Source organism: Carassius carassius, chromosome 50, assembly GCF_963082965.1.
Source record: "Carassius carassius chromosome 50, fCarCar2.1, whole genome shotgun sequence".
NCBI lineage: Eukaryota > Metazoa > Chordata > Actinopteri > Cypriniformes > Cyprinidae > Carassius > Carassius carassius.
The window spans coordinates 8,849,631-9,137,988 of record NC_081804.1 but is presented as its reverse complement, the minus strand read 5'-3'; the positions used below and the strand labels follow the sequence as shown (position 1 = coordinate 9,137,988).

The window sequence follows — 288,358 nt, the reverse complement described above, 5'->3', positions numbered from 1 at the left end:
CAAATAATATTGCACATTGCATAAATATATGTATGTATTTGTGTGTGAATGCGTGTATACAGTAAATATAGATCTAGACAGATCAAATTTAAAAATATTTTCATATATATTAATTTCTTTTTTAAGATCCTTAATTGTGAGAAAAATAATGCCATAATGAAGACAGTCCTAATTAAATAAGCTTAATTTTCTTTATGTGAAATATAATTTTAATACATAATTTTAATAAATTCTCAATATAGTCGATATAGTAATATGTTCTTAATAATTTGTATATTTTATAATGTATATTATACATGTAATGTAAATTATAAAGATATGTTTTATAAAATAGTTTCATAATTATATATATACACACACACACACACACAAACACATTTAAATATAATTTAAAATAATTTATTGTTATTTAAATGTAATTTTCTTTTTTGGGGGGTGAAATATGACATGCATGTTTTGTGTCTTCTTGAGACTCGCTCCTGTATTAGTATATTTAAAATTATATAATTTTTTTTGTCACACCACTAATCCTTGTAAGGTGTAGCTGAAGTTTTCATAATTAGTTTTTGTTTTCTGCCAATTGGTCACATTCCTTCAAATGAATCAGGCTCTTATTTCATAAATTGCTCTGCAATTTTCTTAACCTGCTGTGTGTTATTAGATGCGGCATAATATCCAAAGCAGCATTATGCAACGACCGTGTGTCTCGGTTACCTAATTTTTTTTATGACACATAGTAAGATAATACATGCTTAGTCCACTTATGTCATGTCTTCTTCCTGTCTGTAAGCCTTTATGTAAGCAAATGGTCACCATCCATCCCAGATTTATGTGCTAAAGGTGTGTTATGGGAAGGCCCTGCTTATCCCATAAAGTGGCAACAAAGCTGTGCCCTATAGCAGTGGTTCCCAACACTGGTCCTGGAGGCACACCACTACTGCACATTTTGTATGTCTCCTAAATCAAACACACCTGATTCAGCTCATTAGTAGAGACTCCAAGACCTGAAATTAGTTTGTCAGATAAAAGGAGACATGCAAAATGTGCAGTGTTGGGGGTTCCTCCGGGACCAGGGTTAGGAACCACTGCCCTAGAGAACAGCACACTTTAGTGTGCAAGTCTCCTTGTCTATAGTCCTCTCCAGGTGCTCTTGGCCATTCTCAACTCTTCTAATCACTCAGCCTGTCTTAAGCTGAGGGGGTGGTACCTGCCAACTGCTGTTTTTGTTTTAGTTTAGCCACTTCCCTAAGTCCCGACCCTCAGCCCAATGTCCCAAACCCATCTGTCACCGAGCCCCATCCCAAAACGTAGTCTGAGAGGATAGAGAAGAGGAGGACAAGAAAAGAGGATGAGCTAGTGAAAGAAGATAGGAAGTAATTGCATCTGCTGTAAACCCTCTCAGTGCTAGTCATATTGTTTGGTTGCTGTAGCAAGGTGCCACATGCTAACATCCTACTTTTCATCGTGTTATGATTTGGTTAATAGAAAAAGCAATGCCAAATAGTTGCATTTATGAAGCAGTAATAGTTGCATTTATGAAGCAGTGAATGTTAGCAATGACTTGTAGGGGGGAAAGGACATTGCTAAATTGTTTGTAGGTAAAATAAAGTGTGTTACCATGCAACTATTGTAATTAGGGTTGAATAAGATAAAAGACATATCTAATATAACCAAATTATACAGACATTTACTACTACATTTTGGCACTTTCAGATATGACAGTTTATATTAATTTAACCAGTAATATATATTTATATAAACAAGGGATAGGGAGCAAAGCTTATGTTTATACTGTATATCCAGTTAGCATCATAAGTACTCCTGAAATTATCAGGAAAAGAAAAAAGGAGACAATTTTTGCAGACTGTTGGAGAGAGTAAGCTTCGTTTAGCTACATTAGTGACTAGCCACTTAGCTACGTTGTTAAATAGTTCAGTAGCCTGTTTAATGTGAATGTAGTTGTCAAACTTATTCTGTGTCCTTATTAAATATGAAATTATATTGTATACGATAGTTACATAGATATTTCCTTTTAGCTAGTTTACTAACTTTTGTAGAATTGTTGTTGATGGCACACATTGAATAAAATCGCTAGAAAAATCTGAAAAGTGAGAGACTCTATTTAATCAGTTTTTTTAATGTAAGAGAAACAATTGAGATATTGAAGATATCTTATTAGTGAGTTTTGTACTTTCTAGAAGTTTGTTCCTTTACTAGCATTTGCTTGCAGTGATCTGTTGTGGAAGTGGCAGTCACATTTGGTTAGGTGAACCTACGTTTGTGCCAAAGTTTTGTGTTAAGCAGGTTAAGAAGCATTTCCTAATCTCTTAAGATGCTGATGCGCACGAGACCATCCTGGCAGCCCGCCTGGATGATGGGATGACAGTGATCCGTACGCAAACCTTCATCCAACAAGCTGGCGAGAGTACGTGATGAGGTGTCCAGCATGCTCTTTGTCTCAAGCCTGTCTCACCACTGTCATCTCATGTGTGAGATTAAATGGAAGGATGTTTTTTCTCTGTTTATATGGTTGAGCTCTTCAGAATAGCTTTTGTGGTTGATTTGACATGAGATGTGTGATGTCTTGCTAGGTGAACTACTGCTAAATCACCACTGTTTATGCAAGAGATTCAGTCAGCCTAGTTTCAAATGACTAAACTGGGACATGTTGAGAAAGTTATGCTTAATGATCTGTAATGTTGTCGTTTTGGGAGTTAGCATTATGCTAGTTTACCTATGTGCTTCCCACCTACAATTGACATTATATGTGTTTAAAAAAAGGTTACATTTAGCATGCTAATATGTGCTTTTGCTTACTAAGTTAGTAGCTAACTGTAAGAGATTCAGCTGAGCTAGTTTTAAATGACTAAACTGGGTTCATGTTGAGAATGTTGTGCATTTGTGTAATGTTGCTGTTTTGGAAGTTAGAATTATGCTAGTTATGTTATACAGTATATTGCTGTGCCAATATTAGCATGGTAACAAGTGTCGTCATACTTGTGCTTCCAGTTTATGATTTAAACCTATGGCAGTTTGCAACTATTTTAGGTTTCGATGGCTAATTTGTACAGTCTCATTTGTAAATTTTAAATGATCTGCTTACGGCCCACTGATGGTTAGGTTTGGGGCGGACCTTAATGTTTAAATTTTCTCTATATTTTATATGTTTTTGTGCAAATCTGATTATATGAAATCATATGAAATTGTAAATGTGGTTTATTTGGTTCATGTTTCTTCTACACACATGGTATTTGAGTTTAATCTAATGTTAAAGAAATATATTTCCAATATGTGGATCCACTGTTCATTTCTTTTGGATCCTCTTTAAGAAGAAAAGAATGTTTGAGATGCATTTCCTGCTAGATTTGCTGAAGTGAAAATACAAAGACAACCTGCAATATCTCACCCTTCCACACACTTGCAGGTTGTGAAAATGAGAAGGTGGAAATGATTGTTGCATCTGCTCTTTTTCTCTTGTTAAACCTACATCCGCTAGATCATGACAGCTTTAACACACTCACATGCTGACAGTGATTTTGAGGAGCAGCACGGACATCCGCAGCTGGTGGGTGCTTGCATGACCTCAGCCTCTGTAATTATCGCAGCTTCTGTTTTCCCTCAAGTGTGCTGACTGTCTGCTAGCATCCAAAAGCTCTCGAATGAACACTGTACACCTACACATTTAAAAATAAAGCTTCTTTATTGGCATCTATGGTTCAATGAGGAATCTTTATCATCTGTGGAAACTTTTGGTTACACAAAAGGTTGTTTATAGTGGAAAAATATTCATAAAATGATTTAAGAAATGTTTACTGAAAGGTTCTTTAGGGAACCTTTTCTACAGCCTCACTGTGAAAACCACCTTTTGGAAGCTTCATTTTTCTTTTTCCTTTTTTTTTTTTTTTTTTTTTTTTTTTTTTTTAGCAGTGAAGTCATAGAAGAATCATCATGGGTTCATCAAAGAACCTTTCAATAAACCTTTTGTGTGTGGCTATAGAACATTTTAAGAATCTGAAGCACCTTTTACACTTAAAGATTCTTTGTTCAATGAAAAGATTCCATACGTTAAAGGTTTTTCATGGAACCATCAATTCCAATAAAGAACCTTTATTTTTAAGGAGACAATATAGTTCTAATGTCCCACAATTGTCCAAATAATGAGAAATTACATCACAAATGTGTGAAATAACCACAACTACTTGATATAAAGTCTTTTGTCTTTGGGTTCGGGAATTTAAACTCAACTAAAGAACAGGGATGGAACAGCCAAGTGTAAACTCAGCTGAAAGATTCAACCGTCTTGTATTTAAGTTGAGGACTTGTTTAGTCTGGGCATTAAATATGGGCAGACCAGCATGCCAATCCAAGAACACAATGACTGCCACCCTCTCCATTTGCATTAACCCTTAATACACTTAACTATTGAGAGCACTAAACTGAGCAGGATTGCAGCCCCTTAAGATTTTCTGATTATTTGTCTCAATTGCCTTTGAGAAATTTTGAATGTCACTTGAGTAATTGTTTCATGCCGTCTTGATCTGGCTAAATTAAATATCTGATTTTCTCCAAAGAGGGGAAACAATGTTCCCATTGAGTCTGCGGAATGGGCCTCAACCTTGTGGGTGGTCCTGAAGCAAAGTACCTCAGATATTATTATGTAGCAGAACTGCTTTTTGGATCCTCACACCTTCGTATAGTGTTACCTTTGTGAGAGACTCCCCTCAAAGAGGGATAAAAGAGATGATGTGAATATGCTAGTGGGGTGGCGTAGCACTCGAGCTCCCAGCTTATCGACTGTCTCCAGCGGCTCTATCCAGAATAGCCCCGGCGTCTTTCTTGAGGAACTGTTGAAACTCTTTAAGGGCTGACGCAAAACTTTGGGTCTGACTTACCTGGCTAAAAATGGGCATGTGCTGGATGAACACTCAGCCTTGGTGGGTGGTCCGGCTTTGTGAGCCGCTTTCCGAGCAGCTCTTATGTCTTTGTGAAGCAAGGATGAATATGGATACTGCCACTTTTGTATAATTCTCGTTACAGATGTGAGAGAGCCCTCACTGAGGGCCAGGATTCATTTTGACATCGTTTCAACAAATTAAACAGCACGGGTTCATATGTATAACATTCATCTTTCTTTAATCTGTTTTTTTTTTTTTTTACAAAAGTACAAAAACCATTCAAATTTTACAAAAAAAAGACATCATTTATGACATCATTTATTGTTTATAATATACTATTATATATAATTAAATTTTAATAATTTAGTTATTTTATTAATTATTTTATTTCTAAAGAATTATATATATGTTATATATGTAGTGATGTAAAGCTTGCATTTTGAAGTTGTTGGATTTTTTCTAATATGTCACAACCAATGACAAACATTCCACTATTACTGTGCAATTTGCCTTTCCATTACATCTCAGCACAGACCAGTGGGTTGCTGCTGGGACTTGAAAGAGGATATAAAGTGTTCCCCTCTCAGCCAGCACTGTAATTACACGCCATCAGCTCCTCAGTTGCCATACAAACACATAATAACCTTCATCCTGCTCTCTTTCAATTACCCTCCCCTCTCTCCACTATTACCCAGGATACCCCGGGGCCTCCTGTCTGCCTCTGTTTACAAATTCCTGTCATATTTCAAGATCTGCAGGACCTCTGTTAAAAGGGGTTGAGGAAAACAGCTGGGTCTGGAATGACGCCTTGCAGAAGGGTCTTTCTTAACAGCTCTCAGCCGCTCCGATTCATTCAGCAAGAATGTGTTGAAATTAGAACATTCTCTTTAGTTGCGGTGAAAGAGATGACAGGACAGTATGTGTTTATGGGTGTTTCTTCAAATTTAGGCACTTCCCAGGAGTTGATTTTTATTAAAACTAACTGATTTCAACTTTTTTCTCTTTGTTATATCAAGGTCACATTAAAACTTACAATCTACTGTATTTGCAGTGCTTTAATTGGTTATATTTGATAGTTTTCACATTGTTTATTTATAAATTGTACTGTTTTAATAACCCAGACAAAAGGACATTTCATCTTAAAATATGGGAATTGTATTTGAATCATACATGAATTATATTTTTGAAATGTTTGAGTAGATGCAAAGTTTGAAAATATTTATATTTGTGTATTTAGGATACAGTAAATGCTAGCTATGAAATTATGCTTTGCATGACAAATTACATTTTTTTTCTACAAAGATGAATTTTTTTTATTTACATCACAATGATACTAAACACACACACACACACACAATAAATAAATAAATAGAAATGAGACTAGGATTTTCATTACTTTTGGGAAAAAATAAAATAAAAACAAAATTCTCATATACACAAATTTGCAGAAGTATGGGGCCCTATCATACACCCGGCACAATGCGACGCAAGGCCCAGCGCAAGGGTGTTTGCTCATTTCAGTCCAGTGCCATTCACATTTTCCCGTCCAGCGCCACGTTCATTTAATTCGCAATAGCCGTGTTTCCACTATCGAGCTTAAACCGGGCATGCTAGTGGGTGCCAGGGCCAGTCGCGTTTCCACTGTCACTTCCGGGTAGCATGACGTTGTTCCTGAGAGGCGTGTAAAGGGCGTGTTTTAGTGACGCGCAGCGGAGCTTCAGGCTCCACTGTGGAAACCCTGCGCTATTCTGGCCTCGGTGCTACTGGCCCGAGGCTATTAGCCCCGCCCGGCCCGCTTTAAGCCCTGGCTCGCACTGGCCCGACAGTGGAAATGCGGCTAATGTGCGCCTATGGGCGTGCTGGTCTAAAAAAGAGGTGTGTTCAGGCACATTGCTATTTTAAGGAGCTGAAAATAGACTGCGCCATAGACCAACTCAAACCTGGTCTAAAGCCTAAAGTCAATGGCGCAATATTTTTTTATTTATTTAAAGAGCACATTGGTAGAAAATGCGCCTCTGGGCGGGTCCACAGTGCGCGTTGACTATGCTTATTACACACAGGGATGCGCATCACACAAACATGCCAAATATTAAAAACAAAAGGATTACAGATAAAAGAATATTATTGTGTAGGCTACGAAAATATAAAAATGTAATGATGGATAGTCATTGCGTGTATTAGAATTAGGCTACCTATTTGCAATTCAGCCTATTACTACTTATAATGATGAATGAAATTGGCTAATTAATTGAACAATCGTGCCAATACACACATATTATCGCGCGGAGCTTTGGTGGATTCCTGCTTGTCCCGTAGATGATCTGCTCGCTCGCTTTAACTTCGCGCACGAGCAGATCAGTTTCTTCAGTTCCTATAAATTAAATAATATAAATTAATACTTTTATTTAGCAAAGATGCTTTAAATTGCATTAACGGCATTTACATTTGTACAAAATCTCAATTCATTCATCTCAAATAAATGCTTTTCTTTTGAACTTTCTGTTTATCAAACAATATATTTCCACAAAAATATTAGGTAGTTTTCATGTGACACTGAAGCAACAGCTGTTGAAACGTCAACTTTGCATTATAGGAATATATAACACTGTAAAATAGCCCTATACCAAAATAGAAAACTTTTAGTTTAAATTGTAATAATATTTCACAATATAAATATTTTCCCTTGTATTTTTATCAAATAATTTTTAGAAATGTTGTTGGATGTTGTTAAACTGACTTTCACTGAAACATTGTGTTTCTTGTGTGTAAAATTATGATGGTCAATGTCTTTAGTTGAAGAAACACTCTTACACATAACTGGAATTTTATAAAAGAGGAATTTCAGAGTTCAAGAGCTTGAAGAGAGAAGTGACGATTGTGGAAACACTGGTGGATATGAACCATCACAATGTGCTTTTGTGCTCCAGGGTAGTCTGACAACATGCCCTGCGGGCTGATAATGGTTTTATATATATATATATATATATATATATATATATATATATATATCCTGATCAATAATATGTCATGAACATAATTCCCATGACTGAATGTCCATATGTATGCATGAATAATGTCCTGGAAGGCAAATTAATCGGAATAAAAGCTTTCCAGTGACTTAATGACTTGTTGATGACTTCAAAACATTGGATCTCAGTTTCATCTGAACAGTTTCTCACCAGCACTTCCTGTTTGTAGGGATGTGGTTGAGTTTGTTTACTGCAGTTCTCTGGAGAGACTCTCGTGGCTCTGCTTCCTGTTTTGATCGACTAAAACCAGCCCAGCCTTGAAACCTCTATTAGATTCCCAATAGTGTCCTTTAATGTATCCCTTCTCTTAACCTAAGGCAAACCTATTTCTTGTCCTGCTAAAAGTACAAACGTCTTATTCAAATAGACGGACTGCTAAAATTATTAAACGTTGCTGCATTAAGAGGTGCCTCATATAGCTGTAGGGTGATGATGTTAAGTATTTACTATATATTCACAAGGATTTATATAACATTAGGCAATATTGTGATGGTTTTAATGGGCTTTCCCCTTTTGCGACCACTTTTTATTTTTCACTTTTGTTTAAATATATATGTTGGTAAATGTTGTTTAATATGATGTTGTTATTTTGGTGCATGAGCCAGAGGGACGTTTTAATGGGTGAAAGAAGTTTATTTATCTAATAAAAAATAGCCTATAGTAAAACAGTATAATTTTATTGCAATTTAAAATAACTTTTCTATTTGAATATATTTTAAATTGCTATTTATTTCTGTAATGCACAACCATTACGCTAGTCTTCAGTGTCACATGAGAAATGATTCCAATATACTGATTAATTATTATTATTAATGTTAAAAACAGTTGTGCTGCTTAATATTTTTGTGGAAATCATCATCATACATTTCCCCCCAGAATTCTTTGATGAATAGAAATGTCAAAAGAACAGAACTGATTTGAAATCGAAATTTTCCATAACATTATAAATATATTTTTTTGCATTCACTTTTGATCAATTTAATGTGTCTTTGAATAAAAATATAAATTCTTAAGAGAAAAAAAAACTTCAAGTGCAAGAAATTTGTTTTGATTTATTTATTTGTTTGTTTGTTCTCATTATTTTTAACCACATATTTACTCTATTCAATATTTTGAATCGAAATATCTTCAAATGATGATTCTCTATTTACAAAAATATCTGAAAAATAGCTTCATCCATTTGAGAGCAAATATTTTAGTTGTATCTTATATATTGTTAGTGCGTATTTACAGTTGTGTAATACCTACAGTTAAATCTAGTAATGTATTCAACTATATATAATCCATATAAATGTATTTATGCTGAGAACAACCACTTTACCTCAGCCATTGTTTTACTGAATATTGAAATAATCACTTTAATGACTTTTGTCACATGCTTTTAACCTCTCAAACAGCTTTATTTACACACATTATTAGCAGTTCTGCTGTTTGTGAAAGTGCAACAGCCCCCAGCAGAAATCAGCACACAAAGAGCTACAACAGTAAGTCAACAGTGAGAGAGGAAGTAAACATCATGAGAGCAGGAAGTCACACTGTATCATAGGTGAAGGGGGAGGTGAGGGCAGCAGTTAGTTTAAGAAAAGAGAAACCTCAGTGATTCACAACACAATCAGATTGACCTTTCATCCCAAGAGCATGTGAGCTGCTGTCAGTGATAGTGGGGGGTCAGCAGAGACCCTGATGCAGGACAGAGACCTGGCCCGATGGAGCCGCAGATAAAAGCGGAGCCGGCATTGTCTCAAACCTCACTGTCTAGTGGGCCTGGTGAGCGGCAGAAACTTACAAAACATCCAGTCCCACCCAGGAACTGAGGAAGGGGGGAACAAAAAGCTGTCACTTCTTTCCACTGAACCACAAGACTATATACACACTATTCTAAAAATATCCCTATGCATTTGAATATTTTTGAATCCAAACAATGTAATTCATACATGACTGGAAATGGTCTGGACGCATTTGGCTAAATGAAAATACCTGCAAAGTTCAGGACCTTTGGATGTTTAGCACAGAGCTGTTTTATGCTGTGTTTGCTTCTGACACACAAGATATCATCGCCACTGTGATAATAGCAGGAAGAACTGAGCTGTTATCAGTTTTGAGGCTTGTTGCCGGAGCCGGATGACCTGCATGTGTCTGTTTAAAGAATAGTCAAACTTTAACTTAGTCTCAGTGACTATTGCTTGTTGGTTTTGCATAAATGACTCTACAAAAAAACTGTTTTAAAAGGTACAATTGACATTTGACAGATTGATTTATTACAATAAGGTTGCAAAGCTAATAAATAATAAGGATAAAAAAAAAAACATATCAATGTTATTCTGTCAGTAGTACACACATACAGTACGGACATATGAATGAACAAAAATATGTATTATGTAAATATGTATGAAATATTTTTGTATGCTGCAGACATTTTGCTGATCATTGCAAGCAAATGTTTTATTTATTTTACCTTTCATTTTTGTAGTATTTTAAATCCATTATCCATTCATTTTAATCCATTTGAATTATGTTATTAAATATTAATCTTTCTTTATGATGTCATTAAAATTATTATTTTATAATTGTATTACTTAACATTTATTTTATTACTTTATTATTTAATTTTTTATTTTATTGCTTTTTTTATTTTGTTAGAAATATAATTGATATAAAAAAATAGGATGCAATTTCCCTCTTTCTTTTTTTTATACAAAATGTGTTTTTCTTTGTATTTTGCAGCCATTTCGTTTTTGTGTACTATGGATATCATTATTATTATTATTATTATTATTAATCATCATCGTGTTATTATAATATGTGTTTTATTTATTTTATTAATATAATTGTATATTATATTGTATAATTGTATAATATATATATATATATATATATATATATATACTGACAAGGAAGAATCAGTGGTTTATAAGATTTCAGATTTTGGAAAGTGGAGGGAACATGTCTCTGAAGACAAAAGCTCATCCAGATGCAGTAGCCAAAGTGGATTACAATGAGAATATGATTCAGCCTTCCCAGAAGGATCTCCACAAGCTACAGCATAATGGCCTGTGTGACCACTGTGCATGTGAATAATGACAGAGAACCTTGATGGACAATTAAAGAACAACTGACTGCCAAATGATACAGGAGACAGGATGTCTGACAACATGTTAATCAGCTCAACCTAATCTGGCCTACTACATTTATTCTCAACACATTAGCATTATTGTATTAATAGCTGTATTCAATTCCAAAGGTTCATTTATAGCAACACCATAGGCCGTGCCTGTAAACACGACTGAGCACATTTATATTTTGTTCTCTGTCTCTCTAAACTCGCCTGCTTTATGCAAATTGAACACGTTAAATAACATTCGACCGCTTGTTTTCGAGCTTCTGTGCCTAGCACCAGAGACCTATCCTGACCTTTTAAACGAACACCGAGGCTTTAGTTTGTCAGCATGCAATTCAAATTAACCTTGTTCTACTGAAACCGATAGCAATTATAAAATTGTGGGTAATGGCATGTAAAAAATATTATCAAAGACATCTGGTTTAATGTAGGCGCAGGAACCCGGTGCAGCTGTTGAAGGATCTGTGAGTGATCTTTTTTCAAAGCTTGCACACACGCTTTTCTCGACTCACAAGATGACATGAGCTTCAGTGTAGGAAATGACTGAAACTCACAATCCGCATCTGGTGTTAAACTCTTTTGATGGCTCTATTTATGTTTATTAGGCGATCGTTTGGCGCACTTCCCACCTTCATTGATTCGGATTGAGCGATCGATCAGAGGAATAATCAGCGAAGAATATGCCAGATGTGAGATCTAATCATATTCCATACAAACAGTAGCTTGTAAGGAAGGGGAAAACACTACAATAAAACAGTTATATTACTATGCTTTTATCAGTTATGAACATTAGGCTGTTTTGTTTACATTTTATGCAATTGATTGCAGATGACTAGGCTACTTGAATTTGTTTGTTTAGTTATTGAAAATAGTTAGTAGGCCTATTTTTTGTATGTGTTGATATTTTCGACGATTTGTGTGCGTATGTGCATGTGTGTTTATAAAACAATCATACCAATAATGTAATATGACATGTAAATTATTTACAGTGTAGCCTATGGCCAAATTGTTAAATAAAATGCTCTATAAATGTTTGAATAATAATAATAAAAAATAATAAAAAATAAAAAGTTTTTAAAACTATTAACGTTTTGAAAGCCCAGGGAACATTCAGAAATAACGTTTTCATAATTAAATGGAAACGTTTGCAACTTATTTGTGTTAACCGTCGGCAGCCAGCGGCGTACAAACCGAGTCACAAACCGCAGCCGGGCGAAACTGAAATGCAGCTAAACGGAGTTCAAGTGTGTAACCTGAGCATGAGGTATATAGACCCCTCATCAAATACACTTGCACTCCTTCCTTCCCGTGCGGTGCCCCTCTCTACTGTTTGTTTGCACTTCGCTGATCCGGGGCGGAAATTCCTTTCCGTTTTTGTGAATGACAAACTTATTAACAATTCATCAGCATAGTCCGTTCCATCCGGCCCCGTTTCCTCGGCGACGCTTGCTCAGCGCCTCCTGATTGGCTGACCGACATAATGTATCCATTGAAACGCCTGGCGCTTGTATCCATTCAGTAGCTCGCAGTGACATAGAACGCATCTAGGACTAGAGCAGCGGAAGACGCAGCGTTGCTTTCTCCGGGATAGACATCGAAGGGAAATTAAACTACGAGGCGTTGTGCTTGCGCGACACGTCTGCGATCGATAATTCGACTGGAAATCTAGATCGAGTCGTGTGAAAATCGACGGCGAGAGAAGAGACGTTATATAACAAGAAGACAACGTCAGTGGCTCGCGCACTCACTGGCTAGTGTGAGTCATTGATAAATACACGCAGTTGCATGAATGAGTAGAGCGAGTCTGCACTTGACTCTCGAGGCAAAACGCGAGGATTTTAACCATCTCGACGGTGCAGAAGAGACTTTGACTTGAGAATCTCAATGCTCCGGGCTTGAGACGTCCACGGCCTCTTGCAACAGCGCGTCTTCTCCGCAGTTTAAGATCTCCCGGTACCGCACCGTATTTCACTAATGCTTGATAAGTTCAAACCCGTGCAGTTCGATTCGGTCATGGCCATAAGCAAGACGGTAGAGTGGATGAAGGAGCAGCTGGAGACGCGCAGGGACTGCTTGCTCGTTATGGACTGCCGAGCGCAAGGGCTCTACGAATCGTCGCACGTCGAAACGGCCATTAACGTGGCCATCCCGAGCCTCATGCTCCGGCGACTCAAGAAGGGCAACCTGCCCATCAAGTCTCTGCTTTCCAACGGGGAAGACAGGGAAAGGTTCGCGCGGAGGTGCAAGACGGACACTATCGTGTTGTACGACGAGTACAGCCGAGAGTGGAATGAAAACATCGACGGCGGCTCCGTTTTGGGTTTACTGCTGAGGAGAATGAAGGACGAGGGCTACAAGGCTTTCTATCTTGAGGGTACGTTCACTGTCACCGTGTTTTGTTATTTTACTTGGTGTATTTTTGTGGTTCATACAGGTAAAATCGTATTCTACTAGTTGCAGTTATATTTGGATTTTCTTTGAATGGGATCCTTATAGAATTAAAAATAGTGCCAGTCATATGGAAAATAATATCAAGTGGCCTAGTTACTAGTAAACAAAGAGTACTAGTGTGTAATGAATGTAGAGTTGTGCAGCAAAAAAATCTGATAGTCATTACTTGTAATAAAAAAATTAGTACTCCAATACAAATATATGATTCATTTTAAGAAATACATTTTAAATGCATTTCTAACTTCACAGGTGGCTTCAGCAAATTTCAAGCTGAATTCCCCACTATGTGTGAGACGAACCTCGACGGTTCCTCCAGCAGCAGTTCACCGACCTCCCAGGTTCTGGGACTCGGAGGGCTTCGAATCAGCTCTGACTCCTCGGACATCGAGTCAGACATCGACCGTGACCCAAGCAGCGCCACCGACTCGGACGGCAGCCCTCTTTCCAACCCCCAGCCCTCGTTCCCTGTGGAGATCCTGCCGCATCTGTATCTGGGCTGCGCGAAGGACTCCACAAACCTCGATATACTAGAGGAGTTTGGCATCAAGTACATCTTGAACGTGACCCCTAATCTTCCTAACATGTTCGAGAACGCCGGGGAGTTTAAGTACAAGCAGATTCCCATCTCCGATCACTGGAGCCAGAATCTCTCTCAGTTTTTCCCAGAAGCCATCAGCTTTATTGGTAAGTAAAAACATTTTTTGTTGCTTTAATTTGCTTTTCATTCAGTCCCAGTTTTGATTAAAACTACTGGCTCTTTCAGTGTTTTGAAACCAAACGGATGGCACCCGTTTTTTATTGTTTGCATAGAAACATAACCCATGGTTGTGCAATTGTGACACAAAGGCTTATGATGAAACGAGAGACGGAGGGGGGAGGCTGTAATTTGAGCTCAACAGGAAGGAAGCGAGCAGCATTGAAAGTAATCTAGGACAGAGCAATGTTTTTCCACACAATGTGGACCATTTACAGGGCAGTGTTGACATCCTGTTAGCATTGACAGGGCGCTGCCATGACTTCTACATTTACACGGCCAAATGCTACCATTGTCAAGTAACCTGGCAAGCGGAAGGATCATTTGATTAACCTTAATAGCCCATTTCAACGTCACATTCCCTGAGAAAATGGGCGAGTTGTTTTCTCTCAGCCTTCAGTCATGCACTAGAAATCCTGCTGAATGAGGCCCCTTTTGTCAATGCTGGGACCGTAATGAATTCTGACAACCAAGCTTATGTACAATTGAATATTCATAAGTTAGTTAACTAACCATCTTGTCTTTTTTCCCTCCTCAGATGAGGCCCGTGGACAGAAATGTGGTGTTCTCGTTCACTGCCTGGCCGGTATTAGCCGTTCCGTCACAGTAACGGTGGCGTACCTCATGCAGAAGCTCAACCTGTCCATGAACGATGCGTACGACATAGTCAAGATGAAGAAGTCTAACATCTCGCCCAATTTTAACTTCATGGGCCAACTTTTGGACTTTGAGCGTACTTTGGGACTCAAGAGCCCGTGCGACAACCGAGTAGCAGCTCCGACCCAACCGTTGTACTTCACCACTCCGACCAATCACAACGTTTTCCAGTTGGACCCTCTCGAGTCCACGTGAGGTCCTGCTCTGACCTGAATTGACCGTGCATTTCTTTGTTTCGACACCTGTCGAGGGGTTCCTGACGTTATTGATGTTGGCTTGAGACGACAGCCGACCAGAGTAGCCACTGATGGGGCATGCGGTTGCCCAGAGCTTCTACGATGCTGTTTAACGGAGAGAGATCATGTGACTCTATATCTCCAAGACTCTTTAAAGTAGTTCGTTTTATATAAATATCCATATATATACATATTCAAGCATGGAAAAGACTGTCGAAAATGGAAAGAACATTTGATATATTGGGGCTGGTGTGCCAAAGAGACTTGACTGGAACTGAACAATTACAAATACTCCATTTGTTTTGTTTAGCACTTGCACCTTAACATTTTTTTAGGTGTGCTCTTTTTGTCTTCAATGAAGACTTGCCTGTTTTTGGGACGATACTCCCCTTCGGTAATGATGGCAGAGTGTACTGTACTCCAACTTATTTGTGTGGAGAAATTTTTAAAACATTTATACATGTGTATATTAAGATGTTGGTAAGCCTTGCAGTAGTTAGAATATAGCTGTTTTAAAGGAACGGCTGTAGATTTTTCTTTTCTTTTTCATCCTTTTTATGTAAACAAACTGAATATCGCTCAATATTATCTTTATCGACGAGTTAAATGCCAAAAATTTGAACCGGTTTTTGCAATGTGTATATGTATAATATATTTCCAGTTTTGCTTTATGGATTGATTGAACCTTTGAACCTTTCAGAGCAGTTCCCATAAGCTGTTTCTTTTCACCAGTACTTTTTTAATGGACCCAACCATACGAGCCTGCACGTTAAGAAGAATCGTCCAAACTTGTAAATGTACGAGGCATTCCTCGAATGCTATTCAGTTGGGTTTCAGATGCATGCCCATTTAGGACCCATAAGCCTTTATACTACTCGTTTTTTGTAATTTTTCTGTGACATCATAGGGTTGAATCAAGTAACGCTGATTTTTTTTTTGTGTGCAAGGATTTGAGGTCTGTTTTGACAAAGCTGGGAGAACGTTGTGTGTCTCCAGTTCAGGGAAGTTCTGTGACATGCAGTTTTTTTTTGTGAGAAAAGTGATGGTTTTCATGAGGGTTTTGTTGCCCTTCAAAGCAAAGGCCTGGTTGGGGAGAGGGGCTGTTTTACAAAACCACTCCTCCCAATTTTACGAATGTAAAGAAATGATAAGTTATTAATAAATTGCTATTTTGTCTATTCAAATCTATCAATGTCTCTCTGTTTTCTTAGCCTCACTTGAAAATAAGAATTCAAACTAACTTCAAAATGCAAATGCATTAGAAAAAAATCATATCTTTGCTAGAACACATTTCATTAGTCCTTCACAGAAACTATTTAACATGGTGTTTAGTTGATAAAATTTACTGCTAACCACTGACTCAAAGACTAGATTAACCTTTAATTTAGAACGGATATACAATGAAAAAATAGATAAGGACTGGTTAGAGCAAAATGTTCCCCCCTGCGGCACTTCCTGACAGGAGATCAGGCTCCTGCTCTAAAAGCAAGCCCTGGTAAAACAGGCCGCAACCTAACACCCTCTTGGCTTTTGCATACATCAGATAAAGGTATAATCCCTGTGTGGGAGTAAGAAATAGGGTTAAAATGAGTAATTATTATTTCTGATGGCAAAATAGCAGTGTTTTGTTGTTATGATAATAACAATCTATTTTACATATCTGCCAACATGAACACTGAGTATGAGTAGTATTAGAATGGATTTTCTCATGTAATGTCCATACATTTGAATCCCATTCATTTATTTTGTATTATAAATACTGAATATAAGAAATTATTATATAAATTTACACTTACCCCTATACATAAATATAAGAACATTTATATAAAATTAATTAAAATTAAATATAAAAATATAAAATTAATTAAAATTAAAATTAATTAAATTAATTTAAAATAATAAACTAATTAAAAAGCAATTTTTATATAAAGAGCAATTTAATATTATTCAATTACATGTAATAGCTTTAAGTGACCAAGACACAATTGCCTTAAGACAACATGTGTCCCAGTTTTACTGTTACAGGTCTGTAAGTCTTTTAAGCAGTGAAAATCAACCCAACAGATTGTGACTATGCTTGGCCAGTGTGCTAATCCTGTGTGAAGGGTTTCAGTCCTTGTCGTCCTCTTGTGACAGGCTACGCTGCAAAGGATTTGCCAACATGCTCAGCAATTTCCGGTGCTCAAGTTCCAGTGACCCCAAAACCACCCTCCTCACAAACCCCACCTCCTGTACTCCCATCAGGCATCATCCGCCCACCACCTCCCTGCTCACCAGCTGCACTCTTCCATTTGTGTGGTTATGTGAGTAGCAGAAGTGAAGGCCACCCCTGGCTAGATGATCTCGTCTGCTGTCAGTCACTTTTAACAGGCAGTTGCCTAACCAGACAATCATTTGGGTCAAAACAGATGGTTTGATCCACCCCCTTTCTCCACCGATGAGTTTTTTCATAGGTATCTATGGTTCCATGAAGAACCTTTAACATCCATGGAAACTTTTCATTGCACAAAAGGTTCTTTATAGTGGAAAAGGGTTCTTTAGATGTTCTTCACACCACACACAATCTTTGTTTACTGAAAGATTCACTGGGGAACCAAAAATGGTTCCATGGCATCCCTTTGGAACATTCATTTTTAAGAATGTAACCAAAATTCAAAACCTTTCTTTCAAAATCAGTTCTTTGGAATCCAAAATGTTGGTCTGAAAAACCTACCTAGAGCATGTTTAGTTCAAGAAGCATCTTAAGAACCTGGTACAGCTAAAATGGTTCTTGAAACAAAAGGGTGTTGCAAAGAGTAAATCAAGCCACAGACATGCATACCAACTAAAAGCTGACACATCTGTCCTTTTTCTGTAAACACGGCGGAGGTGTACTGACTTAAAACCAATTTGGTAGTATATCTATTATCTCATCTCTCTTTTCTGCCATTAAAAAACAACCTATCAAGACTAAACATCCTGGAGGTTATGCACAGGGAAGAAGAGTGTTGTGAGTAAACAGCACAGTGGGCACAGTGGATACGCTGTTATCACACTTAACTGCTAAGGGCTCGTCTCCAAACCACCCACATGGAGAGTAAGAGCTTCCGTCGACGTGGGTCACCCCTGGCAAAGTGATCTCTTTACCTCCTGCTCTCAATCTCACACTCACTTTGAATATGAAGAGGCTTTCGAACAAGCCAGAACTCATAAGAAGATGTCAGTAATGGTGATACTTATCATCTTAAATCTATGTAGAGCAATGCATAGCGTACAATAAGGTTAGGAATCCCTAACAGTTCCTTTTTTAACATACTGGAATCAAAACTTTTCTAAATCTTTCATAATGGAAACAAAGCCCATGAAAATAATTTGATTCCAGTATGTTAAAAAAGGAACTGTTAGGGATTCCCAACCCTATGTACAATTTTATTATTCAAATAAATATTTAAATGATATTATTGTTAAAGTAGTGTTTAGTATATAGCCTTATAGTTGATAACAGTTGATATTGTTTATATAGTTCTGGCACACAATTTTTTTTTTTATATATTTTATGCTTCTAAATATTTATATTATTCAGAATTATTTATACAGAGAATAGATTTTACTTAAACACTCATATATTTTTTCATTACCATTGTTTCTTTGATTTATAAATATATATACATATATACATATATACATATATACAAAAATACATATATACATATATACATATACATATATACATATATACATATATACAAAAATACATATATACATATATACATATATATATATATATATATATATATATATATACACACACACACACACACACACATATAATACACACACACACACACACACACATATATATATATATATATATATATATATATATATATATGTATATATATATATATATATATATATGTTAAAATGTATGTTAAAATGGCATAAAATGTACTTAGAAGTATATATAATTTAAAATGATTAAAGTAGTGTAGTGTATAAATGTTAAATGTTAACAGTTAAATGTTCCATATGTTCTATAGTTGTGTAGTTTAAAACAGTTTATATTGCTTATATGGTTTAATAATATATTGTATATATATATATATATATATATATATATATACAACAGTGGTGTTACATATTTTATAAAAAAAAATTTAAAAATGTGTTGTAATAATTAATATGAATGATATAGACACATAAATATTGTATATTGTATATTTTGTATATTATATATAATTTATATATATGTGTGTGGAGAGAGAGGTAGTCAGAGACAAAGAGGTTTCAGGACATTCAGTGTGTGTAGGTGGGACATTTCATTAAAAATTACAAACTTAATTCTCCTCAGAGCCAGTGGTCAAGACCTCCACCTCCACACGCTCTGGAATGCTGGAGAGGAATGTCTTCCAAGAAGGGCCACATAGAAGTGCTTTGTTTGGAAATAAAGCTTTAGCATTTTGTGTTTTCACTCGCTTCTGGACTTCAGCAGTGGCAAAACAAGAGCTCAGTCACTCAGTACTACATCGCAGCCCACGCGTGTCTCTCCACGACCAAAACTCCACCAGATTCCTTCCGTTTCTGTTTGCAGAGATGAGATGTGCTGTTGATTTAGAGCATGACAGTCTTGTTGACATATTATCTAATCCGCCAGAACCAAAAGTGTGTGTAAGTGTGTGTCTGCGTTATTAGCAATCAGGTGCGGAACTCATTTGAATTCATAACAGGATGAAAACTGATAACGGTTTAGCACAGTGCTGCTCATCACAAGCCACAGGCACAAATGAAATAAAGACATTTAAACCTTGAGTTTCTCCATGGGCTATGAATAGATTTGCTTTGTGAATGTCAGCCCAGAGCTTACAGCTCCCGGTTTGTGTTGCTTCCATCCATTTCAAGGCCCTTCGTGGCTTTATTTCTGTGAAGGCCGTGTTACAGCAGAGATGTGGTGGCAGCAGTGCACAAAAGGAGCACTCCAGCCGATATGAATCATCCTCCGCTGTCTCTGTGTGAGCCCACGCGGCTTGATGGAAAAGGAGTAAAAATAGTCATTATCATTTAAAGCGCTTTTAAAAATAACATGTGTGAGGGGTAGAGAGCGACAGAGACAGAAATGGTGAGAAAGAGCAAAAACATTAAGCCTCAACCCACACTACCTCCAGAAAACCAGGTAGGCTTTTAGACCCAAATATTAGACAGCATGGAACTGAACCAGAGTTCAGAGCCAAAATACCACTGAATGTGACTAAATCGCACAAGATAGTTGAAATGTGGTATACAAGACAATCTGTTGCCTTTGAAGTCTCATTTACAGTCACACATTTTAGTTTAGTATTAGGGGTTTCATTTAGGTTTTTGGCCTTGTGGTGTGGTGGTTATTTTATCATTAAAAAACCTAAATGAATCATTTATTAGTGTTAAAATTTGTGTTAATTCTATATATACGTATACAGTTATAAACAGAAAACTTGTTAAATTTGAAATGATTAAATGCATTAAAATATATGGGGTCTATAAATTGTGTATAGCTAGAGCAATGTCTGTTTATTTTATTATATTATATTGTTTTTTAATAATTATTGATCTTTTACTGAACTGCAACATTTTGAGGAATTATAAAAAGTTTAGAAAAACTTTTAAAAACATAAAAAACTTTAAACATATTTTTTAAAATCATTTAATAATTTGGGGAATAATTTATGTTTTTAAAAGTTAATTATTTTTTATTTGACAAAATTTTGTTTAGTTAGATAACATATGTCCTTGAAAACCTAAAACAATCCCCTTAAAAATCAACACCAGAGGACAAATATTGCAATTTAAATAAAAGTTAATCACAGTCAGGGTTGCACACATACAGACTGTCATGCAGATATATATTCTCTCTGCATCTTTGTATTTCTCATTTTTTTCCGGTGCTGTGACACAGCTCTCACCCCCTTCGCACTCAGCCAGACACAGGATGTGAGTTAAGACTCATTCAGATCACTGGAGCTCAGACCTGCCTTGTGAGTGGTTGCACTCCAGGAAATGATTAATATGTCTCATGCTTTAGAAACAAGAACAGAGGAGTGAAGGAGAGAACTGGGGTAAAGAAGAAGTGGGAGAGTGTGCCCAGCATTTGAGGTGCCTGCAAATAAGTAAGTCTCAAGAATAATTAGGTACCAAAGGCATGTTGATTCATAATCAGCTAAATCACATTGTGCATCTGACCTCTGTGACCTTAGTTCAACAGAAACCAATCATTTTCACTCCTGAATCGGATCAGTTTCTCACCTTGTTCTGACTAAATGCAGATGGATGCAGTCTGACAACATCATCTGTCCTTCCATCTCTCTCCAGTACGACAGCAGGTTGACTCACCGCTGCAGTGCTTCACTTTGCGGCGCGGTTGCTAAGCAAACTCAGGTGATAAATAAATAAAGAAAGTGAATGCGAGAGAGTGAGAGAGTGTGTGTGTGTGTGTGTGTGTGTAAAAGAGAGAGAGAGAGAGAGAGAGAGAGAGTCAGAGAGCGAAGGCAGGGCTTGTGTTGAGCATGAATGACTGGACTCTGGGTTTCTGAATGGACCGGTCTCTGTTTGAATGAATGTTGCCAGATAGGCAGAGCAGACTGTGTCACTTCCAGAAAGGGACTGGGTTTTGGAGTGTAAGGCAGAACTGAGTGTCTTTCCAAATATGTTATTATACACACAAATGTATAATCCAGATATTTATGATTACATCTCACATGCACATACATGGCCTGAATCCATGAAACCTGGATCAAACTTTACACTAAAATGGAAAGAAATAGGAAACTGTATTTTACAAAAAGAAAATGAAGCCTATTTTCAATATATATAAAATGTTTTGTAACAATTAAGCACATTTTCTCCTCAAATTCTCATTAAACTCCTACTGTAACTTACAGAAATTACAATAATGTGCTAATTATGTTAAAAGGCAAAATAATGTTTTAAGGGGAAAATATTGCACTAAAAGCAGGCATCATTTCCTCAACTTTTTTGTCTTTTGTTTTGATGATTTTGTGATGCAATTTTGTCTCGGCTCAGTGATGTGTTTTTGTCTGACTGTGGTATATATATATATATATATATATATATATATATATATATATATATATATATATATATATATATATATTTACACACACACACACAATCTGTCAGACAACTATGTTCTCTCTGAGGACTGACAACAGAGTGAAAGCAAAGAACAGGAAACACATCACAGTCAATATGTTCCTTTTAGCCCTGTCCTTTCTACCTTTAATGGAGACTAGACAAACACTAAAATGGATACACTTCTATATAATTTAAGGTACTTCAGCAAAGTTTTATCTACAGTTCAAGTCTTATTGGATCTAATGTCCAAAACCATATTTAAAATTGACATACCTGCAGGCATAAAAAAACGTGCAATCAGAGGTTAAGTTACAACAGTCATAACAAACCGTTTAATGGCACCAAAGAAGCTAGTTTTGCAGCACACACACACACACAAACTAAGAATGAAACTTCACACTGGCCCTAAATGACTCACTCACTTCCTAGTGTCATAGAAACATCCTCATAAACAAGCTCAAACAAACACACACAGAGACCTAGAGCCACAACAGGAAGCTAGCTAGCGCTGAGAACAACCACCACCTTTTTTCTCTTTTCAGGACGCCAGCCTTTGTGAAACCCAACACTGCACAAACCTCCTCCCCTTCACATGCCAAAACACTGATGCTAGCAGTCGTATTTCTGTTTCAACTAAAGCGCCCCCATCCCATATCTCCAACTTTCCAGCTTCCCATCGTGTCATTTGCGTGTGTTGCTAGTTACTAGCATGACAGTTCTGTTTCCTGTCCTGCACAAACACACAAAGAATGCAGACACTCTTTTGATAAACTGACCACCACCTGCCCAAATCGTGACCTTCCTCTTTGAGTGAAGTGGTGTTAAATTGCTCTGACCTCTCATTCAACCTGTCCAAAATTCATTTGAGGCAAAGGCGAGGCTAACGTCCTTTGCCATTGTTTTCCTCTCAGGTTTAATGGTGGTCTCAGGATATTGCCATCATAATACTTTGATGGGTTTGTTCCATGGATCATCTTTTGTTAGTACACAACAAAGCTCATCTTTTGGTGGTAAACGTAAAACCATTGTCAGTTGTGCTAGCAATTCTTAGTGGATTACTGAAGGATTTTTACATTTAGCTCTAATAAAAGGTTTTGGCAATGGTACTTTGAAACAGTAGGGTGGCAAGTTAAGATAATCCCAATTTAATAAGCAGTTCAACTACCCTGGAGATATGTTTTGGAAAAATAGTTCCTATATTATGCTACTAACAAATAGTATCTTACTAAACGGAAACTAATTAAGGTGGCAATATGTTCTTAAACATACACTAATGGTCTAAGCTTTGGAATGGTTAAGATTTGTTATGTTTTTTAAAAGTCTTATTTGATGAAAAATACAGTAAACCAGTAATATTATGGTTTTCTATTTGAATATGAATTTTCAGCAGCCATTCCTCCAGTCTTCAGTGTCACATGATCCTTCAGAAATCATTCTAATATGCTGATTTATTATCAGTTATTTTGGTGCTTTGTTATTAATAATGGCATTATTATCAGTGTTGAAAAAGTTTTTTTTTTTTTAAATCTATTTATTTATTTATTTATTGTGGAAACCATGATATATCCCTTTTTTCAATGATTATTTAATGAATGCATTTATTCGAAATATTGTAAAAGATTCATTTGACTAAATTATCCAAACAAACTGATTAACTACAATGAATCTGATTATGAATCTTTTATATTATTCACTCCAAAAATATTAGCCACACCATTAAATCTCAAACAGTAGCATTAACAGCAGCGAGGTCATGGGTTCATTTCCCAGAGAATGTGAATTTCTAAAATGCATTCCTTGAATTCAAGTTGCTTTGGATAAAAAGTGCCTGTCAAATGTAAAATATGCCAGCGTGTTGCAATTAGGAAAAAAATTATGGCTTGTTGTTGATGTGGCACAGTGCAAGTGTTGACCGATTCATGGGTTTCCCTCACAGAGAGAGAACGGCCGCTCTTCTGTTTGATCCAAAGCTCTAATCCCTTCAGCAGAGCCCGGACTTCCTCTCCTCGGGGACACAGGAAGAGATGGACTCCAGAAAGAGTGAATGGGGAGCAGCACCTGTTCAGTTTCCCCCACATTCCCTCCCTCCCAGCTCTCGCCCGCCCCCGGTCAGGGAACGGCCCTCAGAGCGCTCACAGGGGGCAGAGAAACTGAGAACTACAAATGACAGCTGCACTTTTACTCAGAAGGAGGGCAGCATGGAGAGGAAGGAAGGATGGATGGATGGATAAATGGGGGAAAATGAATTCTTTTCAAGTGGCTAAAGGCATTAATTGTTATACTACCAGCTTCCAGGCAACATGTAGAGCAGTCGGCCATCTCAGCTTCTGCTAATTCTTTGCCCTTTGTTCTGTGGATAGAAACTCAAGAACACTAACTAAAACTAACAGATTTTGATTTCAACTTTATCATGTCTTTTTCATTTGTTTTGTCTTTTCAAATGTATAGATTTTATTGCTATGAAAATCATTGTAAATTAAGTATTTAAATCATATAAGTGTTTATTAATATTTTGTATTTTCAATTTATTTATTATAATTGTTTTAATTAACGATAAAAATAAAATATTTATTATAAACGTTATGAATGTCTCACAGCTGTGATGTTATTTTAAAAATGTTAAAAAAATTTAACTCAAGTTTTTTCAAATAAGTTGTTGTTTTAAAAGATACAACAGTTCCAGAGAAGAAGAAAAAACTTGAGACATATAATGTGTGACAAGGTAAATATGCACTGAATATTTTTTATTTTGCATAATTTCATTTCCTGAAACATAATTAATTATCAAATTAACAAATTATTCAATAAGCATTAAATGATAATTTAACTGTCTTTATGTTGTATGCCTAAAATGCTAAGGAAGTCTAAGGAAGAAAAAAATAGTTGGCCAGTTCTTTCCAAAAAAAAAAATATTTACCTCCATAATTTCCGCAACAGAATGTTATACATGGCAGGAATTAAACTCTGGTGGAAATTTTCATTCATTTCAGAAAGTTAAATTAAAGAAACGATATAGTGTAAATTATATACAGTGTATCTTGTCAATTACAAGTGTGCACTGAAACACATTTGCTCTGAAGAAAGACAAGAAAGTAATTTGGGATACATCCACGAATGGCGTCACAAGTCAGCCTTGCTGCCAATAATGTCCATGTATGCTTGTTTGAGCAGCGTGTTGGTTTCTCTTACAACGGCAGGCCATCAATCTCAACAAAGGGGTTATGGGGCCCCTGAGTCGCGCTGTGGAGAATAGACAAAGTTGGCGTCGGAAAACGGCCGAACGTCCCCCTAAAACACCCCACACCACCATACTTGTCACTCTACCCAAAACCCAGCCCCCCCACCTGCTTGACCTGGGCTGAATAACAGATTTCCCACTGTCTGAGGAGGGAGGTTGAGAGCAGATTGTGTGTGCGGAGGAGGATGGGAATTAGGGGGCCGCCACTGAAAGGTGTTAAATGATAGTAAAATGGTGAGATTAAGGCAGGACAATACAGGGCAGTAATCCCTTTTTCCACAATAACCCCCTTCTATCCATTTGCCTTGTTCCAGTCCTCTGCTCTCTTTCTTTCTCTCCCCCTTTGCTCCTCTCAGTGGTCTCTTATAATGCGAATGGGAGAGAGTGAAGAAAAAGACAAAGAGTGACGCGAAACAAAGACTGAAGACATTGAATCAGGACAGCATTACCGAATGTACAGAGTGTGTCTCGTTTGCAAGTCTGAGAAGTTGAATATCCATAAACATTTAAACATGCAAGTGTGCATTCTGAAAGCCACGGTACTCGGTATAAAAAATGTGAAAATGGACAATCGCCTATGACTATTGTGATGAACGCAGGAAGGTCAAGGGTTGGGAATTCCTAAGTGATGAGCGCAGTTGTTGTTCTTGTCAACTCCCTTTCAAAGAAGCCATGGAAGGGTTTGGGGGCCAGTGAGGTTGACAGTCAGGTCAAAAGGTCACCTTTGAGTTTCAAGTTAAAAAATAAGAAAGAGAGATTCAAAGAGATAAAAGCTGCCCGTTCTAGCAGAACATCCAACATTAGAGATCTGACGAGACTGACCGTGAAAAATAAATAAATAACATGCTTGAACTCCCAGTCATTTACATCTTTGACAAATATTATCCTTCATACAAATATTCATCCGATTATTATTATTATTAATAATAATAATAATAATAATAATGCATTTCATTTTTAATGTGCTTTTCTTAAACCCAAAGCACTACGACAGCATACAATAACAATACAGTAATAACAAATTACACTCAATTACAAAAAGCAGCTTTAAAAAGATGACTTTTTAAAGACTTCTTAAAGCAGTCCAGTGTTGGAGAGTGTCCAATCACTGAAGGAAGAGCATTCCACAAACGGGAAGCAGAAACAGAAAAAGCTGCCCCCCGCCCCCATTGACTTTAATTTATATGAAGGCTGCTGAAGAATACATGACTCAGAAGAGAGCGAGTTGGAGTATAAGAGACAACTAAGCTGCAGAGATAGGCAGGGCAGTCCCATGAATAGCTTTAAATGATAGAATCAGTATTTTAAATTTTATACATGCCTGTACAGGAAGCAAATGCAAGTTATGAAGTACTGATGGGCAGTTGTATACGTCAGTACCCATGTGGCCAAATTCTGAAGATATTGCAATTTCTCGACTTATCAGGGAGACCAAAATAAAGTGTTTTCCAATAATAAAATGCCTTAACATAATAAAGGCACGAATAAGCCTTTTTGCATCAGGCAATGATAGTGAAGGTTGAAGTCTAGTGATATTTAGATGAAAAAATTCAATTTTCAAGATCTTTTTAATATGGGCATCAAACATCAGTTGTGGATCAAAAATAACACCAAGATTATGCACTTGAGAGGATGGGGTAACTAAATTACAATCAGTAATCAAATTAGAACTGAGTTTATGCAAAGCCGTTGGCTTACCGACAAATAAGCTTTGTTTTTGACTCATTAAACTTCAGAAAATTGTCATGCATCCACACTTTTATTTCATTTGAAAAAGTAGTAAGAGCTGAAATTGGTTTTGATTAAGGTACGTGCTGATATAGATCTGTGTATTGTCAGCATAACAATGAAAGCCTAGACCGAATTAATGAATGATCAAGAGGCGACATATATGTACTAAACAAGGTGGGCCCAGTCACAGACCCCTGCGGGACACCCTGCTGAACTAGTGTTGGTTCAGATGAATTTTTTCATAGACATACAAACTGAAATTGATTCAAAATATAAGATTTGAACCATTCGAACAAAGTACCAGAGATGCTTAACCAAATACGTAACCTTTCAGGAAGGACAGCATGAGATACTGTGTCAAAAGCAGCAGTAATAACAAGACTAAAATACTACAAACCCCCATTTCAGCAGAAATGAGAAGGTCATTTGTGATGCGGACAAGAGCAGCCTCTGCTGTGACCTGATCTGAATCCATGCTGAAACAGCTCTAAGGAATTGTTTATGGACAGATATTGCTGTAGCTGGCCAACAACAACTCGTAGAAACTGGTGTGATGGCAGCAAACTTAAGAGCTGAAGTAACATGCCCTGTGGATAAAAAGTTATTCATGATTGCAGTAATAAAGGGGCACAAGAATGTTCAGCATTAAAAAAAAAAAACTTCTGTAGGCATTGGGTCAAGAGAGCATAAGGATGAATTCATAGACATTACCAATTTCAAAATATCATCTATGATGACAGAGCCAAAATCAGAATAAACAGAAGATGAATTTATAATATGGGACTCATTAGACAACAAAAACAACCAGTAACCATAGAACTAGATATTTTGGATTTTCTCAGAACAAATGTTTTTGTTATGAGGTTTAAGAAGTTTGTTAATTGTTTTAAACATCATTCTTGGATTAACTGCGCAGATGATTAAGGGCAAGATGATACGCCAACTGGTGTTGTTCAAACATAATTGTTTTTCCAAATAATATCACTATATATTCCTAATCCTTGGGGTTTTTAATGAAAAATAGCTTAACATGCATACGTACATTATTTATTTTCCAAATAATATTTGTGCCCCCCCCCCCTCTCTATATATATACAGTATAAACCTTGGAATGTCATGAAGATACTGCAGAATGTATAAATAAATAAATAAAGGTAATTTATTTACAAAATAATATCACTGCATATTCTATTTATTTATTTAGAAAGAGAGCTGTTTCCTAAAACAATATATATTACAAAGGCTTGGGACGCCCTGAAAAATGGCCTAAACATATGTATTTGTTTATAAATTAAACTGAATTAAATTCAAACCTTGTAGGCTTGGTTGGCCATGAGTTTTTGTATCTAAAAATGCCCTTGTGAGCATGTGGACAATTTTAAAATGTCACTGAATGATTGAATTACATTTTCAAGGCTTTTTGCATCTCATTTATTCAAAAACCATCAGTGAAAGTGGTCTGTCTAGTTTATTTGTAGTCTTGTGTTTGTACTGTACTGTACAGGTGTATGTTTTATGTTTATGATCTGTGCAAGAGGTGAAATCCACAAAGTGGTGGCAGGCACATTGTAAATGCGTTGCTGAAAGGCATGCCAGCTGCTCACCATATCACACTCCTGTTTGGGGTTCATGAAGGGGGCATGAGGGAGAGAAGTGTTACAGGACAGATATGAGCATACACCTTCATCTACACTCTGAGCTGCACTGATGACCCTGATGTCACTTGGCCACACTGTTATTTTAAATTGTCATAATATTTCACAATTGTACTGTGTTTACTGTATTTGTCATCCAATAAATGTAGCCTTAAAAGAATTGTAGCCTTTAAAATCATTAAAAATCTTTTGAACATTAGAGTATAATGTTCAAAATAAAAACAAATGATATTTAAATCATTTCTGGGTGTCAAACTGACTTCATACATCCACTAAAATCTACAAAAAATATCACATTTTGTAAAATATTGTCTAAATTCCTAAAGATTTTGAACAGAACAGCTGAAACGTGGTACAGGAAGAGGAAAGATTGTGTGCTTGGGGGTGTTGAGAAGGTGGCAACAACATTGTAGCTGTCACCACATCATCTGTGTGCCAGTTCCATGTTGTGTGAGCCCACAGTCACGATCACCCAGCTTTAAAAGAGAACATCCAGCTGTCTCGCAGGTCTAAATGCTTCACTGGCAATTGCTCCACACACACTTAGCAGAAGTTTGCTCTAAAGTTATAAGTTCCCAACAGCACAAAGTGAGAAAGTGCTTAACTCTCCACTAAATAACTGAGGCCAAATTCCGGTGCTGCCGCCACATTAACAGATTAACAGGCATCCATCTACATTTATTGGGGCCTGTATGAGCCCTCGTGAACTTTTGTCTGGAGACAGAACAAATGCGATGCAAAACTAGGCTTCTTACAACACTTCAGACAGGAAACAGCCATGCCACCTCCTCCAGTTATCATAAAACTACGGGACCAGGCAACTAAAAATTGACTGGCGTGTATGTTTGTGCATTGTGGGTCTCATTTAACACAGCCTTGAGGAAAATGTTAATATTATGTGGGCACTAATGATGTAGAGGTGCTGCTGTCTGGCCTAGCCTGCTAGCTGTGAGGTCAATAAAAGCAAGTGTCCAGCGCTAATCAGCTAAGGCAGGATGGAAGGACATAAGGGGACGCATTAGTCTGTTAGAAGCTCTTTTGGACGGAGCAGTTCAGCTGTTTAATGTAGTAGGGGATGTTTGGGTAAAGCTGTTACGAGGCAAAACCACAGGAGCCTCTACAAAGACCTCCACATAAACACTACTACAGTCTTTATGCCAGTTAATGGACGCACAAGAATGTTTTTGCCGGAGATGAGGGGAGTGGGACGGGTTTCCTCTGTAATAAACAACTGTTAGCCAGCAATTTCCAGTCTGTTGGCAATAACAGACCCACTAAACAGGAACAAGGACAGAGTGAATAATTAGAAAGAGTGTATGATTGAAAGAAGAAGTGTGAATGCTTTGGTCTCTGTCTTAACCTGTTTTCATTCAGGGCAGTTGATCAGGTGACCAGAAGCTGAATTAGCTTAGCTACTATGTTGTCATTATTTATACAGTGTGTGTGTGTACAGTATATATATATATATATATATATATATATATATATATATATATATATATATATATATATATATATATATATATATATATATATATATATATATATATATATATATATATATATATATATATAGTTTTAAGTTTAGCTCAGCTATGCGTTTTAAGTTAGCATGTTTACTAGTAGGTTTTAACGTGTCTGGGAAGCTAAACTTTACAATAAATTTTCTGTGAGCCAGCTTTTGTTTTCTGTTTAAACTTTAATTTAATAAAAAAACAAATGCAAATCCAATCAACATTAGAGGCCAAAGTCACACTTGAGCAACATCAAAACTTGCTTCCAAGCATATCAGTAATGCCCTGACACAAGTCTCAAATAGACTACTTGTTTAGGTGGAGGATTTCAAGCTGACCAGCCAGGCTTCTGTAGAGTGATTGATGACAGAAAATGAGCCACCAGATGCATAACCTGGACACACAGCCCTTACCCCATTAACAAAGAAAACAGGGATCCAGTTTCTACATTAACACCAGAGTGCATTGGAGATGGAGAATCTCTTAAACTGAATAGTTGTTTAAAGATATACTTGAATTAGGTTAGATCAATGAGTTAATACTGTACGTTGGTTTCTTTATTAGAAAATGACCATGATTCATTTGTTGTTGTTGTTGTTGTTTCTAAATGTTAAGTCATGGGTTGTTAATGGATAAAGATTAAATCACTCATATATTTCCATTCATGAACAAATAAAATAAAATCTAAATGTTTGAATAAGGTTTTTGTTCAACAGGGTATGGCGGCAGGTTTGGTCTTGTGGGTGTTGATTTTAAACCTATAATCACAATAATCAGGTTTCCAGAGAAGTGATGACACACCTTCACAAACAGGTGCTGTCACGTCTTTTTCTGCTCTGCCGGACTTGAGCCGAGTGACCTTACTCTTGTTGAGCACTCAGGAGGCCGAACACCTGGTGCAGAACAATGACTGTTTGGTCACATGAGAAAGGTCTTTTCAGGTTTAATCATTGTGAAAATAAAGGGATGAGCCAGAATCATTCACGGTGGAAATAACTCCTTGACTTAACTTGCTGAGGTTAAATACATGGAATGCTGTGGATTCCACATACTCATCATTTTAAACCAGCAAATCTGTAGAAAAATAATAATTGAACACATCTCTGGAGTTTCTGCATCAAAATGCTTTCTTCGTTTTTAATAAAAAAAGAAAACTTTATGTAAAAACATTTAGTAACTACTTGTAAAGTGAAAGTGACGTGACAATCAGCCAAGTATGTTGGCATGGTGTGTGCACTCCAAAAGTGAGGCAAATATTTTGCATCGTGTTTTACTCACTCTAAATTACTTGCGGAATGTTTTTTGCATTATTTAATTTGTGCATTATTTAAAATGTGAATTTTGTCAAAGTTGACATTTTTCAACTTGTGAAGAAGACGCGATTGAGAAGAATTTGCTTCTATTTGCATCTTTGCATTGACTTTGTATGTAATCTACATGTGCAAATATTTTAATTTACTTTTGGTGTGCACACACCATAAGGATCACATATTAGTGCAAGAAGTGCCATTTCATTGCCAAATTATGATCATTTCATAAACAAAAACACTTATTTTTATAAGCATTTAGTATTTTTACCTTAAATGCAAACCAATAATTGGTTTTCACTATTTAATCAGTAATATTTATAAAATTCTATGATGCATGTTTCTTTAACTGCCCATTGTGACATGAACAGCTAGTCAGTAACTATACTGTTTTTGATTCACTAATAATAATCTATTTTACAACAACCCTCATTCAGGAATCACATTACACTGGTTGCAGTGTACTTTTTGATTCACTAAAAAGAACCAGTTCAAATGAATAATTCATTTGAACTGTTTCGTGTCGTGTGCTGTAGATTCAGTCATGGTGTTGCAGGAAACTGAGTATTTTAGCGCGAAGATTCATCCACACCGGCGGAAGAATGCGAAAACCGTAAACAAAACCAAATGACTTCCACCGTGGAGCATTATTCTTTCATTGTGGACAACTTTCTGCTCACATTGCATCTGATTTGGACTGATTATCAAGGTATGTTTAGGACACAAAAAATATAGCCACACTCACAGCACTGCAGCATTTTCCCTGTTTGTTCTTGTGAGAATGATCGTTTTAGGCAACAAACGCAGAGCATAAACAATTTGACATAAACTAAAAATAAAACATCCTAGAGAATGTTTCTCTCTCATGCTTTCACTGCTCCCTAATCCTCTGTACAAATGGTATCATGAGATATAAAGAGGAGACCAGATATAATTGCCACTGTTTTCTGTCGAGGACCACATGACCACCCGATAAATGCCACTATTCATTAGCTTTCACAATGAAGGAAGAACCTACTTTACAACTGCAGACTGGGTTTTATTGCCTCAGAGGGTTTGGTCTTGTATGACCTCTATTTAGGTTTCATTGTGTCATATCAATGCTTAACAGTTAAGTAATCTTTTGTGAGAGGTGATTCATTGGTATAGACATTTATTAATGAACTACCATGCACATCCTACACATTAAGTCATTAGTCAACAAGTTACAAATGAAAAGAGCCAAGACAGAGAGAATGAATGAATTTGCCAAAGCCTGCTGAGGCAATTTCCCTCAAAATAGGCATTTTTGCAAACAAATGGCAAACCTAATCTTCCTGTCAGGGTGTCATTTGACCCTTTAGATGAGGGTCAGACCTTTGGCTCCTCCCATAAACATGCACACTTCACCATAATTATATCCTGTTATAAAAATTCCACTGTGTTCTGGTTGCGGCTTGATGAGACTCATCAAGACAGGCGGTTTGAAGAGGCAGTTTAAAAGATTACTGCTGAGGAGGAGGAAGCGTCGTACCTGATAAGGAAGAGATGCAGGAGGCCACAGGCCACTTTGAACCTTTTGATCTGAGTAGGAGGTAAAGAGGTTTGGACTTGTTGACCACACAAGCTCTTAACAGGAAGTGACAGTAGCACGTTCTTTCAGTCAGTGCCAGTCTAATTAGCTGTATAAAACTGAATGTTTTTATCACATAGTCGGTGATCTAGTATTTGATGCTGGTGTGAACTCTTCTTTTTCGCTTTTGCTGATCTTCCTGTTGCTGAGCCTAGAATGCATTAAAGTCAAATTATGCAAGAATTACATTCACTCAAGCATGAGCGCGCGCGAGAGAGAGAGAGAGAGAGAGAGAGAGAGAGAGAAACAGAAAGCTGGGCCTGCTTAAATATTGATGAGTTTTAAACAGTCATGCCGTTCTCAGTAAACTGTTCAGGTCTTTTCCTTTCAGTGTTACACAAAGGGTGTCAATTCATCCATCTTGCCCTTTGCACAAGATAAAAACAGCCGACTTATTGCCCAAATTATACATTTATGTAACTTTTAAAAGTAAATATGAAAAAATCATCTATTTAAAAAAATATATAAAATTACACAAAATAAAAAGTGAAGCTATACCGATAACAAATAAGCAATTACAAATACTCATTTAAAAAAATAAATTTAATCATTGTAATAATTATAAAAAAAATATAAATTAAATAAAAACTATTATATTGTTTTAACAAATACCATTTTTATCTAAAGTAAAATTGACTGAAATTTTAGTTTACATATAAACCTACAGTTACATATATAAACCTTTACATGAGTTTTAATTTAAAACTGAAACCATTTTTTTTTTGTTAAAAATAAATTTGATTTTTGTTTGCATTATAGCAATGCAAATGTGCTAATATTCTTTTGTCCAAAAAAAGTTTTTGTTTTCATTTGGCAAAACAAAACAGCAATTATATATAAACAGAAACAGAAACAAAAGCAAAATTATTACAATATTTTAAAGAAATTAATACTTATTATTTTTTAATAATATATTATATAATACATTTTAATTCATAAGCAGACATCATATCTAATATAGATATTTATGACAGTAATATATATATATATATATATATATATATATATATATATATATATATATATATATATATATGTAAACAAATCTTAATAGTCCTAAAACCTAACTTCTTTCTTGTTTTTTTTTATGGGGTAAATATGACCCATCCATTTCTTTGTGAGATTTGCCTGGTTAATATATTACTCTTGGTGTGTAGTAAAGTCCTCTAGCTTGACTGCCACACATCAAAGGAAACAGTGCTGTGTATGTTAGTGTCTACTGTGAAACAACAGTCATACCAGTAGGAAGAGCGCTAAACCAGAGATCAGGATGTGGTCTGCGGCTGTTAGTGACAAAAAAAGAATGAACTCATTATGCTCAGATGACACCACTGCAAAACTTATGACACCATGTGGCTACTGCCAGTCATTGCTCCACTGGGAGCTGTTTACTCCCTTTCATGCTAAATCGCCCTCGGCTCCAAATGATTTCCTATTACCCACCAACATCTACACCCATATTAAAAAAAAAGTGAAGTTTAATTCTAAAAGGTCGCCAGAGATGGTTTAATGTTTTATCTTGTGTGTAGAAATAGAACATTGTTTACTGCAAATCAGAACATCCTGTACCCTGTGTCTGATTATCGTTTCATTTGATAAAAATGGCAGATTTGATATGGAATTTGGAAGGAAGTTTACCTCATTATCTAATAAAAAAAAAGTCTATGAGAAAGTTTCAGTTGTGTGTGATAGTAAACAACAACAATGACAAAGCAAGAGGAATCAATGTGACTTGTGCACACATGCTAAGAGCGCATGCATTGAGTTACATGCATTATTAACTCCTTCTGAAGGTTTGGCATGGTACACAGTGAAAATACTTAAATATTTAACAGGGGTACCATAGTGGTGACTGTATTTGGGGAAGCTGACGTGTTTCGTGCCTTCACTGACTCAAGGATACATGGTTGATCATTTTTACGATGCAACGGGCCATGAAACAGCATTGGGAGCACCTGAGCTGGCAGGAGGTCATGTGACAGTCTCATGTCGCACTTCTGAGATGAGATAAGTTTTGGTAAGACTCGCAGATGAGCTCAGGGTTTGCAGCAGTGATCACCAGAGAGGTGCGTGCTGAAGGTTCAGGCTTCGTCCTGTCAGGGAACAACACAAAACAAGCTCTTCAATCCTTCCTTATGGTATCAGACAAACTCAGATATCTGAATCTGGATGATGACGGTCTTTGTTTCACATAACTGTGACTGTTTATCTCACGATATGACTTTATATCTCACAAATGAGGTTTTATTTTTTTTTCCATTTGCAACATTACTTCTCAAAATCAAAGCTACTTCTGACAATTGCAACTTTGACTTTACATTCCCCAACTGTGACTTTGTTTCTCATAATTTAACAAATTAATCACAATTATGACTATATATCATAATTGTAACTATATTCCTCAACTGTGACTGTTTTTCATAACTGCAGCTTACATTAACAACTTTGTTTCTCATAACTGTGACTGTACTTCTTACTTCTCACAATGGCAACATTATTTCTCAAAATTACTGCTTTACTAATTTGTCATTTTTAATTCCTTAGCTGCGACTTTGTTTTTCAACTGCAACTTGTGATTATGAGAACTATCTTGCATCCGTAAACTTCATTTCTGATAATTATAACTGTAGCCTATGTCTCACAGTGTGACTTTCCTGTCTCCCAACTATTTTAAATCTTACATTTGCAACATTATTTCTCAAATTGCAGCTGTTTATCATCATTACAGCTTTATATCTCACACTGTGACTCTTATCTTCTGCAACTGCAAATTTTTCATTATTGCAAATGTACTGTATCTCCCAAATGCAGCCTTGCTTCTCATGATTGTGATTTATATCTCACATTAAAAAACATTGTGTCATAATTGTGACTGTCTATATTATAGTTTGACTATCTTGCAGTTGCAACAGTATTACCCAAATTTGTTTTTTTTCTGTTAATTGCAGAATTAATTTGGTTCTCATAATTAAAATTATAGAAGTTTGTGACTTTGTATTTAACTTTGTATTCGACTTTTTCCTAATTGCTACTTTATTTCTCATGATTGTGACTGCTTTCTTTTCACAATGACTCGTATTTAACAATGTTACTCTATATTTTCAAATATTATAAGTGTGTTGTGCAATGCATGTGTTATGTGTGTACTGTATGTCAGTTAAAGTTTTTTTTTCCAGCACCAGGACAAAGAGCCATCAATATCATCTTTTGTAACTTGTTTGGTCACTGCAGCCACTAGTCTAAATCCCCCAAAAAAACATCCTTCCAGAATCAGTTAATGCTTTCCACTGATTTTGAGTTAAACTGGAATTAGCATGGCCATATCTTCATTTATTTAATCAGGCTTCTCCTGGACACTGAAACAGCAGGAAGGAGATAAATTAGAGAAAACAAGAGACTTGGTCATTTAGCCAAAGCATTAACAAACCAGCTAAATATACTTGACTTCATCATTTGAGTTTACATCAGCCTGAAGAATGAGTAGACATCACAGCACACTGAGAATGAATAAAATATAGTTGTAGCCACATTGCACATTAAATTTTTATTATTACAATGAATACTTCAGGTTATGATCTACGTTAATTCAATCTCTCGGTCTCTCTCTAACTTTTTTCCAAATGCTGACATCATAGCCAAGGGAGATGCATATGAACTCATTCCCACAATATTCCCTCATCTGCTTCATTTCTGATTTCATAGCGAAAGATCTTATGAGATCTTCCCTACACGTGTAATGACATCATATTGTATAATGCACACTAAGCACCCACCACTTACTAAAAGCACATTAATAATGTAGATAATTTTTGCATTTTAAAATACAGACCTCACGGTAGCTCTTGCTCTTAACTCAACTAACCAAGGTGGTTTATGGGAATAAAAAAATTAAAGATGAAGTGTGTGGTTTCTGTTCCATTAGAAGAATCTACAGCACTATTATCTGTTTGTCAGACATCAACATTGGCGTGACCAGTGACGTGAGTTTGCGCTGGGCTATCTACTTGTTTTACCAATTGCAGCTGAGAGTCTTTTTAAACACCCGTTTGAAAACAATTATTTTTGCATTTTGGGTGTCGTTGGTGGCACAGAAATTACACATTTAGTTTGCTAACAAGAACACTACATTAAACCCTAATGAAAATGAACCATGCTATTACTACAGTAACCAGAGTCTGACATAAAACCACAATAACCACAGAGTTTTTTCTTTCTTTTAAGTAAAACAAACGAGCAAATATGCTGAATCAACTGTCATTTATCTGGATTTGAACTAGATTTTAAAAATGTGAGTCGTGCTTCCTTGACAGGAATGTCGCAATGTGATTGCTATAGTGAGACCTGGATGGTTGCTAGAATGTTGATTGGACATTTTTATAGTGTTTTGAATATTTATTAGGTTGTTAGGATGTTGTTATGCATTTGCTAGGGTGCTCTGGGTGGTAGCTATAGGATATTGTGCTGATGTACAGTTGCTAGTGTGTTCCAAGTGGTTGCCTCCTGCTTCCAGTCATTCCTATGTTCTGTGTGGTTGCTAGGATATTGCTATGCAGTGGTTAGGGTGTTCTCGGCGGTTGCTAGGGTGTTTAGCACTTGCTAGGATATTGTGGTTTCTAGGGTGTTTTGGGTGATTTCTAGGGTATTGCTATGCAGATGCTAAGTTGTACTGGCAGTTACTAGTGTGTTTCTAAGTAATTTCTATGCAGCTGCTAGAGTGTTTTAGTGGTTCAAAGGGTGTTCGGTGTGGTTTTTAGGGTGTTGCTATGCACTTGTTCTGGGCATTTTCTACAGTGTGGTGCATAGGGTGTTTTAGTCATTGCTAGGACATTGACATGTGGTTAGGGTGCTCTCGGCGATTGTTTACTTGTTCAAGACAATTCAATTATATGACTTTGGTCCTTCCTTCAGTGTAAGTCTATGGGATCTTATAGGAGATCACAACGGTCTTCTGCATCAGCCTCACTGACACAAACTTTGGTGCAAGTTTTCTGTTACTGTGTTCCTGACACTTTGAGATGACACACATTCTGAAACGTGAGATTAGAAAGAACGTGTGAGGTTTTATTCTTAGTCTGGGCTCAGTGTTCCTGTCACTGGCTGCCCTGGAGGATTTTAAGGCCTCAGCCACCTCATGCCCGCCTACAACTTTACTTTCATGTGTGACTTCTGCTACAGAAAAAGAAACCATAACTTCCATCATCACCACCAAATCGAGAACGATCAGGAAACGATGGATGGAATGAAATGTGTGGCATCAGTGCATCTTCTCTGGTTTGTGTTTTTGATTCGTGAGGGAAATATATTAAACCTCTCCTGTGAAGCGTGCTATTCTTGATGTTCTTGAACATCACTTTTACAGCCACTGTATTCTCAAAATTCAGTCTCTGTGCAAGTAGCCAGGATGATTCCAGATGATTCAACTCTTCTGCTGTCAGCACAGCATCCTCAGACTCCCGCTAACTTTGCTAATACCACGACTCATGACTCAAAATAAACTGTGACAACCAGAAAGCAGCGAGATGCTAAAAAGAGCAAAAGAGTGGGTGCTGGAAGAAATGCCCCACTTGGAAAAAAGAAGAAAAGAGAAGAGAAAGACGCATCGAGACTCCCTTCAAATACGTAATACTGAGTGAAAAAGGATGGAATGGGAATAGGGGGGAGGAAAGAGGGGGTTGACTGATTCATCCGGTTTCATAGGCAATTTATTTTGGTTCAGTGGAATAACAAACTCTCGAGGGGGAAGCAGAAGAGAGGGAGTGAACATAGTACAGGCCAGATATGGCTGATGACGTCAAAGCAGAAGCGAGCTGGATTCTCCATCTTAAAGTAGGACTAAATGAAAGACGCGTGGTTTAATTTGTGTCAGAGATGACAATCTTGAGGAATCCCTTCCAAGCCAAGCAATGTCATTTTTATTTCCAAGAGACAATTAGTATTGTGAATTTAAATATCTGCATACTTTTGAGAGGTCAAATGAAAATTTTGACATAGGGTCAGAGTTTAACAGCGATTATTATATCTTCAAATGACAATAATATGTCATTCAACCTGCATTTCTCTTTTATAAACAGAATCTGTTATCTTTCGACTGTGCAATGCAGTTTACTATTGGTGGCTTGTGATGATTGGCGGCTGTGAATATTCATAGGTTTTGATCATTTAGAAGGGAATGTGGGAGGGTTATGAAATCCAGCCAGCCCACCACCCATTGATAAACAATAGGAGGGAATCTCAGGCAGTTATGCAACACATTAGTCATCCTGGCATGATTCATTTTGTCTCTCTCTCTTCTCACACTCCCCGGTTCAAAATCTTCTTTCGTTATTATTTTTTTATTTTTATGAGATGGAGGGGGTGCTGACCTCTTTTTCAAAAGGATGCTATTCTGGATCATTGGAGGACAGACCGGTCAAATTCACATTCAGCAGGAGTGGGGTTTATCTGTTCTCATGCACCGTTACCATAACATGATTCTGAACATAATGAAGTATTTACAGGCCAGACAAAAACATTTATTTAATGCATTCAAAAGCTCTCTAAAAAGAATCAGAGCCTGGTAAAATCAGTACTATAAGGAAATATTTGCAGTAGGTTGTTGCAATTAAGTGCATTTACTCAAGAATAAACAGTTACTTTTGAATATCTGTCAATGGAGATATATTTAGTGATATGATGTAGTCATGGCATCATACCTTGACCCACTGGTTGGGAGCCAATGCTTTATGATTAAGCATTGGCTTAATCATAAAAGCCCAGCTTCGTTAACACTCATCTTAATTCATCGTCCCTCTGACTGATGGTTGAATCTATGGCTCATCTGTGGATCTATTCTTGAAAGAGGTCTTTTGTCACAACATAAAAAGTTGATTTTTAGTACAGTACCATGCACATGTGTACATCCATGCACATGTGTACATCCGTCTCTAGGAGTTAATTGCTCCAGAATTTTCTTTGTTAGCACTGTCTGTCCTGACAACTAAAGCGCAAAAAAAAAAAAATCAAGACTGCACCTTATTCTCTGTGCCCCTGAATCAATGACATCATCGTGCTTACGTCAAGCCCAAGCAGCTGCACTGGCATGCGCTCTGCCCCCCTTTTCTAAAACGACTGGTCCTAAAAAAAAAAAAAAAAGCTTGGGCATGGAAAGACTTTCCACAATACTATCCTACAAATGCGTTTAACCATTCTCAGCCAATTTAAACCCACAGCTTCACACACCGAATGTTGCTTCAAATCCAGTTTTGCGCACCAGCGTCAATTTGTGGCAGAATGAGTGCACGTCTGTATTTCATTGCAGTGTGCAGAACTTTGCCTTTGTACTGCGGTGCCTTTGCAATGATGTCATAAGCTCCTTCCTCTTCCTCACCACTGATGAAGATGGGGGTGTGGATGGATGAATCTTGGCTCCTCCTCACTCGCCCTCCTTGATTTTAGTGATGCTCAGTTTTCGCTGCCCACCAGTGCAGGCCGGGAATGTGAATAGAGAGGAAATTATGAATGAATCAGCAGTCATTCTTAATCTCATCTCTTCCTTCTGTCTGTCCCCCCTCCCTCTTTCTTTCCATCATCTCAGTGAGAGAGAGAGCGAGGCTGTTGCTGTGCAGATTATGTGCTGTAATCCTCAGACAGGGTGAGTGTGAATGACAGAGTTCCCTTACACCCCCCCCCCACCCCCTTCCTCTACATCGAAAGAGAGGCTGAATGTTTCAGGCTTGCACATGTAATAGTGACAGAAGCCACTTATTCCTCCAGAATTTCTCCCTCCCTGAGCCACAGCCGCAGCGTGGATGCTGTCGGTCCCTGAGCTTCAGCATCCATTCAAGAAAAAGCCAGCCAGAAGGAGGAAGGGGTGGTTCATATTCCGCAGCATGTGTGTGAGAAAGTCGCATTGTGAATGGAAAGGTGTATGCAAGTGTATGCATGTGTGTGTGTGTGTGTGTGTGTGTGTGTGTGTGTGTGTGTGTGTGTGTGTGTGTGTGTGTGTGTGTGTGTGTGTGTGTGTGTGTGTGAAAGGCAGGGTTGTGCACCATTCACTAGTGAATTGAGAACTAATTTGAATCAAATTAGAATTGATGCAGAACTGTAACTGGAATTTGAAGAATCTGGAAGTTTATTGAAGGAAATGTAAATATATCATATAAATTTCAATGATATATAAGAGTTGGAAATTGAATTTGTATGCAACCACAGGTTATATATATAACATATGGTTGCATGCAAATTCAATTTCCAACTCTTGACTGAATGGAAGTTACCCTGCGAGAGAGCCAACGGAAAAGAGCCAGTCTGTGTAAAGAGAATGTGTCTAGATTTAGACCACGTTTTCTTCCTTCATTAAGCAGACCTTAAAATAATACCTAATGGATTCAGCAGATATAAGCATTGAGTGTGGCAGACGAATAAAAAAAATGAGCGATGAGTGAAAGCATAATAAATAATGAAAACAGGCATACAAAAATGGATGAATGAAACACACAATGACAGAGAAGACAGATTTGAGAGAATTTTGACTGAATCACTGTTTATAAATTGTAGACCCATGACGTCAATTTTATGTATTAGTCACAATGATTTAACATGATTGTCCAAGTGCTGTGAATTAGTAGTAGAGATTTTGCACTGAGTCTTTCTGTACGTTTACACCATTACAACAAGTGGCGACAAGTAACAAGTAATATATATATATATATATATATATATATATATATATATATATATATATATATATATATATATATATATATATATATATATATATAGAACTGTCTTTATGAGCGAGTCATTGAATCAGTCACTCATGATCATTTCAAAAACACTGCTTTATTTAGAAAATGAAAAAAGTAAACTGTCTTAGTGAGTAATTGAATCATTTACTCAGCTGGTTTGATCAAAAATAATGATTCATTCCGAAATGAAACGCCCCAACTGTGTTGCCTGGAGACATGCAATGGTGTTGCTTGGAGCAGTTTTGGTTGACGGACAAAATTTGACCATAAAGGGCATATTACACCAAGGTCAATGACTGTAACAATAACAATAACTATATTAGCATCCACAACAACATCTGCAGCTTTAGTGGCTTTTAAAGTTGGATTCTGATGGGCTGTTAAGGTCAATCACAATAAAGATGATAACTATAATAACAACTAAAAAGTTTTAATAATAATTTTAATTTCATGACCATGGAAGTCCACACCACACCTTTAACAATGTTGTTGGAATCACTTTCAAAACAATTTGATTCCTGCTCATGAATGATAAAAACACTGACAGCCAATCAGAATCCATTTAATTTGAAAAAGCCTGAGCATTTAATGTGACAGCTGAAAAAAATGCAGCGCATATAAAAAAAGAACATTACTGTGTATTGATCTGGATGTTAATATGGTTATTGTTATATATATATATATATATATATATATATATATATATAATTATCATTGGTGTGAACGGGCCTTTTACTATGCTATGTAAGTCAATGGATACTGTCAACTGTTTGATAACCAACATTCTTCAAAATATCTTCTTTTGTGTTTAAAAAGAAACTCATACAGTTTAGGAACAACTTAAGGATGATAAATAATGGAAAATAATGTTCTGTAAAAACAACAACAAACAGAACCGTTTCAACAGCAACCAAGCTTTCATGCATGCCGGGATGAGAAAAGTATTGAATTTCGTGCACAGGGCAACGTGACATATATTCCTGTATTACTAAGATTTCCAAAAAAGGGGAGTCATAAAGTGATCCAATGCAGATGTAATGTAACACAGATGTATTGGAATCTATTGTGTCTTCTAGAAGTCGTACTGAGACTTGAACAAATCGTGCATTCTTGCTGCATGAAGCTATATAAATTCAGCAGTGCACTTTATGATTCATAAGCAAATAAATCAGAGGAAAAGCACACTGTATCCCTTCGGTTTTTTCGTGACCCACAAACATTTGTTCTCTGTGTGTCTGTGACATTAAACTAGCAGAGTGTTTCTTTATATGCCAACACAGAGTAATAGACATGTCATTCAGGTCGCAGTTGCTGGTTGCATCGATGACATCACCCCTTGCTAATCCTGCTTCCTCTCAGCATGTCATTAAGTGCCAGTGGCCAGTGACCCCTCTGTGTCACTATTGACTTTCCACTCTGTGTTCACAGGAAGCTAATTGGCCTGATTCGGTTGAACAGACATGCTATCAGTCCCTTCCTGTTGGACATGTAACTGTACTAGAGATTAAGACTGGATGTTGTGTTCTTTCAAAGGTCTTTGTGGTGACCTGGAGAAAGACAGAATAGTGCAGTTACAGCATCTACTAGAAGAGGCTAATTGGACTATGAACCAGGCAAACCTTGAGCTCTATACATTAATATTCACCAACAGCAGATCATAACGTTTAAGCGTTCATGTGTCACAGTATCTCTCAAAGGAGCTGTGTTTTTTCTTCAGCTTTTATCTTTCGGTCCATCTCATTCATTACAGTCAACTGTGTGAATTCATTCATGGGTTACCATGGATATGTCTGCCCCAAGGTTGATGATGTCAGGAGTTTGAAGTGGTGCATAAGATGAGACGTGCTGCCACCTGCTGGACTAACTGTGGTATATGCTTAAATAAGGTCAATCTACAGTTGGAAGTCATTGGAATCAATAATACAACAATGAAACAGTGGAACCTTTGGGACTTATTACAATTTTAATAATAAAATAATCTATTATATCTATTGTAATCTTCAAACTGTTTGTCACCAAAAATGTTAATGTAGTTTTAAATGGGGGTAGCTGTGGCCTAATGGTTAGAGAATCTGACTTTTAACTCAAAGTTGGCAGATTTGAGTCTCAGTGCCGGCAGGAGTTGTAGGTGGGGGAGAGTGAATGAACAGCGCTCTCTTCCTCCCTCAATACCCACAGCTGAAGTGCCCCTGAACAAGGCACTGTACCCCCAATTGCTCCCCGGGGTGCTGGAAGAAATACCTGCCCACTGCTCTGGGTGTGTGTGTGTGTTTGTGTGTGTTCTCTACTCACTGCTGTGGGTGTGCAATTGGATGGAAATGCAGAGCACCAATACTGAGTATGGGTAAACATGGCAAATATCATGACTTTGTTATTTTATTTTAATTTTTTTGTAACTGTACCGTTAACGTAATGCTGTCTTCAAGCTGAAACCAGGTTAAATTGTCCTGAAAAAAAACTGCCCATGATACAATTCATTGTCAGCTACTGTTATATGCAGTTTTTACATTAATGTATTAATTTATAAATTAAAAGAATTTTATTTAATTCAATAAATATATGTATTTATATATGTATATTCATTTCTAAGTCATGGACATTTTTGTAAAAAGGCTTCGCATAAACTAAAACTTGTACAAAAATGTATGGGTGCACAAAAGTTTACATTTCAAAAAAAAAATTTGAGAGGCAAGGGGGCATTACAAAAAATAAATGTCTTTATTTTTCTCTGAATCATGTCCAAAGTTAAATAGCAGATTTTCATAAAGTATTATAGTTTATTATTCTATACTGCATTGTTGGATTATATTCATTGTTATTCATAGAATATATTCATATTCATTGTGAATTATCCACTATGTTACCCTAGTAGAATCATGTAGCAAAGTCATGTAAAACTCGATCTGTAGCAATATGGACATGCAATGAAGGTTCAAAACTGATGTTCATTGAAAATGATACATGCTTAAGGATACTATGGCCTGCATATCTGTCACCACATGCAAACAACTCCACCGCAAACATGCCATAAATCATCTGCAAATTACTTGAGCATGTTTGTGGAGCCTTTAGCATTTGGTATAGTATTCTATCATTTCCTTTCTGGATAAGTTCACTGATTTCTTAGAGTCCCAACAGGACCCCTTTTGCTTGGGGGCCTCTAAACACCATCACAGCTTGCAAGTTCTATGAGAAAACAGCAGTATTCAATTTCAGCTGATCACATTAATTTTGGGGGAAATGCAATGGCATGAAACTGGAGTAATATGTTTTTTCCTATTTGATATGTTAATTTCCTTTTTAAATGACACTGATCTCCTCTGAGTGGAAAGGAGCATTCCCAGTGAATCATTCCTTATGTTTTAAGTGTCTGGGTTTGTCATATAAACTTCAAAATAACCCAGTATTATGTATCCTTAGAATATCATACAAATACACCAATTATAGAGTATACCATACCCCTAGAATAACCCAAAATATCCTTGTTATAGCATATTATATATATTTTTATAGAATATATAAAGTGTTTATAGAGGATTATATGTCTCTCTCTGTCTCTCTCTCTCTCTCTCTCTCTCTCTCTCTCTCTCTATATATATATATATATATATAATATATATTATTCTAAATATATATCACATTATATTGTATTCTATATAGCACTGAAATGTCAGTTAGTGCATGTGAGTTTCATGTGAGGTAATCATTGTCTAATTGAGATTTTCTGAGAATAGAGGAGCATAGATAAGGAATGACTACAGATGTCACGCTTATATGACAGAGATCTGAACCTTTCATTTTGTGTGGTAGAATGTGTTTCTGCTCCGTCAGAGTCTAAATGGATTGAACTCTTTCTTTCAGGGTCTGCACTCATGAATGTGGTCTGCTCATTGTTTCATAACCCTCCTCTAATTTGGTCAAATCATTCCCTCACGAGACCATACCGCGACTACTTATTATTTAAATTGTAATACTTTGAAATATTATGTTTTTTACTATATTCTTAATCAAATAGATGCAGCCTCTGTAAGCATAAGCAGCTTCTTTCAAAAACATTACAAAACATAAAACAAAACAAAAATACTTATATTATATCAGTAATTAATTTATAGAATTTTTTTTGGAGTGTCAGAACCCTGAAGAGTTTTTGGTGTTAACTGTGGAAGAAATGTTCCGTATATTTAGACATTTATCCAGCTGTTCGTTGTAGGGGGTTGGTGACCATGCTTGAAAAAGCAAAGGACAAACAGTAAAATTCCAGGCTAAAAGTTACGCAAATCACATCTGAACATCTTTTATGTATCACTCTGACCCTGTGAGTGGAGCTGCTGTCACCTTTCACCCATTTATGATGACAAACTCAGAGCGGCTGTCAGTCATCCTGTTCTGATGAGTTTATAAAGATTTGTTGAATGTGATTGGCAATATATTTTATTTGGTTGATGGCTGATGAGGGTGGCAGAATGATGGCTGCTAAAAACGGGTCAAAGAGATTGTATTGATCCTTTCACATGTCAATCCAACAGATAAAGCCGTAATGACAAGATGGTTTAAAGTGAGCTGCTTTAGGGGATACTGACACACTATTAATGAATTAGATTTGTGACAGTGAAAAGGCATTTAAAGCAAAGAGGGTCAGAACTATCATCATCAAAAAAAGATGACAGTTTTCAGTTTATATAAATGGTCAAATAAACAGGATTTTAATAAGAGAAACAGAATTCTCTGCTGAAAAAACTGCTGTCAGTTTTCATGCTGGTCTGGGCTGATTCATGCTGGTTTGGTGCTGGTCCAGTCAGTGGATCAGCACTGTTATGTTCCTCACAAGCAGAACTTGATAAGACTGGTCAACATGGTCTTTCTGGTGACATTTTGTTGTCTAGTCGAGAAACATGACGCTTACACTCATACACAAGCACTCCATGCTTCACATACACTAGTGAACAGGTATGCTGGTCTAAATAATAATAATCATCATCATCATCATCATCATCATCATCATCCTCTAATGGGAAAAGAACTTAAAAAACCTGTTACTTGGTTTCCTTAGCATATATGATCATACATTACATTAAATTTAATAGGACACATCATTCCTATATTATATTATATTATATTATATTATATTATATTATATTATATTATATTATATTATATTATATTATATTATATTATATTATATTATATTATATTATATTATATTATTATATATTTATTATAAATATTTATATTTTTTATTATAAATATTTATATTATTTATTATAAATATTTATATTATTTATTATTTATTTAAATGTATTATTATATAATTTTGATTGGATAAAAGCGTCTGCTAAATAACTAAATGTATATTATATTATATTATATTATATTATATTATATTATATTATATTATATTATTCCTGTAAATTTACTATAATGTTACTGAAAATGATTTATGAAAGTATTATTTTAATAATAATAATAATAATAACAATATAAATAATAACACTTATTATTATTATTATAGCTACTATTATTATCATTTAAAACTATTTTCTAATTAATAAACCTTTTAATTATAATATAATATAATATAATATAATATAATATAATATAATATAATATAATATAATATAATATAATATAATAATTACTGCACATTACTGTACTTTTACTGCAGAAATTGAAGTAATTTCTAATAATTTATTATTATTATTATTATTATTATTATTTAAAACTATTTTACAAACAAACAAACAAATATATAAATAAATAATTAAAACTATAAACTAAACAAAAATAATACAAGTGTTCTCAGAAGTCTTGGCATGGGACATCACTTTATATTTCAATTTACCCTTGTTTATTGAAAGGGCTGTTTTAAATAATAATAATAATTTAAAATAAATGTGATGGGAAAGACTTCGGTAAAAACTTAACTTAACTGGTGAACTTTAATTCATCCTGTGTTCTGTTTTTACCACATAGCAGATTAAAGTATAGTTCAATTTGATATTTTAACATTATATCAGTTAATGATACGAGCTGTTGAATATAAAGAGACAAGTCTTTATGTAGGTAATAAGGGATGCTGTTTGGTTCTTGATGAACTCTGATTCACAACGTGTCTAAAATTGGAGCATATCTAGATTTATGATTTGTACTGTCATGTTTCTTGTTCCACTGGTCCTCATCATGCTCAGTCAGGGTTGCTTTAATAAGCCTGAAATCAACACAAACACTGTGGCCCTGCGGCCCTATCAGTGTCCGCAGCGGCGGTCCTCAGGCAGGCACATGACTCCAAAACCCTCAGTCAAGCTGCCGATTACACAAATGCTGAGTCCAAGGCACATGTAACGCACAGCTCCGGTTTCCTTGACGACCAGCCGACTGCTAAGGCCAGTGTCTCTCAACTTCTGAAGTGTGCCCGCTGCCTTACTGCACAAACCTACAGGTCAGCTATGAATCCCACTCAACAGGACCAAAAGCTTGACATTGTGTTAAGAAACCAGGGCGTCACAGACTCGGCTTTCCAAGTAAGTGCCAAACAAATTATTCTAAATAGCTTGATCCTGAGGAAAACAAAAACAGTCTTATCAATTGCTGTTTGTTTATCTTCATCACATGTGTTTTTATGGAAAGCCCTGGAATTGTTCCTTTGGGGCTTGTTTTGTCAGTTTTTAGCACTATTTAGTGAATACATGTTATCTGAATGTGAAACAACACTAGCGTACATTGTTTTCCGGTGGATTATGAGTTAACCGTAGTTAATAAATTTCAGTGGTCAAGCTTATTGAAAAACAAAGTCAACATTTTACGTAACTGTTGAGGTTCAACCTGGATTCCAAACTTCTAAGGATCAGTTTCAAATCATCATAACCATCTTGCCATTAGGGAATTATATGAGTAATCTGAGAAGTTAATAAGACAAGGTCTTGAGGGGCCCCATGTGAATGCTGGGCTTGTTGAGGTAATAGCTGATGTTTTAGTGAAATTCTTGTTGCTACCACATGATGTATTATTAATATGCTTTATAATGCCAGTTTCTAAACACACATAACCACAAAATCAGAAAAAAAAAAAAAAATCTTATTTATTCTCTGAGAATATCTTTAATCATTTAATTATTAAGTTTATTTATAACATCTTATAAAATAACAGATGAACAAGCTCCTGCCTGTCAGTTTGTTTCATATGCTGTGGAGGAAAAGGCTGGTAAAGACCAGAGTAATTTAATGAGGGACTGAAATCTGATTTATAAAGGTCAAATGGCTGCAGGGGAAACAATGGGACACCCTCTTGTAGTTTCAAATAAACATGCTGTTTTCTCACTCCATCCTATTTTCAAAAAATAGCCACCATAGTCCAAGAACAACAAACCCTCCTCCCTCAACCAGCTTTTATTATTTTACTAAGAAAAATACTTAAACTTCTAGGCTAAGCCAGTAGAAGCGTCCATGCCAAGTTTACCAAGGTGAGTCAGATAGAACCGATGCCTAAAATGTGAATGCAACTACCACTAGGAGGCGGTAACCGCTATATAAACCACAGATATTTGCAGAATTTGTTTACTCTGTATACAAATCCTTTAACAACATTTACAACTATGTATTTATATCCTTAATGGCGGTTTTTATGTCTTTGAATTGACTGCTTGACTGGCACAACTTAACATAACAGCTTGATCCTGCACCATGACTGTGTTTACACATACAACAACAGCTGAGTGGATTTAAATGCCACACTTACACGAAGATGATCATTTTGGGGAAAACAGAATGGAGGGGCTTAAAGCCTAAGTTCTTTCAACACCCACATGATATCGGTATGAAACATTAACGTTAGGTGGCAGTACAAACCGTTCAGAAAAGCCCAGTGCGTCGAGTGCCCGAGGCGGCATTGCTCAGGTAAACATGGTGTATGCATAATATTTCATTTAATATAATTCAATATAATTCATTTAATGTGTTCAGTAGCATTAATGCCCAATTCACCCCCTGGACCTCAGCCAGAAAGAAGGTGGTATGTGGATTTGAGTGCAGTCGTAAATTCCTTAGTCATAAATCACACGTCTCAACATTCAAATAACTCTGAAAACACTGCATCCACACATTTCGGATAGTATACGGTATGTTTGCCAAACTACATGCTGAAACGTTGCTGTAAAATCATTTGGACATGTTTGTGACATTAATTAGGTTCTTTCTTTCTTTCTTCTTATCTATCTATCCTATGTCTGTGTAAAAGCTGGAAATTCGCCTGTCATCATTTACTCACACTGATGCTGTTTTAAATCTATATGTCTTCCGTGGAAAACAGAAAAAGGTGATGTTATTCAAACAGCCTCAGTCACCATTTACTGTTGTTGCATGCCCTTCACCCCCTCACCTCCATTCAATAGCAGAAATGGTGACTGACACTGTCATTCTGCCAAAATCATCTTTTGTGTTCCACAGAAGAAAGAACGTCATACTGGTTTTGAATGACACAAAGGTGAGTGAATGATGACAGAAGTTTAATTTTTGGTGAACTGAGACATCATCAATCTCACTTCACCATAGTGGCTTGTTTGTTCACACATGAATGAATCCTTAGTCCTTAATTTTCAAGAAATTATGTTTTGAATTTGAAATGAGGACATGTAGCTCATGCAAAGAGTAGTTCCTTTAAAATTGTGCATGCTTACATATGCGCTGCTCCATGTAACGTATTAAAACAAAGTCACTTGAAATGTTAATTAGAATTATATTTATGTCTTTCAATGCTGAAAATATATTTAATTGTATTAAATAAAATAAATTACAGTAAGTTAAACAAAAGTATTTATGCTTATTAAAGTAGTAGGTTAACCTCCAGTTGTTATCTTAAAGAGTTATTTCTACATCTTAATCCATAAAAATTTGTTTTGTTTGTATAAATTAATTTATTTAAGGGTCATTTATCCATATTAGTGGAATAAAACCAGTTAAATTACACGCTAATCTATAATGATTAGACATTGCAGGTCTCCGTATCTGGTTTCTCGGAAGGATTAAGTGTTCACTGTCCTTTGCTCTCTTAATTAACCTCAGTTCTGAGTCTCCTAGAATATGTTGGAATAATCTCCACTACCCTCAGATTTCAGATGGCAGCCATGACCCTGAGAAGACCATCATTGCTGACCCCCATACCGACAGTGTGGAAGAGGGTCTGGACTCGAGGCCTGAAGGCAACCTTATCTACTCCATCAACGATCGCCCACCCTGGTACCTCTGCATTCTTCTGGGTTTCCAGGTGAGAGACAACATTCGACAAATGCGGCTTAACCCCTGCCACACGCGTGAAGCGTCTTAAAGCACACATCTCATAAGTGGACAGGTCTCTCCTGATTTAAATCTCTGACACAGGGGACCTTTAATGGCCTTTCAGGGTTAAACTGACAGCTTGAGGCTAGAGTTCTCAGTGCATGCCAAGAAAAAGGGTGTGTGTAATCATCTGGGTGGGAGAGTTGCCTTGAAGGGCAAGATCAGGGTGACTAAAGATAAGGTTTTTATCTTAATACGTAGAAATACTGCCCTGACACTTGGTCACATCTCACAGATCCACTCATTTTATACATAGCCAGTCATTTTTGGGTATAGAGAGGCAGCAATGCACTAGTCACCTATTTATTGTTTACGTACAATGAGGCTTATTTCACTGACCCCTTGACTTCAGTTGCTTTTTGTCTTCATTTCAAAATAAAACTAAATATGAACCTAAGATGCATTTACACTGCAAGTCCGCAAGTCGCCTAATTTGATTGCAGTGCTTAGCTGCTTAAAATGGGAGTATTCAAACTGTTGCTTTGTAGTAGATATTCCAGAATGGGTATTATCATGAATTTTTATGATTGATTCCAATTTATAAGCTTTCATTTTTAGGTGAGCTATGCCTTTAAGGTCCATTCACACCAAGAATGAAAACTATAACAATAACCATAAATAAATTAGTGTTCATTAGCACTACTGTAATGTTTATTCCAAGAGCACACTGCAGTTTAAGGTTTACCAACTGAGGATATGTAGCTCTGAAAGGCATTCCAGTGTTATCTTTCCTCTGTGCTATTATATTTGTGTCATTGTCTCCACAATTGTCTTAAGTTAAGTCTAAAATATTTGTGAATTTTTGCAGCCAAAAATGATCCACTTTCTATTGCCAATAGTGAAGTGATATATGAAGTCCAGCTTACACAGAAGTCCCTTTCAAACCAAGCAGTTTTCTCTTGGCCAACATAGCAAACTCATGTGACCAACTTGAAAAAGTTTTCAGAAACTCCCACTTCTTATTGAAATGACTGGATTTCACCCGTAAAATCACCCGGCAAATGTGACCATACCATTAGAGCTACAGTGATTTTTAAAACGTTTTGTTATAGTAAAAGTTCTTTGATTTTACAGTTTCCATTTTCCATTTTTTTGCATCGCCACTGGTCTCTTTCACTCAAAACCTCCATTTCTCATTAAAACGAATGAATTTTGCATTACTCCACTCTAGACTGTGTTATTCCTTATTATATGCATCTGATGTTTAAGGTGAGGGGAACAATGAGTGTTCCACTTATTCGTCCACATGACACATGGAGATCAAAGACAAGTGGGTGGGGGGAGAGAAAGGCCAGGAAGGTACACAAGGGACTTGCATCGACATGTGAGGTAAGATGATGTGCCAAGTGCAAAGAGGAGTACAAATAAGAAGCCTCACTCCTCCAGCCCGCTGGTTTTCATCTCTCCGGTGTCACAGAGTGGAGAAAAAAAAGCAGGGAGAGACCTGGTATTTCATGTCAGCGCAGACTCCCTTAGAGCCCCAGACTCGTTTCTGCTTTCATTACCAGTGTTTTCACACTAATACAATCCCTGTAGTGTCATAAAATTAAGTTCAATTCAAAACTGTTTTGCCCGCTCTACTTGACGTCTGGGGAAAGGAAGCTGTGAAGGCATAAACCAGAACTGCTGAAAAACAATAAAACAACAGGAATTTAAGTGTGGACAAATGAATTTAATTCCCTGTTTCTACTGCTGTGTAAATTCTCTCCTGTGCATCATATCTGTATCCGCACAGTAATCGCCTGTCAAAGATGCTGAGATTTCAGCCAAGTTTTACTTTTTCTGGGCCCGACAATTTTATGAAGCTTACTGCTGAGAGTAAAAAGGGCTATCAATTCACAACAGATAGGCCAACATCTGTCTTCTATTTTTTGCACGTCTCACTGACTCAGTCAGGACACATTTAAGATTTGCAACATTTTTTGTGATCATCTGTCTTCCCTTGTGTCTCGCCCCTTATAATGCGTTGTTTGGGATGAGCCTAAGCCCGGTGTCATCGTGCTAGCTATTCATTCCCATTTCTTGCATCACACAGCATTACATATTGGCGTTTGGTGGCATCCTGGCAATTCCTCTCATTCTCGCCGAGCCGTTGTGCATCAAAGAGAACAACGCTGCCAAAAGTCAGCTCATCTCCACCATCTTCTTTGTCTCGGGCATGTGCACTTTGCTACAGACCACCTTCGGGACCAGGTACTGGGATAAACATTGCTCAAAGTGTAGATTACTGTATATATACACACTATTTTCCGGTTTATCACTATGAAGCTGCTGTATTCTATAAAGCTCTATAGAAATAAAAGTGACTTGATATGATTTTATTAATACACAACCTAAAAAATAAATCTTGAAGAAAGTTTAGATTACAGATTCTGTATAGACTCTACAGATTTTTTCATGTCAAGTCAGTCAAATTGAACTTTCGCAAAGAGACGTCCCCTTTAGTTACTGTAGCTATGTCCGACAAGCCATGGTGCTCTCACGCCACACATCAAGTTCTTACGAAGTGAAAAATACATTGCAGAGCAAAGAGGACACTGTCAACATGCCGACAGACAAGACAGAGCAGGTTACTTTTGGTAAGAAACTAAGTCTCAGCTCTCAAATGTTGTCATTTTGTAGGAAATTAAAACAATAAATAAATAAAGTTTTGTGGCTATTTAATGTGTCGTGACAGATCGCTGTAGCGCATCAGTTCAAGCGCCACATGAACCGATCATTTCTTTCACTTTAGTAGTTAAAGCACAAAACAAACATGAATGAACATAATAGGCATCTTGTTTCAGTAGCGGAAGGACGTCAATACACACCACATCACATGGAAAGACATCAATACACACAATCATTTTGACTTCTGACTTTACATGTTCAAGTCCACCAATGTTAATCTACTCTCCTATCTGGTTTGTTTGTCGGACAAAATGGTAGATTCTTCATTATGATTGGTCTGACTGCCTGTCAATCAAACTCCCTGCAAAGGGTCACTTGTAGTGTCAATGTTACATCAGTTGCGAAACACATTTTATCTATCTATAAAGCAACTCTTAAGAAGACAAGTCATACAGGTTTGAAACGACATGAGAGTGGGTAAAAAATGACTGAATATTATTATCTTGAAATCATTCTGGCTCTGGTCTTCTTCAGCCAGAACATTTGCTTTTAATGATTTTTATGAGATCTGTAATTCAATGAAAAGAATAGTTTTCTATGACTACTGCCAATGCTTTTATGATAATACATAAAATAGTCTTGATGCAAAATAAATATCCTTTATGTATTCTCAGGTTGCCGATCCTCCAAGGAGGGACGTTCACCTTCATCACTCCGACTCTAGCTATCCTCGCCCTTCCCAAGTGGAGATGCCCAGACACAGGTGCCACCACTCACCCTAATGCCACAAATTCTGCAGCGCTCCTAGTGGATGATGATGAGGTGTGGAAAGTCCGCATGCGTGAGGTACTGTAGGAAATGTAAATTCAAAGCTGATCAACATAATTGCAGTGTTTGTGCTGGAGTTTGAAATAAGCGTGGCTGTTCTGTGCTGTGAGTCATGTGTCAGAAGGAAATGTGAGTCACCAGCAACCGACAGACGATAATGATCCACTTTGTGCTCAAATTACACAGGGTGGTCTCATTCGTATGCAGATGGAAAGTGCAAACATACATTTCTGTAAATTCATTTCAATTCTGTGAAATGAAATTGCTGGAAGCTTTGTGAGCAAGTTCAATCCTCAACCATACTCACATTGAACTTTTACATTTATGCATTTGTGGATGCTTTTATTCAAACCAACTGTCAAGATATGCATTTCATCAATTTATGCATTCCCTGGAAATCAAACCTAGGATGTTGGTGTTGCTAGCGTCATGGTCCAATGTTTGCAATACAGAAATGTTTTAAAGACCTTTTCAATTGCAAATTCTTTTGGAGCTCACAAGAATGAAATACAAGAGAAACACTGTTTTATGTACAAAGTAGAGTGAAACATTGTGGCGTCTTTAAGCATATTGAATTAATCTACAGTAAATACAATAAAATTCATGAAAAAACATTCATAAACCTTTGCATGTCTTTAAAGAAGTTCATATTTAGAAAGGTGCCAATACATTTCAGTAATGTACAAAAATGTATGTAAGAATGCTACTAATACTATTGAGATTATGTTGAACTATAAGTTGTCTGCTCATTTAAAATAATGAGTGTCTAATGTAAGATTAGATCTTTTTTCTTATTACTGTATTAAATTTACCTTTTTAATCTCAGGTTTTGAGAGAAACTCTTGTCTTGAATGAGAGGGAAAACTATAATATTTAATATCTTCATAACCAAATATTTGCACTCAAGGGTATTTTGAGCTTTAAGGTTCATTTTGAGTCCTATTGGAAAAAATATATTGCCGTTCTCTGTATCAGGAGACTTTTCTGCTGTATTTACATTAAAAGTTATTGTTTTTATCATATAATTTAGATATAATAATTGTTTAGAGATTTTCATGAAAAAAAAAACAATAATTTTATGATAAAAGAAAAAAAAAATGTCAGCCTGCGCAATTTAACCTTTAACAAATTAAAAACCTGACCTGTTGTTTCAGAATAGAAAATTATTGTTTAAAACATGGCAAGACAAATAAAATTACTTAATGAATAAACAACTCTTCTTCTCTTTTCGTAGATCCAGGGGGCCATTCTAATGGCCTCAATGATTCAGCTTGTTCTGGGCCTGTCAGGTCTCGTGGGGCTAATGTTGAGGTTCATCGGGCCGCTGGCTATTGCTCCCACCATCAGCCTTATAGGACTGTCGCTCTTCATCCAGGCCGGGCAGAAGTCAGGAGCACACTGGGGAATTGCTGCTTTGTGAGTTACTGTGGAACTATGGGTAACTTTGCAAGCTGAGTCAATACGGTGATTTGTATTTCTGATGCTGTAGGGCTTCTGTAGACTAACGCAGGGCCCCTTTAAAAACAAAACGTCCTTCAGGGTTGAGTGTTTATCTGATCAACCCTCTTTACTGTTTTCATTTACATGATAATACATACTCATCCCCAAGCATTCCTAAGAGAATACATTAATGTCTGTAAGGTTTGAGCCTCCCTCAGACCCTCCCTGTCCAGGTGTCTCTGAGTAAACAAAGGTTTAAGGCACATATGTGTGTCAGAGACTCATCCTAAGCCCTGTATATTAGATTCAGATTGTGGCTTCTATCAGCATTTAATAAGTGTACAAGAGAAGAGATGCTATAATGAAAAAAAGAAAGAAAATGGAGAGAGAGAGAGAGAGAGAGAGAGAGAGAGAGTTTGCATGTTTTTCTTTTCATTTTGTTTTTTTTGTTTAGTTTTTTTTTGCTAATATACTTATATTTGAAGTGCATTGATATATAATTATAAAAGCAGATGCTATGAAAATTAGGATATTAATTGAAATATCATATTAAAACCAATCCTTAATCATAATCCTATTCCTCGTTCTAGTCCAGTCCTTAATCTGATCCTCACTAATCTTAAACCTCTACTACTGCATATAAAGTGTAGAACTCTTTGTTGCTAAAATGAATCTGAAAAATTCAATCAAATTATATGCAGTTTTAAACTGTGCCTTCGTTACAAACAGATTGTAGGTTATTTACATTTTGTACTGGAAGGTAAGATTACATTTAACATTTAAGATTGCATTTCAACCAGGGGTTTTAATGTGGCAGATGCTTGAAAATAATTAGACTTTTCCTTAAGTCTACAAAACAGATAAAGAAATAGATTAACATATTAAACTGTGATCAGAATTAAAATTTAAAATGTTCACATTTTTAGGTGTGATTTTTAGTGTGTTTGTGTCTAATTCATCTTTTACTTTTTAGCACATGTATACTTTTTTATTGTCAAGTTTATGTTTTCTTTATATGGGATGTTGCAATCTTTTTTCCCCATAGTATTGCTTCTTGGTGAGTTTATTAACATGAATGATAATGCAAATGAAGTATAATTCATGTAAATCTGTAATGATGTCTTTGTTCTACAGAACTGTTTGCCTGATCCTTCTCTTCTCCCAGTATTTGAGCAAAGTAAACCTTCCTCTCATTGCTTATAAGGACAAGAAGTGGAAAGTATTCCAGTACCCTCTCTTCAAACTCTTTTCTGTGAGTGTATTATATCATAATTATTGATATGTCTGTATAATGTAATTGCATAGGTATACTGAACAAAATTATAAATCCAACACTTTTGTTTTTGCCCCAATTTTTCATGAGCTGAACTCAAAGATCTAAGACTTTTTCTATTTACACCCACCAATTCACTCAAAAATGTTGAATATGGTGACATGCCAATCAGCTAATCAACTCAAAACACCTGCAAAGGTTTCCTGAGCCTTCAAAATGGTCTCTCAGTTTGGTTCACTAGGCTACACAATCATGGGGAAGTCAGCTGATCTGACAGTTGTCCAGAAGACAATCATTGACCTTCTTCACAAGGAGGGTAAGCCACAAACATTCATTGTCAAAGAAACTGGCTGTTCACAGAGTGCTGTATCTAAGCATGTTAACAGAAAGTTGAGGGGAAGAAAAAAGATGCACAACCAACCGAGAGAACTGCAGCATTATTTTCAAGCAAAATCGATTCAAGAATTTGAGTGAACTTCACAAGGAATGGACTAAAGTTGGGGTCAAGGCATACAGACATGTCAAGGAATTTTACTACAGTTGTCGTATTCCTATTGTTAAGCCACTCCTGAACCATAGACAGTCAGAAGCGTCTTACCTGGGCTAAGTAGAAGAAGAACTGGACTGCTGTCCAGTGGTCCAAAGTCCTCTTGAGAGCACGTTTTGTATTTCATTTGGAAACCAAGGTCCTAGAGTCTGGAGGAAGGGTGGAGAAGCTCATAGCCCAAGTTGCTTAAAGACCAGTGTTAAGTTTCCACAGTCTGTGATGATTTGGGGTGGAATGTCATCTGCTGGTGTTGGTCCATTGTGTTTTTTGAAAACCAAAGTCACTGCACCCATTTACCCATTTTTTGAAGATGCTGATTTCACCTGCCCACACTGCCAAAAGCACCCAAAGTTGGTTAAATGACCATGATGTTGGTGTTCTTGACTGGAGTATTGTCAAGAGGAAAATGAGAAACAAGAGACCAAATAATGCAGATGAGCTGAAGGCCACTGTCAAAGAAACCTGGGCTTCCATACCACCTCATCAGTGCCACAAACTGTTCACCTCCACGCCGAATTGAAGCAGTAATTAAAGCAAAATGAGCCCCAACCAAGTATTGAGTACATGTACAGTAAATGAAGATACTTTCCAGAAGGCCAACAAATCACCAAAAAAAATTTTTTAATTAGACTTATGAAGTATTCTAATTTGTTGAGCTCATGAATTGGTGGGTTTTTGTTAAATGTGAGCCAAAATAATCATAATTAAAAAACCGAAGACTTAAACTACTTAAGTCTGTGTGACTTGAATTTATTCAGTACAGGAGTTTCACAGAAGTTTTTGAGTTGAAGTACTGAAATTAACTTTTCCACGACATTCTAATTTATTGAGATGCACCTGTATATATGTCTTCATTTTATTTTAGTGACAGCATGTTTTTGAGTCCTTCAGTTAAATCAGTGACTTAGAAATGGTGCAGAAACTTTCTTATTCAAAAATGTTTTATACATTTTATGATGTAATTATAAATGTTTTAAAAACTTATTTCCAAGTTACCAAGTAAAAAAAAATGCCCAGTGTGATTTTCACTGAGGTCTCAAACGTTTATATGTTTTACAATTATCTCATATACTTGCCAGGATCACTAAAACTGATTATTAGTAAACAATAGAAATCAACATACGGAACAGTTAACAGTATTATGCTAAAGGATGATATACATATGGTGCATTTGCAAGGTTTCCTCCTTAGTCTGTATACTAGTCAAATGGGAGTTCTGAAGTACTTTTGTCTAAAATACAGTCTGTGAAGATCTTGTCAAAAGAGTTGTAGGAAGGGTTACATGCTTGTCACATTTTACGTGCTACAGATAACAAAAAAATTGCTAGCATTGTTAATCTGAACCACTGACATTGACTGGCATGAAAGTAAACCAGTAAATCCAGCCTTTAAAGTCTAATCATTAAAAAGAGATAAGAGAAGTTCATGTATGTTGTTACATTTACAGGCTTTATTTGGGATGTGCGGAGCCTGGCTGGTGTGCTTCCTGCTGACATATTTCAATGCCCTGCCCTCATCTCCAGATGAGTATGGCTACATGGCCAGGACAGACATCAATCTTAATGCAGTAAAAAGTGCTTCATGGTTCTACGTGCCTTATCCAGGTGAACCTCTTTAAACTATACAGCAATTAACATGTTTTTTGTTTTTTTGCCACCCTGTAGTTAAAAAAAATGTCATTGACATTTCTATTCATTTTTATGTGAAGATTTTATCGTTTTACCCTCGTTTCAGACCCATAATATCACACTTTTTCGCACTTTACAAAATAAATTATATTGTGTTGCATACATTTCTCAATTTATATATATATATATATATATATATAGAGAGAGAGAGAGAGAGAAATAATATGTAAAATAATTACTTTTAACATTTATACAATGAAAAGCGGTGGTGCTAGCGCAGTGGATAAGACACATGTCTTTGGTGTGAGAGACCCGGGTTCGAATCCACTGTGAGACACCAATACATCCCTGAGCAAGACACTTAACCACTAGTTGCTCCAGAGGTGTGTGACCTCTGACATATGTGGCAATTGTAAGTCGCTTTGGATTAAAGCGTCAGCTAAGTGAATAAATGAAAAGCAAGTTTGAGATGAAAATTTTTTCATTTAAAAAAAACAAAAAAACATCTGGATTCTGAATTTTACAAAAACATGTTCCGGTCCATATAACGCTTCACAATTCAGTTTTCAGACCATATGGTGCAAATGCAAAAATGAAACCAAACATAAATTTTTTACAATTATTTTATTCTCTCTTTTTATCAGTTTACTAAATTGTGTAATTAAAAAATGAGAATTTGAATAAAAATATAAACAATTTTCTGTTTATCATAACAAATAGCAAATTACTGTAGCCTTTACAGTTCAAACATTACCCTGAGATATATGGAGACAGAATTTAGTGGCTGGTATTTATGAATAAAGCATTAGCCTACATTAATAATGTTTGTTGACTTTGGTCATTTAAAAAATGTTTCATGCTTTAAGGGTTAAACGTTAAACGTTTTCCTTGGGAAGTAAATGCTTAACGCGTAATTAAACACGTTGCGTTCTAATTCTGGACTCACCTGCTTGTCACTGTTTTTATAGGATATGTTAAGCATTTGTGAAACAGTCTGCAGCCACACCCTGCGCAAATGGTACAGCCCACATCGCAAATTGTATGATAAAAAAATAAAATTAAAAGGAGAAAAAGAAAATTTAGATTTTTTTTTTTTAAATGATAATTTCTGAAGTCACAATTTAGCAAATTTAAATTAAAAAAAGCAAAGAAAATGGCAATTGTTAATTCATGAAGTTGCCGAAAGAAAATGAAAAAAATGAATGTTTGGTTTCATTTTTGCATTTTTTCATTTGCTCCACATGGTCTGAAAATTTAAATGCGTTACACTGACTTCTTCCAAAATAATTTAAAATGTTTCTATCACAGAATTCTATCTGACAAAAACAAATGTAAATGTCATGGACATGAGATTTAATTTTTTTTTTTTTTATAGAGATTACGGTCTAAAATCCACAGGGCCAAAAATTCCCATAATTGTAAAAACATGCATATCTATTATCTCTTATCTGTAGAAATTCCAGATGAAACAATCAAATGAATCTTATCATGAATAAAAAAAAAAGACAATGAACAGTTGGATGCAAAGATATATGGTTTCCCTAGAACTCATCTGGCATTTATAAATAATATATGTCACATGAATGCTGATTTTCATAGTCGATGAGTATAAACGTTAACTGTTTCAACAGTACTGTCGAAGCTGTTTACCAAGTGCTGTTTGCCATCTGTTCTTAAAAGACGTATCTGTTTAAAGAAGAATGAGCCATCTTGAATGGCAGTGTTTCTTTCAGAATCCAGAGATGAATGATACGTCTGCTCCAAGGGCATTGGTGATAAAGTGACATGAATGGGGCTCTTCTAGTTCATGCTGAAGAAGATTTAACAACTGTCATTCACAGGAAAACATAGTTTGCTTTGCTTGGTTCAATTCTTACCCATAAAGGTTTGGTGTATTAATGTCTGAGACACATGCAGTAGTCAGGCTTATGATTCTTCATGTCTGTTTCAGCTTTTTGCCCAGTTTCATCTCATTTCAATGGTTCTTTTATGTTAAGAATTGCTTTCAAGACCCAATGGCCCTCTGCTATGAATGAGCTTACAAAAATATGAATTTGAAACAGCTTTAGGTTTGCAGCATTACTTTGCACAGAATACCATTTGAGTTCTTTAGATAAAGCCCATAAGTTGTACCACCCAGAGGCTTCCATGTTAGGGAATGTGGTATTTTAATCTTCAGATAGATAATAGAGGTTTGACTGCATCAGTGTCTGAATGTTACTAAGTGCAGTTCATCATTTCCCTTGACCCATTTAAATCCCTTGAGACATCTGTGAGCTTCAGGCTGATATATGAGAATGAAGAAGCCTCACGTTACTGTGTACACTTTACATTATATGATCCTCTCACCCATCCACTTTGAATGATAGCTGATTTCCTTTGAAGCCATTGATCTTTGAATATACTGAATAGTGTAGATATTTTATTTTGGTTAGCTTTTTTATATATAGTGTATGTTTGTAGTGTATTAAAGGGATAGTCATCCCACCCTCACGTCATCCAGTCTTGTCAAGTTTTGTTTACAGTTAAGGAAACCAGTCTCCTCTTGGCTTATATTGAAGTCCTCCAGAACATTTTTCTGTGCAAATCCTAGTTTTGTACTTCTAATTCATGATCAGTGTTTTGTTTTGCTCTTTCCTCTGCTTTTCCGTGTTCATCACTTCTCACTGGAGCTTATGCTACGCCTACATCCTCCATCATCCACCGGAACCACCATCTCTCGTAAATGTGTGGTTTATAAAGTTTTAAATATGGATATTTTTCTTACAAAAAAACACAACAATTCACTTCATGAGGCCTTTATTAACCCCCCGGAGCTTTGTTGAGTACTTTTTATGATGGATGGATGCACTTTATTGGGCTTCTATTTGAACTATTGAATGCCAATAGCATTATAAAGCTTGGAAGTCTCAGATTGTATTCGTCTAAAAGAGGAAAGTCATATACACCTAGTGTGTTATCATGGGGTGATTTAAATTTAATTAGACTGAGTTTTACCTACCCTCAAGCCACACTAGGTGTATATGACTTTCTTCTTTCAGATGAATCCAGTCTGAGTAATATCAAAATTTGTCCTGTTCAACTGTAACACCCGCTAACTGCAATGATAGAGCTTGGAATAGCCAGGACAATTTTTTATGTAACTCTGACTGGATTCGTCTGAAAGAAGAAAGTCATGTACACCTAGGATGCTTTGAGGGTGAGTAAAAAAACAAGCTAGTTTTTATTTATGGTTGAACTAACCCTTTAATACATTTTTAAATAAAATTTTTCCTGTGAATCAAAGCAGAATTTTCAGCATAACTCCAGTCTTCAGGGTCATATGATCCTTCACAAATAATAAAAAAATGCTGATTTGCTGCTCAAATTTTTTTTTATTATAATAAATATTGAAAACTGGTGCTGCTTGATATTTTTGAAGAAACCATTATACTTTTTTACTTATTTTGCATTTGTAAAATGAATCCTCTGAACTTTCATTTAATTTGGCTTCTCCTAATTACCAATTTAACTGCCATTCACAGACATGAGAAACAAACACTTCCGTATTACTCAGAAAATCTGATAAAAATCTGGTATTTTAGTTATTTATTTGATTAACATCTTGCACAATTTTGGATAGGAGTCTTCCATGACACTATAAGAAAAGAAAAACAATCCAAAGATTTCTTTAGTTTAAGTGCATTGAAAAATTATTTTCCTGGTAACCTCATTAACATGTAATGTATTAGTCTCAGCATGTCTTGGTACTTATTATTTTTATTTCCATAATAAAGTATACTAAGGAGAATGTTACTGTTGCAAATGAACTTTGCTCATCTCTTAACCCTGGCTTTTTTTAGGACAGTGGGGTTTACCGACTGTGAGTGTGTCGTCTGTACTGGGCATGATGGCTGGAGTACTGGCTTCAACGATGGAGTCAATTGGAGACTATTATGCATGCGCTCGTCTCTCTGGAGCACCTCCACCGCCCACGCATGCTATTAACCGTGGCATTGCGGTGGAAGGCGTGGGTTGCATCTTGGCTGCCCTGTGGGGTACTGGTAATGGCACCACCTCCTACAGTCAGAATATCGCAGCTCTGGGAATTACAAGGGTAGGATTTGTCTGTTTATTGGTAATAATACCTATAACTATCTTTATTGTTGTTGCCACCAACACCTTGTTCAAATTCAATTCTTCAAACACTTTTATGCTATTTTTCAACTAAAACTTTGACTCTACTGAAGTCACACTTAAGTACACCACCTCTTTTTGAGAGATTTCTACTTCATATAAACGCTGTACATTGAATCCTGGATAAAATGTATAATTGCCAAAGATATTAAGTTTTCATAATAAGAATCATTACTAATGCTTGAGCAGCAAATCGGCAAGATTTCTGAAGGATCGTTTGACATTGAAGACTGCAGTAATAGCTGCTGAAAATTCAGCTTTGCATCACAGGAATAAATTCAATTTTAAAATATATTTAAATAACGAAAAACATAATTTAAATTGTAATAATATTTTCACAATATTCCTGTTTTTGCTGTATTTTTATCAAGTTATTGCAGCCTTGGTGAGATTCTTATTGGAATTTAATTTAGCATTTGTTTATAGTTTATATATTTAGATTAGAGTTTGTTGAAAATATAGGCTACATGTTGTGACTATATAAACAATCAAGCAGACTAAGCAATTGAGATTTGCAATACATTATGTGCTTTATGTGAGTATACTTTATGTATGTGGATAAATTTGGATATACTTATCATATATAAGAATCTGCAATCATCCTGAGATATCCTGTTCAGTAGGGCTGGGACAACGCGTCGAGGTCATCGATGACGTCGACGCAAAAAATACGTCGACGCAAAATATGCACATCGATTCGTCGACCTGTTTTTATTTCTCGTTTACCTTATGTGCGCTGAATATACGCGATGGCCGGATCAACATTCTGTCCAACGTTATAACCAATCCAGGGGTTGTTCTGCATTGATCTTTTTTTTTTTGGCGGCTGTCAAAGCCTTATTTGATCGGTGAGTGATGTAGAATAGAATGACTGCGACGCCTGACAGGGCGCGTACGAGAGAGAGCCCCGGCTGTGCACGTGCACTCACAGTCTTCAAACAACACGAGCGCTTCTTGCTCTCTCTCTCCCTCGTGCATATTAATCAAAATCATTAGACACGATAGAAAAAGGGCCAAACACCAAAGTTTCACGCGCGCTCGCGCACTCACAGTCTTCAAACTACACGAGCGCTGTCTTGCTCTCTCTCTCTCTCTCTCTCTCTCTCTCTCTCTCTCTCTCTATCTCTCTCTCTCTCTCCCTCGTGCATATTAACCAAAATCATTAGACACGATAGAAAAAGGGCGGAACGCCAAAGTTTCACGTGGAGCATTCGGAGATTTTTTTTTTCTCCATGACAGGCTGCTGGCTCCCGCTGTTAATTTTTTTTTAATTTTTTTGTAAAAGCACTCGCTGTATTAGCTTAAAGCCCTCAAGTTTACATTGGTTACTGTATTCTTTCAATTGCTCTAAACAAGTATTTTGGATGAACTTTTTTATTGAATGCTAGTTCAAGTTCAAGTTGTTGTTATTTTCATTTGAAAGAAGAACTTTTTTTCAGTAAGCTAGGCCCTATGTGTTCAGTAGGCTTGTTTCAGTAAGCTATGTGTTTTCAAGGCTTCAAGGTTTTATTGAATGCTATCTCTATACAAGTGCAAAGTAATGCATTCTTAGTCAGTCTTTTATTTTGTAATTTTAAGAGCAATAAACATATATTGCAATGTTAAGGAATTCATGTTTTTTTCATTCAGATATGTAAATCAACATGTATAAATTGTTAGTAGTCAATTAATGGGGAGATAATCGAAATCGAATCGGTCTGGAAAAATTCATTGTTAGATTAATCGATGCATCGAAAAAATAATCGCTAGATTAATCGTTTAAAAAATAATCGTTTATCCCAGCCCTACTGTTCAGAAGTTCAAGCTATTTGGGATCTTTGCCTTCTCAGTGACTGTTTGTACCCTTTATGATAGTTCCTGTGCATTAGTCCTGAGCAGTGAAGGTGCCCACTCTTCTCAAAAATCCTCCAGATCCTGTAAATTATTTTGGTTTCTGAGCATCCTCTGCACTTTTGAACTCTTACCTATTTAGGGCAATTGAGCGATTAATCTATAACAAACAGCTTCAAGCCGTCATTGGTGCTCACATGACGGTAATGTCATTTTTTGAGGAATGTTTAAACATCTGTAATGCAGCTTTCTCAGGGTAGTGCTATATTTAAAAAAAATTATCTTAATCTTTTTTTCTTAATCTGTCTCAATTTTATGGGAATGAAAATGATAACATTCCCTTGGTTGTTTGGTTTGGGTTTCATGACAGTGTTTTGGATGACCTTTCTTTTAATGGTGCCAGGTTGGCAGCAGATTGGTTCTTCAGACTGCTGGGCTTCTTATGATCATCTTGGGACTCTTTGGTAAATTCAGCGCAGTCTTTATAACTATTCCAGACCCGGTCATCGGTGGAATGTTTCTTGTCATGTTTGGGATGGTAGCAGCAGTGGGAATTTCTACTCTGCAGGTACACCTGAGAGTCGTATATATTTTTATTTCATTTTTTTAGATTTCATTATTTGAAAATTGTATGTCATGGTGACTTATTTGATATAAATACATACTAATAGGGTTTCATGTCATTCATATTTCATTTTATGTTACTGTTTTTTCTTACAGTATGTGGATTTGAACTCTTCCAGGAATCTCTTGATTCTTGGCTTCTCAACCTTCACTGGTCTTGTGCTCCCAACCTGGTTTCACTCAAACCCAGGCACGATCAACACAGGTGAATGTAACATTAAAATACATACAAACTCCTCAGCAATTGGGTATATAAAGAAGTGGTGTTAGTCAGTAACATCAATAGTTAAAACGACAGACAACTTGTAGATCTCATTATAAAAGATCATATTATGATCATTTAGTGTCAGTGCTATTTCAGATAGACTGCTGGTAGTGATCCTTGAACACATGGCTACCTTGTATTATGGCCAAAAAGATCAAAAGAACCCAAACCTGGACAGCAGACAAAGAGTTTGCTTGTGATGTTAACCAGATCTTGCACAAACACTCTAGGCATTCACACAAAACTTAGTTGTTTTTATCAAATTTTGATTGCTTTGAAATAAATGTCACAGGACAGAGACTATAGGATATCTATCTATCTATCTATCTATCTATCTATCTATCTATCTATCTATCTATCTATCTATCTATCTATCTATCTATCTATCTATCTATCTATCTATCTATCTATCTATCTATCTATCTATCTATCTACCTACCTACCTACCTACCTACCTACCTACCTATCTATCTATCTATCTATCTATCTATATATATATATATTTGTAAAATAAATATAATTTTAGAAATAAGATTATACATCTATATACAATTAAATTGATGAGTAAAATGTAAAGTTAATTAAAAGGTATATAATTAATATACAATTCATAGTCATATATACTATTCCAATACAATTCCATATATGTGTGTGTGTGTGAAACAATAACTCAATAACTTTTTTAAATTTTGCATTTTTTTAAATATAATTGAAGATTTTATTAAGTGAATAATTAGTTAAATAGTGTGTGCATATAAATGTATATTATTTTTATGATATATATTACACAATATTATATAATATTATATTTTATCAAGTTGCACAATAAGTACATTTGACGTATTGCTTTATTTCATAGTCAACTGCAACTACATCTCTTCATTGAAAGAAAAAAAAACCTGAACACAAAATAACAGAACAAATATATATTAGAAGAACAATTCCAGTCTGAACTCCTTTGCTGGGCATTAGATGCAAATGTTGCTTCAGCAGCTGAAAAGGACAAGTAACAGTAGTTGTTTGAGCTATGCAATGTGGGAGGTCAGTCGTGCAAGTGGCACATTCCAAGCTTATCTACATTGGTAAAAAGCATTGTCTGGGCTCCTGAGGTTAGGGAGACTTATCTGCCAATCCTCTTTACAAGTCTCCATTTGACTCTGCTGTAATCTCCTCCCTCAACTTCTGCTCAAACCTTTCATGTAAAAACCAACGGACCTCTTTTGACATCCGGGCCAGTCCACCCTTTCGATGAACTTTGTCCTAATCTTCATCCCAAGTTTTCTGTTAACACTGCTTAAAACAAGCGGGCTTTTACAACCACAAAAGTCCAATAGTGCTTTATCAGGGGCTCTTTTAAGCAGTTTATTGACAGGCTTTCAGGAATTAGTGTTTTAAACTGACACATTGAACTCCTGACCAACACTTGCTGTGTAGGTCTTGTCAGATGGACATTAATTGGCCCTCGAACATCCACCCTATTAAGGCATAATAATAAGATATGGTATACCAAGAGTTTTTACGCCTACACGTTTACTTACATTTATATCCATGTGTTGGACATCTGTCACTGTCCACCCGGTTCTTTGTGATCTGAATGGTTTTGTATCTGTCAACAGGCATAAAAGAGCTGGATCAGCTCATAATGATTCTCTTCACCACCCACATGTTCATTGGTGGATTCTTTGGGTTTGTTTTGGACAACACAATACCAGGTAAGTCGTAAAAACACATGACTTTTGGGCTGTTAATCTGCATGGGCACGTCATTGTCAAAAGATCTTTGTAAGCCATATAATAGTCATTATTCAATAAAAATATACATCTGTGAATGCAACAGGAAATGCTAATGAATGCACACTCTTGAAGGTGCAGTATGTAATATTGACAGCTAGCAGCTGAAATGGGTACGGTGGTCCAAATTCAAAATATTGGAGAGAATTGTTTCTCCAGTCGCCTCCTCTTCAGACTCGACACTCACATGGGTTGCCAGATTGAGGACACTGGCAATGAAAGGAGACAAGCCTTACACTGTAATTTAATTAAATGGATATATAGTTCACCTAAAAATGAAAATTACCCCACGATTTACTAAAGCCATCGTAATTGTATATGACTTTTTTCTTTCAGACGAATGCAATTGAAGTTATATAAAAAAATGTCCTGGCTCTTCCGAGATTTATAATGGCAGTGAATGGTTGTTGAGATTTTAAAGCCCAAAAAGAAGTGTACCCATCCATCGTAAAAAGTACTCCACATGGTTCTGGGGTGTTAATAAAGGCCTTCTGAAGTGAAGCGCTGCTTTTGTGTAAGAACAATGTCCATATTTAAAACTTTAGAAACCGTTCAGAAGTAAGTTTTGGTCAAACGGTTGACATAGGATGTTGAGAAGTGATGAACACAGAAGTGCAGAGTGGAGGGCAAAACAAGTCATGAATTAGAAATGCAAAATGAGGATATGTACAGAAAAATGTCAGAGGATTTCGATAGAAGCCAAGAGGAGACAGCAATATTAGTAATATTATTATTTCCTTAGCTGTAAACAAAACAGTAAAACCAGTAAATTAGCTCTAAAAGTGGAAGGCACGGCTTTAGAGTTTCAAACTAAATGAAAAAATCTGGGGGTGATATTATTTATTAAAACATGGTTTTCACGAGGCTAGCGTATGCTCACCAGAGATTACGATACACCTACATCATTCGCTGGAACAACACTCTCTCGTGAGCATGCACATGACAGCGGAAGCTAGAGATTGTGGTTTATAAAGTTTTAAATATGGATATTTTTCTTAAAGAAATGCAATGATTTGCTTCAGAAGGCCTTTATTAACCCTCTGGACCCATATGGGACTTTTTTACAATGGAAGGGTGCACTTTTTTGGGCTTCAAAATGATCACCTTTCACTGCCATTATAAATCTTGGAAGAGCCAGCATATTTTTTATATAACTCCGATTGCATTCATCTGAAAGAAGAAAGTATTTTTTTTCACCTAGTATTGCTTGAGGGTGAGTAAATCATAGGGTAATTTAAATGTAAAGATTGTGAACTATCCCTTTAATTTATCTATTTTAATTTTCCTCTGGTCATAAATCATTTTAGATGTATGCCAAGGCTTTTTTTTAGGTTGGGTAGAATCTGTGATCTCTGACCCAGTTCATTTGCTGGCTTTCATGGCTGCATTATGCTGTGTTTTTCGTCAACTGGCAACCTGGGGTGAAATACTGTTGAAATAAATATTATTCTAAACTGCCAGTGGGTGGAATCTCACAGACCAAAACATTAATAACATAAAGCACATTAAAAAAGGTCCCAAAAAGATTTTTTTTTTTTTAATAGAAGCTTTTTTGATTCATCAAAGATCTTTCCAGTGATCAGTTTTTGAAAGAACCGTAATTATCTAAAATGATCTAATAAGTTAAGTAGAACGTTAATGTAATTAAATTACTTATCCACTGAAAACGTAAATTAAGGGATTACTGCTCATTTTTAGGTCATTTAATTACAGTTACTTTTAAAGTACTTGCGTTACATACAGTAAATATTTTCAACAGTTCTAAAATCAATATTTAATTTGAAATCTAAATTTACCGTCTAAAGATAAAATTGAATGCAGCATATTTACCCCTCTGCGCGCCTGCACGTTCATTTTCAGTTTTTCCTGATTCACAGAGAAACCTTAAATACTCAGATACAGATAAGACTAAAATCAATCAAATCTAGAAAGTTTAAAAAGCTTAGTTTTATTTGTGTACACTGACAACAACAACGAAATATTGTGCTTTTGCAAAATAAACAAAACAAACAGGGTGCACTTCCTGCCGTCTTGGTCTCTGTGAGCAACTTTCTACACTTCAAGAATATTTGACAGAGACATGAGAAATATGTCGGTAGAAAACCTGTCTACTTTTAAATGAACAATTTAAAAACGAATATTCTCTTGATTATGTAATCCATATGAAACTAAAGCGAGGTACAGTCTTTCCCATATCTGAGCTCATTACATTCAGTCACCTGCACGCAAACACCATAATCTAAAAATAGATTTAAAAAAAATCAAGATTCGTCTAATTTTCATCATTTTTGAAAGTAGTCCAGCAATGAGGAATTTGCTTCAGAAGAACAGCGCGATCTGACACGGCTTTATTCAGTAGAGAAATACATTTATGTAGGCGGATTTTACTAGTTGGGCTTTTCCTGAACATCTTGCCAAACTGAAATTTTTCTCTTTTCTCTAGCTTTTTTGTTATTCCGATAGACTATGTTCTGATTCAGAGTATTTCTATTTGTTAACCAAAGAAGGCTACATTTTTTATTAAAAAAAAGTAAGTATTTCAGTTGTTTTAAAGCTAAAAGGCTAAACTATTCTATGTTTGACTCCAATTGAAAGAATAAAGAATTCAATTTCTATTAAGGTTTATAGGGATTTTAAGATGTAGCCTAATTAGCAATTTAAATAATTAAGTTACTTAATGAGTAACTAAGTTACTTTTCAGACAGAGTAATTAGTAAAGTAATTTAAATACAATATTGATGATGTAATTAGTATAAATTAAATTAAATTTATGCATTTAGCAGACGCTTTTATCCAAAGCGACTTACAGTGCATTCAGGCTATCAATTTTTACCTATCATGTGTTCCTGGGGAATCGAACCCCCAACATTGCGCTTGATAGTGCAATGCTCTACCACTTGAGCTACAAGTATACATATATATATATATATATATATATATATATATATATATATATATATATATATATATATATATATATATATATATATATATATATATATATATATATATATATATATATATATATATATAATATAATAATATATATATATTGAGTATAAGTAATGAATTACCTTTTAAAAGTAGCTTACTCAACACTGCTTGGCTGAAATGTGTTTCAATGAATGCATTTCCTGGTTGCAAGATTTTAATATTTGCTTTGTCTGCTTTCTAGTTGTGTATAATTAATAAAAATCTTGTTTTTTTTCTTAGGAACAGAAAAAGAAAGAGGAATAAAGAACTGGAGGAAGACGGTTCATGAAGGATCTAAAATACATGTAACTGATCAGTCCTGTTACAATCTGCCTTTCTGCACAAGCTTTATTCAGAGGTTCAAACTGCTCCACTACCTCCCGTTCCTCCCATCAGTTAAGTCACAGGAACTGGGAACGCATCTGTAGTACCGGAGCTTCCTGTGGTGAGGCTTGGTTTTTGAAAGGCTCATTCCCGGCAATGAATGTGGGCAACACTCAGGCCTGGCTGCAGGGTTAAACTGATCAGAATAGCCACAGAATTACTGCGATTTTCCATGGAAATCATACAACCATGGACATTTTCGTCTCTTTTTGGATTATTAAAGTACATTCTCCGCTAAAGCTCCAATTAAGCTTCATTATGTAACCTATTTCGTAAATTCACACCATGAAATTACTTTTTTAATAAGTAAAACACATTACTTTTCTATTCTTTATTTATCAACAAATACAATTGAAAATCCTTTGGTTTCCATTTTGGCAAATATATGTGGTCATGATGCCTGTACATCACTTTTCAGTGACGTTCAGAGAGAGACGAAGTCCCACGCAAAGATTTAGATTTCAAAAAGTTCATAATACTGATAATAAATCAAAATGAACCCTTTTGCGTCAGTGAAATCCAGTTGTGCTCGTTATTTGTAGCGGGTAAAATAACATGTCACCTGAGGGCTGCAGCGGATTTGTTCTATCTGGAACTCACAGCTAACGTTGCCATAAACGGTACAGTTGTCATGGCAATCATTGCGCACATTTCGTGAAATAACCTATTTGTCATTGCACGCCAGCTTTCTTGGCAAACTGTTAAAACACAATCGTTTTTTTCTCAGTTTTACCCAAGCTTTTGCTAGTGTTGACATATGAAATATCTCCGCATTAATATCATTCATATTGTCTAACTATTTGATATTTGAGCCAGGCCTGGTGCCATTTCAGTTCTGCATTGTGACTTTAATTAAATTCCATAAACTTAGCACAGATATGTACTACCATACAAGAAATGTCATGTCAGTTCTGTTCAGTGTTTTGAACACATTCTAATTTAGGTTTTTGATCCTGATTAATACATAATTATAGACATACAAATCAATTTTTAGGTGTATTTTATATAAGATTTATGATTTTGTGTAGAATATATTTTTAATTAATATAAAGTATGTTAGATTTGTTATGATCAATGTAATGATTAATGTATTTTTTGCATGTATGTGCATATAAACAGACCTCCCGCATTTCAGCAGGATTCCTTTTATGCTACCTCTACAAAAACGATAAATATTATTCTTTTAAAACCCCTGCTAAATCAAGGAGTATAATCCTGTCCTTAAATGTAAATCGGACTGTGTTTTGCACTCTTGAGTGCCGAGAATAGCCAAAAGCAATGATTCCTTTCAAGCGGAACTTTTAGATCATACACAAAAAGTGAATAAATACAGGATGCAGTTCATGTTTACATTCCTACTTATTTTTTATTTCATTTATGTTTTTCTGTTGGAAACTAAGACTCTGAGAGCTAATTACTTTATTACTGGATAATTACTTTAGCACTTCTTTCGAAAAATGTCTCTGTGTTTTACTGTAAAGGTGAACAATTCTTAATATTATCTTAATATATCAATTTGTTTGTGTTCTGCAGAGGAAAGTCAGGATGACATGAGTGTGAGTGAGTAATGACAGAACTTTCTTTTTTTGTCACTTTAAGACATAAGCATTAAAAAAAATGTCTAGAAATGAGAAATAGTGGGTAATAAACTGTGACCTTAAAGTATTTTAGATAACTGAACGAGTTCAGACGCTGGTCACTAGTGCATCTGGACTCCTTGGCACCACAATATTTAGCTCACTTACCTAAGAGCCTTCTTTTTTTCTTTGATGTAGGACAGTTGCGTCAAAGTATCAGTAAACAGAAAGTCAGAGATAACTGTGACATTTCAGTCATGCCAAATGAAATTATGGCACTGCCAGTTCTAATTCCCTTTCAGAGGAATTCATGCAACAACATTTGTTTCAAATGGCTATGGGAATCCTCTCTGTGCTGTCTAAGGCCATGCTTGACTAAACAAGTAAAATGCAAGCAACCGATATTTAAACCCACCCTCTATTAATCACAAATATTGAATTTGCAATCTATAGTTTTATGCACTTTTGAGGGAACTTTTTATTTTAGTGCCATTATGTTATGAGGCAAAATTTACTTAAGAAACCTGTTCTAGTCTCTGAAACAAACATTCGTGCGAGGCAGGCCACATCCGGAGCCAGTGTCTAATCAACATGAATACGTGTGCATGAATACAAATTTGACAAATATTTGTCAAATATTTAAGCATAGTGTGTCATTCAGCGTCTCTTTTCACGCACGTAAAACACATTTTCCACTGAACTTCTAATGAATAGCCTCCAGGCAAGAAAAGCATGAACCTACAAAAACTGTTAATGTTGGACTTGACTTAATACTGGTTTCTGCTCTTTCAGCTCACTCACGTTGCTTCTCAGCTGATATCAGTCAGTCGACTGGGGACGTCATCGGCATTACTGACTTGATCAAGATATGGGCATTCTTGGAATAGATGTACTGTAGAGAAATGAATCAAATCAAAACAACAGCAATGGAATGTTTTTTAGTAATGAATCCTGACCTGATTTGTAGAGAATCCACACACACACACATATACAGTACATACATATATATAGTTCACTACATATGTTTTTTTTTTATAGTTTAACCATCCACCAACCAAATGGACTTTATCCAGCCTTTGCTAGACCCACTCTCCCCGTACTTAAGAGTGTTTGACTCTCAGAATTTTTAGCATAAATCTAACACCATTACAACTCAGCTTCCTTATCTGAGTTGGATTGCTAGGATTGGATTACATTAACAGATGTATAGGCTGACTAAGCAACAAATCGCCTTCTAGGCCTCGGACATTGTGTATTAGTGAAAGTCTCTCCCCACCTGCCAAGAGGTTTACAGATCCAATAGAGGCTTTCTTTTTAATGATTCACTTTTATGACATAATTAGGAATAGTTCAGGTGAAAATTAAAATTGTCATTCATTACTCACGTAATTCCAAACTTGTATGACTTTTTGATTTCTCTAATGAAACATGAAAGGAGAAATTGTCCCAGAGCAAATAACAAACAGCTATGTTGTTATGACTCTTGCCTTATACCTGTTCCAGTAAGTCCCTTGATCCAGCTTTAGCCGAAGGTACATCATATTGAATTATCACCAGTGAACCAAACGGTCACCAGCTGGCACTCGTGTCCTGAAACGGGCCAGTGCGTTTGGCACGCCTCAGTTTGGCACGCCTCAGCTGCCCCATTCCAGTAGCTTTACGAGATGTTGACCTAATGCAGTGATTCCCAACCAGAGCTATGTATAAGCAGGTTCAAGGGGTTACATGGAAAGTTCCATTTAAAAAACATGCAGAACAGATATTATGACTTATTTATTTAAATCTTTTGACAGCTGTATTTTCAGTTAATTTTTTACATTTTATTTGTTTATTTAATGGCTTAAAATGTTTGGTTAAAAAATAAAATAATCAAAATAAAACAATGAATAGTTTTTTTATTTATTTGTTTGTTATTTGTAGTCATTAACATTTGTTAAATCATAATTAAATAATTTTTTTATTATTTACATGAATTAATTAGTTACATTTATATTAAGTAAAAAAATGTAATGGTATGCATGCTTAATATATTAGGAATGTCAAAAGAAATAGATTAATTATTAATCATTAATTTCAGTTTTATTAGGGATGTCAAAAATTTTAAATAAATATTTTTTTTTGTTTTGTTTTTTGTGTGTGTGTTTTTATGCATAGCCGCTTTCACTTTCAGTGTATATGGTCTTTCAATTTTTCAATTGTACCAAATTTATTAGGTTGAAATATTTAAATGAAATGATTAATCATTAGAAAACTCATCTTATATAATATTGTTTTTTATTATCATTTATTTTTTAGAAAGAAAGTAAAGGAAATGATCTGTTTCAACATGTTCTACTGGCTCAGCAGGCTTTATTTGGTGAAGGAAGAGTTTGTGTGTTCTAAATCTCTCAATTAAATGTCATTTTGATTAGTTAATCCTTCAGTTTGTGGCTGTGGGTACTGACAAATAAATAAAATCCATCACTTTTTATGAGATGTAATGTTTATACATGACTGTAACTCTAGAGTTGCATGTTTTGAATTAAAACAACATTTTTTTCATTCTCTGAAGAAAATGAGAGCAGTGCCTGACGTGCAAAGCCTGCTAAAATGATTTGGGTGGTTGATAGGGCTATATGGTTACTAAGGTGTTCTTAGTGACATAGTATTATGCTAAATGCTCATTTTAAATTTAGATGACCTTTGTGTCATTTAACACTCACTTAAAGTTAATATATATATAAAAAAACTATTTATTGATATATTAAAAGTATATTAAATGTAATAGCACTGTTAAATGTAAATTTTTAGGACATCCAAATATAAATTTTTCTTACTGTACATTACAGTGTTAATTATAGTAATAACAGGGTCATTATAGTTAACAAAATTATACTCTTTGTTACTTTGAATAAACTCGTATCGTATCGTAAAAAAATTAACCTAAAATTTTAAGAGCTTAAAAAAAGAAAACAATTTAAATGCAATTGTATGTTGAGGGAAAACTTCATTCTGTATCAGAAAAAAAAATAAAAAATTAATCGTATCTCAACACTAATTTACACTGATGGCTAAATTGTAATTAAAATGAATATTGATTTTAGTTTAACTAAATAAAATGTGTAAATGACTTAATATAAATGACTTAAATATAAAATAATAATAATAATAAAAAGTTAATATTTGCAATTTATCAGCTATCAACATGTAAATAATTGCAGCATTAGTGATAAGATCCCAAGTTTTATCATACACTAAATAAAAACTGTATAAGTCATGTTGATTAAGTCAATTAATTATCAGTTTCACCTTAAAGTGTTACTGATGTTCTTAATCACTAATAATGTGTTGTTGTTTTAAAAAGTGCACATCCTTTCAGGGTTGCCCAATTTCTACTCAAAACTAGCCCAAAACTAGCCCAATTGCATTTCAAAGGGGGTCCCCAGTTAAAAAACGCATTCCTGGGTGTAAAATACATGTTTCTTTGGCATTGTTCCCCTACTAAAATTCACATTCCAGGGGATAAATATCATGTTATTGGAGTTGCTTCAACCTGTAGACATGAAAAACAACCCTTGGCAACACTATTAAAGTAGCCCATTTCCGCGGGAAAACCGCGGACTTGGCAACACTGTTTCCTACTGTAAGGGCACATAATTTGTTTTTATGGCACTTGCTACAAAAAGCCTGTAGGTAAATTCTGATGCAGGCTTAACTAAACAGTATTACTTAGCTTGTAACAATATGCAGCATAATAGCTTGCGACTACACCACCCCAAATGTAATGTATCTGCCAGCTATAAGATTATTCCTCTAGAGACAGAGTCATTAAAGTAGTTTATGATCAGTGGTTTATGCTGGTGTCATGGATTATGTGGATGGGGAGGTCTTCACAGAAATCAATTTGAGCACTTGTGATCACTTTTTTGGATCATGCAAGCCATATTATATCAGCTGCACAACTACCCAGTGTGTTTGAAAATGTAAACCATGTAATAAACAGGTTGATAAATGAATGTAGGGCAGTAAGCTGGTATGAGTTGTTGGATTTGTTGTTTTGGATTCTCTGATTTATTGCTCTGTGTTAGAAAGTGACTCGGTGTGACCTCTTTTTTGAGGAAAGACGAGGGGAAATATTCTAGGAGGTGATTATGTTGGCGTTCTCTTGTATTTCTTGACATGAATGAGAAATGTTGTTCTGACAGTTTCTCTTTTTTATGACTCAAATCTAAGAATTTCTCTTCTTGACCCAATATTTTTAGGCTGAAACAGTGCTCCAATTGACATGGCAAAGGTCCTGGGAGCAGACGGCTGGAAATTGATTTTTATTTGGGTGGGATCCAGTGATAAATTTCTCATGAAATGTTTCTCAGATTGACAGGGAGTAGATTAGACCTTCTTCAAATTACTCTTATGTTCCGTCAGGTTTGGTTGTTCTGCTAGCAGTGCTATGCATACCAGCTCTTGTCTTTCAATGCTCTCCTCCCCTTCAGGAACACCCTTCTCCAGCCCTCCCAACATGTGGTATTGCTTATAGTAGTAAATTCTGATGTATTACTGGGAACATGCAGTAGCTTAAGAGAGGCTTTGGTCTCATAAAATAGTGGCAGCATCTATCACCAGAAATACTTGCTTAAATATTTGTGATACATATCTATTTATATATTTTATCAACAGACATTTTTATATTCAATTGTCATTATATGTAGTTAAAATATACACATATTTTTACAGTATTAATATGTGTGTATACATATAAGAATATATGAATAGAGAGAGAGGCTATGTTACACACAGGTATATTTAGATACATGCACTGAAATTTTTTGTGTATAAGAGAGGGATCTCAAAATTATACAGACATTGTTGGAAAGGGTTTAAATATGCAAAAGACGCTGCAAAACCAAAGAATTTATGGGACCTTATGGATTTTTCTGAATAACAGCAGGCAGTTTAACTGTTTAGGACAAACAAGGCACTTGTGAACAACTATCACAAAACAAATCCAGGTAACAACATAGTTATTAAGAATCAAGCATATGTAAACTTTTGAACCGGGGCGTTTTTATGAATTCTCTTATTCAGAAATATCTTATTCAGGTCAGTACATTTTATATTTTACAGATACTGCAAAGTGTATGTAAAATTTTGATCACAGCTTTATACATATACATTTTTATGTCCAACATATAAATCTAATATGTGTAAATAAAATGGATGGGCATTTGTAATTTCATTGAGATTCCAGTTAGATGCACAAAACATGCTGTAGACATTTATTATTAATGTTTTCTGCATTTTTGTGACCCTACAACAACAAATCATTTCCTCCTAATCGCTAAACACTTCCCTGCACGTGTTCTAAAGGCTCCACAAGGGATTTTGAGAAACAAATTTCTAGACAGAGAGTCATCAGGGCCCGGAGGTCTAAAGAAAGTCTCTCAAGATTCTAGAAGCCCCTGTGTTTTCTTGGTAATGGGCACGCTCAAGAGGGACAAATGATGAAGTGATGCATTTTTAGTGTTGAGAGAAGTAAAACTGCAAGAATTCAGCAGCTTGATTAAATTAGTGTCTGTCATGGAGAGAAAAATTAACCCTCTGTCTGATCCTCTCAAGTTACTACAATATCAGGGAAATAAAAGCTGATTAAGTTATCCCTCCTATACACACAGGTTTAAGTATGCATGAGGGGAGGCGAAGTGAAACCCGTGACAGCCTGGCGAGAGCAGGAGAAAGAGGAAAAAGCTGTAATAATAGATGAAATCGTTATCAGGGAGGTATGACAGGCTATTAGTTCACAGACCGGACATGCCCATAAAACAACACTCTCTTAGGAGAAAGAGTGCAAAGGTTCGGTCAATGGTCAACACTGAACATTTGTTCTGTAAGACATACTCTGAGGTAAAAAAAAACAACAACCAACACCAGGGAAACTACCACCCTGCGGTAGAGGAAAGCTGGGTAAGATCTAGTTTTGTTCTGCTCAACTTAAAACATTTTTTGCAAATGGATATTTAAATGTCATTTTTAACATAGGGAAATAAACGTGCAGTGGCACAACTTGCCCCCAGTATTGTGCCAATGGCTAAGTAAGTCCATATATATATATATATATATATATATATATATATATATATTTTTAAAAAAAAACAATTGACCCATTCGCTAAGCTCCACTAGTTTTGGTTGATCAGACAAGCTTTAAAGATTGTCCCACAGGAATGAAAAGGAGATTTCAGTAAACAAAGTGATTTTCAGTAAATATGCTTATAAAATGTGATAAAAAAAACCTTGCACATTATTCTTATGTATACTGCAATAACTTGTGAAAATGCAAATGTGTTATTGAGGAGATTTCTGCACTAATACCAAATATATATTCATATAATGAAAAACAATTTATTAATGGCCTATTCCCTTCCAAAATTTGATTTATTTTATTACATATCACAAACGTATCAATATATAAGTATGTACAGGTGGTTGTCCTTCCACTGGCACATCCATTGAAACAGGTGAGACACATAATAATGTCGTAGGTGGTTATTAAGAGGACTATTCACATCTATATCAACAGAGTTACATACTGTAGCACCTTCAAGTTTCTGTGTTTCACAGAATGAATTGTGAGTGGAAAGTTTTTGCTGCACCTCACATCTCCAAAAACAATTAGGAACACTGTGCACCAGATATCAAGCACAGCTAGGGATTTCTGCTGGTTTTTCAGGCTAATGAAGTGCATCACAATGGTATTCAAATGAGTAGCTGTTCACCTCTTGAATTTACATTTATTAAGTGTGCTTTACTTTCATATTCGTACTCTTATTGTGTAGGGCATGATTGGGTAAAATGAGTTATCCAGGATTTTTGTCAACTAAAAAGGAGGCACAAGCTGCATGTGAGAGATACGAATTAGAATGGTGTCAAAGGAAATTTGTTTCATTACAATCAAATATTTTGAATATTAAAGCTTTCCTGGCTGCAGCAAAATGTGACTTGGGAATGAGGCTATGCATTATTTCTTTTCCTTCATATTTTTGTTTGAAATGTCCTATAACATATTGTTTTACCTCCATCCAATTTCTCCTAGACTAGAGGGTAACTTATTACTAAATGGCACAGTTGACCTCAGTCTAGCTAGTTTTAGCCAGAATACTGTGCCACTGCTGTAGATGTCACTGTTTACCTCAGTGTTAGCGCGCGGCTGTCACATTCGACCATATAAGAACCAGAGAAGTCAAACACGTGGAATTCAAACACATTTGATTTGCATATTCGACAAAATGTCAAGTATGTGCAACATGAAACCCCCAGAAAGCCTTCGTGTGAAGATGAAACAGCGGCTGCTGGTATTCACCAAATTTCCCGTTTGAGAATCTTTGAATGATCAGCTGTGCTTCATTTCTTATGTTTTCATAACAACAAAACCCAGTTTTAGCAAAAACCAAAGCCTTGTTTCGTTCTTCGACGACTTAATATAGGCTATAGTTAGTAGCCTACATGAATAAGGTGAAGTAAACACGCGCACGTGAAGAAACGTTTTCCAGAACGATGCCAACATTCACTGAGCATTTCTACAACATCTCGCGCCAGAGACTTTTTCCACTACAAAACATCTAACAAACTATTTGCAGTCACGACACGCCGTAATCAAGCGACTCCATCCTGCGAAAATTAGCAGGAAAACGCTGCCATCAAATAAATCTCAGTTGGACGTTTAGATGGTGATTGTGAAATCGACTGAGACCCAGGGCAGCAGACGATCGAGATGAACTGGGGTGGGCGGGAGCGCGCTGGAGTCACACGATAAAAAGGCTTTGCTCTTGAGAAAAAAACTCTTGATTCTTTCCGCAGCCTTCCGTCCTCCATCGTGCGGTATGAAGCGTCTCCCTGGATACTTACCATCATTACGCAAATTTAGGTGACTTTCTTTCCCTCCCGATTTGGATTCTACTTTATGATGATTTTGGATATGTACCTTTGGGATGAAGAGAACCCTTTCCCTGCCCGCCGAAGTAAGATAAAATAGGGTTTCGCTGTCACTGGAGTTACTCCTCTCGTTCCATATGAAGAAGTCAAACGTAAGTGAACGGCTTTTGCTTTAACACGAGTAATTTAGCGTGAATCACATGTGAATTGCACTCGTTTCTGCTACGTTACGTGCGCTTGCCAAAAAGCGCTGTCTGCAGAGCATAACTAGAGGACATGTTAATGAACACGATAGCGTGTTTTATATTACAACACCTTTTGAAGCGACAGTCTAGACTTTCTCGCATCGTTGAGCATTTAACTATTTTAAGGCGCGCAATTGTGCTCAATTAGTAGGTGGAGGTGAGGAAGGACTAGCTGCATAATGTTTTATTTAAAATGAACTTGACGCTTTTCGTTAATTAGGCTTCTGCAAACATGCTTTGATCTTGCGTAGGCGAAGGTTGTTATAGCCTGCTGTAACAGCATGTTTGTTTCCATCTAATAAACTTGTCACAGTCATTTCTCGTCATTTCTACTCCCATTTGAAATGGTAAGAAGAAGAGCAACTAGCAACTTCGAAAAACGCATAGGTTAATTCGATCTAATCAAACTGCAAAATCGGCCTTTGTTGTCGTTTAATTAGAGAATATTATGTCTTCGACAATTTGTGGGGTCCCCTCTTGTTAAACGATTTTAAAACCATGATCGATAAATATAAAGTCCTCGAAAACGGAGATTAATACTGATAAAACGAAACGACCTTTGGACGTTTACGCAGGTGCTTGCGAAAAATCTACATGCACTAGATTTTGCTAATACATTACACACTGTCTTGGTCGTGTTACACAACGGGAAATAAGACAGGGGAAATGGTTTTCATTGACTGTGGGGGATATTTCCTCGAAATGTATCAGGCTTTTCGAAAAACATCAGTAACGCTTCCCTTGCCTAAGTGAACTAGGTGAGGCTTTGCGCTTGTTGTTTAGGTACTGTAAATGATGAAAAACATTTGCCATGTTGTAAATATACTCTAATTTCTATAAGACCTAGTCTATATCGATGTTGGAAGAGACTAGAGTCGTTCACCTTGCACCTTCTTAGCCCTGCTTGGAATTTGCATTGCGTCTTGCTGAGAGTGAGCAGTTTTAGGATGAAGATTGTGTGTGTGCATTTTTGCTATTTTATTGATAGACAGTAAAAAAGAAACAGGACACAAAGAAGTCAAGTTGAACCAGGAAGGGAAAACAGCTTAGGCTTGAATTGAACCCTGGTGTCCCAAAAGCATGGCACCTTAAAATGTCAGAGCAGTCAAACAGACTGCTAAAACGTTGCTTCAGTAAAACAATTCAAGTGCACACAATTTATGTTTAACTTTGGCTGTTTTAAAACTGCATTTATTGGCTTTGACACACCTTCCACGTGGCTTACTCATAACCATACATGAAATAAAGTTAATAATTTGCTACAATAAGCACAGGAAAGCTTGCTTATACTGTGCACGTGAAAGTTTTGATTTCTGAACAAGACTGAGACTGAACAAACCACATTTGACTTTTGTGGTTAATCAATTAGTGTGAATGTAATGTATGAGGAAAATGTTTTGTAAACACCTTCAATCTGTTTACAGTGTTCTGTGGCTTCAGTTAAGAAACCAAACCTAGTACATGAATAATCATTGGACACCACTTTACAGTCACCCGTGACATACATTGAGCCCTTTGCCAAAACCGAGGCTCAATTAAATTAATTAAATATCTTGCATGAAAACAAAACACCTTCAATCATATGCCAAGCCCAAAGGCCAAAATAAGTTAGTGGCAGTTTGCAGTGCGACTATGAGGAAGTGTTACGCATTGAAAACTAGCAATCTTGAAGTTTTTTGTTTTGTTTTTTTGCAGCATTGAATTTCCTCGTGTAGTGTGTGTTCTTCACACACGTTCACAAGAAGCGCATACCCTAGTTCAACACATTTCCTTCCTGGAAGATTTCATTATACTGTGAAGGTGCAGCTATATAGTAGATGACATTCTTGTGTAAGGATTGAATTAAACTTACAGATGTGATTTGCAAGTTTAGCTTCTGAAATTAGATATGCAATATTAGCACCTCAGCTGTGAAGTCATTACAAATGAAATGAGCTAAAGCAACACAGCCGCAACTTATGTTGTATAGACCACAACAGTAATCCTATTCACAATCTTTAAAACTGGTTTTAGTGATGACAAATATTTCAAGAGAGCTAGAACAAACTATGGGATTGTAAAGCAATGGCATCTGCTTGTTTTAAGTTGTAAGTAACTTTTTAAATTATGCTATTAACTATTATGTTGTTAACTTAATATGGTGGGATGTTGCCGCATTACAGCATTGAAGACAGATATGTTTTCTGATAAGAAAATAAATGAAAAAGACAGAAAACCAAGATTGCATTATTTACATAGATTTATGGGGTTGGTTGTCAATTACTTCCCTCATAAAATGGCCATAAATGATCTACCATTGTCTTTTCTGTTAGACAGTATACATACTTTCTGGATTTTATTATAAATAATTGTTATGTAAGCTAATTATTTTAGTTTACTGTTTGGGTTGAAGGTATGCAACAATTTATTGTTGTGTCTACGTTTGAGAAAGTTTATGATCTGTACTTCTGATTTCATCATATCAGATGATTCACTCTGCACTGTAAAGATAAGTTGTGGATTTCAGTGTTTTACACCGAGTAAAGCAAGTTGCAAATGTCCACTAGATACTAAATTGATTACACAGTAAACCAAACACACAATGACTGATTGTTTAAGCAAAAAAACGTTGGTACATTAAGTTAATACATAAATATGTGCTTTGAAATATGTCTAGCAAGCCTTTCCGGAGATAAAATATCAAAAATAGGAATTATGGGTTGAATCATAATTTAAGCGAACATTATCAGCAACATCATTGCGCCATTCCAATTAAGTCTGTTTACCTGTTTACTTTGTTTCCATATCCTTTTAGTCCTTACATGGCATTTGACACTCACTTTGCTTTGACACTGCTAAGCCTAGTCCAAATAAAAAGGTTTTCAATAGCAGATCACAATAAAGGGTGAAACTTCATCCGTGTTTGAATAGAGCTTAATTGTATAATGGACTCTCTAAAGTGAATTGAACCCAATGATAAAAATGAAATCACTGGGCAGGCAAATAAATCTTTTGCTTTTATTGGCGCACTCTGTAAACTGAATATGTCAATAAATTAAACTCCTAACCTATAATATGATCCCTGTTAGTTTTCTATTGTTTCTGAATTATGTGTTCCATATGTCTGTTGTTTTATTGTAAAAAAAAAAAAAAAAAGTAACCTTTCAATGTCTGGCTTAATTAGCGATTGAAAAGGTCATTAAGCGATAATATCATTGCATTTCTTTTCTCTCAGAAATGACATTCTCAGCGTTCTCCTCAAAGCGTTGGGTGGGTTCCATTAGCATAACTTATTTTCTTGGTTAGTTCCCGAACAAGGCCTTCTTCCAGGACAGGCTATCACCCAGGCTATTGTTATTTTTGCTCCCACCCAGTCATAGACTCCCTTTAAATTAGCTATCAAATAGCCAGATCACATTTCATTGGACTCCTGTGGCCTGCTGTTGCCCTCTATTAAAGCGATCATCAGAGGACATTGCAATGTAATCGATGCTGCACCAGCTACTATAAATCCGCTATGTATTTTCCTATTGTTTCCTTTTGATTTGAGATGTTTAGCAGCAACCAATGACTTTGACTTTGAAGAAATAATCATTATGGACCACAGAGGTGTACAGTCATGGCTGCTGAGGAAGAATTTGACATTCTTCTGTCTTGGCAAATTGAGAAAGCATATATATTCTCTGGGATATTTGATAGCATCTTTAACTAATGTTTATTCAATTAGCCAGAGGTTTGTAAAGTGCACATGAATGGACACAGCCAGACTGAGTGCAATTTGCAAAGGCAAATTTGATTTGAGTAGTTTTTGAGTGGATACTGGTCGCTGGCTGTTCAACAGAGGCTGCAACGATAATGCTAGTTTTCCAGCCGCTGATGTTTGTCCTCATGCTACTCTGGCATTTGTTAGCAGATCACACGGCTTCAAGCTGCCCTCTGTACACACATTTTGTCACTTTTTGTAATCAAAAACTAAGAGATGCTATTGTTTTTCTCACATGTTCCGAGTCTTTTAGCTTTTTCTCTGTAGTACGTTAGCATGAATTGTTAGCGTTTGTGTCGGAGCCAATATGTGGCTAGCTAATATCAATTATTGGGATTCTGCCTGTTTTGAAGTGTTAAGCTGATGTACATCATGAGACATCCAAAAATTGACTGTGTAAAGATGAAAAAAAAGAAGATATATGGTGACTAGACTAGACAAGACTGTTCTTCTTAATAAGGTAATTAGTGAATTGTACATTGTTCAGAACGAGCTTATATGTACATCTGGAGTGTGTGCAAAGTTAATAAATCCTAGCGATCAAAGTGTCTGGTCAGCATGACTCTGGCGATGATCTTATTTTCTAGCTGAGAGAGATGCTGTTAACATGATGTTCAAAAGGAAGAGCTGAGTTGCCGCTCTCTCTTTTTTGTCTCTGCCAGTCAGTCCAGCTCATGGTCAGCCATAATGAGATTTGTTCTGTTTCACATCTCCTTTGTCTGGCTAAGTGAAAGTGACCTCTTATTTGGTGTGTTGTAGCACGCTAACACTTTCAAGATTTCTTTGTAATTATAATACAGCAGTCTGTACAATGTCTTATAAAAGCCTATTTTTTAAGACAAAATGTAACAGAAAGGCGCAATTGTTAGATATAAAGTCATGTTGCAGGATATAAAGTCGCAATTATGAGAAAAAAAAGAGTTCTCAAAGTGTTACTTTAGATCTTGCAACACAACTTTTTCCACATAATAATGAATTTATATCCCCAATGTAATTTTACAATTTTGACAAACCAACAGTTGTGTAAAGTTGCAGTCATGTGCGAAAAATTGCAGTTTTGATAAATAATGGCACATAAAATGTCATTTGTGTGAAACAAGGTCAGGTTGCAGGATATGAAGTTGTAATTATGAGGAAAGAATTGTGATATGTTGGGTCACAGCTAGATATGAAGTTGCGGTGATGAGGAAAATAATTGCAATTGTGGTATTGTGAGATACAAAGCACAATGATAAAACTCAAAGTTTCATTTTGTTATATATAGGGTAATAATTACTTTAAAAAAAAATTATTTACTGATAAAGATTTATTCATTTTTATATACACAGAGCTGTTTTTAATAAATACATGCCCACAGCATTGCATTCTAGCATTGTGTTCACTAATATTCATATACGCTGCAATTTGCCACGTATTGTACATATTGCTGGAGACAGAATTTAGGAGATGCCTACACCCACACACCTATGATGCCTTAAATGCTGCCTACGTAGGTTTGGGAGTATCTTGTTGTTCAGTTCGTTTAAACTCTATTGGTTTATGGAGGACAGTGGTGAGTGAGTTTGAATTGTTCACGTTTAAATTGGAGACAGACAAACGTTTGTTGTTGTGTACAAAGTACTTGCTGAATCGTAGCTCTTGGCTATGAAGGCACTTTAACGTTTTCGAGGAAGTCAAATTATGTATAATATAACCAATAAAACATCTGGGCTTCCATGTGTTGTTTCATTCATCACATTTCAACAAATCCTCATCTGGTTCACAACACGCAAGAGCTCTCTACAGTCACTGGTGATGCTGTCTGAAATACTCGCAATAGATTAACTGCTTGTTTGAGTGCATACTAAATTCCAGATACCATCATGTGTACTAGCATTGTTTACTTTGAATTACATATTGTAATCCATTTATTCAAAGCAATACCTAAGCATTTACATGTGGCCAGTCTTTTGTATTGTCCTGTTGTAAATAAACATCCCCTGTTTTACCAAGAAGAATGTTTTTAGAAGAGCTTTTTGGAAAGAAGATGCATTTTGGAAACTCTTGTGATGGGGGAATCATTTATATTATATATTATAAATTAGTAGATTTGCTTTAAAAATAGTATACAATAGTAAAGCACTAAAAGCTTTTCAGTTAGAGTGTTTTCAACTTATTTATTTTCATATAAAAATACGGCATGAATTTGCATCAAACAATGGTATAAACATAATTCAGTGTAAATTGTATTTGTGTTATTAATTGTAATTGTAAATCGTAATTAATCATCGCAATTACAATTTCATGGGAATAATCGACAATTACGATTTTTGTCATAATCATGGAGCCCTACTGGTAGCATGGAATCAAAGGTGGTTCACGAATTGACTTTAGTTTTTATTAAGAATTGACTTTAGTTTAGTGGAAGTGCTTTAAATATCATGCTGTGCATTAATTTTATACCGTTCTTATTCAGTTTGTAAATTCATCTTAGAAACACTACTGCTCCAACTATTCATATTCATGTGAAATATGTGTGGTATTTGTATTGAGCTGTGTCTCGATGTTTTCTTGAATGTCCCGTCACTACCTTTACATTTTAAAATGCTATGTCAAGTTATAAACAATTCAGCTTTTAAAGTCAGTGTTAATTGTGGTTTGCAATGTATTTTAATTAAGGTGACATTCTGATTCATGAGTGAATCAGCATATCCAATAATGAGAAAAATTCTATTGGGCTATTTTATTTTGCCTTATTTTGCATAATGCAGAGTAAACATTAGTACCATGGAGCTAAAAGCTAGTTTTTTAAAGCAATTACTAACTAGAATGCTAGTTTGCTAAAACAATTATTTGTAAATAATTATAAATTTACTGTTACTGTCAATTACCCTGGCTCACTGTACATTGGGACCGTGATTACTCATTTTGTGGCGGGCGACATTACTGCTTACAACGTCAACGGACAACATTGTAGAACGTTTCCGCTGGTATTAAACAACAACAGGCTGGATCAATCTTTTTTTGATATTATTTTTTTTCACATTGCTCTGTTACATCTTCTTCACTACTTGTCTAGCGAAGTGTGCTAAAACAATACCTAATGAAATGCTAGTTTGCTAAAATAACAGCTAAATAGAATGTTCAAATTGATGCTACAACATCAGCTGAAAAAAATGCTAGTTTGCTAAAGGACTAAGTAAAATGCTAATATACTTAAACAACGTGTGTATGCAGCTTCAAAAGTGACTTTGAAATCAGCCTTCGAAATGAGACACAGCTAAAACGTCAGCTATATAGAATAGTTTGCTAAAACAATAGCTAACATTATCCAATAGCCAGCTCGGTCTTAGTGACATCAGCAGTCATTTCATAGGAAAATGTTAAGATTTTGATGTAAAATTGGACTTTGGAATTGCATACACTGATGAATCATTTACAGTAAGACCAGAAACAAACATCAAAAAAGTTTAGATTTGTGTTGACTTTAAAAACGAGACCCCTGTATTGTGCTGTAGCTGTTTTTGACGTGTTTCTTAATGTAAACGTCTCCCAAGAAATACATCCAGTTGTGGTCAAGTGATCCTAAAACCAGCCTAATTTTTGAAAATATGTAATTGCAGAGCATCAATTTTGTAATTGTGCAATTACACAATCGGAGCATCTTGCAGCTAAACAGCCTGTCCTCACATGAGTCTGCTCTTCACCTCTGCTCCACTCCCCCTCTCCGAGTCAAGCTGAAACTCTTTCAATCGCTAGCCCATTTCTACCGACAAGGCTCATGCATTGTTTGTCTGGGATCACCCTTGTAATCAGGGTTAAGAGCAAATCTGCCTAATGTTATGCAACAAGCTCAAATCGCAGGTCTGGGAAGAGGGGAGCAAAAGCTTTAAGTTTTAGGCCACCATGGGACAACAAGCTTTATAGCGACGACTGGGAATTTGCTAGACAAAAACGCTCATTTATTTTTTCAAAACTAACCCGGTTGTTCTCAAAATAGCAGTGAAAACATAAATTTCCATTTTGCTTAATACTCCTCTAAACAATGAGATTAGAACACAATCCAGATCTGTATTATTAAAAGATTTTCGATATGGTCACTTAGACTGATTTTTTACCTCTTGTTTTTCAGATTTGGATATGCACCTGTGTCCATTTATTGCTGTACATGACAGTTGCTGCCTATTCCAGTGAAATAGGAAATCCCATTACAGATGACATCAAGAAAATTTCTTTCCTGGTAAGAGCTTGGACATGCTTATCTCTACAGTGCCGGGGCTTTTTTTCCAAGCATACTTTGTGAAAGACAACAGCGAAGGCTGATTTATTGATGCTCTGGGGGAAAGAGCTGAAATGTATTTCGTGTGTGTTGGAATGAAAGCCCCAGACATGTGGTTCAGAGTATGATAATAGAGTCATATGCATAAATCAAATGCTTCACTGCAGACAGTCTTTTTAGGATCATCAGAAATCATCAGCCTGAAAGGATTATTGAGTTTATCGCTTTATTGGAACATATGAGTTGTGTAATGGCATTTGCTTTCCTTTAGCAAAATATTTATGAAGTATGATGCCAAATCACTGTGCGTGCCATATGCTGAAAGGTTGATAACCAGGGATTCAAATGTTTTGAAGTAGATATGTAACATATGTCTGTGGTTTCCATAGCTATACCTAAGCCAATTTTATAAAGCAAATGAGAGTAATTCCATGTTTACAATGTGGTTACTTATTGGTAAATTTTAATTTTTTCGTCTTTATTGATAATGAAACGACCATGTGCATTGTAGTTTTTGGCACCTAGAACCGGCTTTCTTTCTCTCCTATTAGAAACAGAATATTCCAAAAGACTACAGGATTACATTACGTTATATACCTAAAGAAGTGGTGAGTTATTTGGTTTCCATTGAATCATTAATGGCAATAAAAGCAAACACAGTGATAATCTAGTAATGTCTTTTATTTTTCTTCAAGAGTGGTATGTGCTGGGTGAAGCTAAATGTATTTCACTTGGAGGTGAGCTTAAAAGGCCTGGCGCAGAAGTTTGGGAACATATCCTCCAATAAAGATAATATAGGCACTTTGGTCCAAATACTGCAAGAGATGCGGTATCACATTGGATATGGCTTGGTAAGTTACCTCAAACAAGTGTTCAACATTTTGTTATTTTGTTACAAATTTTCTAGTCCGCTGAAAAATTCTCAAAAGGTTCTAGAAACATCACAATGAATGAAGAACATTTGTTAATTGATAAAAAAGCAAACAAAAAAAATCAATCTGCAATGTTTTAGGCCTTAATTTTTTTTTTTTACGTTTAAAATAATTTCTATACAAATATTTATTTATTTAGAAGTAAAACATTGTAACCAATGATCAAGAAACGACCTATTCATCTTGTAAAGCAGTGTAAAATCTGGTATGTTTTATTAAGGTTTTATTAATTTCTTTTTAAATTGTAGTTTGAAATTATTTCTATAAAATATATATCACATATATGCCCTGACAAGGTTTATAAAACTATTATTAATGTTGTATCAGTCATTTTAATTTATTCATATTTCTATTCAAAACTTGTTTTTATAATAATATTTTTTTTTACATCCTTTTTAACTAAAACATTGCAACAAATGATCCACTTGTAAATCTAAACCATTTTATTCTGATTCTTTAGGAGGATTCAATGCTAGAATTCGATTGTCACTACGGAAATGAGATGTGGCTTACGGCAAAGTATTTTGAATTTGTGGAGGACTTTTTCAACACTGCCAATTTATCAAGAGATGTCGAGGACTGCGAGCCCCCACCATGTCCCACATCCACAAAAACAACAGTAACGACAACTACAACGTCGTCGACATTGTCAGCGCAACATAGTACAAATGGTGAGGCGCATGTCATAACCAGTCGAAAAGACCTTGCGAAGGCATGCTCTGCATATTGCACAGTGTTGTCTGTGGTGCTTTTAATGAAGCTATTGAGAAACCACAGAATGTCATTTGTGGAAGGCCGCCCATTTGCAGCTGAGGTTTTAGATGTTAACACCCGCTTTTAAATCACATCTCTTGTGGCATCTTTGGTTGCAATTTTGCGCATGTAGTGTGTGTGTGGGTGTGGGTGTGTGTGTGTGTGTGTCTTTCACGTCTTTTCAAACAAAGCCGCTGGACAAAACAAGAATGGCAACATATTTTTGTCAGCGGTATTATGACAGAGTCTCAGCTGAGTTTCAAAACCAAGAGATATGCTCCCTAGTGAACGACATGAAAGGGTGAACAGAATCGAAGTCCAATTGTCACCATGTTGATTACAGAGCAATCTTCAGATCTTCCCAAGCGCAAGCTCTTTCTTTCTAAAAGCGGACAGATCAGATCTTCCATTTGGCGGAGAGAAAAGGAGATTGTTTCTGACTTCTTAACATCTAACAATGAACGGTTTTTATCTGAGACTTTTAATGCTTCTCTGTTTCTGGCTTTCTCTAGAGAAACATAACAGTTTGCCTGATAACCCCAAAAAAGGTGAGTTATCATATATATGTCTTTAGTCATCACTATTGTATGCATCCAAGTGATAGTTGATCCAAAAATGAAAAAAATAAATAATTTACCTACCCTCATTTTGTATTATAAGGGAAAAAAAATTGTGTGAACGTTCTTCAAAATTCCTTGTTTTATGTCCAATAGAGGAATTGAGGAACAACTTCAAGTAAATGATGACAGTATTTATTTATTTTATTCATTTGAAGATGACTATCCAGCTAGCCAAAGAAACAAGAAATGACTTGAGAGCGAGTAAATGTTAACTGAAGATTAATTTCATTTTATTTAGGGTAATCTATTCCTCTACCAATTATTTGAGGAACACTATTCAGAGACATTAGTTTGAGTAAATGGTGACAGGATTTTAATTTTATTACATTTTTTATTGTAGTTTTTGTTTTATTTTGGGTGATCTATCTCTTTAACATTTATTTCAAGAGAACGATCCAGTTATGCAGGTCAGATATTGGATTTGGATCTCAATAGATATATTGTGAAGGTTAAAAGTTTGTCTTGCTATCTGTCACAGTTCAACTAAAACATCTTTGCAAACTGATGAAACCAGTCTCATTTTTCTGTAGGGGCATTCCTTCCGAAAGTTGTGCAGAACAGTCTTATGTCGCTTCTCGCCATCCCGTTCATCGCCGTGGTGGTTTTTCTGATGGTCTGGAAGGTACATGTGGTGGTGTGCCACGCTGAGCTTTCAGCATCACAGCCTTTTCGCTTTAAATCCTGATTGGTGTTTTTCTTTCTTCTTTTGTAACGCAGATTAAATCTAGAAGAAACGCCCCCCAAACTGAACGGAGTCCGGAAGAAGGTCCCGCCCTTTTCTCAGGAGAGGAAGCCAATATACCCCCATTAGATGTGGAGATATCTGAAAAGTAATGTCTGCAGCAGTCAAATCTGCATAGTGTGCTGTGCTTTTTACACAAAATTGAGCCCTAAAATTTGTGAAAACTTAAGCTAAGCCTGAACAAATTGTCAAACTTCAAATACATATTAAATAAATCAAATTTTTTATTTAAAAGCATATATATTTTTACTAATATGAAACCTAACAAATTGGTTTGCATTATTCATTTTTTCTTTTATTTTTTTTTGCTTAAGTGTCCAAACATTTTTGTGGTCTATTTTTGTCCTGCCTATTCAGCTGTTTCAACACACCAATTAACACCAACCCTTTTTTTCTTTTCCAGAAACAGATTAAATATTATCATGGCAGTGTAAATCCAGCCTCAGCTTAACCAACGCAGGTAAATAATGTTCTTGTAATAAAGTATTAACCTGACCTGCTTTACCACATACTATTATCGATGCATAAAGTTTTTCAGAGGCCACAGCCATAATTTTGTTTTTCATTAACTACATTTCAGTCAGTCCTTCAAACGGCACAACGGACAGGAACACACAAGCACCACCTCCGAAAGATTCTCTTACTGAACTTCTAATTGTGAAGGACGCACACTGGCCTGAAAGGCAACAAACTGCTCTTTGAGAACTGATGCCCTCTCTTATCAACCACTGCTGAGCCCTTTGGGGTAGATAAGGTTGCTCCTTCTGAGAACTTCTCTGAGTCACTCTTCATGCTCTTCAAAGCTTCCTTCTCCTCTTGGAGACTGCAAAGAGACTGTTCAGGGGGAATTTGATGAAAAACAGAATGAAAGCAACACAGCATTGGATTCAACTGGAGATGTCAAATAGCTAAGCGCATTTTTTCAAGCACAGGAGCCGCAGTTCAGAAGGAGGCCAGCCATATTGTTGCTTGAGAGCAGATGGCCATCTAAAAGGAGTTTAAGCAGAATTGACTACCTCCAGCTGCACTGGTCCATCTCCTTCTTTATTACTTCGTCCTTGTTCTTTCTCTTTCTTTTGGTCTGGGTGTCCAGATAGACGCCTTTTCAGTTTTTTGAGTGCTTGAATCAGTAAAGTCATTCTCAGATTGTATCATCTGATTTGTGAATTGTTTTTGTTGTCACTATAGACTGGTGGTGTGGACTTAATTTATTTATTACTGAATATGACATGACACCTGCATGGCAACAAATATCGATAGAGACGAAAAATACAAGATCGTCTCAACTTAAAACATATCCCGCAATCCTTAAACGCTTATGTATTTCGAAAATAAACCATACATTCATACTAGCCGCAACCTTGTAAGAACCATTATAGCTTCTCAGCTGCTAAATGCAGTTATGTGAATCTGTTTTTAAATGCTGTTTATCAAATATTAAAGTCTATTTAGTACACCCGCGATTATGTAGTTAGTTTCACATTGTGGCTTTTTATAAAGTCCGTTTCAGTGTTTTTAAAGTCAAAGAAAATTTCTGGTGGCTGCTAATTTTATAGACGACTCTGCTTTTGTCAATGGTCATGAGAGGTTTATAGTTTGTAGATTTTAATTAAGAATTAAAATCTGATTTTTCTGCCATACTAGAGTGCGATGCATCTGTCAGACTTAAAATATGGGTCAAAGTGAACTCCGCTAGTATTACATCAAACAAAATGGTACACCTCTCACTACGAAAAGTGACTTGTTTGAATACAGAAATTCAGTGGTCCTTTGACGCCGTCCGAATATCTCGCTAGCAGTACAAAGTAACCGTAATATAAAACCTACACATATGCTTCTACTCATATTTTTGTGCCTTTTCATAGCATGGCTCTCCCTGTAAAGATTCTTTTTGGATAACCAGCCATATATTTATTACAGAAAAACAAAATAATATTATAATGATATTGCACTAGTTATATTCAAGAAAACTACTCTAGGACATTTCAGTTGACTTTCCAAGAAAAACATAACACGGTTCCGGTTTTGGTCTCCTGCTGAGTATGAATCAATTTATGCATGTTCACATCTGACGTCTTACATGGTTTGCGCTTAATCTGTACATACTGATTTATGATATCCATGACTCATATAGACAAGTGCTAATGATTTTAAGACGAGACTCAGTGGCAAGACTCAGTCAGATTTGATTTGTACCCTGCTTTCTCCAACTGGTTGTAATGATCTCTATCCTGTGCTGTGGGGAATAACTTGTTGTCTGCCAAGTCTTCGTTTTCTTAGTTATAGCATGTACATTGTTTAAGATGTGAAGGTGACATTTGGTGTGTACTGTCTTGTACTGGTTAAAGGATACTCCACCCCAAATTGAAAATTTTGTCATTAATCACTTACCTCCATGCAGTTCCAAATCCGTAAATGCTTTGTTCATCTTCAGAATACAATTTAAGATATTTTGGATGAAAACCGGGAAGCTTGTGACTGTTCCATTAACTGCAGGTAAAATACACTGTCAAGGTCCAGAAAAGCATGAAAGACATTGTCAGAATAGTCCATCTGACACAGAGGAGACAATTTTTTTTTCTTCACATACAAAAAGTATTCTCGTCGCTTCATAATGTTACGGTTGAACCACTGATGGCAGATGGACTATTCTGTAATTTATTCATCCAAAATATCTTAAACTGTGTTCCAAATACAAAGAAAGCTTTTACGGGTTTGGAACAACATGGGGGTAAGTGATTAATGACAAAATTTTCATTTTGGGGTGGAGTATCCCTTTAAGGTGGATGTTTACAAAAACTCGTATTAACATTGGCCGCAATGGAAACGTCTCACATTGTAGTGTTCCAACGATTTTCATGCAGTTAATCTGACAATCTGAGTCATTCTGAAGCTCTTGGTGGGGCATATCAGTGTAAGTATTTGCTTTTTATATCACAGATTTCCTCTAATCCACTCCAGACCATTTCAGTTTAGTTCAGGTCAGCGCTGGTAATGTAACAACATGAGGTCACAGATGATAAACATGCTAAATTAATTTTTACACTCAAATTGATTCAGGAACCTCAGTGAACTGAAGAAGTTTTAGCTTGTCTAGAGGGTGATGAAGCTTCCTTTGGTGTGTTTGTTGGTGCTCTGATAAGGTTCCATGTAGAGAGTCAATAAGTAATTGTGACAGATAATCTGCACCATAGAAATCTTCCTAAGTGGAACATTCCTAAATGTTGTATGAGTTTGTGTGTGTGAAACTGAAAAAGTGAGCTAGACTCCCCCCCAAAAAAACACAAACCACAGACCACATGAGCCAGCCAGTGAAATTCCCACCACTTCCCTGAAAGTACTGGGAAGGCACTGTTGCTCCGATTTGCGATGCTGAGATGAGAGGGACTTACAAGGGAACCATACCAGGATTTTTCAGATTTGGCACATCCCAACTGCCGCCATTTGATCCTGCATCATATTTGTAATACAGACTGCAGAACATAGCTAGTCAGGAAGCCAGTCAGGGTGCCAAAAGTAAACAAGGAATTGTGGCCCAGTCATTGACTGGGTGACAGTCTACTGTATTCTGTATTTTATAAGAATATATGCAAATATATGTATGAGATGTAAATAAAGTACATTTATCACTGAGGCTTGGGTTGGCTTTTCATTACGACTAATAAAACCATGATATTGACAGTTGAGCTGTCTGGGTTTGAACTTTGAACTTTTTCTTTACTTTTTTTTTTTTTACTTCCTTTTAATATGTACTGATGCATTTAAAAGGACAGTTCACTCATCATCACCCTCATCCAAACCCAAATGACTTTCTTTTTGCAGAAGGAAGTATTGACTGAATGCCTTTGACATCCATTATAGTTCATGAAAGTTCATGAGAGAAGTAGCCCGTCATAAATTTTTGAGAGTTTTTTTTTTCTTCAGTGAAACGGTTAATTCTGAATCCTTTAAGGTTCATTCTAAAGTAGACAAGTTCAGCTCACTCAATCAGTGATCCGGTTGCAGTGTTTTACAAGTCACATGAGACTGAGCGTGAATAAAGACTATACTTCAAAAGACTTGAAAAATAGATACTGATTCAAACAGACCACTTTTATGATTCAACTTCACTTTTATTATACTGAAGAAACTGACCAGGATATTTCTGTCTCACAGAAGAGAAGAAATAAAAACTTGGGTTTGCAACAACATGAGGGTGAGGAAATAAGAATGTAATTTTTTTTTTTTTTTTGAATTGTTCCTTTAAGAGTGTGTAAAATTGTTTGTTGTTATTCGATGGGTTCAAACACCTTTTCTTTCCATTTACTAGGAAATGACATGCCACAATCACACGTACTGAGCAGGTTAAGAGTTCAAATTTCATTTAATGAAACCATTCTCTTTCCTGTTAAATGAAACCGTACAAATGGAATGTAATTAATGTGAGGCTTTTTACAAAAGCTATTACCAGGAATATCCATAATGTTAAAATTATTTTAAAAACTATAAAATTATATTAACAAACACTGCTTTTAGTACTTAAATATTCTGTTTTTCTTTTATATGTCCAGTGTGATCAAGCTCCACAGTAAAATGCTGAAAAAAGCACAAAAACTGAAAAATTACCTAAAGAACGTATTCAAAACAAAACTGATGTCATATGAATGTTCTTAAAAGGATAGTTCTTTTCAAAAATGAAAGTTCTGTCATCATTTACTTCATGTCATTCGAAACCTGCTTTTGTTTCGGATCCCACTGAATTTCTGTATGGACAAAAACAGTGGACACACTGGTTAAGAATGGCATGAGGGTGAATATAAATTTTTAGGCAAACTATCCCTTTTTGTGATTTTACTTGAATACCCCAGTTGACCCTTCGCAAAGACCCACCCACCTTAGTTACTGTTGCTATGTCCGACAAGCCATGGTGCTCTCATGCCACACATCAAGTTCTCACGCACTGAAAAATACTTTGTGGAGCAAAGAGGACATCAACAACATGCCGACAGACAAGACAAAGCAGGTGACTTTTGGTATGGAACAAAGTCTCAGCACTCAAATTTTGTCATTTTGTAAAAAATTCAAACAATAAACAGTTCTGTTGCTCCTTAACATGTCGTGACAGATCGTTGTTGTGTCTCAGTTTAAGCAACACGTGAACCAATCTCTTCCTCTTTACTAATTATAGCATGAAATAAACACGAATGAACATCAGAAGATATTTTGTTTCAACAGCAGAAAGACATCAATACACAACATTTTTCAAGTTCAGTTCCACAACGTTAATCTACTCTCCTGCCTGGTTTGTTTGTCAGACAAAATAGCAGATAAGGCATTATGATTGGTCAGACTGCCTGTCAATCAAACTCTTTGCGAAGGGACAATTGATTAGTCTGTTTATGGGACCAAATGCAAGCCTGTGGAGTAAAAACACACTACACTATACCATCAGGGATTTGTAAAAGGTAGGCCCAACTCTTGAGCTAACAAGAAGGATGAGGCATTTTAGCTGTTTTACCATCAGCCATCTCACTTGCAAATGTGGGGCCCATGCTGGCTTTTTGCAGGCACAGTGGGCTACTGTAGGTCCAGCCAACACCAAACCTAAACAGGCCCAATGCGGGCTTGCCCAGGTGAGGACCAATGATTTTGGCTCACCGCAGGCACTCTGTAAGCAACCGCCCACACTATGGGACTGCCCACATTAATCCAATGATGACCAGACATGAGCCTGTTAAGTCCCCCTGTGGTGAAAATGAAGCTTTTTATGTTGTTTATTTATGTACAGTCGTGGCCAAAAGTTTTGAGAATTACATAAATATTAGTTTTCAAAAGGTTTGCTGCTAAACTGCTTTTAGATCTTTGTTTCAGTTGTTTCTGTGATGTACTGAAATATAATTACAAGCACTTCATACGTTTCAAAGGCTTTTATCGACAATTACATGACATTTATGCAAAGAGTCAGTATTTGCAGTGTTGGCCCTTCTTTTTCAGGACCTCTGCAATTCGACTGGGCATGCTCTCAATCAACTTCTGGGCCAAATCCTGACTGATAGCAACCCATTCTTTCATAATCACTTCTTGGAGTTTGTCAGAATTAGTGGGTTTTAGTTTGTCCACCCGCCTCTTGAGGATTGACCACAAGTTCTCAATGGGATTAAGATCTGGGGAGTTTCCAGGACATGGACCCAAAATTTCAACATTCTGGTCCCCGAGCCCCTTAGTTATCACTTTTGCCTTATGGCATGGTGCTCCTTCGTGCTGGAAAATGCATTGTTCTTCACCAAACTGTTGTTGGATTGTTGGAAGAAGTTGCGGTTGGAGGGTGTTTTGGTACCATTCTTTATTCATGGCTGTGTTTTTGGGCAGAATTGTGAGTGAGCCCACTCCCTTGGATGAGAAGCAACCCCACACATGAATGGTGTCAGGATACTTTACTGTGTTGGCATGACACAGGACTGATGGTAGCGCTCACCTTTTCTTCTCCGGACAAGCCTTTTTCCAGATGCCCCAAACAATCGGAAAGGGGCTTCATCGGAGAATATGACGTTGCCCCAGTCCTCAGCAGTCCATTCACTATACTTTCTGCAGAAGATCAATCTGTCCCTGATGTTTTTTTTGGAGAGAAGTGGCTTCTTTGCTGCCCTTCTTGACACCAGGCCATCTTCCAAAAGTCTTGGCCTCACTGTGCGTGCAGATGCGCTCACACCTGCCTGCTGCCATTCCTGAGCAAGCTCTGCACTGGTGGCACTCCGATCCCGCAGCTGAATCCTCTTTAGGAGACGATCCTGGCGCTTGCTGGACTTTCTTGGACGCCCTGAAGCCTTCTTTACAAGAATTTAACTTCTTTCCTTGAAGTTCTTGATGATACTATAAATTGTTGATTTAGGTGCAATCTTAGTAGCCACAATATCCTTGCCTGTGAAGCCATTTTTATGCAACGCAATGATGGCTGCACGCGTTTCTTTGCAGGTCACCATGGTTAACAATGGAAGAACAATGATTTCAAGCATCACCCTCCTTTTAACATGTCAAGTCTGCCATTCTAACCCAATCAGCCTGACATAATGATCTCCAGCCTTGTGCTCGTCAACATTCTCACCTGAGTTAACAAGACGATTACTGAAATGATCTCAGCAGGTCCTTTAATGACAGCAATAAAATGCAGGGGAAAGGTCTTTTTGGGATTAAGTTAATTTTCATGGCAAAGAAGGACTATGCAATTCATCTGATCACTCTTCATAACATTCTGGAGTATAAGCAAATTGCTATTATAAAAACTTAAGCAGCAACTTTTCCAACACGACAAACCATGTGCCAATCCATTTATCAACACCATTGCTGAGTGTTTTCTCCTTAAGGCAGTCAGAGAAATAAGGATTGAAACAGCCTTTTTTTTTTTTTTTTTTTTGCTACCTCACAAAATTGAACAAACAATCCTGTCAAGGGATCCTATATCCTTAGCATATCATTAACTGTGCTTGCTGCAAAACAGAGGGTCTAGTGCAAGGGTGTCCAAACTTGGTCCTGGAGGGCCAGTGTCCTGCAGAGTTTAGATTTGTTTCTAGTATGCCTAATAACCCACGGCAGCAGTGTAAAAGTAACCCAGAGTCAGACACACCTGGCTGAGGTGCTGGCTGTGTAACTGAGTGGAGGCGGGGCTAATTTGAGTATTCATAGATCAACATATAGTAAACGACGCAAGGGTTTAGAGTTGCATTTAAGCTATTTTAAGGCATGAGAAAATTTATTTTCACAATAATTATTCATTTTTTTGAATATCTCATTTTGATGATCAATTATGAGTTTTAAAGGATAACATTTTTGACTACAGGGGGACTGTAGTCAATTTTGTGGGCAGTTTTCTTCCTTACCACTAGGGATGCTAGAGTGTTTCAGGTTTCGTCAATTAAAGCCATGTGTTAGAGAGAGTTAGCAATAGCAAGCAGCAGTAGCCAACATGGCTCATCAGCTGAAAATATGTGCTGTGTCCTGTTTGGGAAATGTAATTTCAAGTCCAGTCTAAAAGAGTTTCTTTTCTTTTCTCTATTTAAATGTGCACATCGTTGATATTTTTTGTTTTTTGCAGAGATGGTACATATATGCATACATGACCTTTGTTTGGATTGATGCTAAGAGTTTAAGACAGTGTATTTATATGCAATTTAGAAGGACTCTTTATTGATGTTTGAGTGCTGTGGCTTGCTTTCATTACAAGAGGTTGGACTGTTCATTTGCTATCAGTAAACTTCAGCTATGGACAGTGTCTGATGAGACTTTTGCACTCAACTTTCACATTACAAAATCATATAATCTTACATTGCTTTGTTTGCTTTCTTTTGTGCATTTACATTTTTGGCTATATGTAGCTGTATTAACCTGAATTGAATGGTTTCTATTTTGTATTTAATAAATCCATTGATTTGTAAAATCCCTTTGACTACTGTACATATTGACAATATAGACATTAGTTATGTGGTGACTGCATCCATTTCAGATGTATAATAATGGATTTCCTTAAAGACTTATAAGGTTATAGTAGTTGAAAAATATTTAAAGTGAAACAGATGTACTGTTATAGATCAGGGGTGCATCCTGTTCCTGGAGATCTACCTTCCCACAGAGTTCAGTTCAAACACCGATTAAACAAACCTGTCTGTAATTATCAAGTGCTCCTTTGGATTCCTAATTAGTTGGTTCAGGTGAGTTTGATCAGGACCAGAGCTGGGCACCCTTGTTATAGATTAAGGCCATGTCCACACATACACGGGTATCTTTATAAACTGAGGTTTTCCTTCACTTTAAAAAAAAAAATGTCAGTCCACATGAAAACACAAAAGCATGCTATGAAGCGCTGTCAAGAGCATGCCAAGCTAACAGGTGGCGATATAATCTCAACCGTAAAGCTATGTTGGCCAATCAGAAGCCCGAAAATTTTTCCAGTAGGTTGGGATAAAAACAGTGCAGTCTCTGACGTCAAAAGCCAAAATCTCCGGTCACGCTGTCTACATGATAACACTGCAACCAGAGTTTTTGAAAATCGTTTTCAAATATTTTCGGTTTCATTGACCTGGTGCTGTTTTTGCATGTGGAAGAATGGCCAAACTCTATAGAAAAAGCCGCATTTGTGTGGACAGGGCCTAAAAGTGTGGTGAGGGTTGCCCATCCAGCAAATGAGTGAAATCTCAGAGGCCCTGCACTGGCAGCCCGCTGGGGGCCCTTAAGCTAGCCTTCAGTGGGCCCGTAAAGGGCCAGTGCATGCTTGTTTGCAGGGCATGGTGCCTAATCTAAACCTGCTGTGCATAAATTCTCCAGGCCCTTTAAACACCCATGTAGGATAATAAATTCTTGTTGATTCAGTAATATTGTTCACTAAAAAACAATTACAGAAGAAAAAAATAATGTTAAACATAATGGCGGTCTAAGGGTTTAGTTAGAAGTAGCATCAAAACTAATAATTTGAGCTTGTTTGTTTGTGAAAGTTAAAGATATATGAACAGCCATTTTTTCCTGCCGTGCTTGTGTGGGCAGCTCCCGCTGAGCAAATATGCATGGGCTTCATTGTTCTACAATAAACTCTGCCGTCTCTTAAATCTTGAACCCAGACTGCAGAATGCATAATAAGGATAAAAATGGCAGCGTTTTTGCATAACAGTATATGGCTTGGTCGCCTCTGCCCTTCTCGGCGGCCCCCTCACATCGCATTAGCGCCGTTTGTGTGGGTTGGTACGCTGGTTGAGAGCCCAGGCAGATGACACTATAAGCCTGTCCCCCTGAATGCCAGCCTCTCCTGTGACAGTATGCACATTAACAAAAAAAAGGGCTTTTCAATGTGTGACAAAGGTCTTTATGAATTTAAATTGTGTGTTTTTTCTCGGTGGTGGGAATCGGCACAGGACCTTAGTCACAGGTCATGTGGTTTAGGGTTACTAAAAGCCTCTACCAATAGAGTTGTGTTGCGAGCTTTTTGCCCTTTTACAAAGCCCTTTCTGCAACCGCGAGAGAAAGCGCTCGCCCCCAGGTGGGGAGCGGAGATGGACGAGTCGGGTCCCTGGAGGCTGTAACCGGAGGCTTATCAGAGCCCGACGCTGTTCTGTAATACTCCTGTGAAAGGCCTTCTCCGCCGCCTCCCAATAGCCGCATCTCTGAGCAGGAGGCTGTAATGGAGATCTCCATGGCCCCTCGGTAAGCAATGAAGTAGTGAAAAGGGCCGGGGGTCTGTCTCAGGATGAGGCATCCCACTCCAAAGCAGAGATGGGATGGAGGGAGAGATGACACTGCCGCGTAGGCGTGACAGAAGAGAGGAGAGGTCTAATGAGTCAGAGGGAAAAGGCTCGGGTTCTCCTCAGGGGTCCCCTGCCGCGAAGCATCACCTCACGGGGCGCAGGTGTACACGCCTGGCATTTGAACGCCCCTGTGTTTCTCACAGGCTCCCCGAAGAGCGTTGGTGGTGCCGTGGCTCTTAAGGATTGGATAAAAATCGGGAAGGTTTACACCAGTTCAATAGCATTCAGATTAAAACCGAGACCTCGATGATTCAGCTGGGATGAGTAACCTGAGATTTGCTGATATGACTAAGGCAAATGCACAGTCTGATAAAGATAAATGCTGTGTAACTGAGTCATGCTGCGATGATCAGTTGCTCGCTTCTTGGCTGCTATGCTGACTGCAATCTTAAAGGTTGTTCTGCCAGTAATTTTGCCAGCTGATACAACTGGCGTCGTAACATGGTGGCTTTAAAGACTTCCCAAGAAGAAGAAATGGGTGATGAAGCTGATTTCAGGACAGGCCAGGATGATGCATTTATCACACAGAAGCTCTGAATAACTGAATCTTTTGGTAATCTTTTGTGTTTAGCAGTCACTTTTAAAAAGTATGCAGGAAAATAGACACTGCAATTCAAAATTACTATGTTTAACCTAGTAGTACATTAACATATGTAAAATGCATATGGTTCCTCAATATTCAGCCACTTTGCTGAGTTTTTTTTTTTTCAATTAGAAAATTCATTAACCCCATGTATTTTGATTCCCAGGAGGATAAAGGGTGTGTAAAAGGAGGTGTTTTCTTTTATCAAAATGAGCACTGTTGGTGTGTTCATATTGTTTGCCGCTGTTTGAAATGCTGATTATTTTCACACTATTCCATTGACTCATTTCAAAAGAGTAACTTGATAACCTTGAGGGTTTGGCTGCACGTCTAAAACATATTCTTGTATTATACAAAGACATCTTTCCCTGGAGATTTTCATAAATGACTTGAAAGACATCTATTTCATGCATATATGATGTCATGTGGGATACAGCAAGCAAGTGCAATGTTGTAATTAAAGAATGGGACCAAATTATTGTCGTCTTCCTAGCAGATTTATCTGGCAGATTTTTTAAAATATATCATATGCATAAATATTCATATTAGACTCTTAAACCAAAAAAAAAAAACAAATACGTTAAAATTTCATCTTAAATTTAATTTATGCATACAATCTGTTGATATATGAATCATCAATGATGCACTAAATTCTCATGCTTATATATATATATATATATATATATATATATATATATATATATATATATATATATATATATATATATATATATATATATATATATATATAATTCATTTGATATAAAATGAGATACTTGAAACACGATAAGTTGTTATTATTGGCTGAGCGCCAAAGCGCGTTGTGTGAGCATGTTTATGCAAATTACTAACGGTTATTAAACATCCGGATTCAACGATTTTACAACGAAGGTAAGAACATATTTACACACCTGTTGAAAACTGCGTGAGAACTTTTCTACACACAAAGCAGACACTACCATAGAGCACATGTTCCCTTGTTAGAGAGTTTGAAACGTGACGTCTCACATGTGCTGCGTCCCGAATTTCTTGCATCCGTCCTCATAAATCATTTCTTCAATACCTAACGTTACCCAGTATTTACTCTTACGGGACAGTTATTTATAGTTATTATGTATCCTGTCAACTTCAACATAACTGCTGTTAATTCGTTAATTCTCAAGGGTTAACCTTACTTCATGCATTGCTCTTTAGTACTAACGTTTCTTCACCTGAACTTTTTCATCATTAACTCTTGGTCGGCCGCCAAAATACAGTAATTTGAATTTTATAGCGTGTGTCAACAATCAGTGTGACACATATAGAGAGTATGTAAAATTAAACATGACTAGAAATGAACACGAGTCACGACTCTAAAGTTTATCCAAACTGCCAGACTCTCGAAATAAAGAATAACTAGCATTAAAAGTAGCCTATAAAATTTATCTCCTGTATGAGGAAGCAAAAGACGAGTAATAATAATAATAAAAAAAAAACATAAATGGCATGGTTTAACTCAGATGCTCCTTTATCAACCTTATCTTAATTCAGTATATTATTTCAGTCTTAATTGCATTTTTGTGAATCTCATTCACGTGGTATTGCAGTTGGTTTTAACAACAAACATATGATACCTTCTTTCCTACGTTTAATGGTCGTCATTACCTTTGCTCAATAAATTTGCATGGTATGAGGTCTTCATAAAAAGTTCCACTTAAACCACATATTTGAAGAATGAAATGCAGTGCTAAAGTGACTAGTTCCTGTTGTGGACAAAAATCTTTTCTTTTGAAACAATCCACAACTTCAAATTGCTTCTAAGCGAGGAAGAAGGCAATTCACGTACGTTCTTCAGATATGTTCAATTGTTTTTGAGGTGTGGATTTGGCAAAGTTTTCATTAATGCCAATATGCCAGCATAAATTAGCAAAACAGATAATGTAAATAATGCACGAGAAACACCTTTTCTAATTAAATTTGATAACAGAGCAGCTCACCGACTCAGTCCGGTGCCCAGTCTTTCATGATAAAAAGGGGAAAACAGCTCTGAGCAAAGCTTAAATGCTTGCAAAAAGGCATGCCGACAAAGTTCTCCCAGGCTGTTGTACCTACGCTATTTGTGTGAAACTCTATTGTCAATATCTTTATTGCCAAGTTAGAGTAATAAATTGCACTCTTGATTGGCATTTAGTGGGTTTGTTAAATTATTTTGCTTTCTACCGCACCCTAACAAATGCGCTTGCAAGTATATGATCTTCCTATCTTCTTCATGCATGTCTGACTTAACATTTTAAACTATTTGCCATAAGCAGAATGCAACAGGTTGGTGCTAATGTATTAAATTATCGTCCTTATATGAGTATTTCCAACAACTAACAGAAAACTAAAAACTTGCAAAAAGCTTGAATGTCCAAGGATATATCCTAGATTGTCCAAAAAGTAGGCTGCTTGGGTAGTATTGGTAATGCTGTGCAGCTTTTATGGTTTTCAATTCAAATTTTGCACTTTTGTTTTCAGAGCTACAGGAAACGTTTCGTGTGATTATCATATCATGAAGTAAGAATATCATATCGGATGTGAATTGCTCAAAAGGAAAATGAAAGCTTTTTTTATTATTTGATTTAATTTTTTATTTGATAATTCTTAAACTAGAACATAATATATATTGTGCAAGTATATACATATAGCTATTATGCTAACCGCAGTTGTAGCCAGCTTCCAGAATAGATCAGGTGTGCTAAACTGGTAGCATTTAAATCACATTTAATCTAGACTCATCAAAACACATCTGTTTAGCTGTGCATTTAAATCATTAAATCAAAATTTCTAATTTTTTGCTTCTATTATTGTGATTATTATTCTGATGTGAATTCCTTTTTATGTAAAGCACTTTGAATTACCATTGTGTATAAAATGTGCTATATAAATAAAATAAAAAAACAAATAAAATAAAACAGTTCATGATACATATTAAAAGAATTTCATGTTATTTCTGTATATTTTTTCAGCCTTGTAAAAACACAGTACAAGTAAACTTTTTGTACATTGATAATAATAATACATACATTTATACAACATACAATAATACAAGACTGAAGTAATGACTGCTGAAAATGCAGATTTGCATCATGGGAATAAATAGAATTTTAACATATGTTAAAATATGGTACAAAACATTACTGTTTTTACTGTATTTTTGATAAATGCAGCCTTGATGAGAATAAGAGACGTCTTTCAAAGGAGTTTAATAATCTTAATTATTTGAACATTTTGACTGGCAGTGGATTTATAAATGTAATATTTAAATATTGTAATTCATTACATTTTAATAATTTATATATGCAATTTTTTTTTCCTTTTTGTATTTAACAGGGAAATGGCATCAAAACATGATTTTACTGAAACATGAAACAGGAAGGTGAGTAGAATTGATGCAAATAATTGTGAAATTTAATTATCAAAAGATATTATTTTGGTAAAAGGTTGGAACCCACACTTTGAATGCAGTGCCACTTGTGCTATTTTAATCAGGGTTTTCATGGGAATCGGAGTAACCACACACAATGCCAAAGCTACTTTTCACCAGTATTTTAAAGGTTTTTTCATTAGTAGTAGAGAAAGACAAAACCTTATAAACCCTGATCATAAAATGCTGCCTTTGGATAGAATAATTGCCATTTCTCTTTAATGAACATAACATGATGTATTATATCCTCTTGGCAGTCTTCGGTTACTTGTGTTAAGCCTATGCTGAACCGTTTAAAATCTTTACAGGTTTGGCAAATACTTCATCTTTGTAGGCATTCACTTACACATGTGTCTAATAGTGTTAATTTCAGTGCAGAAACAATAACTATAAAATAATAAATTATAATACAATTCCCTTTCAGCCCTTTAGTAACCATAACCATAAAATATGACAGGTTTAGTGAACTTTGTCACAAATGTAATGATGTAGCAACTTCACACCAGCTGCACTGCATGCCTGAGAAACTCTAATAATGGTATGCAAAAAAACTTAAAAGATTTTGTGGCCGACAAGCAATAACACCTGTAGCACAACAACATTTGGGAGCTGAAGCTTCAGGCCAGTCACCCTAAAGGATTTTAACTAGCTTGAACTCAACATGCATTTACATAACAGATGTATCTCCTGTTAGATATTAAGCAATGTTTACCCACACTACAGCAGCGGCACTAGAAAGCCCTCAAGTCAAAACTGAGTAACAAATCCCTTTAAGATCTTCAGAAATGAGATAAAATTGAGTCTTTTGTCTGCTTTCAAATGTTCTTCTGCAAAAAAAAGGGTTGTCTGAGCTTTGCCGTCAACATTTTGTCGCTCTTAATTTCTTTGTGTAGTCTGTGTCAACAATTGTCTAATTTGTTCCTAATTCTTATTTCTGAAGATAACATTTTCTTTCTTTAATTTAGGAGAGGCATCTGCAATAAAATTGATACATTTAGCTGTGAACTCCTGAGATCTGGGAAAGAAACATTTCTGGAAACTCAACACCAGGTAAGACCAGAGAGTGTTCTGACCGATTAGAACTACATCTTTATATAATTCCAAATATGAACATATTCTGGATTTTTTGCACTTAAACCCTACATTTGACGCAACAATGATTACATTGTATGTATCTGATCAGATGTTATTTGTCATTTTACATCATCAGAAGGGCATAAAGTGATTGAATTAGGGAAGGGGTGGGATGGATGTGGATGCAAAAAAACCCTCTTTGTACTCTTTTAAGTTAGTTCATGGATAAGTAGTAGATTTTTTTTGTCACATAGCACAAACAAACCGCATGTTTCAACACTCCCCAGTGTCCTTTATACTGAACAACTTCTGCAAAGCCCTTCCTGATCTTCAAAGAGCACATTTAGAATTATTTTATTTTTTTAACTGTCATCATTAACTCACCATAACAGGAATAATACTGTTCATTTGTAAGAGTATTACAGAGTAAATAATAAGACTAAACTTTCAAAACCTCTTGAACCTGCCAGACAATAGTTAAATAAATTGAAATGTCAACAAGAGAACATTCATAAATGCCTTCTCTCTCGTCTTTTCGGTGCCCGCTTGTCTGTGGAATGAAATCACATGAAGCCGATATCAAGTGCACATTATTCATGGAAAACCAATTTATTTATTTTTGCCCAGCCACCAAGCTGGCTCAGTCTTAATGTAAAACAGTAAGTTAAGAAGATGCCGTCTTTTGGGTGTTTTTGCTAATTATCTTTAATCTGCGCAGGACAGAATATCTTAAATTTTCAGTGTTGGGATATGTGGTGAACAATTTTCCCTTTTTATAGTTTCTGAACAATAGATGTATAGTTAGCCAGATGGCTTGTAAAGTTTAGTTTAACTTCCATATATTGTCAGCCATGTTAAAATAGTGGGACTTGAATATGAACATATAATGAGTGGATTCAAATGTACATACCTTAGCCGGTTGAGCGTAAGTATTCTAGTAGCACTTCCACTTTTAGAGAGTATAGCAGCAGTTTAATTGTAAACAAAGAAACAAACCTTTATGCTTTTTACTCAACAGTTTATTTTGGTTCTCCTTCTCGGTCTTGGCCCATATATATATATATATATATATATATATATATATATATATATATGAGCACTTAAAGGGTCACTTTTATTCATAAATGAAAATTCTGTCCACAATTATTCACCCTTATTTAGGACCATCTTTCTTTCCATGGAGCACAAAGGCAGAATGTTTATGTTGTTTCATTCATATTTCTTTTTTCTCTTCCACATTGAAAAGAAAAAAAGGTGGAGAGACAATTTTCACTCAGAAATTTGTTAGTAAATTTCACAATTAATGATGAAGACAGATTGAACTAGACTTTTCTTGTAAAACATACTATCTTTAAATCCAACTTCTCTTGCTCTTGCTCCTCTTTCTCCTCCTTGCTCGAAAATTGTTTAGTATCTGAGAGTAAAGCAGGTCACTTTGATTTCATATCACCCAACTGTCTGCAGGACCTTTTTAACATCTTCAAACAGACTCTGGTGGCTCCTCACCCCTGACCATTTTGACGACGCCTGACTGGATCTTATTTTAGATATAGCAAGCTCATGTTAAACTGCTCCTGTCTTATTCAGGAACTTTAGGAATGCAGTTTTCATAGGTATAGAGCTTGTATTTACCTGGCAACAGTGACCTGGTTTGGTTTCCCTGTACCCCAATAGAAATGATAATGTTTTCGTTTTTTTGTCTTATTTTCTCTCTCAAAGTACCACTATGTGTTATATATTATATAAAAGTCAAATTAGACATTTGTTTTCTCTAGCAGTGGTTTTATATGTCGGCTTCAAATATCTAGTTCAAAACAGTCTTTAGTTATTTAATAGCTGTTTGGTAATAAAAGAACAGAATAAAACTACACTTGCATACAGACAAGAATCAAGTATATAATGAAGACAGATTTTATATTAATGTCAGGGCATGTTGTATCAAAAAACGAACACACACCAGAATAATACTTTATATAAGAGTCCAAAATATGCTAATTTAAAAGATCTCGCACACTTTCTAAATTAAAAAAATAAATAAAAAGACAGACCATGTGGTTATCACTTCTAAATAAGTTTTTCTTCAGAACTACATTCACATTTATGCATTTAGCAGACACTTTTATCCAATCAACTTACAGTACATATACTATGATCAGTTTATGCATTCCCTGCGATTTAAACCCATGACCTTGCCATTGCCATGCGGTACTGTTTAAATAAAATGAATTTAAGTTGGAGAAAATTGTCACCTGTTTTAAATATTGTAGCTTAACCCATATACTGTAGACGGTTCACCATGAAATCAAAATGAACCCAGTGTACTTTATAAATACACCTTCTGGGAATTTTGTGCATGTAATTAAGCTAAAATACCAGTAGTAACAGTTAAGAATGTGTTTGATATGTCGAGACACTCACGTCAGCCTAATCAGATTCCATAATGATCATGGCTGAGAAACACTTGTTGAGTGAGTTGTATTAAAGGGGTCATGAACTGAGAAATCAAAATTCCCTTGATCTTTTGCCATACAAATTTGCCATTTGCCAATCTGTCAAAAGGACAGGTTGTGGAATGCACCAATTTATAATGTAATAGTGTGGCTAAACACACCCAAGTCCCAAGTAGATTACAATTAGCAATAGGACAAACACAAACCCCTTTCACACTGCACGTTGATCCCGGAAAATGCTGGAGTGCCTTCTGTGTGAACTCACACTCGTGATCCCTGGTTGGGGACCTAGTAACATTGCCAGGTTCAGTCCCGGAATGAGTTCTTTGAACAAAAGCCAGAACCAATGCTATAAAGGGTGCGTCATAGTGATGATAAACTGTGATGTGCAAACTGTAATGAAGCAGAGATCAGGTAGCTCCTCACTATCCTCGCTGAAGCTGAGATCGTTCGCCAGCTTAAGTGCAACAGAATGCGTCACATTACACGTCACATCGTAATGTAAAGTGTCTGTACGGGATCTTCTCGGGATGTGTGTGGATGTTCCGGAAAATCGCTGGCAATGTGAATGAACCACAATCAAACTATCCCTGGACAAATCACAGGACACTGTGTGTTTTCTGAAATTTCTGTGTGAAAGAGACTACTGACTGAAGTTTTAAAAGGGCACTCATCTGCTTGCGCAGTTTGAGGTGCTTTGTTTACAGAGCTCACAAGTCATGAGATTGTATGAACATGGGGTGTGTCCTTGTTCACTAAAGACACACCCCAAACTTGTTTACCCCACATGACCTTTTTTCCCCAACACAGTCTGTCCTTGTGAAAAATGTTCCCAGATTCTTGGGGAAATCAGGTCCTCATGGGAAAATAATAGTTTGCAGAGCTTGACAAGGCCTTCACATTTTTGCATTTTCATACAATGAACGTGAGAGAGGTTCACTTGCGTGCATTCAGGTCGGTAACAATATGATACTCAGTCAAAATGCAATTAGTAAAAAAAACTGATGATTTGTTAATTGAAAAAAAAGTGCCTCTTCTTTGAAATTAATGAATGAATTTGAAACTTATTCAAGTTAAGTAATACTCAAATCCGCATCATAAAATAGTGATATTTAAACATATAAAATAGAAAGTAATACATGCATGATAATGGTTATACATTTTAAAGGAAGTTCAGGCTGAGTTCAGAAGCATTCATTGTAAAAATCATTGTGACTTATGCTTCAGTTTGTAAAAACAAACAAAAGATTGGGTTCTCAGTAAGGCACTTACTACAGAGGTCTATTCGGAATGGCACCAGAATGGAGGTCAAAATACTTAAATACACACTGTTTTGAAAGAATAACCACAAAACTCAAGGGTGAAGTGTGTAATTTATGCAGCACTAGCATCACCAAATATAACAGCAAAAATACTTTAGACGGTTTTAAAACAGATTCCCAAACACTTCCCCATCACCATTGGTCAGTTAATCAGATTTTGGGTTTTCAACATTATTTATTTTACATTTTAACAATCATTGACAATATCAACAACCATGGACCTGTCCACACAACCCCTCCCTCTTCTTCTGTTAGTATCCGTGATCCAGGCAAAGTCTCTCCCTCTGGAATAATGTTTGCATAGGTGAGGGATCTACTGTATCATACTTTGTCTGGCCTCTCACCTGGGATCAATTTACTGAGTTAAAGCTCTGGACAGGGTCGATAACCCAAACCCTTTAGGCGGTGATCCATGGAGGCAAAGCTCTCAATTTCCCATTCATTTTATGGGCCATCTGTTCTCACCTATGGTCACAAACTTCGGGTAATGACAGAAATGTACAAGAGGCTGGAGTGTCTCTCCAGGGTGTCTGGGCTGATACTAAGGGACAAGGTTAGAAGTTATTCAGTTGTTAAGTGATGACGTAAGAAGCGCTGTTTCCGGGTCCAAGCCTCAACTCGCTTCACTTGAGAATATGACCTCAGCAGTCGTTTATGAGCACTGTTTATTCATATTAATCATTTAAGCTAAACGCTTTCAAACTTACGGTGTACACTACAGTCTCCGTGCTCACAGCGTCCCAAACACAAATAATTTTTATATATTTTTTTTGTATTTATATTTTCATTGTCTGGCTATCTGGGACTTCGGTATGGAGTTAAAGGTTAAGATTATAACTTTTTCGCTAGTATTCTATCACATTGTGAGTTTATATTAGCACCTTTTGTTGTTTTCTCGTGGTAACTGATAGAGCGCTTGGACACGGAAGCGCTGCTACATGACGTCAGACTTAACAAGCGAATAACATCCAGGAGAAATTCTAAGTAGAGCAGCTGCTTTTCAGAGTCAAAAGGAGCTAGTCAAGGTAGTCTGGGCATCTACTGAGGATTCCTTCTGGGTGAGGTGTTCCAGGCATGTCCAATTGGGAAGATAACCAGCAGTAGAACTAGGATATGCTCAAGGCATTATTGGAGAAAAGGACGTATGGGTGGCCCTATTTAACCTACTGCCACAGCAGTCTAGTCCCAGATAAGTGGCAGAAGAATGGATGGATTTCACATTACAGTTTTTATGGTATTTTGGTCAAAAATATACAGCCTTCGTGAGCATAACAGTCCCAGTATTTTGAATGGTAGTGTATTAAAACATAGGCATGTTAAGATGGGATAGAAGGAAATTTCTGAACTTTAAGATATTATACACAATATGTACATGGCAACCAGAAAGTGACGTAACAAAACTATCCGAGGGGTAAAGAACAAACTTTACTTTAGACAGTTTGACAAAAATTTTGTACAGAGAAATGTATATAAGTACTTACAAAATACAGGCTTTATGCCATAACATTTCAGGTATTGCCTTGCCCTTAGACTTCAACTGTAAGTAAATTACTGTAAATGCATTTTACTTGCTTTTACAAACAGAGGTACAAATCCAACTTATTTTTTGTCATTGACAGCATGTCATAAATGCCTTCCATAGAACTTAATTTAACCCGGAGTATTTCTTCAAATATGTCACTTTTTTTTTTGCTGTTTGTATTTCAGATTCATCACAAATTCATGAAATTCCGGAAATGTATAAAAAAATGTAAATAAAAACATTAGTTAATACGCAATATATATAGCACGTACAGGTCTGTGAAATTGCTTAAGCCAGGTCATATGGGATTTTGACTTTCTGATTAAAAAAAAGAAAGGCTTAAGCCTGGATCACACTACAGGAGTTTTAAAATCATAATCTGGTTGCAGCACACACATAAGGAGAATCTTTGCAGATTATCTTCCCTCAAATATTAAACATGCACACACTACAAGATTTGAACATCGTGGCACATCACACGCTGCAAGATATCATTAAGATTATCATGCCAGAGGGAGCACCTCACGTGATCTCATGCAGCAGATCGCCACTAAATTATTCTTTTTTTTTTTTGTGAGTTACCTTTCTGCACTCACCCGGTGCATTCAAAACTGAGGCGATTTCACTCCAGTGCTTCCCTTTCTCCTTACAGTTGTGATGCGTTTTCAACACATTATTCAGACTCTATTATTTTCTCTGCCTTTGAGAAAATGGAAGCTCAAACGGGCTGATCTGGAATCTCCTCTTTGTGACGTTGTAAAGAGAAATGTTACCTCCCCTTTCTCTGCTTTGCCCGCCCAAATATTTACATATAATTCAGTCGCAATGTCAGCACAGGCGTTACAAACTGACTTTTATGATATGGATTCGACAGCACCGGCACAAACAGTGAGTAACAGTGTTCATTAATGCCTGATCTGTGATCAGTGATTTCTGATGTGTAGCTAATTATTCAAGTTCACACAGACTTTCTTTCTAAATCGTTTAATACTGTTTATGCATCAGTGAATCAAGCCAGTGACTAAACGATCAACTTCACGTTGTTTCTCTTAGTAGCATGAAACAAATCTGTTATTTAAATTGTGATTTAACTGTGATCAAAGAACGCTCCCTTTTTTTCGGAGCTCTCACACATCGCGAGTATATCTGCACACTTGCCCAAACTGCCGTTACAACGAATGACACTGTTATGCTGCACAACGGAGCTCTTACTGTATTCATGTGGTGTATTCATTTGTTAGCTGTTAGTTGTGGTGAAAGCATTTCGTGAGAGAAAACGTGTTGCAATAATGACGAGATCACTGCATTCACGCGATAAACAGACTCTGTCTACTCAATGCTGCTCATCACTGCAGCCTTTCATGTGATGGGAAAAGATCGAAAAATAATTATATAATCAACAAATCCACGATTCGTTAATCTCGACAGCTGTAGTATATATATATATATATATATATATATATATATATATATATATATATACTACATTGTAATATATATATATATATATATATATATATATATATATATATTACATGCGTATTACACATGTAATACGCATTTCAAATGCAAAGATGTCAGCCAATCACAACAGTTGTCGTTTACTCGGAGTCTCACAGCAGACACGCCCCTTCAAACAGAGCATTCAAGCCAGAGGGCTAATATCAGGATCTAAAAAATGCTTTTTATTTCTAAATTTTAAATGTAAAAATCATACTAACAATATAAGTACACCTAAGGAAACATTAAAAAGCATTTAAAGAAAAGGGAATAATCCATGTCATGGGACCTTTAAACTGTGTTCCAAAAATAAACGGAGGTCTTACGGGTTTGAAACAACATGAGGGTAAGTTTTTAATGACATAATTTAGCAAAAATTATAGTTTACATAGTTTACAAAAACTTACAGTCAAAGGAATTGTGATTGTCCTTTAGGTTAATCATTTGAAATAGTAAAAACAATATGTTCAAACTTTTGACTACTTTCTTTAATAACTACATAACACAATACTTGTACTTTTACTTTCAGTACTTGAGTAGTAAATTTTCAAATAGACTACTTGCAATACTTAAGTACAAAAAATGTTGAATACTTTAGTACTTCTACTTGAGTGTGGTGCTTAAAGAGCACTTCAACTTCTACTCAAGTCATTTTTTGATAGAGCACTTGTACTTTTACTCAAGTCTGGGTCTCTAGTACTTTATACATCTCTGGTGTTACTACAAAATTTCAAGAAACGGTTTCCTCTATCTCCACTATCCAACGAAGCCGCACATCAGCTGTTTTGCGGTTTTGCGCATTGGCTGTGAAAGTACTGATGTACTCATATAGCCATCATCATCTCAAATTAAATCCTAAATATCAAACATGTTTGATAATAATCGGGCCTGCCCCGATTTGTGTGCGAGCAGATCGGGAGGTGCGAGATTCGATCAGGAAATGCCACACATTAACAAATAATCCGTGCCGAATATCGGGACAGATCGAGGTGCTCGACAAGATGTTTGCTCCGATTCTCAGGAGGGGGGAATCGGGGCTAAATCGGGCTAAAAATCTTGTAGTGTGAGCCAGGCTTTACATAGCAAAATAGGTCACACAGCACCAAAAGTTTGACATCTTTCAAGCTAAAGTGTCTTTTTTTCAACGTTAAAATGCTTTCTCTTAGCTTAAGAAGTGAAGACAACTACAAGTAAACCATTTTGACACAAAATGACCAGCTAACATTAATTAACTAATCATATCAGCAACACGTGAAAATGTGAAGGAGTACTAGTCGGGTAAAATTATGATCATTCTAAATAGATCGTAAGAGCAGACTGATTGCTATAAAAGGATGGAAGAACCGGTTTCAATTATTGTGTTCTTGTAAGCAATGGTTACCTCCAAAGAAACACGTCCGGCCTTTATCACTTTGCATCAAAATGGCCTCACATGCAAGGAAATTGCTACAAAGCATATTGCACCTGAAAGAACCATTTACCAGATCATCAAGAACTTCAAGGAGAGGGTTTCGACTGCAGTGAAGAAGTCTACAGGACGTCCCAGAGTGTCCAGCAAGCGCCAGGATCGTCTCCTCCTGAGGAGTCAGCTACAGAATCGTGTCTCCAGCAGTGGAGAGCTTGCTCAGGAATGACAGCAGGTTGGTATGAGAGCATCAGCACACACAGTGAGGCCAAGAATTTTAGACTACGGCCTGGTGTCAAGAAGGGCAGCAAAGAAGCCCCTTCTCTCCAAAAAAAAAAAACCTCAAGGACAGACTAAAATTCTGCAGGAAGTACAAGGATTGGACAACAAAGTAATTTTCGATGAAGCCCCCTTGTTGAGTCCTGTGTTGTGCCAGCAGTGAAGCATCCTGAGACCATGCATGTGTTAGGGTTGCTTTTCAACCAAGAGAGTGGGCTCTCTGATAATTCTGCCCAAAAACACTGCCATGAATAAAGAACAGTATCAGAACGTCCTGCAAGAGCATCTTCTTCCAATGATCCATGAGCAATTTGGTGATGATCTATGCATTTTCCAGCATGATGGAGCAAAATGTCACAAAGCAAGAGTGATAAAGAAGTGGCTTGAAGATCATTACATTTAATTTTTTGATCCGTGGCCAGGCAACTCCCTGGATCTCAATCCCATAGAGAACCTGTGGTCAGTCCTCAAAAGGCGAGTGGACAAGCAGAAGCCCACAAATTGTGATCAACTCCGAGAATTAATCAGGCAAGAATTGATCACCATCAGTCAGACTTTTGCCCAGAAGGTAATATCCAGCATGCCAGAGTAAATTGCAGAGGTTATGAAGAACAAGGGATAACACTAAATATAGACTCATATTTTTATTTTGCTAATAAAAGCTGTTAAAACTTATGATATGCTTATCGTTTTTCAGTATACCATACTGGAAAAATAATATACAAATACTGAGGCAGCAAATTTGACAAACACAAAATTTGTCACTGCCAGAACTTTTGGCCATGACTGTAAAGGGATGTCACATTTCAGCATTCTTTTTTCAACTTAAGTTTTGTTTATTCACAGGGAAGTCTTAAAATGTGATAAAACTGGGTGTTTAAGTCTAGTCTATTGTTCACCTGAATGTTCTGAGACAGTTGATCCAGACTGATATATCTTCAAGATTAAACAATCTAGATCCATCACATGGCAGGATTTCCCTGGAAGCCTGGGAGAACAGTGTTATCTTCATCTGGAAAGATACAGAGGTACTGACATGTGATTTAATCATAACTCCATATGCAAGTAAGTGAAAATTTATGGGACTGTGAGCACTCAAGGCCTTAACACTTAATCTTGAGGTTAGGGTCAACTTCAATACTTCAGCACCTCAGCTTCAGTAGCCGCCGTGCAACTTCCTGTTGCCAATTGCTCTTGTCCAGCTGTTGTACAGCTGAGAGGTCAAACCCAGCAGGAAAGCACTATGAGCAAAGACTGTCTGTATATACCCTGGGAATTCCCACAATTGTTCTGGCTGAGGACTCTGCATCACTGTTTAGACTTAAAATAGCCACTTCCAGATCAAATGCAGGAAATCACCATCGCGGCTCCTCGGCAAGTGACACTTACTTTAGCAAGACAATGACTTCATGATTAAACCTTTAATTTATCCTCTGTCATTGTCCTAAAGGAAGTGTTTCATGTTTTCTGGATTATTTTATGATTTTGAGAAATGTCTCTTTTGCTCACAAAGGTTGGATTTATTTGATTAAAATACAGTAATATTGTGAAATACTACAATTATTAACTCATTTCTATTTCAGTATTTTTAAAAATTTAATTTACTGCTGTGACGCAAAGCTGAATTGTATGCAGTCATTACTCCAGTGTCAGATGAAATAATGAAATCATGCTCGTTTGCTTCTCAAAAAAACATTTAAATTTATTAACTTAGCAGACGCTTGTATCCAAAGCTACTTGCAATTGAGGAATACAACAAGCGATCCATAATTTTTATTTCTTATTACAATTAACATTGATTTAATCTCAACAAATTAGAATACTTTGTAAGACCAATAAAAAAAGCAATCAAAAACAACAAAAAGAGCAATGATATATAAGTGCTATAACAAGTCTCAGTTAGGTTAACACAGTACACCTAGCATGGTATTTTAAATAATATAATATAAAGAAAACAGATAGAATAAAAAAAGAATAGAGCAAGCTAGTGTTAGAGGTCTTTACACATACACACACACACATACAATTGTATAATTAATGAAAAGAAAATAGAATATAAAAAGATTAGAAAGGTAGTTAGATTTCTTTAAAGAATAGAATTAGAATAGTGAGTGTTAAAGTTAGAGGGTCAAATAAAGATGGAAGAGATGGGTTTTAAGCCGATTCTTGAAGATGGCTAAGGACTCAGCTGCTCGGATTGAGTTGGGGAGGTCATTCCACCAGGAGGGAACATTTAATTTAAAAGTCCGTAAAAGTGACTTTGTGCTTCTTAGGGATGGCACAATCAAGCGACGTTCACTTCATTTTTAGTGTTTAATTAATTCATTTTATTATTTTTTTTTGGAAGAAAAATAAATAAATGATGCTGAGTTAGTGGGGTTTGTCATAGAAATCTTACCCGCAAGTTCTCTGTTAAAAAACTCCTATTTGGACTCCTTGCATGAAGATGATACATTTTTAACCTACAATGATGGCAAATAAATAAATACATTTAAAGATTTTCCATGATTAAAAACGTTCAAACCCTAATCCTGTATAATAATTTGCTAGGGGGACTGGATAAAATAATCAGGAACTGATTTGGTGTCTCATTCCTATGGTTCCCAAATGACACATTGCATTTGCTATTAGAAGTGTGGTGGTTTATAACCTTTGGAAGGCGTATACAGACTTCATCTGTTCACAAATATTACTAAGTAAACAAATGCTTTTAATTTTCATATTAAGCCCTCTTAAAACATCCTCTCATAAAACATTTCTCTGATTTGTAAAATAAAACCATTTACACACTAAAATAAATTATAGATAACAGATCTCACAAATTAGTCCCAGATACATTTGTTCTCATTAAAAACACATATGGAAACAAAATTTACATTGGCAACGTCTTGACTCACAAACACTTGTCCGACAGAAATGAGCAAGCGTGGCTTTTACAAAACTTAACCTCACTTTCAAGATGAATTCTGCGCTCACATGTTTTTTACTTTTTCAATAGCTACCGAAAATCGAATTTTCAGTTAAAGCAATTCTTGTTCTTAATGATCTAATAATACATCTGTTAAACACATTTTTTCCTTGAATATTCAAATATTCCATATGTGACTATGAACACTACACTGTGTGCCTGGGGGGCCTGATAAACACGTGTTTGCCAGCATACTTCCTATTTGAAAAAGAGGAACGCTGCTCAACCATATTTAATTGTTCTGAATACAAAGGCTGTGACTCATTTGAGCTGACACATGTGTGAGGTATTTAATTTAACTGATTCATATGCTTACATTGTCTAACTGACATTTGTGAAAATCTAAGAAACAGAACAAGATGACCAAGTTGCAAGAAACACATTAGAAAAAGTAATGCATAAAAGCAAGTTGTGACTGAATGGCTTATGCAGTTGGACTGGTGCTGTAAGCATAAAAAGAGCAGGATCACTTCTAACTTTGAGGACATTGGTGCCCCTGGGGTAGGTAGGCAGTTCATCACCATAAGATGACAAGCTCACAAACCATGTTCACACAATGCCTTTCACTTTCTCATCCCAGGGAAGATTCATTTGTAAAGACAACTAATCTTCTGTTGACAGTGATATGATCCAGCTATTCAGTCAATCTGCTTTGCTGAAAGTATTTTTATTCCTATTATATTTTCTCAAATATGCATGTGCAGTTGTACCGCATACTAAAGTATATTTATCTATACCAGTATTTATGAAAAGCAAAAATCTAAAATGAATTTCACATATATACACATATACGTGAATATTCATCATTTTATTTATTTTTTAATATTAATGCTTAATACTTTAATTTATAACTAGTTATAAAAATGCATACATTTTATATTCTTTGATATTGTTTAGGTAACACTAAGGAACACTATTCACTATTAAGTAGATGCTTATTAGCATGAATATTACTAGCATATTGGCTGTTTCTTTAATACTTACACTACAGGGCTTTTGAATGCTTGAATCTGATTGGCTTACAAACGCTCTAAAGTGTGCAATAGTTTTCAGGGAAACACATGGCTAAAGTAATTCCAGGAAGGTCTTGACCGCATTGCATGTCTATATCACCTCACAAATGATTTCAGTTATTTCAAAAGTCCTTACAGCAAAACAACCACAACCCACAACGACACTGGCCAAGCAAATAAATATAGTAAATAATCGGATGCAAACAACAAATTATTTCAATGTTTTAGCCAAAAAATGTCATTTTATTATGCACAGAAATCACATGCGCCCTTTCTCCCACTCTCTCTCCCTTACAAACACACGCACATACAGTACAGACATACACTCATACACACAGAAACATACAAGCTCACAGAAACATGTTGTTAGCACTACTCTGACAGTTTTATCCATAAAATACATTTCTCACTAGTGAGGTAATAACGGGACTGTTGTTGAAGATGAACTTACAGTATCGCTATTAGTAGAGAAACTGCTGCCAAACTTTGTTGAGAGACACACAGAATCGGTTATTCACACACGCCTGTTATCTCTTTCTCTGATAATTTCATTATCAACTGCATTTATGTGTATATATGTGTAGTTAGATTTTAGACTGTGGAGAGAGTGAGCAGCACCAAGTTCCTGGGTGTGCATATCACAAAGGACCTCTCCAGGACTGACAACACCCCCCCCCCCCCCATCCTCAGGTTCTTCCACTCCCTCCTCCCACTAACACACTGTGACCTGCAACAATCACTTTGTGCAGCATTGGTCTGCTCACTACCTCATTCAGCATTGAACTGACCTCATTCAACTACCTCTTCTGACAAATAAAAGAACTGCTCTCTGAGCTTTTTGTCACTAATCAGACTGAATAATCTCTTTTGCACTTCAACCATTATATCTGCACTATTTGTTTATTTCACTGGTTTGCACTTTATCTGCCATGTGCCTTGTGCTGGTTTATATATCTTTTTTTAAAATATCCTTAATGGTACATGCGTAGTCAAATTTTATATTTAATCTGTGTTATCTGTATGCACCTAGGGTCTGAGAGTAACACTATTTCAATTTTCTGTATGTATATGGTGTACATTTGGAAGAATTGACAAGTCTGCCATCAACAGCTCAAGCCTCCATTACTAAGTCTAAAATTACATTTTGTAATTTTCTACGCAGGCATTGGACGAGATGCGTAAGAAATTAGTCCTATTCACAAGATCATTTTAAAGATAAAAACCTGACGAATGTCTTGAAATACAACATCTGAAGAATGTCTTTAGGTGGTAACCATACTATAAGTGGAATAATTAAAGATGCTGTATGTAGGATTGACACAGAGTGGTGGAACTAGGTATTGCAGTCCAAATTCAAAAATTTGGAGAGGCATTTGACAATGAATGAAATGAAAAACACTGTTTTCCGCCAACTGGCAAACCAGGGTCCTGAAATACAATTGGGTATACTGACAGTGCCACATTACGGCCCAGAACACACATTTTCAAAGGAAAATAACTGACTAGAATTGTTTTTCAGATAAACAACTATGTTAACTTAGCATGTTTCTTAAATATCTGAAAAAGTATTATGGTATTTCTATGGCTTAAGTAGAGTCAAAAAATTACATACAGCACCTAAATTATTTGAAAATAATGGACGCACAAGTTTGTGGCCGTTACACCTCAGGTGTGCATTATTTTCTAATAATTCAACGGCCCATTGCCATTTATTCCTTACTTATAATGCACTTATTAGTGCATTATTCTGCATTGACCATATTCTACATCCCTTCATTTGTTCCCATTACATATATCGAGAGAGAGAGTTGTAGATAAAAAAAAAAAAAAAAACACCACAAAATTTGGTCAGCCATTGAACCGCAGGTAATATTGAGTTAAAAAGAAATCATGTTAATTACAGTAAACACTGTGCAGGTTTTATAAAACAACACTCGTTAAGGTCTTAGTCTGACCATTTTCCATGGTATATCAGTCAAACAGCTAATTTCCATTCCCCCTGGATAGGGCATGGACCGGTTCATGAATTCCCAAACCATAGACATGGCCATTTAAAATTTAATCAGACATTACTGCTACAAAAGAGCCATTGAGCCTTTAATCCAATAATATAAATCGTGCTCTCACATGGACTAAAGGCATAATCATATTAAACATCTTGTGTGATCAAATGTCAATGTGATGACAATCTTGTTTCTTGAACTGGGAGCTCTGCAGATCATTAAAAGCTCAAAGTTCCTGTGTGTAGTCTCCTCGGCCTGCCAGATACTGCATATAATTAAGTTTGTATAACAAATCCTACATATGAGCCCTTCCACTCTTAGCATAAGCCTATTTAAAAAATAAAAAAAAATTCTGGCAGCTTGGTTTAATGGGTTACACAAAGATTTGTTAATTACCAAGATTAATATCATGCCAAATTGTTAAACAAATACAACAAAGTACCACTTGTTTGCAGTGCGCTTCATTACGCATATATCACATTACATCAATCGCTATTGCAACACAAGCTCAAGGCTGAAACCTGAGGACAAGAAAAATGACAAATGGCAGCATGCGAGTCAAAGGTGTGAGTAAGTAATCTTGGACCATGTGGATTTTTGCAGATAGAAAATTTATCATGTCTCTGTGCTGGAGACTCAAAGCTTGTTTGCAATCACCAAAATGCATAAAAAAGTGGCATTTATGAGACATTTGTGATGTAAGTAATTTTTATTGAAAAACCTTAGGTCCCACCACCCCTCATAAGACAAAACATTAGTCCAAATAAAAAAAGTAAATACCATAAATCAAAGATGTAGAAAATTGGATTTAGGGTGAAGCACAGCATGAGTAAACATGAGAGAAAAGAGTCCTAAAACATTAAGATTCAAGCTGAGCTGAGGAAAACTTTTAATATGACATATCACATAAAGCTGAATGAGAGTTGAAATGAAATGAACCTGTTAGAAAGAGGTAACTCCCAGTACTAATACTCTCAAGATTAATATGATACAGCCATATAAATCTGTCCTTATAAACTATCAAACTGACTAATATATATATATATATATATATATATATATATATATATATATATATATAGATATATATATATATACATACAGTATACAGTATATATATATATATATATATATATATATATATATATATATAAACAAACATGAGTCCACTACTTAATCAGATAAAGGCGACAGTTTTGCTACTTAAAGTGGCTTTATTAAAAATTAACAAAATAACATATGTTCCCCACATTGATGTTAATATGCTAAATGCATGTTGTTGAATGTATGGAAATGCACTCCCACAGGCATTAAGGATTCTGCCTCTCAGGTACCTTTTTTCCTGTTAAGATCAAGGTCAGAGACAAAGGAAGATATTTCAGGGCCTGCCTTCAAAGTAAACAGTGAAATGGTGACCGCATTCCATCAAGAACTTATTATTGTTTCGGCTTCTCAGGAAATAATACACCAAACTTAACTGTAAGTGCAACATGAATATTTGAATATGAATATCTGAAGCACATTAAAATACAGAAGTAACACATGGGCGTATAAACTTTGCATAGGAAATGAATGATTAATTCTTTCCACAAACAAAATCTAAAAGAACACACAAAGAATGATGCCCTACGCTGTGATGTTCACCACATTAAATGGCCAGTTCACCCAAAAATGACAATTCTGTCATCATTTACACACCCCATGTCACTCCAAACACACATAAACTTTTTATTAAGAACTGTGATGTTCATTCCTGACAAAGCAATCGTAATAATCTAGAGTTAAAAAAAATCACCATTGTAGTTTTATGGTCCATATGTGCCATATTTGACTTTTGAAGTCATATGGTAACTGCATGAGAATAACCCCAATATCAAAGTCATTCATATAAAATCTGTCTCTCCAGGAAGTTGTTAACTGCTGCAAATGGATTGCAGAATCAGTGAATCATAATTATTCAAAAACGAAAAGATAATTGAAAAGATCAGGTCATAATAACAAGCAGTTGGTGAGCTTAAGTCAAAGTTTTCAATGAGTAACAAATTAGATTCTGTTGGTCGAACAAAGCTATCATGTAGCACAGAAGTCATATGACACTTCTGCATCATGCATAACAGTGCATTATCATAATTTAGGTTTTAAATGACATGAGGGTAAATAAATGATGACAGATGTTTAGTTTTTGGTGAATTATTCCTTTAAGGTTACAAAAGCTTTTTCTGCTTATAGGCTGATTATAATGTTATGGTAAGATCTTTGTGGGGAGAACAAGAAACAGAGTGAAAAGCCACGAAAACCTTAAAAAGAAAAGAAAAACTCCAAAGAAAAATCTTGAAAAAGAAAAAGGTCTGTGAAATCAGCAAGAGCCTAAATGGTATCCAAGCCATACAGAAATATCCCAGAAGCCTAAAAAAAACCCTGACCTTCATTCAGAATGAGATTATGGTCAGAGGATATAATTAAACCCTGGCACCATTTGGTGTCAAAACTTTAAAAGACAACAACAGCAATAATGACACGTGAAAAAAGCAGCAGAGAATCGGAGGAAGTGCAGTGATGTCATGCAAAGAGGGAGAGGGGTCTGCTGAACTAAATTACAACAGCCATGTGACGGACCACCCAGAGGCCCTGCTATAAAATGGTCTGGATGATATTATCAATATTTTATTTTGTGATTATGAGTAATACTTGCCAGTGGTATGGTAAAATAAAACGCATATAAGTGACAAAAACTAATCCAGTGACTCGAATGTAGACAATCATAAATAAACGATATGGTGAAATTATTTTTTTTAAGTAGGGATTCTAAAAAAAAAAAAAAAAAGTACCTAATTTTGTGCTTTTTCAGAGCATGTTGTGTGTGTACATCTGGTTTCCCTTTTCAACTGAACAGCTTTACATAATTAAAGCTGTGGAAAAAGAGGTAAAGCACACAATATATAAAGGACAAAACAATCAAACAAAAGCACCACAACACATGCATAAACGAGGGCTCAATTAAAAAAAAAGTCTCATTCTTGCACTTTAACTAGTTATTTATATATATATATATATATATATATATATATATAGTGTAGTGGTTGATAAACAAGGCTAATCACTGCTTAATATGCGTTCAATCTCCTCCAGTCTCTTCAAGGCTGCTGCCCTTTTCTTTTCTATATCTTTAATCTCTTTTGTGGATTTACTCTTAGTCCGCTTGTCAGGCTGGCCTGCATCCAGCTTCTTTGATTGGCCGTGGCCCTGGTTGCTGACGCTTTCTTTGGGGGAGGATTTCCTTAAATTCTTCTCTTTCCTGGCCCCCTCCCCTGCTCCTGAGGCAACTCCCTGCCCTTCCACCTCCTCCTGTTTGTCCTGTGGTTGTTGCTCTAGCTGTTTGTCTGATGCACTACCACCCTCTGTCGGTGCAATCGGCTGGCCCGCGGCGCTCATGGCGGCCATTTTGTTGCGTACAATGGCAAGGTGTCGTCGGATGTACTCTTCCTGCGGGGCCATAGCGAGCGTCTCTACCAGACAGTGCTCGGCACGCTGGAGCTCCCGTTCTTCAAAGTACACCACGCAGAGGTTATGCTTGGCCTGCACGTTGCTGGGGTCCATGTTCAAAATGCGTTCGAAACAGGCCTTGGCACCACGCGTATCCTTGCGGTGGTTCATGAGGATGTCTCCCTTGAGGATCAGGCCTTTGACGTGTTCCGGGTGGTACTGCAGCAGCTCCTCAAGCACCGGGAGAGCATCCAGTTCACGTTGCGACTGAGAGTAGAGCAGGGCCAAGTTAAACATAGCGCTACGGAAGCCGGGTTGCAGTCGAATGGCCTCCCGCATCCAGCGCTCAGCCTCTTCGTTCTCATTAGCGTCCATTGCCAACATGCCCAGGTTGAAGTAGCCATTCGCATCATTCGGCTCTTCTTTCACATAAGTGAGAAAGCGACGGTTTGCCTCTGGCCGAAATTTCGCCTCGCCTGTAAAAGAAGACCATTTAATTTACAATTAAATTAATTCAAAAACGAACAAAGTGCTAAACAATTAAGGAGAATACAGATTGTCCTCATTTAATGATTTTGATCCATCCTAAGTTTCTTTTTTTAAATGGAGCACAAAAGTAATTCATAACACATTGTAAAAACATTTCCACACAATTAAGGTGAATGTTTATTCCCAGCATTTAATATTAGTATTGTAATAAAGCAACCCTTCCAAAAATCAAATGGCAAGAGAGTAGTGTAACCAAATGTCTTTGGTGCTGTAAATCTTTTAAGCAACTAAAGTCAACTAAATTGAAATACTGCATATTCAAATATATAGGTTATTTAAGTGAAGTTAACCCACATGAATTATTTTTATGCATTTGGTCATAATAAATTAAGGTCTTGTCCAAATGATAGAGCTTTTGTTTTGTTTTGTTTTGAGTAATGTGCCCAAAAGCCTGATACTGCTATCTCTAGTATTTTGGCTCGGTTATTTGGCTTTGAAACAAGATCTACGTTGTTCACCATCATATGTTGCAACGATAGGGTCAGAAGGAGGGTAAGAAATGTCGGTCAGCTTTTTATCATCCCCTCAGAATAACTACTGTAGGCCAAAAGTGGGGAAACTGTGGAAAGCAGGTTACATTTAAAACAAATTAGCTTTTATTTGAAAACCAAGTGCAAATGCGGATGGGCACAACTACAAAACCGGATGAAAGAAAAACTGTGAATTGAGAGTGAAATGCCTCTCAGTCACATGAGTCAACAACAGTTTGTACAACAGGGCTAAAACCATGTGCAAATAAAGCCGTTGTATTCGTAGTATTTACATTGCAGCAGCGTAGGTGTGCTAATCTCAGAAAAATTACAAACTATTGCCTCACTCGAACTGTAAGAATCTATCAGTCTTTCCTGCTGTTCTAAGCTACAAATTACAAAATGGCATAAAACTCAAAGTTAGGGTCAATGAGTCACATTCAATTTAAAGTATTTCTTTTGGATCAAACGCTAACACTCTTAGGCATGAGAACATGTCCAAATTGGGGGAGAGGTTGCTGCCTTACCTTGATGTGAAACACAAAAAATCCATAGGTTAATAACTTGACTTACGCTCCTGATGTCTAACTTCATGTGAATCAAACATTAACTAGCAGACAGACTGTTGCTTTCCCAGAGGTAACAGAATACCTCACCGTTTCTTTTAATGGACCCAAAGTTTTTTTGAAGATCAGGTCAGAAAAAAAAAAATTAATTAGGGAGTGCATTTTCCAACTTTATTTTCTCAAAACCTACCGAGCTGCATACACAGGTGGTTCAGGATTTTGTGTCATCAATGTCACACCTCTGATACAAACGCTATTCCAAAAGTTATGTCTCATAGCCAAAGCTGAAGGCATCATAGTATGCATATTTCAAATGGAAGGCAACCAAAGACTTATTAATAAATATCGTAATATATGTAATGTGTTAAGGGTATCAATGAAATACTGCTCAGTCTACTTAAAATGTTTTACTTGTCCTGATATTTCTATGTATGCATTTTATATATAGCTTAGTCGCATGCTAACAAAGTCCTGAAAAGTATGTTTTTGAATATTCCACCTTTAGCTAAGCAACATGCTAACAACAACCTCCACCGGAATCGACTTCGAGTTGATTGTCTGCATACCACACAAAATGTAGGTAGCTCACTAGGTTTTGTGACAGATCTAATTTAATTTCTTGGTTTAAATGGCCACTGCCCACTCACCTGACTCTTGCATGAGAAGCGCTGAGTTGAACAGTGCTAGTTTGTGCCGTGGATTCAGGTCCAGCGCACGATTAAAGTTTCTCAGAGCTTCCGAGGGGTCCTTCATCTCTATATTGACAATTGCCAGATTGTACCAGAGGTCTGCATTGGTATGGTCCAGTTCCAGCGCTCGTAGGTAGGCATCCTTTGCCTCACTGGGCTTGTTCATTTTCAGCAAAAGCTCCCCTCTGAGTTTTAAAAGAAACAAAGACATTTTTGGAATACCTCTTACAGGACATCTCGGAAATCATATGTACAACAAGAAAGATCAGTTTCTTTAAACAATATTTTCTTGGCAAATACTTTGAGTGATACAAAGTTTTTTTTTTCACAGTGTGGCTAAGAGAAGTTCTGGCAACCAGTAAATCGACTTTCAAAAGCTTATCTGATCAACATTTCATTAACAGGATGAGACATGTAGAAAGAAATCACAAAGTGTGAAAGCTAAGTAAATTTTCACTTGATGCAAAATTTAACAAAAACAGCAAACACCCAGACACTCTCTTACTATGGCATACGATATCTAGGAGAAATATTTTCTTATGGATAGCAAAAAAAAAAAAAAGTCCAGGATGGGTGTGAAGTTGTAAGACACGGGTGCTCAAGTCTTTGACAAAATTGTATCTCTTGAACATCATCCAGTGTATACATGCAAAAAAAAACAAATAACATGACTCTCAATAACCTCATAAAAGCCAAAATACTGTCTGAACTACAACTCGTTTCATTTGGCGATGTCAGTAAGCATGAAAGTATACAAACACATTTTTGACCCTGTCAGCATGATTGGAGACTTGCCGACTGATGTAGGCTTGCTTGAAGTCCGGTCTCATGCTGATGGCCTGTCTATAGAGTTGGTCGGCTTCCTCCAGGCGGGAGTCATTTGCCCGAATTAGGTTTGCCAGGTTAATGTAGACGTTCAGATGGTTGGGGGCCACACGGGTTGCATACTTCTTCCCTGGAATAATCTGGCAATATGTTTTGGAAAGGTCAGCCAAGGTTTTAAGCATTTACATTTGACACTAAGTATAACAATAATATATTCAGTATGGTCTTTCTGTACATTCCAACATGAAATATAAAACCATGTGAAATTAAAGGCCATAAGTTCGGTTTCAAAAAAGTCAAGCAAAAAATATGAAAACCGTTTTTAAATAGCCAATATGCCTTAGGTACATCACAGCTATGAACCATGGTTTGCTACTTTTAGGGGGCATTCACTTTCTAGAGATAATCTGATTGGACTAAAATCTGTGTAGTGCTGGATGTGTCATCAATATGTTTGGTCCATTTTTCCAATACAAAAACACTGTCGAATTTAAATGTGCAGACATCTGTTAAAAAGTTTGGGGTCAATATATTTATTTTTTATTTTATTTTTAAATAAATGTATACTTTTATTGAAAAAGGATGCATTAAATTGTTCAAAAGTTTCTTTTTAACAATAATACTGTTCTTTTTAACTTAATATTCATTAAAGAACTATGAAACGAATAGCACGTCTATTTTCAGATTTTTAAACAGGAGATTTAAATAATCAAATAATAAATGGGATATTAATAAATATGAAATTATTCTTATTCTAAGCATATGGCATTTTATATACAGCAGACAATCATGTCCCTGGTCCTGGGTTCTTAGGATCACAGAACTAATTTCTTGTCCATCTGAATACATTAGTTTTACAGAGTTACAGAAGTGCCACATAACTATTTTTACAGATGTCCACATGAGAAACAGTTACCAACCGAATAAAGCTTTAAATGGATTTTACTTTAGTTATGGGCTTTTTTTTTTTTTTTTTTTTTTTTACAAGATCACAGACCTTTTAGCAGTCCCTTTGAGCCAATAACTCACAGCCCAAAACTTCTCTTAAAATTTGATCACCTTCTTTAAAATTACAGATGAGTTTGTTAGGCTTTGTAAATTTCAGGCAGTGATAGTTTATCTTGAGATAACATAGGATGTTGTTTTGTGCTGTGCAACACAATGGCAGTGCAAAATTTAAATTGTTGCATTTGGCTCAGGGGAATGCAGTAGGAGAGAAGAACAGGAAAGGAGGTAACAAGTTTTCTTATGCTGAACTGCAAATCATATTTGAACTGCATTGATCTACCAATAAACAAAATCTCTCTTTTTTCTGATGAAGAAATTTCATACCTGTGGCATAAGCGATTTCGCAATTAGATATGCCTCCTCTGCCTCTCTGGACCGGTTTAGGTTTTTGTAGGTTCTCCCAACGTTCATGTGGGCCCCAATGTCATCTTAGAAAAGGACACAGTGTTTAGTATAGAGTCATAAATCAAGAAAATAGCAGAGACTAAACCTCAAAGAGAGAGTAGATAGTGGAATATAAATTATACGGCTTGACTGCAACAAAAAATAACTGTAACAGGCAGCTGACAAGTTTTAATACACAGTTGGGATGAGAACAGGCGGGAAAGACTGGGAAAAGGAAAAGCACCTCCTTTGAAAATTGCTCCCTTGACAACCTTTTCCAGCCATGTGGCCCGTGTAACATCAAACAACAGAGAGCTAACCAACAGCATCGGTAGGTTTTGATGTGTACAATTGATAATGCTACCAGCATTTTCTAAGAAATGCCTGACCACACTCAAGCGGAATAGAGTTTTTGTAATGAGAAGCAAACTGATGCGAATAGATAGCCTGCCCAGGATTTCCTCATTCATTAATGTGCTTAAAAAGTTAACATGGGAAAACTAATCTTGGGTGGTGGATCTCTCAAGTAACGTTAGCTCAATAAACCAACATAACTTAAAGGAACACTACACTATTTTTAAAAATAGGCCCCCCTAGAGTTAAACAGTTGTGTTTTACCATTTTTGAATTGAATCCATTCAGCCGATCTCTAGGTCTGGCGGTAGCACTTTTAGCTTAGCATAGATCATTGAAACAGATTAGACCATTAGCATCTCGCTCAAAAACTATCAAATAGTTTCTATATTTTCCTATTTAAAACTTGTCTCTTTTGTAGTTACATTGTGTATTAAAGGGTTAGTTCACCGAAAAATGAAAATAATGTCATTAATGACTCACCCTCATGTCGTTCCAAACCCGTCAGACCTCCATTCATTTTCGGGGCACAGTTTAAGATATTTTAGATTAAGTCCGAGAGCTCTCAGTCCATCCATTGAAACTGTGTGCATGGTATACTGTCCATGTCCAGAAAGGTAAGAAAAACATCTAGATAACGAACAAAAGATTGACTCGTTCTCTAGTCAAGAACAGTTTCTGTCAGACGTGTCCGATTCGAGAACTGAGGAGCTGATGAAACTGCGCATGTGTGATTCAGCGTGAAGCAAACTGACACACAGAGCATCTGAACCGAACTGATTCTTTTGGTGATTGATTCTGAACTGATTCTATGCTAATGTTATGAGCCCAGGTAAACCGTAGGCTTGAATCAAGGGCAATCATTGCAAATGAAGGGTCGGTCATTAGGTCGAGCGCAAAAGAACCAGTGAACCATTTTCTTCAACTGGTTTATTGAATCGAACTGTCCGAAAGAACTACTGGTGATCCAAAAACCGATGCAACTGGTTCTTTACTCGAGAACGAGTCAATCGTTTGTTCGTTATCTGGCTTGGCTCGGTGTTCATCTTCAGTTCTCTTTTCACAGAATTACTCTGGGATATTGGTTTGTTTGAACTCAGAGGGAGTGTCAACCACATTAAAAAAGATAACAGCTTAAGTCATTTGCAGATTAATGCTTATTGGAGACGTAAACCGTTTTAAACAATTCAGTTCGATTTGGTGAACTGGTTCAAGAAGATCCGGTTACATCGAATGATTAATCGTGAACCGGATATCACTACACTCTCTCACAACAGACATGGAAGAGAAGACAATGATGAATAAAGTCGTAGTTTTTGCTATTTTTGGACCAAAATGCATTTTCGATGCTTCAAAAAAATTCTAACTGACCCACTGATGTCACATGGACTACTTTGAAGATGTTTTTCTTACCTTTCTGGACATGGACAATAAACCGTGCACACAGTTTCAATGGAGGGACTGAGAGCTCTCGGACTAAATGTAGAATATCTTAAACTGTGTCCTGAAGATGAACGGAGGTCTTACAGGTTTGGAACGACAAGAGGGTGAGTTATTAATGACATAATTTTTCGGTGAACTAACCCTTTAAGACCAAAGGAAAATGAAAAGTTAATATATTCTAGGCTGATATGGCTTTCTATTCTTATTCTAGGAACTATACTCTCATTCCGGTGTAATAATCAAGGAACTTTGCTGCCATACCATGGGTGCAGCAGGGGCAGTGATATTACACAGCGCCTGAAAATAGTCCCAAGCAACTCTGCTATTGCTTCAACTACAGAAAGCTCCTTGAATTTTACACCGGAATGAGAGAATATTTCTTAGACTTATCAGCCTACAAAATCGCAACTTTTCATTTTCCGTCGTTCATAGTACACGATGTAACTACAGAAGAGTCAACTTTTAAATAGGAAAAATATAGAAACTATTTGGTCATTTTTGACCGGTCTAATCAGATTCAATGATCTATGCTAAGCTAAGGTAAAAGTGCTCCGCCAAACCCGGAAATTGGCTGAATGGATTCAAAAACAGTAAGACTTAACTGTTTAACTCTAGGGGAGTTGGAAAATTAGCTTTTTTTTTAAATAGTGGATTGTTCCTTTAAACAATTAAAGTCAATAGTTTAATGACTTTGGCAGCCACAGCCGGCTTCCTCAAAGGTAGCTTGACACACACCAAATCCTTAAATCTACATATTCTCAAGACACTAAAGTGTGAAAATATTTTTATTTACACTAATGTTTTCATACAATTCTACATAAACGACTTATTTTTAGCTTATATACAATTTGAAAAGGTCTTTACCGACATGACTCCAAACTTATAATAATAAAGGGAGAATTTCCCACACCCTCCTAAAACAACATCACTAATGGTGAGTTTTGTTTAAAATAAGCTCCATGTCAACTTCCTCTGCCGATATTTTTGAAAGAACTGATGGAAATATTACAAATGGAAGACTTTTTACTATTTTGTGTCTGTGGAAAACAATGTGGTGAAGAATCATTCCCAGGGACATTCTATCATTTATCATTTAGCACATTTGCCTAAAATGACTCTATAGAAACAACTTCAAGTCCACATAAATTTAGATTGGCGTCATTTACTTTCTTAATATTGTTATTGCGAATGATTCATTGGTGCTAAAGTTTGTTTCCATAATCTTTAATTAAAATGTAACAACTTTCTCTTCCTCTGACACAACTTACCTTTTTGCTGATGGACACACAGACTATTGGATAATATAATGGTTTCTGTGCGGCGTCCGGGGAAGCAGTTTCAGCACCCTCTCCAATAAATTCCCAATGGATAAAATCCCAATTCTAATTTTTTTTTCTCATTGAATAACCTGTTTTATGCATAATTATGCAAGCAAAAATTTTAATGTTTATTTTAAAGATGCTATAGGGTAAACTTAAAAAGATTTAAATCTAAAAGAGTCAATTACCTGGTTGCACTCTTGTGGCCTGAAGGAAGTATCTTAAAGCTCTCTCATAGCTATTCTGATTCTCCAAAGCATGTCCTACATTGTTCCAGAGTTTTGCATTGTTCCTGTTGACCTGGAGGAAAACAATTTTGAAATGTTTCAAGCCAGGCTGACATTACAAATAATATTTCCCAGACATCATTTCATTGTACTCTTGTTAAGTCTGGATACGTCATTTGATATAAGGCTGGATTTCTTCAAAGTAATGATCTCAAAACACAAGCATAAAATATGTATGAGCCTGTGGCTGGATGTGCATCTTTAAATGAATAATGTGTCCTTGGACATGTTCATACTTTCAGTGCAGATGTAAAAAGCGTGTATTCAGACTCCCAATCCCAGTTTCTGTTGAAAGTCTTCACGGCGTGTGTTGTTAGAAGAACTCCCATGAGCCACCAAGACATTTTCTTTAAGCCTCTGGATAATGTCACAGAAAAGGGAGTGAGTCTCTGAACAAGTCATTTAAAGGGAAGAACATATTTGTTTAGAGGAAGTTTACCCTCTTTGGGACAGAAGTTTGAATCCATGAGCTACCAAAACGCAAAATCCCATGCTGGGCACGTACAGGACCCTTTCAGCCACAACAAAGCCCACAGGGAAAAACAGGTTGGACGCAGGGATAAAAGGAAGGACAATCAGTGACAGTGCCTAGAGGACACAAAAAGACAGGAGAAATAATGGAAATATTTCTACTAAACAAATAATTAAATCAAAAAAGGAAAATTTGTGGTTCTTTGAGAAATATAAAAAAATAAACTACATACATATTTCTTGCTTTAAAAGAAAGTGAATCAGATAATAAAAAGTGTAGTTTTCCACACAGAACAAAATACTTTCACAACAGTGAATAAACTCTAAAATAAATAAAATGTAAAAGCACAGTTCGTATCTCAGATGCCAGAGACATTTGTCATGTTATTTACATAACTTCCTTTTGATCTTCAGCAATAACACAGTAAATTACATGGGATGTTTGAGCTCATGACCAGTGGTCCGTTCTCTAGGAGAATGCATCATAATGAAGGAATAATGGAGGGTAAAAAGGAGAAAAATCTTTTCTTTCATCTGTGGAGCAGACACAGTCCTTGGACCCTTATGTGAAAATAAAAATCACTGCCTAATCAGAATTAATGAAATGACCTGTTTTTTTTCCACTCGCTCTTTGAAATCTAATGAGAGGAAGTAGCAAAAACTGTCTGGCAATCCAATTGGGGATTTGTTGGGGATTGGGGAAAGTGGCAACCCTGAGTGGGCACAAAAACTGCCTGGTAAACCAAGGAATTCCATAAGCAAAAAATCTTGGATTTAAATGTTCTCATTGTTTGGTTCAGACAACCTTGTGCAGGTCTGAATGCTAATCACTCTGGTTTCATAAAGCTTTGTCTGAAACCAAGACCATGAGTTTGATTAATCTGGAACTAAACCCAATTATACATGCCTGACCTGTAGGAAAAATGCAAGAAAACTACAAAGCCACATAATCACGACTGTCCGAGTAAATTTCTTGAGTGGTAGAAATGTTCAAACAGACATGATTGATTCAACACATATTGAGAACATGTCATTGCAGTGCTCCTCCAACACGGTCTTTCTCATCAAACCCACAAGCAAACACTCCTGTCTTGCACAATGCATGCCAGGCCACAAGATGTAAGATTGGGATTATAGGTTTTGTTTACGAAAAGCACCTTATGACAAGGTGATGGATCAAGATTTTTTGAAATGCTGAACCCCTGCGAGGGCACAGCCCTTAGACACCCTGTTTTGAGAACAAACTAATTTTGTTTTGTCTAGCTACGGCTAATCTCACCCTTTCTAAGAGCAGAAGAGTTGCTTTTCAAAGCCCACTTGTATTTATGAGTTTGTCATCAAGTAAACCACAGGGTGCCGTATAGAGGAGGCCTTTTTAATCGTTTCATCCCGAAAAACAGGAGCATTCATCTCACATTGTGCAGTCTTGAAAGTCAAATCACAGAAATTAGTTTTGGCAGCAGCTTCAGAGTGCGTCAAGAACCGAACTGTCATGCGTTGCTTACGCAGAGGAGGGTTTAACGGAGCCGAAAGCAGCAGTATTGGGAAGATCATATTTATCCAATTTGCCTGATGCTTCAGAGGCCAAAATCAATCTTGATGACAGAAATTTCTGCACAAACAAGAACTTTGTCTGCGGTTATCATAAGCTGCCTGCCTGCTGCTGTTTGGTTGCTTTGGAAGATGCAACACAGAAAAGAAACTTCACAGTCAAATTAGCCAAATGTTCACAACAAAAGTGTTTCCTGTTTGCTAAGAGTGAGTGTCGAGGGTCTGCGCACAGGGAATCATTAAAATAACTAACCGTGGCCAAATAAAACAGTTTCAGACCAATATCCTCACGCAGCCTGTTTTCCGTTTCATAACTATGCAGACCAGAGCAAAATGTTAGTGCTCAACCCCTCCCCCCTTCATCTTTACACATTGTCCTTTAATGATGATTTGTGGCCCCCCAGTCTCAAAGTACGGCCTCTGCCAACAGAGCGAGGAAGTTCACCAAACTCCATTGACAGCGCACGGAGACGCAGATGAAGAATTCACGCCGCTGTTGCACAACAAACGAGTGGAGAGCAGAACACACAAGACAAACGGATTTCAACTGTGACATTTTGAACTCTTGCAAGCATGGAATCAGTCAGTGGTCGAACATATGTAGACATTCGAGCTGCGGTGCCAGACTATAATATGATAACAACTTGATGATGGACAGAAAAACTGTTCTTTTGGCTGTAAACTGAAAAGAAGAAAATGTTGTGTGAAACTAAACATTTAATGAACACTGTATGAAATACACATAATTGCACAAGTTCACTAAGGGGGAAATCTGTGTGTTCGGACAGATGACATTACTCATGCACTATATGTCGCGACACTTTCCAGGAGCTATGTAAAAAATAATAATAATAATTTAGTCCAGATTGCATTGGACTGTGGGTTTAAAATAGTGTGAACAATCTTCAGGTGTGCTTTTAGACTTGAATTCAATTAACGCCTTGTCCAAAAATGTCCAATTTTGGGTAGTAATTACCATGTTTATAATGAAAAGTGCACGTGCATGTTTAGAAATCACTATAAGTGCCTTCTTTAACTTTTCGTTTAAACAGCCAGTCGCCTTTACGACTTTAAGTTCCCACAGAACTGCACACAAACTGGACCAGCCTGAAAATACATTTCTTTAGAGTGAGTTTAAACAGCAACAATTATGTTGTCAGATTGTCTTACTGATTTGATGTGTCTGAAACGTAATCCTGACAAACAGGGTGAAAAATTCATTCACTCACCAAGTGCATCAGTTTCAAATTGTGCATTAGTTGGGCAGAAATTTCAGGAACGGCAATACAATAATTTATTTAAATGAAATAAAAACAAAGTCCTTAATTGATGAATTGAAAACGTTAATCTATAGGACCAGTTTTAGAGATTCAAGTATATAGAAACTGCTCTGCCAGTTCCCAATATAGAAAATAGCTGCGCCAAGATGGCCTTGGAGTGGAATGACGTACATTAAAGGGCCTTTAAGGGATAACCAGCAAGTTTCCAGTAAATTGCTCCAATGCTGTCATTAACTCCATTCCACTGAAGCACATACGTCTCACATCTCCAGTTCTTTTCTTTTTATTATAATCTCACAATGATCGTCTTACCTTGAAGGGATATTCCACCCCAAAATGAAAATTTTGTCATTAATCACTTACCCCTATGTCATTCCAAACACTTCGTTCATCTTCAGAACACAATTGAAGATATTTTTGATGAAAACTGGGAGGCTTCTGACTGTCCCATAGACTGCCAAGTAAAATACAGTGTCAAGGTCCAGAAAAGTATGAAAAGAATCATCAGAATAGTCCATCTGCCATCAGTGGTTCAACCGTAACATTATGAAGCGACGAGAATCCTTTTTGCATGAGAAGAAAACAAAAATTACGACTTTATCCAAAAATTTGTCTTCTATGTCTCTTCCCACAACACTGGGACAGTCACAAGCCTCCCGGTTTCCATCCAAAATATCTTAAATTGTGTTCCGAAGATGAACAAAGCTTTTATGTGTTTGGAATAAACATGGGCGTAAGTGATTAATGAGAAAATTTTCATTTTGGGGTGGAGTATCCCTTTAAACTATACCATGAGGAATACTTAATTCAGCACTAGGTTTATTTGGATTCTGGCAAACCAGCTCATGCGCATAGTTCACCCGGTACGGTGAAAACACCCCTAAATTGTATCTGACATTTCAAATATGGCTGAGGATGATATATATTAATTCAAGCTGTTTTTGAACAAACTGTAGTAAAAACAAAATAAAAGTATCAACATCTAATTTAAAGGGTTACTCCACCCAAAAATGGAAATTTTGTCATTAATCACTTATCCCCATGTCTTCCAAACACGTAAAAGATTTGTTCGTTTTTGGCAAACATTTTAAGATATTTTGGATGAAAACCGGTAGGCTTGAGACTGTCCCATAGACTGTCAAATAAATAAGAGTGTCAAAGTAACACTCTTATTTATAAGAAATAAGAAAGACCTCGTCAGAATAGTCCATCTGCCATCAGTGATTTAACCATAATGTTATGAAGCAACAAGAATACTTTTTGTACAGGAAGAAAATTAGAATAACGAGTCTCTCCAAATCAGAGTAGTGCCATTTTACGCCATTTGCTTACAGCTCAGATTTGCCAAAATGGCCCTACACTTATTTGAAGAAAGAGGAGAGGAATTGTTGAATAAATTCATTATTTTTGTTTTCTTCATGTACAAAAAATATTCTCGTCGCTTCATAACGTTAAGGCTATATCACTGATGGCAGATGGACTATTCTGATGATACTTTTCATACTTTCCTGGACCTTGACACTGTTATTTATTTGGCAGTCTATGGGACAGTCTCAAGCCTACCGGTTTTTATCCAAAATATCTTAAATTGTGTTCTGAAGATGAACAAAGCTTTTACGGGTTTGGAACGACATGGAGGTAAGTGAATAATGACAAAATTTTCATTTTGGGATGGAATATCCCTTTAAGTCATGGTTACAGAAATGCAGTTTCACTAAAAAAGTGCAAAATCACATTTAAGCCCGTTTATATCTCTCTGTTTCTCGATAGAGATATAATCAGATTTTCCATAAGCCACACACACAAACGTACCATCATGACGATCTTTGCAGAGCTGTGGCTGTACCAAAGGCCTTGATAAGCCAAGAGGCTCAACATGCCATAAAATACCACTGTGGCGAGGTTGCGAGGGTCCAGCAGGCACTCCACAAGGGGGATAGTGCCCATTGTCCAGTCACAACACAACTCAGAGGGGTTGAGCAGCAGCCAGGCATTTACTGGCAGGAGGTAGTTGAAGGTCAGCTGCCTGGTCGGGGTGGAGCTGACGGCAGCTGGATTATCAAACCTGATGACAGATGGCAAAAAATTAATGAGCACTCCTCTCCATTAAGACATACAACACTTAAAGATAGTGTACATTTTTAAAAGGTTTTATTGATAAAAGAAATACATAGATAAGCAAAGGCAGGTTTTATGTTCCACCAAATCAATTATTCAATTAGCTAAAAAAACAACAACACTCAGTTTACTGGAGATTTATGGTTCATACTTATCAGAATAAAAATATTTTTTTAAAAGGCAATATTTATAAAAACATATTTTAGGATATATATCTTTCAATATGTTATATTTTCCTCTAAGGTTTCCAGAATGACTGGTGAGCTGCTCTAATAAGTGTTTGTCCTAGTACTGTGTTTGTGAACCATTACCCAATATCATAAATATGATCATTTCAAAGGTATAAGTTCAATAGAACACAATGGTGCCTTACTACTGAAGGGAACTGAGTACTTAAATTCTTCAAATTTTAGAATAGAATCAAGAATGCTTTTTCATTTCTATTTCATTTCCTGATTTTGAATTGGGATAGCAAATAAGAAAAGAAACTGATATTCAAATTTAAGAAATAATTTAAAATAAAAATCACATTAAAAAAATAAAAAATAAAAATAAATAAATAATAAAAAACATCAACAGCCTTGGTTGAAAGTATATATATATATATATATATATATATATATATAAAGTCTTGAAATTAGAAATTGCAATTCAGTAAATGTACTGTCATTACAAATTTAATTCAGTCACCCTCAATTCAAACTCACACTCATGAATTGAAAAGAAGCCTATTCGTGAATTCTGAATTGTGCTGAAACCTACAACATCCTCCCAGAACATAAAGTCAGAACAAAATACTGCAAGATATACATTTCCTGGTAAGTAAAAAAAAAAACTTTTTTTATATTCTTTAGTGCTCTAATTTACAATATTTTGTGTTGATCTAATTCAGCTCATGACTATTATTCTGCAATGCATCATGTTCCCTTTGCATGTGAAACCACAAAGAGGTTTAAAAGGATCCAAGCCACACTGAATGATAGGCATCAGGCGGCTAAAAAAAGTGTTACCAAAACAATGATGCTGCCATGTTGGTGATCTGTGGCAACAGGCCATTAACTCCGCTCAAGAAACAAATTAAAATAAAGTGTTGTTTGAATCACAAGCATTTTAATGCTGATGGTGACTTTTACCTCATTAAACAGCACTAACTGATAATTATTCTAGACACCCATTAACAGAAAACAAAGGCACCCTGATTTAATTAAAAACATTGACAGGCATTAAATTAAAGTACATTTATTCATTTGGCAGAAGATTCAGAATATACATATAAGTACACATGCTCTTTGGGATTTGAACCCATGACACTGGCATTGATCTGTCAAGCTACAACATTAAGAGCTGAAGGTTAAGGGAAAAAAATTACATTTAAGTGCAGAAAGTTGACACAGGCTTTCAGTCTTCACTATAAACACTTGCTACATTAATGTTCCTCCTTTCAGGCTTAAAGCTAAGCTTTTCCAAAAATGAAATATTTCCTCTGTTTGAAATGGACACAAACAGAAGTTTATCTCTTGGCTTTCGCAGAGGTATGTGCTTTTGAGAGAGGTTTGAAGGTTTGAGCCAACTGCAAGTATTAAAAACCCAATAAAAGTCTTTGCACAACCCTGTCATAAATCCAATCTCTTGGAAGAAGGATATTTTTGTTTTGGCTGGGATATTCCAACATTATCACAATATTCCTGAATACAACACAGGGACAAAATATACTTAGAAAGTATGTTAATCCAGTGTACTATGTCTCTAGAGAGCCATGTGATAACACTAATTCAGACGGCCGGAGACAGTCGGTGGATTATGTCTGGGGATTAGGGATCATTTCCGTGACGAATCCAAGAGGATTTTTCCCTCTGATCCCAATCATCTTCCCCGGGGATGATAATCAGGAGGAGTACGTCTAGGCATTTTTACACAGAGCTCTTGGATTCGACAAGTTGCTACATTTGTTTAATGTAGCATAAGCATAATGTGAGCATTGGTAATGGGACAGTTGGCACACAGGTCTTTCTAAGCGATCAGCTGTGTCCTGTTGCACTAATTATTCAGACATCTAAAGCAGGGAATGTGCTGTATCAGCTATAGTCATTGCTTCTGCATTCTGAGACTTGCATTTGATGACGACACACAGAAACCACAATGAAGACGAAACAGCTGACACTGAGATAAATGCAAGCAATTTGGATGCTAAAAGAAAGGTGGAACTCAACAATGGGCATAGAGAAATCAACAGTTTGGAATGTCCTGAAAAAGAAAGAAACCACCAGCGACTACAGCAATCAACAACGACCTGGTCGGCTGAGAAAAACAGCAGCCGTTGATGACAGACAAATTATAAAAGCTGTGGAAAAGAACCCTAAAATATGTATCTGTAAAACATCCAGAAAGCTGGGGTGATGGTCTGACAATCTACTGTCCACAGAAGACTTTGACATAGAATAACAAAGTCTACACAGCAAGATGCAAATCTCTGATCAGCAGCAAAGGTGAGTCAATAGAGTCTTGGAACAGATTTATAGACAGGTGAGACAAAGATGATCTATTATTTAAGTGATGAGAAAGCAAAAGTGTGGAGAAAAAGAAAGGAACTGCAAATAATCGTAAGCATATAACCTCATCTGTGAAGCATGGAGGTGGTGTCATGGTGTGGGCATGCATGGCTGCTCTGGAACAGGCTCTCTCAACTTTATTATTGACTTAATGACTGACAGTGATAGCAGAATGAATGCAGAAGTGTACAAAAACATCTTGGCTACCAGTGTTCAAGAAAACGCCAAAAGACTCATCAGAAAGTGCTTCATATTGCAACAGGACAATGACCCAAAACACCCTGACAGCTTAGTCAAAGTGTTTATCAGGGCAAAGAAATGGAAGGACTTAGATTGGCCAAATCAGTCTCCAGATTTAAATCCAATTGAACATGAATTTCTCCAGCTAAAGAGGAGACTAAAGACTGAGCAACAGTTGAAAATGGCAGTATTAAAGGCTGGGGAAAGCATTTTAAAGGATCCAACCAAGAGTTTGGTTATGTCTATGGGTGGTCTCACTGATGTGAGGGAATTCACAAATAAACATTAGCTTTTAAACTTATACATTTGCCTAAACTTCAACTGTTCCAATACTTATGCTCACATTATATTAGGGAATGAAAGTGCTCTCCTTTTCATTAGGTAAAACGTGTGTTGAGACAGCTTATTAGTAAAATGTGACATTCTGTAGTTTTGTCTCATTCATCTTTTAATCACATTTGCAGATGTCTTGACTCCACAGCAAACAAAGCAATTTTGTCTTTACTGTTCCAATACGTATGGAGGGCACTGTATACACACACACACACATATATATATATACTTTTTTTTGTGGAGCAAGACAATCCTTTCAAAACATGAAAAACTTAGCAACCCCCAACATAAAGAGTAGTGTTTGTTTATTGGCTATTCTACAGTGACTGTATGAAACATTGTGATCTCACCTGGTGAACACTGGCAACTGGGACTGAATGACCTGCACCCTGACGATGACCAGCAGAAGTGTGCTGATGATCAGGACAATGAGCTTCAGCAAGGTCTGGAGGACAGCATAGGGAAAACCATCTTTTCCTCTCAACACCTGAAGTAGGGTGTCAGTCAGCATGGGCAGAGTGAACTGTAAAATAGAAGTAGATATTTATATCTCAAACATAATTAACATGTAAATATATTATTAAATATAGGTATTGTTTATTTATTTAATAAACAAAATAAAATTCATATTTATTAAATGAAAATCGTTACATATGTATACACTACCATTCAAAAGTTTGGGGTTTGGTAAAGAGTTTTTAATGTTTTTGAAAGCTTCTTATGTTCACCAAGGGATTTATTTAATCAAAAAAACAGTAAAAACAGAAATATTGTAAAATCTCTTGTAATATATTTTAAAATGTCATTTATTTGTGTGATGCAAAAATAGTAGGTTAAAAACGGCACTTACTTGAAACAAATCTTTTGTAAAAATTTTTAATGTCTTCATTGTCACTTATGTTCACTTTTTAATAGTATTAATTAAAGCACAAGTATAATATTAAATAAAGTACAAACTTTTGAACAATGTATTAATTTAATAATGTATTTAGTTAGAAAAATAAAGTTGTAATCTAATTATTTAAAGTTTTATTCAACATACATTTATACACAATAAATGTACAATATTATATAGCGGTTTTCAGTTAACCAGTAATAATTACATAACTACTCTTGTATAATTCTTACATAATGCTTAGGGCTTTTTCAATTTTTTTTCATTGCAAAAGTGGAGAGAAGACAGCAAATAATGACAGGGGGAGACACAACACATGCTGTAATGAAACCCCACACAACCCATTTGAGAACCACCACTTTGTGTGTCTGCCAACAGGTTAACCACTAGGCCAAAGTCCCGACCAAAAAAAAAAAAAAAAAAAAAGGATAAATGTGCTGAAAGCTACGTTAGAGGTCGCTGCAACAAAATTTTCCCATGCCACATTGGCTTTTCTCTGCATGGATTAGATCAACGTTACATTTAAGACATTATCGTTAACACACTGCACTTGTAATGACTTAGGCCAATTACTGTAATTCCTTAAGGTACATGTATTTCAGCAAAACATCAAAGCCCGAACGCTACTCATGCATATGGGTTAAATTAGAGGCATAGCTTAGGGCTGCGTACAGAGTAAATGGAGCAAAGATCCAAGACACAGACCCACAGACCTCGAATTGTCAGAAAAAACAGCTGCTTGCATTCAGTTGCTAGCTCACATTAGAGGAATATGCCACAGTCCATTATGTAAAAATTCAATTGCATTATGCAAAGTGAATGGAAGGCTGTCGAAAGAGCAAAGACCAAACACTAATGGACAGAATGAACACAATGCCGTTGAGTAGCTTTTACTTGATATTCAAATATAGATGCTAATCTTCTGCTACCTGGGAACAACAGAGATATATTTGAAAAGACTCGTTAAAGGGATACTGTGTCCTTAATGACTTTATCAAGCAATGTGTACGACATCTAACTAATGTCAGTGCGTCAAAACATTTAGATTTGTGAAATCCTGCAGCTCGTTTTAAACGGAACAGGCAACAGGGTGTTTTCACATCTGGTAAGACTTGTGGTTAGCAAAACTATGAGACTTTGCCATTAGAAATGAGAGATGTTCGCCCGAAGTTATTTACTCAACTGTCACTTACAAAATAGTTATGTTTTGCATGTTTGTGTTTTTTTTCCAGGCAGAATTGTACAGAGTGCTGTATCAGATAAGAAACCAGTATAAGCTGTTGGTTATCACTCGACTGATGCCCCAGTGTTGTTTTTCACACCCTTCCTCGAATAACCCAAAGCAGACATGCCCTTTGGGCTTTTAAACGAATTTTATATTCACACCGAATGAGCTCATGACAGTCAAGATGTCAATGGAAAAGTCATTTGAGTGGAACAGGTTCATTTTCACTGCAAGAGATGGATTTAATGTTTTATAACTAATATGATTTATATTATTCCAACACGTCGCTACAGGAAATTGGTCCCACTGATACCACAAAACCGAATTATTTGCCTTGCATTCTGTTCTATTCATTCTAATTTTTTCCCACCACAACAATATGCATTCAACTAATAGATTTATTTGTCGTAAGAGTTTTTTTTGGTATAAAACTGTCATGATAGTGACACCAACAGACAAAAGTGTACAAATATGTCTGTAGTCATCAAGCAAGGCTGTGCCTCATGAGGACACATCAAATCTTTCCAACTGGGTATCGGTTTTACACTCCTTCGGTCTTTCTGCCAACAAAATAGGGCTTTTAATATCAAAAAGAACAATGTTTTATGACTTCCCTTTCTAACAAATAAGCTTTTGATCCCAAGACAGATCCTACTGATTTTGCAAATTCAAGTCCTTATTTACAAGCCAATAAATAGATGTCACACTTACCCCTTGGGCAACAAACACCTCGTAAATACAGCATATCCCAATGACAGTTATTCCCTGTTCCTTGCATAGCGTGGCAACGGCAACCAGGAACACCGTTGAAATGATGGGAGTCCATACTGAAAGAGAAAGTTGAGGACAACGAGATGATGCATGTCAGTGAATCCACTTGAGTCTTCATCTCATGTGACTGATGAATAACTTTATGCATTTTTCAAACATAATTCAAATTTAAGAAAGTGGATGATGGATCAGCAAATGAAAACAGCCTGGTGTTGTTCTTCCCTGGGAGGCTGTTAATTTATATGCTTAATTTAGGATGATTAATTATCACAATATGATTTGCCAAACCATGCTGATTTTCCCAATCCAGGCAGCACAGGATGGTTAAGGAGCCATTCACACGACTGTGTTCAAAAACAGCTGGATGGAGCGCAACAGAATAGAATATGAACTCAACGACCTTGAGATGGTTTTTAATTGATGTCTTAAAAATGCACTGCTCGTGCTGTGTAATGTGACGCAACAGTCATAGACATGTGAACGGAAATATGAAAATAACAGAAAAAATGTATACTCCGTATACTCAATTCTAAACCACATGCTTTTGTCTGCCACCTAATTATATATTGCAGCTAATTCAATTTAACAACTGGCATATCATAATTTGATTATTATTATTATTATTGATTGAGAGAGTTATTCAACAACACAAATGCAGTTGTGGCCTGGCACTACGCCACCGGAGACATTAATGAGGTCTATTTTAGGTCATACAGTATTCTGACCTAAAGAACACTGGCTTAGCATAACAATGCACTATTCAGTCATGCGGTTTCTTTTACAGCTTAAAATGGTAAAGGTGACAACTAATTTAAGAGGAACAAAAGAAATGTGAAACCCTGTAAAATAAGAAAATAATCACTAGTCATCAGACTATAGAAAAGATAATAATAAAAATATTGTACAACATTCTGTAAAAAAAAAAAAAAAAACATATCAAGTGGAAGGTTGACAGTATAATATAATAATTGTGGTGGAGAGCATCAAGTCAGAAACAACATGCCAATTTGATTGATCTGTGAAACTGGAGCTGTGTACTCAAGACTTCTGGGTGGGGAGCTCGGTGAGCTTTCGAATGGGAGGCGAGTCGCAGCTTGCGTGTCGTGTTCTTGGAATGAACTTGTTGCAGCGTGCGTGCATGCATGCATGCATGATGTGGTTATGTGATGGCAATGCTTACCAATGGAGTGATCGGCACTTTTTGATTTGGTGTATGCCAGGAAAGCAGCCAGCAGGAAAATAGAAGACAGTAACTCTGCCCTGCCAACCACACCTGTCACCTGCATATAGCAAAGGAATGTGATTAAACATTTCAACAGCTCGACGTGCAATTCTCTGAACACTCGCAACAGGTGGAATTCCAATTGACCAATATGTGTCAAGCTGATGCATGTAAAATTAAGCATCATATGTTGGATTGACATTATCACTTATAAAGCATGTATTTACAGTTAGCTTTCTTCTTATGCCACAATTGGAGACTGGATGGTAAGTTTGTGACAGGTGCAAGAGGAACCAGTTTTAAGCAATCAATCAATAACTATAAAAAACAGAAATTATTTTTCCCTTTCATTCAACCTGTGAGAATGTTTGCTGAAAATAATGCAAGGAGTTATAAGATAATCATACAGTATACTTAATTGTTATATACAGTATAGTCCAAAAGATTGAACTAAAGTTCAAAACTTTATTTTACTGCATAGTATCATCATAAAAATGAGTGAAACATTAAATTTTCGAATAACTCCGAATAAATGATTTGTCCCCCTTTTGCTTTAATGACTGCAGCACTCAGACTGCATGACCGCCTCAAGTTTGTGTAAACCCTGATGTGTATCTTGTGTGCCAATGGAAGCAAAAACTCTAACCTTCTGAGGAGTTCACATGCTCAATGTCACAAATTTATTTAATTAGTGACCTCGAAATATTTCTCATTCACTGAACGTCATAAAGTTATAAAAATTTTCCTCCTAAACTCTGTGGATTTAAATTTGGTTGTGATAAGCCATTTTATAGCGTGCCTGATTTCTACTTTGGTAGCAAAAGATAGAGCACTGGAGTTTGATACATTTCTGAGAACTGCTAAACAAAATGAATTTGAGACTGGGAAACAAAAGATTTGTTTGCATCATCTCGCAAAGTTATCCTTTGGCATTTTTCATATATATTCACTAAAAACATTTGAATATATGTAAGCCAAAATATATGTAATTAAATATAAACTGTTAAATATCACTTCCTTTGTTTAATTTAATGAAATAGACATCACTATATTTACTGTGGTTTAGCTTTTACAGTAAACAAGGTGAATCTACTTGGCAACAGCTGCTAAAAAAATATGAATACATTTTTTTAATAAAATGTATACACTGAATGCAATGCAAATTGCTTTGGATAAAAGCATCTGCTAAATGCATAAATGTAAATCTATTACCAAAAATTACAAATTATTAAAAACAATTAAATGTTTATAATTACATATTTTAAACAATAAATATAATCATTAAATAAATAACTATTTTATACCATTTCAGAGTAAAACATTTTAAATATATATATTATTTATTTATTTTATTGGTGCCATTAGGCATGACATTTTTATGCAAAGAAATGCACTATACATTATTTCTACAGTCAGTCTAAAGATAATCACTGTGGTAGAGGCTATAATAGTTTTAGAGAAAATTCAGATTAACACTCCAGTTCTTACATTTTTACATTTATGCATTTAGCAGACGCTTTTATCCAAAGCGACTTACAGTGCAGTCAGGCTATACATTTTCTTTTTTACCAGTATGTGTGTTCCCTGGGAATTGAACCCATGATCTTTTGCACTGCTAACGCAATGCTCTACCACTGAGCCACAGGAAGTTCTTAGGTCACCCGCTTGAGGACTGATCCCCCCAGGAATTTCACTAGCATCGCAGATCTTTACCTGATAAACAATCACCAGTCCTACAGTAATGTACTTTACTCAGATGAACTACAAGTTCAGTCACCCTCTCTGAGGATTTTGCCCTCATGAACTTCAAACAAGTGGTATCTCACTTAAAAAAAAGGACAACATAAGAAACAGGAAACAAATATTGACTGAAATGAAAAGGACTCAATTTCAAACAGTGTTTTCATGGTAATGTATGATTGTTTACATGCAATCTATTACTGCCACCATGAGGCGGTTCCTACAAAGACACTTCATTCATATTGGAGTTTTCTTTGCTCAACTTTGCACTAGAGTTCATTTCCTTAAGCAACAAAGGTGAAGAGTAAATCAAAAAGGAAACTTCAACTTAATGACAAGATCATTCAGTGGCATGTTTATCAAAAGAGCGAGTTTGCATGAAAGCAACACAAAGAAATCCCAGAAATGGAGCACAACTTCATGTGTCAGCTACATAAACCATGTTGATGAATCTGGGATAACATCAATAACTTACAGCCTCTGTGTGGATGGGATGGATAGCAAACAGTAGAGCCGCTATGAGACTGGTGCTTCGGTCCAACAGCAGGCGGCAGAAGTGGAGGAAGAGGACACACACCACGGCATGGAGAACCACATTGAGGAGATGGTACGATGAGGAGCTCAACTCGCTGAACAGGTAATTGAGGCGGAAAGTGAGAACAGTAAGCGGCCGGTAGGACTTATGGCTCCTCTCCTGGAGAAACAGACAAGGTTGGAGACGAGCCTCCAAAAATATCAACGCCATGAGTCTGCAAGATGAATTTCTTCAAGGTTACCTCTGACATGGGTGTCCCCCAGAAGTCATTGAGGAAGAGGTTCTGTAGTGGTGTGGTGGGACGAAGGTCTTTGTTATCCAGGATAGCAGAGACATCATCGAACACGAAGCCACAGAACAGGCTGTTCCAATAGCAGCCCACCACCAGTCCAGTCAGAAGAAAGATCTCCTTCCACGACACTACAGCCATCGCTGATGTGAGACCTCATTGAGCACTGCAAAGACTGAGGAGAAACAACTGCGACTCCTGATATGATCACAAAATCAATCTGATTCAGACGCATACGTGAACTGGTTCGATTCATTAGATAGAACTTATTAACAGGCATTGTTTAAGAATGTCCTCATATATTCACATAAGACATGGTATGCAAAATGTCATATCGAAAACACCAACGATCTCATACTGAGAGTTATATTAAGGTTTATTAATTTTATAGCGCTACCGGCAGGCTGAGACGAGTCAAGACCTGTAGCATTCTCAGAGTAACGTACTACATAAATTTACCAAATTTAATCGCAATAACTTATTAGCTTGAGAAAGTATAGCTGGTTTAGTAAACTAGGCCACGCCCTTCATTCTTCTCTGACCTGAACTTCAAAATGTTTGTGAATGGCCTTCCAGACTACAAGCCTGCCAGATTTGCTACAGATTAGGCAAAACTCCAATACTGTGGAAAAGACTCCCTGGTTTGTTTAAAAACTGAATAAATAAATAAGTTTATATTTCTATTTTTGTGTTCTGTGGTGACAATTATGATTTCATTTATTTTTAATCGCCAAGTAATGGTCAGTGTTTCAAACGTACTATAACCCGCTTTTATGTTTCTACTGTTTATGGTTCTGTCTGTATTTTTGGTTTTAAGGCAGAAAAATTGTTACTGTAATTTAGAATATATTATTTTTATTATTATTAATGACAAGAACAATATTTATAAGCTCTAACTAAAACTCTTAAAAATCGTTAAAGTATTACAATTACTACAACTAAATATTACAACGAATAAGAAATATATATTTAAAATAAAAATCTAATAAAAATTACAACAAAATACAAAAAATGAAAATGAAAACTGAAAAAATAAAAGTTAATTCAACATATTAATACATGTTATAACAGAGTATATAAATAATACCAAAATACTAGTACCTGGTATCAGTAGATCAGAGCTAGACAAATATTTAATCACTATAGAAATGTCCATGACTTTCAATATTTAATTCGTTTCGATGACCTTTTCATGCCTGCAAAATATAATTTAAAAATCCCTTGAAATGATCCATGACTTTTCTAACCCTGACTGCACTGCTACCTTTTGCCGCTATGTTGCAGACCTAAATAAACGAATAAATCATTCGAAGGATCAGAATAATACACCAATAAAATAATCTGCGCGCAATGAGCGGAGCACCGAAGGCGAAGCCCACCCAGTTAGCATTTGCTCTTCATTTAGATTAATCGAATAATTCTATCATTACAGTTATGGAAAAACATCAATGCGACATCCATCACTAATAAATAAGGAAGTATTTATGTAGTGATTATTAGAAGAAACTGGGTTGAATTACCAGTACGTCACACTGATCTGGTTAAAGATCAAGACTAACTTCAGCTTGTCCCAGTAACGTTAGCTTCACTGGCTTCAACCATTTCTACAATCACTACAATCCGCCACCAGTGATCGGCTATATATATAATCACATGGGGAACTCACCTGGTCATATCTGGTAGAAACTAAATGAAAAGAGAATGTGTGTGTTTATTTTGGCTGAAGCATCAAGTTCGAGCTAAAGCATTGAATTAACAAGGACCCAAAACTGCTTCCGGGTCAAAATGCTTGGCAGAATAAAAGTATAGAATTACAAAGACTCTATTTTTCGGTAATGTCATTTCAATAAATGTGTATCTACAGATAGATAGATATTTTCCATATGACTTCCTTTGTGATGAACGTACTGCATAACGGGGAATAATTTAAAAAGCCCAAAGAGACGATTTTACGACGTTCCGCCTTACGACTGTTTTCCTGGTTGCCTAGCAACAGCAGAACAAGGGGAACACAAGATGGCTAGGCAGTTTTATAAATAAGGTCTGAATGTGTGATTTTCTGTCTTTCTTTTAATGAATATGTACAAAAGTTGCCTTTGTGTAATTTAGCAACGCATTTAAAACCAATATTCGGTTTATAACGCTGTAGCAAACAAACACTCCAAAATATGACTAGTTGTAAACACTGTTAGAACAATTCTTGCTAATATCTAGCGTGTTTTTGACCTCTTATTTATCGTCAAACCGTTACTATTCTGCGTTTTTACATGTTTTCATAGTGCCCTGTAAGAAGTCTATGTGAACGAGAATATTGTACATTAGCATTATATTTTACTATCTGTAAAGAAGGATGGCAATTAAACGCATCTAACAGGTAAACTGTGGTTCAGTTCAGCACTAGCTCATTTGTACAAAAGCAGAAAGATGCCTCCAGCCGCAGACTGGAAGCTGCTCATGGGGGTAGACCCAGAAGATCTGGGAGAAGATGATGAGAAAATCTGTGATTTGATTTTGCTGGTGAGTTTATGATTTTTAAAAGGCATACAAATTGTGTAGATGAGGTACAATGATCACGAAGTATATTTAATTATACTGTATGTTGTATTTTATCATGTAGTGGAAATGGCAGCGATGGAAATAAAAATGTAACATTTTGGTAATGAAATGGCAGAACAATTTATGTATCCTAAATCATATATCCAAATTAGCTTTTTAATACACTGATAACATTTAACCTGCTAATTGTCGCTCACATTTTTGAACATAGACTTGAAAGTGCATGATCCAAACCTAAATTTTTATATGACTAAAAACATTTTGTAACATGATTTTGATGCACCATTTTCATGGTAATGCAATGTTTGATTTAAAATTGATTTCAGAGGATGAATTTTGAGATTTTAAGTTTTCAAGTGATATATCATTTCTGATTATTTCTAAAGTGTAATAGAGAAAAAGGCAACGAATAAGACTTTTTTTTTTTTGAAAATGTCAGAACTCCTGTTATGATGTAGGTTTTTGAGGTGCACTCTTGCCATAAATTAATCGATTACTTTTCCTACATAATTTTTAACAAAAAAAGATTGGTAAAATATCTATTTAGGAGTCTTAGACCTTTCCAACGATATATAGTTTGTCATGATTAAATTAGGATTTAGTTATAGTGAAGGAAATGTAGGTGGCCCACAGAGGGGCCGGGTGACAGTTATTAAAATTACACTTTTTTTATGCATAATTTGACACTTAAACCTTATTGTAAATGACAAACTTTTAAAATGTATAAATCTCAGAAAATGTGTGGAATAAAAATAGAAATACTGATAATACATGGTTGTAAATTGTAGCTGTGTGTGTGTGTGTATGTATATTTCATATTTGCACAATTACAATGCTCAGGTATTGTGTGTATCTGAGGTCGCATGTTTTAGCTAAAATAGAACATCGCTTTGCTTCAAAACAAACATCTGCTTAATGGAATGTGTTAGGGACAAAAGCAATCTCCCTGAAATGTTTCTGACAATCATGCTTTTCTCTCCACGTAGGTCAAAGCACGGGACCTGAAAGCAGACGATCCAGAGAAAATGATTCAGCTCTTTAGAATCTCACAAACACTACTGAGGGTGAGACTCATACACCATCACCACACATCTGCCTCTTTCATTTGGAAAGCTTTGCATTTCCTTTACTAATTATTTTCTGGTCACTGAAGTCTTAACATCTGCAGTTGCTGTCAGTCATTTAAATGGTATTGAGCAGGCCTGTCTAGATGTTACATTTGATGTCTTACTGACCCTCAGATGAAACTGGATGAAATTAAATGTGCCTATGAGGTTGTAGACAGCGCAGGTGTGGAGCAAGCAAGAATTGGTATGTACGGTCATTATTCGATTTGCATTTCCCACAGGAATTAACAGTGTTTGCAATTTAGTAAACTAATAATGTTCAGTCCTCCTAATAAAAAAGAAAATGTGTGTTTTTTACTTGTATTTTCATTCATAAAACATCTACTGGTTTAATTCAGAATTCATTGTGCATATACAATATCAATGGCAATTCGATTGAATGCAGAACATATCAGTGAGAAATTTCAAATCTCAATCTTAAAATTCTTCAGTAATTTCAATTTCAATTTAGGCTTAAAATCCAGTAGGAAACCTAAGGCTGAAATTATCTAATAAAGTTTGAATTAAGTCTGTATGTTATTATTGTTCAAAACAACATAATCATATTTTATTGTTTTATGGTTTATAAGGTATGGAATTGATTTTAGTAATTTTAACATACTAGTGCAATCTATTAAGTTATATATTTATGCTTGTGTATTAATAAATGATTGCAGAAAATGAGCTGAAAGCCAAAGTGCTAAAGCTGGAAGGTGAGCTAGAGGTAAGAGAGGTATTTCACTAATTATTGTATACAAGTGCACTTATTTGATTTACATTGTGTGCTGTTTGTGAGTAGTCTTTGTACAAGAACAATCTTAAGAGGATTACTGGCTTAATTCCTTGTGTGTTGCTGTCTGTTAAAACTATAGTTGTTGCGCACATCACATTTCCTTTGATATGTTATTTATTGTGAAATAAGTGAGACATCATTGAGCTGCACAACTCACCCGTGTCAAGAGATATATACAGATGGAGAGTTTGGGGTCTTGGGTCCTGAGCTTTATTCACACCCGCATTGCTTTCTGTCCAGATGGCCCAGCGCGTGATGGGAGGGGGAGACACACGTTTCCTCCGGGATGAGATTCACCAACTGGAGAGTCACCTGGAGCGCAAAGAGAGAGAGGTGACCCAGCTGGAGAAGGAAATGGGCAAAGAGAGGAAAGCCAATGAAGAGGTAGGCACTTTCAACGATTAGAAGACCCTGAAGTCTTTTTTTATCAGCAAGTGGTTAGTGAATGAAACAGCTTAACCATCAGAAATTCACAGTCAAACTCAAATATTAAATGAGCTATTGTCATTTTTTATTAATATTATATAGATTGCTTATTTCGGCAACCCTTTTACCAGAATTTGAGACATTAATAAATACATTTCAAAACCAGAATTTATGTAATTTTGTTCATTTCCAGCAATAAACATTACATAAACATCCAAATTAAATACAGACAAGTTGATCAAATGCAATGCAATTATTAATATACCTTAAACGTTGTCTAAATGTTGTCAAAACATATCAAACATTAGGAGCTGTTAAATAAATTAAATAATAGTACATTTTTTACAGTAACTCTGGTAACGGTTGAGTGTTTGACTTGATGCACATTTAAATTTGTGTAAACAAATAGAACATAGAATGAGATTATTCACTTTTCTTCCTGATATGCTGTAGAAAGGGTCCAAGTGATGATTTTAAGAAACATTTTAATAATAAAGTAAAACATGCAGAATGTGGGACACTGATAAATATCATGTGTCATGGTAATTAATGCAATTGATTATCAATGATTTATTAAACTAAAGGTGTCAAAGTTATGTATTTTAATTATTGGATAAATATGGAATAATAGGGATGGTGTGGGACTGAGAACAACCTAATGTATTGGTTGTATGTTTTGCATCTCCCAGCTGGCTCTCCGTGCTGAAGAGGCAGAAGAAAAGAACAGGAAACTAAAAAGAGAGGTCTGTCCAGTCATTTCTGCTGCATAAAGCTTTTATATTGGCTACTAACTTAAATCATTCTCTTTCTGTTACTTTAAATGATCCATTCCATTCTCTCTCTTATATCACCTTTATTTGCTCTTCTTCTCAGCTTTATTCCACAACTGATCATTTCTTTTTTATGCATGCCTGTTATTGTTTTCTATTTTTATCCTTTTCTTCTTTGCTGTCGTTTCTTGTCAATGTCCCCTCAAGATAAAGCAGCTTGCAAAGAAGGTAAGACCCCAGATTAGGCAGAATTAGAGAAGCCAGTCTAGTTATTAGAAACATGTTTATGTCAGTTGGAACTGCACCACCAGTCTGTATATAAAAACCGTACTGTATATGGCTTCTGAGCAAGTTGTTGAAGGTGTTGTTAATCATTTTCAATCTATTTTTACTAATACGAGACTTCCACAAATCATTCTCACAATTTTGATAAAACCTTATACATTGGCCAGCTAGATAATCTTAACACGTATATAAATCATCTTAACTCTCAACAACTCATAAAATCAGTGTATGTGATCAACAGAGCAAACGTCTGTTTTTAGAACCAGCCCCGAAAATCTCTGAAACCGGCCAACTTTATTGCTAAGCCCTGAGTAATGGCTTCACCATTGTGCAATTATAAAAAAAATAATAATATTCAACACTCCTGCGATGTGAGTCAAGTGTCTGGAATGAAGACTTCAAAAGTACTGGGCTTTAAATAATATGACACCCTGGAATGATGAATGATACACCATGATATCCAGGAATAAATCATGTTTGACAGCAGGTTGATAAGGTTGAGGTAATGGATTTGTTTGTTACTGCAGAACGAACAGCTGCAACAGGATGTGGAGTTCTACAGAAAGGAAGTAGAGCAGAGAGAGCCTCTTCAGACCAAAGAGGAGAGCAATGAGATTCAGAGGAGACTTACCAAAGCCAACCAACAGCTCTACCAGTGCATGGAAGACCTGCAGGTAATCCCCAAATCACCTTCAGCCTGCCATATAATACCATATACCTATAATGATTCAATACTGGGCCAAAATAAAATCAAAATACACACTTCATTTATATGTACATTTTAGTAGCACTTACGTTTTTTATGAGCCCACTTGTATGTGTTCAAGATTTATTTTTATTTTTAATAAATAATTTATTTTTGTTTATATGGGACCCTGGACCACAAAACCGGTCTTAAGTCACTGGGGTATATTTTTAGCAATATTGCCAAAATGATTGATTTTTCTTTTCAGCCAAAAATCATTTGGATATTGAGTAAAGATGATGTTCCATGAAGATATTTAGTAAATTTCCCATCGTAAATATATCAAAACTTTGTGATTAGTAATATGCATTGCTAAGAATTCATTTGGACAACTTCAAAGGCAATTTTCTCAGTATTTTTATTTTGTTTGCACCCTCAGATTCCAGTATTTCAAATAGTTGTGTCTTTGCCAAATAAAGTCCGATCCTAATAAACCGTACATCAATGAAAAGCCTATTTATTCAGCTTTCAGGTGATTGAATTTCGAAAAATTTACACTTAAGACTACATTTAAGAAGTTTTGTGGTCCAGCGTCACATATATGATTTACTGCACTTTGTTATTCCTCTAGTTATTTACCTTTAGCATGAATGTGTGACCTATGATTCGGAAATTTATAGAAAATAGATCACTTTTTGAGTTGCATCTTGCATTTGCTTATGTCAGTGGTTCTTTTTTCTTTTCTTTTTTTAATTGCAGTTAGAATATTTTATTGATTTCAGTCTATGTCAATATCCATATGTTAAAGTGACTAAATGTTTGCAGGTTAAAAGGTTTAAAGCATGTTTCAAATGCAATCTCCTGTTTTGTGTCCTCTTCATCAAATCCTCCCTATTCCCAGCATGCCGAGGACATGGCTGCCAACCTGAAGAGCGAGAACGAGCACCTGCAGAAGAATTTGGAGGAGTCTGTGAAGGAGATGGAGAACATGACAGATGAATACAATAAGATGAAGATCGCAGTCCAGCAGACGGATGCCATCATGGATCAGCTGAGAAAAGAAAGAGATCATGCCAATCTTCAGGTGCTTTAAGCAAATCAACTGTATAAAATACATCATTTCAGTCCTGAATGCTGATTGACTGATATAATGTTTGTGACGCATGAACTGGTTCTCCCAGCTACTTTTGGCAGAAATAAATAGTTACAATTGGGTTTTTCATAAATACATTTGCATGTAATGGGAGAAGCCTCTTTTATCATTGAAATAATAAAAATGATTAAATAAATTATTATAATTAATGGTTGTCTTTTTAAAGGTCAGAGAGCTAAATGAACAAATCCAGGCTCGAGTTGAAGAGGACGACCCAGTGATGGCTGCTGTAAATGCCAAAGTGGAGGAGTGGAAGGTGAGCCCAACTTCGCTAATGTCAGCTTTGACAAATAAAACCAGTTTATATTTAAATGAGGTGAGGTTTCATGACCGTTTCCCATTTCTCATTACTTCTGAACTGGCTGTTGTTGTTTTTCTTTTGTTTGTATGTGGTTTTACCTGTCTGAAAATGCTCTTTGAGGAGTCAGTTTTCTGAAGTTCTGAAGAAAAGGCTGAATATTTGCTTTAGTGCCAGACTCTGACAACCATTAATTTTGTCATCCGAGTAAGCAATCCAAGAAAAACACTTTTTTGTTTTTTTTAACATTGTACTAGATTGTGTTGTAGATAAAAATAAAATATTGCTTTTCATTAAAAAATATATATATATATGTGTGTGTGTGTATAAATATATATATATATATATATATATATATATATATATATATATATTACTAAAACATAATATATTGCTAAATTCTGTTTTTAACATTTATGACACATAATACATGGAATACAAATTGCCGCCGTAGAGGAATATCACATTAACTAATAACAAGTATCATATTTAACATCATGATGCTGTTACAACACTGAACAAGTTGACACAAATCACCTGAAGTCGTTGAGAACATTCCAAGCACAAAGCCTATAACTATTTTCATTGTAACTGCTCTGTTTGAACAGACATGATGGAAAAGGCCCAAAAAGCTAAACAACTAGTAATTAGAGTTTCTACATTACTGCCTGGTTTGATGTCAAGCCTCTAAGCAGTGAAAAATCAGCTCCAAATGTCTAACCTGCAGAAAATAGTATTATGCATCATAGCAGCTACCCATAGAGCAACATTGTCACAGTGTGAAATGAGGGAAATGGCAAATTAATTTTTTTGGTAGTTGAGGAAGTTCTACATGCTGTACACTGTCATGTATTTGTTTCTGTTTCAGAGTGTTTTATCAGGGAAAGATATGGAAATTTTGGAGTATCAGCAGACGATCAGAGACTTGAGGGAGAAACTTCGAGCTGCTCAGATGGACTCTGACAAAAGCAACATTATTGCACTGCAGCAGGTCAGTCAAATGAAGATTCACGCAGCTGTATCCTGAATCAATTTTCTGAAACAAACTATGAAATGTATCAAAAGGGGTCTCTCTCTCTCTTTATATATATATAAGTCATTTAAATATATATTCATCCAACAGTCCTGAAAAATTAATATAACTTTTCAATCAGCATATTAGAATGATTTCTAAAGGATCACGTGCCATCGAAAACTGGAGTAATGATGCTGAAAATTCAGCTTTGAAGCACAGAAACAAGTTACATTTTAAAATATAAATTAAAGACTGTGTATATATTAATTTGTGTTATGGTAAATTATCATTTTTGAATTTAAGTTAAAGTCATTAATCATGTATGTAGAGGTGATGGTATTTTAATACTTTCTTTCATAGAATTGTTTTAATTATTAACCAAGCATATAACTTCAACTTTAGTTCATTTTTGATCCTACTAATTAGGATGTAAGGTATGTCTCGGGCCTGTTTTACACATTCTGCGTTTGCAGCTCTATGTATATAGAGATACTGGCAATAAAGAGATGTCTGGTTTGTTATATTAAATAGTTCCTTTAGTAGCACTCCTTTAATAGAATCTATCGGATCAGTATTAGAATTTGGCTATTGATCATTTTAACAAACTTGATTATTGTGAAATTGAATTTACATGAGGAAGCATCCATATTTACACACAAATGCGAATGGATTTATATGGAATGGAACCCAAACCTCAACCTGCTCAAATTACAAAGATTTAGCCAGATTTGCTGAATAGAAAGTGTTTATGTGACTATCACTGCATGTGGAACGCAGCCCACCAGATGTATTGTTTTAAAACAGTATGTCCCGCTTTTATTTTTGTTGCTTCATAAAAGCCTGTATTGCAAAAGATGGTGTTGCAAAAGTTTAATGTATGATGCATGACAAAAACCTTTAGTGGCAGAACTCTTTATTGCCACTGTGATGCTTCTGGAAATACTGCATGAATGCTGTAACTGGTTAATATGGCAGCTGAAACTCGCCACAGACACAAGATGTGTAGAACAGACCTCAGATTGACTCTAATGCATCTGGTTTAGTTTGTGTGCTTTATCCTGTCTTTCTCTATCTGTGCTTTTATTCATTACTGCTTCCTTTCAAATGCTTTATTGTCTTCCAAACGTTTCCTTTTTCCATTCTCTCTTGTTTACCACTCGGCCGAGTCAGGTCATATATGAACTGTGTGGCGTGAGTATCTCTGGTTCTCATTTTCTTTGCTTTGTGTGTCATTCTTCCTCAGTTTTACATCTGTCATTATTCATCTGTTTCCATCATATTGGTCATTTGTCTTATTTTATCCCAACGGGGGTTTAAGGAAGTCATAGATTTTGTGTTTGACTTCAAAAGGCCGTGCAAGAGAGGGACAACCAGATCAAGATGCTGTCAGAGCAGGTCGAGCAGTACACAACAGAAATGGAAAAGAATGCTGTGCTCATTGAGGACCTGAAGAAACCACTAAAGAAAGATAAAGGTCACGTCAGCGTGCAGCAGCGTAGGCTGGAAGACTTGAGCACTAAGCTGCAGGCGGCTGAAAGAAGAGCTCTGGAGGCTGAGCGTGCCGCCCAATTGGCTGAACATGATGCCAGGGACAAAGACAAAGAGCTTAATGACACCCTCAGTCGAATCCGTCTCTATGAGTCTGTGAGTTTATCCCTATAGACTTTCAGCAGTCTAAAATTCACTCCTGTTACAAAGCCTAAATCATTTTTGGGTCGCTATAAATGTTTTTGTGCTTAGGACAATTAATTACTCTTATATTCTAAGTGGTGTCTTCAACTTGGTACGGCCACAAAACATCTTTACAAGATCTTTTTCTTGAATCCAAAAGCAGAAGTTGCCCACAATAAGAGCATTCCATATAAGCGCAATATTTATTTTAGAATCTATTGCATCTATCTCTGTGACTGTTTATTTTTAGGCCTGTATTTGTGATCTTATTTAATGAAAATGTGAATAATTTAAATAATTTAATAAATAATAATGAATGCATTTAATATTTTATTTAAATAAATATTAATATAAATATTTAATATTTATACATTTAAAATATATTTAGGGTTTTATATATATATATATATATATATATATATATATATATGTGCATCTGTCGTTGTGACCATTCATTAAAGATATTCGTATTTCTGTTCAAATAATTAATCTTTTCTAATAAAATAAATTATATCATGTTGCACTTGATTTATTTATTTAATTTTAAAATTCTCATCAAAACTAGATTCTAGCAATAATGCTTTGGGGCAACTTCTCAAATAGAAAAGTTTTGATGCAACTTCTACAATTTCTGTTGGAAAGTAGCAAGACTTGATCACAAATAATTCAGATTATAAACATTCAGAAAACAACAAGTGAGTCACTTTAACCTATATAGAAGCTTACAAACCTAAATAGAAGTTTGGCTTGAAACACACCACTATCTTTCAGGGGACAGATGGTTTGGAAGCTGCCATCACTGAGATCAAAGAATGTAAAAATCAAATCCGAGTGAGAGACCGGGAAATCGAATCCGTGATAAAAGAGATAAACCAGCTGGAGATCAAAATCAACAACCTGCTAGATGAGAATGAAGACCTACGAGAACGCCTTGGTAAGTTTCCTCAATCTGCTTTTATTCTTTCAGGAATCCCATATAAATCCCATATCCCTACATCTAGACATATTAGATTGTTTTCATATCCCTTGCTGATTTTGCTAAGATAAAAATCTGCTACGACCCTCATTGGGATCATTTTCCCGCACCAGGATTGAATCCAAAGGAAGAACTGGATTTGAGTGAATTCCGCAGATCAAAGGTTTTGAAGCAGAGACAGTACAAAGCAGAGAACCAGGTCCTGCTGAAAGAGGTAAACCCGATTAATGTTGTCTTTATGGCCTGACTTTGGTCTGTTAGCCCGCTTTAATTTTGTCTGTGACCCCTAACGTGACTCTTCGTAGATTGAGCGTCTGGAGGAGGAAAGGCTCGAGTTGAAACAACGCATTCGTGCGATGGTGAAGAACAAAGGTGAGATCTTATCTCCAGGACGGTGCATATCAGTTACACACTCATGTTCTATTCACATAAACAGATCATTTGGTTGCTTCATTATATAATGAAACCTGACGGCACATTTTCTTTTTAAGGCATATCAGTAGTTAGTAGTTCCCTGCTTGATGACAGTGTTGAAGAAAAGCCAAGCAGATCTTTTAGAGAGAGGCTTGTCTCTGGATCCACCAATGAAGAGATGAAACACAAAGTAAGGTTTTTATGAGAAAAGAATTTGTTTTGAACATCATAAAAAAGCTTTAAAGCTAAGCTAACAACCTTTTTTTTTTAAATCTCAGAATGAGCGTCTGCAGAAAGAGCTGAGCAACAAAGAGAAAGAACTTGAGCTCAAGAGAACAGAATCGGCCCAGTTCAAAGCCAGATGTGAGCAGCATCACCGCTTGACCTTTGCACACTTGCAATGTCATGTGGTTTCTGTGACTATAATGTTACTCTCTCTCTCCTGCAGTGAATGAAATGTTAAATGAGAATAAACAGCTGGAGCAGGGCATGAAGGAGATCCTGCAGGCCATCCAGGACGCTCAGAAGAAAACCACCACATCCACTGGTGTCAGCATTCCCAGCCTGGAGAGACTTGTCAATGTACACTTACCACTGCTTATTATATAAGAAAAATTACCATAATAATAAAAAATATTTTATTATTATCTATTATAAATAATTACATAATTATACATAATACATTATGTATAATTACAATAAAACATTTTATGATTATAATTAAATATTATAATTAAGGGGGAAAAAACTGTGAAAAAATAATAAATATTTGAAATAATTTATAAATAAACAATAACAACTATAATTATGCATTAAGTTATACATTGAAATATAAAGGTATACATTTTAAAGAAAAATACAATAATGTAAAATAAATATTTTGTATTATTTAGTTCGTTATTAAATATAATAATTATACTTTTAATTTATAAATATATAGTAAAATGCATAAATAATAACTAAATAAATTTGTTTTACATTTAAATAGTAATGCAATATTTATTGGGGAAAAATATATATATATATAAAAAAACTATAAATCATATTATTCTATAACTTTTAATTATTTATAAATTAATAATAAATGCAATGCAATTCAAATGAATGTCAAATGTTAAAACGTTACATTTAATTGGTAATAAAACAATACTTAATTCATAATTTTATAAACATGCCCTAAAAAGGGCATGTTTATAAAAACTACTTAAAAGGACGAATTGAACTATGGTTTAATTTAAACCCTGTCTGTGAATCCAAGCCTTAATGTCATAAAATTATACATTTAATGGCCTTGCTGTGGTGAAATGTGTTTAACTGATCTGAGAGTACAACAATTATCATATTAGTTTAACTTTGAAATTTTATATTAAAATAAAAACATTTCATAAAAACCTTTACAAAATGCATTTAAACTGAGAAAAATCGATGATCATCGATCAAGTAATGGTAGGCATTCAAATTCTGTGGAAGTCTGCAGAGCTTTCATTAGTGTTCTGCAAGCACAGATTTTGTGCAGGAATAGTGATTAATCATCTTGATAAATTTGTGATAATGTAACTTAAATTTTGCACTCAATTGATCAACTTTTATTCAGTCTTGCATACTTGAATATGAAGTTTGTGGTCCCTAAACTTACAGCAGAATGATATTATGATTCCTAAATATCCTGTCACAAAATTTGCGAGCGATCATTTTGTTTATCTTAAGGCTCTGGAGATGAAGTACTCGGAGGGAAAGTTTGATCCAAGCCTCCACCTCAGAACACAGGTAGATCAGCTGACTGGCCGCAACGAGGAGTTACGGCAAGAGATGAAGGCAGCTAGAGAGGAGGCAGCAAGCACTCTCAATCAGTTAACAAAAGCTAATGAGAAGGTATTTACTCACAATACCAACTCAAACGTTTACTGGATTTAAAAAATAGGTTTTGAATTCACCGTCACCCTTCTCAGTCTTTCATGTGTCTTTGTTTTTGTAGATTGCTCGCTTGGAAAGTGAGCTTGAAGCAGTGAGCAAATCAACTGGCACTTCTATCCCTTACAAGTCATTAGCTCTGCCTGAAGAGATGACACCAACTAATGCTGAGGTCATCAGCACTCTCAACGAGTACATGGTACAACTCCTACAGGTGTGTGTGTTTGTGTGTGTCAGTCCGGTTACTGTATCGCATCATAAAGAAACCAGATGTAACGTACATAATATTAAGACTCCCAACTATGGACGTTCAGGAGATCAAAAACAAAGAAGATTCCATTGAGCAGCTCAGTTTGGCTCTGGAAGACTTTAAAAGGAAATATGCAGTGATCCGCCATCAACAAGGACTACTATACAAGGAGTATCAAAGGTATGCCGAGCCAATAAGAGAGTTTAAATGCTAAAATATCATATACATAAAAGTATGCTGGTCCCCCAAAAAGATTGTTTATATTATATAATTTGTTTGATTATACATATGTTCAGAGATCAATAAAGCATGATTTTAAATCAGCTCATGTGCTCCGATTTAGCGAGAGGGAGTCTTGGCAGAAAGAGAGCGACTCTTTTGCTGAACTGAAATCCAAACTCGAGGAGCAAAGGGAGGTGGACACAGTTAAAATCAAAGAGTACAATGTAAGTCTTGATCATTTACACCCAAAATTAAAATTATATCTTCATTTAATCACCTGTTACTCAAACCTGTATAACTATAGCAATTTGCTAACAAACTGTTGTCACTCATTTGAAGCTTTGAAGCTTTGGAATTTGTCTCATAAAGAATAAAGAATTGAACATTGTGGTGGAAACAAATCAATTCAGCTAATGGTTATTAGATGTCTCATGTCTTCATGTAATATAAAATCAAATAAAACATTGTTACTTATGCATCTAGTTCTTCCCATTATCTGTTTGACTCATTCCCAGCACTGGCTTGAGGCTCTTGAAAAGGGCCCGAATGAGATCAGACGGGAGCTGGCCGAGACGGCCCGAAAAATGACGGTTCTCCGGGTGAATGAGAGATGTCTGACACGACGTTATACAACTCTGCTTGAGCTCGAGCAACACTTGAGGAAGGAGAATGGCAAACTGAAGGATGATTTCACTCAAATGGAGGCTGCTGTAACTGAAAGAATCGGCTACCTGCAGAGGTTCAAGGTAGGTCAATGTAGCAATCAAAAAGATGGAAAAGGAAATGATGAATGATGGAATTTCCAAGGCTTTGTTTTGACAGAATAATTAGCCTGGCCAATATATATTGGTCTTTCACTATGAGGGATGTGGTCATCATTGCCAATGGCTGTGACTGACCTTTGCTGACTTCTGTAACTTTGCTTCACCCTTAGGAAATGGCAGCATTTAAAATGGCCACATTGCAGAAATCCCTTGACTATAGTGTTCCTGCATCAGAGCTTGAGAGAGCCAACAAACAATACACTGAGCTCACCGTCAAGTACAGAAACCTCCTACAGAAAGACAATCACCTTGTTCAGAAGACAACCACACTAGAGCACTTGGAGGTACATCGCTCGCAAGTTACATTAAGCAATGGACCTAAGCAATCTTTGTTTTTCTAACAGTGCTCTCCTTTCCTTTCAGAAGGAGAATGTGTCTTTACTTGAGCGCATTAACTCTATCAATAAAGAGCTTGAGATCAGCAAGGAGAAACTTCACACTTTGGAGCAGGCTTGGGAAAACATCAGCACGACTGGTAAACATAACTGCTAATAGATACATAAAACAAAAGCAATGTTGAAGCATTGCAAATGATGTAATTGATTTCTGGTGTTCACAGGTGGTGAGAACAGCATGGAGAAGGCAGCCAAAGCCCTGGCCAACAGCGAGATTGTGTCTGTGTCCAGACGCATCACAACACTGGAGATGAAGGAGTTAAATGAAAGGCAAAGGGCCGAACATGCTCAGAAGATGTACGAGCACCTGAGGAACTCCCTTAAACAGGTGGAAGAGCGCAACTTTGAGCTAGAGACCAAGTTTGCTGAGGTGGGTCTGATCTATCTCTTATAACATAGCATCCAGAATATAGCAACCATACCTTAGCCTGAACACCACATTTTATTTTTATTTTTTATTATGTTAAACATTTTAATAACCTTTAATTTTAATTCTATAAAACATTCTTTTTTTTTTTTATAAAACATATCAACATTTAATATACTATATTTATTTGTTTTATTTTATTATTATGAACTATAATAATATGATTTAGTTTGCTTTTATATAACACAATTTTAAACACTTTCAAACACTTTAACTCTTTATTGTTGAACATTTAAAAAGCTTTTATTTTTATAAAACCGTGAGTTTAACATTAAAAAAAGCTTTTTTTTTTTTTTAAACGCATTATGTTGAACATTTAATAAGCTACTATTTTGTATATATTTCTGTATGCCTGTACAGCTCACAAAATTATACCTGGAGGCCCAGCGGACAGAGCGGGACCTCAGGGATGAGCTGGCGGACAGTGTTAGCAAAGACGTCAACGATGCCGATCGCAAGCGAATCACCGAACTGGAGAAAGCAGATGCAGACCTGCGGATTGAAGTGTCCAAGTAAGTCTGATGACTCCGCCCATGCATATGTTTGCTATGATAACATAGCACAAGAAAAGGTACACAAACAAGTCTTTTAAGAGTTTTGAAACGTTTGCAGATTGCGGGAAGTGTCGGATATCGCTAAAATGCAAGTGTCTGCTCTGGAGGCCAGACAGCAGTCCAGAGAGAAGGAGGTTGAAAGCCTGAGGAGACAGGTGTTGGACTACCAGGTAGGTTTTTCCTAAATGTTTTTTTTTTCAACTGTGCCGCCTCTTGATCACGTCCGTAATTGCACATCTCCTCATCAGGCTCAATCCGATGAAAAGGCCCTTATCGCCAAACTCCACCAGCACATTGTCGCTCTCCAGTTGAGCGAGACCACAGCCATCAGCCAACTGGAAGCCACCAAAACACGCCTGCAGAAACTTGAAGCGCAGAAGCTCAGAGTCGAACAGCAGATGGATGCTCAGCAGCAGGCACTGTGGCATGCGAGGCAGGAGGGTCACCAGCGGGCCAGACATCTCCGCCACACCATCCAGGCTCTCCGCAGACAGTTCTCAGGAGCCCTGCCGCTGGCCCAACAGGAGAAGTTTTCCAACACCATGCTCCAACTGCAAGAGGACAAGGCACGGGCCAGGGAGGAAGCTCAGAAGGCAGAGGAGGAGAGGAGGAAAGCAGAAGGAAAAGCACAAGAACTGGAGCTAAAGCTGAAGGGGTTGGAAGTGCTCATCGCAACACTGAAAGATGCCAAAGGAGCTCAGAAAGTAGGTTGATTGATTACAAATAGAGTTGTAATATGATTCTTGCAATCATATTTTATTCCTATGAAAAAATTTATCATTTTTATTTATTTATAATACATTTTAATAATAATACATTATATATTTATAAGATATGTTATGTAAAGGATATATATATATATATATATATATATAGTTATAAGATTAAAAAAATCCTTATTTCTTCCTATATTATTAATGGATTTTATTATATTTACTTATAATTCACATGAATTACGTTAGTCCCTATAGGAAATTGTTCCCATAAAAAGTCATTTACAATCTGCTGCAGTGTTTACAGCTTAACATCAACCCCTACAGGTGAGTGAGTGGCATAAGAAACTAGAGGAAGTTCGTCTGTTGGAAATGAGGCAGAGCAGAGCGCTTGGTGCCCAGAGGGAAGAGATCAAATATCTTAGGAACATTGTGGCTGAGCAGGAACGCTCCATCAGTGGCCTGGAAGAGGAGCTGGTGCAGCAGAATAACGTCAGTATTGCATTTAAACATACATTTTTTTTACAGTATACAGAGCATGCTTCATGCATTTTTTGTAATCTTATTTGTCATCATTGTATTAGCTTCTTGAGGAGTGCCAACTGATCTGGGATCAGAGAGAGGTGCAATTGGAGCGCCAACTCGACACCTATGAGAAACAGCAGAATGAAGTCCTAAGCACAGCTCAGAAGGTTCCGTTAACACTGACAGTGTTTGTTACTGTACTCTGGTAAGCAGTTTACTTAGCTACAATTTAAATTACATTTAACTTATCCTGTTTGGCTTTAGTTTGAGGATGCCACAGGCTCTCTACCGGATCCAAATCAGCCTTTAGCGCACCAGTTAGACTACGCTCTAGGAAAAATCAAAGAGCATGTTCGTACCATCCTTGAGACCAAAGCCACCTGCAAAATTCTGGAAGAGGTATTATTTATCCATTAAGTAACTGGAGTAAACTTTGTTTGTATTATTATCTTACAAGGAGTTTCTTTCTCTCTGAGCAGAAGCTGAAGGAAAAAAAAGCTGCTTTGTGGACATCGGAACAAAACGTCTTATCCAGAGACAAAGTGATCAATGAACTGAGGCTTCGCCTACCAGCAGCTGCTGAGAGAGAGAAACTCCTAGCTGACCTGAGCAAACAAGAGGACTCTGACAGCCAGCCCACCCTGAAGGTCGCCCACCAGACCATTAATAACCTACAGGGGCGTCTGGATCAGAAAGAAGAGGTTCTCAAGAAGTACCAGAACCTGTTAGCAAAGGCCCGTCAGGTGCTTATTTACATTTAGTCATTTAGCAGACACGTTTATACAAAGCGACTTCCAAATGAGGACAATGGAAGCAAACAAAATCAACACGAGCAATGATATACAAGGGCTATAACAAGTCTCAGTTAGAACATGTAGCAAGTTTTTATTTTTAGTATTAACAGAATAGAAAAAGAATAGAGCAAGCTAGTGTTAGAGACCTTTTTTGCTTTTTTTAATTGTATAATAAATAAAAAGAAAACAAATAGAATACAAAAAGATTGGAGAAGCTAGTGCTATTTTATTTTTTTTTTTTTTTTAAGAAAATAAGCAGTTAGTAAATTAATAGTGCAAGTCTAAACGGGCAAGTTTTTTATTTTTATAAAGAATAGAATTAGAATAGATAGTGCTAGAGTTAGAGGGTCAAATAAAGATGGAAGAGATGTGTTTTCAGCCTATTCTTGAAGATGGCTAAGGATTTAGCTGTTCGGAATTGGGTTGGGCAGGTCATTCAATTTCCGATTTTGAAAACAGACTTCATAAATTGGTGATCCAAATTGCACAATAAAACCATATAAAAGCTCATACTGTATATCCTCTTTTTTTTCCCAGGAGCAGGAAGAAATTGCCAAAAGGCATGAGGAAGAGGTCAGGGCCCTGCATCAGAAACTGGACGTCTATATGGACACATCACTGGACCGTTTCAAACAGACCGCTCTGGTACCTAGAGTATTCATTATAAAGCTTAACTTTTTATAGCCTGCGAGAAATGGGTCAAGAAAGAACAAATATATTGTACATATAATATTTATAATAATGTCATAAATCATGACAGCTGTTATCTTTATAAGGCTACTCAGTTTTATTCTTCCCTAGGAGCTAATGAAGAAACCCACCATCACTGTACCGACCAGTAAGCATTTAGTGCGGTTGGCAGAAATGGAGCAGACGGTGGCCGAGCAGGACAATTCGCTCTCCTCACTGACCCACAAGCTGAAGGTCGTCACCACAGAGCTGGACCAACAGAAACAGGTGACTGCAGCACAAGCCATGGAGCATGCTGCAGAAATAGCCAGGTGCGAAATTAAAACAAGCCCGCGGTTTTCAATACTGACCAATATCATTATATTGATTCCTTGTGTCACTTTTTAATGAGCTTTCATTTCCAAGACTTGAGGAGAGACATGTTGCCCAAACGAAGGGTCTGTCCCAGGAGGCAGAAGAGCTGAGAGCTCAGCTCATTCAGATGGAGAAAGAGCTGCATTACCTCCGCACGGAGCTGGAGGCCCAGAAAGAGGCTAATGTCAGGTCGCCATCCAACACCATGAAGAACCTCATGGAGCGGTTGAAGACTCAGTTGGCCCTGAAGGAGAAACAGCTGAAGGTACCACACAGTGGACAACTAGAGTAAATGTGCAGTTACAATTAGCATTGCTTGGCGCATTTTCACAGGCAAAATTCAGTAATTTCAATAGAAATCTGCACTATTGTGAATATCTCATGACAGCCTTTTTTTTTTTTTTCATGAAATTTTACCAAAATGTTGCACCTTAATTGTTCTGGATAGGTTTTTCCACTGTGATATTTGGACATGACTAAAATGAGAACTCTGTTCCTCATCCGCAGGCTCTCAGTAAGGCTCTCTTGGAGCTTCGTGCAGAGTTGACATCTCAAGCAGAACAGCAGATCATCGCCAATGCTGCTCAGAAGGAAGAGGCCCTCAATGTTCAACAGATTGTCGACAAGCAGACCAAGGAACTAAGGGTATAAAATAAGGAAGAAACTTACATTCTTTGCCTATTTCTAAAACTTTACTTGTCATTGGTTCCAAATCATTGGTTCCAAACTTTTACATTAGCTTTTAAAAGTAAAGAAAAATTCCATTATCAATTGTTGTTGATGATAAAGGCGATTCAATGGTGAAAAAATGAAACTGTCACTTTGTAGAAGCTCATCAAATTGCTTGACCATCCATTCGTCCTTGAAAACAGTGAACAAAATGCAAAGTAAACATTCAAATAAAACAATAAAAATAAAAATAAACTTTCTTATATAAGACTAAGAAGGCCACTTGAAAATAAATTGAATTAATAAATTAACACTTCTTTAAAAATAAAAATATAATTAAATATATCAGTTTAAAACTGACAAATAAATAGCCTTTTAAAATTGTTTATATATTTGTTTAAATGTAACAATAAAAATACATTACTCATTTTAAAAAGCATTGGTCAGTTGCTCTCAAAAGTGCCATTGATGGGAGCAACCAATAAAATTTTGATTCTTAACACCCATAACATGTTAAGAGGACTGAATTTTATCCCAACCCTAAGCAATTGTATATCCCTGTGTTCCTCATCAGGCACGTGTAAAGGACCTTAATGAGGAGCTCCAGCTGGCTAAAGATGGCGTACGAGCAGCAAAAGCCAGAGAAAACTCACTGAGAGAGGAGCTGGAGAACTTAAACAAGGATCTGCAGAGGAGCCAGAAAACACATAACAAGCTGCAGAGTGAAAAAGAGACTCTGGAGGATCAGCTGAATGAGCTGAAGAAGAAGCTCCAGAGACTCAGCAGCGGCCTACAGGTTAGACCACATGTGTGTCTTTCATTCTTGTTTACTTGTACTGTGAGTGGTTAAGGTCAAGACATTTATGTCTCGCTGTTCTTGAGTAATTCTACCAGTGACTCAAAAGCCCTTGGACACCGAGTCAGCGGCCCTTTTTTGTCTGCAAAAGAAGAGCTTCTGCTCTGTGTCTGGTTGAACAGAGCCCTTCTTTGATGACAGTGAATACGTCTAGACACCATTGTGCAGATCCTTCCTCGCTGTTATCAGAGTTTGTGATCACTGGGAAGAAAAAAAACATTTGTATGTATAATCATGGTTCACTCAGCTTTTTAACAATTACAATGTTTGAGTACAGCTTTATTTACTGTAGCACCTTTTAAACTTGTTTACAAAGTTCTTTACTGAAGTCATGTACACTACCATTTAAAACATTATATACTATACAAATTTTAAACTATAAATATTGAAAAAAATATATAAAATCACAGTTTTTATAAGCAGCACAACTGTTTTCAACATTGATAATAATAATAAATGCTTCTTGAGCCGCAAATCAGCATATTAGAATGATTTCTGCAGGATCTTAGACTAGAGTAATGAATAAAATAATTAAGCTTTGCATCACAGGAATATGTATTAAAATATAAATCTGTTATTTTAAATGATTATAATATTTCACGATATTACTGTTTTTACTGTATTTTTGATCAAATAAATGCAGCCTTGGTGGGCTTAAGAGACTTTTTTTCAAAAACATTCGAAAATCTTACATTTATGAAAGGAGACGGAGAAAAGTCAGAGTCAGATTCAAAATAAAAAGAGTCTAAATAAATAAAGATGTCTTTGTTTGTGTTTGTCTGTGCAGTCTCAGGTTGAGAGTGATGGACCCACAGTTGAAGCTCTTCAGAAGAAGATCCGTAAGTTGGAGCAGGAGCTGGACAGGAATAGCATCTCAGAGCCTGCAGACAAGAGGAGCGTCTTGAAGGAGGACAAGGTGAACTAGAATTGCATTTACTACAAGAAAAGTAAGACTAAAGAAGCCTTTACGTATGTAGTTGGATGTTGGATCTTTATTTGAGCTCTTATTCTTTGACACACACACATTTAATTTTTTTTTTCGTGATGAAGTCACAGTCTAGCTTGCTTTCAGTCAACGAAATAGTAATCATAATTAAATTATTATGGTTCTCTGATTTGTTTAATCTGATTTATCAACAAAATAACAGTACATATGTGAATTTTTCCTGTTTTTGCAGTCCTTCAAAGAGGAAATCTTGAGATGGGAGGAAGGTAAAAAGTGGCAGGCCAGGGTGGAGAAAGTGCGGAGCGTTCTCAAAGAGAAGGAGAAAGAAGTGGAATCTCTGTCTAAACAATTAACAACGATCAAAGAACTTTACAGCAGGTCTGTGCTGAAATCTATACACATAATGGACAGTTTCAAATGATGCATTAAGAGTTTGAATCTTAAATAAATGTGAGCTTAACTTTAGCTATTATTAAAAGTAAGAACAAAAGTAGATGATTCATCATCATGTTTATGTTGGCTGATGTCTATGAAGGTTGGAGCAGGAGAAGGTGGGTCTCCAGAAGAAACTAAAGGGCAGAGGAGTGTCTGCAGATCAGGTAGTTGGAGTACGGACCCTCGAGGCTGACAGAGAGATTGAGGAGCTACAAAAAATGAATGCTGAATTGGAGCAGCAAATCAAAGTGATAAAGTGTGTTCTGCCTAGCAATAGTGCCTAGCAATAGTGCCATTGTGCCAATTTGTTCAATTTTTTTCTTTTTTAATATGTACCGTTGGTTTTGTAGGCAGCAGCAGGCTTTACCCCGTGATGCCGCAATTGAGGATATCACCATCAGGAACCATTATCTTGAGGAGAGGCTTCACTCCCTGGAGAGTCAGCTGTCCAAAGAATCTCCATCCAGACCATCTGTGGGTGTAACACTTTACATGTCAAAACTTTTCATGAATTTCACCCCACTAATTTCATTTTTACGTTTTCTCTCAAACCTCATATATATCATACCTCCTCTATTCCATCTCTGATTATGAAGAAAAAACATGTGGCATCACCGCCTAAGCTAAGTTGGTCCTCAAAAGTTGTTCATTCCATGACTTTCGATATTAGTGAAGGTCAAAAAACTCGGTCTTCATTAGTAAATGACACAATCCCTGGAAAAGAAGTAGTCCCTGAAAAGGAAATAGCAGTTGCAGAGGATAAAGCAACTCAGACTTCATTCAGAAGCATGAGTGCAGCAAAAGTGAGTCAAGATAAGGAAAAGACCCAGGATAATGTTGGAGAGAGAGTTGCAGATGTAGAACCAGAAGATCTGTTCAATGAGAACAAAAGTGAACAGGAAGAAGACAACAAAAAAGAGGTTGAGAAAGATATAGAGGAACCAGATGAGACTCGAGGAGGACAAGAGGAAGATATAGTAGTGGCTGAACATGCACAGGAAGAACTGAATACTAATGGAGATGCAGAAGAACTAGATTCTGGACTGACACATCAAGAGATCACAGATAAGCCTCTTGAAGAAGATCAGCTGGAAAATGAAAAGACAAATGCAGAAGAAAGTAGGACTCAGACAGAGCCAGGGATATTAAAACAGGACAGAGATAAGGAGCAAGAACCTGAAGAACAACATATCAAGTCTTTGAAATCTGAAGGTGATCCAAGCCAAAATTTGAAAACATCTGAAGGATCTAAAGAGCTTGAAGAAGCAGCAGCACTCAGCACAGGTGATGCCATACTATTGCCTGAAGAACCAACAATGGACAAGATCATGTCCTTCATCGATGAGCAAGACGTAGCCCATATTTTAAATGAGAATGTAAAATGTTCCCTCACTAAGGAGCTGAACACAGGTGTTATTAAAACTGAACTTGATGTCTTGGACATTCTTGGATCTGTAGAATCAGAGGTCATCACCTTTAATGACAAAGAACAGACAATGAAAAGCAAAGTGAAAACTCGAAAGGTACTTAACACATAGGAGCTTCCACTGAAGCACTAACACAAAGCCACCCTGTAGCTTAGTTGGCTTTGAGCTCGTGACCTCGCCTTTTCCGGATCCGGAGTGTCTGCTTGTTGTTCCATAGCAAGTGTCTTTGTGTCGCACCCTCTCCATACTGTATCTAAAATGTGTTTATTGTCTGGGTGTTACTTAGCTGCATGTTGTCTACAGCATCAACATCTCTTTGTTGTTTCAGCAGACGTCTGGCCGTGGTTCTGGTACACCATCTCAAAGAGAACATGAGCTCCAAAAAGAAAACCTCAAGTTGTCCACACAGATCCTGGAGCTTCGATTCCAACTGGAGCAAGCAAACAAGGACCTACCTCGATTAAAAGTACCATAAAAGTGAAATAATTAATGACATGATAAAAAACTATTTAAAAAACTGTTCAACTTCCTTTACTCTCCCTGTGATGAAAGGATCAGGTGTCTGACCTCAAAGAGATGTGCAGTGTGTTGAAGAAGGAGAAAGCTGAAGTGGAGAAGAGGCTCAGCTATGTTCGTGGGGTAGGTTGCAGCATCTCGAAGATCTTAAAACACTGATCCTCTGATTTCCTTCCCTGATTTCTTTTGCTCCTCTCATGCAGTCTGGGCGCAGTGGGAAAACCGTACCTGAACTGGAGAAGACCATCGCACTGATGAAGAAGGTAGTGGAGAAAGTACAGAGAGAGAATGAGAGCTTAAAGAAGACATCAGAGGCCAATATGCAGGAGCAGCTTGCTACACTGGAAAGAGACCATGAGAAACTCAAGGTACATTTTATGAAGTTGTTGGATGATACACTACCATTCACAAGTTCAGGCTTTAATGTTTTTAAAATAAGTTTTCTAAGCCTGCATTTGATCACAAAACCAGTAACACTGTGGAAAAGATACAGTTTTTTTTTTTAAATCAATATTCATTCTATGATGGCAAAGCTGAATTTTTTGCATCATTACTACAGTCTTCAGTTTCACATGATACTTGCCAATGCTGATATGCTTTTATTATTATCAGTGTTGATAACAGTTGTGCTGCTTCATATTTCTGTGGATGATACTTTTTTTTCAGGATTCTGATGATTAGAAACTTCAAAAGAACAGCATTTATTTGAAATATAAATATTTCTTAACATTATAAATGTCTTTACTGTCACTATTGATTAATGCATCTACTGAATGATTTTTAAGTTAAAAAAAAAAAACGACAAAGCAAAACAAAGAACATTTAGTAAAGACCACCTGCAAGTTGCAACTGTATAATTTGTAAGATTGTGATATTGTTTTAAGAATGTCATGTGACAATAGGTATTTTTAACTTTTTATTATAATGTGTATCTTTTTGTTACAGTCAGAAAATGAAAAGCTGAAGCGAAAACAAGAGGAACAGTTAAAAGCAAGACTTGAGTCAAAAACCAAGGGCATTGAGAAAATCATGATGGAAAATGAACGCTTACGTAAAGATATTAAAAAGGTGTTGTTTTTTGTCATTACCTTCATGTCAGTAAAACATGCTCTTAATATATCATGCTACAGTATGTTTTGTGGCAAATTGCAGGAAGCAGAAGCTGCAGAAAAGCTGAGGGTCGCAAAAGCCAGCCTTGAAGTAGCTAATGAGAAACTAAAGGCAGAGCTTGAGGAGACAAGTGAGAGGCTCTTATTAGCACAGTCGAAGGGGCCGTCTCTAGAGGGGGCAGACAGCAAGACCTGGAAATCTTCAGTTGTGTCCAGGTATTACATTCACTTAAATACTTACCGGTAATCAGTTTTGTCATCATGTAAGTTTTTATTATCATTCATTTTCCCCTTCACAGGTTATTTGAAAACAAGATGAAAGGTCTTGAGAGTGAAATCTCTAAGAAAAACTCCAGCATTTCCGAGCTGAAGGTACAGTTGAAAGAGTCGAACGAGAAACAGCAGGCCACACAACACACTGTCAGCCAGCTGAAGGAACAAGTGAGACACTGATTCTTCTTCAGCTATTCACTAAAAACCATATTCTGCCATTACAACATGTTTGATATAATTTTGAGCCAATTTTAGAACATTGGTTTTCATTAATAACGTGCTAGCAACGAGGCACATGTTTCTGCTTGAGTTTGTGTTCGGAGCGACTTGAAAGTCTGGTAGTGTGTGTGACCCTCAGTCTTTTGTTCTCTTCAACCCATTTATAAAGTTGGCAGATGTGTTTTCAAATCTGTTCCAGTTTGAAAAGTCACGTACTGTGTTCCAGGCTTAACATGCTCCTTTTCCCAGAGATTCTAATAACCTAATATGTATTAACAGGTGGAACTGCTTAAAAACATCCCTTTGGAAGCCACCACAGATGAAGGCCTTGCCAGAGAGTATCAGTCCCAGAGGTGAAGCGCGGAAATATCCATAGACTACAAAGCACACAAAATGACTCAAAACTAATTCTTTGACAAATATTTTCCAATTAGACTGGCCACTAAACAACTTGAGAGGGAAAAAGCTCAACTTCTTCGCCAGATTCAATGGTACGATGAGCAGTTTGGAACCAGCAAAGCAGGACCAGGTAAGATCACCACTGATGAATTCAAGAATTTTGCAACACGAGACATTTAATCTTCTACCTGTTCCTTTTGTAGGATACAGAGAGCTCCAGGAACAAATCAAGGTAGCAAATACTGAAAAAAAGAAATTACAGGTATCCCTGAAGAAAAACAAATGCCTAAAAGAATCTAAAGTTTTTAAATCTCAAGTCACATTATTATAATGATGATAAATAATATTATTGATATGCTTTCATTTAAGGATGAAGTGAAAAAGCTGGCCAGAGAGCTGGAAAACTTTGACCCGACATTTTTCGAGGAACTTGAGGATCTTAAATACAATTACAATCTGGAGGTGAAGAAGAACATCATCCTGGAGGAGCAGCTGAAGAAGCTGTCGGATCAGTTTGGAGTAGCGGTTCCCATCGACGTGTCTATCAGCTAACACACATCAGATCGTTTGTCAGGTCATTCGGTTTTATTGTTACTGCTCAGTTAGAGCCTAATATGTACAATGTTAATTTGCTTTATATTCAAGTACCATTAAGCTACAATGTTTCATAAGTAGGTTGTTTTGTAAAATATAATAACATATGAAGTTAGGTTTTAAAACAATTGTGATTTATGACCTCACGAGCAAGAACTGAAACTGAAAGGGTGTATAATCTATCAATCACTGCCTCATTTTTGAGACTCTTTAGTTGTAATAAATGGCGATCAATGTCAATTTCCATTTATTTATATACATATTGCTGAACCATCCTCTGAAAACTATTTAAACTAGAAAAATTAAAAACCTTATTCAGTCCAAAAATATGTCATGATGAGGAAAAAACATATATAAGTCGCACTGGACTAAGTCGCATTCTTTTAGAACCAAGAGAAAACATAACCGTCTACATCCACGAGAGGGCGCTCTATGCTGCTTAGTGTAGACTACTGGAGCACTGAGCAGCATAGAGCGCCCTCTCGCGGCTGTAGATGGTAATGTTTTCTCTTGATTAATTTTTAGTTCATTTCTTTTGGTTCATGTCAAATTAATTTTGATAAATAAGTCGCACCTGACTATAAGTCTCAGGACCAGCCAAACTATGAAAAGAAAGTGCGACTTATAGTCCGGAAAATACGGTAATAATAATAAAATAAAAAACACTTCCACTCTAAAAGAAAAAGTACTAAATATAAAGCTATCACAGCATTCGCATATATCATATATCTAAGTGCGTATATGAGCAAATTGTCAATCGGAAAATCACAACATGCAGTTTTGACCAGTATTAAGTGCTGGCAAAGGTTCTTCACTCTGGTTAAAACCAGGTCTATCAGGAATGATTGGTAGTTTCATTTTTTGGGATCAGGTTTCAAACTGAATGTCCTGTATGCAGCTGAAGAGTTTTCCGTTTATGCTGGAAAACGATTTAAACAAGTCCTTCTCAGAAGCATCTGGATCAGGTTCTTCATCTACGTGGACAAGCACAGGTCTGGCGTTCAGGAAGGTGTCACCGACAGGCCATTTCAAACCAAGATGATGGCGGTGTATCTGAAGAGTTAAAACGATTTGATCTGAAGAAAATGTGGATAACTGCAGCAGAAGAAAGACGGTTAAATGTATGAACCCTTTATTTACCTTGATCAGTGTCCCATCATCACAGTGCCAAACGATTCCCTCCACTCGTCCCTCTTGGCATTCCTGAAACCAGGAATACAGCTGCTGGAAATCCACTGGAGGAGGGTTCCGGATGCGCAGGACCCCGTGGGGCACCAGAACATGGACTGGATACTTCTTGCTTCCCAAACCTACGGAATCACAGAGTTACTTCCTAAACTAAAAGAATTCCTGTCAGTTTCTTACTTCCTTAACACCTAAACTAGCAATCAAAGGGGTTTTTTTTGAATGACATTAACAATATTATCAATGATGTCTTTTGAACTTTTAAAGAATTTAGGAAAAGTAAAAAACAATGGTTTCAACAGAATGATTTCTGAAGAATCATGTGACACTAAAGACTGGAGTAATGACTGCTGAAAATTCAGCTTTGTCATCACAGGAATAACTAACATTTTTAAATATATTCAAGTAGATTTTTTTTATTATTAAATAACATTTCACAATATTAAATTGTTTTACTGTTTTTGAGCAAGTAAGCAGCCTTGGTGAGCTGAAGAGCTTTTTTCAAAAAAAAAAAAAAACAATCGGTAAATTATATTTACCATATGGATTTCCATTAACGTTGGTTCCGATCAGCTCAAGGGTTTGCTCCATGAGGTCTACTAGAGGAATGCTGACAATTTCAAGCAACCCTTCATCCTCCCCGCATGTCTTCAGGACAAGGGCAACACCAGAATCATAGTTGACCACAGAGGCGTGCCAGCAGTACTGCTTGTTGGTATGATCCACCGGAACCCAACCTTCGTGACAGATATATCTATGCCATCAGCAGACTTGATTTTCAGTCAGTACAGTATAACCTGTGACCAGAAGATCAGGAATAAGAGTGTGTCCCAGAGACACCACCCTACCTGGAATGTGTCCATGTTCGTCCGGCACTGGATGGCCATTCTCATGCTGGAATCTATGAGCAGCGATCCAGGATTCTGGCACTTCTCGGAAATCTTCGTCTACGTTCCACACAAATCCTGTTATTTAGTAGAGAATCAAAAGATATCCGTTAGTTTCCTGTTAGTCCAAGAAATAACATAAATCATTAAAAAAAAATCATTTTGGACAAAAATACCTTTACAGGTCTTCCGCGAATACTGATACTTCTTGAATCTCTTATCTGCCTGCTTGGTGGGTTTCCGATCCAAACGAGCCCAGAGATACGGTTCCCCTTAAAAATAATAAATAATAATAATAATAATAAAATTGATAAAAATCCTAATTTTAAATTTTGGATAATTTTGGATATGGAAATAACTGGCTTGAATATTGACCAGTGATTTTTACGTGTGTGTGTGTGTGTTTATAATAATGTAAAAAAAAATGTAAAATAAAAAAAAAAATATATATATATATATATATATATATATATATATATATATATATATATATATATATATATATATATATATTATTTTGCATCACAATTTTTTTCAGCATTGATTTTAATAATAAATGTTTCTGGAGCAGCAAATCAGCATATTAGAATGATTTCTAAAGGATAATGTGAAAGGTTTGCCAGAAATAAATTACATATTAAAGTACCGGTTTTTACTGTATTTTTGATCAAATGCCTTGGTGATCATTAGAAACTTATTTCAAAGAAACTTTTTAAAAACCTTAACGCATTAATTTATACCCACAGATTATACCTTTGTAAGTAGTGACATAGCAGCATGTCCCATCAATCTTCTCAGTTGATACTGCACAGTGGATATCTGCTTCAAGAGCAGCAGGGTTCACATTCTCAGTGGCCACCACCTGGAACTGCTGCAGAATGAGTGAAGTCTTTTAGTAATCAATTCAGTCTAATAAATATACATTGCATTATGCATTTTACCCGTGCATTTTTATTCATCTATATTTAAGTTATTGTATGGCATTTAGAACAGCACTGTTGCTTTTAAATGGGTTTTATAAATATAGTTGCCTCGATATGAATATTGCTTTGGGTCAGTTTCCCAATGCAATGCACTGATTAAAATAATAATTAAAACATTAATTTAAAATAATGACGTGGACAGTAGACATGCGCCATATTGTAATGTAGTGCAATCTCAATGCATTTATAATGTTTATAGGGTTTTGATCATGAGAGTAACACGTACGCAAAAATGTTTTATTTTACCCACCTGACAGTCGCGTTTTCTGGATGGTTCGTTTCTCACTTCTGTCAGGAAAACACATGGGATCTTCTGCTGCACTGAACCCAGGCGCCGCATTATCGCTCCTGTTAATCAGCTTAATACGGGGTTTGTTGCTTTACCGATTGAATATGGACTGACGACATCAACACATTTTCAGATCAGCCATTCACATGTTCCTCTCTCTCGTTCTGTAGTCTGTTATGTTAACATGATCTTTGTCGCCATCTGTTGGAACGGAGAGAAGGTTTTTGTTGTTGTTGTTTAGAATACAAGTAGGGGTAACTTACTCTCGGGGAGAAAAAAAATAATTACGACTTTATTCTATATTTTTGTAAAGTTTATTTTAAAATTTTCACACATAAATAAACTAATAGTGCTTTAAGTACTATGCTTTAATTTTCATGGAGCGGGTCGCCTCATGTCGAGATCAAATGACTCAGTAAACATCGAATCAATGAAAATGAACTTAAAATTGACTCACTTGCAGGGCATTCAATATGTAGTTATGTTTCTTTGTCATCTGAATAGATTTGGAGAAATTTTGTGTTAAATCATTTGCTAATTACTGAATCCTTTTGGATTATGGATTTATATTATAGACCAAAGACAATGTCTTAAGGATAGATTTGTTTCATACAAACACGCAGCTTGTCAATTCACAAGTCATTAATTGACGGACTGGAGCTGTGAGAGATGTAATGCTAAAATTAAATTAAATCTTTTCCAATGAAGAAACAAACTCATTGACATCTTGGACGTTCTGAGGGTTAAGCAAATTATTAAATTAAATTAAAAATTATAATCATCACTGAGTGAATAATTTCTACAGTGGCATTGAAAATTTACTTTTTTTTTCTTTACATCATGCTCCTTCATCAGTTAAATTCAGAACTTCAGACAAATAGTTCAGCTGACTGTCAAAAGTCCAATTCAGCTGAATAGAAATAATTACTATGACCAATATTAATGAGAATCTGAAAAATACAAAATTATCAAACCTAATCACATAACAATGCTATAAAAAATATGTTCTTTCCTCCAATAGTATAACCATTAATAAATCATGAGAAGACAGACAGTGTATGTATAAACAATTTAATGCCAACAACTTTAATAGCATCATATGCATTAATGACTTTACATTTTAAATTTCAGAGGCAGAATTATATGTTGTCATGCCCTTTAAAAGCACTCAATTAAGCCTTTTAAGTAAATATATACACATGCCTGTACCATTTTGGTATTATAGTTTTTCCATTTTGTACCATGTAACCTGTTCTATGGCAAATAACACCTGATCCAGGCACGCAATAAGCCTTTCAAAGTACAGTAAAGTGAGAAGTTTCATAGGTAACAACCAGACATGACCTGAGGTAGGTCTCTATAAAGCAAAAGTCAATAAGTGAACACACTATAAACTCTATTTTCCAGATGTTGCCAGACTCTATTTGATTTCTCCATCAGGTTTCATGCTGAAGGGCTCCAGGCGCTCGCTCTCGGGCAGAAGGTTGTTGAGACGCTCCATCAGTGGTATCGTCTGGTCAATGCCCATCTGGATGCGTCTCAGAATCATTGACATTTCATTGACTTTCTGGATCTGCTCGGCGTACTTGGCATATCGCTTTTGCCTTTCCTGCATTATGCTGAATAATGCCTCCACTGACAGATCCATCTGAAAAAAAACAGGTTAGCATTCACAGCTGGCTTGTCGGAACAGAAAAAAACATTAGAAATAATGGCAAATACCTCTTTGATCCTCTTGACCAGAGCATTCTGGTCAAAGGCAACAGCTTCCGCACACTGGTGTAGATGATCCTGATATCGGACACACAGCTGCAGCACCTGTGCCGAATCCAGCTTTTCTAAACAGACAGTGCTGGGGGAGGTTTGCCCACTGAGAACACCTGAAAGATGACACATTGTGATTCATATCATTATCAACTTATTGATAACAAGAGTCCAAATTTTATTATTCGTTTTATATCAGATTTTTTAAATTATGATTCTATGGAAGTGTATTTCACTACAAAATAAAAGGTAACTGCAACTTTTTCTCTTTTTTTCCACAGAATTTTCCACAGCATATTTATATCTCGCCAAAAAAATTACAAATCTGAATTTGTTAGTGTCTGAACATTTGGGAAATAAACACAGAATTGCAAGATATAAACTCACAACTGGGAGGGAAAAAGTTAGAATTGTAAGATGAGTGGACAAAATGTACGAATTGCAAGATGTAAACAGGATTCTGAGGGGAAAAAAGTAGGTATTACGTAATGTGAAATCACAATGCGAAGAAAAAGTCAAGATTGTGAAACTGACATTTAAAAAGAAGAGAGTTTGTTTCATAGCAGCAATTTATTGGATGGGATGTGCACTACAAATAATGCGTTAAGTGAAGTTTTGTTAGAGCATTAACTGAAAACACCATAGACTAAAAGATTGATTTCGGGATTATCGATGTAGGTTCATCAAAATGAAGATCGGTTAAAATTAATTATTTTATATTTTCAACCCAGACCTATTATAAACCCTTTATTAACCTACAAAACCTAAACGAATAGATAGTTGGCATTTGGACATCTACTTACCTTTCAGAAGAGGCTGAAAGGTGGGAATTTCCTGTAGCTTTATTACATCTGGATCATTATGGATATTCCGTGATGACTGAGTTCCTTGGGCAACAACTACTATGTCATCCATTTTAGCTCTATGCTTGGCTGGAGAGGGAACAACTGAAACAACGAGACAGAACTTACTAATAAACATGGTAGAATATATACAACACAAGTAACACCTCCATTGTAACAGATATATGTCTATAATAAAAAAAACTTTAAAGATGCTGATGTCGATTCCATGAGGAACATATTTAACATCAAGAATAAACATAACATGAGCAAGTAAGAATCGCGTTACTAATATAATGTTGAGTACCTGAAGCGCTGAAGTCTGAATGTTTATGTTCAGCATCTCCACTCTGTTCAGCACCCATGATGCACTCAGTCTATGCATTCAACACAAGCGCTGAAGCCAAACAAATGACACATTATATTTTAGATATCATAACATATTTTACATTTATTTACATTACATTTATTCATTTAGCAGACGCTTTTATCCAAAGCGACTTACAGATGAGGACAGAGGAAGCAATCAAAAACAACAAAAAGAGCAATGATATATAAGTGCTATAACAAGTCTCAGTTAGGTTAACACAATACACGTAGCATGGGATTTTAAATAATACAATAAAAAAAATATATATATATATAGTATAACATTCTACACTATAAAACAAAGATTATACATCTAATACATAAGTACGATACAAATCTGGTTCTTGAAATTTGATTAAATACACGCGCATAACTACGGAATGCTTAACTTTACCTCAATGTTATTTTCAGCTGTTTAAATGGGGCGATTTCATTCGTCTGGTTGTTTAGTTGAATGAACCGCTTGCTAAAGTTTTACATAGTAGCTTACGTAACTCAAAGACGTTGCGAGATGTTAAACCACAATATTGGTTGCGGATAACGTTCACAAATTATATTTATTAGCAAATACGGTTACAATCATTACAGGAACAAACGAAACATCCGGTCTGACTGCATGTGACGCGTGGTGATGACGTCACGAGTTTGTTTACATGTGACCATTCGGGCCAGTTTTATGAGATTTTCTCGTTTCCTTGATAGTTTTAATTTACAACTAAAAAAGTACACTCTATATTAAGAGACAGAGAGAGATAGAGAGGAAACAGAAAATGAATTAAGAAAAATAGTAACAAAAAATTAATTAAGTGTGTTTTAGAAAAGTATATTTAATATTTTGTGTCCACTGTATATAATGGAGTATCTGTCTATTCAACTTTTTAAAAAAGGAGAGCGAGAGAGGCACAGGATTATTATAATTATTCATTCTAAAACGGTGATTCATCTTCTACGTTTAATAAATGGTACATTTTGAATCAGATATTTGTCTGTGTATATTAGTTTATTTTGAATATTCCTTTGGTGTGAGCTGCATGAATAATACATTTAAAAGAGCCAGCCTTGTACCTTAAAGAGTACCTTAGGTTTTGGGTAGTAATTTTAAACTTATGGAATTTTTCTTTTTCTTAAAAAATAAAAAAACGTATATAGCAACAAGAAATTAATAGTAGCTAATGTGTACATTTATTTAAACAGACAAATTTTTATAAACAATACTATTATGAATATTGTAATGATGTTCTACATTCCATATATGGAAGAAAAACTGCCATACATTTTTTCTTCTTTTATAGTTTTATCTGTTAATTTATCCAGTTTGATATTGTCTCCACTACCACTGTCACTCCTTTGTTTTTTTTTCAACAGGATATGTTATAAACATATTCATATTCCAATTGTTAACGTAATTCCTAAAAAAATAACTCGGCATCTTTCTCAAATAAATTAAAAGCTAATGATTTTCCAAAAATCTCGTACAAAGGGGCAAGTACAATAGACACAATGTAGCAACATGCGATTGAGAACCACCCCTTACTGAGATCATCAGCCATGTCGATGAATCGCAAGAAACCCTGTTTGATTGGCCACTTCGTGTGTCAATCTTTCCTCCGTGAGATGTAACCGCAATTCTGACTGGCCACAACAAGTGCACCTTTTTATCCAGAGATCCTATTGGTGGAAAATATAGGTTAGTGGTCCGACAGTCACACGAAGGAAAGAAAAGTAGGTCAGAGACTGATTCCGTTTATGTCACAGTTCCTCACGGACCGAGCGTCAAATAACCGAGACGAACTGTGATGTTAAGCTATTCCTCCGGTAAGTGTGACGATTTGACGTCTGACCATTAGGTCTAAGTATCGCGTATTGCTTGTCGATGTATTATGTGCTTTTTTTGTCCGCGCGCATATTGATATCAGTAGGGGGGCGTCGTTGACATTTCTCAGGTTGTATACCTTATCATCAATGCAGCTGCCACCACAACAAAAACATAATGTAGTGATTTAGTTAGAAAGTCAGAAGTCATAGCAGAGTGTAGCCACAAACCCACACCCAACATCGATGTGAGGCTAATGGTCTGCGTTCCCTTTAAGATGGTGGAGCGCAAGTGTACTTGAGACTCCTGTGTGTATGGTCAGTCACTTCAAAAGGTAACGTTTCTTACGTTTACATTAAGTTATATCTACTGTGTTCGCCTTCTAAATTGGGGCTGGGTCTCAAATACTTTCTGACCTGTCTACCTAGACAGGATTTTCTGGGAGGACCCATAGGCTCTTTCGAGTGATGCTTTCTAGGTAACCTTTAGGCAGCTCACTATGGTTTGAGTCAGGGCTACAGTGGCGTCATTGTGCTTCCGATTGCGGTTTCTCTATGTCCGTTTTGTTGCCATTTTAAAGAGAGCTTTTTCAGAGAATAGATAAAGGGCGTAAGGTTAGTCACCATTCAGTTGTGCCTTTTAAAACCAGAATGCGCACTGAGTAGTAGCCTGAGTACTGTGTGGTGCCCAAATTCTATATCTGACATTTTAAACATAGAATATTTAAGATTATGCTGTATTACTAGGCAACGATACAAATGCAAGCAAATTTGTGACACTGACCAGAAGTCACTTTTGCAAAAGGTCAGATGTTCTTGCTTTCACCGAAGTACACAATGTTCTTTGCATCATTCTCAGATCATGCTGGATATTAATTTACAATTTATTTGATTTTAATTTCTGTATTTTTTTAATTATCTAAATGTGAAATTCATTTATTTTGAATCATTATTAAATGTATTATTTTTTTTATTAAATTTAATTGTTAACACAGTATTAATAAAGTTAATAGTTGTTGTTGTTGTTAATACAATATTATTAATATTATTAAATGTTAAATATTTACGATTCTAATATTTAAAAATGTTAATATTACATATTAATTACCATTGAACACCAAATAGCACCTACTGAATGTAAAACATTTGAAATGCATGTGACAACTTGGTCCAGCTTTACATTTGTGAAAAATAATATACCTTAAAGGACAGTCTGCTTTCAGTCATGACAAGTCTAACAAGTTATGTGAAAGTGCGTCTTCCATATTGTAAGATAGGTGTGTGGTGTTCATTTAAAGTAACAGCATTCCTACTGTACAACATCAAGCCCTCATCATTAGGGCGTTAATCTGCACTTACTACCAGAATTAATTGTTTTTCCTTAAACCACATCTGGACTTTCTTCAGTTCATCAACATGTAATGTTTCTCCTGAACTTGTCTCTAACAACTTGAAGGGGGCTCTTAATTAGTAATACATGTATTTAAATGTGACATTGTAATCCAGTTGCCATGGAGGGAGGTTTAATTTGCATATTTGGCTTTCACCATACTGAAATCGTCTTGAATTCAAATAAACTGAGATGACCTACTTTGATATTTTTTGCTTGACGCTTTCTTCCTCTTTTTTTTTTTTTATTTATCTTTGGCAGTCAGTTTAGTCTAGCCCACGCATTCAAGACTAGATCATTTGGAGATGGGTGGTGAAGTTCACCGATTCCTTTGTGTGTATGTGAGTGTTTGTGGTTGTATGAGAGATGGTTTTTTTTATTTTTTGGTAGAAATGAAGGAAGCTTAAGTTACCTATTTACTTGAAGGAATAGTTCACCCAAAAAAGAAAATGCTGTCATCACTTGGTTCAGTCCAAACCTTTATGAATTTCTGTTTTTTGTGGAATATATCAGTGATTTTTTTTTTCTAAATACCTCCCTGGCTGCTGTTAAATTTGTTTGATATTTTATGTACTACTATTCAAACGTCTTTTAATGGCAGTTTGTTCAATGTAAATGTTCCTGCTTGTTTTAACCATTTATTTAAAAACCTTATTTAGAAAATGTACTGTTTTAAGCAGTGAATGGCCTATATCAAAATAACCTTTTTACCAAATTTTTCAGAGAAGGTAATTTTATCACAACTTGTTCCATATGATGCGATTGCTGTATGTAGATCCAGCCAGGTTCCAGGTGATCCAGCCAGGTTTAGGAACCTTCATGGTACAGAATCTGCCCTCCTTAATTTTAAGGTTGCCCTTTTTTAACAATTTTATTGGCAGTTGACTCTGGATATTTAAAGGATAGATCTTTTTCAGCCTGTGTTGGTAATTTGTGTTCTGCATTGGTTAAATTAAACAGTGGTGTGCCCCAGGGTTCTATTCTTGGACCTATTTTATTTTCATCATATTTGTGCCTAAATTTTTTATAAATGCAATATTTTGTATGATCTGTACACTGATGATGCCCAGCTATATATCCCAATTGATCCATCCTCCAGTTTATCTTCATCCTTTGATGCACTTGTAGGTGAGGCTTAGGTCAGGTTACACAAGTGATTTTCTTCATCTAAAACCAAAAAGTCTCATTGTGTTGTCTTTGGACCCCCTTCTACTACTAAGGAAATTATAAGAAGGCTGTGTTATAAGATCAACTTAAGAATTTGTGTGTTGTCGTGGATTCAGCTTTGGCTCTCGATACACAGGTCAATAGTGTTGTAAAGGCTGGGTTCTCCCAACTCAGAATGATTTCTAAATTGAAACCAATCCTCTCCTTTAAAGACCTGGAAGCTGTCATTCATGCATTTGTATCATCACACATTGATTACTGTAATTCTTTATATATTTCTCTGGGTCAATTTTCTCGTCTTGCAGTGGCCAGGCTTCTGAATTATACAAAGAAGACAGAGAGAGTATAACCCCAGTTGCCTGTAAAATTTAGGTTTGTGTTTAAGGTTCTGTTGTTGGAAAGCACTTTGATTAATGGCATTTTTTTTTAAATGCTTTAGAAACAAAATTTGTATTGTATTGTAAAATCCAATGGGGTCCAAAATGGTTTGGTCCATTTGGTGAAAATTGGTTTACAGACAAAATTAAGACAGCTTTTTTCTATCATAGTGGATGTTGAATGCAAAATTCACTTTTACATGGTGTTTGCATATAAATGCAGTCAGGCACGTGCACACATAGACATGAAAGGGGGCTTGAGCACCTGCCCTTTTTATTCCTGGAGAGAAAGTGCCCTTTTTTCTGGGATGCTTTTTTTTTTATTTTTGAAAAATAATATATATTTCTGTTTGCACACAGCTTCCCTGTCAAACAAATATATTTATTGAAATATAGTATCTAAATATCAGGTCAGGAGTTCTGAAGCGCTCCCTCTCCCTCTCCCCCGATTGTTAAACCCGATTGTATTGCTTCCGCTAAAGAAAATAGTCCGCTCCGCCTCTACGGTTAGAATCTTGTGAGTCCATAGCAACGCTCTGTTTTTCATGGCAATGGTCTGTTATACTCCGCACAGCGGTCTGTTGGTTATAACAGACCGCATTCTACATTGGAATTCAACCAAGCCATGTAATAAAATAAGTTAATAAAATAAGCATATATCTCCACCAGGTGATGCTTTAGTTATTTTGTTTATCCTATTTACCTGCATTTCCCTGTCAATTAGATGCAAATGTGCGCATTTTAACTAGTTGACGCCTAATTTGCATACAGATCGTCCCCAGTTATTGACTTACATCGAGTCTTTCCCCCTGAAATTTAGAAATCTAAATTGGTGAATTTAGAAGAAATCTACAGATGCAAACAGATGGAGGATACACTCTAAAAAATGTAGTAAATCTGAGTAACTGCATCTGGTACATTAAAGTGTAACTAAACCCCTGCTCAGAGCCTGACTCCACCCACTGACAATATTTGAAAAATGCTGAAAAGTGGGCAGATCACAGCGGCGATAGAGGGGATGAACCTAGGGCGGGGCTGAGCGAGTGCGGCGTGATCCTGAGACTCGCAGTGACGGATTGATTGACAGCTGCTGTCAGAGACGCTAAAATGGAGAGTGACTGTAGTGACGCAAGTAGCTTTGCAACAGAGCGATCATTTGAAGTAGAGGACTTTTCTCCCCCACTTTCACCTGAAGTGGAGGGTGTCAAGGTGTCTGTTCATATCAATTTGAGCCACTGGCTCAAACTGCGCTCTTAACTCCCGCACCGCGTTGCTTTTCAGCGTGAGCTATGTGGAGAAGCCCATTTCCACCTCCATTGCGTTGGAGAAGCAATCCCGTGTAAAATGCAGTTTGCACACTCGAGCTCTAGGCGGGAACTTGCGGTCTTCCAGCCCAAGTGCATGCAACCACTGGCTCCTAATTTTAAAGTCTGCTGGTAAACTATGCAGTCCTGCAGTGCTGTCGCAAGTAGCAACACACTTCCGTACCATCCTGACCACTGTACTAAATACAGATAAATCTATGCTAACTTGAAGATCTAAATAACTATATAATTGCTATGCTAAATAGATGCTATAATAGACTATCCTGGTCGTTACCAATACTCGCAATTCCAGCTCCTGACTCACTAGTGATTTTGATGGTTTTATACTGCCAAGGGCGTGGTAGCTCGTACCAAGGGGCGTGGTGAGCTGGAAACTGCTTACGTCACCTGCCACCGCTTACGTCACTTGCCACCGCAACATCCAATAGGAAAAAACAACTGCAGTAGCCACCGTTCAACCTGAAGAGGGCAGCACTCAGACGTTTATACACCATATATTATAGAATTAAAACACTTTATACTCAAATGTCAAAAAAGTTACTCGAATCAATGAACAGCACTAATAAAGCCCCATTCTTATAGATCATTAACTAAAAAAAGTTGGTTTAGGGTTTAGTTACTCTTTAATAAATAAAACTGAGTAGAAATAAGTTAACATTAAACTTTAAAAATAACAATATTTATAAATTAACTATTTAAGTAATTTAACTTTTTTTATTTCCTCGAAACCTTTATAAAATAGTATTCCATACCACCACAAATACATACATGACATTGGCTTTTATTGAATTTTTACTCAATTATTTTGGTAAGTTTAATTTTAAAGTGTTATGTATTCTGATAACACCAAAATAATTAAAACGATGAAGTGCCTTGTGCAAAAATAAACAAATTATTAGTAAAACACGCCCCTCTGTTTGATGCAGTTATTTAGGTTATTCTAAATATGAAGAGATCAGATGAAAAATCCTCTAAGTGCAATCTGAAATTTCCTTCAATAATGATCATTTTTATCAAGTTTGTATGTTTATGTTCACTTATTTCACATTACTGGCAATGAAAATTACCTATTAATTGTAATTTAAGTTAAATTACTGAACTTACATACAAGCTTGAAAAAAAAAGCTCATAAGAAAATTTCAGATGGCACTTAGAGGCTTTTGCATCTGTTTGAGGAAGATAAAATTAATTAACTTTTTAAATTATTATTTTTAAGTCAGAGTTGCGTTAATATATATATATATATATATATATATATATATATGTATGTATGTATATGTATGTATGTATATGTATATATATACTTTTTTGTAAAAAAAAAAAAAAAAAAACCTAATTATGAGAAGGGCCCTTTATTTCACTTGAGCCCCTGCCCCTCAAAATGTCTGTGCACGTCCCTGAATGCAGTGTGTGGACACAGCCACCTTACAATGATAAAAATCCGTTCGCTTAATCCCGCAAAAACCTAAAATGTCTCAGTTATCAAGCTGTTTTGATTTTCTCAGGCCACGCAATGTCTAAATAACCTTTATAATGTCTCATAACCTCAAACACAATGTCAATGTGAAACTGAAATGTAGAGTTTGTTGTCAATGGAAACCCGTTTGGTTATGAATGCAGATTTATTTTTGTCCACAGGAATTTGCCACAGGTGGAAGGACATTCATTGAACAGCTGCTAGACTGAATCTGTGTGGTGAGCATCTTGTATTCTCTATAGACACATTGATTTAATGTAGCATATTAAAGCCATTTTAAAGAATTGTTTTTTTTATTTTTTATTTAATTTTTTTATTTTTTTTTGCCCATGTTGCTCTTAAGATGATCTAATGGCAGACCAAAGAATGGACATCTCTTCCACGATGAATGAGTTCATGTCCCAGAGTTCTGCAGATCTCATCAGCAGTTCCATTGGCACTACGGGCATGGACTACAACCGCAAGAGGAAGGGCAGCACCTCCGAATACCAGTGCGTGAGCTCCTTATACTATAGTGTACAAAGCATTTTCCCTTTCAGTTTTCGGCCAAGTGCATCCAGAATTTTCCATTGCATCCCTAGTTTTTTTTTAATATTAACTTGCAAATTATAAAAAAAAAAAAAAAAATTCCAGTTTATTTATTGTAATATAATAACAATTTTAATGTTGTCAGATGAAAAGTGGCATGTTTGCAGGTCACGCGTCTATTTCTTTCTCCAAAATATCTGAAACACAATGTTTTCTTCACTTATTATCTTATACTAATATACTTTAACTAATATATAAATTATGCTTTTGTTATTTATGTTAATTATTTATGTCTGTTTATAATTATATTATTTATAATCATTTAAAATAAGACATTTCTGTTTTTAAATATTTTAATTGACCATGTATATATTTCATGTTTTGTTTTACAGGATTGATGGCTTTTCGTTTGAGTGAGTAGAAATGTTTCCTAATATTTCACAAATTTACCCTACTAAGATCACTGAAAATATTTATTTTATTTACATCGCTGTGGTTTTTCTTTTGATTTTCACAGTGATAGTATGGACATAGATAAAGATAAGGCAATGGGAAGGTAAATGAATGTGAATTACATGCTGCTAACTTTAAATACACAGTTTTAAGTCATAAAGAGATTTATAAATGAATGATTAATAAATAAATATTTTCTTCTAAATCCAGGGATGAGCAGCAGGGCCGGATAAAAAATGCCAGGTGAGGTGCAGATTAGACTTTTCTCTGCTTCAGAGGTTACATACAGTATATATTATAATGTAAGAGAGATGCGTTGCTTGTATGTTTTCAGCTGTTGTTTATTTTTTAGGGAGGCTCACAGTCAGATAGAGAAGAGACGCAGGGATAAAATGAACAGCTTTATAGATGAGTTGGCTTCGCTAGTCCCAACTTGTAATGCCATGTCTCGCAAGTTGGACAAACTTACTGTACTGCGCATGGCCGTCCAACACATGAAAACATTACGAGGTGAGAGCTTTCTACCACAGAACCGGCCAGAATACATCTGACTGAGCTCATTATGAGTCTAAAACCAAACTTTTTCCACATTGAATTATACTTGGCTCTTCTCTTTCTTTCTTTTTTTTTTCTTGTAGGGGCCACCAACCCATACACAGAAGCAAACTATAAGCCAGCATTCTTGTCGGATGATGAATTAAAGCACTTGATTTTAAGGGTGGGTTTAAAATATCAACTGGAAGATGTATCATGTGGAAAACTTTTAGGATTTGTTTGAAAAAACACTTCTTCCCTCTCTCTCCGCAGGCTGCCGATGGCTTCCTCTTTGTAGTTGGCTGCGATCGTGGAAAGATTCTCTTCGTTTCGGAGTCTGTTTATAAAATTCTCAATTACACTCAGGTATATTTTCTCGACAGTGATCTCCATGCTTTGATACAGTAAAGATTTTTACTTTAATGCCAACTGTTCTTTTGAACCTTCAGAATGATCTGATTGGCCAGAGTTTGTTCGACTACTTGCATCCAAAAGACATTGCCAAAGTGAAAGAGCAGCTGTCATCATCAGACACGGCTCCACGGGAACGACTCATCGATGCCAAAAGTAAAATTTGTTTTAATAAGTGTTAGCAGTCATTTTACTCCCATTTTAGCATAAGGCACTTGGACTGATGTTGGGTTCTCTCTGAAGCTGGTCTACCAGTGAAGACAGACATCACTCCCGGCCCCTCCAGACTGTGTTCAGGGGCCCGACGATCTTTCTTCTGTAGAATGAAATGCAACCGTCCGTCTGTCAAGATGGAGGACAAGGACTTCCCCTCAACTTGCTCCAAAAAGAAAGGTATCAGCAGCAAAAAATCGTATATATATCTATATCTTATATATATCTAATCTATAAATAAAAATAACAAATAATATTTTTTGATTAAAATATATTTAATGTACCGATAATTAAATATATATATATATATATATATATATATATATAGACAGAACATTTAATAAAATTTACTATTTAAATAATATAGTTAAAAATCATTTATTATAGTCATTTAATACAAAAAAAAACTATTATATATAAAACATAAAAATAAGTATTTCTTTAAAAAAATTATTAGTTATATATGAATTAGTAGATACATTTATTTAGAATGTTAGCAGAATATAAAATATCTGATATTTGCTGTTTTTTCATTATTTTGTGTTCTCGAATGGCTGTTTTGCTTCAGAAGGCTGATGGATAAATAACTCCCTCTCTCTACAGCAGATCGCAAGAGTTTCTGTACCATCCATAGCACTGGCTACCTAAAAAGCTGGCCGCCCACCAAGATGGGTTTGGACGAGGATAACGAACCCGATAATGAGGGCTGCAACCTCAGCTGTCTAGTGGCCATTGGTCGCCTACATCCGCACATCATCCCCCAGCCCATGAACTGCGACATCCGCGTTAAACCCACAGAATACGTCTCCCGCCACGCTATCGATGGCAAGTTTGTTTTCGTCGACCAGAGGTGAGAAGGTGCTTTTAGATCCATCTGGCATTATCCAGTCCCTGAATGTTTTCTAGATCTTTAATATTACATCATAAGTTTTTATTAGTGCCTCAAAAGACCACTAATAATGTCTGGGGTGAGCAGATCTGATTACTCGCTAAAATGAGATTTGAATTGTCAGGAACCTCAAGGGTCTACAAGTATTGATTTCAGTTCATGTCAGTGTATTAGCATCTCATTTAATCCATTAGTTTATCACCGCAATTCATTGTTTCCATTCAGGGCGACAGCCATCCTGGCGTACTTGCCCCAGGAGCTTCTAGGAACGTCATTTTATGAGTATTTTCACCAGGATGATATCGGTCACCTCGCCGAGTGCCACAGACAAGGTTTCTGTTTTATTGGCTCGATCACCTAATTCTTACCATTTGTAAATGAGAGTTTAAAAAGTGCTTGACTCTTATAATGCCAGTCAATATCACATTTGTAATAAATGATCATTTGCTTTTTTGTTTCAGTGTTACAGATGAGAGAAAAGATTCATACGAACTGTTATAAATTCAAGATAAAAGACGGCTCTTTCATCACTCTGAGGAGCCGCTGGTTCAGCTTCATGAACCCCTGGACCAAAGAGGTGGAATATATAGTCTCAACAAACACTGTGGTTTCGTAAGTGTCACATCATATTATATTTGTGAATGTTTGCTTTTTGAATCAGGCAGAGGAAACCACCACAGGCCCAATGACGTAATTCATGATCTAATAAATTTGCCTTTCATACACTACTTAAAAACTCAAAACTAAGCACTTGTTTAAAAAAAAAAAGGCTTTTAAAGCACCATTTATGATGACAGGATGAAGATAATTTTTTTTTTCAAAAGAACAATTTTTTTTAAATAAAATATTATAAAACATGATTGTGAGTATTATTAATATAAATATAACAATAGTCATACAAACAATCCAATGTATATTAAATAATATATTATTATATATACTATCTTTATTACACAAATAGTAGAAATATTAATAGAAATACACACATTAATAATAAATTATTATGTATGTGTATTTTTTAATCAGTTTATTGTAATACATTAGTATTAATAATAATAATAATAATAATAATACAAATACTATTATTTAATACAAAATATTTAATATACTATTATTTATATATTTATTATAACTATTAATTATAGAGAATATTTTTATTATAGTAAATAGATTATAATGAGAAATTGAATAATATACAAATTTATTAAAAGTGTTATGTAATAGTATTAGTAAAATAATACAATACATTTACTATTAATTGTATATTTTGTAAATGATGTGTATTAATGATGATGGTGATGATGATGAAATTATTTTTATTTACTAAACTGTTTTAAGTTTTATATAAAACATGTTTATTATTATTATTAACAATAAGAGAATAAGCTCAGATCCTCCCAGTTTTTTTTTACTCTGCAGTGTCTCTGGTATTTTTAGATTAATTCCATTCTAATGCAGAATGAGATGGCTGATTGTGTGGAATGGGGTTGTTTCAGGGGCAGTATGCTGGAAGGAGCAGACCCTAGTTATTCCCAGTCAGCCTCGTCCCCTCAAAGCATGGACAGCGTTTTTACATCAGGAGACGGTGAGAACGCTTTCCAGCTGAGAAGTTTCTCTTGTAGATCTCTTTTTTACATTTATGTGTGTATGTTTCTGACAGGTGGGGGGAAACGTCCTCTTCAGACGGTTCCTGGTATTCCAGGAGGGACTAGAGCGGGAGCTGGCAAAATTGGACGCATGATAGCAGAGGAAGTGATGGAGATTCAGAGGTACATGCAGCATACAGCACATTAAGGTTGCACTGCAACATTGTTCACAAAAATGATATGCGATTCTATAATGATGTCCTGCCCCCAGGATCCGAGGCTCCTCCCCTTCTAGCTGTGGCTCCAGTCCTTTAAATATCACGGCCACGCCCCCACCTGACACCTGCTCTCCAGGGGGAAAGAAGGTGAAGACTCTTTGACCACATTTACACCTACAGTTAAAGGAGGAGTTCACCAAAAAAAGAAAACTTGCTGAAAATGTATCCTCAGGCTATCCGAGATGCAGTTTGTTTTGTTCATCAAAACATATTTGGAGAAATTTATCATTAAATCACTGGTTCAACTGTGGATCCTGTGCAGTGAATGGGTGCCGTCAGAATGAGAGTCCAAACAGCTGAAAGAAACATCACACAATAATACACAAACCATCAGTTAAATGTTTTGTGAAGTGAAAAGCTGTGTGTCTGTAGAAAATCCATTGAGGTTTTGAGGTCATTAATCCAAAATGAACACAGAAATTTGCAGCAAATTTACATTTTTCCTTTTGGAGATTTAATTTCTTTTTTTGCATACATTTCCAGAACAGAAATCTGAACATTGGGTAAAGCCAGGTTCAGAATTATTCCAAATTTTGGATGTCGCTTTTTTTTTTATCACTCCAAAAATCTGAAAATACAGTCAACAGTTTTCATGTTTTTAGAAATAAAATGTTTTATGTATAAAATATGGCAACAAACCCCTCTGTAAAAATAAAGTTTGGCATATGCAAGTGCTTTTAAAGGATGTTTTCTCAAATTTTACAGATCCAAATAGATAAAGTGCAATAAAATAAACATTTAAACATGTATTTCTTGAATGTTTTCTTTAATTGCTCTGAAACAGTTTGATATGAAAAAAATAAATGGCCCCAAATCTAAAAATCGATTAAGTTGCATGAAAAATGATTCTTTTACATTATAGCTTTGTTGTTCTGTAACATTTTCATCTTTTAGATTCAAAATGGTGGAACTCCAGATCTGCCTTCAGCAGGAATCGTGCCTGGACCCGATTCGATAGGATACCCTTATTCAAATAACTCCTTAATGAGTGAGTACACTGAATCAATCTCACGCAAGTGAATCGCGTGTAGTGTTCTCTAGCAAGTGCACTAAATGTATCTCCGCCTGCAGGTGACAACTCTCATCTCAGTATTGACATCATGGAAGAGCCCGGATCCAGCAGCCCCAGTAACGACGAGGCAGCCATGGCCGTCATCATGAGCCTTCTAGAAGCTGACGCTGGCCTCGGCGGTCCTGTGGATTTCAGCGACCTTCCCTGGCCTTTGTGAAACCACAGCGGACTCCCATCAGGAAGCTCTTCGGGTCCAAGCCTAAACAGGTCTAACTGAAGGTCACCGCAGCTGCTCGGCACAGCAGAGTCTCCTGGACAGGAAGTGCACCGCAGAGGTGTGCGGAGGCTAACATGCTGTGGCCATTACATACAGCACCTCCTACTCAAAGCACACCGAATGGTTGAGCTGCATACTTCTTTCCAACCGCCTCCTGCTGAAAGGAGATCTGTTTCCCATGATTTTTCCTGACCTGCCTGGTTCCCTGTAAATATGGACCTGGATTATTCCTGTGGTTCCCATCAGCAAACATGGATATCTTTCTATACATATATAAATATATATATAAATCATTTTGTTTGTGTTTTAATGTTTTTACACTACAAAGGTTGTTGAAATGTTAAATATTCTATATGCAGATTGTAACTAATATTGTAATTCTATTATGTAAGATTTCTTCATGCAAGATATATATGGTAAAAGTGTAACGTATCAGCAGTGGATATTTTTAAAATAAAAAACTATGTTGTCTTTAACATTTACGGATCCCACCCACACCCCGATTTTTTTTGCACTTTACTGCTAATTATTAACATATGATTTGTTCTTATCTTGATAAATAATAGATATGCTGGCTGCCACAGATTAGCAGTCTTTTGGAGAATAGCTAGAGATGATTCCTCATAGAGCTCTGCTCATGGCTGCTTCAGCTGCTTTCTCTTTTCCTGGCTTTTGATTGGTCCGTGGCTGAGATATTTTTGTTCTATGTTGCCATCCAGTGGTAAAATCTGAGGAAATTGAATATGTTTTCAGAGAAAGCAGACTATATAGTTTGACAGTTGAGATATGAAAAATCAATTAGCACCATTGTGAATTATTTTGTAGGCCAATATCATTTTATTATCTTAAATCTAACAATTTAATTAGCGTGACAAAAAGTGTGATGGGATTTTCTTTTTAAAGGGGAGTATCAAAGATTTTTGAGCACCAAATCAGCATATTAGAATGATTTCTGAAGGATCATGCAACACTCACGACTGGAGTAATGATGCTGAAAATTCAGGTTTTCCATCAACTAAATTAAATTACATTTCAAAGTAGATTATAGTAAGAATTTTTTATTTTGTAGTTTTTAATCAAAGAAATGCAGCTTTGAAGACTAAAGGACTTTTTAAAAAATATATAAAAAAACACCCCCATTTTTTGGATTGTAATGTATATAGATGTTTATGTATATGTTTTTAGGCATTTCACAAAATAATTTAATTTGAACAATTTTTGCATTGTGACATTTTCATGACGATACAATGGTAACAGGAAATGTTCTTAATTGTTAAAACAAAAATGCATATTAAAAACAGTCAACTTTTATGCAAAATTAAATTTTAGTTTTTAGGTGAAAAAGTAATTTCTATATTTAAAACCAAATCTAATAAACCAAGCATGCTGATTTGATCGTGTTTATTAAAATAACATTTCTCAAGTGGTACACAAGAGGAATGTCTCTCTTGATGCCCCTCACTGCAGCTACAAATAACATCAAAATGAAAAGTACGGTAAAATAACGTGACATCATTTCAGTACTCATTCATAGGCCATGCATCACAGTGAAGCTCCACAGGTGCTCCGTTACGCCCCATCCACATGTCAAAACCAGAAGAGATTCTCATTTCATCACTTGATATCACTCGCTCGCAGAGGGCTCCAGTGGGTTGTGCTCCTTTTTATTGCTAAGTTAAACAGCACCACAACATGGTACAGTCACTTCAGATACTAATCAAAGGAGTGATTATCAACTTTTAGTGTCTAATAAAAAAAAAACTCCTTTGGTTGAGTTCCATGTGGGAAAGAAAGGCAAAGTGTCCAAAGGTCATGTGCTGCCTCAGCGATCGTCTTTGACACTCTTAAGGCAGGAGAGGACTTGAAAGGCAATGTGGTCTTGGCAGCAGGACTTGGCTGGCCTCTCTCTGCAGTGCTCCAGTGGTGACGTGTGTGTGTGTGTGTGTGTGTGTGTGTGTGTGTTTGAGTCAAATGGCTGGGGATGAGGCATCGGGATCAGGATCATACTGGTGGCTGGGCTGGGGGGGGCTGGGGAGGATGTCTAGTTCGTCCACCTGAGGCCCGGGGTGCATCTCCACCAGCTGGTCCTGAGGGATGTCCGCGGCAGCTGCGGCCAGGTTGGTGATGGACTTGCTTTTCACGCACTGGAAATCCACGTGTCGGCTTTTGCCTTCCTCTTTCTCCCATGACATACGGATGAAGGGCCGCTGGACATAGTTGTAAATGACCTCAGGACGTCCACCAGGTCGCTTCTTTACTTTCTCTTTGTAGGTTGGGTAACCTAGGGACAAACATAGGCACAGCATTAGCAAGAATGCAAATTAAAGGGATAGTTAACATTATCTAAAAAAAAAAAAAAAAAAATCTTATTTACCCTCATGTTGTTCAAAACCTGTAAGTATTTTGTGTGTGTGGAAAATAATGGAAGATATTTTAAAGAATGTTGGTAACCAAACATTTGGATTCGCATTTACACACTGTGGAAGTCAATGGAAACAGAAACTTTTTGCTTACCATCATTATTTAAAATATTTCTATTATGAAACATTGTATGGTTGATTATTCTTTTAAATGTGTGTAAATGTGTGAATAAGATAATTTCATTTCAAGTTGATCTGAAAGCAGCCAAATGAAAGCCATCTTATCCACATCCTGTTACTCAGTCTCTTACCTTCAATGCCTAATCGAATTTTCTTCAGTCCTCTCTCCTTCAGAACCGACTTGGCCACGTCTCGGTTTTCAATGTATTTGAAGAAGCGGTATAGTTTTGTGCTGTATATGACTGTGTGACACAAAGACAAAACCATTATGACCTTGATTCATACTACTACATTCCTTACAAACCTACAATGATCTTTGATACATCCAGACTTTTCCGGCTAAAAACTAAAATCTTGCTTATGTTAGTGTGTAAACAGTAAACTGACTCTGTGAGTATTCCTCTCCCATCTGCGGTGGATACTCCTCATCCCAGTCCACCACATCGTCGTCAGTCAGCACCACCACATGACACTCCCTCTCTCCGCTCTGAGCACTGGCCACCATCAGGGGCAGCACCATCTCCTCCAGATAGCACTCGAACTGCCGCCGGGCGCCATCATTAGACAGCTCATGCATGAGTGCACCTGCAGCCGACATGTTCCAGAGAGTTATTCAAATCAGCTCATTATAATTCAGCAGCTGACTCACTGATTCAATCCAGCAATAGAATGACATATACGTTACTTTAAATTGAAAAAAGCAATTACAACGTAAACCGGTCATGCTAACAGCATCCAGTGACCCATATCTGGCAATCACATCCGATACGCCACTGACCTACTTCTGCTCTCTCGCATCTACCGTCCTCAGACTTCCAAAACGCTCGGAATACCATCCAGTTCCGCCGTTGGCGTGAAAATCAGAGCATTTTCCGACACAAAAAGACAAATGCGTTTAGTGAACTTGTCATGTTGATAGATACTCACTGAGGTCTCTGCACTTGATGGTGCTGCAGTCGAAGGCGATGCAAAGGTAGTCACATGCCTCTCTCAGCTCCGGGATGGATATCCCATCAGGGCAACGGATTATCCCCGATTTGTAGTAATCCTGCCGGTTAAAAGGGAGACGCAGAGGAAAAACAAACAGGCAGCCATTACTGAAGCAGCACTTATTCCAAAGAGAAGCAAATGGCTCCGATGCCAGATAGACACACACACACCCTGCTTTTCCCACTCTTCACACACACACTGATCCATTTATAGCCAGCCAAACGTGGAGAGAGCTGAACATACGGACAGCACGAAGATGCTCAACAAAAAAAAAAGGGAAAGCTTCAATATGTCTGTTATTTCTGTAGTGCTGCTGATTATTCCACTGAGCTGAGCCTCACGCTAGAAGCTTAACCCTTTCAATGTCAAAGAGGCAGGCTTGTAACGAATGCCAAAGTTGTCCAAATAGTTGTTGTTGTTGTTTTTTTCTCAGATTAAACAATTCTATACAAAACTTAAATTTTAAATATGTATTTATAGAGAGAGTAAATATATATATATATATATAAAGAGAGAGAGAGAATGTTTTTTTACAAATACATTATTCATAAATTGCATTTTAAAACACCATGAATGCAATCTTTCAGATGCACTAAAATCTTGAAAATTTCATGAAAATAGCATTATGTGTGGAAATGGCAGCAAAGCAAGAAAATAAGTTCAAAGTATTTGCAATATTACATCTTTGAATTGATCTACTTTAAAATAATTGCAATTACAATTATTTAAACACAGCTTTGCAGCTAATAATTTTGTTCATCTTCACCACAAATGATCAGCTGAGTCCTTAGCCATCTTCAAGAATCGGCTTAAAACCCATCTCTTCCATCTTTATTTGACCCTCTAACTAAAAAATCTAACTACCTTTCTAATCTTTTTGTATTCTATTTTCTTTTCATTTATTATGGAATGCAATTGTGTGAGTGTGTGTGTGTGTGTGTGTGTGTGTGTGTGTGTGTGTGTGTGTGTGTATATAAAGACCTCTAACACTAGCTTGCTCTATTCTTTTTTTATTCTATCCGTTTTGTTTTTATTTATTACGTGTACTGTGTTAAGCTAACTGAGACTTGTGATAGCACTTATATATCATTGCTCTTTTTGTTGTTTTTGATTGCTTCCACTGTCCTCATTTGTAAGTCGCTTTGGATAAATGAATAAAAGGTAAAATATATATATGATCCATCTGATCCATCATTTGTGATGAAGATGAACAAATTATTCTAAAGACAATGACAAAAATGTGTCAATTTGTACATTCATACCTTAAAAGTCCTGCAACTTTATCCAAACCATTAATCATCCAGGATCAGAACAATCCGTTTTATTTAATATTAATTGATTTCAAGGTCAGTAAAGTCATAAGGCAGTAACAAGAAGACAAAACATGCTGGCACTGACTCTGAAGATAAAAAAGGAAACCAAAGAAGCCGGACAGCAGGGAAAACTTTCTGCAGAGTTGCCATTTTTATATGCGAAATACATCTGCATTGAGTTTTAATAAAACAGACGCTTTGTGCTGAAGTCATGTGAATTTTGATACTGCAGTCTAATCCGGCACTTAATCAATATACAGTACACAAGGCTAAAGAGATATTTAAAACCTCAATAAAGCTTTTAAAGCATAGTGCACTCACCAAAATGGCTCTGAACACGGTGGAGCTGATTCCCTCAGCAACCTCATACTCTCCCTTTTCATTAGGACGCGTGAAGTTGTGTTCCCGTCCAGATCCGAACATCCTTCAAGACAAAGCCCACCAGTTATTTATTACAACACTGACACAATATGACGAATGATTGAGTGAAAGCGAATGATTGTATTGAACCAATAATGAACAGAGGTGACCGAGGTTTATCCTACCTGCCGAGCATGGTGTTGGGTTGGGCAGTGAAGATAGATGGGTCGACCACAAAACGTGTGTGGTCTACAATCAGAGTGACTCTTTCGGTAGTCCTCAGACTGCGAGGGCCCTCCTTAACATTTTCACACATGTAGATCATGTCGGAGCTGTGGGTTTTACTTTGTGGGCCGCCATAGAACAGGCTGGAGGTGGAGGTGCATGCTTTCGGAGGCCTGGGACTCGTGGAGCGCGACGAGCAGCCTGAATGCCGTTCACGGTCTGAGGAATCAACATGGAAGTTAGACAGGAGTCAAACAATACAAGTGAAGCTTTCCAGTACTGACTTGAGCATCAATAAAGATGGAAGCCATCAGTGACAGAATTCAGTGACAGTTGGCAAAGTTGCAGCATGACATTTTAACCCTCAAGATTAAATAGAAAAAAAGTAAACAAAATTTTAATTTTATGTAGACTACTGTTGAAAAGTTTATGGGTCCGTAAGATATTTTTGAAAGATATGAATGTTTATTCAGCAAAGGTGCATTAAATTAAACAAATGCATTTTATTTAAATAATTCTGAACTTTCTGTTCATCAAAGAATCTTGAAAAAAATGTATCAGTTTCAACAACAAAAAATTAACTGTAATAATAATTAACTATTAATAAACTGTTTTCAACATCGAAAATAAGACTTTTGTGAGCAGCAAATCATCATATCAGAATGATTTCTAAAGGATCATGTGACTCTAAAGACTCGAGTAATGATGCTGAAAATGCAGCTTTGCCATGACAGAGATAAACTGCATTCAGAAACATACATTATTGTTATTTAAAAATATTTCACATTACTGTTTTGATCAAGTAAATGCATCCTTTATGAGCATAAGGTACTTTTTTTCAAAACCATTAAAAACGATCTGACTGACCACATTAACCTTCTACAAAAAATGTAGTAGTAGGTAGTAAATGAATGTTAAATAATTATATAAATACAACTAATGAATATGTAAGATTTTTTTTTAACTGGTACAGAAGAACATCCCAAAGCTCACCGCTGAGGTGCTGGCGTATGGGCGAGGTGACGTTCCTGATGCAGGGGGTCAGCTGTCCTTCGCCTCTGTCGTGTGAAGAATCCCTGGAGCGATCCCCAGAGCGCCGTCTCTCCCTGGGGTGGTCCAGGGGTCCTCCTCCGCTGGCTCCATGCAGGCTCATTTTCACCAGCTCACCTTCCAGCTGAGCTCCACGCGGCTGACCACTGCCGGGAAAAGCCAACACACAGTCAGACACACACGTGAACATTCGACTGGGGAGGGAGGGCTTGTTCGAGTGCATCTCCACAACGTGATGCATACAATAAACTTGGATGAACTCAGGGCTCTAAAAGAGATGCTGAGTGCAGGAAGTGTGATGACAGCAAATTGCAATTTCTCAGTGTTCCCTGAAAACCTGCTGTTTAAAACAAAAGGACAGCAGCGCAGGTTCACTTCCAGCAAAGCCTCATCTGTCAACAAACCACTGCAATGACCCGTGTAATCACAGATGATTCATTCCCGTTAGTATTTCTTTTGTTCACCTCACGAGCTGTGCTTGTGAGGAAACAATGACTGATTGTCATTTTAACCAAATTCTTTTAAAGTGACGGCCTATATAAAAAATTCAATAATTCTTATAATTTAATTTAGAAACCCAGGACAAAAAAAAAAAAAACTAATAAACCCACAGAAAGAAAAATTCACCAAACTAGCCCTGGTCTCTCCTAGCATTATTATAAGTAACAAACTGGTTAGTTTTAGATTTAATTAACAATAACAACCCTTATAGTAATAATATATAAAGCTATAAAACACTAATGAATCTTTTATAAACCCAGACATCATTTAAAGCCTCCAGACTGCCTATGCCCAGACTAGGTGCTGTTCATTTTTTCTTGCATTAACACTCATTGCCCTGGAGGCTGAAACAGGAAGATTACAAGACAGACGACCTTGAAGCAAGGAGACTGGAGAGCAGCACACACCAAAACTGAAAAAAACAGTCAAAAAACACAGTCTTTGCACAGAGCCGATATGACTCTTTCTTCCCTTGCACTGAAGAAACATAAAGGGTCCATCGAAGCATGCATGAGCAGAATATTCTGTTTGAATAAATGATGAATAGGCTGGAAATAGGGGCTGTTTTATCCCGGCGAAAGTGCTGCCTAATATGGACCCCTCGATTTATTTTGACTCTCATAACTGCACCAGCCAAAAGCTTTGTGACCCCATTAACCAACCAGAGCGTGACCAGTGCCCACGGCACTGCCATACTCAACAGCAGCTACAAGTTCAATAAGTTCTGCTGCATCTGTTTTGCTGTGAGTTTTCCCACTGATGCAGAACAAACATGCAACAATCAATAGCCTAGTTTCCCACTGATAAAATCAATCAAATCCAGTCTGTTTTTATTACGCAATTTAAAGTGTGGTCACATTAGACTTTGACATTTTTAATCATGAACCTGCAACACTGCAAACCAAATGTTTTTGGGGAATTTCCACATCGGAGTTTACCAAAATTTAACATCACACAGCAAAACCTAAAACTTCTTTGCGAGTAGATGTGTTTCCATGAATATGAACAGAAATAGACTGGAGGGAAAAGTCTGCTGTGACCTTTACAGTCGCTATCAGACATAGATTGGTCATTTTACAGATACAAACAAACACTTGTCTTTTTAATCTAGACATTTCCAACAGATGGCACCCGGTGGTGGGTCTCTAAGGAGTTATTACACACAGTGTGTTTAAATAGGAAACAAAGGTGTTCACACACTAAGTAATTTGTTTTGTTTGCATAATTACGGATTTGTTTGCATAATTATTGATAAGCATTTATTCTCAAATAAAAAAATAAAACAAGGCTTATGATTAACAGTTCACAAAACAGAAACATAATGGTTTAAATAATATTAAGAATAACAGTCATTATTACTATTATTATTATAGTATCAATTAAATCATTAGAATGATAATAATTATAAAATATTATTAATACCAATATTGGAACATTATAACATTATATATAAAACATACTCTTAAGGTTATTTCATGGTATAAAACATAAATAAACAATTAAAATAAAAACTCAAAATACAAAGTAGTACATAAAAATAATATGTCTCAAATAACATTAAGAATGATAGTTATTATTATTACCATAATAAACTATAAAACCTATTGTTTTATTGCTATACTCTTAATATTATTTGTGTAAAACAGAATAACTCATGATATAATCCAATGTAGTATATTGTGAGATTAGGTAAAACAATAAATGGTTAAAATAATGGTTTTGGATAATAAGTCACTTAAAATACACCAAAACCATCTGTTTCAGCTGAAAAAAACAAAACAAAAATACTATGCAAACCATTGTCCTACCAACACTTCTCAGAAGCTTCCTCAGGCTTTCTATCTGATTGATATTTTATCTGCCAAGATCCCAAACAGTAATGCAATGGTGAAACCTGAACTTCAGCTGCACCATTTAAGTACCATCTGAGCAGTCTAATGATTCCCCAAGCAGCTCTGGCAGAAATTAATTCAGTACACAGGACAGGCTAACTCAGCCTCTGAGTACTGTGCCATGTGAAGATCATTTCAAAGACCCACTGCCACTCATATGCATGATTCCTATATAATTACGAGTCAAGATCACGTTTTGCTTCTCTATTGCATCAGCCAGAAATGTGGCAGGCAGAAGTAGCCCACAACGAATTGAAATGATAGCATGTCTGTGGTGTCTCAAGACCCTTAGGGGACAAGGGTCTTCTTGAAAAGACAAGCCGATTGAAGATCTGTCCTTCTGCATGTCAATCAACACGAATATTTTTTAAAGACAAAAAGACGAGCATTTTTAACTTGACTTTGGTTCCAAGTAACTGTACGGGAGCACAATCCATTCGTGTTACTTACAGAAAAAGTAGCATCAATAATTCAGTACACTGCTGACACCGCTCCTCTAATGTTAAACAGCAAGACAATGCGCTCCTGAAGCGCACTGCCAGCAGATATGCGCTCAAATGACGCATACAACTCATTTCTAAACGATAGAATATTTAATTTAACAACTGCAACGGAAATAGTATCTATAAATAAAACTTAGTTCGCATTTTTCTATATCCACCGGACTTTCTAAAGCAAAACAGTTTTATTTTTTAAGAGTCATTTACATAGTGAAGCGCGTGTACGTACCCGCCTCTCTTTAAAACAAAGCAGCAGGGCAGCAGCTGATGAATGAACGCACAAAGAACGCGCGCTGCTTCGCACAACGAGGGCTTGCCAGACGACTTAACATCCTCGGGCATTACTTTCCAACTTCAGCATAATGCGAGCAATCTGGTGTAACTTCTTGGCTGCGAACACAGCCTCCAAATGCTGCTGTTTGAGAAGAAAGGACGCCCTCAGGTAGCATAGTAACCTGACGGAGAGGCACGCGCGTGCATGAATGGCTGCTCGTTTTCCCCGCTACTGTGGCACGCGGAGGCTGCCTCGATGACGTAGGCCGACCCGTAAAACATCTCCTGATACTGTAGATTTTCTCATGCACGATAACACAATAGGCTGATGAAAGAGACGACGGGATGGGAGTCATGCGGATGGAACACGAACTCAGTGAACCTCTCCGCAACCGCACGAGGGTTAAAAGACTTCTTGGAATGACCTTCTAGTCTGAATTTAGTACAAAGTTAATTGAAAGGTGAAGAAAACGTGGGTGCTGTAATGCACGATCTGCCAAGAATTTAAATCAATCGCTAAATTTGTTTGAAATCAGTGTCCTTTTACCTATCGTAGACAATAAAAATGTGTGCTTGTGACGAACTAAATAATGAAATAAAAATACAATGAAAACTGTATTTTATTCTTATTATTTTACTCTTACTTTCATTCATAAAAGCTTTTATGGCCAATGTTTCAGACTACATCCTTACAAGCTTTATTACTCCGTGGCCACAGTGCATTTAATGGATTATACTGTTGTTTAATAGCATACTGATAATGTTCAGCTGACGAAAATCTTTCTGAAAATAACTTTCAGTAGACAAGTTTGACAAGTTCGAAGTTAAACAGTTTGTGTTATTATAAATACAGTAAGTTTATCTATCACAGCCTCGTTTTTATCCACTTTAAATTCAGCGTGGCTTCTAATCTACAAAGGTCTAGCTGTTTAACACCCGGTCACTGAACATTTGCTTGTATTGTAACTGTGAAAAAGTCTTTTCTGCAATGCCATTGCAAATTGACATTGATAAACACTGATATCACTAAGATAACCATATCAAACAGTGCTGAACAACAAAACATTACTGGTTACAGTTAATCGCTTCTTTATGTACACCATCACAAGTTGTTGCTCAGTAACTTAAGTAAATGTATATACTGTAAACAATATGTAACATCTTCCAGTTATGTAATCTTCCATCATAATGCAAAGATCCCGATATAAATCAATATACTACACACTGAAACAATCAGCATGATGCACAAAAACAATATTAAGTGGAGCTAGGTAATGACACACATTTCATGAATTGATTCAATTTCATTTCACATGGTCTTAATCGATTAGATTTCAATTCAATGCAGCAGTAACTTGAAGTAATCATTTTCTGTAAGGCTTTATCAGTCTCTCACATCGTTCTGGAGGAATTTTGGCCCACTTTGCAAGGTTGCTCAGGTTTATTGAGGTTTGTGGGCATTTGTTTATGCGCAGCCCTCACCACAGCATTTCAGTCAGGATGAGGTCTGGACTTTGACTGGACTGCTGCAACCCCTTGATTCTTTTCTTGAGCCGTCCTGTTGTAGATTTGCTGGTGTGCTTGGGATCATTGTACTGTTGCATGACCCAGTTTTGGCCCAACTTTAGCTGTCGGACGGATGGCCTCAAATTTGACTCTAGAATGCTTTGGTATACAGAGTTCATGGTCGACTCAATGAGTGTGAGGTGCCCAGTTCCTGTGGCTACAAGACAAGCCCAAAATCATCAGCCCTCCACCAGCATGTGTGACTTTTGCTATGAGGTGCTTGTGCTGATATATTCTTTAGGTTTTCACCAAACATGACACTTTGCAATATGCTGCACAGAAGATTCTTAGAATAGAAAATTCCATATATTAACTATAAACATGGTAGTCGTGGCCTTGTGGTTAGAGAGTTGGAATCATAACCCAAATGTTGCAGGTTCGAGTCTCGTACAGGCAGGGATTAAGGGTGGGGTGAGTGAATGTACAGCATTCTCTCCCACCTTCAATACCATAACTGAGGTGTCCTTGAGCAGGGCACCAAAACCCCAAATGCTCCCCGAGCGCCACAGCAAAAAAAAAAAAAAACTGCCCACTGCTGTGTGTGTGCATTTAGGATGGGATAAATGCAGAGCACTAATTCCGAGTATGGGTCACCATACTTGGCAACGTCACTTTCACTCCAAATAATGGATTTAGCATTTGGAGTGAACCACAATGAATTTAACTGTAGAAGAAACCTGCCTGTGACAGGGAATCTCTGTTATTATCCAGTCTTACCTTAAGTGTCTGCAGAGTCTCCTAGATGGACATGTTGTCCGTTGATCCCAATCTGAATGGCTGTCATAGGAGATGGAATGTCCTGCCATCTCAAGGAAGTTAATATAACTGGACCTTTACACCTTCAGATCTCATAATCTAACAGAGCAAAAAGATTTGAAACAATGTGTTTCCTTCTATCTATTGCCAAAATTTCCTACGATACTTTTAATTAATTTCTTCTGTCTAAAATCATTTTTAAGTTCACATTTATTTTATTGCATCATTATTACATAAAAAAAAAACTTGCATGAAAATTCAACTGTGGTTGGATTAAAATTTAACTATAGATAAACACACATTTTGTACAATCAGAATTTTGAAACAACCCTAAAAAAATCCTAATGGCATAAATTAAGAATCCTCTAAAATGAAACGATTTTACTGGATAAAGAGAAATTCCTACAGGACTTTTGGATATGGATTTGATTACTAGAGCCCCTAACGTTACTGGATATTGCGTAAGGTTTACAAGAACTCTACTTGTACTGGAATGTTTTTTCTTGTGGACAATCAAAATTGGACCGTTTCATTTTTTTTTTTTTTTACTATTCTATATAGAAATTATATATTTTTATTATCATTCTTTAAGGAAAAATATATATATTATAATTATATGATCCTTCTGGTTCCGATTACTAAAAAATAAATACAAATAAAATAATATGGGAGATAATGTTTATAAGTAAGTTAACGTTAACGTTAGTAGTACAATTCCACAAGTAACGTAGTTTAACTATTTGTTGAGCTAGTAAAAAATTAAGTTTCCAAAAAGCACTCAAAACTGACCAAGTAACGTACTCCAACCTTGGTAACCTGATTCACTAACTTATTAGTTAGCGTTAAAAATGAGGGCTAAACAAACACAAGACGCTCACCTGTCTCTGCTAAACGCTGAACTTTCTCCTCGAGCTGTACGCTTGAAATTTGTGACAGAAGTTAACAGTTAGCATGATTTTGCTTTAGATTGTTCTTCAACATTCACGATGAGACACACTGTTGACAGTAATGGGGTATGCTACATGGCTAACCAAGGACCAAGCATAGATAGTAAAGAAATGGACATCTAAGCCGAGTCTCGCGAGAACACACGGGACGTCGCCATAGAAACCACCTTGCGTTCAATCAAACGCTGTGGGTGAACAAGCCGCTTTTGAGACAGGCTGCCATAAAAAGCCAAAAGCGCGATACAAAAATAGAATACAGCTGGTGTATTTAAATAATAATATTTAAAGTTATTATAACATAAATACAACATAAAAAGGAAAAAGAAGTATAAATAAATGTAAAACCTATGTAAGGTGCGCGATGTGAGACATTTAACACAACAGTGATTTTTAAAAATGTTTATTTTATATTGTCATCAGAAATAGAAGACATTGAAAAAAAGTAGCTACTTTTATCAACTTTTTTCTTAAGAAACATTTGGTCCGACTGCCTACCCATACTTTTTTCTGGGTTCAGTTAATAGATCTAGCCTACGATCAAATGCACAAATACATAGAATAGCTGTGAGCTCTTTCGGTTTAGCCACTAAAAAATTATGGAAACTACATAAAAATATAAATAAATTTTTTATAGAAAAAATAAATAAATATTGTTAATAGAATTATTAAAGCTGAACAGAATGTCTTAACGTCCCTGAGTAATAATCACATAAATTTAAAATCACATAAATTCTCTTTTTACGATGGGTTCATAAGTTTTTCCAAAACTGCAATGATATCTTCATCTTCCATTTGATTTAAATCCGTCAGTTTGGGAAAAATATATGGAAGTCCTGTTTTGTCTTCGTTTTTCTTCTCTGAGGCCGTGTGGATTTCCCGTAGTTTCATCTGAAGCCAGTCATGTCTCAGTTCCTCATGTTTATGTACCCCGAGGTTGTGCATAAGCTGGACTTCATTGATAGCCCTTTTGCTTTTTGATGAAAAAATAAACAAATAAAATAAATACATTATCATAATCATAAAAATATATAATAATAATAAAATGTTCACTGAATTGGAAAAAAAATATTAATGTACAATATATTTACCCCAGTGGCTTGCTATCTGCATGTGTTGAATAGAATAATATGCAGATGGAGAAAAGTATAACTGTTTTCTCCAAAAATCCAAGATGAATGGAAACCATTTTATTAACCTGTGAATTAAATGTAAATGAGTTTATGTTAATCATAATTTTATAACTGTAATAGTCAATCGTAGTAGTAACTAACTAAATACAAAAAAAGTTATTTTAATCTAAAACAACAACAACACAATTTACTAAATACTCAACTCACCATGCTGGTATAGCCTTCAGATTGCAGGAGTTTGTGCATCAGCCTATCAGTTCACATCAGAGTTGGTTCACAGTTCACATGGTGAGTTCCTTTTATAGCTCTGTGTCCATTGATGAGCCGCCTTCATTATTAGTGATGATGTCACCCTGTGCCTTGATGAAGAATGCGCGTGACATCACCTCTACAACACCACCAATAATTCACACCTTGTAACCTTCACATTAAAACCCGCCCCGAATGTGAACTTCTGTGCATTAATTAGTGGTACAATTACCTTAGCCTTAAACTATAATAAAGCAATAAATAATATATATATATCTGCGTGTATAAAATTTCTGAAATAACTATTGCATCCATTCAGACAAATAAAAACTAGATTTCCTCTAAAACTGTAGGCCTTCAGAAAAAGTACACATTCATAAATTTCAAATAGCAGCTGCATGTTTTCTCTGTCCGGTGGTAATCCAGCCAAAGAACCTGCTGCACTCACAGGTGTCCAGAGGGGCACCCGGGGAGGTGGATGGCTCTGTCCTACTTTTATGGCCACTGGATGACAGAGTAGGTAAGCAAAGTTTTCTAAATGTAGCCCAGGAATTGCTGTCATGAGAGTGTGTTTAAGTACCTAAACAGGTCTGACCCATAGATCTTACCCCGTGTTGTGGTTAAAGTTTCTCTCCATACTAAGGGCTACTGACTTGAGAAAAAATGGGGTATGACGACAGAGAGCAGGCAGTCTGAGGACATATGAGGCAAGAAGCATCCCTTCAGACTGTAAATTATAGAGGACGTGAGAGATTGTCACCCAGTATCTGTGTTTTAATGCAATAACCAGCAAAGTGCAAAGCGGTAACCAATACTGCTTATTCTAGAGATGTTCACTGCGTCTTGTGCACTGCACCTGTCCATGATTTACTGTTTCATCCTCTGGGATTCTGTAAAACAAACTTCACAGGTGGAAAGCAATTAAAAGTGTTACATACCAGATTCGCAAGATTTATGGCTGACAAGGCCCACATGTTGAAGATGTTTGACCCTTTGCAGTACTGTGTATGGGCTGAAGTGGGCATGGCCTTTTTAGATGACACCAACCAAATAAATAAATAGACCTTTGACCCTTGCATGAGATCCGTATCACAGTCCTAACAATCCTCAGCAGTATTTAGACCCTTTGGAGGCAGGAGGGGGGACATTTCGACTCATTACCTCATGTTTTATCAATGCAGGTCATGTCATCAACAGTGTGTGTTACCACTACACATGATTATTCAGGAGAATTCAGGGGGAGAATATCAAGTCACATAAGGACACCCAATGCAATTATGCCGCAGGTGTAAAAGCTGTATACATGTGACACAGTGAATTGAATTTACATTAAGTGCCACCATGTGGCTATTTTTAGTTTTTCTCAAGGTTTGTTGACTGGTAAAATGTTAATTACACTTGTTGACTTGAATACAACATTTGATGACTAAAATGAATGGCATTATATATTAATAGCTGGTATCTGACAGCATCTGATGACAGGTGAAAAAGCCAAGTCACCAAAAGGGGTATTAGCATTTAATATTAGTTAAGATCATATAACAGTATTTTATAAAACAATTTGTGTAATGTGATTTTACAGAATGTTTTTTCTTATGTAGCACATCAAAATCAAATGAAACAGGATTTGCTTTTATTTTATTTTTTTAATTGACGTTTAAATGACTGAAAGAATAGAATAGTTCTGAACAGTTCTGGTGTATATTTTTTTATTTACAGCTGTGATGTATAGTATAAATATAGGAAATATGTACATTGTACAAAGTATTAGAGTAGAATAGAAAATAATAAAATGGAATAGAAACAGGTCTGGCAAGTATTTTTGTACTTACAGCTATGATATATAGTATAAGTAGAAAATATGTACAATGTATTAGAATAGAATAATATATTACAGAATAGAATTGAATACGATAGAGACAGTAAAGGCATACATTGTATTTACAGATGTGATACTGTATAAGTATTAAAAAAGATTTGAATACAATAGAAACTGGTCTGGCGATTATTTTTGTATTTACAGCTATGATACATATTATAAACAGAAATTGTGTACAATGTATTAGAACTGAATAGAATACAATAGAATAGAATAGAGATTAGATACAGATCTGGCATGTATTTTTTGTATCTATAGCTATGATGCATAGTATACAAACAAACAAATAATGCCGTGTGCTAATGAGTGAAGTATGCAATATAATTCGCTTAACAAATGATAAATAAACCATATAAAAATAACAATAAATAATACATCATCGTGACACTTACATTTATTCTAATACGATTTGGGGAAGAATTAAATCCAAATTTATGTATTTTCTTTTGCGAATAAAAATCAAAAGTTGGTGACCTTTTTTCAACTAGTGACGCTGGTTGACTCAGCCTCAAAGAAACTGTTTAAGGAGCGGAAAGACGTTAGTAACACATTTAATGCAGGTTCACGTGCGATATTCCCACTGGTCCGTAAAAAGAATGGCAGTAAAAATCATTTAAGCTTCTGTTTGCTGACGCGATAGAACACTGAAGCCATTTCTAAGAAAAGTTACAAAAAGCGCCCTTTATGTGAGAAAGGGATTTCTCCAGCAGTGAAAATAGTCGCCTGACAAGCCGAGTGACGCACAGAGAACTTTCTTGAATAGACCTAAGATAGAAAGGTAACGTAGCTCTCCGTCGTCACGGTAACAGCGTGATTTATGGAAAGGCACATTTTTAGTACACACCACTGCGAACAGTCTTTCTTAGCAGTAACTGTCTTTTTACGTCGGTTGGTTTTAGAATTTATTTAATAATCTTTTTTTTTTGGCTGTTCATTAATACTCGAAAATGTATGTACAGAGCATGCGCAGTCGGCATTGCACGTGACGGAAGAGGTAATTGGCGCAAAAATGTGAGAGTGTATTTTGTCAATTAGCAAAACAGGTAAGAACATGACAGTTTTCCTTTTGGTTTGGGGCAAAAACACAAGAAATACATTAAATAATTTTAAATGAAATGCACGACGTCGGACATTTAGTCGAAAAGGACGTGCCGTTAAACAAGTTTCTTTCAGTAAAAAATGTTGCTGTGGAGAATGACGTCGCGAAGAACTGTAGCATTCGACTTTAGCTACAATGTTTCTCAACAAATGTAACCATAAGTCCGCTCTCCTCATTACTGTTACATTTTTGCATTGACTTGTACTTTTAAGGTCCATCTGCCTGAGAGAAAAGGTGAATCTAATTCAGGTAGGTGTTATCCTACCATTTGAATTAAATTTATTTTATCTAATTAACAGGTGTTATTGGGGGAAAGGAACAGATCATACAGGACATTTCACTCTTGATGCATGTGAGTACTCACTAACAATCATCCTACAACTTATGGTAGAGCCCTCATGTTTTTAAAACAAATTACATAATGGTTTATTGTGTTGCACCAGGTATATTAAGCGTGCATTTATATAGCGATAGAGACACGTTATATAAATGTATATATTTATGTAGTTTTACATATGCACATATCTTTTCATATACTGCTGGTAAAATTTTGGGAAAAATTAGGAGTGTTTTAATAATTTTTGAAATAATCACCAAAATACAGTAAAAAATTTAACATTGTGAAATATTACTACAATTTATAACAACTGTTTCTATTCAAATATCATGTAATTTACTCATGTTATGCAAAGCTGAATTTTCAGCAAAATTACTCTTCATTCTACAGTCTTCATTGTCACATGATCCTTCAGAAATAATTCTAATATGCTGGTGCTGAAGAAGAACTTATTATAATCATCACTGTTTAAAAAAAAATTATTTGGCAAGAATGCATTCAATTAATCAGAAGTGATAGTAAAGAAATGCAGATTTTTTTGGTGAAGCTTTTTATTAATCAAAGAATCATAAGAAGCTATCACCATTACCAGTAAAATATCAAGTTGCACAGTTGTTTTCAAAACTAATAATAAATAATTGGTAATATAACCAATTTTCTTTCTTACTCTTTGATTTTGTAGAAGAAATGGCTTCTCTCCCAGCAATGAAGAATATTCCCAGTGTTGAAAATGCCTTTAAAGCATCCAAGAAACCCAAAAACAAGAAAAGGAAAAAGGAAAAAAAGGATAAGAGCAAAAAGTGTGTGCCTGACTTTTTGTTGCATGATGGCTGTAATGAGCCAGTGTTTACACAAATGCAAGACACCAAGAAAAGAAAAAAGCCAAAGAAAAAAACCAAACCGAAGGAAGACTTTCAGAAACCTAAATTAAATAAACAGCTCAAACAACCGGAAGATATGCACCAAATTCAGCCTGTTATCTACATCTCCCCTGATCAGGAGACACCATGTTCAACCGAGAAGGATTGTTACATAAGCATGAAACGTAAAAAGAGAGTAATTTTCAACTTGCCACCTGAGCTAAGCCAAGCTGCAAAGACAAATGATGAAGAATTCAGAAAGATGGGCCACAGCAAGCAGTTTGTTGGTGAAAGCAGCTTGGAATCCAACACAGCTGAAGAAATGAACAGCCAAGACCTGTTTATTACACAGAAATCATTCTTGGAGCCATATTTGGAGATCTCCAGCACCTCAAGCTGCAGTCAGGCCACTACTGTGAAGGAACCAGAGAGTCGCTCAAGTAGGTTGACAGCTGAAGCAACCACTCAAACCGAAAACTTCTTTACCTTACCAGCAATCTCCACCTCTCTCAGATTTCAGCAGCAGAACACGTCCAAAACTCCTGAGGAACCAGTAGACCTGAGCCTGCCGAACAGAACAAGACAAATGCACGGCCCAAAACAATCTGCTGTAGATTCTGCAAAACCAACCAAGCTTAAGGTATCAGACACGTCGAGTGAAGACGGCGATACAGTGCCCAAAGCCAAAGGTGATCTGCTCCAGCTGAAGGTCATCCAGACCCGCTTGAATGAGTCTTTCTTTTTTAAGGTGAAGGGAGAAGATTCACCCAAGCCCATGTGCCCTTTGATGAAGCTCACGGAAAGTGTTGAGAAAAAGATAAAGAAGTGAAATGAGACAAAGTTAAGATTCACAATAGGAAAAAAAGCAGTTCTGTGAACATTCATGAAAAAGACAAACTTTGTTATATGCAGTTTTATTCAGTAATTTACATGGTTCGCTTCAGTGTTTTTCAGTGTTCATAAATATGAATATCCACTGTGTTTACAAGCAGGAATTGTTCACAATAATTTGTACAATTAAAATATTCTGTGGGAAGAAAAATGAAACTACAGTCTTAATTGTGTCTAAACAGCTTGATACCCATCCACTTCCAAAGGTGAAAGAAAACATAAACGGGAATTGTTACTGGCAACAGCAGGCTGTAGAAACACACACTGCTTGCACTCGTGCAGCCTTGAGGGAAATTTTCATCCACAGCCGCTGAGTAAAACAGTCCAGACAATGATATCAGTGGAACAATAACAGTCACTGTAGACAAGGAGAAAAACATTGTGGCAGAAAACGAATAATGACAAATTTGCTTTATAAACTCAAGATTCAGAGGGGTTTTCAGTTGCTTTGCTCTTATGGATCATTCTTGCATCTTGTGGGATCATGTTAGGAATGCCATCAATGATGGGATATGCAATACCAAGCTCTTCATTTATTAATTCGTTGCTCCTTTCATCATACCTTGAAGAAAAATCAGAAGCGAATACATGTATAAGTATGACTGATAAAGATAATCTAAACATCCCTTTAAAAAATGTATCGCATTAAACAGTTTATGCAAAAACACGGTTAATAATACAGTTATTATAAAAACCATACTATATATACACGAGATCTCAGAATGTAACTAGCATTTTTTTTTTGCAAAATAGCTCATAATATTAGTGTATATAAGTAGTAATAAATTATAAATATGATATTAATTGTATCTTTGACATTTTTCAGAAGGAAATCCAGTACAGAACACCCCAGTGATCAGCTTGAAATAAAGACGCACAGTTTTGTTTTATCCAGCTGTATTTACTGCAACTTAAAACATCCGAGTGAAAGATATAACACCTACTTGTCAGCTACTGTACGTCCCATAATTAGGTAATAATATTATACATGATAATTATACCTCAGAGGTTTTTTGGACAGTGGACACACAAGAAACTCAAGGAGGGACTCGTCAAACGGCTGACTCTCTCTGTCCTTGACTCCGTCGCTGCGGCTCCGCTGTTGTCCGCGGATCTTCACGGCGCTCACTGGACGCAAGAGTGACAGGACGGTCACAGATCTCTGCACGCTAAACACTCCAGTGGCGAGTGTCCGCAAAACATGAGACATATCCGAAAAAAACTGTATGGCTAAAAATCTAAACTTGTTTCAGCCGTTTGACAACAGCCAACAGTGAACCGGAAGCACGCAACTTGGCGCGACTGTAAACGTGTCCCCCAGCGATCTTTCACATTCGTGACATAGTTCCGGTGGCAAATTGTTCTATGGATGAGTTTTGTTTGAAAAGAAAAATAATACAACAAAAGATATTCAATATATCTGGTTTTATCTGATCTGCACTGGTCAAGGTACACTCTTTAGCAAGAAAATGAATGTTGATATTATATCAATAATCACATTTTGCACTGATCAAAATAATAATAAAAAGAAACAGTAAGATGTGTTAATAATCTAAACTGGCTATTACTACTAATAAAAAATAATATTTCAGCTAGCAGTTAGCCATTGATTTAGGTTTAAGACAGTTTAAAATACTTCTAAAATAATGAAACAGTTTTTCTTTTTGCATCACATGCTTTTTATTATTCTTATTAATAATAAATATTTAATAATTATATGTTATCTGCATAGGGGAAGTCGTGGCCTAATGGTTAGAGAGTCGGACTCCCAATCGAAAGGTTGTGAGTTCGAGTCCTGGGCCGGCAGGAATTGTAGGTGGGGGAAGTGCATGTACAGTTCTCTCTCCACCTTCAATTCCACGACTTAGGTGTCCTTGAGCAAGGCATCAAACCCCCAACTGCTTTCCGGGCGCCGCAGCATAAATGGCTGCCCACTGCTCCGGGTGTGTGCTCACAGTGTGTTTGTGTGTGTTCACTGCTCTGTGTGTGTGCACTTCTGATGGGTTAAATGCAGAGCACAAATTCTGAGTATGGGTCACCGTACTTGGCTGAATGTCACTTCACTTTCACTTTCATCTATAAATAATAATACGTATAAATAAAATCGTCAAAATAATAATGACATGTAAACTGATCTAAACCAAGAACAAAAATTGCATTTGATGCAAAAGAAAAAAAATAGTGTAATAGTGAAATTACGTCAAACTAGTAAATTAACTGAAGTTAGCCTAATTAAATATTGATTATATCAAGAGAAATCAATAATTATAGAAATAACGTGTTGGTTCCAAGGAATCATAGCGAGTGGAATGCATTTAAATAGATTTATTAAATATGATTATGACATTTTATGCCTCCTTAAAAAAAAAAAAATCTTGCCTAAAGTCTAAAACCAGCCGCAGAAACTGAAGAGATTATTTATGAACAGCAGATAGCGCTAGTGAACTGTATGTAAAAAAAAAAAAAAAGGATTTTGCCTTTAAAGTGCTTTTTTTAGTGAAACAGGCTGAGATGTATAGGCAGAAGCTTCCAGGAGTGGAGGAAAAATAAAAGATTATATTTTATTATAAAGAAAATATCGTTCATATATATAGTGATACAAAATATAGTATAAACATAAAGGTTGTATATTGGCCGTTTCACTGGGCCTGTGTTCTTGAGTGGCTCTCAGAAACCTCATTCAAACAGACTTGAGCAAAAAGTCAAGCATCTGACCAATCTTCTGATTTCCAGAGGTGGCTGCATCCTCCTCAACGCTGCCCACTTGATTTGAGATCTATTCTTCAATAGTCTTCAAGCAGCTCTGGTTATTCCCTCCAGCAGGTTTTCTCAAGAGTTTGGTTTTATTCCTTTGGCATGTGTCGTTGAGACAGATCTCTCACTCAAGGCAGGCGAGGTTTGCTCAAGGATATGGAGCAGGCAGCACTGGGCACGCCATGTTTGTTTGTCTCTGTTACCACCAAAAACACCAAAATGGACACATTCCCCCTGATATCCCTACACTGCCAAATTCAAAGCTGTTTCTTGTCAATATTTGTAGTGTTTTGTGCTGATGGAAGAGAAAGAGCTGGGAGGAAGCTCATGAGCGCCACAGACCTCAGTTCACTGACCTGCCAAGCATGTCAAATGAAACAAACCCGCTCCAGGCCAAAGTCAGGACAGACGGCATTATGGGTAGGTGCGCTCTTCGTTTCATTGAACGAATCGATTGCCACAGCCAGGTGAAGTCTGACTATTCCCTCTTGCTCTTCTGAAAATGTTTACTTCTGTGTCTGGGACCTTAAGGCTGATCGCTAGGAAAACAGAAAATGAATTGAAAATGAACTGAATTTGAAGCTGAAAATGTGTTTTACTTGATTAAGAAATCAAGGAGTAGACAGCTCATGAATTATGGAATATTCAATGTTTGCTATGCATTAAAAATACATTACATTTACTTTAACTTTTATAGGTTGGTTAACCTTAATTACTGCTGAAATAACTTATTTCTTGTTGAACATGTCCGCTTTGGTTGAAAAATGTGTAGATTGCATTAACAGAGACTAACCGTAATTTATTTAAGCTAATGTCTGTCTCCAAGCCTTAAGCCAAGAATGTCTACTTGCAGATCTCTGGTGTGGTCTTTTCAACTAAAACAATTTGTTCTCCATCAGCTGATGGCAATTAGACAATTGTGCTCTTGCCTTCTGTTGCAATTTCCAGCCAGCATCCTTCAGAGATGGTTTCAGACTTGCTAGTGAATCCATTTAATCAAGCTTGAACTCTTTTCTGCTCCATTTTCCACCACAGCAGGAACGCTGAACAACATATGATTGTGTCGTTATTTCCTTTTTTCTCAGTATCCATTAATGCAGATGGTGTCAGTAGAGAAACATATAAATGAACAGCAATATGCTTTTTGAAATGTCTGAGTGAGCCAGTGTGCACCAGATGGGACTGGCTCATTTATTGCCATATTGCCATTGGTATAGAATACCAATAATCAGAACGCTGGCTCCCGCATCAGCAGCATCACATGCATGTGTCGTAATTCATTGTTTACACAAAGAATAAATTGTTGAATGGTTATTTTTGTTTTCTTTGCACACAAAAAGTATTCTTGTAGCTTCATAAAATTAAGGTTGAACCACTGATGTCATATGGACTATTTTAACGATGCCCTTACTACCTTAGTTGCGTTGCTGTCTATGGAGGGTCAGAAAGCTCTCGGATTTCAACGAAAATATCTTAATTTGTGTTCCGAAGATGAAAGAAGGTCTTACGGGTTTGGAATGACAGAATTTTCATTTTTGGGTGAACTATAACTTTAAATAAAGTTATCAGGCTATATGCAGAACCTGATTTTACCAAGTGAGACATGTTCCTGGGACAACATCTTTGTTGACCCTGGAACAACATTGTGATTAACCAATCAGATTTGAAGAACAAGTTTATAGATTTTGTTAAGTTTACGCTTACAATCGCTGTTCGGTGCTTGTACATCAGTGTCATTCATCTATAATTTCCTCAGATTTTAAGGATCAATCATGGTTAAGGTTAGGTTTAGGTGTAGGGATATGGTCAAGACTCAATTTTTTGAGTAAAATGTTGTTCCAGGGTTAACAAAATATGTTGACCTAGGAACACATCTAACTCAGCAATATCAGGACGTGCCAGGCTATATAGTGTTTCTGAGAAAATTTGCTATTAATACTCTTTTATAGGGATTTCTAATGGTGGTCGATTGGATCTTATTTCCCGCTAATAAAAAATTGCCAATTAAGGTGTGGTATTGGCAAATCTTCGCAGGCAAAAAAGGCCATTGTTTATTATCAATAATGCAGTAATGTATAAAGCACAACACACACAGAAATCGCTTTCAAACTGATTTCTGCTGATCAAAGCAGAGAATTTGCCTGACCAACTTGAACCCGCTGCAAAATCTCCGTTATTAAATCTTATGCAATTGTGTGAATTACTATTGAAAGGACTGTATTTTGCTGTAAAAATTAGCCAAATGACAGTAAATGTGACTCTATCTTACAATGTACAAAACAGTGCAACAATATTTTCATACAATACCTAAAATGCAGAAACTCATGTAGTGTGAATAATATTATTGTCAAAAAACTATTTCCTGTTCGCTATAATAGAGATGAACAAATTTTCTCCATGTGCAGAATTCTAATTGCTTTGCTCCAGCAACACTTCAAGTTGAAGCACTATAGCAGATAGTGGAAGGCCTTTGGAAAATTACTGTAATTTAATAAACGTAGGTTTGGCATCCCAGCCAGTGGGATTATGAGGTTCAGAAGTGCTAAACCAACACTTTTTAGACCTGATAACAAGCTCTCGAAATGCTCTGGGCTTCTCACACTTCTAATACTCTCATCAACGAGACAGTGAAGAGGGGACAGTTGTGCATTAATACCTTTGATTAATGATCATTCTCAGAATTTATATTGCTAAATAATTTTTTCTGGTTATTCAGCAGTAAAATTCAGCAGGACAGAAAGAGGATTTTTTTCACTGTCATCATTAAGGCCATATGCATGGATGTAGTGAACCATAGTCTCTACAGACTGCAGTGTTATTGTTTTATTGACACTGGCCATCCAGGATCAATGTTCCCCACCCCTGTTTTAAAAGAACCAAACTGGGTTCACTCAAATATATTTTCAGGGACCAAGCACTGAAGGTGTTTAGCCACCTATTATATCCGTTAGTTTCTTCTTCTTCTTCTGCTCTGGGTGTCTATGGCAGCCAATAGAAGCGCTTGCGGGAAAGTTATGAATTTTGGCACACAATCAGAGGACAGTCTCAATATTAACCATAGCAAGTCTATCTCAGACTCTCTAGCGCCACCAATAAGCCAAATTTGCACTCATGTTTCTGCTAATAACTTTTGAACTGTAAGGTCTAGAAGCAAAATTCTTTATCAGAATCAGAATGAGCTTAATTGCCAAGTATGTTTACACATACGAGGAATTTGTTTTCGTGATAGAAGCTCTGCAGTACAACAGAATGACAGGAACAGGAAAAAAAACACATAATAAAATAATAAAAAATACAAATAAAAAGGTATGGAATGAAAATATAGAAATTGACAATTGTATGGCAGGTATATTACAAAAAGCAGTTATACAGGTATAGTATGTGCAAAATTTAAGTGTACACTAAGTATGTGTGTTAGATAAATAAGTGTATGTGTATATAAATATAAATAGTGTAGTGTTTTCCACAGTCATCATCAAGTGTTCATTAGATGGATTGCTTGAGGGAAGAAACTGTTCCTGTGTCTGGTCGTTCTGGTGCTCAGTGCTCTGTAGCGTCGACCAGATGGTAACAGTTCAAAGAGGGAGTGTGCTGGATGTGAGGGGTCCAGAATGATTTTACTGGCCCTTTTGTTCACTCTGGATAAGTACAGTTCTTGAATAGAAGGGAGGGTTGTACCGATGATTCGCTCAGCAGTCCGGACTACCCTCTGTAGTCTTCTGAGGTCAGAATTAGAAGCTGAGCTAAACCAGACCGTTACTGAAGTGCAGAGGATGGATTCAATGATGGCAGAGTAGAACTGTTTCAGCAGATCCTGTGGCAGGTTAAACTTCCTCAGCTGGCGAAGGAAGTACAACCTCTGCTGGGCCTTTTTCACAATGGAGTCAATGTGAATATACCACTTCAGGTCCTGAGAGATAGTGGTGCCCAGGAACCTGAATGACTCCACTGCAGTCACAGTGCTGTTCATGATGGTGAGTGGGGGGAGTGCAGGGGGGTTTCTCCTGAAGTCCACTATCATCTCCACTGTTTTGAGCGTGTTAAGCTCCAGGTTGTTGAGAGTGCACCAGACAGCCAGCTCTTTAACCTCCTGTCTGTAAGCAGACTCGTCACCGTCCTGAATGAGGCCGATGAGTGTGGTGTCATCTGCAAACTTCAGGAGCTTGACAGAGGGGTCCTTAGATGTTCAATCGTTAGTGTACAGGGAGAAGAGCAGTGGGGATAGAACGCAGCCCTGGGGAGCTCCAGTGCTGATTGTACGGCTGCTGGATGTGTATTTTCCCAGCCTCACTAGCTGCTGCCTGTCTGTCAGGAAGCTGCTGATCCACTGACAGAGGAAGGTGGGCACAGAGAGCTGAGTTAGTTTGGGCAGGAGGAGGTTTGGGATGATTGTGTTAAAGGCTGAGCTGAAGTCCACAAACAGGATCCTCACATAAGTCCCCACAGACGTAGTCATGAAGTGACTTTTTTCCCCCCTCTGTATCCTTTGCTCATGCTGAGTTGAATGCAAAATATAAATTTCTACAGTAAAGATTTTTTGCAATTTAAAATTTTGTGAAAAACTGACTTTTTCAAACTCGTCCTAGACGGTTTGTCCGATTTTCATCAAAATTGTCTCAGATCATCTTCCGACAATGCTGGCAAAAAGTAATCAAAAGCTTTTTGATATACCAAACCGTTTTCGTAAACCAAATTTGACTAAATTCACAAATTCAGAGATTTTGGCTTGTGAAGTTAGAGAATGCGCTGTTCCACTCTGCCTAGTGGAAACTTTTTCGGGCTTCTGATTGGCCAACATGGCTTGGGCAATCATACTTTGATATAATCTCAAAGTTGAGATTATATCGCCACCTGTTGGCTAGGCATGCTCTTGACAGTGTTTTGTTGCATGCTTTTGCATTTTCATGTAGACAGAGATTTAAAAAAAAAAAAAAAAAAACAGAAGAAGGGAAAACTGTTTATGAAAATACTCATGCACGTGTGGACATGGCCTAAGGAAGGTAGCTCTCCAGGAACAGGGTTGGAGAACCCTGGTCTTTACTGAGTAATTAGAGGCAGCACCTTAGCTATTAATTTTACTTGTTTTGTTTGGCCCCTTAATTGCTGCTTGCAGCTATATTTTAACAATAATGTCTTCGGTTTCCACTCCAGGCCAAGAAGCTCTTATAAAGGAGGAAAACTGTACAGGTTTTCTGACAGATCATGAAGTGCAGAAATTGACAGAATATGATAAATTGGTTCATGTGATCAGTTACAGTTTGGACGTGTTTTATCATTTTGTTTTTTTAAATCAATTCAAACTATTTCAAGGATGAAGGTATATTGGGACTTCCTGACAAATGCACTGTAAAACTCATTTAGATTTCCCATCTCAGGGGATGTAGCTTTTGCAAGAGATTGTCAAGATGATGTATAGAGGTTTTGAATTGTTTAAATAGCGTAAAAACACTTCAGTTATTTAAATATAAGTAACAACCTCCAGTTCTGTATTTGGGGTTGCAACCTTTCTCATGTTTTTTCCTATTTTTTTTTCTTTTAGGAAACAGAAATAACAGAACTGTTGTTCATTGTTAAAGTATCGTGCGAGTCTGTGTTTGAGAGATTTGAGGGATTTGGATAGCTCAGAGCTTTGTGGAGATGTCAAGTGTTGCTGACTTTGATGAAAACGATTTTGTCCCACAGGAGATGAGAAGACAGAAAATAGGAGATTTCGCCAAAAGCAGAAATTAATTTGACCGAACTGTGAATGTGAAGCTTTAGTTTCTGTGAATGTCAGATCTCTCTTCATATGAATGGAGAAACTGTATGAATAGAGATTTCTGCTTGAACTTTTTTTTTTTTTTTACCACAACATTTATTTTTACATTTCCATACTTTGATGAAATCCCTGTTTCAACCAGCTTTAGATGGCCTCCATGCTGGTTAGACTTGTGTTTTGGTGGACTAAACCAGCTTGTTTCAGATGAGTTAAAAGTCTTTATTATTTTTTAGAAATACTATTTACATTTATAAAAAATTTTTGTCCACATCAAGTAATCACAATCATCATTCACAAACCTAAAAAAAAAACATTTTAAATTTGTGCTACACAGTAGCAAAACTACTAAATACTTAAATACACAAGAGCCAATCATACAGCAGAACATTTAAAGAGACAGTTCACTGAAAATAATGACAATTTTAATTTTGAGGTGAACTTTTCCTTTAAGCACCAGTGTCTCTGAACCAGCCATCTCTTTTGGCCAAAGTAAAATGTTTGACACTTGTTCCATGTGTTCTTTGAGGTCCGACACAAGACATGAAGATGTTTACAGTGTTACATAACAATAGAACAGCACTCTTCCCTCGAGTTGATGACACAACAATGGTGTAAGGGACACTGTATTTCAGTCCACTACATATCCAGTGATACTTCCCATAAGACATCATGCCTATAGAACTTTCCCAGGCAATATGTTGGTAATTGTCCATTTTTGACTGCTGCACTGTTGAAGGGCGAGCTGATATCCATGATCCACTTCCGTACTTTCCACCAATTCCAAACAACGCTTTGACTTCCTATTCTCAATGGAGCCTCCCTGCAAGACACAGTACACATCAAAATGAGTGAAAATGGCACAAAATCGTTCCAGGACCAGTTCCTCAGAAAAAGAGGTAATATAAGATTCATGAATCTTAAAATCTTTTCGTCCTTCTAATTCCAAATAAGTGAGAAAATAAAAAATGACACTTACACCTCAAGAAACATACTTCTTCCAGTCAGTAAATACAGTATGAAATACACAACCAAAGCCCAAAGCCTTTCAGAACAATGTCAAAAGGAAAGTGATGGTCATGAAGTGGTTGCTTCTGAATAAGGGCCTCCAGGGTTCAGAGTCTTACACAGTGTTGAAGGAGGCTCCGGAGACAGCTGAAACAAGAAAGAGGAGTCCGCGGGCGAAGTGTCGCCCTCGTCCAATCATCTGCCACCATATGAAATCCAAGGTGTATAAAATGCAAAATGTCCTGCTATACAGGCTAAATCATATTATTGAAGATGCACAGTTGGAATATTTGTATTACTTTTATGGCACTTTTCATTTTTATGGCTGCAATATTAGCATTTGAAAACAAACTGTTATACACTGTGCTATATTATGGAATGAAATAACTTCATATGGTAGTTTGTGGTGGAAATTTAGAACATTTTGAACAATTGAAATGGTAGAGTATACAATGCATAGTTAAGTGCATAATGTATAGTGAATCATTTGGAATTCAAACTTACCGTACAAAAAATATGTAAAACTTAAACAAAACTCTAACCCCGTGTATTAAATTTACAGCAGTGACCAAGATCACCCCAGAACATTCTAGAATTATGATTCTGTGTTTTGCATGCATGGGCAAACAGCACATGTTTTCATCAGATTATGTAAAAATATAGTTTGGACCTACTGTAGTTAGATCTACCCATATGTTTATTAAATGCTGGACAAGTGAGTCATTCCACATACTTCCACTCATTGCGAATGACACGAGTGACTCATGAGGCACATCCTATAATTATGTAAAACAAAATGTAATTTCAAATAAAACAGAAAGATTTCATCATATGCAAGCCTGTAAATAACCATTAAGTTGACGACTGTAGATATAAAATAAGAATTAATTTGCAATCCATGCTCCTGAATTTGGGGACTAAAGCACTTCTCAGTCGATTATACCTTGTATTGGATGAATAATTATGCAAGTTACTAAACACTTAGCAATACAATCTGAAGTTCAGGAGATCTGTTTTTTAAGTATCTAATATTTTTTTTTAATTTTTATATATTTTTTTATGTTGCCAGGGCCAAAGGTCTTGTCTTACTGTTTTACAGTCAGGGTCAAACCAGAAGGTTTTTGTTTAGCTCTGTTTTTGTGGTTATCTGTTGTAATTTCATGTACATTATAAACAGGTATTATTAAGGCCCCATTAATTATAAAATAGTCTGGCATGCATCATTGAACAGGCGTCACTGATAGGAACACTGCATCTGCTTCAATTATGGTTTGTTCCAAATCAGCCTCCCTAAAATAATAATATCACTGACAGCTGGTGGTGTTGAACACCCTAAAGAACTCAAATAATATATTTCTGCTGGGTACATATAATAGGTAAGCTTAACGGCAAATTTATTCATGACCGGCCAAGCAGTATCCTGGTTACAGACTGAAAAGCAGACGTGAGTCGATAAAGACTTAATTAAAGCCATTTCTGATGCTCTCCTATGAGTCAAGAGCCAGATCACTTTCACTGGCTTTGTCATCAATTATTCATCGCACCTAAAAGGCCACAATGGATTTGCCCCATCTGATTCCATTTTAAATAACTTGAAGAAAAAAGGTGGCTGCCTTTACCCACCGAGCTTGTGTGAGACATTAAACGACATCCCAAGGGTCTGTGTGAGAATTGATATCATTCATACTCTTACACTTTTGCTGATAGCACGTTTGTTCATCTACTTCGACATCTCTCCCAACGGGGCAGCATTACCCTTTTCTAATAACCTGTTCTGACATTTCCAGCACACTTCAGCTAAACCTTTTAGGCGCCATGCCTGCTATGACATATATGAATTCACCTGCCTTTAATAGAGACGCACATATTAAGTGCGAATAAAATCAAGATGTCTACTACAATCCAGTATGGCGCTTGAATTGAAATAAGAGAGCTTTACGACACACACAACTAACACCTCTTAATTATTAATGCTGGATATCCAGAATGTGTCCAGTGCAGTCGCACATCCCGAGGGCTAACTGATGCTGCAAACTGACAGCAAATTAGTACTTTAATGATTCCAGAACTTGTTTCAAAATAGGGAACAATTTTGACATCGGCTTTTAATGAGCTGTGCAGTAAAGTACATCTGTGTGTAATGAGGATTGTGTAGAATGTAATGGCCCACTATGGAATAGTGAAGCTCTTTATGGCCAGGGTTATAATAGCTTGTTATAACTACAACTAAATACAAATAAATTTTAAAATTAATAAAAACATTTTTGTTATCTGAAATCCGTAACATTTCAGTCAGATGCTTGAGGTTTTTATCCATTCACAACTGGATAGCTGGCCAATCAGAGCACACCTCGCTTTTCAGAACAATGAGCTTTGTAAAAATCTACGTGTTTCAGAAAGACAGGGCATAGAGGAGAAACAATAATGCACAGTATGTAGATACAAAAAATAATGTTATTTTTAGCAACTTCATATGACCCCTTTAATAGTTCTTGAGTTATAGGAGCAAAAAGTTTGAAAACAGAATATTTATGGAACTCAGAGAGGTATGTTTAAATTATTTATTCTTCAAACAATCCTCTTTAAAAGAAAAGAAGTATCGTATTTATGCAAAGTGACCCACATTTGGTTTTTGACCACTGAAAATGTGTACAATTGAACTATTTACTCCTGGAGCCATATCTAAATTCCAATATCTCTACAACAGAACCATTTAGGGCCTTAGAAATTAAGATGCCGAAAGGAAAGTTTGTTAAGACCCAATATCTAAAAGGGCATTAAGATATCTTTAATACTTCTCGAGTTACAGACATGCAATCTTTGGAGAAAGAAACTTGAAAAGTGCTGTTTCCATGGCACATAATGCAACAACGATTGCTAAAGTCAACAGATTTTACTAAGAGACCTACCAATCTCTGTGTAAAAATAACATTATGATTCTGCCATCTTAAATAAGTTTTAACCCCCTCTAATTTGGCACTGAATCACAGGTGAAAATTGCCATTTGACCCCCCTATATGAAATAGTGGATTACTCAGTAAATATTTATCCATGATATTTAATAATATGGCTTTCCTCACTGTACATGTTTTTCATTCTTCAGAAAAAAATATTTGCAAAATTAAAAAATTGAGCTGGGAAAGTTTTTGGTTGATTTGACACAGAGTGACCCTATTCAAAAACATTATTTAAACTATATTAATACCTCAGTGATACTAAAACAACACTATTTATGAAACTTTATAAAAAAAATAGACCAGAGAGTAAAAACTGACCACTGCAAATACCAAATAACCCAAAACCATAACAAAAAATGTTTTGAGTACATGATTGATAGTTTCCCATGAAAGTTTACCTGAGTAAAGAGCCAGGAGAGTTTCATGTGCTTGTTGCTGGCGTAGCTGCATTCCAGCAGTCGCGGTCGGCCGTTCACGTCCACCAGGCACTTGTTGTCATCGTCGTCGATGGTCGGACTCAAGCCTCCCACATGTAGCTGCTGAGAGCTTGTGTAGTACACATTCTAAAAGAACAGAGGAGAAAAGCATGCTTAAATTATATGCGCATAACCTGCTTAAACTTTTGGACACAAGGAATGTTTCTTGAGCAGCAAATCAGCAAACTACAATGATTTCTTAAGGATCATGTGAGACTGAAGACCGAAGTAATGGCTGCTGAAAATTCAGCTTTGAATCACAGTTATAAATAACATTTTACAATATATTCAAATAAATTATTATATGAACAATCTAATTTATCCACAAAAACAAAACAAAAATGTCAAGCACTGAAGCATATCAAGCCCAAAATAACAAGAAAGTTTTATTGTCATGACATGTTTTTTATCATTCTGATCCATTCATTTGGACCGTCAGAATGTTTGTTTGGACAGCTCTGTATTCCCCAGCCAATAAAATGAATTATTTATCTTTGATAATTGTGTCTTTCCTGTAAAATCTCTAAGATGCAGCGCTGATGGCTAGTGTGGATACCTAGTATTGCATCTTAATGGGCTCAAGGAAAGGATAACTTTTTTCTTATCGACCGACTCTCATTTGATAATTTCATACCCACCATTCAAACTTGGGCTGAATGCCAATTGGTTACTTCTACAAAGCCCTTAAAGTGTGTGTACATGGCTGGTGTTGGGAATGCACATACTTTTAAGTAAGTAGAAAGAAAGTCAGTAATGGGACATTTAACAACTGCACCTTGATACATGTTCTGTTTGTTTCTGTGTAAATGTTAACATTTAGCTATATAAATTACTTTGCTTTTAGGTCCATACATTTAAAAGATGCAGTCACAAATTTATTTTCAATAGTGCAAGGGGTTGTGGGTAATATTAACAAAATAAATATACTGATGCACACTAATATACCACCTTCAGAGAACTATTTTCGCCATACAATGATTTGGTAAACTAATCTTAATATTGCTCACAATAAAGTACAAAAAGTATTCAGCCCTGATTTTCGTTCATCGCTTTGGGAGCTACCATGCTTTCCACTGAGACTGATTATGTGTGTCAAGATATTTTTGTTTTTGAAAATACCGTGGTACACCTGAGCCTACAGTAAAGTCTAATCAAATTGTTTGACTTTGGAATGGCACCAATGCTTAACTGTTCAAACTTTTTGTGAAGCACCTTGTGAGGCAAATCTCTGTGAACACAAAAGCTGAAGAGGCAGCGAGTGCATCTCCACGGACACATAAAACAATTAATCATTCATTCACATTGGAAACAATGCACGTCCTTCGGGATCCTTTGATGAGCACTGGAACTGTGACAGGAAGGGATGGAGGGTTAAAATGGGACAGGAAATAATATAAGAAAGAAGAAAAATAAGGACTCATTTAGCACTGTTTCTGCTTGAGGAAAAGCCTGCTTTTTCACTTCTTGAGAGATTTATGGCTGTTGTATGGGAACAATGCTCCTCTTGCCCAATGAATGGGAGATACAAACTGAAAGAAAGAATGAACATGTCTATGCTCCATTTCTAACATGTGCAAATCCCTGAGCAACTACGGTTAGCTGAGGTATTGTCTAACGGCCCATTAAAGATAAAACAAATCCAGCACCACAAGTACAGAGACGGCGATATATTGCTCACACACTTTCAGAATGACTTAAAATGACAGAAAGTCAGTTTAAGTGTGCAAACAGACATGTAATATACTGTAAATTATTCAAAAATTCTGGCCGGTAGAGAACTTAAATATATAGCTATAATTGCACAGACACACACATATATAGAGAGAGAAAGCGAGAACAATTACATAAAAGTAGGTAGGATTGCAGGGATCATAAAACATATAATAATTCATATTGTTATAAAATAAATAATTTTACATACTATATATATATATATATATGTAGTAGTTTTAACAATATATAAAATCTATATATTTATATTTATTATTTTTAGAATTTATAAATGATACAGGAGGGGGAAGTCGTGGTCTAGTGGTTAGAGAATTTGACTCCTAACTCCTAGAGTTGTGGGTTCGAGTCTCGGGTCGGCACTGAACCCTCAACTGCTCCCTGAGTGCATTCCCTCCACCTGTTTTCCCCTCGTCAGCTGTCTTATTTAAAGTCTTCTTGCTGTTTGGTATTTTGTCCGTTCTTGTTGATGTTTATTGGTTGATCTGATGTGGATTTATTTAGCTGTCTCTTGGATATTCTAATTAAAATACCTTATTGTTGATCTCATTTGTCCTTGTACGTTTGTACCTCACCATCCCTTAACATACAGATTCTAAAAAGTTTCAAATCAGCAAGAATAGAAACTGAAAACTGACTGCATTGCTTGGCACCATTGTGCCGTTTCCAATAAGAGAAGTGGAAGCACACACGGATATGAATTCAGCAGGCATGTATAAGAGACCCAGCTAAGTAGTTAAAATCATGCTGACAGTGCTGTTCTCGGCCTTTCCCTCCCTCTCGCTCCCTCTCATTTATATTTCTCTGTCACATATTCACATTCTACAATTCTTCCTCATCTAAATGAAGCCCCTGTGGTGGTGAAACAACCCTCCCTGCTTGTGTTCGAAGTCATTGATCTTTACTGAAATTCATTATAGTGACTATAGCCCAGTCTAAATCCGAAATCCCCCGGAGAGAGGCAATGCTTTATGTAGAAAGTTCCCTATTTTTACAGTATTTTTAGCAGGATATTGTTTGTTGTGAAACCTGGTTGTGTAATACACTAGTAATAAGGCAAAAAAAAAAAAAAAAAAAAAAAAAAAACAGACTGGATTGCCCTGAGCAGCCCAGCTGTTTAAAAATTTATATTTCGGGCCTCAGCACAAAATAATGATGTTTTTTGCAATACAATGACGGTTTAATGGGTTGCAATAAGTTGACAGAGTATAACTGTGAACCACTGAGATCAATTGTGACAGGAAGATGGGAAAGCTCATACAAGCCAAATCTTCATAAAATAGAAAACTTCATAGAGGAAGAAATGTCTTTTAACTCACATTTCCACAATGAATTAAACAACTGAAGTGTGCAGAGCCTTTGTACAGAAGATGGGAATAAGGATGAATGATACAGCTATTAAAATTCAATGTTTATATTTTCCAATCTTTTGGAATCTCAGTACTCATGTATTTGCCTTTAAATGGTTAAAAAAAAATTTCAACCAGACAACCGTAGTTGCCCAATAGATTTAAAATCTAAAAGCTACAATTTATTGTACTTTTTTTTCACTAAACAAACTGAAGGAAGAATCATACTTAAATGAATATGCCAATTGTTTTTAATGCTTTTGTGCAGAGACAAACAGCTTTCAAATATGTCATTTTGTAAGAAATTCAAACAGTACCGTTTTGTGGCTCTTTAATGTGTCGAGTCAGATCACTGTAACTGCTACGGTGCTAATACGCTAAGCTAAAGTATTGTCTAACAACCCATTGAAGATTAAAGATAAAATAAGAATTTAAATGTATCTCTATATTAGCACAGACACACACACACACACACACACACACACACATATATATATATATATATATATATAGAGAGAGAGAGAGCGAGAGAGAGAGAGAGAGAGAGAGAGAGAGAAAGAGAGAGAAAGAGAGAGAAAAAGAGAGAGAGAACAACTGCATAAAATTCATCCATACTCCAAAATGCTTAACCTATTAAAATATTTAATAATTATTCATATTATTATAAAATAAATAATCTTACACTATATATATATATGTGTATATATATATATATATATATATATATATATATATATATATATATATATATATATATTTATATATATATAAAAATATATGTGTGTATATATATATATATATATATATATGTAGTAGTTTTAGCTAAATATCGGTAGCACTTTATTTTTCAGTCCTGTTCCTCATGTACATACTATATACTTATTATAGTAATTACAATAACTATGTAATAACTAGGTACTAACCCTGAACCTAACCCTACCCCATGTAGTTACCGTGTATTATCAGAACTTTCTTAGATAAATACACTGTAAGTACACTTTAAGTACATGTTAGTACTAGAGCTGAAACAACGAATCGATTTAATCGATTAAAATCGATTATTAAAATAGTTGTCAACTAATTTAGTCATCGATTCGTTGCTAAATAACTTTTATTTGCCGTAAGCGGCTCATTTCGTGCATATTTCAAATCTGCGGTGACCAAAGTGTGGCAGTAATGAGCCACCGGAGGTTTTACTCAGCCAGTACAGCAGGAGAAGTAGCGCATAGCCAATAGCTGGCCTCGTTTTATGTCATGTGCTTCCTGAACAGCGTCTCTGCAGCATTCAGCGGGATGTGGGAGTACTTTACTTTGAGCCTTCAAAAAAGAAGAGTAACCTGTAAACTCTGCACTACTGAACTGTTTAAGGGGACGTTCACATATCGCGTCTTTTGCGCGCTCAAGTTCGTTATTTCCAACACCGCACTGCATCGAGTTAAAAACATTTCAACTTTTCAGAATGCCGCAAGCGCACCGCGGGTCATGTGACAAGAACTAACCAATCAGCTTCATCCTTTCCCGTAACAACGTTAAAAGCTCAGTCAAGATGAAAGGAACAGCTGATCATAGTTGTATATGGATTTCCATTCTGAAATAAATTTAGTAGCAGAGCTACTGCAAGCGATTTTTTGAGCTGCAAATCCATTTATCCTTTGCTGAAATTTCCGCGTCTTCAAGGAGAGAGCACGTCATGGTTGCTTAGCAAAGGCAGACGCCTCAGGGGCGCTTCTGCCTGAGCGCTTTGGAAAGAGGGAGAAAGCGGTGCGCCTAGCGTTTTCCACGCGTTTTTAGGCGCGATTTGTGAACGGCCCCTAAGACTTTCATTTGTGCAGATTCTCCAGTACAATGTTGTTTGCAAAGCTGATAACATTGCTTTTTAACAGTTAACATTTAAAGCTTTACAAACATGTTCTGTGATTAGTTTGTCGTTTACTAGTTCAAAATTAAGTCGTGCAGCCTAATTATGACTGAATGAGAGAGGTAAATGTTTAAAGATATTTGAAATGCACTTTTTTTCTAAGTATTCACTGCTCTTTTTCACACAGCAGGTTTTTTGTGTGTGTCCAATTTTTTTTTCTGGACAACCTTCTGATGGATTTTACTTTCAATTGTGAGTTCCATTCAGGTTTCATGCCATTGGCACTTTTTTCGAAGGATTGTTTACAATTTCACAGCAAAAGCTATAAAGCTGTTTCCCAGTAAATAATAAAATACAATGCACTGCAATTTTATTCTGTTTTATCCTTATTCTTCTTGAAAATATGTTCTGAAAGATTCCTTAATAAGCTTTGTTCGGGATGTTAAACTACTTTAGGAGCTCTAAGGACTGCCATGGTGAAAACATTATTTGAAATCTCCTTGTGAAATTTGCTAGAGTATGGGTCAGTGTTCTGATTGCAGAAGAGTTGGACAAAGGATTACTAACACAATAAAACAACTCCAGGTATATTTTTTGATGAGGATATGACAGTGCAAAATGGTTAAAATCTCTTAAAAATCTATGCTGAAGGATAAAGACCATTTATTAATAATTTACTTGGGGAAAAAATGGGAAAAACTAAAATATAAGTACATAAACCGATTAATCGTAAAAATAATCGACAGATTAATCGATTATCAAAATAATCGTTGGTTGCAGCCCTAGATAGTACACGTACTGTTAAATAAAGTGCAACCAAAATATCTAATATTTTAACATTTAAAAACATATGGATTTTTATAATTTATAAAATAATAATATAACACACATGCTCTAAAACACTTAGCCACGGGTGTACAAAGGTGATGCAGGTTCAAGGAAACATGTAACGTTTTCTGGTCCTGTTTCACTCGTTTCTACCCATTATTTCCTGTTCTTGATTTCTAGGCCAAAATTAAGTTCTTAAAAATGTTTAATGTCACATGCTGTACAGATATAGTGAGAAACATGGAAGGAGAGAGCATGAGACATGATGAAGTCAGACATGAGCAGTTATATATATAAATGAATTACACATGCTCTGAGGAATGAAAAAGGATGAAAGCCAGAAGGTGCAGTGGACTGGACACTAACCTGAGGCGTCAGGCCGTGGCAGATGTACAGGATGGGAATGTTGTCAGAGTGGGGACCTTGATCCACACACAGATCCGGCCTCAGGCTGTTCCTGAGCTACATGCAAACACACACACACAAAGATGCAATATATGAACCGGCACATCAGACCCATTTCACACTGCAAATCCGCAGAGGAGAACATGAATTAAGAACGCAAAAAACATCTTTCTTCCTCTGTCTGCTAATAGCCAATGTGCGTGAAAATGCCCTGGAGCTCAGCTTTGCTTTGTCTTCACAATGGAGCTGTTAATTATGCTTTTCCACAAAAGAATACCAATTAGGAAAAGCGCTCTGCTGGCCCTTCATTGTGATAAATGAAGAAACGGCAGGCCTCGAGTAAAAAAATATATATTTAGTATAAACTCAATATTTTGAGAAACAATATAATCTATTAGATTTGTCTCTAAGTGCTAATAAACTGCACTGAGCTATGTCAAACTAATTGAATAAATTTGATTATGGTATTATATTGTTATGCCTTGTTATACCTAATAAGTGAAAACAAAACAAGATAAAATTATAACAAATAAGTGAGACTTGTCTTTGAAGAGCTCACTTCCTGAAAGCAGGATGATGAGAAAGTGTTTTTTTTTTAATTTATGGAATAGCTAATTTCTTTAAAAAGGAGGGTAACAGAGCAGATGCATAATCAACAACTTCCAAGTCTTTTTTTTTTATAAACTCATTCTGTCAACTAAAATCTAAAAACATACACAAATGTTCAAAAGCTATGCTAACCTAGGCTGCATTTATTTGATTAGAAACATAATAAAATAAAATAAAAACATGTAATGTTTTGAAATATTATTGCAATTCAAAATAACTGTTAGATGTTAGATGTTAATATATTATAAAATATAATTTATTTCTCTGAATTCCAAGGTTGAAAACAATAGTTCTAATTAATATTTTTATGGAAACCATGAAACATTTTTTTAAGGATTCTTTGATGAATAGAAAGTTCAAAAGAACAGCATTTATTTGAAATAAATATCTTTCATAACATCTTTACTGTCACTTGATCAATTAAATGCAGCCTTTAAAAAGTATATGTGTACAGTATAAACTGTATAGTGTATATAGGATGTGTGACAGAACAAAGACTAAAAACTATGCGTGTACATATATATATATATATATATATATATATATATATATGCGTGTACATATATATATATATATATATATATATATATATATATATATATATATATATATATATATATATATATCATAGACACATAGATACACACACATACATATTTGCTAATACAGAAGTTAAAAACACAATAAATGTATTCTAAAATTGTAAAAATTCCACTAAAATTAAAAATAATAATTTTTTTTTTTGTTTGTTTGATGATTTGAAAAAATGCCTTTAGACATAAAAAATTGGCACATCTGTAGATAATTATTTTAGGTAACATATTTGTACAGTATATGAGGGATGCAAATGGAATCAGTTTGGTATGGACCTTAAAGTGAAGAAGTTATTTGACGAAAAGTGGATACTCACTACACCATAAGCGACTGTCTCTGAGTAGGTTCTCATCTCAGAGTAAATATTCTTCAGGAACCAGCTGAAGGGTTTGCAGCGGAGTCTCTCTCGGAGAGCTTTTCTTTCTCTGATATCACCAATATCGATCCCTGAGTCCTGCACACACAAACAAACACCCAGAAGCACATGCAGTCATGAGAACACAAGAATTCAACAGCTAGAACATGATGCTCAGGAATATGATAGAGAAAAAGCTCTTATTGAGTCAATGTACATTTATCTCGGTCCTTCATGTTCAGGCCAGTGGTGTAGCAAGTCAGCCTCCGGCCCATATGCAAAAAATATATATAACGGCCCCTCTCTGTTGCGATTTTAAGATATTAAAATTTGTATTAAAAATTTCTTAAAAACAACATCATGTCAGTTCTAGGATCAGAACTAGAACTATATATGCGCACCTTCATAATTATGACTTTGCATTGTAGATCTATTTCAAAAATAAAAATGAAAATCGCCAACTGATTCGACTCTGGCTTTAGAATTTCAGAATGATCAGAGCACCATTTCAGATGCAATGCTGAGCCCGAGATTATTCCAGTTGCAGTTAGAAATTCATTATTTATTCACAGACTTTTTTAATGCACATTTTTTTATTCCTAATACATTTACCATGAGTTTCTTTTGTAAATATGATTCCATCACATTTTATGTGGATTGCAACTGTACGAGTTACATTCTGGAGACTGTATACCCTGCATACCAAGATGCTACGCTCCTGGTTCAGGCACTTACAGTGACTTCAAGTGAAGAGATGCTATATGCTGCGACATTTCAGGGTGTCATGGGAAGAATATGTACAGCTCAAAAGTGAGAGCTCATTTAAAAGCCCCAAAGACTAGCTAAGGTCTTTACATCTCAGCCCATTACATCTTCACTTAAAATGACAAACAGCATGTCTCCTTTAATTTCCATTATATTAATATACTAATGTAGAACTGAAAACCACTCAAGGCTGTCTGTTACAGAAAACATGGTTAAATATGTGTGTTGTTAGGTAAAACAAGTGCATAAATCCCCTTTAACCATGGTTAAAAAACACAGTAGAGATTGACTTACAGTGGCTTTTTTCTTTTCTAAAACAGTGACAGCTGAAATACAATAAAACTAATGTGCAAAGGATAATTAAATTGACTTATGGTTGCCAAGCAATTTAGCATAGCTTACTGATATACAAATACATATCTGAGACCTCAAGTGGAAATGCTTCTATTTTGCATTCTTGCAAGTTAATTTATACACTACTATTTAAAAGTTTGTGATCAATATAACAGAAAAAATCTCTTTTTGAAAGAAATTATTAGTTTTATTCAACAGGGATTCATTAAATTGATCGGAAGTGGCAGTAAAGATATTTATAATGTTATGTAAGTTTGCTATTTCATATAAATGCTGTTCTTTTGAACTTTTTATTTATCCAAGAATCCTGTAAAAAAAAAAATGTAGAGGCACAACTGTTTTCAACATTGATAATAATAAGAAATGTTTCTTAAGCACCAAATCAACATATCAGAATGATTTCTAAAGGATCTTGTGACTCTGAAGACTGAAGTAATGATGCTCAAAATTCAGATTTGCCATGACAGGAATAAATGACATTTTAAAATATATTAAAATAAAAAAAGGTTAGTTTAAATTCTAATAATATTTCACAATACAATTTTTTATTACTGTATATTTTCAAATAAATGTAGCCTTAATAAAACATAAGGGACTTTAGCACCTGTAGTGGAACGTTCCAGGCCAAATAAACGTGGCTCTTGAACTCGTCCATCCACACCTCGGCCACTCTCAGAGCGTTCCTGCGGACGTGATTTGCCAGGTCCTCTGTGTAGGGCTTGTGTGCGCGCTCAATATGAGCTATTCTGGAACAGGGCATGACCTCCACGCTTCCACCGCACAGCCATACCTGAGTACACACACATGAATGTCTTGTGTTTTGAATTCTGACAAGGATGAAGAAAAATTTGCTTTAAAAAAAAATGCCCTTTAACATTAATTGCATTAGGCAGTCTACAAATACATGATATATTTGTATTATATATTATATATACATTATATTTTAGATGCGTGCTGCACTTCATTCAGACATTGACACCCAAACACTTTCATTCAGGCCTGGTTAAGTGAAATATGAAGTGCAACATCTGGCTGAGGCATATGTCAGGGTCATTCCAGTGCAGCTGAACTGAATATTTAAAAGCATCCAGTTTGCCTCAAACTAAAAGCTGGTTTATCAAGAGACCCTGGTGGTGTATTTTGTATCTGATTATTTGTATGAATGGGAAGGGGGGGATCGTATTCATTCTGATCTGTTTGTTTGGCAGGATTTTAACGCTATGACTCGTTGGGCGGGATTCAACGGAAGTGGACAGATGTGTGTTGTTCCTATTTGCCAGGAGAAGGATTCATATGCATAATCATTGAAAACAATCCCAATGATCCGTGACTGAGCCGTCTGTTCTCCCGAAGCATTAAAAAAATCCTTTCTCACATTTGCATACAATACCTGCTGCAGACAGAGATATTCAGTCTGTAATCTGTCGCAAAGGAGCAAATATCACAAGCATGAAATGAGAATCAAACCGGCATTATATTGTCTCTAAACATCTAAATAAAAATCTAATTTACAAAATTTTCTACTTTATTGTTTTAATTACAATTTTATGATTTTTTAAAAATAATATTTAATTTATAATGTATACAAAAGATTCTTGTTTCATTCTTAAAACTAATATATATATATATATACACACAGTACAGACCAAAAGTTTGGACACACCTTCTAATTCAAAGAGTTTTCTTTATTTTGTAGAGTCACACTGAAGGCATCAAGGGCTATTTGACCAAGAAGGAGAGTGATGGGGTGCTGCGCCAGATGACTTGGCCTCCACAGTCACCGGACCTGAACCCAATCGAGATGGTTTAGGGGTGAGCTGGACCGCAGACAGAAGGCAAAAGGACCAACAAGTGCTAAGCGTCTCTCGGGGAACTCCTTCAAGACTGTTGGAAGACCATTTCAGGTGACTACCTCTTGAAGCTCATCAAGAGAATGCCAAGAGTGTGCAAAGCAGTAATCAAAGCAAAAGGTGGCTACTTTGTAGAACCTACAATATGACATATTTTCAGTTTTTTCACACTTTTTTGTTATGTATATAATTCCATATATAATTCCACATGTGTTAATTCATAGTTTTGATGCCTTCAGTGTGAATCTACAATTTTCATAGTCATGAAAATAAGGAAAACTCTTTAAATGAGTAGGTGTGTCCAAACTTTTGGTCTGTACTATATATATATACTTTTGGTCTGTACTATATATATATATATATATATATATATATATATATATATATATATCCTTATTACATGATGTATCTTCTGTAAATATTAATATTTTTATAATAATAATAATAAACATTAAGAGGAAAAAAGTATTTCATTATATATATTCAAAAAATATAATATTATTAATATTATTATATGAATAATGTTGCCTAATATTACCTAATATTTGAACAGGCCTATTATTTGTACAATACAATTTAATGCTCCCCTACCTTGCCCAAATTAATCACCAATAAGCATGTCACAAAAGGGAAGTTACTGACAAAATCATTATTCTTTACCTGGAACCACAACAGATTAGAAATAACACCAAGCTGACATCTGACATGATCAAAGGCAGATTTCATTCTCAGTCACTGATAAACAGAGCCCTTTCAAGAGAGCTAAGAATAGAAGAGAACAGATGCATTGACCTTTTATTGAGCATGTACCCTCTTTCAAAGTGAAAAATAACTCCCGTTAACACATTGTCAATGAGGGTCAGTGCCTCCAGCATGAGTTTAACTGACAAGGTGTAATTTTAGAAAACTGTCCATATCTTCAAAACATAACTGCAGTATAGAAGTTATAAGAAATTAATAATGATAATTATTATTATATTATATTATTATGCATAATGTATAGTATTTAAAATAAGATTTACTTTCAAAACAAAAATGCTAATTAACACAAACAATATCTTACAATAAGTTTGTCTTTCACAACTGGCAAATTATTTCATCTTGATTTAAGCAAAAAACTATTTTTTTTTTATAAAAGTAAAAAGAAAGTTACTTTGGATTAAAACATTTTCTAAATTAATAATAAATATAATCTCTGAAAACAAGACTTAAAAATCAGATGCAAGATACTTTTCAATTCATTTGATCTTGTTTTAACAAGACAAAATACTGATTAAAATAAATTATTTGCAGTGATCTAAAAATGTAACTCACATTTAAGACCTGGTCCCTTTCCAAAACATCCCACAGAAAATTATCTTCAGGGCTAACTAACTAAATAAACAAACCACGACAAAATTATCTGTGCTTTTGATTTGCTTTTTAAATTTTTGTTGCAAAACCTTAACATCTAATAAAATTTACCAAAATACAAATAAAATAATTAATTAATATTAGTTTTAGTTTTTAGGTATTTTCACTGCAAACCAAAAAAATAAATACTGATTTATTTAATTTATTTAATAATAATTATTTTTTATTTATTTATTTTTTTTTAAGTGCATATAGCATCTCTTGACTAAAAATGCAACCAAATGACAAAGAAAATTTATCTTAATATCATGCCTGAACTACAGACCTTCAAAAACCTGCTGCAGAAATATGGACAAACTTTCAGTTTTTTCCCCTCTATTTTTGGCAGTGTCTGCAACATTTCAGGATTGCAACATTTGTGCGATGTTACGTTTGGAGATTCGGGGGCACAAAGGAGCTCAGAACATGAGTGTGTGGAATTAGGCTATAGAGGCACAGCTGTATGAACAGATGTTGAGACCCATTATCTCCACACATTACCAAATCCCACCGCACACATGGTGCCTGCCACTTCCTGAGACATTTTCATTTCCTCTCTTCTAATTGAGGCTCTGAGTGATGAAACCCAGAAAAAAAATCTATGCGTGTAATGGGGAGTTTGATCTGCTCGATATTGTGGAGTGGAGTGATTGCAACTTTGCTAGGCTAAATCACAGTGAGAGTGGCCGTGTGTCTTCTGTGGTAAGCTCCATTCACAGCCTGGGCTTGGATTCTGGCTTCGGAGGCTAATTACAGAACTGCTTGGTCTGATGGGAGTCGGCAGAGGTCTCCATGGGGCTCTGTACATGTGTAATAAGAGAGGTTAGGACCCCGCCAATTTGGAGCGAGATGTAAGTTTGGCAGGTTATCATTAGTGAGCCGCAGAGAGTTCTACTTTAATTGTGTGCACTGACAGACACACACACACACACACACCGAGGTCTATCTGTAACCAGAGGCTGCAAGCCTCCACATATCCATCTGCCCTCAAAGAACAACCTGCATAAAGCGTCTTTTCATCAAATGAAACAGCATTATTCATCGACACACGTCTGCTCTTCTACTCAAACTCCAGACATCCTGTCTCCTGCTGCACTTTCAAAACTCTCGTCAGCAGTATGAATTTCTCTTACCCTGATCCCCAGCTCCACATTTTCCCCTCCATAAACTTCCATGCCTTCATCCAGTAGACCGATCTCCTCAAAATACTCCCGATCCACTACAAAGCAACCGATCAGAGCGGGGCTTCTGTTGAGAGAGGTGACACACATGGCAACAATGAAGTCAAATGAGATATGAGAAGGTATTTTACTATTTTAACATAGTAAATTGACTTTGGGAATTGTGTAAAGTCTAATCCAGTTTCTTGAGTCATCAATTAACACACAGGACATAAGTTATTAAGAGGGCATCTGTCAGGGTTCAAAACTACAGTACAGACCAAAAGTTTGGACACACCTTCTCATTCAAAGAGTTTTCTTTATTTTCATGACTATGAAAATTGTAGAGTCACCCTGAAGGCATCAAGGGCTATTTGACCAAGAAGGAGAGTGATGGGGACCTGGCCTCCACAGTCACCGGACCTGAACCCAATCGAGATGGTTTAGGGATGAGCTAGACCACAGACTGAAGGCAAAAGGGCCAACAAGTGCTAAGCATCTCTCGGGGAACTCCTTCAAGACTGTTGGAAGACCATTTCAGGTGACTACCTCTTGAAGCTCATCAAGAGAATGCCAAGAGTGTGCAAAGCAGTAATCAAAGCAAAAGGTGGCTACTTTGAAGAACCTAGAATATGACATATTTTCAGTTGTTTCACACTTTTCTGTTATGTATATAATTCCATATATAATTACACATGTGTTAATTCATAGTTTTGATGCCTTCAGTGTGAATCTACAATTTTCATAGTCATGAAAATAAGGAAAACTCTTTGAATGAGAAGGTGTGTCAAAACTTTTGATCTGTACTGTATGACTAAAATAGTTGAAAGTACAGAAAGTAGCTACATATTTGTGAAAATAACTTATGGCATTTACTGTACATTGTATATACTGCCTATATATGTTTGCATTTCATTAATATACACGTTCAACGTTTTCACTACATTAATATTTCACATTTATCTGTTCATTTTTTGTTCTTGAGAAATTATGTATTATTTTATTTAGTCTCAGTCTAAGCCAAGAAAATATTATATCTTCTCTTCTGAATTTTGTGGTTTCCTAAGATAACATGTCGCGATGTGGCCGTTAGTTAGTTCATAAGTTTACACAAGTAAGTGCACCAGTTTTTAAACCAGGAACCATTACTGTCATCTATATATTCCACATAGTAATATTCCAATTAAATTAAAACTATGCCATTGTATTAATTAAAAATGGTAACCTAAAAAAAGATTAAGATATTTTACAAAAATCATTTTTGGTTATTGTTTGGCATATAAGATTCATTATAAGGGAAATTAAACAGTTATTTTGTATTTCTCAAAAAAAAAATGAATTTAGTGGTTTTTGTAGAGTTGATGGTGGTCGTATCTTGCGTGGTTACCTGATTGGAGCAGTTTGATTCTTCTGCATCCACCAGGATTTGGGAGGGTTTAGATAGCGGCACCAAAGTTCCCAGTCGAACCCTTGAGCTGAGAGTGGATACTCTTCGATCTCAAATGTGTCATATTTGATGTTGTCGAAGGACGGCGAGACGACCCGGGTTCTGTCTTCTTTGATTCTGTGAAGGATTGGTTCAGCCCTTAGATCAACAGAAACAGAACATGCTTTCAATTCATGGCCAGTAGTTTTTGAATGAATCTTTCTAAGTTGTCTCTTGAGAGCTCTGAAAACCCAGAGTACCATGTTTAATGCAGTTCCTCCCAAGCCACTACAAGTGAAATGTGATTTCACACTTGATTATTTAAGCTGATTGTAGTTTTAAATTTGGTGGGCAATGACTTCTCAGAACCAAACGATCTAAAACTTTAAAAGACCATCTCAAAAGTTGTGAAGACAGGCATTAGCGCATTTGAACACGGAAAGTAGCCTCAGGCTAGCTAAAAGCTGTGCTATCCACCCTAGAGAAACTTCCAAATGTATCTATTAACTGACAGAACGCAGCATAAATTTCAAGCAGGGATAAACTGAAATGCATAAGAAACACTTGGACTCCATCCAAGCCCTTTAGAGGTGTTTTTTTTCTACATGTTGCACAGAGAATAATTAACAGGTATCTAAGTTGACAGCTGCACCTAGCACAGTAATTGTAGTAGACAGGCACTTCTGCTCATATTCCTGCCCTAACACCCACAGGGAAGAACAGACTTTTCCATCCACATGCACTGTAGGTCTCCTACATTTGAACAGTTACACTGGCTTAACATGTGATTTGTTAGGCAAGCAGGTATTTGAATTTCCTTTGTATTGGGGTCAAAAGAGCAATAAAAGTAAAAGATACAGCAATCAATACAAACAATGAGCAAAAACACTATTACACAGAAGGCCTGTTTGCAGCAAATCTGAATTCTCAACATGTAAAAGGCAGCACAACTAGACTTTGAATGAAATGATGCATGTCTATGAGCTTCTCTGCCGTAATAGTTGTTTTCTTTGGAGGTTAGATCGATTTTCTATTTGTTTGAAAGACAAACGGAGAATGGCATTTTCAGAAAACTCTGCAAATAGTTGTGTTGAAAAACTTAATGAATATTTTGCATTCCCATGCTGTTAAGTCAAATAGACAACAGGACATACAAACGAGATTTCTTCAGAACCTTGGGTTTCATTCATGAAACACATGTGAATCTACACACACACACACACACACACACACACACACACACACACACACACTTTATGTATATATTTATGTTTATAAATAGTTTTTTATATATTATAAACTCTAAATCATATATATAAGTCCAGTACTGACAGCAAAATGACTTAAAAATCAAGTGTCACTGACCATCCAGCGCTGAACTCCACATGGGCATCAAACAGGGCCACGACAGGAGCGGTCGCAGCTCTCCAGCCGCTGACCCGAGAGCGGATCAAACCCTCCTGTCTGTCATGCCGAACCACTTTAATGAAGTCGGGACGCTGCTGGTTGGTCTCATCCACAAATCTCTGCAGGTTTTCCGACAGTTCAGCTTTGCGTGAAGTGAAGGAAAGAGGGAAAAATAGTTGAAAAATAGTCTCTTCATGCAATCAGAAAATTAATACCTAATACCTGCTTTTTACTAAAATCACTCTTGTGGCCTCTCGCCAGAAATTCACATTCAAATTTATTTCTAAAGCACTGAATAAAACAACAACCATAGTTTGACCATACAAACAGTAACAAAAATGAAGCGGGGAGACCCTACTGACACATGTACCTGACTTTGATTACATTCTAATCCTAATTCGTTTATATAGTCTCCCCCTTCGACCTCTCAGGGAATTACAGACATGAACTGAAATGCTGCGAACATCAGACACTAATATTTGCCAGCGGTCTGTGATATTTGGAGTCTCTACCGCTGTCTGCTGGTGATTACTCCCCTCCCATCTGTCTCCTGTGCTGTTTGTTTTTATTAGAGAGAGACCCATCATCCTGTCTCACCATGGCAACCAGATGGTGTGACGTGGGGCCACTGTCAATCTGTGGGAGAATGAAACCTCTGCACCTCACGTTAACCACTCTGCCCCCTTACCATATCCCACACACACCGAGTAAAAGGTCACTGTAGCATAACCACTGAGAAGTCATTATTCTGGAAAAGCAAATACGCTAGAGGTGACTGGGGGTAAATAAAAGCTTTTGCTTTCTGAATGGCCGGAGATGAACCCACCTCAGTAGTGTACTTCACAGCACAGACACAGAGCCAGTAATAATCTTCTGAAAATAGCCATTCTTAAGCAAACAGTTAACACAGGGGTTTACAATCATTTTGATGTCTAGGACCAACTAATTTGTTTATCCCCTAGCAGGGACACAATTTAAAGGCAGTTATATATTAGATTTCAGTGTATACATCCCTATTTATAGTGTGTGGAAAATAATTTAGTTGTTTTTGTGTTTTTATAAAACTGAATCAATTAAATTACCAATCTTTAAAATATTTATTTGTTTTTAGTTGAACGTGTATCTTACCTTTGTATGATAATATATTAGTAAAATATTAAGCAAAACATTACTATACATTATTTGTAGATTTTAAATATTTATTTTTAAATTATTATTTGTATTATATTGACAGTGAATTTTATATATTTTATATTATATAGTCATATTAAACAATATCTGTAAAATCATAATTATTAACAAGCATTATTTATTATTGACTGATAGTATATCTTAAATATTTGATATTATTATATAATGAAATATGACATTATTAACAACTATTATGTTTTATAAATATTTTTTTTGCATTCATGTTTTATTTTTACCTTTCTAACATTAACAGTGTATCTTAATATATTTAATATTATTATATAATATTTAAATATTAGCAAAATATAAATATTAATGATTATAATTAATAATATCTTCAAAACCTCATTTAAAACATTTTATTTATTATTTTGACCTTAAGATTTTTTTTACTTAATTATATATTATATATAAATTATATTTAATATAATTAATTATTATTTTATTATCATTACATCTTTAAAATATTATCAAAATTTTTGTATATCTTTAAAATATATATATTCATATATTTTTTACCTTTTCTTGAAAATGTACTGTAATTCAATTCAGTTGTCTCTGTGATGCAATGAATTCGCTTGATTAAACTGACTCCTTCTAAACTAGAATGTTTGTGAGAGAAGTGACTAGCTTCTGATGCCAAAGCATAAAACATTTAGTTGTGCATACAGAATACATGTACATCTGCTGCCCAAAATCCCCTAGTGTTATCATGTTACAGACCTCAAATATTCTTTCCACATCAGACCACATACATATGCATTATTCATCTGAATCTGTCATACAAGAATCAATCCCCTCTGAAGGGGTCCCGGTATGCCCCCAGCAAATCAAGCAAGCAGCGCTGGGGCAAAATCAAGCCCTCACCATTGTTGCTGTTGTCATCCACAAGGATAATCTCCTTGAGCAGGTGGGAGGGCGTCCAATGGATCACTGAATGAATGGAACGCAGGATGACCGACAGCGCCTCATCCACAAAGATGAAGATGATGCTGACTTGTGGTAGACTGGAGGGGTACGAGATGTTTCTGCACCTGCAGACGGTAAAAAACAACAGAACATAAATACAGACTTGAAAGAGAAGCCTTTCTAAGATTAAATATCTCAAATTTTTTCTTTTCTTAAGTTTTGCCTTTAATCTCATTAGTAGTATTTTTGACTGGAATTTAGTTTCAGTTTGAAGAGTCTAAAAGGAGGTGTTTATGTGTTTTATATTTCATAAACATGAAAGTGGGAGACTGTTTTGATTTCACATAACAATTACACATCTGGAGGCGTTTAATTCTAGTTTGACACTTTGAAAGATGATGTCTGTGCCAACTTTATTATTGCTCTGTCTCGTATAAATCCATATCCATATTTCTATTGTAATGTACATTTTGTGTTGTTATATTAAATAAAAAGTTGAATTATGAATTATAATTCCATTTTCTCCCACAACTGCATGATAGAAAATATATAAAATACAATTATAAACTATTTTATTGTTTGAATTTAATTATGCCCAGGAAAGTATTTAATAACAAAAAAGAGACTGAAAATTTATGAGGAAGGATCTTATCTTCTTCCAAGTGATTCCATTTGTTCTCGATGACCATGAATATAAAGGAAAGTCGATGTTTCTACAAGAACAAAGGCTGTGTATGCAAGGGCTGGATTTGGTTTGAACATTGGGGGGGTTGAACGTTGTATGCTGCCCGTTATTTTTTTTCAAAAATTTTTTTTTTTATGTGTATTGTTATTGGATAATTTATTTCTTCCTATCTATCTATCTATCTATCTATCTATCTATCTATCTATCTATCTATCTATCTATCAACATGCTTTAACTGATTACAAATTCAACATATACAAATATGAAAGAGACAACATTTAGACATTTATTTTAAGATTTTTACGTTCCACCTTAATGCATTTTTATTTTTTTTCTAAAGGGAAACACATCTTTAAAACATTAAAGGCATTAATGTATAGCCTAACTTTACAAAACTGCTGTTTTTCTATACTGTTTCCTATTTTATTTTATTTTATTGATTGAATGGTATCTTCTTTACCTGATCACCTGCTCCTCCTCTCCCTCTGCTGACTTTTCTACCCTGCAGCTATATTTACCTCGAATCTGTTATAAAACATGTTAAGAGATTATACACCTCATAACGTTATGAAATTTGTGTATAATCATCATTCATAAAATTCTAACATAGTAGAGATTATCAAAAGAAAGAAATTAAGTATTGAAACCGCCAGTAGGCGGCAGTGTTTCACTGTTTTAATGAGTTAGCCACTTAAATCGTTAATTCATCCAATTCGTTCAAAAGTCAGATTAATTTAGTAAGAAAACAAACACCGATGTGGATACTTTTGTCGTTGATAATTACAGACACTATTGAAAAATATACTAGCAAAACAGACAGCTGCTTTGGTAACTTGTTATACTGATAGTACATAGTACTAAATACAAACATTGCAATGGATTAGCTAGCTAAAATATATGTGGTGTGTACTAACTATTACACAATATTCTCATACCTCATTCTCAGTACATGCTTTGTTTTTTTTTTATTTTTTTTGCATCCCTCTCTGACCAGCAGTTAAATATAGTCCGCTGTGCAGCGCTTCTCTACATTGTTGGCGTTAACATTAACTGTGTGCTCTCCCATTCAAACGCCACTACCTTGTTTTGGTCAAAGTGCGACTCATTGGTTGGGCGTTACCAATCGGTTCAAAGGAGGGGGAGTATTTTTTGTCTGATTTATTATGACATACTCATATTTGCTTAGGAACAAAATTATTTTTACACAATAAATGAATTCTATTTTTTCATATTATATTTTTCATTTGATCTACTGTGATTTTCATGTTGAAATATTGGGGGGGTTGTAACTGATGGATTTGAATATTGGGGGGGTTACCTCCCCCCCATCCCCCCCATAAACTACGCCCCTGTGTGTATGCATTTGCTAATAGGAGGGAGAGAGGAGAAGGTGGAGAGCAGTGAGTGATTGTTTTACCCGTCGGGCCTGAGGTCAGGGATGGCTCTGTCAAGAGAGAGTCTGTCGCTGAGGTAGCTGTTGTAACCGTAGTAGTGGAACTTCTTCAGGGCCACCTTGCGGCTCTCTGGGCCGAGGTCATGACCCCAGTGTGCAAAAAGCGTGTCTGAGAGGGACTGGTCAGCTGTGTCGTCCCAATCTTTCAATGGTTTCTCTGAAAGTTCAGATGAAAAGAACAGTGTTAGCAGTGTTAGTGTTGGCTCAAGGACTTCTGGGTAAGCATGGCCATTTTCACTCATGTTGAGTTAGTGAAAACAAATAATGTAGAAAATTATTAGAATTTATAAACAATATTATAATAACAGTAATAAATACTAATAATATTTATCACTGTTATTATTGCTTCTAATATGATTGTTATTTAACAAAACAATAATAATTATATTATTATATTATTATTATTATTATTACTATTGTTGTTTTTGTTAAATAACAATAACAATATTAGAAGCAATAATAAAAACAGTAGTAATTATTATTATTATTACTCATAAACATTTAAATTAGTATTGTTATATGTATTATTATTATTATTATTATTATCATTCAACAACTATGTTTAATAGTTTAATTAATATATTATTAATAATTTTTTCATTATTATTATTTATAAAGTATTATTGTTAATAATTAATAAAAAATATTTAATAACAGCCATTTTAAAAATATAAACAATACATTTTAAAATTATAATTGTTATTATTTAAATAGTTTAAATAACAAAAAATTGTAGTATTAATAATAACAATAAACATTTATAACTACTATTTTAAATATTATGAAATACCAACAATAAAAACAGTAGTAATAATAATAATACATATGATAAATATATGCAATATGTAAATAAAAAAACAAATATTATTTACTAAATACTATGACTAACATAATACAATTTTGCTCAATTTTCCCTTACACTAATATGAGGTACAACACAATGAAAAATGTTTAATTTTTAATATGATATAGTAACATCATGGGTTTGACCATATATAAAGGTAATTCAATATTTTAGGGACATGTACCATGGCCATACCACATATTTTAAAGTACTTGGGTGTACTGTATATGTACCGCAGAATATGAATATGGCATTGTTCAATACTATGGTATTATGGTATAGCGCCATAGTACTTTCGCAATGGCATTCATCAAGTCAGCGATACATTCAAGTCCTAAGTATAGCTAATCTTTTTCGCCTAAACTCTCCATCAAGCTTCCTAGGCAGCAAATATCTACCTTTCACTCCATCAAATTCAAATACTAAGAAATTATGACAGGTTGCAGAACTATGAATGCTGAATACACAGGCATAACAGAGGGAAAGTGCCCTGGCAGTGCTCAAAGAATGATGAAAGGCTAATGCACGCAATTAAGCAGTGCTAATTAACAGCAGAGGTTATTTAATTACAGCCACTGCAAAGAGCTGGCCCGCGGAGAATAATTCATCTTTGCCACTGTAGACACTGACAATTTGAAACCAATTTCAGACCAGGTGACACTGCTTTTATGACTATAAATACCTTTTAAAGGGCTGTCATGCAAACATACAAAAAAAAGAAGCCAGTTTTTGATGCTATTCTTTAAAATGTTATTTGTAGCTTACTTAGATTTTTCAGTTATTCCCAAACTACATCAGCAATCTAAAATTAGGATTTTGGAATTGTTGCTCAAATTAGCTAAACCAAAGATTAGTCAGGAGGCTTGAAAAATCACATTCACAGTAAAACAGAGCTTAGCCTCATTCCAGCTCTATTCAGCAGAGTAGGCTACATTCAAACTGAGTCATTCAGAAAACAGGCCAGAATGTTTTACTGGCTAGAAATCAAACGGCAAGAAAAATAACAGTACTTAGGGTCCAAAACCCCTCCATTTTGGTGTTTAGAAGTTCAATTCACCATTTAATTCAGGTAGTCTCAATATGACTACACTTACATGCAAATAGATACTCTAAATCGGTGTCCTCTATGCTGTTGTGCTCCAAATGGCTTCAGATTCAGATGATAATCTAAGCTGTTTCACTGACACTGTTGTTTTGTATCGAGATAAGAAAAGAGGAGAGATAACTGCAGAAACTGACAGAGCAGTGTAAGTAGTTTGAAAGATGGATCTTCCCGTCATATGCTATGAACACAAAGAAGAAAATGTATGATTTGTTATAGCACCTACTGTGTGTAGCTACTGCTTTCCAGAAGAGAATGACAGGCTGGAAATGAATGTGCCTCTCGGTATGAGTAGAACTCAGCATTTACACTGATAATAATTAAACTGCATACAGAAGTGCTAAGCAACAGCCTAAACATTTCAAAGTAACAGACTGAACATGCTAAAATGAACTTTCATTCATTTTCATTAATTAACTTTAATTTTCTTTAAATTGTCACACTCGCTGACATTTTGTTTCCATTTATGTGCGGAATAAAAAAATAAGCTAAATAATATCTTTACATGTTATTTTTGGCTGCCTATGTTGGTCCACTCTTTTTGATCTCTGACAGCTTTTTGTCTTTGGTCAAATAAAGTTTATAATAATAATAACACTTTATAGGTTCCAATGCACAATCATTATTGTCCCTAATTGTACATTATATCATAATAGCCCAAACCCAACTAATAAAAGCCCCTTTACTTGCCTTTAACATGAACACCATTATCATTATTTTTGAATAAATAAATACTTTTCCATCATCAGGCAATTTGCACCCTTTAGACTTAAATAAATATTTTTAAATAAATATATATTTTTCATCATCATGCACTTTGCACCTATCAATAAAATATTAATAAAAATATCTAAAATAAATATATAATACATAAAATAATGATATAATATATAAAGAATAATTCTGCAAAATAGCGACTTTTAAGGGATTCACAAATTTGCACCACTTCCAACCTTTTTTTTTCAATGCAATAACCATTTTGAAAATACTTCCTAAATATGATAAAAGTCTCCTAAAAGCATTAGGCAAAGCAACATAAAAATAATGATTAATAAAAATATAAATTCTTTAGAAAAAGAAAAAGAACAGCAAGGGCTTTAATTACCAAATAGACCAAATTATAAGACCACATAAAATAATTATAGAATACATTACAACAATTCTGAACAACAGCACATTTAAAAGACATTCACAGCTTTGCAATAAAACCTCCTGCAGTGACAAAACCACAATTATCTTGCAAATGTTTTTTAATGCAATTACCATTTCCAAACTACTTTGTAAATCTGTGTGGAAGCAGTATGAAAAAAGATCAATACAAATATTTCTTCCTGCTAAAGAGCTAAAATGGCCTTTACTCACCAAATAGAACTAATTATAATGAACTCCACAAAAAAGTACAACCTTACGTCACAAGGTTGTTCAAAATCAATGAATAAAATCCTGTGCTCAGTACAGCTGAAGTATATAGCCTACTTACAGCCATGACTGAGTCCTCACTTCGAAGTAAACAACTTTTTAAATCCCTGTAATTTAAGCTCTAAGTACTGAAGTTATCAACCTCCAAAAATAACCATTCAAAGCTTTAGATTTAATATTTAAAAATGTATTCATAATATATCTTTACCACCAAAACCTGTGTGGCTTTCATTCTTCTGTGGATTCTTAAAGAATACCCTGGCCAGTCTTTAATATAATGAAAAAGAATGAGGACAGAGGCGGTCAAGCTCTGAAATGACCAAAAAGCTCCATTAAAGCATCATAGTGGTTCATAAGACTTGTGCACCATATTCCGAGTCTTTCGAAGTCATATGATAGCTTTGAGAGAATACATTATTTAATATTTTTCCTTTAGTACTCCACAGAAGAAAAAAAAGTCACACAGGTTTGGAACAACATGGGAGAACTATACCTTCAAAACACTGTGAAAAGAAAAGATTCATGTTATGAGACAAACATATGGATCCAATCCGAAACAAAGTTGTTTTCCTTTTTTAAAATGCAAAAGCCTCAGGAGGATTGCATCATGGCTAGCAATTTTGACCTCGCCTGTGGCATGGCGTCTGCCAGTCAGTGCCAGATCTATAGAGCAAATGTAAAACCAGACACCTAGCATGTAACTAAACTACTAATTTCAGAAAAGCACATGCAAACAGCCTGCAAATGCAAAAACATCATGCCGTTCTGACATTTTGGAGAAGCTCTTTGCCACAAATATGGGTTAATGTGAGTGTGCATGTCACATGCAGTTTGTGTGTGCATGTGTATTTGTCTCTGACTCACAGGCCCGAGACGACGTTGAAAGCCAAAATATGAGAGCACTCTGATGGCCCTAATAAGTTAACATAGCTGAAATAATGTTTTGCTGTCAAATGTATTCAGACCGATGAGACAACGCAGACAGACAACACAGCTCTGCTTCCTGAAGACATACTTTCCATTTTAAAATCAAGAAGCCTCAGACATATTTTATAGACAAATCAATGGAAAAACAATACATGGGTGTTTCTTATATCCCAGGGCTTGGTTTTTATTTAGACTTTAACTTGAAAATCACATTAAAACTGTCTTAGAAACTTTATTCAATGACTTCATTATTTACTCTTTATTTTAATATGTCTTAAGTATTTATTGTTTTAATCTTGTAAAATTTTTCTGCCACATAATATAAATTAAACTAATGTTGTAAAAGAAACTTGCTGTATTGATATAATATGCAATAACAGGTGTGCACTTAGAGTCATTTTACCCAAATCATCCAGTCATAATTGACTTAATGTATTGGAACTCAACTTAAATAAGAAATGTTTCTTGAGTACCAAATCATATTGAATGATTTCAGAATTTCAGCTTTTTCATCACAGGAATAAATTTAATTCTAAAATATATTAAAATAAAAAATATATATATTTTAAATTGTAATATTTCACAATATTTCTGTTTTTAACACATATTTTGAGTAGAAGAGACTTTCAAAAGCATTAGAAAATCTTTCTGACTTCAAACTTCTGAACAGTAACATAAGAGGACTAGAGAGAGACAAAAAGAAGAAAAACAGAAGAGAAAAAGGAGGTTTGGCCTTTCAAATCCAAATATTCATATCGGTCTTCCAAGAACATTAATGTCAGACCATAACAGCCAAACAACATTTTATTTTTTTATTTTTCTAAGTATAAGACATGAATCCCTTGAAAGTATGAAGGCTACAGGGCAAATGTCCCAGCCACCATCATTAAACAATATTGTGACCTTAGGTAGGACAACCCAAGACTATAGAATGGAGAAACAGAAGGTACGTGTCCTGACCGTCTAAACACTCCATCTGCACACATTTCCTTTCCCCTCCATCACACTCTGGGCAGCTTATGGAAAAGGACAGCTTGCTGGCAAAGTCAGGAAATATATTTTATTCAGTTTCTCTGAGAGTGTTTTGCAGCCCTCCAGGGATGGTGACACAGAGAGCAAGTGAGGCTGGATTCGATGACCTGGCTCAGCCTGAAGTCCTGAGGAGAGTGAGGAATAACGTGATCCGCCGTTAAGGCCGGCCATCTGTCTGACCACAAGAGAGGCAGGAAATGGACCACCGTTGAGCACATCGATCAGAGGAGACGGATGTAGAATAAGACATTTAGGAAGTTTAGGATTCATTTATTGGGTTTCAATAGCTAACAATTGCACATGTGGGGATGGGAACGGTAAAGAGTTTAAAAATTCCAGTTCCATATTGGTTCCATTCAATTTTCTTTTAGTACTTTTAAGAAACAAACATTTGAAGGGAAAAAAAAGCATTTTCTTTGATAAATGAAATAATTTTCATTCAAATGTGGCATAAATGCAATTAAATGCCTGAATAATAAATAATAAGAAACAAACAAAAAACTACTATAACTATAACTGCTATAAAATACTGACAAAACATCAACACAATGTCATTCACAAAAAAAATAAAATAAATAAATAGACTCATAAGAGTTATTTGTTCGGGAGTCGGACAAACGCTGTACAGTATGTTTCTGATTCACTAAAAAAGAACTAGCTCACAATAGTCATTAATGATCAATCATCAATGTTCAGGAGTCAGACTTCACAGTTTGTGCTGTATGTTTTTGATTCACTTAAAAGAACTGGCTCGTTAGGAGTCATTTGTTTGGGTATCGGAATAGAGCCGGAAACCCAGTCAGGCTCATTAGTATTTTAGTAATATATTGGCTACGTTCACACTGCAGGGCTTAATGCTCAATTCCGATTTTTTGAAAAAAATTGATTTTTTTGCAAGGCCATTCACATTTCCAATTAAATGCGACCTTTTGTGATCTCCTGTGTGAACGTGAAATGACCCAGAAGTGACCCGCATGAGCAGAAGAGTACTCAACGCTCAACGACGTCACTCGTTGTTTCCGGAAGTAGCTAACGTTAAACATGAATGTCAACAACAGTGTAGTCAACAGCGGAGCTCTTTTTGCAATATTAAAGTTATTTTCCCAACGGAGCCAGCACAATTACAATCTTCTCGTTTTAAGAAGAAAATTAAAAAGAAGGAGGAGAGCAAGGTTTTTGACAATGGCGTTTTGTGGAGCAGTGTTAGCAACGTCGGTACAGAGAAACGTGTGGGTGCGGAGTCGCAGCCAGGAGTGGTGGGATACTGATGTGAGTGGCTTCACTAATACAGAATTCATCAGTTTATCTTCTCGTTCCCGCCTACTTCAACGCAGACGTATGACGTTTGTAGCGTATCAATGACGTACGGGTCGGATACATGTGGCCTGGCCGTTCAGACGGAGGTCGCATTTCAAAAGATCGGATACGTATCGGATTCAGGACCACATACCCAAGTGGCCTGGGTCACATTTGAAAAGATCGGATCTGTGTCGTTCAGACTGTCATGAAAAGATCAGATACAGGTCGCATAGGGGAAAAAAAATCGGAATTGGGTCGTTTCAGCCTGCAGTGTGAACGTAGCCTTTGACTCTGTCAAATTTTTTTAGCACAAAATTCCATCTGCATCAGCACAAGCAAGCATGTTGAAGACCTAGATTTCAGACAATGTCTTCTACACATATAATGGACAGAAGATTGAAATTAACATACATTACACCAATGAGGCACTGAAAATAACTGACAACAAATGTACCGACATCCTGCTCCTTTAATTAATTGAATCCAAATGCCAAATTAATTGAATCCAAATCTCTCTAAACGTCAAGCCTAATCAGATCACATAAAACGGTTGAGAGCACATAGGTGTTATATTCACAACAGTGGAAATGACCAGGCTGCTGAGTGAACCAGTCACTGGTGATGAATGCAATTTTGGCTGCTCTTCTCATTAAGAGCTGTTATGTAAGCATCCGCTTGGTTCAAATGTCCTGCCGGCCCACAAGATTACAGCAGATATTACATCTAAGTCGACAGATCCAATCGCTTTTTTAAGACACATTAAATAGCCCACTGAAGCTATACATGACGGTATAGGTCCTGAATGTCTTGGCAACTCAAAATAATTAATGAATTTTTTATTATCTGCTGTGGGATGTATCACACCCTAGAGCATGCTAAGTACCCTACTTGAAAGGCACGTACCATTACATGGCAACAAAGTCAGTTTCAATTGGCATGTTACTATGAATATCCCATCTCCACCAATCTGAAGTGTTTTAGATGTTAGAAGCGCTTGACGCCTCCAAGTTGCCATTGATGTAACCATAACGCAATGGTTTCTGACTTCACAGAGACATGTTTGAAAAAAACAAAACATGAATATGAATCGTGCATGTACACCAGAGTGAGCCTTATTCAGTGACAAACAGCTAAAATAGAACAAGGCATCATAATCCAAACAGCCCCATTCTATCAGACTGTGATGATTTACAGTCATTGTCTGACAAAACAAGACCACAGATACTATACAGAGACTTAAAATGAGAAATTCTGTCATTGTTTACTCGCCCTCATGTCATTTCAAACCAGTTTGCCTTACTTTCTTCAGTGGAACACCAAACAAGCTCTTCTTGACATATTCATTGCAGTTACTGATGAGCGAATCATGAATGAATCATTTTTTGGATTCAGATCTTCTCAATGAATCAGCCTAAATTAACTGTTCAGATATCAATCACACTGATTCTTGTGTTGAATTTAACCTGACTCAGTGATCCAGTGGCAGCAGTGGTTCAGAATTTTAGTGAATAATGACCTCAATTTCAGTATGTTTCTCAAATAATTTTTATGCTCCTTTTTGGTGTTTGAATGCTTTAGATCTGTTTGATTGTAACTGCATGCAAAATTAATCATCACAGTTTTCAGAATTTCTTTGTTTGATCTCCACAGGACAAAGGAAGTCATAAAGTTTTCGAACAAAATTCTGACAAATTCAACATAGGCACATTTGAAAACATGCCTCTAAAACATTCCTATATACAGGTATAATTCACTGCAATTTACAGCTGAAATGAACATAAGTGGCAATGAAATACCAACCACTTTAGTTTCTTTTCACACAAACTATGATGGCTCTACTGGGGCAGATTATCTATCAATCAAGACTTATTTTTCACATTTTTCACATTTCCATTTTTATATATAAAGTTTTAATTTTGGTGGGTTGCCGGCAAGTGAACGCTGCCAAAGTAAAGCACGTCAGTGAATGAAATGTCACAGTTTTGCGTATTTGCTCTGAAACTTTTGTAAACCTCTGAATAATGTATGCTTTTAGTTTGAATGGAAATCTTACACAGTATTACAGTTAGTTGATCTAAAATAGCGATTGTGCATTAACTGCGGTCAACCATCTTGGTGTCCAAGTGATCGATCTGAACTTATTACAACCACTTATGTGCACTCCTTGATCTGATTGTTCTGCACAAAATTTTTGCCATAATTTTCAACATAATGTAACAACCACAATGTAAATACAGCATTGTGGGCCAAAACATGTTCGTGCATTACAGTATATTACTGCAGAAATTTAACACTGTCTTTTACAAACGCTAGTTCATAGTATCAGGTACATTAGCCTCTCTAACTGGAGTGTGCTAGCGGCCTTTCAAAGTCAAGCTGAAAGCTGCCAAACAGCACACTGCTGGGAATTCATGCTACCCTGCAGAGTATGAAATTGAGGCAGGTCTCACAATTATCAGCTCTTCTGGGTAACTTAAACTGTGAGTCATTTGAGTCACTGACAATACCACTTCATGCTGGTTTGGCACGTTAGCTACAGGCAAACTGCTGCTAGGTTAACACTATGTAAATGTACGTATTTGTAATGTTCTTTCTTCCCCGAGGTTTTTCACTTAAATGGAATACAGCCAATTACGCTTGAAGCAGAAATTACTTTAAAAGTTATTGTTGGTAATAATTTGGTGAGCCTGTTGGTAAATGCAGGCCATGATATGCACCACACAGATAGATGACCATCTATCTAAACATTTCCTCACAAATTCACAGAGCTTGTGAATAAACTTAATAATCTTAACAGGACATTAAGACACTGTAGGGAAGTCTGCTATTCTGAATGGATTCGACACCCTGACACGGACAATTATTCTTTCTCTGGCAAAAAGAAAATAGTGCTTCTTTGGGCGATTTTTTTTATATGTCTTGCTATTAATCCATGACATTGAGCAGTGAATTATTCAAACAAATTTCAGTATTTCCAAAATCAATTTCTCATTAAAGCAGAGTGCTAAAAGGAATGAATGCTATGCAGAATTGTAGTTTTCAAATGCTCAAGGTTATAAGACTAAATGATATAAGACTAAATGTTAATAAGAGAATTTCTTTGTGCATATTCCACAAAACAAATAAGACTAGGATTTTTTGAAACTAAACTAAACTCAAAGAGTCATGAAGTTCATTATAGTAATAATAATTATAATTAATGTTAATAATACTTATTAATAACACTAATAATACTACCACTAATAATAATCTAACTGAAACCTTGAAATAAACAAAACAATCGTGCAGTCCTCTGTCCTTGACACCAGTTTTACAAAAGGCAACAAAATTTATTTTCTTTCTATTAGACTACATGTCACGCTGAAAACATTCTCATACTTGTATTAAAACTGTACAAATTTAAAAGACAACAAAAAAGATGCACAAAGAAACTGAGGACTTTGAGTTGTTTTGAAATCGAGCTGGTTAATGCACAGCCTTTTGTTCGCTTGGACGGCCGTGGGCTGTGCTAGTAATTGCATTAGCAGGGTACCTAGAGGTCAGCAGGATGTTCCATGCCACTGAATGTTTATGTGATTGTGCACACAAGTGCATGAGCAGCCCCGGACGGCCACGCTTTTCATCAGAACACCATTAGCAGCAGGATACATGGCAGTGAATGTCCCTCAGGTGATATAATGCATTATTATGTGTGGGCTCCAAATCTGAAATCTGCATCTGAACTATTAACAGGCTTTACGTAAAGGCAAGAGTGTGTGTGTTTTTTTAGTTTTTTTTTCTAACAAAAAATGGCACTTTTGTTGATTTCCTTGCTAAATGAATTGCTTTGGCCTCATAAATCAAACGTTACAGCTCATTGCCTGTAATTTCTACATGCCAAACACAATCCTGTAGAAAAGATCATCATTATAGCCTCACCCTGCCACTTCTGACAAACAAAAAAAGCACTTAAATCACAGTCAAGATCCTCTAGAAATCACTTTAGTGACCTTCAAATAAGAAAGCAGAAAACACATGGTGCATTCAAAGGCCAACAAATGCTAAAACAAACCACACAAAGAGAAAGATAATACTGTGATATTTAATTTTTCTTAAATAGTCTAAAGGTTTAATATTCTCTTAAAATTATTAGGACTGTAAATTGGTTAAAATGTTTAATTAAATACATAATATGCATAATCGAAAAATTCATTTTTACAGTATACATTTACAGTATATACATAGATAGATTTTTGTCCAGTACTGTGTCCTATGATTACTTGGAATTGGGGAGCGACTTGATTTTATTTATTTTTTTAAGTGAGACTGAAATAAGACATCAATTACATGCTCTCCCTCCGTCATGTCAGTTCATTAACAGGTGGCCTAATGCACAGAGTGAGCAGCCCAGCATATTACACTCTAAAAAAATCTAAACTCCACCATCTGTGATTCTGCTGAGCTACTTATTTATTTAAATAAAAACGTGTTATATAAATGCCAGATCAGAGAGCAAAATTCGACAGAAAAATAATTCGGGGCCATGTTTACAAACAGTCTACCAAATACTGGCTTATAATAAATTGTCCAGTCAAAATATGACACATACAACTGATCAGAACTCAAATACATTTCATTTACAGCACTTTCATTGTGGCTTATTTTGTCCCCACCACTTTATGAAATAGCTTGCTAGCTAAATTGTCCGTTTTCCTATATTATATGTACATATAATATAGGAAAATGGCCAATTTTATATATGTCACATATATTAAAAACCTATATCAAAACCTATATTAAAACATATATGTTTATATAGGTTATTTCCATGTGGGTGGACTTTTCTTTACTGGAGTGCCGAACCTCAGATTTCTTGCAAACATCGACATCGCTGTAATCAAATGTGTTCTTAAGTGCTGCTTTTACATTGCGGTCAGTTTTTGTTGTGTTTATTTAGTTATTGCTTCTAACATCTTATTATTGCGCAGTATATATTTACATATTCATCTAAATGCAGCTCAGCAGGTTCTCAGGTTAACTCATAGACAGTAAAAGAAATGGACACAGCGACCCCATTGGATTCAATGGAGACAAGTGAAGTCAATTGGAAGCACGCACTTCCTGGGGGTCGGGCGTACTGCGCAGACTCAAACTGAGCTTGATGACGTAGATGTCACGTGAGCAACCTGTCTTGTGTAAGTCTTCTAATAGCTGTGCCAAAGGAAATCTGAATCACCCACCGAATCTTGCAGACGTTGTTGAATAATTTTATCCCGTTGCTTTTATGGACTCTCTATGGGCTTCTCCCTTGACCTCATGCCTCCACATCCCCCCGATTGCCTCATAGACAGTAAAAGATTGCCTGCGAGCTTCTCCTCCTGTCTGTACGGTAATTTCTCTACTGTGCGACAGAGAGTCGCAGGTTATGACGCAATCGTTAGCCTATTTTTACAAAAACTGCTTCTTCAGGGCCACAACGTAAGATACAAGGTAATGGAGCATTTTATACATTTTCGTGTTTCTTTAGAAATAATTAATGGACAAATGGAGTCTTTAAACGCCTCAGATGTAAAGTTATTCGCTGTCAAAGTGACGCCAAAATGAATGGGAGTCAATGGAATGCTAACAGCAGGTGAGGGTCTGCTAGCCAATGGCGGCGCCCAGGGCTGCTTCAAAAAAATATGAAACCCTGCCCCCTTGGAGTTAACTGAAGCTCTGTCTTCTTCTTTTGAACTGAATCAGGAGAGCTGTAATACAGTCTTGCACTACAGCGCCACACTGGTCAAACTGCATTACTGCGGGCTCTCACATTAGGTAGATACGAGATCAAATCACTACTTAAAAACATTTGCCAACAATTTGTTTTATCGTCGATGTTGTCGATAATGTTGACTAATTGTTTCAGCCCTAGTATATATATACTAAAGTCAATATGTTACAGAGAGTCACTTTCACATCTCCAAACTAGGGATGCACGATCATGATTTTTCATGGCCGATTCCGATACCGATTTTTTTACAAGCAAACTGGCCGATTCCGATACCGATTTTCGATTTTTTTGGGGATCTTTAAGCAACAAACAAGAAAGAAGTAAAGTGTGCATAAACAAGATGTTTATTTGGTATTTAATAGGCCAAACTGGCTTTTGGCTATTGAAAACAATAACCGTAACCACCTGAAATTAATGGCAATAACTACAAAGTAAGTAGACTACATTCAATACAAACATAGATGGTACAGACATCAGCATTTAGCTTTTGTTTTTGAATTGGGTTGAAACTACAGAGAACTGGCCTTAAATGAAAAGATTAACTGTAACCATGTGAAATTAAAGGCAATAACTGCATAGTTCTACAATCCAAACAACACAATCAACACACATTCAGCATCAGCATTCAGTATTTGTTTTAGTTTTTAAATTTGGTTTTAAATTTAAAACAAGGTCTTTACCAGTGGGACTAAATAAAAGTATGCTGTATAAATATTATTCCAAAATGTTAAAATCAAATAATGTTGGTGCGAATAAAACAAAGATGCAAAGTGTTTCATTCCTCCAATTAAAAAAAAAAAAATGTAAGGTAATGATTCACATCTATATTTTTCTTACTTGAGCCAATGAAAAATAAATAACTATTGTCTCAAGTTAAAAAATATAAATGTGAATCATTACCCTAAATTTTTTTAATTGGATGAATTAAATACTTTTTTCAGTGTGCTACAGCAGGTGATTTTAAAATCAAATTCAGTCGATATAATTTTAAGGTAAAATAAAAATAATCATCCTATACAGAACTGACGTTTACTTCTGATTTGCATTCAGAAATGCAAGCTGCCTTACTTTCGAGGGGCTGATGATCATTAAAATGATTCCAAATGCTGCTGTGCTTCCGATTCATTTTCCTGCTTTTGTTTTGTTTTCAAAAGCTGTGGTGTTTTTCCTCTCCTCTCCTCCGAGTTTGACACTGTGTGTGTGGTGTGTGTGTGTGTGATGGCTCGGCCCCTCCCTCATGCCGTATAATTGGTTGACACCTCATGTATAATTGACAGGAACAGAATGTGAGGCTGATCAGACAGTAGAAATAATATAATAATATTTTTTTTGTTCTTTGAATTATTCAATAATTAAAAAAAAAATTGCATGCATTATTTCATTTTCACATAATGATTTAATTTCTATAGGCTATTTTTTAAAAAAAATAGAGTCAGCTCTTCAGATATGCGAGCCAGCTCCCGTCGTTCACCTACAAGAGCCGGCTCTTAAGCCGCCCTTACACTGTCTCCGACGAACGACAAGCGACAGACCGGAAGTCATTAATTTCCAATGGAAAGTAGTGCGGGAGCTGCGTGGAGTTCCGATCACATGCGTATGCGGAAATTTCGGACCCGATTTGAGCCTCGGATACGTTCAAATATTTGAACTTCTGCGACTAGACTGTATGCGAACGCCCGACCGGATGTAATGTATTCTAATCAAAACAATCGGTGCGAGGTCAGAATTACCAATATTTTGTTAACTTTAACATTATTCTTTAAACACGATTTCTGTAAAATGGTGGTTTAGAATAATTATGGCAGAAATAATTATTTAATAATTATTAAACCATTATTTACATTGATTAGCCACATAAAACCTACTGTTTTTATTTTGGGGGTCATCTGATTTGTGACGATGCATTCATACATTAATTATATTCATTAAAATTATTAATTTTACCATGGTGAATATGCCAAGGTAACGGTTGCTGCACGACCAGTTTGAAAGTTCTGTGCGACTGCCGCTAGAGGAAGAAATGCGACAATCGTGTCCGAATGTCGTGTGCGGTGGAAAGGGGGCTTTAGAGTCGGCTCATTCGCGAACGACCCATCACTACCTCAGACGTGTAGCTCTGCACTTCCAGTGCTGAACGGCTGCCCGTGTCCTGCGCACAGATTTCGAAATACTTCCACACAAATTACATGATAGCGAATGATTACAATGCAGTCTGTGCACGCGGGCGCACTTCCGGAAAAATCGGCTGAAAAAAGACCAAAAACCGATTTATGGCTGGTCAACCGGTGCATCCCTACTCCCAACCACTCAAAATCATCTATTAACGGTGCAATAAACCGATTACACAATACTAGAATGCAAAACAAAGGCACCCCAAAACAGAAACTCAAAGAGAAATTAATATATGCAGCATATATGTGCATATAAACTGCATATAGGTTTCATATATGCGCATATATCCCTTATATAGGTTCTGTCCATGTGGGATAAGGAGGAACATTTGTTGAGCAAGAGTCATATTTAATACATGAAAATGTATATTTAGATTCATAGACTTGTCCACTAACCTACAAAAAGAATCAAAAAGATGACTTTATCAAGCTGAATAAGTTACAAGTCCTCCAAAATTTAATGCAGGATGATAGTTGAGTTCAAATTAAGTTCATACAGCAGGTAGCTCCCATCTAAAATCTGACACATCTGAAGTGAAATCGCCAAATACAAACACGACCACTATTTTTGTGTTTGCAAATGAAACGACACATCAACTTTTCCCGAATGCATCAAGACAGTCATGCATGCATTGTTGCAAACACAATGGCTCTCTAGCTTTAGCAGCATGATAACAAGAGACTGTTCCACTGATCTGTTTTCTGCTTCTGTTCAGGAGGCATTATTGTCCTGATGCACACAATTGTCAGAATGCTGTGTGGCGCATATATGTGATAAGAGATTTAAGATGCAGCTCCCTGCTGTGGGCGATATACTCTTGCACTCTCTAATCAGTGCAAAGGTTAATAAAGTCACAGAGAGACATTTGAATTGAGTCCCTCAGGGGTGCCTGCCGGGCAAGCCTCGGCTCGGTCTCCATGAAGTCCTCACGGGTCAGTGTGAGATGTCCAGCTATGACAGACAGTCGCCACAGTTTGTTTTCTGCTCTGTGACGAACCTGAAGGCTCTTTCATTGTTTTAGTTAAGGTTCATTTGCTAGTATTGCAAATGTTTGCCCTTTTTATTATGTACTTAAATAATATCTCAAAGCATATACCAAAATAATGTTAAAGTTTAAACAATCCAACCAAACATTGTAGCCTTCATATTTCATGGAAAGAAATGGACACAAATTTTATGCCTTTTTTATATTTTATTTATGGCTTTTACAGCATAGGCCAGAGAGAACAGGAGAGCGAGGAACCTCTCGAACCTCACATATGACAGACACTATAGCTATAGCTATTTTAATAAAAAGTTAATGAATATGAACAGAATATACTGAAACACTTTGAGTGTAAAATTTTATTATAATAACAGGTTGCTGGGTACTATCTACATTGCTAATGCTAATGTTGTTATTAAAAATACTTGATTCAAATGGCCAGTCACAGCACTGGTTTTCAAAAATGTTTGCATAATGATACTAAACAGTATATATGACTCTTTTCTTATAATTATCATTTACCTAGAGTGAATTAATTTTATTTGTTTGTGCAAGCAATAGCCAGAGCAGCCTCAATTGAGACTTAACATGCTACAGGTTCTCAGGAATATTCAAGGAATGTCACTCATTGAAGCAAGGACATCTCAACCGCACACAGTATTTTGGTCTCGCTCGGTTAGTCAAGGGCAATTGACTCCGTTTTTAACCTTGGGTCATTGACTCAGTGAGTGTTTCCTGCATCGCTGTTCGGGAGAAGAACCAGGCGACTGTTTACTTGGCACACAACTACGAATATACAGGCCTAAGTGCCATCTAATGTGTTAATGAATCACTCAAGGCGATTCTTTCTAATGAATCAGTTTGAATCAAACAGAAAACATCGGACTGAATTAGACAAGTCACCTCACTATATGTTGGTATCACCATCTGTTGTCAGACTTCAGCAGAATCAATCAAAACAATACAAATCATGCTGTCATTCATCCCAACCTCCTTCCTCTGAATGTGTCTGACTGGACGGAGCAATAAAGCTGAAAACGTTTCAAGCTCTGAGGATTACCGAAGCTCAAGCTTGATTACGGGCTGCTCTCCGGACGACAGACATCAGTGAGACGGGCTGATAAATCAGTGCAGCTGGATGCACCCTAAGTGGAGCCCAATGACAGAGGGGGAGAAAGTGTCTCATATAAAATTAAATATTAAAATATAAAATTTCTCCCAGATTTTAATTTTAACCCTAATCCTGACCCCAAACACCACTTTTGGGCATTTTGCAGGCTCAGCTTCCTGTTGCGCAAACTTCAGCTCCAAATATGTTGTTTGAGAAAATTACTGTAAATATTGCATTCAGTGTTGCTTTAACATGATAGCTAATAAAATATCAAAATGCTATTTATTTCTCCATTAAATGTTTTTACTGTGGATTAATTGTAATTTATTGATCAGTATTGTATATTTAATTGTGCACGTTTATTTTCTTTATTTCTTACATTTAGATTTGCCATCATTTACCACTCTTTTTAAAGCTCATCTTTAAAATACTAATTGATTAACACTTAAATGTAACCTTTAGCAAATCTCTCAAAAATCTTTTTTCTGACTGTACATTATAATGTTGTAATGCTTAAACACACTTGTATGCATTTAAATACAATTATTTTTTTAAATAAAAATTATAATATCAGCATCATCACATTGGATAAAATTGTCTGCTGAATGAATAATGCTAAATGTAATCCACCATAACATGAAAATAACGTTTGACTTAATGTTAAAGTCAAATGCAGTGGATGTAACGACAGAGCTTTTCTTCTGTATTCTGACATATTGTACATCTGAATAACAGATTATGGAAAAAGAAATGTCGGGTGGGACTTGGTTCAATTCAATAGACAAATGGAATGGATGAATTGTTTACAATAAGATCATGGAGGACGCGACAACTTATCAAAAATGTAATAATTTTACCTTTTGAAGAGTTTTGTGTACAGATAACAACATTGTCACGAAACTGCGAAAATGAATAAAAATGTTGTATTATTATGCACTCCAATAATCTTATTTACAACTTTGAAAAATCTATTTTTACAGTGTAGGGTGAGTTTACATTTCAGTTACTGCTTCCCTTGTATAGGGCTTAGCCTTATCAAAAATTATTATTAAAAAAAAAAAAAAAACGTTTCTTCATAGCAAAGACTGCAGTAAATAAACTGCTGGTACTACTTCATTTTCACTGTCTAGACTGAGCATGCCTTGCCACCTCAGAGACAGCTCATTTAATTAGCAAAATCTGATGAGTGTCTAAGCAATTACCCACCTTTAATTAACTACAACACATTTAAAATCCCAATCAAGACATTTTGAGAAAAATCACAGACAATGTGCATTGTGACCTCCATGTTATATATCCGCCTCCCGGTCTATTCCTTCCCTCTGGCGTTTCTCCTTCATTTCCCATCAGCAAGTGAAGCGTGGCGTTAAAACGAGCCCTTGTGTATCCTATCCTATAATTAGAGAACCGTGGACAAAAACACCTTTGATAATGATAGCAATCTTAGGTGGTATTTAACAGAGGCAGTACAAAAGAGCAACACATGCCTGTAGGGTGTGCGCACAAAAACATCCAGCGTTTATTGTCAGGCAGGCGCACCGTAATGAGACAGACAGTCCAAAAATTATCAGGGTAACACTCGGCTCAAAAGTGTGACTCATGAACTTGTGAACAGGGCATGGAAAAGAAAAGATAATAGTACAAAGGCTGGATTTTTATAGCACTCAGGCATCCTGCTGATCTCCAGTGCATAGCTGTGTGAAAATAGGAAGAGAACCTGTGAGTTATTCTCCCTCGGTACAACACTGCTGTTCTCTTTAGATGTACAGAAAGCTCTGCACAGCAATCACCCATAAGCATGTGAATACAAGACTCTACTGTACTCTCTATACACTGAATCCAGTAAGGGGCCGTGCTATCAAAGGCTTCAAAAAGGAGGGAAGCATGTAAAAGCACCTTTTTTCATATATTAAGCATCCACTTAAGGAGAAAATCTGTGTAATGGATTTTAATGTGTTAAAAATGTGTAAAATTGATCTGTACTACATGTAAAAAAAATTAAGAATTAAAAAGCACAACTTGGATCATCTCCTAGCATTCTATTGGTCATCCTCAGAAATAGCCCTGCCTTAGTCTCAAACAATTGGTTGAGTCAATGTTGCTGTTGTCAGGCTGTTTGAGGTATTCAAAAAAAACAGAACAATGTTTTTATAATGCCATAGCAAAAGCCCGTTGAAGGGAAGTCAGTTCATTTTTAAGCATGACCATCTCTTTGAATAAGTATAGCTAATAGAACTAGATGTTTCAATCCCTTTAGTAGGAAACTCTTGATAGTAGCAATCGGTGTGGAGTGGCGAAAAGGAGGGTAAGGTATGTCATTGGGGTCATCAGGTGGGCACCCTGCTTCATCGACGTTTCGTTGATTGAGGCCCACAACGTCTCCAGAAGGCTCAACGGTGTACCCAGCGTCCCAGGTACACCCCCCTCCATGCCATACCCTCCATATTCCTGGTGGGCTCTGCTGGCAGGGGCGCCCTTCTCCCTGAGTCGGGCCTAAGCCTGACCGCATACCATCTGTCTCTACCTTGCTGCCCAGTTGGGGTCCTTACGTTTAATCCAGAGCCAGTTACTGCATTTTTCGGTAGCACTTGACATGGACTTGATGGCCTGTTGGAGAGAGCGACCCTTCACCCCTAATTTTCTCAGCAAACTGGTGGCAGAAGTGGCAACAAATCCCCTGCAGCCCACCTCTACTGGGAAGATGCTGGTCTTCCAGCCATTCTGGGATGCTTCAGCTGCCAGGTCAGAATATTTGTTCTTTTTCCTCTCATAGGCCTCTTCAACCCCCTCTTCCCATGGTACTGTTAATTCCACAACATATGCCAGCTTTGTTGTTGGAGACCACAGGACCATGTCTGGCCGGAGTGTTGTAGCCGCTATTTCTGGGGGAAACACAAGCTTCTTATCAAGGTCCACTTCCAATTTCCAATCCCGCGCTGACTGCAGGATGCTTGCATCCTTAGGTGTTGTTCTATACTCTTGATGCTGGCCAGCTGGTACAAAATTTGTGAAATTGACCTGTCCTGCCGATGTTTGTGGGAGATTGTTTGTGGTGGTTCGCTTCTGATCCAGTATTGATGCCAGCTCTCTGAGTACTTGGTTATGCCGCCAAGTATAGCGCCCTTGGGTGAGACTTGTAGTGCACCCTGATAGAATGTGCCTTAGGGATGCAGGTACTTGACACAGGGAACAGGTGGGATCTTCTCCATACCACTCTTTCAGATTTTGGGGGGAGGGTAGTAGGTCGTATGTAGCTCTGATGACAAAACTCAGCCGTGCTCCCTCCATCTGCCAGATGTCACGCCAGCTGATCTTTCTTTTCTCCAGACACTCCCAGTTGGTCCATCTCCCTTGCTTGGCCATTGAGACGGCTTTGGCATGTCGCTCTCCCTCCTCCTGTCTCCTGACTTCTTCTACCACTAGCTGTCTCTTCTGCACTGATGTTGCTTTATGCCACAGAGGAGTTTTTGGGATGAGTCCGAACCCTGCCCTCCCATGCTGAACTTGTCCAACCACATCTCTGAAGTGAAGCGCAGACTTTGCACTCTGAACAGCTTCTGATGGAATCCACTTCCTTCCCGCTACTACCCGGGGGGGCGCTGTTCGAATGATTGCATCCTCAGATTCAGTTAGGGTCATGACGAGCCTTGCTTTGGTGCATTTGAACTCTTCCACGAGCCCTGTACCCTGTAATAAGGTAATACTGAAATCTCAAAAACACAACACTCCCTTTTGAATACCATGTAAAATGAAGCTACCCATAAATGCTTAAATAACATTAAAAAGTGTTTATTTCAGATGGGTCAAGCCGATGTGCAATCTCTAAAATGTCTAATTTAAATAAAGTTACTAACTTTTCACTATTTACTCTTAAAATCTATATATATAAAATCCATTTGGTTGATTCTAATACAAAAGCAGCCCAGTAAACCGCCACTTAAATGCAGAAGAATTACAGGACATTTCCAAGATCTGGCCTGGAGTGCAAAGTGCAGGAAGCCGCAGGCAATGTCAAAACCTGAAATATCAGGTTGTTCTGCCTCCAGAGTACTTTTAAAAATGATAAGCAAGCTACAATGTACTTTTTTGCTGATACTCTTGGGTACCTTAAGGTATTAAAGTTACCATGAAATCAAAACTGACAACTGACCCTTCGCCAGGAGTTTGATTGACAGGCGATCTGACCAGTTATAACACCGAATCTACCATTTTGTCTGACAAACAAACCAGATAGGAGACTAGATTAACACTGGTGGACTTGAACTTGAAAAATGGCATGTACTGACATCTTTCCGCAGATGAAAAAATATAGCTTCTAACATTCATTCATGGTTTTGTCTTATAACTAATAAAGAGGAAGAGATGATCAGTTCAATTGCCGCTTGAACTGAGGTGCTACAGTGATCTGTCATGCCACATTAAAGAGCCACACAATGGTATTTATTGTTTAAATTTCTTAAAAAAAAAAAAGACCAAATTTGAAAGCTGAGACTTTGTTTTAAACTAAAAGTAACCTGCTCTATCTTGTCTGTCGGCATGTAGTCAGTTTCCACTTTGCTAAGCGAAGTATTTTTCAATGTGTGAGAACATGATGTATGGCGTGAGAGCACCATGGCTTGTCGGACATAGCAACAGAAACTAAGGGGGGCTGTCTTTGCGAAGGTTCAGTTCTTATTTATAGAATATAGCAAAGTTTATTATTAATGATTTATCTCTGCACATCATTATTTGTTTCAAATTCACATTCAACATTCCAAACAATTCCTAATGGACAAAATCAAGACCAAGTACTTTTGTTCTTGTTCAATAAACCATTTCAATTGTATATATTTCACAATAGGGAAAAACAGCCTGGAAATGTTTTTTTTTTTGTGGAAGAAAATAACTGTCTGAAACGAGGGTGAGGTGGCAAAATTTTCGTTTTGGGTGAACTATCCCTTTAAAGAAGGAAAGCTCTGCTAACTTAACTTCAAACCTATTTTATGTGCTACATATATACTACAAAGAAATAGACTTGTTTTCCTTGCTTCCTCTCTAACTCTCCAGCATCTTACACTCCTCCACATTTGAAATGGCACAACACAGTACTCGTATCCCTGCACATCACAAGCAAAGCACAATAAAGATGGCATTTCCACAGTGACCTTCCACTAACCAAAGTTCACATTTGCTTATTGAATCTGGGTTACAAGGAAAGAACAAGCTTAATTTCTTTCCCTCTGTAACACTGTTGCTCATGTCAATGCAAAACTGGATCTCCAGTCTCAGTCTCTGTCAATTACAATGCAATCAGACAGTTCAGATGGGCGTGAAAACCGGACTCTTCACTCTTAATGGATTTTGAAGAAATGAGACTCTCCGACAGGAGCCACAGACTCAGTTATCGTAAAACTGAAGGAGACTGCAAGCAAATCAGGGGAGCCTTGATTATTTCTTTCACTGAGACTTATGTCTTTGACTTATGCTCTGAAAGTACAGAGGAGCAGTTTATATGTGAATCTGGGTTTTGAATACCCATATGAAAGGTGTAATTTCACTTCCCAAAGGTATTTCCAATGTTTCTGTTCAGCTAAACCTCTTTGACCTAAAATATTTAGATTTAGTGTAATATTTTGATAGTTATATTATCATGATTTTCTGATTTTGGTTAATGGTTACATGACATGCAAGTAAACTAATAAAACATTCCATCAAGTGTTTTATTTTGATAGATTTTTTTAATAGAATTTATGTATTTGAATCTTAATTAATTATTAGCTTTTCTTCAATACACAAACCCCAGTTTGGGAATCTAGAGTAAGTCTAAAACAATTTGACAATCTAAATAAAATACTAAAAAGCACATTAAATAAAGATGTAAACTTAAATCAAATTTATTTTTCCCCTCAATAAGTACTTTTTACAGAAGAACAGGCAGTACTTCAATCTTCGGAAATCTCAAAATGAACTGTGACTAATTATATATATTAATACTTTCAGTTTCAGTTAATAAAAAATCTGAAAACAAATTTCTCTTAATTTTCCCTCAGAGAGGCAATACTCGTTTTTTGAATATTGCTGCACAATAAAATGGTGAGTCTTCAAATGGAAATGGAAATGCAAAAACAATAGCTGTTTTCAAACAGGTTTCTCTGATTATTCCCTCCCTCTTCCATTGGTCAGCCAAACAGATAATCCCACCCCAAACTCATGCTATTGGCTGAGCCAAAGCTGCTGTTGTCAGACCATTCAGAAGGCTCAAACAAATAGCACAATGTTTTAACAGCATGAAAAAAGCCACAATATTTACACATGCTTGGTAAAATCAAACAACAAATGGCTATGATTTTTCTCTGTATGGTATTTATTTAAAAGAAAAAAAGAAAAAAAAAAGAACAGACATTTCACCCTAAAATATTTTAAGAAGTAAGGAAGGCATCACTATGTGGCATCTTTTTTTGGAACCGTATATAATGTAACATGATACACTCGATTGCTTAAGTGCCTCATTGTGTAGGTGTACTGGGTATATTTTGATTGACATTTATGGCTTCACTAAGACTGCACTGAGCAAGAAGCAAGCTTTAAGACCTTGAGCTCAGCACAGCAACATATCCCATAAATCCATCCAAATGCTTCTCAACAAGATTAACGCATGCATCAATCCTTTGCAGAAATACAATTCCTCACACAAAGCCTGTTAGGGCATAAATGGGGGGTTATTTTGAAGACAGCACCCCCTTATTTCATTCCAAGGCCATATTTTTAACACCACTGAAACAGATTGACATCAACAGTACACTAATGATGATTAATCATCCCGGATCAGAAGCTGTTCAAACTCTTGCAGGTTATCATCATCACTCCCAGCTGTCCTGTTTGAGTCCTGCAAAGCAATATGATGACACAGGCCACGGGACTGATGTTTATGCAAGGACTTTGCCAAGTGCTAAATTTATGCCCCCATTTTAGCTTCAATAAACCGGAGTTTACACTGCACCATCTAAACACAGAAATCTGTTGGGAGCTGAATACAGTCCAGACAGACAGAGGTGCTGTAACATTATGATTGGTCTCCAGTTCATCTCTATGTATGTATATAAACAGAGCTATAAAAAGAGGCTCATTAACATCAGCATCTGAAGTGCAAAGCCCCTTTAAACCCCTTTAAGTAGGAGTGTGACATACAGCAACTGTAAAATGAGAACATGCAATTAATATAAATCATGCTGTCATGTCAAAACATCATTACCTTGTATGTGCTGGTTAACAACACTCTCCAGCCTGTCCAGTCTCTCTATAATCTTAAGCGTTTCTCCTCTGTTGTCATCATCAAACTTTTTCTCGCGCGTCCTCCCTGCAACTTTGACGTTTCCACTATTAGACACATAATTGGTGATCCATCCGACGTAGAGCAGACACAAAATATTGGTCATGCCGCTTAAAATCACGCACGTGGACACCAAAGTTTTGGTTCTCCTCGTGCATGCCATCGCAACATTTCCACGTGCGCAGCGCGCGCAGAAACAGGCACAAATCCTCTACGCGTTTGGCGGCGGTTCTGCTCTCATACAGCCGGGCGGAATGATCTCCCGTGTAACGTTTCGGCTTTGAGTCTCCAGCACAACTTATGTGACAGGGAGCTGCAGCTGTTCGGATCTGTGCGGGTCTCTCTCGTGCTTGTCCGCACTGTTTGACAGCGGGTTTACAGCTCTGCAGCTTGCGCGCTGCTTGCTTGACGGCGTCACAGAGGCAGAGGGACGCGCGCGGCGCGCTGCTGTTGACAGCCAATGAAGTTCAGCAGCAGTAATGGTTTAGGCCATGTGGTTTTACATCGGATGTCAAATGGGGAACACCAAATTGTTTACTGTACAAAAATGTCATTGGCCAAACATAGAAATGTATTGATTTTATGCTAATTTGTAATAGCTTATTCTGGTTATCTTCTTCCAAGCGCCAAAATGATTGGACGTTGACAGCAACAGCTAATGGAAAATGTTTTCTCTTTGCTTTTAAAAACGCTAACCATGATTTTGTAATCCAAACTATTAAATATGCATGAATATTTATGTTCATATTTTCTTTCACTTTAATAAGTTTAACACATGAGGCCAGCCTCTGTAGGCCAGACTTGACTGCAATAATGTTTGTTGGGGTGCCCAATAGCCCTCTCTTTATGTCACCTTAAACAGTCAGACTGTAACTCAAATGAAAGCATACAATGAAAACGCCCTTCAAAGATGATTCTCATCGGCTTCCCCACTCCATTCAGGACTTTCAGGGTGATCAAGCAAGGAGAAAAAAGCATCAGAGAAACATGATGTTAACAGATGAATTCTAGAACAAACTACCCTGAGGCATGGCTTTGATCTTTGTCTTTGCCAATTTACTCTTTCACCTGTTTAGTTTATCCAAATGTACACAGAGACACCAGCAGGTCTGCCGCTGCATGAAATATGAATGGACATTGAAATATTAAAGGATAGAGAATTTCTCTGTAGAGACCAAGGCCTGTAATTACTTCAAAAATGTAGGGTATCTACAGACCAAAGGTATATGATTGACTGATCTTAAAAGAGAAAATGTGACAGATCGTTTTAGATTTAATAAGGGTCTGGTAAAAAAAGAGGTGAGAACTTAGAGTATGACTTCTTGCAATGAAAGTCTGTGTCTTCTGGGAAATGTGAAGACATTGAGACTTTATCTACAATATCCTGCTACACCTGCTGATCTGAATCTGATTGCTTTAGAGAGCACCTACATTTTTTGATTTGCTATGTAGTGTTGTTTTACACAAAAAAATATTTCTACATCCTTAAAACCAAATAAATGTACTCTGCACCATTGACACATCCAGCTGTGACTTCCCATGGCAATGTGTTTAAGCATGGAGCCAATGACTCAGCTATGTATAAGATCAATGAGACAGAACACACTCCGTTCTGTCTGCCACAGCCCCCACTGCAGTGAGATATTATTGGGCTCTAATTTAAACTGAGAGGTCTAGGGTATATCGGCTATGTAACAGAAGGAAGGAGAAGCTGCCTGGAATATCAATAGCAATGGTGGGTCTCGGCCCAGAAGAGCAATGTGAAATTTCCTTAATCAGAATCTGTAGTCCTGATGCAGAGCATGCAACGGTGAATTAATCTGATTGCTTTTCAAGAGAACATAGTTGACCTACTTGGTGAAAGTTGAAACATGTGAAGGATTATGGTTATGCAAATCCACATATACCATGGTTTGCTTAGCAAGTAAATCCACCGTGTTTTTATTTCTTCTTTTTTTTCTGTGCTTAAACAAATGGTCTTATTTTACACTTACTTTTGACTAATATTATTACAGAATAGAAATATTGCACCAGTGTTGGCAACCAACTAATTAAACTGCTTTTTTTCAGTAGCAAGCAGTTACTGAAAAGAGTTGTTTTCAGAACAGTGTCACTTTTCCAGGAAGTATTGGTATAATTGGTTTGAATCAAATCTGTTTGAATCTGTTTTGTTGAAAGTACATTACGGAGGATTGCTCGGTTTTATTTTTCAACCACAGATGGCAATACCCATAATTCTGTACTGTACTTTCAAAGTTGTGATGGAAGTAGAGGCAGATCTTTCTTCCTTGTTATGGGTACATCCACTGTGAGTGACATGACGTGGTCAAGTACAGTAACCCATACTCGGAATTAGTGCTCTCCACTAGCTGTACTGTAGTTTAAAAATGAAAATTTTGTCATCAGTTGACGGTAGTCATTGACTTCCATAGTTATTTTTGTAATTCTTTTTTTTTTTTTTTTTTTTAACCATACTATGGAAGTTTGGTTACCAACATTCTTCAAAATAATTTCTTTTGTGCTCAGCAGAAGAATGAAACTCATAAAGGTTTGAAACAACTTGAGAGTGAGTAAATGATGACCCAATTTTCATTTTTGGCTGAACTTTTCCTTTAAATAATGAGTACCTTGGCGAGTTAAACCTTTAAAGAACCTTCTAAAAAACTGCATTGCATTAGAAGTCATTTAGATAGTAGAAGGGATTTGGGATTGCAAATGTGGGCTTCACATTGCAAAATCAATTGAGAATGCTAATGTTGGGTCATACTGTCCTGCGGAGAGATTTTTAGTGGTCAGATCAATTAAGCTATGGTCAGATCAATTCAAAAGCGACTGAGCTAATTTAACAGTGAAAGATTGCCCATTCTCCAATAACAGAGGGAATGCATGCTCAATTTCTGCAAGAACAAGACATGCTTCTGATAATAATGTTCACCTGAAATTATGTACAATACAGTGAGACTGTCAACATAAAGTTTAATTTATGAACCTCATTACTTCTATTACAGATGCAAAATTGCTCATCTAACATTAAGCGAAATGTTAGACTTGTGCAAGTCTGCATTATCTGATATGAAAATCTGTGTGTTTAGCTTGTATTCATGCTTCTGTCAGTTTTAAGATAATGGGATGTTAGAAGTTCCTGCCTGAGAGAATCTTATTTCCTCAGAATCCATTAAACGGAGAGTCCAACTTTCATCCCCATTCATACGGACTGATTACATTGTCATCTAGAAGTACAGCATGCTTTGTGATCGGCCATGCTTTATAATTTCATGTTCTCTATCAGGGTTCCCATGGTCATTGAAATCCTGGGAATAATTTATCATTTTGATTTTCAGGCCTGTATAGCTACTGACAATTTAAAAATACCATAAAAATGCATGTGTACAATCACTTTCAATGAAAGATCTTCTGAATAGTTTAAACTTTTGTTTCTTTTATGTACTTTTTCAATGGTTAATAAAAAAATTCAGGCAAAAATTATTGCAGATTTTCAAGTTCATTTGGTTCAAAGCCTACCCAAAAACAGAGCAGATACATTCTTTGAGGAACTCAATAAAATTTCCACGTCATGCTAATTTACTGCATAAAAAGTGTACAGGAGAGCTAATGTGTTTAATAAAGACAGGGCCAAATGTTGGGAATAAAATGGTAAAATGCATTCAACAGAAAATTATGTTCTTAAAACACTGGCACAATTACTGCAAATGAGTCAGTAGATCATAACATAATCTCATAAACACAAATTGGATATTTAAAGGCTCTTTTCATCTTAAATCATGCAACACTAATCTTAAGCGAAGGGACATTTTTGCCTTCATTTCCAAAATGCTTTTCTTATTATTTTTCTTCAGATATTATAATGCAGAAAGCAACAAATAGCTAAATGCCCCCCCCCCCCCCCGCCCCCAAACACACTTCCACCAAATACATCCAGCATTATTTATTCAAACCTCAAAGCCACTGTTATTATATCTTAAATTATGTTGCATAATGGTTAAATCACATATTACTCTGTATGTAAATATGAGGCTGATGTAAGTTTGCCCAGTGATTATGTAATGATGACACTGCAATTTCATATACTCTATTTAAGCATAAACAGCTTTCTGTGAAAGCATGTGCAACAAAACAGCCTTTACCGCAAATGAGACTAAGTAAAAACACTCAGAAAGCACTTTAAAAACCATGTTAACATTTGATTAAAAATTCAGAAGCATTTTAGAATCATACCCTGTGCCAGCTGGAAGATTTTACTGGGTCCTTTCGGTGCCTCGCAATATGTTGTAGAACCATACGTCATATTTGTTCAGCTTTTGGTTTGAAAGTGTATGTGCGAGAGAGAGAGAGCTGTTTTAAGAACCTTTTAGGAATTTCTGTCATTTTCTGCTCAAGTACTCAACAGATAAATACTCGTTTTTATTGTTTTGTTTTTTAATGTAAATGTACCCCAAGACTCCTGACATCTATACATCTGACACTGTAGCTTTTATCTGTGAGTTTATGAGAGATTCAAATTCTATACTGAATCATACTTTTGAGTCCAATCTTTTCAGTCAGTTGATTCAGATATGAAACCACTTTGGGCTTCATTTCCCAAAAGCCTAAGTAGATTTTATAAACTACTGTTGTCACCAATGATCTCTATGTTTAAAGTGCTTTTTGGAAAATCTGAATATGTTTATGAATCGGACTGATTGGGTTCCTGTGTTCAGCTTACTGAATCAATGATCTTGTCACAGTACTGGATGGGGCGATTATTAGTCGACAAGGACTTTGGGAATAAGGACTTACTGTATCACACAAATATATCATATGGTTTTAAAAGACTTGGAATAGAGCATATAAATTATATTAAATACTTACATTTTGTAGTGAATTTGCATCTACTTGAAGCTTCTTGAAACCTCATTTTATTTTGTATTCAACAGGAGAAAGTTATATAGTTTTGGATTGACATCAAGGTGAATAAATAATGACAGAATTATCATTTTTGGGTGAACTGTCCTTTGTTAGGGGCAGACGTGGCCTAATGGTTAGAAAGTCAGACTTGTAACCTGAAGGTTGCAGGTTTGCGTCTCAGGTCCCAACTGCTCCCCAAGTGCTGCAGGACATGGCTGGCCAATGCTCTGAGTGTGTGTTCACAGTGTGTGTGGGTATGTGTGTGTTCACTTGGATGGGTTACATGCAGAGCACAAATTCTGAGTATGGGTCACCATACTTGGCCATACGTTACTTCACTTTCACTTTCTACCCTGGGTTCTCTCAGAATGGAGTTCCATCATATTCTGCAATGCTTTGACTTCACAGTTTATTTGCTTCAAGCTCTATCATTTTTTTTTTTTATAAATTACAATGTTAAACATCATATGAACAATTTCATTCATAATTGAGAAACAACATTCTGGCCAACCACAGAGATATAAGGCAGGGGAATTTCTACATTAAGAGTCTGAAGTGTGACAGACCTTGGCTTCTTGCTTATGTACTATGAAAACAGCTTCTTGTATGGTTGTGATTATTATATATGCCCCTTGTGAGGTGCAATGTAGTCATGTAAGATACATTTAAATCATGATGGCTTGCTCATTCTTAAAGGGCAAAACCTTAACCCCTTGGAGGAGAATAATGTCCAGTCTCATCCTCTCCATGTAATTGTTACTGCTCAAGAGAGCACCATTTGGAACAAAATGCTCCTTCTACAGTTTACCAGATGACTCTTTCACACTTCTTTGCCCCCTATACTGTCATATCCAGCAGCATTTTAACTCTACAGCCCCAGTTCCTTTACAACTAACACAGAGAGTAGGAATATTAAGGATTAACCCAATGGTTTTGATTGGGTTTATAATTATGATGATGTTGATGAGCTATTGTGCCAACGATCACATCCATGGTGGAGGTGGTTCTGCATAATACTTCAGCTGAACTGTAAGAATACATATTATATGCAATTTGTGTTGTTTTGTATCTTATTACCTGATTTCACAGCTGCTTGTGGCCTCAAACACACCAAACACAGGGCAGCGAGTCCTCAGGATGGATTAACTCACTTCTGCCTCTCTCATTACCTCCATCCCAGACAGCAAGGCACTGCTTTCAGAAAGGCCCTCCGAGCTCTGTGAAGCCATAATTATCATCTCTACAAAGAGATTATGTGCTGCATGCAGAGATGGGAGCCAATGGGCTGTAAACTCACATCATTAGGCAGGCAGAGGGAACCTGAGGAGTAATTCAGAGACCCAGAGAGAGGGTGAGCTGTCACCAGAGCCCACACTACACACTCAACTATACACACTTACATGCTTGGTGTTTCCCTCCCTCTGAGAGGTGCACACAATGCATTATGCTGAGAAGAAAGAAAACAGAAAAATACAGTGTTCTTGCACATGTTGCCCTCACCCACCATATGCCACCTCACAGGAACTTGATTAATTGTTCTCACAGCCACTTTTGCTGGATTACAGATTGATTGACCGCATATGGAGAGCTTCATCTAAATCCAACCCACTTTCTTCTCCATAAACCATTAACCAACTTCAGTCACTATGGTGACCTACAACAGGCCACCTGCAGATACTTGAAAGTGTTTCAACAAGGTAAAAAAAAAACCTGGAAGATAATTAGCATTTTCAAATGGATTTTTAAAATGGCGGATATCTAGCATGACTATAATGTGAGTTTACATGTTTGACAAATCAGACAGGCCATATTTTATGGAAGCATATGGGTAGCGATATTCAATTTGGAATGTAATACGCAAAATGACAATGCAATATGTAAAATGACAATGCATTTCTGTATTTACATTTACATTTACATTTTCCAATACATTTGTGCAACGTTTGGTGCAAAATGAAAATGAAAATTAAATTACATAATTTTCATTTGCCATTTCATACACCAGTTTTAATATGTAAAATGAAAACTAATTTTTAACGCTTTATAAGTTTTACAGAATTATTTTAGAAGTATTACAGAAATGATTAGATATGTATAACATGTTCAAGCAAATACTGTGGCAAAATTATCATTTAAATGCTATTTTTCTTAAATGCATTAACACTCACAGTCAAGACACTTACGATTGCATTTTCATTCAGTGTCCCGCAATGAATGTAGCAAAATTCAATGTGCACATTGAAAATGCATTCAGAGCCGATCACATGTCCGCCCCCTCCCGCCATGTCAATCACTGTGTGAACAAGGCGGGGCTTGCAGAAGGTCAAGAGACTCAAATCTCAAGAAGCGGATTCAAGTGAGAGAACATGGACAAGACAGTTGGTCCGTGTACGTTTTGATCATTTCAGTTTATGGCTTTAATATTTCATTCGCACTGGTGGGCGGCGCTGAAGCGCTGCTTTCATCTGATTGGTCGAATCACTCTACCTTCAACTTGGTCTTTTCATTCTTTCAGGCAGAATAAGAGTCAGTGCGAGTGTGACACTGTAATGTCTGAAACCACCGCTCACTGTTAATTAGCATAATATTTGAATCAGATGTAGCTGGGCACATAATTCGTGCTGCTTTATGTAATTTCATTTTCATTTTCATTTTGCACCAAACGTTGCAGAAATGTATTGGAAAATGTAAATGTAAATACAGAAATGCATTGCCATTTTACATATTGCATTGTCATTTTGCATATTACATTCCAAATTGAATATCGCTTATGTGGCTTATGTGAATGCATAAATATATTCAGTAAGCTCTCCCAATCTATTAATGACAGGAGATAAATTCAGATAACGATGACATGTTAAGACTTCAGCACAGGTCACCTTGGCTTTGGAACTTTGGAGCCCTTCAAAGCCAAAAAGTAGAGCATTATGGAAGATTTTGTGAGCTGTTTACTTCAGTTACAGGCTATTTCCTCAGGTCAATGATCACTTCAAACCTGCATAAAAATACCATAGTACATGGTACATGCAGTGTTGCCAAGTCCGTGGTTTTCCCATGGAATTGGGCTACTTTAACACTGTCTCCACGGGTTGAAGCGACTCCAATAACATTATATTTATCTCCTGGAATGTGAATTTTAGCAGGGGAACGCTACCACAAAAAAACTTGCATTTTACCCCCTGAACACGACTTTAGACCCCCTTGAAATGCGGCTTTGGGCTAGTTTTGATTAGTGATTGAAGTCGTTTTCTTGTGAGAACCTGCCAACCTTGGGTATATGCTTAAAACTAACCCAGGATCCAAAATGGTGGGTTTGCAGCAGTGCCACAGAAGAACCATATTCGGTTCCCTGAAGAACCTTTCAGTGAACAGTTCTTTAAACATTTAAAAAAATCGAAAGAACCTTTTTTTCCTCTATTAAGCACGTTTTGTTTAATGGAAAATTCCATGGATGATAAAGGTTTTGTTTCTGTTCACTAATGTTCAGAGTACAAACCAGATTTTCAGATTTTCTTTTGAAAATAGTTTTTAATTTTCACTCACTTCTTTAAAATTTATTTTGTAATGAAAATGTCTAGATCATACAGCTTCTTCAATATTTACCATATTGAAATGAAAAATGTCTCTATAGTCATGGATTATTATGTTGCAAGCTTTACATGTGAAACACTGACTTGTTTTCCCCATTTTTCTTCATGATTTGAACCGTACAGGATGGTTTCCTTGCTGAGGGTCTCTTGCAGTAATGCAAATCTGCATATTGATCTGAAGAATTGTGACAAATTGTCTGAAGAATTATTCTGCATATGACAGCGTCATAAAGCCATTCTGATGGATCTGGGGGCTTTGCTCACGGCCTCCATCATCTGTAGGGCAATGCTTGCCTGATGTAATGGTCTAAAATACATCATCGCTCCATATTTATTCCTGCTCTGTTGCTCTGTGCTATACATCACCAAAACAGTCTGGATTACTGCAGTCCTGTGGACCCTCAAAGAAAAGATGGATGGATTCATATGAGCAGGTAAAACTCACACTTCAACAGAGGCATAACAAGAGTCTAGGTCTACAGAGAGGCAATCTTTTTTTCATTGAATTGTATTCTGCATATAACATCAGGTTTGGCATGAAATAGTGATATTCCTCTGTTGTAATTTTTTCTCAATATGAGAGAAATTTTATGTCATGATTCAGTTTACAATTCAAAAGCTATCCAGACCAAAGCTAACAAATCCCTGTCAAAAATGTGTCCTTGAAATTATTATTTTTTTATATCCTGTAGTGTATACAGTGCTCCCCAAAAACATCTTCCATTTGGAATAAGTGACTGAAAGTCAATTCAATTATTTTATATAATACATATATTATAAATTGATAAAATTGTTAACGTTTTATATGTACATGTATTTACATTTGTATTTGTAAATTGTATTAATCTGTAAAACTGACAACCCTGTTATTGTCAGCCATTACATCATATCCTAATATACACTTAAGGTTTAATTTTGGAGACGGAACAATGCAATTTATTAACACTTAGCACACATTATTGATTTTACAGAATGTGTAAACTTGTACAAAAAAATGCTCTTTTAAAGATCAAACTGTAAAAGGCAACTGTATTATAGATGAATCCAATTCATTTTTGTCTGATTTGGAAGCCCATTGCCTAATTACCTATAGAGATGCAGTTCAGCTGACACATATTCATTATTCATGAGGTTTGGGCATTTCGTATTCCTTTTGTTCTGTTTGTAATGTTTTATATTCACCCACTCACACAGGAAATATGAAACAGGATATTGATTCAGACACATTTCATTGGACAGTATGCAAATGAAACAAGCATCAATCAAAAGACACAAACATGTATTTTGCCAGTTAGGAAGGAGCCAAAGCAGCCTATGAGATTCCTTAATATATAGCCCAGTGAACAACAATTTAATAAAAAAAATTATGCACCAGACTAATTAGTGTCACTGAGGTCACAGTGGGTCATGGGCCAAAGACAACTTATTTATGTTCACTGGGTGTAATAGGGTTATTTATTTATTTAAAGGTGACTTACAGTAACCCTCTCTATATAGTTTATGGTGGAAACACTTTAAATGATATTCTCCCATAGAGCCAAAACATTGTCTTACAAGCAGTTTTAATTAGGAAGAAATGACCAGAGGCGAACTATATCCAAAAATGAATAATAATATAATAAGACTGATATGCTTGACATCTGTGTTTGTACATATGGTAGATGTCTGGCTCATATATTTGCCTGGCAGAAGGAGTATGGCTGTATGCCTTAAAGGATTGTAAGTCTTAAATAAAAAGGGCTCTTATAGAAAACATGGACTTGGATTTCAAGGTGAATATATTTCTATACTTCATACACAATTTAACAAGATTTCAAGAAGAACATACACTGTATGTGTCAATACAGTGTATGTGTCTACAAATGTCAAACTCTACCATAACCACATAGTAGACAGTGTACTGTATGCTTTAAATAAACTGAAATAATTATCAGCTTTTCTTAAAAAATGTGATATTGTATATGTTATTATATCAAATATCTACTGTTAATTAAACTTCTAGGATCATGTTTGCTTACACATTAAAAATCAATAATGTGCAGGGAATGATTTTAGGGTTGTAATTTATGCAGTTATCATGCAGCTCCTCAGTTCCACCCTTGCTGTGCTAAAAAGAAATGTAGTTCCTGTGCATTAAATCATGTTTGACAAGTCAGTTTCCTTTAATGCACCTCTTTAATGAAGATAAACAACTTTTGTGTCAACTTTTGGAATCTGTAGCTTCAGTAAACAGGGCTGAAACCGATCTGCATAACAGCAACATATTGAAAAAGGTTTTTCAGTGCTAAGCTTGTTAGTGCCACTAATGCGTAAGAGGGAAAGAACGAGGGATACAGAGACAGAGAAATACGCTTTTTGAGGTCTGGAGGAAGTTTATCTAAAATCCAATTGCTCATGGACGAAGCCTTTTCACAGATCAGGGCTTTTTGACTAAGGAACAAAAGTTCAGAGCTCATCTTTCCAATTTGTGCTGTGATTGCAGACAGCGCTTTTATTTGAATGAGTTCTGACTGCAAATATGCACTCAGCTGACCTTGGATATGATTTCTTAAACAGATGATTCCTAAGCATTTGCAGAGTCTATAGAATTTTTATTTAAATAAAGAATATTTTGAGAAATAGAAATATCAAACAAGGCTTCGAAAATCAAGATCATATGAGGATTTGAGCATATTAGGGTGCCCAGTCAATTCCAAGTCACTCATAATGAATTCACAAAAAAAGAACAACTTGCAATACATTGTAAATTATGTATTGTTGTTTAGCTATACATATTGCATCCTGTTACTCAAAATACCTGTTTAATAATTTAATTTAAAAAAAAAATGGAATACATTTTTAGGAGTCAAGAGACTCAAGCTCAAAAGGATCATTTTATTTTTCTTTCTTTAATCGTTTTAAGTCAGACTAGATGATTCAGTGATTTTTTTTTATTATTTGTCATTATTATTTATCATTAAAGCAGTGAGGCTGTGTCCAAAATAACACATTCTCTGAGTAGGTTCTTCTTTTGAATATGTACTCTTTCTTAGATACTGTTAAAAAAAAAGTACATTATATATAGCACGAGTGTGTTTAGTATGAATGTAATCTGGACGTAATACATTCATCAAGAAAAGGAAACAGTAAACCGTATTCAGGAGTATTCATACTTAATAAAATACTGTGTTAATACTGAAACATTATACATAAAACCATAATTATACATTTCCAGCAAGATTATGAAGTGTGCATCCAATGAACACTTATATGCCATGTGGTCATAGTAGCGCATGACAAATGTACAAACATTCATAGAACCTACCTTTTTAATGTCATTAAGTAATGACTTATTTAAAAGAAATACCTACTGTGAGAGTATGCAGTTTCCTGACCTCTTAGTATCAAAGGTAATAAAACAAATGGTTTCATTACAAATTGCAGCATCATATAATGACATTTATAAAACGATTATCACATATTTCCAGCTAATTCAGTCCATGCACGTATATATTATTTTATTTATTAACTGGGTTATTTTGTGATTCCTTTTCACATCAACAAGACTAAAGAGAACATTGCTGAATGAAGATCATGTGCCAGAAAAGCAGAGACTGCAGAAAGTGAGCAATTCTCTTGCACTTGGTTGATTTTTGTCCTAGAAACTTTTCTTTTAAACTTTTCAGCAAGCTACAGCCATCCTCTTATCCTGGAGCGGTGGCAAGACTGTCTGTTTACAGAGAACAAATGCTGTCTTTTTCCTTACCACAGGTGCAAGCTACGAATTAATCAAGGGGAATTTTTGTCACAGTGTTAGCCATAGTGTTCCTTAGCCACCATGGTGCTACAAAGCAGAAAAATTGATGCCATGCCTTTATTTGACTATATTTGATTGTCGTGTTTTTCATTTCCTCTTTGCAGAATTGTTTTTAGTAAACAAGTTTCTGTGATGAAAATTCTCTTGACCTTCTTCTTCAGTTTAAGTTGATGTCATGATTAGGTTCCTAAACCAATCAAGCCTAGAAATATACTCAGCTTCTTTGCTGACAGATGTCCCAGTAATACTAAAGTGAAGCTCATGAATACACCTGGAACAAAAGGTTTTTTATTTCCCCATAATCTGTTTTCAAGGGCACTCGCTCCTTTTCATTACTTAGTGCATCACTGGGGAATCATGTCAGCGTTCCTATTTACTTCTCTGTAGAGAACACCACAACATGGAGATTGAATGTGGTTGCAGGGGTAAACTGTGGAAATGAAACTCCCAGAAATCCATTGACTTGCCTCAGCATGGCACAGAGGCAAGGATCCACTGCTGTGTCCAAAATAACACACTCTCTGAGTAGGCACTTCTTTTGAATATGTACTCTTTCTTAGATACCGCTAAAAAAAGTATATGTGTAGTATGAATGTAATCTGGACATACTACATTCATCATGAAAAGGAAACAGTAAACCGTATTCAGCAGTATTCAGTATTCATACTTGATAAAATACTGTATTGATATTGAAACATTATACATAAAACATTCATTTCCAGCAAGATTATGAGGTGTGCATCCAATGGACACTCATATGCCATGCGGCCATAGTAGAGCATGATAAATGTACACACATTCATAGAGCCTACCTTTTTAATGTAACTAATTAATGACTTATTTAAAAGAAATACCTACTGTGAGAATATGCAGTTTCTTTACATCTTAGTCTTGAGTTAAGAATGTGCTAATGTCCTTATAGCTGGAGAATAGGTGAGGTGAAAAGTAAGTTACTATACTATTATAGTTACTAAAAAATATCCTATGTGTATATAAATTTCTTCTATCAGACAAATTCAGTTGGGGTCATTTAAAAAAATGTCTTTGATCTTTTGATCTAGCTGTTTGATGTCACTCAGTGGGTGTTGGATTGCATCACCCCAGTTGGCAGCAACGAATTAAAAGTTATGGCCAATTTGAAAATTTACGAGCGCGAATCTCCAATGTCCGACTGCAGTGAAAGCAGCAGCACGAGAGGACGCCAGAGCGGCAAGAGACCGTATGCAAGAGACTGATTTGTTTGGAAAACTTTCTCAGTGCGCACGAATCGAGGGAACCATGAGACACAGGAGGAAAGAGGTAAAAATTGATTATTTATCTATCAAGAAATAAAGCTTTAATGAAAGCACAGATGACTTTGAGATGATAAATAACTAACGTTACAGTGGTGTAGTCTACCACGTGATACGTTACCCACTTTTAAAAAGCGTGAGGATAAGTAACAACTTCGTTTTGTGTCAGAACTTTAACACTTCCATTCATAAATTCACCCCATCTGTGTTTGCAAAGCGGATTGAATCGTGGAATTCAGTCACAAATATAACTTCCTGTATAAAGCAGAACGTCACGGAATTCGGCCATTTTTGAATGAATAAATCAAAATTAGAGCTGTACATTTAATCAAATCTCGATATGGACTAGTGTCTGTGAATATTAAAGTTGTTCAGTACCGTCGCTCCCTGAGAGAGACACCCCTCTACTTGCGCTCCCTACACGCAGAGTACGCAATCTGCGTAGGGCACCAACTCCCAGAGGGGGCACCATCTACAGTCGTGGCCAAAAGTTTTGAGAATTACATAAATATTGGAAATTGGAAAAGTTGCTGCTTAAGTTTTTATAATAGCAATTTGCATATACTCCAGAATGTTATGAAGAGTGATCAGATGAATTGCATAGTCCTTCTTTGCCATGAAAATGAACTTAATCCCAAAAAAACCTTTCCACTGAATTTCATTGCTGTCATTAAAGGACCTGCTGAGATCATTTCAGTAATCGTCTTGTTAACTCAGGTGAGAATGTTGACGAGCACAAGGCTGGAGATCATTATGTCAGGCTGATTGGGTTAGACTTGGCAGACTTGACATGTTAAAAGGAGGGTGATGCTTGAAATCATTGTTCTTCCATTGTTAACCATGGTGACCTGCAAAGAAACGCGTGCAGCCATCATTGCGTTGCATAAAAATGGCTTCACAGGCAAGGATATTGTGGCTACTAAGATTGCACCTAAATCAACAATTTATAGGATCATCAAGAACTTCAAAGAAAGAAGTTCAATTCTTGTAAAGAAGGCTTCAGGGCGTCCAAGAAAGTCCAGCAAGCGCCAGGATCGTCTCCTCAAGAGGATTCAGCTGCGGGATCGGAGTGCCACCAGAGCAGAGCTTGCTCAGGAATGGCAGCAGACAGGTGTGAGCACATCTGCACGCACAGTGAGGCCAAGACTTTTGGAAGATGGCCTGGTGTCAAGAAGGGCAGCAAAGAAGCCACTTCTCTCCAAAAAAAAACATGAGCGCTACCATCAGTCCTGTGTCATGCCAACACAGTAAAGTATCCTGACACCATTCATGTGTGGGGTTGCTTCTCATCCAAGGGAGTGGGCTCACTCACAATTCTGCCCAAAAACACAGCCATGAATAAAGAATGGTACCAAAACACCCTCCAACAGCAACTTCTTCCAACAATCCAACAACAGTTTGGTGAAGAACAATGCATTTTCCAGCACGAAGGAGCACCATGCCATAAGGCAAAAGTGATAACTAAGTGGCTCGGGGACCAGAATGTTGAAATTTTGGGTCCATGGCCTGGAAACTCCCCAGATCTTAATCCCATTGAGAACTTGTGGTCAATCCTCAAGAGGCGGGTGGACAAACAAAAACCCACTAATTCTGACAAACTCCAAGAAATGATTATGAAAGAATGGGTTGCTATCAGTCAGGATTTGGCCCAGAAGTTGATTGAGAGCATGCCCAGTTGAATTGCAGAGGTCTTGAAAAAGAAGGGCCAACACTGCAAATACTGACTCTTTGCATAAATGTCATGTAATTGTCGATAAAAGCCTTTGAAACGTATGAAGTGCTTGTAATTATATTTCAGTACATCAAAGAAACAACTGAAACAAAGATCTAAAAGCAGTTTAGCAGCAAACTTTTTGAAAACTAATATTTATGTAATTCTCAAAACTTTTGGCCACGACTGTACTGTCTATGGGCACCATCCCAGTTGCTCAAAAAAAAAACACCTTCCGCCATTCTCCCATCTGCGCTCGCGCCCGCTCG

General features: G+C 36.2%; 14 protein-coding genes across 21 annotated transcripts; 6 read left to right on the top strand and 8 right to left on the bottom strand.

Moving 5' to 3' along the window:
- Nucleotides 1–12,541: 12,541 nt before the first annotated feature.
- Nucleotides 12,542–15,823, top strand: dusp6 (dual specificity phosphatase 6). The gene is made up of 3 exons (XM_059546774.1): nt 12,542–13,416; nt 13,743–14,177; nt 14,786–15,823. Exons 1-3 carry the CDS (start codon nt 13,017–13,019, stop codon nt 15,097–15,099), a joined length of 1,149 nt encoding a protein of 382 aa, XP_059402757.1. The 5' UTR covers nt 12,542–13,016; the 3' UTR covers nt 15,100–15,823.
- A 32,492-nt stretch (nt 15,824–48,315) lies between these two features.
- Nucleotides 48,316–73,071, top strand: si:dkey-106n21.1 (solute carrier family 23 member 2). Of its 2 annotated transcripts, none has more exons than XM_059546337.1 (12): nt 48,316–48,545; nt 51,127–51,282; nt 53,389–53,546; nt 54,638–54,809; nt 56,026–56,207; nt 57,366–57,483; nt 59,499–59,655; nt 63,522–63,775; nt 66,089–66,253; nt 66,406–66,514; nt 68,191–68,286; nt 71,578–73,071. In XM_059546337.1, exons 1-12 carry the CDS (start codon nt 48,471–48,473, stop codon nt 71,763–71,765), a joined length of 1,830 nt encoding a protein of 609 aa, XP_059402320.1. In that variant the 5' UTR covers nt 48,316–48,470; the 3' UTR covers nt 71,766–73,071. The 2 variants fall into 2 exon arrangements, with proteins under 2 accessions (XP_059402320.1, XP_059402319.1); XM_059546336.1 differs by lacking the exon at nt 48,316–48,545 and adding an exon at nt 50,369–50,502.
- Nucleotides 73,072–80,790: 7,719 nt separating this feature from the next.
- LOC132133211 (kit ligand-like) lies at nt 80,791–93,960 on the top strand. Of its 2 annotated transcripts, none has more exons than XM_059545986.1 (10): nt 80,791–81,197; nt 89,304–89,411; nt 90,002–90,058; nt 90,146–90,301; nt 90,843–91,053; nt 91,648–91,683; nt 92,286–92,377; nt 92,473–92,585; nt 92,901–92,957; nt 93,078–93,960. In XM_059545986.1, the coding sequence occupies exons 2-9, from the start codon at nt 89,340–89,342 to the stop codon at nt 92,929–92,931; spliced, it is 768 nt and encodes a 255-aa protein (XP_059401969.1). In that variant the 5' UTR covers nt 80,791–81,197; nt 89,304–89,339; the 3' UTR covers nt 92,932–92,957; nt 93,078–93,960. The 2 variants fall into 2 exon arrangements, with proteins under 2 accessions (XP_059401969.1, XP_059401968.1); XM_059545985.1 differs by having other exon boundaries at nt 80,798–81,357.
- A 13,861-nt stretch (nt 93,961–107,821) lies between these two features.
- On the top strand, nt 107,822–176,412 carry cep290 (centrosomal protein 290). Of its 2 annotated transcripts, XM_059545847.1 has the most exons (54): nt 107,822–107,840; nt 151,313–151,439; nt 152,465–152,542; nt 152,720–152,789; nt 153,262–153,308; nt 153,618–153,761; nt 154,493–154,546; nt 154,781–154,801; nt 155,386–155,532; nt 156,445–156,627; nt 156,863–156,952; nt 157,863–157,985; nt 159,360–159,653; nt 160,452–160,614; nt 160,770–160,870; nt 160,962–161,028; nt 161,148–161,260; nt 161,349–161,433; nt 161,519–161,652; nt 162,778–162,942; nt 163,046–163,195; nt 163,296–163,411; nt 163,575–163,677; nt 163,969–164,199; nt 164,388–164,561; nt 164,641–164,752; nt 164,837–165,042; nt 165,460–165,611; nt 165,712–165,823; nt 165,902–166,357; nt 166,694–166,858; nt 166,951–167,058; nt 167,156–167,290; nt 167,371–167,634; nt 168,223–168,330; nt 168,487–168,686; nt 168,781–168,994; nt 169,237–169,374; nt 169,973–170,194; nt 171,042–171,170; nt 171,433–171,578; nt 171,736–171,891; nt 171,986–172,109; nt 172,232–173,158; nt 173,391–173,528; nt 173,615–173,701; nt 173,782–173,946; nt 174,524–174,646; nt 174,731–174,903; nt 174,987–175,128; nt 175,459–175,532; nt 175,614–175,708; nt 175,782–175,840; nt 175,948–176,412. In XM_059545847.1, the coding sequence occupies exons 2-54, from the start codon at nt 151,347–151,349 to the stop codon at nt 176,128–176,130; spliced, it is 8,259 nt and encodes a 2,752-aa protein (XP_059401830.1). In that variant the 5' UTR covers nt 107,822–107,840; nt 151,313–151,346; the 3' UTR covers nt 176,131–176,412. The 2 variants fall into 2 exon arrangements, with proteins under 2 accessions (XP_059401830.1, XP_059401831.1); XM_059545848.1 differs by lacking the exons at nt 107,822–107,840; nt 154,781–154,801 and adding an exon at nt 150,832–150,963.
- tmtc3 (transmembrane O-mannosyltransferase targeting cadherins 3) lies at nt 123,521–150,710 on the bottom strand. Its single transcript, XM_059545849.1, has 14 exons — nt 150,589–150,710; nt 148,875–149,097; nt 148,574–148,792; nt 146,317–146,416; nt 145,077–145,192; nt 142,596–142,768; nt 138,818–139,070; nt 134,143–134,291; nt 133,940–134,060; nt 133,605–133,716; nt 130,241–130,344; nt 128,879–129,048; nt 128,042–128,268; nt 123,521–126,285 (listed from the first exon to the last, which is right to left on the bottom strand). Exons 2-14 carry the CDS (start codon nt 149,061–149,063, stop codon nt 125,420–125,422), a joined length of 2,799 nt encoding a protein of 932 aa, XP_059401832.1. The 5' UTR covers nt 149,064–149,097; nt 150,589–150,710; the 3' UTR covers nt 123,521–125,419.
- A 408-nt stretch (nt 176,413–176,820) lies between the features above and the next one.
- On the bottom strand, nt 176,821–179,685 carry LOC132133250 (RNA ligase 1-like). Of its 2 annotated transcripts, none has more exons than XM_059546047.1 (7): nt 179,478–179,685; nt 178,998–179,112; nt 178,421–178,516; nt 178,206–178,322; nt 177,897–178,094; nt 177,313–177,482; nt 176,821–177,225 (listed from the first exon to the last, which is right to left on the bottom strand). In XM_059546047.1, the coding sequence occupies exons 1-7, from the start codon at nt 179,565–179,567 to the stop codon at nt 177,040–177,042; spliced, it is 972 nt and encodes a 323-aa protein (XP_059402030.1). In that variant the 5' UTR covers nt 179,568–179,685; the 3' UTR covers nt 176,821–177,039. The 2 variants fall into 2 exon arrangements, with proteins under 2 accessions (XP_059402030.1, XP_059402029.1); XM_059546046.1 differs by having other exon boundaries at nt 178,998–179,115; nt 179,478–179,684.
- An 888-nt stretch (nt 179,686–180,573) lies between these two features.
- On the bottom strand, nt 180,574–183,122 carry LOC132133249 (BLOC-1-related complex subunit 5). The gene is made up of 5 exons (XM_059546045.1): nt 182,886–183,122; nt 182,430–182,519; nt 182,084–182,227; nt 181,239–181,396; nt 180,574–181,164 (listed from the first exon to the last, which is right to left on the bottom strand). The coding sequence occupies exons 2-5, from the start codon at nt 182,485–182,487 to the stop codon at nt 180,937–180,939; spliced, it is 588 nt and encodes a 195-aa protein (XP_059402028.1). The 5' UTR covers nt 182,488–182,519; nt 182,886–183,122; the 3' UTR covers nt 180,574–180,936.
- A 1,059-nt stretch (nt 183,123–184,181) lies between these two features.
- Nucleotides 184,182–196,704, top strand: LOC132133715 (basic helix-loop-helix ARNT-like protein 1). Of its 2 annotated transcripts, XM_059546635.1 has the most exons (19): nt 184,182–184,306; nt 190,201–190,257; nt 190,383–190,530; nt 190,960–190,980; nt 191,085–191,123; nt 191,231–191,263; nt 191,373–191,530; nt 191,659–191,738; nt 191,828–191,920; nt 192,004–192,121; nt 192,209–192,358; nt 192,782–193,028; nt 193,293–193,399; nt 193,529–193,679; nt 194,564–194,652; nt 194,728–194,836; nt 194,925–195,018; nt 195,826–195,919; nt 196,003–196,704. In XM_059546635.1, the coding sequence occupies exons 3-19, from the start codon at nt 190,391–190,393 to the stop codon at nt 196,158–196,160; spliced, it is 1,881 nt and encodes a 626-aa protein (XP_059402618.1). In that variant the 5' UTR covers nt 184,182–184,306; nt 190,201–190,257; nt 190,383–190,390; the 3' UTR covers nt 196,161–196,704. The 2 variants fall into 2 exon arrangements, with proteins under 2 accessions (XP_059402618.1, XP_059402617.1); XM_059546634.1 differs by lacking the exons at nt 184,182–184,306; nt 190,201–190,257; nt 190,383–190,530; ... (1 more) ...; nt 191,085–191,123; nt 191,231–191,263 and having other exon boundaries at nt 191,353–191,530; nt 192,785–193,028.
- Nucleotides 196,705–197,606: 902 nt separating this feature from the next.
- Nucleotides 197,607–209,217, bottom strand: LOC132133716 (BTB/POZ domain-containing protein 10-like). Of its 2 annotated transcripts, XM_059546637.1 has the most exons (9): nt 209,065–209,217; nt 208,148–208,285; nt 202,642–202,844; nt 201,609–201,849; nt 201,385–201,487; nt 199,688–199,808; nt 199,148–199,345; nt 198,892–199,002; nt 197,607–198,501 (listed from the first exon to the last, which is right to left on the bottom strand). In XM_059546637.1, the coding sequence occupies exons 2-9, from the start codon at nt 208,234–208,236 to the stop codon at nt 198,188–198,190; spliced, it is 1,380 nt and encodes a 459-aa protein (XP_059402620.1). In that variant the 5' UTR covers nt 208,237–208,285; nt 209,065–209,217; the 3' UTR covers nt 197,607–198,187. The 2 variants fall into 2 exon arrangements, with proteins under 2 accessions (XP_059402620.1, XP_059402619.1); XM_059546636.1 differs by lacking the exons at nt 208,148–208,285; nt 209,065–209,217 and adding an exon at nt 205,821–206,085.
- Nucleotides 209,218–209,630: 413 nt separating this feature from the next.
- On the bottom strand, nt 209,631–210,647 carry pth1a (parathyroid hormone 1a). The gene is made up of 3 exons (XM_059546658.1): nt 210,471–210,647; nt 210,222–210,328; nt 209,631–210,103 (listed from the first exon to the last, which is right to left on the bottom strand). The coding sequence occupies exons 1-3, from the start codon at nt 210,507–210,509 to the stop codon at nt 209,872–209,874; spliced, it is 378 nt and encodes a 125-aa protein (XP_059402641.1). The 5' UTR covers nt 210,510–210,647; the 3' UTR covers nt 209,631–209,871.
- Nucleotides 210,648–213,335: 2,688 nt separating this feature from the next.
- On the top strand, nt 213,336–215,734 carry LOC132133488 (uncharacterized). Of its 2 annotated transcripts, none has more exons than XM_059546338.1 (3): nt 213,336–213,434; nt 213,790–213,842; nt 214,510–215,734. In XM_059546338.1, exon 3 carries the CDS (start codon nt 214,515–214,517, stop codon nt 215,514–215,516), a length of 1,002 nt encoding a protein of 333 aa, XP_059402321.1. In that variant the 5' UTR covers nt 213,336–213,434; nt 213,790–213,842; nt 214,510–214,514; the 3' UTR covers nt 215,517–215,734. The 2 variants fall into 2 exon arrangements, with proteins under 2 accessions (XP_059402321.1, XP_059402322.1); XM_059546339.1 differs by lacking the exon at nt 213,336–213,434 and adding an exon at nt 213,544–213,641.
- On the bottom strand, nt 215,586–215,958 carry LOC132133491 (phosphatidylinositol N-acetylglucosaminyltransferase subunit Y-like). The gene has a single exon (XM_059546341.1). The coding sequence runs from the start codon at nt 215,956–215,958 to the stop codon at nt 215,743–215,745; it is 216 nt and encodes a 71-aa protein (XP_059402324.1). The 3' UTR covers nt 215,586–215,742.
- A 40-nt stretch (nt 215,959–215,998) lies between these two features.
- On the bottom strand, nt 215,999–216,897 carry LOC132133490 (protein preY, mitochondrial-like). The gene is made up of 2 exons (XM_059546340.1): nt 216,580–216,897; nt 215,999–216,140 (listed from the first exon to the last, which is right to left on the bottom strand). The coding sequence occupies exons 1-2, from the start codon at nt 216,786–216,788 to the stop codon at nt 215,999–216,001; spliced, it is 351 nt and encodes a 116-aa protein (XP_059402323.1). The 5' UTR covers nt 216,789–216,897.
- Nucleotides 216,898–224,336: 7,439 nt separating this feature from the next.
- Nucleotides 224,337–273,239, bottom strand: LOC132133631 (polypeptide N-acetylgalactosaminyltransferase 18-like). Its single transcript, XM_059546517.1, has 11 exons — nt 272,718–273,239; nt 248,811–249,003; nt 246,667–246,833; nt 244,567–244,750; nt 243,163–243,360; nt 241,749–241,863; nt 237,978–238,163; nt 236,216–236,353; nt 234,658–234,753; nt 228,451–228,615; nt 224,337–224,910 (listed from the first exon to the last, which is right to left on the bottom strand). Exons 1-11 carry the CDS (start codon nt 272,956–272,958, stop codon nt 224,764–224,766), a joined length of 1,830 nt encoding a protein of 609 aa, XP_059402500.1. The 5' UTR covers nt 272,959–273,239; the 3' UTR covers nt 224,337–224,763.
- Nucleotides 273,240–288,358: the final 15,119 nt, after the last annotated feature.

Bases quoted from the DNA above. Each gene is read 5' to 3' on its own strand.
- dusp6 (XM_059546774.1), top strand. From the start codon at position 13,017: ATGCTTGATAAGTTCAAACCCGTGCAGTTCGATTCGGTCATGGCCATA. The intron at 13,417-13,742 runs GTACGTTCACTG...CTAACTTCACAG, and splicing joins CAAGGCTTTCTATCTTGAGG to GTGGCTTCAGCAAATTTCAA. The intron at 14,178-14,785 runs GTAAGTAAAAAC...TTCCCTCCTCAG, and splicing joins AGAAGCCATCAGCTTTATTG to ATGAGGCCCGTGGACAGAAA.
- si:dkey-106n21.1 (XM_059546336.1), top strand. From the start codon at position 50,416: ATGGTGACTGACACTGTCATTCTGCCAAAATCATCTTTTGTGTTCCAC. The intron at 54,810-56,025 runs GTACTGTAGGAA...CTCTTTTCGTAG, and splicing joins GGAAAGTCCGCATGCGTGAG to ATCCAGGGGGCCATTCTAAT. The intron at 63,776-66,088 runs GTAGGATTTGTC...TAATGGTGCCAG, and splicing joins CAGCTCTGGGAATTACAAGG to GTTGGCAGCAGATTGGTTCT.
- LOC132133211 (XM_059545985.1), top strand. The intron at 90,302-90,842 runs GTAAGTTACCTC...CTGATTCTTTAG, and splicing joins ATCACATTGGATATGGCTTG to GAGGATTCAATGCTAGAATT. The intron at 92,378-92,472 runs GTACATGTGGTG...TTTGTAACGCAG, and splicing joins TTTTTCTGATGGTCTGGAAG to ATTAAATCTAGAAGAAACGC.
- tmtc3 (XM_059545849.1), bottom strand. From the start codon at position 149,063: ATGGCTGTAGTGTCGTGGAAGGAGATCTTTCTTCTGACTGGACTGGTG. The intron at 139,071-142,595 runs GTGAGATCACAA...ATCTGTCATCAG, and splicing joins CAGTTGCCAGTGTTCACCAG to GTTTGATAATCCAGCTGCCG. The intron at 126,286-128,041 runs GTGAGTGGGCAG...CTTCTTTTACAG, and splicing joins GCTTCTCATGCAAGAGTCAG to GCGAGGCGAAATTTCGGCCA.
- cep290 (XM_059545847.1), top strand. From the start codon at position 151,347: ATGCCTCCAGCCGCAGACTGGAAGCTGCTCATGGGGGTAGACCCAGAA. The intron at 161,434-161,518 runs GTGAGCAGCATC...TCTCTCCTGCAG, and splicing joins GGCCCAGTTCAAAGCCAGAT to TGAATGAAATGTTAAATGAG. The intron at 169,375-169,972 runs GTATAAAATAAG...GTTCCTCATCAG, and splicing joins AGCAGACCAAGGAACTAAGG to GCACGTGTAAAGGACCTTAA.
- LOC132133250 (XM_059546046.1), bottom strand. From the start codon at position 179,567: ATGCGGCGCCTGGGTTCAGTGCAGCAGAAGATCCCATGTGTTTTCCTG. The intron at 179,116-179,477 runs GTGGGTAAAATA...CTCATTCTGCAG, and splicing joins CCAGAAAACGCGACTGTCAG to CAGTTCCAGGTGGTGGCCAC. The intron at 178,095-178,205 runs GTAGGGTGGTGT...TCTGTCACGAAG, and splicing joins CGAACATGGACACATTCCAG to GTTGGGTTCCGGTGGATCAT.
- LOC132133249 (XM_059546045.1), bottom strand. From the start codon at position 182,487: ATGGGTGCTGAACAGAGTGGAGATGCTGAACATAAACATTCAGACTTC. The intron at 182,228-182,429 runs GTACTCAACATT...TCGTTGTTTCAG, and splicing joins TTCAGACTTCAGCGCTTCAG to TTGTTCCCTCTCCAGCCAAG. The intron at 181,165-181,238 runs GTATTTGCCATT...GTTTTTTTTCAG, and splicing joins TGGTCAAGAGGATCAAAGAG to ATGGATCTGTCAGTGGAGGC.
- LOC132133715 (XM_059546635.1), top strand. From the start codon at position 190,391: ATGGCAGACCAAAGAATGGACATCTCTTCCACGATGAATGAGTTCATG. The intron at 192,359-192,781 runs GTATCAGCAGCA...CTCTCTCTACAG, and splicing joins AACTTGCTCCAAAAAGAAAG to CAGATCGCAAGAGTTTCTGT. The intron at 194,653-194,727 runs GTGAGAACGCTT...TGTTTCTGACAG, and splicing joins CGTTTTTACATCAGGAGACG to GTGGGGGGAAACGTCCTCTT.
- LOC132133716 (XM_059546636.1), bottom strand. From the start codon at position 205,933: ATGCCCGAGGATGTTAAGTCGTCTGGCAAGCCCTCGTTGTGCGAAGCA. The intron at 201,488-201,608 runs GTAGGATAAACC...TTTGTCTTGAAG, and splicing joins CCCAACACCATGCTCGGCAG to GATGTTCGGATCTGGACGGG. The intron at 198,502-198,891 runs GTAAGAGACTGA...GTTTGTCCCTAG, and splicing joins AATTCGATTAGGCATTGAAG to GTTACCCAACCTACAAAGAG.
- pth1a (XM_059546658.1), bottom strand. From the start codon at position 210,509: ATGCACAAACTCCTGCAATCTGAAGGCTATACCAGCATG. The intron at 210,329-210,470 runs GTGAGTTGAGTA...TTTAATTCACAG, and splicing joins CTGAAGGCTATACCAGCATG to GTTAATAAAATGGTTTCCAT. The intron at 210,104-210,221 runs GTAAATATATTG...TTCATCAAAAAG, and splicing joins GCAGATAGCAAGCCACTGGG to CAAAAGGGCTATCAATGAAG.
- LOC132133488 (XM_059546338.1), top strand. From the start codon at position 214,515: ATGGCTTCTCTCCCAGCAATGAAGAATATTCCCAGTGTTGAAAATGCC.
- LOC132133491 (XM_059546341.1), bottom strand. From the start codon at position 215,958: ATGTTTTTCTCCTTGTCTACAGTGACTGTTATTGTTCCACTGATATCA.
- LOC132133490 (XM_059546340.1), bottom strand. From the start codon at position 216,788: ATGTCTCATGTTTTGCGGACACTCGCCACTGGAGTGTTTAGCGTGCAG. The intron at 216,141-216,579 runs GTATAATTATCA...TTTTTCTTCAAG, and splicing joins CTGTCCAAAAAACCTCTGAG to GTATGATGAAAGGAGCAACG.
- LOC132133631 (XM_059546517.1), bottom strand. From the start codon at position 272,958: ATGGCATGCACGAGGAGAACCAAAACTTTGGTGTCCACGTGCGTGATT. The intron at 236,354-237,977 runs GTGCTAAAGTCC...TTGTGTGTGCAG, and splicing joins CCTGGAACGTTCCACTACAG to GACTCAGGGATCGATATTGG. The intron at 224,911-228,450 runs GTAAACTTTCAT...TGTGTCTTGCAG, and splicing joins TCTCCTGGCTCTTTACTCAG to GGAGGCTCCATTGAGAATAG.